This window comes from Cotesia glomerata, linkage group LG2, assembly GCF_020080835.1.
Source record: "Cotesia glomerata isolate CgM1 linkage group LG2, MPM_Cglom_v2.3, whole genome shotgun sequence".
In the NCBI taxonomy this organism is placed as follows: domain Eukaryota; kingdom Metazoa; phylum Arthropoda; class Insecta; order Hymenoptera; family Braconidae; genus Cotesia; species Cotesia glomerata.
Window position 1 is genome coordinate 3,158,370 of NC_058159.1, and position 263,545 is coordinate 3,421,914.

Consider the following 263,545-nt stretch of genomic DNA (forward strand, 5'->3'; position numbering starts at 1 on the left):
CTCATCGCGTTTGTTTTGCCGCGGCGTAATATACCGAGTACACCATACACCAGCTAAATCCGAGAAACCGCTTTTTCAAATCCACTCATCGCTACTTTTTTATCCCAAAGTTATTTCGAATTACTGCTGACAAATAGCCTCCACTCGGGTACAATTATTCGACAAGTGTTTTGCTTTATGTTTTATTATTTCTTTCCTTTTTTTTCCATACTACTTTTAGTCTGGTGATTAAATAATAAAAAAGTTGGGGAAAAGAAGCGCCACGGGCAAGGAATTTTTAGCGAAGCTAATCCTCGACGTACCCTCGAATTTATGAGGATCGATGGCCTGTAAGTGGCTGCTTGTTTGCGTGAAAAAAAGTACCGCAGATTGCTCCTCTTAATCCTCAGGACTTAAACGGGGCTTCCGCGATTTAAATGCACGCCAATACTTTGTTGTAAGACTTTACTCTCGTATGACTACAAATGCCTGCTCTTGTTTTCGTCCTTGACATTATTTCTTCTTTCGACTCGGCAGCTTTATTAATTAAAAGCTCCTTAGATCGCATTTGTTCACGACACTCCCCAATTTTACAATTAAATATAACCTCGTAATAAATGTAGACGCTTAGCTTTACCCAACGAATTAAAATCCCACTGCCCGCATTTATCCCCGTCAAATTCATTTCTCGTTACCATTATCGTGCAGTAGCAGTCGGGAGTTGAGGTTAAGTGGTTATTTTTACGTAAGAAAAACAACAAAATCTAGTACATAGAGGGTGTGTATTGTTACACTATATTGTTAGGTGGATTCTTTAGCGACGAAAGTCAATTGAAAGACTTGATTTATAAAATTTATTTGATTAATTCAAATGAACAATAAGCATTAAGTCAAAATGTAACAGATAATTTTTTTTATTTATATCGAATAGAAAATTTTGATGAACTTCATTGTTAAATCAAAGCAAATTAAATTAAATTAATTATTGTAATAAAAATTCAATAAAATTTAAATTAGTCCTTTTTAAAAAAATTTTTATCGCAATTTAAAAATAAGGATTTTAATTATTAATAAGCAAGAATTTTAGGCCGTAAATTTTTAAGTGCATAAATAGTAATGAGCAATTACGTAAGGATGACAAAGTAAAGAGACAAGTGGGATTTTCGTCATGTAACAGGGCTTATTAAAATTACAACCTCGGCAGGAAGGGATGGATAGGGTTGACCGCATCTTCCCTAAAGCTTCACGGAATGAACCGCGAGACGGCAGAAGACACAGAGCTGGCTGGAGATGCGGAGATGTTGGTTGCAGCATCAACAAGGGTGAACGAGTAACACTGTCAAGTTTAAGCGTATGAGTGGTTTATGTGAATGCCCGGGGACCTTGACCACCGGAGATTACTCCGAAGGTCCTCTCTATGGACAAGACGAGTCCTGCAGAAGCCAACAGCCAGAAGGTGAACTACCCGAGGCTGAAACCGCGAGATGCGAGATGTAAGCCGGGGAGGTTATCCTACACTGCGTACTGGATTAATGTTATTGCTTCGGCAATTCCCTTAGTCTCACGTGGACAAAGCAGGATTAACAGCGCTGGTTCACTAACATTCTTCGTGGTAGGGCAGTAACATTTCACTTGAGATTCAAACTATCAACCCTCTCTAACAAATTGGACTGTTATTTTTCATTAAAACATTATTAACTAAAAATTTAAATGATTCGTGTCCATCTTTGTTAAATTCTATATTATCCAACGTTCTTCTATTTTGTTGCAACATTTCGTTCTTTTAAGAACGTTATCAAATCTGTAACAGGAATGGAATAATTGCACGACTCATGATGCAAGCATCAGAAAGTGCTTTATGATCGAAAAATTTTTTTCGCCTCATTTCGGCAACTATTTTCATTATTACAGTCTTGTTAGTTCGCGGAATCAAGATATTTTGCATACTATTGTCAAGATAATTTAATGGAGATTAATTTGGCACTTTTCAAAAATTGATTTAGCGCGCTAAAAACGGAAAAAAATATCAAAATAGGTTAAAAAATTTTTCTGTCCGTCATGTATGAAACTCTGAAAACACTATAACTTGCGAAAAAATGCATCAATTAAGTTAATTTTTTTTTTTTTTAATTCTTTAGGAGAATTGTAGGTCACCGAATGCGAATGATTATGTATTTCAGTGTCATTCATGTACAATTAACAAAATAAAAAAGCCAGAAGACTGTATATTTTGTAATGTAAAATTTACATGGATGGTGATATATCTATGGATATTATGTACATTTATTCCACCAGGGGCGCCTGTGCATTATCTTCCTAGTACAGCTGTTTTTTCGGCAACTAATTTTGAACGACATATTTTTTTTTTTTTTAATATTTCATAATTAAATGAGCATTATAAGTCGTGCACTTTTGGATTTTACAAACTTTTTAAAATTCAAAAAACAAAAATTTTTCGGGTCTAAAAAGAAAAATGTAGAAATGTAAAATTTTAGAAATGAAATTCCTTAAAAATGTTCCATACAATTAAATTTCTATCACTCTAGCTCATTAAAATTATATCTAAAATTTTTCATAACACTAGCACGACGTTAAAAATTATAAAAAGCTCGCAAGAACCTCATTTGTGGTCTTTTGCCGCTCAAGTGCTAGCACAGGGGCTTTCGTGCAGAAATACACAAGAACTTGAAGACGACGCGCTATCACAATGTTTCATCACGCGAGGGGCCCCTCGCGTGCGATTTTACAAAAAAGTAATAAAAAAAAGCCAAAACAGTACTAAGAGGAATTACAAAAGTACTTTAATCGAAACAGAATGAAAAAATAAATAGCGAGGTTTTTATTTTCGTGACAATTAATCTCTGATCATCACGTTAGGGAAGAAATTAACTATCCGAGTGTATTGTCTATGTACTGGGCAATAAAGTCACCGAGTGGGTTTTGTCCTAGACCGATAATGGCTCACTTCATCAACCCGGTTCTATTCTCTCGTCTGTACTTATACTCGTCTGCACATCTCCGTCTTCCTGTGGGACAAACTCTGCACTCCTTCTATTCTCATCGCGGAATGTAAGAGAAAACAGAAACCAGAAAATAAGAAAGAGACATCGTCCCGCAGGAGGCCATCTGTTTCGTCATTACCGGCTGGTAGTAAACCACCTTCAATTTCTTTGCAGCCTCCTCTCCCCTCCTCGGGGCAGGACCCCTCGTCCGTAAATTGTAACTGCCCTGTCGTCTCCCTCGAGTGATACATCGTGTTTCCTTATTTGTTGGACGTGCCGCGGGAAAATAGTTCGAGGAAATCGAGTGATTTGTCCGGGTAGGTGTTAACGACCTTCCACAGATCATTCTTTTTCTTCTTGTTTCTCATTTTTTAAATTTAGAATAAGCATATTATGCATTCCATTGAATTCCGTGGATAATATTTGCTGGTTAATGGCCACTGCGAGTATGTGCTATGTTATGAAAAGCGAAATAATAATTCAAGTTCCTGTAATCTCTGAGCAGAGCTTTATAATGAGTGGTTCATTAGTCGACTTCATTAGCTCACTCCACAACAAGAGCCAGAGCTAGTAGATCGCTGTCAAAGAGTTCGGTGAGTTCATAAGCATCCACGATATCAGTTCAAATTCATATCGTGGTGTGTTTATTAGTATCAGGGTGTTGTTTTGTTTTATGTGTACATTTTTTAGCAAAAGAATTTTTCAAATTTATATCAGCTTCTATCCGAAATTATAATCTTGAGGACTTTTAGTGAAAACAAATCATTTTTAGTTTTAGATGTTGAGATCTTGATTATCGTATCAAGATTTTATTGAACTAATTATATTTTTATGATAAAGAAATACATATAGCATTATATAAAAATGGATATAAACTTTAACCAACGAGATTAATATACAGCTTTAAAAATGAAGAGATTAATATGTAGCTTTAAAAATATTAATACATTAAAAATTTATTTTATCAATTGATTATTAAAACAAATTGGAAATAACATTATTTCTTTTAATATTTATTTTTTCTAAAGACTGGTTTATAATATTTTTATACATATTTTTCTGACGTAAGTCATTGAAAATTTTCAGTTTATTGGCTATCCAGTCTAATACAACAATTTTTTTCTCTAATTATTTATAATAGTGTTAGCCTGTATTCCCTCCAGGCATAAACAATTTATTTTCAATTCGTATCTAAATAAACTGAAAATTTTCGATGACTTACGTCAGAAAAATATATATAAAATTATTATTTCTATTTTAATGACGTTTTTAATGCCTTCTTCCATAACTTTTTACTAATTAATTCCAAAAAATCCTTTCGAAATGGTGGGACTAAAACTTTGTATAAATTTAGAGTTTATATGTATCGCTCTGCTATCGAAAAAATATTGTGATGGAGCTAAAACGTCGTATTAGTGCATTTTTTAACTAAGAAAATCATTTTAAAGAGTTTTATTGTCTTTAGATCAAGACCAAAATTTCTTAAATAAAACCTAATTTTTTTAAATTAAAAAAAATTTCTCTTCAAGAATTTTTTTACTTAAATCAAAACGATGAAGCTCTTAAAAATGATTTTCTCGGATTAAGAATTTTTCTCATGAATCGTTAATTTTTTTTTTTTCAAGGTAACATTAAGAGATTGATTTGATTGAATTTATTTATGATTGATCTATTAATAATAAAAATAAACAAAATATAAAATTGATAACAGTAAATAAATAAATAAGCAAAATAAAATGATTCTCAAAAATCAAAAGTAACGTTTCCTGCAGAAGCTGCACCTCGATGATAAGACAGTTTAATTTTTGCGACAAAACCGGGTTCCCGTCACGCCTCCAAAGCGCATCGACGGATTATTATTGATTATGTCGAGTCATCTCTTGAGTGTATACCGTAGACTAGAGTCGGGGATTGACTAGTCCTCGCAGAGCTTTCCGATTATCTATCAATAAAAATAAAACTCAACGGAATAATAATAGCACGTTGATATTATATGACGAGAAGTATGAGGACATAACGTCGTATTTTATTCGCGGGCATTGATCCGTGATCCATGTATTATATCTTGTAGTGTAGTGTAGTGAGTCAAGACGGACCGATGCAATTTTCTAGAGTCATCCACGGATCGTTATACGCCAGAAGTATATAAATAAAATAGTATTGCATGCAGAGGCTCTGCAGTAAAGAGTAAAGAGTAGCGAGTTGCAAGTACCAGCGTACTGAGTGAGTAAGTAAGAAGTTAAGAGCCAGCAGTGCAAAGTATCCAGAATATATGTATATATCTATATATCTATATACAAAGTATGCGTGAGGAATCGAATACAAATCCAACGCAAGACTTTTAAGATCCAGGCCGTAACGAAGTATTCATGCATCTTGATTCCGATCTGACCCGTGAGGCGATACCTCGCGGGACACTTTGACGCGGAATCCGCTGCTCGGGTCTCCGCTCGATGACATAACCGGTTGGACGGGATCGAGAATTTACTGCACTAGGAATAGTCAAGATTATAAATATTAACATTTTTATTCGCCATTTATTTATTTTTTAGAAAAGAATTGAGGCACATATTAAGTCGTTTAAATAGTTATAAATATATCTTTAATTAAAGAGAAGATAGCAAAGAAAAATAAAGAAATTTATCAGTAAAATTACGATCTAGAAAACTTTATCAGTGGAAGTATTTTTTTTTTGTCAATGTTCTAAATTGATAGAAGAGTTTATTTATATAGTGTTAATAAATTAATTTATTTAGGCAAAATTTATCAATTAAAAAATTCTTTTAGCAGTTTAGATGTAAAAGGGGGTTCAAAATTAAACATTATTACAAAGTTTTCTATTAATATTTTAAAAACAAACTTAAATAAGAAAAATTAATAATCTAACGTTCAGATAGAGATTGATGGGGTTTAGTTTGGCGCCGGAAAAAAATTTATGAGGAGTTTACGGGCGTTGTAATCCTCTCGAGTAACACAATACAGAGTACAGAGGCTAATTATAGAGCGTTAAGCATACAACAGGGTCCCCGATTCTATGTGCACATTATAAACACGTATATATTGGTATTATAAACTAAACTAAAGCCCATCCTATTCTATCTAATATAAAGAGCAATAAACTTAAGTTTCATTTCATTCGATTTATTTTGTTTTGATTTTAATTTGGACTTTTTATTTTGCTTTTACCACCGCTTAAGTACACATCGCCGTTCTATTCACGTCCATGTCGTCGACTCATGAATCAAAATGGCTAAGACCACTCATACGCTGTTTATTATTATTATTGTCGTTGAGATACGTGATGGTTTTTTTAATTTAGTAATTATCAAGCCTAGATAGTTTATTATTTATGTTTTATTATTGTTGGTGCTGGTGTTGCTGTTAATGTAATGAAAGAAAAGATAAGAAAATATCCGGAGTATGGTGACAGGGCTGTTTCAACGAGCCGTGTAAAATAGGCACGAGGGAATACCACGTTAAGAAGCTGGTGATTAATGACATACAGGATCTAAAAAGATTGCTTTACCCTTCGTTGTCGCTGTCTTGTTTTCACAACACATCGTGCTTCACATTTATAATTATAATAATGATGATATTAAAAATATTAATAAAATTTTTTGATTTTTTATTTAAATCAATATTTTGCCTAAAAAATTAATAATACAAAGAAAAATTGACCGGAACATTTTTTATAGAGAATTTAATTTTCTATAAAAAGAAAATAATCTCTTATTATTTTTTTGTATTTTCAATATTTCGCCTAAAATAATAATATTAATAATTTTTAACAATCATTGGTGAAATAAATCCATATCGACATTCTAATTAGCAAATTGTCTAACTCCATTTTAGAGAATCTTCTATTTGTAGGAAAAAACAATTAGTTCAAAATTTATTATTACTTAAAAGAAAACATTTAATATCATTAATATCTAATAGAGATATAATATTTAAGTTTAAATCATTCAAATAATTTATAATTGGATTATTGCTACATAAAAATGTTAAAAAAACACCCTCTAAAAAATAAGGAAGATAAATTTCCAATTAGACCGTCGATATAATTAAATTAATTTTAATCCAGTTTTAAAAAAAATCGTGAAATTTTTAATTATCTTCTGGTAGCTGTTTAGTTGCCAAATAACTCGAGCTAATTCGCAGTCGTCACGTTTATCTCGACTCCTCTTGTTATGTTAGTTTTAGTACAAATTGGTATGTCGAAATGTAGAACCCGTAGTCCCGGCGCGATTACTTACTACGAGGTATATATAATATTTCAAAGTATTTTACAGTCATTGGAAATAATGTTGTTCTGGAATTTCTAGAGTCATTTTAAGTGCGAGAGCGACAATTATTATCTGTCAACGTCTCAGTGCTGTAATTAGTGACACTGCTTTTCTTTTTAATTTATTTTTTTTCTAAGTAAAACAAATATAACAAAACAAATTTTAATTTTGACTTTCAACATAAAATAAATTATTTCCGAATTTTTTTTTAATAATATTTACTTACAGAAAGTAAATAAAATAATATTTCAGATACTTACGCTTTATTATTTCATCTATAAATTCGCTCCGAAAAAAAAATAGAAATAAAATCCGTTTGATATAAAGTTATAATGTTGGTAATATAAATATCAAATTGAAGATAATTTTTCATCGCGGGAATTATCGGTGAAAGGGGTTGCAGAAAGTCCAGTGGGATTGAGTGTAGGATGTTTGCTCCTCGCAAACGCCGCTAATTAAAATCCCGCAGTGAAAGAGACTCAGAGAGGTAGGTAATCAACGGATGCCCAGCGGGTTCCGGAGCCGCGATCCTGGTCAATAGTCAATACCCACACATATTTATCCATCTCTCCACCAGGAACCCAGTCTAAGGGTAAGAAGAAAGAGGGGAAGAGGGTGTGCGTGAGTCTTTACCCCGTTAGCTCAAAATCAAGACGATACTGCCCGCGGCATCTCGCTTACGCTCTGTATGGCTCATCCTACCAGTTATTTATCCACGTTCAGTTTACTCAAATGTTTTCGCTAATTTATTTTATTCTATTAGGAGTTGGAATTAATTCGTAGCGTTAACTTTACAAAAAATTATTTATTTAAATTCAAATACAAAAAATCTTTTATTCAATGACGTAGCCAATTCCTGAAGCGTTTGACATGAGTCTTCATTGAGCAATTCCTCCAATTCTTCATCTTCAAACTTTTTCGGCTGTCCAGGTCGTTCTTTATCTTTCAGATCGAAATCACCACTTTTGAAATGTGCAAACCACTTTCTACATGTTTGCTCAGCTAGAGCATGCTCACCATAAACATCCACTAAAATTCGATGACTTTCGGCAGCAGTTTTATTCATATTAAAATAATGAAGCAAAACTCCCCGCAGAAACACTTTATCCGGAACTAATTTTGACATATTAAATGAATTACGGAGTGTTGTTGTTTACGTTAAAAAAATAATAATGGTACTATTATCCTCTACTATTTGCGCTATCTTTTTTAAAACGCTACGAATTAATTCAAACACCTAGTACTTTACTCCTCTGAAAATAATAAATTTTACTAACAATAATATTAAAAAATAAAAAATCTTGCATTATAAAATTTTTACAGTGCATAAAATCTACAGAGAAAAAAATTTCAACCCTCACGTCGAAAGTTTTTGTCACAATTATGTTTTTCTAATGTTGTGACGAGTATAGAGAAATATTAGACAGACTAGACCATTAAAGTTAAAAAGTTCTGAAATAAAAGCATTACTTGACATACTCAGCCGAGAACGATAACCAGAATTTGTTAGAGCGACATAGGACGTAAAGCTGACGGGTGGCCCGTTTTCATTTGTTTGGCATATACGACTCCATCCAGTTGACAAACACCCGAGTTAACATACGGTTTAAACATACACACGATGACTGAATATATTTAAGATAAAACAAATGAGAACTTTAGCCGATGGAACACACATTCTACATTACATTATACATTTTAGCATTACATAGAAAAGTATATACATATATACAGATAGAAGTGAGTAAAACTGGTGTGTTTATTGTGAAATAAAACTAACAAGACGTCTTAAACTTCTCTACTCTGTACTCCGTACAACGAGAACAAGACAAATATATATATGTGCTCTGGTATTATTATTATACGCATACATACTCTCACATGGGGACAGGCGACAGAAATCGGTGCGGTTTGTTTATACAAGATGTTATTCATCGACGACAACTACGGCGAGCCGAAAAGTCTTCTCGAAATAGAACTACCACGGTCTACATGACTGTGACAAGTAATAGGAACATAACAGGGGATCGAGCCCGGTATTAAATGTGGAAGCTTCAATGTAGGATACAAGAAGAAAGAGGAAAAAGGAAAGCCTGAAGATTGAGGAGGAGGAGGAACAAGAAATGTGTGGGACTGCCTGAGATTTATCATCGTTTAATGGAAGCATGATCGTAAAAAACGGTAAGATTAAATTTTGTCAACGAGTATGTCAAAAGTTGTGTCAACACAAGTCACTTGCCAACAGCTGGTTCTAGCTGGCTCTTTTATTTATTTCAGAGCGTAAATTTAACGACATTAAACAAGACGGGTTAAAAGACGGGGATATATGTCTATCAAGATTCGAGCTTATTTGAGTTCGCTAACCGTTCAGGCTGATGAATAACAGTAATAAGATTTGAATTTATTGGTTAATTATTTTAGACACACGTCTGAGTGTCTCTAGATCAATTTTATCCTCTGTTGCTTTTGATATAATCTTATAAAAAAATTATGATGGAATTTGATATGTCATTATCAGGCCTGGAATGGTCATATATAGCCATGTATAATTTTTTGATCAAAAGTTAGTATTAAAAATCTTCAATAGGTGTCGTATGATAGCTAAATCGTCTCGATAGTAGAGAGAAAAATTTAGCCTTATAGTAAAAAAATATTTAAAGTAAAAATCAATTTTTCATTACTTTAAAAAGCTTATCTGTAATTAATTGTAATGTAATCAAATATTAAATTGATTTTCGTTTAAAAAAAAATGTTAAGTTATGTACAAATTTTCTAGAAAATATATGAAAATTAAAATATTACTAGAAATTCAAACTTCACTTATATTATAGGGTTTTTTTTTATTAATATGTAGTCTGATATGGTCATATATGACGAGATCAACTCATATCAGGTCTGATAAAAAATTGACCATGTCAGAAAATTTTTTCATGTGATAGCTTGACTAATCGAAAGAAAATTAACCATACTAATAGAACTACATTATTAAAAACAAATTTTTGTTGTTTTCGACTCACCCTGATGGTATATTGTGTAACTGTGTAGCTGATAGAATCGTGATGTATAAGGATGAAAATGATTCGTCTGTGGAGCACTTGGATGTACCCGAGTAACAACTTACACAAATTGGCTACCACGACTCTCGTGTCGCACGTCCCGGTAATTTTGTTTCGCCGCTTTGATCCTGAAGCTCCTCCAGTATCTACCATCCAGCTCGTCCTTAGACGGACGCAGAGCATCTCGGGAAAATTGCCTCATCGAAGTTGATACCATGTCGGTCGTTATGTAAATCCATATAGAATAACTATTACATCTTCTATACGGCTGCATGGATGTTAAACAACTAAATATTTATGGAAGTTATTCCTAAACCAACAGCCCCTTGGCCTTATAAGTTCTGTAAGCTCCAAGTCCAAGGACTCCTCTGTGTGTGTACTGTTGTGAGTGTTGTTGTGTGTGTATATGACGTGACGCCAGTTGGGAAAAATAATCGTACAGTGTAATGAAAAAAATAAAAGGAAAATCACCGGGCTGATGACGCGGCGGTATTTTCACTTCAACATGGCTTTTATTTTTTTCTCGTTAGCTCTGTCGTTAGGAAGTATAATGTGATACTAATATATGAGAGAAGAGAAGAGATATTAGTCGTACTTGCTATTGTATAAAGTAACCGCACCCACACATCAGACGCGTTATTAATTGTGCCGTGACGAACGTTTGATTCGGGTCACGCAATAATCTACTATACGTCCATCTGTGATATAATTGTGATAAGACTCTCTCGTATTATTAAAAAAAAATTTTCATTTAAACAAAAACATAATTTAATACACAGAAAAAAAATTTACTTAAATCAAGTAAATAATTTTGAAGAAATTCATCTTCTTTATTTGAGTCAAAAAATTCTTAAATTAAGAAATTTTTCTTGGTTTGAGTAAATTTTACTTGATTTAAGAATTTTTCGTCTTAATTCAAGACGATAAAATTCTTCAAAATTATTTTCTTGGTTTAAGAATTTTTCTCTTGATTCAAGTTAATTTTTTTTTTTCAGTGTAGATTTTTTAAAAATAAATTTCTGCATAAAAAACTTTTTATCCAAACAAAAAATAAATGATTTATCTTTTATGATAAACAAAATAACTCGTTTAGTGTTTTCTCAGCGCGAGGTCTATTATTAATAAAAGCCGGGAGTTGATCAGATGAGATTGATGCAGTTGGTCAAAAAAACAAATGGAGAATATTCCATCAGCAATAACAATTGGCTAGAATTGAAGTCAAAGTGAATGTGCGTTTTATATAATATTATTGTAACTCTATATACGTGGTATCAAAGCTGTCAATTGAATTGTGCACTTGTATAAATTAATATAAAAAGTAATATAAATGGAGAGTGCAAGTCACTTGGGAATCGTTTAACGCAGGATAGGAGAGGAGGTACTGCAGTGACATTACAAAAAAGTCACGGAGCTTTTCAGCCGGATATCATTCAATTACCCGTTTATGTGATATAAGCTAAGCATTATGGTGGATGGGCAATTCCTGGTATGCGGAGTCAGCGTCGCGTCGTTCGCCGCAGCACATGCCAAGTGATTAATCCACGTCAACCACAGACCTCGAGATTATCGACATCTCTCAACTCAACTCAACTCGACTCGTCTTTCATTGTTACTTATACTTAACTGTTTTGTTCTTACGTCTACTCGGACTTTACTCTTATTCGCCTCTAATCCTCCGCTCGTGTCCTATCCTGCTCCTGGTCTATCTATCTCCAATTGTAGTCGTTTGCTAGCAGCCCGGGCGAGAGGAAAAAATTCAGACAAAAGTAATTACCGAGCCCTGATCCGTTGCGATCGCTACAAACGAGTAGGGTCCAGCTAGCCGCCTTCGACTTAAGGGCAAAGACGGTAATTATCGCCTGGGAAATTTAACAACTGGAGTACTATATGTCTTCTGTCTTTTTTCCATTCTATGATGCTTTGCTAGACGATATATTTTTGTGGTAAATTATCGCCAACGGACTAGAAATTTTATGTAAGTTTTAAGAGAAACGAGATAGTAATTATTAGGAGTTGGAATTAATTCATAGCGTTTTTAACTTTACAAAAAATTATGTATTTAAATTCAAATACAAAAAATCCCTTATTCATTGACGTAGCCAATTCCTGAAGCGTTTGACATGAGTCTTCATTGAGCAATTCCTCCAATTCTTCATCTTCAAACTTTTTCGGCTACCCAGGTCGTTCTTTATCTTTCAGATCGAAATCACCACTTTTGAAACGTGCAAACCACTTTCTACATGTTTGCTCAGCTAGATCATGCTTACTATTATAAACATCCACTAAAATTCGATGACTTTCGGCAGCAGTTTTATTCATATTAAAATAATGAAGCAAAACTCCCCGCAAAAATACTTCATCTGGAACTAATTTTGACATCTTTAATGAATTACGGGGTGTTGTTGTTTACGTTGAAAAAATAATAATGATAGCTTATGACACCCCTAATGATAGCTGTTTCACATAAAGTAGATAACTTTAGTTACCAATGGACTCCTGTACTATTTGCGCTATCTTTTTTAAAACGCTACGAATTAATTCAAACACCTAATAAATAATTTTTTATTTCTTCCTAAGATTTTAAATTCATAAAAAAAGTTTTTAAAAACATTATTAAGGGTAGATGCTAATATGATGAATTTACAAAATTTTTTTACGAAAATAATACACAGAAAAAAAATGTATGTGAAGATTGGAAAAATTTTTATTTAAAAAATTGAATATCTAAAAGTGAATAATACTTAACAAAAAAAAAAATGATAAAATGGGACAACAGCGATAAATATCATCAGCATTAGCCTTATATTACAAAAATAGTGTATGAAGCTCCAGCATATCTCATTTCCGTGAGCACACTTAGCGTAGAGGTATCCTATCCGTTGTTGGAAGTAGCAATATATCGGTCCTGCTATCGCGAGTCCAAGTCTTAAGTCTAGATGCTTTCAGTAGGCTAAAAAAAAAAAAAACAATAAATAAAATAGACAAGACGATGCAGAATAAGATGGGAGATGAGTGGTCGGTCTCTCTCGGCGGGTACGACAAGGAGTTATGATATCAGCGGTGATCGGCGTGCCAAGTGAAAACACGGTGGCGTGAGTAATATACTCAGGATGGGAGGATAGGAGTGAACAGTGAGGTTTCATCTTAGCTCTTAGGAGAAGGACCGTCAGGAGAGGAGACCGGAGCGTCAGTGGGCACACATCATGATAATAGACAATACTTGGAGGGGATCGGGTATAAAATGATCCGAGCGAGATGGTATCAGCCCCGTCCTCCCAACCCTGAGGAAAGGAGCGAGAGGGTCAAGGTGATGCGATCCCGGAGCAGTCATCGTCCCCCGTAAATAAAGAGAACCTTGTCTTATAACTTGTAAGTATGAGTAGCGAGCTACCAGCCACCGGATTCCCATTCTCATTCTCCATCTTGATATTTTTCCCGACGTGCCTCCAATCGAAAGATTCGACTTGCTCAGAATAGTTACTTATCTTTTATTTCTTATCATTATTTCTTTTATTAACTCTCTCTCGACTCTGGACAAGCAAGCGTAGGCCGGAGCCGAGCCAGATCGAGAAATAAGAGCCAATCCCGTCCATACCAGCACCAGTACCAGTAGCTTCAATTTTCAGTCGATACCACGAATCCACCTCTGATTATTCTCAAGAAAGTAACCCTACAAATTGAGCATCAGCTAGAGCTATCATCATTCTCGGGTTTGATTTAGACTGTGGTTTCGCTACCGTTCACGTTCAATCATCTTCCTCTTCTTGCCCCCGCCTCTTATCTCCGACTTGATGCTTCAACTCTACATTTCATTTTTTATCCACCTTAAATAATAATGAATTTCACGCTTGCCGTACACCTGTTCCAGCACCTCGATCTAGAGATTGCTGGAACCTGAAAACCACCTGGGTGTTTATAAGTAAACGCTTTTTGAAGAAAATAACATGAGATTTATCGGCTATTTTGCTTTTTATTTTGGGTAAATATGTGCTAGGGTATCAATTTGGTTCAACTATAATCCAACTATCGTGGATTTGATACACGGAATGAAGAAAATTGTCAGATTTGCTATGTAGAATGGTAATTTTTAATCTGTTTGATGGTAACGAGGATTTTTTTCCATAATTTTAATTATCAACTTTAATTATGCTAACATAGCAATCATTCCACATTCATGAAAATACTATAAAAAAATAATGTAAAAATCGTAATTACCTTTTAGCAATTTATAAAATATATATCACCAATTTTATTACAAATGAGGGGATTTACTAAATATTACTAATTTTTTCTCTCCGTGTATTTAAAAAAAAATCAATAAAAAAAACTACCTATGATCTATTGTCACTAATGAGTCCAACCTCCGGCCTCATTAATCCCCAGTGATTACCGGGCCCTTTGGAAGCCGGGCAAAGAGGATCAGAATTATTATCGCCGCATTATCCGCGCCCTCCACGGAATTCGATAACTACGATTTGAATGATTGGACGTTGCTCCTATTCGGAGCCCGGCTAGCGCTATCGAATAACAGCCAACAGCCGTCTCGATGATCTCTCGTGTGCAGTCCTGTTATTTATGTGCATGAATTACCTGCTGAACATATAGATATAGCAGCAGACAATCTATAATATGTAGTAGGGACGTATTTAATAGGCAGAGAGCCAGACACGGCATCTGGATCACGGTTTTGGATTTAATAGGAAACCCGTGGAACCAGACCACCGAAATCCGAAATTCGCCTCTGCTCCTGATTAGTCCAAACATGAAATACATACGCTCTTCTTATAATTTCCGACGACTCATCGAGATTTCGTGTGTCCCCTATCATTTAATACCAGCACTGTTTTCATCAGAACACACTTAATTTTTTTTCGTTTATTCACTCGTCTACGTCTACACGAATGTTATTTAACGAAATACTTACCGATTTGAAGGATAATGCTGCTGGTGTGGTTTAATTCTGGACAAGTTGTCACGCAAACTCGTCGTGTCCCACTGAAATGATAATACGTCCTATACCTATTTCGCTCACGCAAACGCTGCAGCGCCAGCGAAATGTATATCATTTGCTCATGGCGAATTTTTTTATTTATTTAATTTGGCTTACTTGAAAGTCTATTAGGCCATTCTTTATACATACAATTTAGAATTTAATTTGCCGAAGTCGAATTACAGTTTTTGTTTCGTAGGGGCTTTTATTTTGTTTTATTTTTAGTTTTTTTTCCACTCTGTTCAGGCTGGTGTGATAAAAGATGATGGAAGAGATAAATAATAAAGTTCTTAAGGTTAATGGCGCCAGCGACACTGCGCTCGGTTGATTCGACATCCGGGTGGATAGTTCGATCCCAGTTCCGCGTCGACGATTATCACCCTCTTAGTGCCTCTGTTTTGCGACTTCCCTTTTCCGCAAACTATTTTCTCGAACAGATCATAAACTTCCATTTCCTTCGGTGATCTTCCGAGCTTTTTTTTCCGATTTGCTTTAATTAAAAAATTCAATTTTTTATCAAAATTAAAAAAAAAAATCTATTTATTGATATTTAAAAAATCTATTCAGCTATATTCAATCAGTGTAGGAATGAAAAAAATTAAACAACTTACAAATGTTCAGAGTTTCGGCTTTTAATTGGTCCCCTGAAAAATTCATGAACAAGAATTCGAGGCTGGGGAGAGTGTTGGTGGATGAAATTCTCAGAAACTAAAATATTTTTCAAAGCTGTCAATCTCTTGAAATCATCAGCGGACCTGACAATCGCGATGTCAGCTCTTGGACCGGGTGGTTCAGGCAAAATTGAGAATTTTACTTTTGGTTCGTTCTTATCGTTACTCAGCTTCGAAACAAATTCACCCACGTCCTTTATATGTTGGACGGTCCTTGTGAACACTTCGTGCCAAGCTGATACGTCATCTTGCTCTTCAATTTTACTCTTTTCTTCTTTTGGAGGAGTCTCAATATCGATGTCCAAATTTTCGGGTGTTGGAATCATTTTTAGCGAGGAGTCAATTTCATTTTTTGAAGCTTTAGGTTTTCGGTCGATTTTAAATGACTCCAGTAAATTAATTCCCCATTTCTGCTTCAAAACATACGTTGGTACGTCTAGTTCTTCAAGTTCTGATTTTACAGAAAAGTTGTATCCTCTTTGGCGACACAAAGTTTCTAATTCCACGTCGGAAATCAAAAATTCTCGGTTTTCAAATTGGTAATTTTTGTTCCAGTCAAAATTGTCCAGCCATTCTAATGTTCCTCGAGGATTTTCTGAAAGGTAGAATTCTTAAATAAGTATTTGAAAATAATTTATAATAATATATAAAAGTTATTCAAAAGTAAAGGCTCAAAATTAATTTTTTTTTAATCTTCTAACCCACAAAAAAATCAATTGAAAAAATTATTAGTAAAGAACAAATATTATTATTAGCTTTAATTAAAGACTATTAAATAATTAAGTAATTTTTATTTTTAAACACGCACTAAAAATAAATCATGACAAATAACAAACAGATTATTTACTTAATAACTAAAAAAATTTTAAGTTTCTTACCCAAGCATAAAAATTTTTTAAACTTCTCCAAAACATTTTCACTTTGTTCAAATAATTTCCCGAAATTAAATTTACTAAAAAAACCTTTAACCAAAAAAATTTTTGGCTTCAAAAAACCAAATTGGACTGGATTCATACTGAAATTTATCAATTTACGATTACACAAATGAAACTAAAGATAAATCACATCACAACTTTCTATTGTTTCCAAGAAAAATAAACAAAAGAAAAAAACGTTCCCTCAGCGGAAAAAATTTATGACGCATTGACATTAAATAATCGAATGCCGAGATCTCAGTAGTAACTCTGGTTAATCACGAAAACTTTGGGTCCTCAGAGACCAGACTCGCCCCAGTTAATGTCCTTATCTCGTAAAATCTATCAAAAATTGTTGGTAGGAAAAAGGAGAGAAAAGCTGAGCCAATATTTTATTTTATCTCGGTGGAACAATTCAGAGTAGGTCACTATATATGTCGTCAGACTCACCAAAGTCGATAATAAAAAACGCGAGACATATTACAAGAACAAGAACGAGAAAATTCAAGTCGTGGTCATTCGTGCCACGTACTCAGATAACCGTGGATAAAAGTTTAAGGGCGCGTTATCGAGAGAATACGGAGGACATTAAAAAAACGCACGTGTCCTTAACGGTGGTAAGTCGATGCAATTTTAAACGGGCTATTTCCGTCCCTCCCAATCGTTTTTCAGAGGCTGGGAGCTAGAGTGACACATGTCCCCAATGCTGGTACATGAATCCACCGATGCCTCGGGAATACTAAGCAGATAAAAAAATTTGATAGGAATTAAAATTTATCAGTCCAAATATTCAAACGAATGAATTTGTAAGCAGTGAGACTGATGAGCTACTCTCATTGAATCGATCTAATTTTTTATTCATTCTATTAACAATTAAGGATTTGTTAATATTTGATGAGCTTTATTAACTTTTAATTAATGATTTTTTATAAATTAAATAATTTATTAATTTTTAATGAATCGATTTATTAAATGTTACGAATTAACAGATGATCAATATTTTTTAATAGCTAAAAAATATGTATGAAAGTTAAAAAATCGTTTATTAAATAAATATATTTTTAATAAATTTAATTTTACCACAAAAAATATTTATCAAAAGTTGAATAATAATAACTTATTAAATTTTTTCCAAATAAATAATTTTATTAAAAATTAAAAAAATTATTCTATCAATATTATAAATGATACATGATTAAAAAAATTTTTTTTAGAATTTTCAAGTAAAAAATATAAGATATAAGAACATTTGTGTCAAGTTATTCCTCAGCGGTCGAAATCCAGGACATTAGCAATAAATTCGTAGGTCCCTAGTGCCAAATAGCGTCATAGTAGTCATAGGGTCGTGCCCGACCGTTCCAATTCTATAAATTGGCTATGACAAAGTTATTGTGTACGACGCACATCCATTTCTCCTTAGTCTTCATGTCTACCCACACATTCTATCTCCTTATTTATTTCTTCTCATTAATTTCCCCCGCACTGCAGCTCTTATTATTACTCCATCACTTTACTGCCCGGCGTATCGCGAGGTCACATATTTTGTCAAGCCTTGAGGGAGAAACAACAGCCGATAGTTCACCGTGTGAAGGAAAAACCTATAAGACACACGTTCCAGGTGCGTGTTCGCTGCCTACTTCTATTTCTGGTTCTCGTTCGTTTAGGCCTCTCCCTCGTGATCGTTTGAGACATCGTTCCCGTGAGGCCGACGCCAGATACGTGACGCAGAATACTCACCTCGCATCTTAACCTATACTTTTATATGTACATCTCTACTTCCATTCACATGTGGCACATACACGGAAAGAATTGAATAGTAAAAATTATCATCTAGTTATTTTTAATTTAACTTGAATGAAATTTTCCCTGAGTATATGGTCGATAAAATAAAATAAAATAATTTTATTATTTAAATGAAATTGAAGCGATACGAGAAACCGCGAGTGGGTGAAAGAAATAATTGTCTGAATTTAAAAGCGAGAATAAATAAAAACCGATTGGATATTGTAAGAGTGTGAATTAGTTAGGAAATACCCGGGGGCTCTATGAAGAGAGTTTACATTCACGAGCTTTTTTCTACCCTTGTGAATAGTCGTAGTACAGCGGCGGTGGGTTCCCAATGAAACCGCTCGTTTATCAGCGACCGACTCGAGTGAAAGCGACACCGAGGGCTCGTACGCGCGACGAATAACAATCTCTACCCCATTCCTGCGCTCGTGTCAGAGAGTGAAGCTCTTTTCTGTAAAACGCTATATATCTGTACTATATAATATGTCTGGAACGTCCTGTATATCCACTCTACCGCTTAGTTCGCAAGCTCTAAGTGAAAGAATCCCCATCGATTTATTTTCGCGAGATCAAATCTAGTATCTGACTTGGGACCTAAATCCTAAGCAGCTTTTAGTTTTATTTTCGTTTTAATCCACTCAAGCGACCCCAATTGACCAACACTTTACTTTAATGTCCCATTGGTTTCAGTTACTTTTAAATTTATTTTGTTTTTAGAAAAATTCGAAAAAAAAGATCCTTCTATTTGGTCAACCACTTACTGAAATCTTGAAAAGGTTCAATTCAAACAAGAAAATTTTTTCTTATAAAAGATTTCTTCGCTTAAAAATATACACAGAAAAAAAAATATAATTGAATCAAGAAAAAAATTCTTGAACCAAGAAAATAATTTTGAAAAGTTTCATTGTTTTTAATCAAGACGAAAAATTCTTGAATCTAATAAAATTTCCTTAAGATCATATAGTACATTTTGTTGTCGGTAATTCAGTCTGGACTAGTGATAACAAATTCCAATTGAATATATCGGATTGTTTTTTTGAAACACATAAAATGCACTGAAGATTATCAGGCTGACTGTCAATATTCCCAACCCTATTCAAAAAAATTAAACTATAGTTTATTTACTATAGTAAATAAAATTTTTTTTTGATAATCAGTTTTCTATCCAAACCTAGCTGCATTTCAATAATTCTGTCTAATAAGTAATCTAAACTAAAGTAAAGATTAACCAAAAAATTAAATCAATCTCAAAGATTATATTGGTTGTAAGTTTATTAGTAATTTCTTTATATAAAGGCGCGCAATAGCCCTATCGGATCCGGCGCTTGCTTACCAAAGCATTGGACCGGGTTCGAGTCCGGCGTACACCAATGAATATTTTCAATATTTAAGTGTATTGTTCTGCTCAGCCCAAAAAATAAAACGAGTTCCAATCTCAAAAGTTTACCCCCTACCGTAGTCGCTCATGACCCTAGTAGTTTATGCGACTTAAAATAAATTAAAAAAAAAAAATTTCTTTCTAGTAAAGTTTATTTACTTGAATATGTGATGGGCTCGGAGATAAAGCGGTTTTACGCGCGAACTCTACCTATTTATTTATCATTTTGTTAGTTTTTTTCAATGATTAAACTTAAAAATAGTAGAATCAATTTACGAAAGACTATTATTAACATACTCCTGCCAAGTTTAATGATTTTTTGTTCAAAAATTACTTGGTCAAAAAGCGTCTCAATATTTTGTCCAAAATTTGAATATTCTCTGTCCTACATGTTCTTAAGCCAAGAAAAATTTCTTGGATTAAAAATTTTTCTACTCAAATCAAGAGAATGAAGTTCTTCAAAATTATTTACTTGATTCAAGTAAATTTTTTTTTCTATGTATTGAAATAAACGATAAAAATTTATTAATTCTACTTATCAGCAATATTTTAATACTAAAAAATTATTAAAAATTTTAGTCTATATTTCTCATTAAATTTTTTAATAATTTTTTTTTTTTCTTAAAAAAAAGACAATAATAAGATACCAGTCGATAATAATAATAACAATGATAATAATTCAGTGGGACTAAATTGTAAATGCAAATGGGAATATATTAAAGGGATTGGGATGTCGGGGTGTCTGATCTGGAATCACTCGCCTGAGCAGTATATCCAATTTGCGATGGGTCAAGTTGTAAAATTTTTCAAGGGTACGATTTTCCTCGGGCGTATTATGTGTCTCGTTCGATAAAATTCTCGTGAGCCAAGAGCCGGCTCCTTGTCGCCCCATTTGGCAAGTGTCGTCGTTGCGCTGGGCTAATTTGTCAGTTGTCGAGTTAGCGTACTCCTGGGGATTCTGGGGGCGGCACATCCTCGGCACGAGCGTTGTATAATCAACCGGTGAATATCTGAACTGCTTCGGAAGCTGCTTTTGTGTATACATAGCGGGTAAAGTATCTTGTCTCAAGCTTCACCCCCGTTCTCCTGCATCTTCATCATCCTCTACTAGCCCATTCCCGTTCCGATAGCTTCTATCTAGCCTTCACGCTCATTTATAAAGAAGAGCCTCTATTCCGTTGGCACGCGATTGATCGTGCCCAGTTTCATCACCGCGGGCCCATCGAATCGCTATTTTACAGTCTCAGGCTTATTTACTTTCGAACCTTGTCATAAAATTCATATTTTCACCTTGTGAAATTCATATCCGTCTTCGTAAATTGATTGATTTTCATATTTTTATAAAAAATGTTGGCAAAATTTTTTTTAAGAATAATTTATATGCAAATTGGTAATAAAATTTTTCGATTGTTTGTTTAAACTATTATTCTGTCTAAAAAAATGGTAAAAACATTTTTTATAAAAAATTCTATTTTCTACAAAAAAAGTTTCTTTATAACAATATTTTTTCCAAAATAATAATAATAAAATGTTTGAAGAAATAAAATGACAAGTAAATTAGCTCGAGAGTAGAAAAAAAAATATTATTCTAGAAAATTATGAGATTTAAAGAAGAGCAACACAAAATTGGAATTGTAATCTAAGAACTGAAAAATAGCGTAGTAAACATAGACGGATATGAAGTAAAGTGTGTCGAGGGGCGAATAGACAAAGCTAATGTAAGCCAGTTGGGTCATATCTCGGTTGTCACACGGGGCAGGGAAGAATAAGAGCCGTGTTCCGGATTTTCGGGGCTTTGTAGTCATCCATTTCCCGGTGAAACCCCTCGTGTAAATTATTTAAATAAACAAGGATGAGGACGAGGACGAGGACGAGAAAAGGAGTAGTGGAGCAGAGAAGCGCCAGTAGCTGTTCTGAAGATTGGCTGCCGCTATTTGCACATCTCACTCTGATCTGCCGTTCCGTCTCAGTTCCTCATCACGTCAGCTCCAAGCTCTACTGAATTGTGAATTGTGTTGGTGTATCTCAGTGACGAACAATTACCCCCACTGCTATGACAGACAGGGGGCCAAGAATATCAGAGAAGGCGTTCGCCTACTCGTCTAATGAATTTTAAATTGGCTCGCATTTATAATGCGCACTCGTTGACAGTCTTTCACGGTAACCTTTTTCAAATGACGTTGTAAAATTACTCTGTGAATGTATTACGCTTCTTGGATCTACAATATTTCTTTTGAGCGCCTCAGAGCTTTTACTTTTCTTGCAAATCATTTGTTAAAGTCATCTCACAGTGCACTGATATGTTAGAAAAAATACTGTCGTAAATAAACTATCAATTTTTTAGTTAGTGTATTAGAAAGTTAGAAGAAAGTTGAATGGATTTCTAAATAAAAATTTAATATTTAAAATTAGGAAATATCCGTGAAAAAATATTCTATAGTACAAAAATCACTTTTATAAGTCCGTCTATAATTTTTGAACAAATATAATTTTCAAAAACTCCAACAGAGGGCGTATGATCGCTGAATCTTCTCAGTACAAGAGAGTTAAATTTTAGGAGTTAAGTTTTATAATAAAAATAATTTTTTGACTATTCTAAGGAACTATTTTATAATTAATTTTTACTTTAATCAACATTTCCAAATAGAAATCCAAAAGTCAAAATTATAAAACAAATTTAGTTAGCCAGACATTTAATTCAAAATAGCAATTAATTAAATTCTGACGAAGGAACTCTACAAGTTTCTATTTCTCAAGACGCCGAAGGGTAAGCGAAGACAATGACGGATTCAAAGGAAGAGAAAGACAAGCGTTTAGACGTCACCTGCCGGACATTCTGGTGGCGTGCTTTGCGCTCTTCAAATGCCATCATGTAGCAACTCTCATCCGACGCCTGTTTCCCGTCGGACACATTCCGGATTCCAAGACGTTCAATTGTATTCTGACAGATTTCCCGGCGCAATCCACCGATCGATCCTCAATCAAATCTCAGATAAAACTTAAAAGATTAAATTTTTATCTCGGCACTATATTATTCACCTCGGAACTCACCGAGACTATAAATAAAATCTAATAATTCAGTTTATTCAATATCATATCATATATATTATGTTTCGTGATAGGAGTGTTGATCGATGGCCATCCGTCAGTTGGCAGGACTTTTAATTAAACCACCCTCAAGATTAACTCTCCCCTCCGGCCACAACCAAAGACTCTTGTAATTGTTTTAAATCTCACCCTCTTGGCTTCACTTTAGACATACCTTGTTCTTATTTTCGTACCGAGAAAAAAAAACCGCAAACTGTGTCCTGAGGGTGTGACAGATTCCGCGGCTCGTTGACATTTATAAGATCCGCTCAAGCTTCAACCCTACTAAGGGAAAGAATGTAGAACTTAACCCTGACGAATGTCGGCATATTTTTACTTTTTTGTTTTAAGTTTTGAGATTTTTACGAATTATTTAATTAAAAAATAAATAATCACCGTTATTAATTTAAAAGCTTTTAAAATTAATAAGATTCACTTTTATAAATCAGAGATATTTATTCCTTTTACTGAAAAAAAATTTTTAATGTGGTCAATTTTTATATTAAGCCATATATGTTCATACTATTTAGTACAAGATCATATTTAAGAAGTCAAAAAATTATTTTTTCAGTTTTATGTCAATTAACTAATTTTTTTATGATTAATTTTTTTAAAAATTTTCAATAAATCTATTTTGAAAATTTTCCGGGGGAAAAATTTAACTTAAAAAAATTTTGCGGTTTTTTTACTTTTTTGATGAATCTATCATACTCATTGCAAAATTTTGCTATGAATTGTCTTTTTAGAAGTGTTTTTGTAACTTCAAAAGTATCTTCGTAACATTTTTAAGACTATATAGACATAGAAGACCATACAAAAAATTTTCCAAAGGCCTAGATGAATAATTAAGCCAAAACTGAGCCCATAACCTTTTAGAAATAAAAAAAAAAAAAAACAAAAAGTAACTTGCAAGTGGATGTGTTTGGTAAGTTGCAGACCGACTTGCCGGAGGGATACGGATATCTCGAGCTGTAGTTGTTAGTATGTAACCTATTATACATGCAGTCTATGTATGGTCGGCATATTGGAATCTCCTATCCGGTGTATCACTGGCGTAACATCCACTGGAGCTGGGCAAACTTGTTACCGCAACCCTGGCAGCAGTCTACGGTCTTTGTCTAAGACCACCGTTACAGTATTACAGTATTGTCTACGATACTATGCGCTCTCTACTCTGGACTCTGCAGGAAGACATGATAAATATACGATAGTCAGCATAGAGTATAATATTAATTAAACGGGTTGTCTTATAAAACAGAGAACATGCAACCGCTGAGACGGAATAAGAGTAAGAGTAAGAGTTTAAGTTTGAGTTATTATTAAATGTCATAGAGACACAACGTCAATTCATCCTATCCAGTGTGTACAAGATCAAACGGCATTAACCACCAGATAAGACACGAGTGTACCAGCGTACCAGTAGAGAGAAGAGAGTAATATTTATCAGTTTGTCCGAGATGGACCACATGGCTAAGGCTGACGGTTATTTTTAAATAAAACCAACTCTGTTTCCTATCTTTTTTTAAATATATGAATATAAATAAATTCATACCAGCCAATATCTCTGTGCTACTCTCTAGTCGTGCTTTTATTTTTAAGAAAAATTTCGATGATGCCATTTTTTTTTTTTAATAAATCAACAGAATCATCAGTACTGGTATTGATAAAAAAATTTATCAATTGTTCATAAATTAATTTATTTAAAAACTATTTATTAGTTTCTAAAGTATGAATAATTCTTTTTTGAAGAAAAAATATTTATTAGTTTATTTATCAATATTTATATATTAATTGGTAAATATCTAAAACTAATTTACTTTATTAAAAAAATTTTTATGTTATTCAAAATTATAAAAAATTCAATTAATTTATCAATGACAAACAATTGTTTTTAAAAATTTTTAAAAATATTTTTCGGGGATAAAATTACATTTACAATAAAATCTTATGAGATGAAGACGAAAAATACTTTATTTATTATTTATTTATTTATTTATTTTTTTTTTTTAAAAAATTCGTTAAATCTTTTATCAAATTAAATGTATTTTTTTCTGAAGCGAGAGAGAGAGAAAAATTTTCACGATAAATTTTGTATTCAATGGCTTTGAAAAAAGATTGGGTAGTCAAGGGTCGAGCTTTCACCCAAATTGAAAAGTCTCTTTTGATCGTCCTGCTGTTGATCCGAGTTGAATTTACGTAAGCTTTGACGAAATTTGTTTTTCTCTGGTTCGGAATGTGTTGGCCAAAAGAAAAGGCATCTACAGTAATATTCGCGAGAAATTCATTCGCCGAGTTTCAAGAGCCTTAATGCAGTCGCTGGCTCCACTACTTGCCATAGAAATAAAAAGAGTGAAGTGAAGAGAAACAGAACGAAAATAAAAAATAATGGTGGGACTTGAATGTTGGCGTGCACCGGGGTCATCCCTCGTCTCGAGAATTTATGCTCCTCGTCCCTAACTAGTCCACCCACTTACTTACAACCCCTAACCTCTACTCTACTCTGCCACTGAAAGACTCTGCTGTACTCAGTGCAGTACCTTCTGTTCTGTTCACTTCCATTCTTTCTTTGTTTTATTTTTATTTTTATTTTAGTTTATTGTAACCACAGGCAATGGCCGATAGGTAATGGTTAGTATAAACTATATAATATATAATACAACAATAAGGGTGATTGTGAGCTTGACTTGCCGAGGTCTTTAAAAATATCATCTCGTCCTTTATAACTCTCAAAACTTTTTCCTTTTATATCCCAGAAAGCTCACGTCCGATGTGCGGGCTAGGGCAGGATATGCAGCCCGAGCAATCGATTTTAAAATCTCCGGAATATGTAAAGCGGGCATTTACATACCAAGAGTTTTATCGGTGGCTCTAAACGTCTCACCAACTCTACCCACTGACAACACACCCTTAGCTCCTCGGTATCTTTCTTGGATCTCGTAACCACCACAATATATATCAGGGATATTTCATCCGAGGACATTGCCCAGGAAGTGTCGACGGATTTATGGCAGATTTAACCGCCAGATCAACATTTATTTCTTCTTTTTTCTAATTTGTTTTAGACTCACATTTATTCACTTTATTTTTAGTCTTAAAGGCTTGTAAAAAATTTTTTATCAATGTTGAGATATTTTTGTAGATGTTTTAGTTATAAAAATGGAAAAATTTAGATGTTAGTTATTGTTATTATCAATTATTTATAGTATTTGATAACAAGCTTTTATTTTTTTAATAAATTTAATTCGTGTTTTTAGTAGATTTTATAAAAATCTAACTATTGTAGCCGTCCTCATGGTGCAACTTTTTAAAAATATAGCCATTTTCTGACTCAGTTTGTCGAGCTGAGTCAGAAAATGTAGTTCGTTCAAAAGTTCATATATGTATGTATATATATATTTATACGATATAACGCGGCTTGTCAGCACGATAGCGTTTTCAATTTATAACCGATTCTTCTCAAACTCAACACGCTTTATCTATCGATCAAGACCAAGGAAAATCGTAAAAATTGCTGTTTTTACTACTTCAACTTGGTATAATTACTGAACTATACAAGATATCAAAATTGGGTAAATTACATCGTAAAGCACTTTTAATAAGCTTTAATTTTCACTACTCACAAGTGGTAATAGCCTCAATATTACTCCTTTTAGAGTTCGTTTAATGAAACAGTTTTACTGTTGCAGCCGTTTTAGAATTATTGTCTGCATCATAGCTTAATCATGATGTAAATTCAATAATTACGATATTGATCAGACTTTCGTGTAATGTTTTCGGGTAGTTCGTCAGTAACTATGTCACAAATTAGTTCTAAATATTGTTTTCTTTAATTAAAATTTTATCCGGTTTCAAAATTTTGATTAACTTGGAAACTGTTGTTCCTCAGCAGTTACTAAAAATTTGGACATTTATAATTAAAATCTTATAATCTTTGCAATTGTTTGATAAATATTTGAAAAACTTTTTCTTCATAAGATAATTTTTTCCAAAATTTGTTCTAAATAGTTTTAAATTTATTATTGAATTTTGTTTTGAATTCATGAATTAAGTTATACATTATTAGTATTTATATTATTTTATTAAAAATCAATTTTCTTTATTTGAAAAATCTACTTCCATTTCGGCTGCCGAATGGTCTTTTTATTATTATTATAAATGCTAATACATTAAATAATATATTAATTTTCAAAAAGAAATTATATAGAAAAAAGAAATATTAAACATACTCTTTTACTTGAGGATAAAATTATTCTAAGAACTAGTTAATAGTTAATTCTTCAACGATAAGTAATACTTATATTAAATCCAGTTCTTGGAGGCAAAGTAGCAACATTGTCCAGCAGACCAAAGGCCATAAGAGCCTATCTTAGTCAATAAAGAGGTACTTCGACGAAATAGACACCTTAACAGAGAACAGAGGGTCATAACGCGCCCTACTGCTTTAACGAACCGCAAATTCGTTGCTTTAATGACTTTATTAATATTCAACCAAATATCCGTATAGCTGACAGTCGACTTCTTCTTCTTCTTAATATAATATAAAAAAAGTTGGTCGCATTTTGAAGAAGACAAGTTAAGAATCAGGACTCTTTATTCTCTTTCTTAAGTAGTTTCCGTGAGTCTCTACACTCCGGGAAATCCTCAGTCTTAATTGCCTCTATTTATGCCCCTTTGGCTTCCGATCACCCGCACCAAGAAAGAGAGAGTTACGTGACATGTTTATGAAGCCAACAGTGGCAAGCACTAATGCCCCATTCCCTCAATCAAGCTATCCTACTTGTACTTGTTCCCGGAGCATTCCGAAAATAAAAGCAAACCCACTGGACTCTTTAAGTCTGTTACTCTCATTCCAAGCGGTATTGATCTTCGGGGGTGCTTTGATCTACCAAAGGGTCTGCTAGCTTGGCTCTTCCACACATACGCGTCAATCCGGTAACTATTTTCCCACTGAGCTTCAATGTGTGTCCTTCTTCACCGAGCACACACTTTTTCAGGAAAATGTTCACCTACTCGAGTAGACCGCGCACGTAAGGCTAAGTTTATCATCAGACTCCCTTTCGGGTTTAGGGATACGGAATACGGTTCTTTTTTCTTCTAAGACTAGGTCCCTAAACCAGCGACAGAAGTGTCGGCGTAATTACTCGAAATAAGTTTTGCGGAAAGAGAGAAAACTTGTTACTGAACTTGTCCGGCGTTTGGGAGTTTTAGTCTGTAACCAAAGTACATTACATCTTGTATTATTGTTCGGAGATAGAACACTGGAGATGGTAATGTAATATAGAATAGAATATAATTCTCTGGTTTCTTATCCTTAAGGAGCAGGAAAATTTAGTGATGGGAAAATTCTTGGGATCCAACAGCACGCTCTGACAAAAGAATCTCGCGATTGTATTTATGGTGAAAAATCGACGACATCGAGTAATTTAAGCGACCCTTTATACCTCTCGTAGATTAGCTGCTCCGTGAGAATATTTACTGTGTTAATTGCTAAGATATATTTTATTGCAAGACTATAAGGATTCATTTGGCCTTGTCTCATTAATTGTCACTGGTTTTTTATCGGGTGATATATCTTACAGGTGCTTAAGAGTGATTTTTAAATGAGAATTCTTTCACCTTTTTTTTTTTTTTTTTTTAAAAGTAATACTAAAAATAAATGGTAGTCTTTTACTCTTTTTGGAAAAGGGAAATTTTTGATTATAAAAAATGGACTTATTAGAACATATTAGGTGTTTGAATTAATTCGTAGCGATTTAAAAAAGATAGCACAAATAGTACAGGATTCCGGTGGTACCTAAAATTATCTACTTTATGTGAAACAGCTATCAATAGGGGTGTCATAAGCTATCATTATTATTTTTTTAACGTAAACAACAACACTCCGTAATTTATTAAAGATATCACAATTAGTTCCGGATAAAGTGTTTTTGCGGGGAGTTTTGCTTCATTATTTTAATATGAATAAAACTGCTGCCGAAAGTCATCGAATTTTAGTGGATGTTTATGGTGAGCATGCTCTAGCTGAGCAAACATGTAGAAAGTGGTTTGCACATTTCAAAAGTGGTGATTTCGATCTGGAAGATAAAGAACGACCTGGGCAGCCGAAAAAGTTTGAAGATGAAGAATTGGAGGAATCGCTCAATGAAGACTCATGTCAAACGCATCAGGAATTGGCTACGTCATTGAATAAGGGATTTTTTGTATTTGAATTTAAATAAATAATTTTTTGTAAAGTTAAAAACGCTCCGAATTAATTCCAACTCCTAATATAAGGCTCGACAAAATCTGGGTCCATAACCTGTAGAGTGATTTGCAGAATAAATTCGAAATGAATCTTTCATTTCATTAAAAGCTTCCACTCGTATCAAAAGCAATTGAACCGACCTAAAATCTAAGAAGCTTTTAAGTCTTAAACTCGTCGTTTTTCTGTTTCAGATCGGTGACTACGTTGATAAGGACACGGGCAATTAAACAGAAGACGTCGCTGACATGGCCTGAAGGGTAAGTACCAAGTTTTCGTTTGTACAATCTAAATGCATTTGACAACACAAGTACTATTACCACAAGTAATTTCCACCCTTACATCCTCCGGGCTTGTCCCACTGAAACAGTAAAGTAGGGAGCGCAGGAAAGGGCTACGGCAATGAGAATTATTCCGTCGTGTATCAACATTCGAACCGTAAATTCAAGTTAGCTGATAGCTCATAGTCATGTACTTAGTAGCTTATATATGATGTATAGATATACATCATCAGTAACTGGGTATAAGACGGTATGTATGCTTGTCACGTCTTGAGGCAAAGCCAGGCTAATGCAGCTAAACAAAACAAACGTCAAATAAAAATAAAAGTGGCTTTGACCAGAAGGGTTGGAATCCTCCTGGGAATCGGTTAACGCAAATAAAGAAAAACTGGACATAGTGACCCCGTATCTCTATCTCTCTCTTTCTTTACCTTCGTCACACTCGTATTTTTCTCTCTGGGAGCATATTTTCCCTGGATATTAATTTAATAACAGCACAGGAAGAATCGACAGGCAATAATGCTGGCAATCAGGCACACGTCGCCCTTTTTTTTGTTTCTTGTCTACGAAAAACAGAATTAAACTCGATACGAGTCGAGGGTACGAATCTTACGGTATCAACCCTTTCGCCTTCGCAAGTGATGTCACTTTGGGCAAGTGGTGGGTAGTTTTTCTCTTGATTTCACTCTTCTCGTTTTATTCCCCACGTTTAAGACCCCGGGGAGTTCCGTGAACGACATAAGGATCGAGGGTTCAACGCCTATGCTATTTTCGTCTTTGACAACTCGCCTACAGATAGACAATCTCGCTTTTATTCTTCAGGAGGTTACAAGTTACAATTCAAGAAAAAAAAACACTTTGGAATTAAAACTTTAGTTTTGTATAGGAAAAAAGTTAATGATAAAAACGATTGAATTACTAAGGTAACCGAAAGGAATATAAAGATATACATATATTTATATGTAAGTACTGCACTCACTTGTATAGGTGGTAGCTTTCTAACTGGGTTATCCCGCAGGAGTTGGGAGAGATGTGAATTCGCACGGTGCTTTCTGGAAATTCAGGAATCGCCCCTGCAATTCAACTTGACTGTTACTACTACTTGGAGGTGCATGCTACTGTATACGAATAGGAAACTGACCGTACTTCATTACCCGAGAGCCCCCCAGTCTCACGGGTCATCCGTTATCATTTTTACAACTGCCGCCATTCAACAATGTCAAATAAAGTCCGTTAGGTATTGCCTGTGCGAGAGAGTGCTCAGGAGAATTCTACAATCATTATAGATACCACACGTCTTTTTTCTTAAATTTTATTTTTTATTTCTTAAATTTTATTTTATTTTATTTCTTTAATGAAAGAACTTATAAATTTACTTTTTCATCACTAAAAATGTTTGAATTTTTCATAAGAAATTTTATTTAGATGTAAGAAATTAAAATTTCTATGAAAAAATTTTTTGATACAGCCATATAGAATTTTTGACATGTCCTGATATACAAATTGGCCATATTAGATCAAATATAGTATCGAAATCTCTACATATATTTTTTAAATCAAAATTAGTATTGAAAATCTCCAACAGAGGGCGCATGATCGCTAAATTGTCCCCCTACTAGAGAGTTAAGTTTTAAAATAAAAATAGTTTTTTTTTTTTATTTTTAATTTGATTTTCTACCAAATTTTCTCCTAAAATTATTAGAAATTTGTTATTTTTTTTTACAAAAGCATTGAATCAAAAAAATTACCAAATTAACATAGAATTTAATTTCAGTTTGATGTATAAAATAAATTAACAAAAAAAAATATGAAAATGCATGACCAGATAAAATCTTACCAGAAAATTTTTCAGAGGCTTGGAATGTTTTTATGTACCAACTAAAAACTTAATTACGTATCAGGAATTTTCTTAATGAGTGCATACAAGTGTCAGAAAAGTCTGCGGTAACTACAGCAAGCATTAAAAGTAAAATAAAAAAGCTGAAAGACAAAGTAATGGAAAGTTTAATTTTAGGAGTAAAGTTGGTGGTCGTTTAACAAGAACGAACTCATTACCATTCGTCAATTTGAGGTACGCTCGTAGGAAGTGACCAATGGCTCTCTATTCTGGTGTAATGGGCGAGCGCCCTACATCAGTCACTGTGTCCCTCACGACTTAGTACAGGCTCTTTCTCAATGTGCCAAAGAGCATTATAACCATCTGAGCGGGAAGAGAGTCTCCTCTTGAGCTCTTCTGCTATTACATTTCGACCCTTGCTCGGAGCGCAAAAATTTTAGCGATTCGTTTTTTAATGTAACGAGAAAATAGATAAAGGAGAATTTTAGCGGGTGAATTACGGAAAGAGTAATGAGTGGATGTTGATTTATGGGGAGAATTATTTTTATGGGAGGTTGAGATAAATAGAGACGCAGATCCACCGGAGGCTTTGGAGACTGGCGTAGCGTGGCTACAAGCACTTTGATGCTGTTTCCTTGCCTCCACTCGGCTCAAGCTCTCGGGGTCAAACGAGTTCTACTAACGAGTTGACAAATCGAGTCTCGCGGGGGTCGTGCCAGTAGACCTATAAACCCAAGTATAAGGTCGAGGGTCAAGTATATAACATGCTTCTGTTTATTGCTCTTGTTCGCAGCTTCGTAACGTATTACTTTCGACCACCAGACTTCCCTATTGTCATTAATATTCTTGTCTAATAAAAGAAATAACCTCACACTTTGTAATCGCAAATGTCTCGATCGACGCCAAATTCCTTTTTACTAAAATCAACTTACAGTAAAAGTTAATATTGTAAAAGTAATTTTTTAGTTTGGTGCGATAAAAAAATTTTTAACAAAGTTTTGATAAATTTTTATTAGGAGTTGGAATAATTCGTAGCTTTTTTAACTTTCCAAAAAATTATTTATTTAAATTCAAATACAAAAAATCCCTTATTCAATGACGTAGTCAATTCCTGAAGCGTTTGACATGAGTCTTCATTGAGCAATTCTTCCAATTCTTCATCTTCAAACTTTTACGGCTGCCCAGGTCGTTCTTTATCTTCCAGATCGAAATCACCACTTTTGAAACGCGCAGACCACTTCCTACATGTTTTAATTGCAAAACAAATGTCTGTCAATTTCAAAACAAATGTCTCATCATTTTTTAGTAAAAATTCTTGAGCTGCTAAATTTTTCTTAGTTTACGTAAATTTGTCATGATTCAGGAATTTTTCTCTTGAAACGAGTTAATTTTTTTCAGTGTATAGAAATGTATAGAGAAACGAGATAGTAATTATTAGGAGTTGGAATTAATTCGTAGCTTTTTTAACTTTACAAAAAATTATTTATTTAAATTCAAATACAAAAAATCCCTTATTCAATAACGTAGCCAATTCCTGAAGCGTTTGACATGAGTCTTTATTGAGGAATTCCTCCAATTCTTCATCTTCAAACTTTTTCGGCTGCCCAGGTCGTTCTTTATCGTCCAGGTCGAAATCACCACTTTTGAAACGTGCAAACCACTTTCTACATGTTTGCTCAGCTAGAGCATACTTACTATTATAAACATCCACTAAAATTCGATGACTTTCGGCAGCAGTTTTATTCATATTAAAATAATGAAGCAAAACTCCCCGCAAAAACACTTTATCCGGAACTAATTTTGACATCTTTAATGAATTACGGAGTGTTGTTGTTTACGTTAAAAAAATAATAATGATAGCTTATGACACCCCTAATGATAGCTGTTTCACATAAAGTAAATAACTTTAGGTACCAACGGAATCCTGTACTATTTGCGCTATTTTTTTTAAAACGCTACGAAATAATTCAAACACCTAATATTATCAAAACAAAAGTTGAAAAAATTTTTCCCCGCGAACTAATCTCAATTCTCAATCAAAACTCAGCTATCCACACTTTAGAAAGCCATGAAACAAAGTCCCAGCAATTCAATTAAAATAACAATTTATAAAATCGTTCCTCAATCCAAGCCAGAAAAAAACCTCGAAAAGTAAAAAACAAAACAACGTGACATCCTCAATGTATCACGTACAAAATGAGCGCAGTGGCCTTCATACATACGACCGCATATAAGTCTCACATACATCTCATATCTCGAGATCCACAAAGATACTTCGATACACCCATTCTTTCTCTCATAACACCCTTCTCTTTCTCTTTTTCTCTCGCTCCTGCAGATTCATCCAGTTTAATATTGACTCAATGTGTATCCTCCACACGTCTCGCTTACTACTGATGAAACCAGGAGAAATACATAATACACCTCCATCTGCACATACAAACATCCATCCATCGGAGCAAGACGCGGCTATATGTTACCCACCCTGTTATTTTCTGGAGGGCAAATTATCTCGACCGCGTACTTTTGCTCAGCCTCTGGATGCACTTGCCTGTGCTCGTGATCCTTGCTCCGAGACGGCTGCTCAGTATAGTATCACTATACCGACGCCGATTGAAGCTTCGTGTACGTGGTAGTTCCACGGAAGAAGTAGCATCTTCGCGCACGTATCTCAAGCCACCACGCCGCATCAAGGCACGTCCTACTGGATACTGGACTCCTTCCATCTTTCCTTCTTCTGTACTTCCATCTTCGGGCTTATATCTCCAATTGCCTGCTCGACTCTTTCCAGTCGTATCATCCCATCGTAAAAGACACTGGGCTGCATGCAGGATTGTGCAATGTGCATCACATCAGCTTATTTATAAAATTTATATATATACTAAGGACTACATACAGAAGCTCGAACGTTTCAGGGCCAACTTCGATACTTTATACTTTATGCTTTATGCTTGGTACAACTCTGGCTTACGACCGTGGGACAAGACTTCGCTCTTTACTCTCAATCCTGAGATTATGGAGCTCGTAATTCATCTGGGTATAAATGGAAACAACTGAAAATTCATCAGTCCCATCCCAACTCGATCTACTCTATTTAATAACAACAAACTTAATTATTATCAATTCAATGTCTTTAAATTAATTTTGATAAAACTTTTAGAATTTTCTTTCCAATAAATTGATGCTTGATTTCAAAATTTAACTTCACTTTAGTATCTTTTGAAGAAAACAAATCTGTAATTATTATCTTTGAAATGAAGCTATGAAAGCAAGTTGGATATTCGATGAATTGAAGTTATAAAGGTTAATTACAAGTTTTACACTTGGATAATTTTCAAGATAAATTATTTACTAAAAGTTTATTGAAAAAAATATTGGGAATTTTTTTATTTTAATTACCTAATTTTTTTATCAACAATTTCAAAACAAATGTCTTTTTATCTTGAAACGAGTTAATTTTTTTCAGTGTATAGAAATAGAAATAAAATGAGAGTGGTAATAAAATGAATTAAAATAAATAACATCTAATCTATCGAAGGTTGAGCCTCAAAACTGGGATTTTAATTCGCTTCCAAGTAAGCAGTCTCCAAAGTAGAAAGCAAACAAAAAGAACGAAAACGCGAAAGATTACGAAATATGAGTAGAAACACAAGTCCCTCGATATTTTTGGGTTAAAGGTCGGAAATATTTCTAGAGAACTAAAAGCGTCGCGTGCACGTGGTAGTCATTGGATCCGTCGATACACGGGTTTGAGTGAGCTGATAATTTAGCAAAAATACCAGAAGCCGACTACTAGTAAGTGCCCATAAACTCTACACTCTACACTCCACTCTCTACTCTACATTCAACATTAAACATTAAACATTAAGCGTACAGTGTACCTACCTACAACACCCAGACACTCAAACTCGGCTATTAGTCTGTGTTCCCAGGAAATAAAACAACCAAACCAAACTATCCTATCCCGAGTAGAGTACTAAATGAGCGAGCGATCACTCGTGCGTGGATATCGTCCATGTGTCCTCGGGTATTTCGGTCGCAAGCACGTGCGAGAGTCTCGGAGGCTCTGGGGGTGCACTCTCCCGTTATCGAGACCAAGACTTACGACCTACTACTAACTTATAGAGATAATAGTCGAGGTGACGTCACTTTTCATTTTTCTTTTTTCAATATTATACGGAGAGAATTAAATTGTATCACATACAATATGAAATTTTTTACTATGATCTTCTAAGATAGTAAAAAAAATGTAAATTAATTAATCTTATAATTTTGTAATCAGGCTTAATAATAATTTAATATAAGTTTTTGTAATAAAGTATCGTAATATTTTTCATTTGAATTGTAGCAACTATTATTAAGGATAGTAACGATTACTATCGAGGATCATGATTTTTTTATATAAAATTTTAATTAGCTAAGATGATAATTATTATTCTTTGTGATAATAACTGGTAGCATCTTTCAATTATTCGTATTATAAATATCTTTTTGGAGATTGTAAAGTTGATAGTAAAATTTCGACGGTCTGTTTAGCAATTGGTCTAACTCCTTATTTTTTAGAGATTGATTTTTTAACATTTTGATGTAGCAATATTCCAATTATAAATTATTTGAATGATCCAAACCAAAATACTATACCTCTATTAGATTTTTAATTGTTTTTTAAAGTGATAATAAATTTTGAACTAATTGTTTTTTCATACAAATGGAAGATTCTCTAAAATAGAGTTAGACAATTTGCTAATTAGAACATCGATTTATAATTGTTAATTTTTTATTTAATGAATTAATTCTAATAAGCAATATTAATATTAAATAATAACATTTATTACATCGATGATGTTTATAAATATTTTTGAAAATAAAATTTATCAACTCATATTAATATCAAGAATTGTAAATTCTCTTATGGTTGGTAAGTACTTCAATTGCGATTTTTTTATTGAATAACCTAATTAGTATCAATTTCTATCGAGTTAAATTAAAAAAACTCTAGAATTAATCGATGAAAATTTTTACTATTTAATTCTTTCCGAGTAATACTAGACCATCAATCACGACTCTAAATATAATATAATGTATATTTAATATAATATATTTTTTGTTCTACCATCAAGATTCGCTAATTTGAAAAAACAGGGATTATTTATCGCGGATAATTAATAAAAGAATGATGAGATGTGACCTTTACAAAATAACAAAACTCATGTAAATTTATGGGTTAATTAATTGCCAGCTATTAATCAACCCCGCGAATATTTAACCGGAATATATCGATGTCCCTCTCTATCTCTCTCGGGTGGTCTTTGCTCTGTACTGAGGTACTACAGTATATACGCAGTGTTGCCGAGTATTAAACGGTAATCTCAAGAGGATTGACAGCTCTCGAGAATTCACGATATAATATATAATATATAACTTGTAAGCCTAGCCCAATCAAAAGAAGATCCAGATAGATAACAATAATAATGATAATAAATAATAATGTGATATGAGCCAGAGCTTTCGAGTTACTTGGAAGCGTCTTTATCTGATGAGTAGTCAATTTAATTCGGGAGGGTTGGTGTTTATTTAAACATTTATAGTGACTTGTATTACTTGTGCATTGATATAGAAGAATTTATTAACTATTAATAAATAAATTTTTTAATAAAGAATATCAAAAAATCCTTCTGTTAGTATATTATTAAACTCACACATGAATATGAATACATATATGTAAAAGTAGAGGTGACCTCACGACAGCGTATTATCTGTTATATTTGTCTCACTTAAATTAAAGCTAAAGAGTTTACTCAGAATCAGCAGGGTGTAGGTGCAGAGAATGAGAAATCACACTACTCGAGCTATTTTTTCCACGGCATCGGCATTATACATAAAATGTATAATATCACGTTCAACGACTTGCCCTACTTCCTCCTGTTATTATGTTGTGTAGATACTACAGATATTCTCATACTGTGCTTTGCTGTCTTCTCGTTTTATTCTATTCGCTCGAGTGTGATTTATACGCGACCGAACTCCGGGATATCCAAATTAATCTGCCCACTCTCTTTACTTGTTCCTCAGCATCAGCGTCTGGCCTGGTATTGCTTTTGCTTTACTTTACTCTACTGTGTGTGTAGTATTAAATTATGTTTCATCCAACGTCAAGAAAAATATACCGTGTTTTTAGATTTTATTTATCATTTTTACTTTTCGGAAAGCTCGTTTTCGTCAGCGTTTGCGAATTTTTTGTTTATTCTGTCGTTTTAAACATTTTTATATAAACAATCGATGAGAATGCTTGCATTCTGCAGTTAGTGTAAGATATAAGAATGTTCAACTTTTGCTTTCAAAAAATTTAAAGATTTATTTTGATATTGATAAAATTTTTTATCAAAAATATATTTTTTTAGATGATTTTCAATAGGATTTGAATTTTTGGATGAAAAATTTTTAAACTACGAAATTGTTCTTGATGTCAATAAATTTATTTTCTTTTTAAGAATTTTTTTCTTGATTCATAATGATTAAAACTCTTTAAAATTACTTTCTTGGTTCAAAATTTCTCTCTGAGTCGAAATATAGCAAATTATTCAAAAATTCCATCATAAGGGCCAATGCAATAGTTAGATTTCTTTGAAATCAACTAAGAAAAAATTCCTGGGGTCACGACCCAAGAACCTGCGATCTGATTGACGTACAGAGCTCATAAATATTTTTTCCAATGGCATCAACATCAATAAGATGGGCATTTATTCCGCTCATCCCTCATCGTTACGGGAAAATAAAACAAAAGTTATTTCTCACCCGCGATGCCGATGCACGTTTCTCCGGACGCCTCCAAACGATCATCCGCGATCGCCGCGAGATTCCGCAGTAATATCCAGGCAATACACCGCGATTCAAGGTCTCGAAGAGTTGTCGGGACGGGAAAGTTTATCGATAATTTTCTTAGGATTGCAGGTGCTACATGCTACACTGATGCATCTACTGCATATACGTGTGTGAGGTGAGACTCTGCTGGTGTGAGACTGAGACAGTCCTCAAGTATTCCCAGAGGCTCGCGGACGACCTCTCGGCCTCTGAGCCACGCCCAGTTAAAAAGAACCCACCATCAACAGTATTAGTACCAGCACCAGTACCAGTACCAGTATTAGTACTTCTACTTCTACTTGTATTTTGCCAGAAGAACCAGACTCTTGCACCCGGAGCGTTGATCGGCTTTTGACGTATCGCATCAGACACCAAAAAATTCATCAAATTTTCTTATTCACAAATTAATTAAACCAGTAAAAAAATAACTAACTTGTCATATCCATATTCTTAGAAGTTCAAAGATTGGTTCACACTACACCCATTATATGGACAGAAATATATCTCGGTACTCGGTATGGGATCAGAAGCAAAAACACGTAACCATAGAGGTGTACGTGACGCTTCCTTACACTCCTGAGACTCCTGAGTGCGAGTACGAGTGTGGCTGGTTGCCATAGGCTCGCCATTCGCCATCAAATCATTTTAAATTCTCCTCGACTTGAAGAAGCCAATTTCATCCTCCAAGGATCTCAAATGTACTGCTTTTAAATTCCTTATTCTGGTTTTTTATTTTATTTTACTGCGACCGCGAATCGATCTTGCTAAAGTAACACAAAGTCACCAGAAATAATCTGTCTTTTTAAATTGAAGTCATTTGGTCGTAAAATTATACATGGACATATTTGACCGTATCAAGCTTGAAGTTATATTAGCTCATATCCAGGGTTTTCTAACGCAACCACGTATCTCAATTTTTGAAGATGAAAAGGTTCAACTGAAAAATTAATAATTAATTATAAACGCGTTACCGAGAAAAAATATTAACCAGATTAATAATAAATACGATAGTATTTTTAAAAAATACAATTGATAAATATTGTTTTTAGATGAATATTAATTTTTTATAAGCTATTTTTCACCTCGTCTCCCAAATCGTCATTTTTGAGATACGAGGTTGCGTCAGAAAACCATCGATATTAAACTATACCAAGTTAAATATTACCTAATAATTCTTACACTGAAAAAAAAATTAACTTGATTCAAGAGAAAAATTCTTGAACCAAGAATGTAATTTTGAAGAGGGTAATTGTCTTGAATCAAGGTGAAAAATTCTTGAATCAAGTAAAATTTCCTTAAATCAAGAATTTTTCTACTCAAATCAAGAATATTAAGTTCTTCAAAATTATATATTTGATTCAAGAACATTTTTTTTCTGTGTATAATAATTATTTATATTAAAAATATGTTTACTTATAAATAATATTTTTAAGATATGATTTAAATACATTTCAATTATATTTTCATAGATTTTTCATATGGGATGGCCAATTTTAATATCATACCATGTCAAAATTAACAAAAAATGATATATGAACATATCAGAAAATTTTTCCACAAGTATAACAGTACACTCATAATCCTACGCTAGAAATTTAATATCCAACTAGTATGCAATAAGTGAGTAAAATATGGCGCGAAAATATCGGCAAGTTGTTGCCTGAGACAGATATTGCGGTGACCCGAGGTTGGACGCATCCACTTACTCCTTCTCCTTATGCTTATGCACATGTTAAATCTTGTGTCGTATTTCTTGGACCCCAGGGCTTTCTTATCGTTAGTTATTCCTGGCTGGGTACTCAGCGGTCGCTAATTTTGTGCTATTTACAATCATTCAACTAAATCATTCGCTGAGCTACGGTCAATATTGATTTTAGTTTTATTATCTCATCTCTCGCATAAACGCTCCAGGTATCTCTTCTTTTCCTCATTATTTTTACAATTATCAACATAAATATTATCTTAAATTAAATCAAAAATACCAAACATTTAACTTACACAATTTTTTATTTTTATTCAAATAATCACAATAAATTTTTCACCAACACTTTTCCTTTTCGGATAATTCACGACTAGAATAAAAAAAAAACGTATAATTTTTAGTGTAAAAAATAGAGTACGAATAAAAGTAAAGTAGTGACTAGTGACTCGAAGTGAAGGCTGAAAATCGTGAGACGTCTATTTAGAGTAATCGTAAAGTCTGAACGTCCTATCCCTCGTATCCTCTAATTTAGCCGAGCTCTCTCCCGATGCTGATGGCAAGTGGTATAAATTTTGTCGATATTCCGAAGACGGTGTATTACTCAACTAAAAATAAGAAGTAAGGCGTACACGATCTACTCGGGTTCCATGATCTACCGACAAACCTCATCTTTGGTCATTATCCTTTTACTGTCAGGGAGTTATTTAGAGAGGTGATCTTAAGAACATTAGTCGTACGATCGCTCGACTGGAAAACTACGTCTACAAGTACTTCTCGGTCCTCTCATTCACATTATTATCATTATCATTATCATTATTTTTATCATTATCATTACCCCTCTCTTTGAGCATAAACTTTACTCGCGATCGTGCTCCACACCGAGCCGTCAATTTATGATAAATGTTGATTACAAACTTCTGTTTTTCTCCCTTTCTTCAATCTCCACGATACTCTCTATAGTAGACATATCAAGTTTGCTGACCACCTTGATGCTCTTTTTCTGGGTCCTTTATTTTCGGTCTCTAATTCATCAGCAATAAGAGGAAAAATTAATTTTCCTTCTGACAAATATAGTGGAGAGCGTGATTCCCGAGCGCAAACACGCACAAAGTGTCAAATTGCCATTATCGGGAGGACTGCGTGTACCGAGATTACGTGTCGTGAGTACAGACGAGAGCTCACGAGAATGCTGTTAGATGTTCTATAGTAGGGTATGGGCTGTAGGGTAGTCTTTTACTCTGGATGACCCGGACATCCCCCGGTATTCCTCCACTGGCGATCTCTGCCCGATAAATCTCACCCTCTATTATCTCTGGCACCCGGCAAATAGTAAATGCTTGTTCGCAACGCCCTCCGTATATATAACGCTTCCAAGACGTCACTGTATTTTTACAACTTTGCATTATTTTACATGGACATCTACTTTTATTAAAATATAATTATAAGTTGTAATTAGTGCAAATGTCACAATTTTTTTTTTTTTTAAGGATTTAAATTAAAAAAAAAATATTTAAAAAAAGCTACACGGAAAAAACAAGATGACACTGGATATAATCCCAGATTATACTCAGTGATATTTATGGTGAAAAAAAATTTCAGATAGTTGCTACACAGTAAAAAATTTTGTGTCAATGCGTCAAAAAATTTTTATGTTAAATATTTAACACTTTTTTGTGTTAATTTAACAATTTTTTGTGTTAATTTAAAACAATAAATGTTAAATTTACACATAAAAGTGTTAAATAATTAACACAAAATTTTTTGACGCAATGACGCAAAATTTTTTACTGTGTAGAAAAATCCAGATTATACTGCGTGATATCTGGATTATACTCATTTTAATCTGGATTATACTAGCTACGATCTGAAATTTTTTTTCACTGAGTATAATCTGGGATGATATCCAGAGTCATCTTGTTCTTTCCATGTAGTTGATTAAAAAAAAAAAATATTTTTGACCGAAAAAAATTATTTTTAAGAAAACTAGTTGTCTAGATTCAATAATTTTTTATCTTTAATTAATAAAGTCAAATTGTTAATCTAAAAACAGTAATACTTTTCAAAGCAAACAAATTATTTTTAAAAAAATTTGATATTCTTGGTTCAGAAATAATATTTTTTTTTAAATTAAAAATAGAAAAAAAAAAGAAATAAAATTTTTTATGTAAACAAGAATTTTATTTTCTTGAATAATGAGCTCAAATATTATCCTTTTGTTTTTATCTTATTCCCAATTTAAAATAACTGTTGATATTGTTCAGACAAGCTTAAGATATCAAATTAATATCGAGCTAACCATACGAAGCAAATGTATCATACATATTTAACAACATAATAGGGGATCCAGTGTATCTGATATCTAATATCGTGGATATATTCGGTTGGAAACATTTAATGAGACTTGTGATGGCCAGCGACTTCCGAGTCTCATCTTTGCGACGTAACCTATTGGAGATTTGAATAATAAATGTACGGACGCGAGACGGTCACGCTATCTCCGAACATGCCGGCTTGTCACTCGAAATGTCAGTCGAGCTATTCCTGAGCGGTGCCGGGTATTAATTGATTAATTTTACAAACGACCCAAACAAATATCACAAAATATAAATGACACACACATAATAATTAATATTGAATATTAAATAGAGATTAAACCGACGTCATGGTTCGACAAAACTTCCGTGAGAAATTTCCTTGAGACACTAACAATAAGTGCAGAGTAGTTCCCTTTTCTGTCTCATACTTCGTCTTCAAAGACTAAGACTAGACGTTGCAAGCACTACCTCACATATTCCACAAGTGCTATTCACTGCACAGTAGTAATGTATGCAGATTGCAATACAACGCTGCCATTACGTATCACATATTACATTTTCTCCCTCATATCCATATTATACTCAAAGAACAGGAGTACAAAATAAAAGTAAGAACTAAAACTAGAGAGAGACTCGCTGCCATATCAATGCAAGAGACACTTGAGTTCACCAAAGTTCATTCGGCGAAATTTCCCGCAAAGAACAGTGTACTACTTGTAGTACTTCATTGAAACTCTGTAGTTGCACTGTCTCCTTACCACCCCAAATTGTATCGTAATTTACCAAGATCACCTGCGCCTCACTCACCTGCCAGGAATTATACCCGAGCCCGGGAACTACAGATTAGATGCTCCGCGAGGAAAACGTTCCCCGGGATAATTATTGTTGATTGCGCAATAATCACCGGTGCCTGGTATCTGTACTACCTCGTACTCGTACTCGTACTCGTACCCTAACTCTGTGATTGCAACTTAAACTGAGGCATGGTAATTATTTTCAGGGAAAAAAGTTTTAATTAATAATACCGAATTATAAGTAATTCATGTCATTATCGTTAGGAATTACTTATGCTGGTTTTCATTTACATTCTTGTTTTAATTGTATACTAGATACTTTATAAATCGCGTGGGATAATTCGCGAAAAAAATTTGCGAAGTGGCAAAATATTTTATTAAACAAAAATTGGCTTAGCATACACAGAAAGAAAAATTTCTTGACTGGAGAACAAAATTCTTGGCTCAAAAAAATTTTCGGGTGCCTGAAGGAAGACCGAAGTTGTGTTGGTCGAAGTAAAAATTTTTCTTGAAATTCTATTCTTGGTGGAAGTAATTTTTTCTTAATTCAAATTATCATAAATACTTGATGATACTTTAGGGAAGCAGCACCACCTACTTCAGCTGAGAAAAAAATTTTCTCACCTTGAGAAAATTTTTCTCTTGAATATTTGATACCCATTTTATATTATTTTAGCGTGCAATTATTCATATTGAATGAAAAAAAATGATTCAATATTATTTGATCTTCCCATTTGACATGTTAATCAATAAAAATATTAATAAAAATTTACTTCTATCTTTATATTTAATTTTTTGGAGCAAGAGAGAAATTTTCTCTAGACAAGAAAATTTACTTCTATCAAGAACCAAATTTTTTGGAGCAAGAGGCTGAATTTTCTCAAAACAAGAAGATTTTCTTGGCTTAAATAAATTTTCTTGGATCAAGATACGTATTTCTTAAAGCAAGAGAATTAATTTTTCTCACCTCCCGGCGGAAAGCGTCAATTTTCCTCCCGCTGCGCTAAACGAAAATGCCGCTTTCCGCCTCCGTCGAGGAGAAAAATAGTATACACACCACGGGCAGTAAATAAGAAAGCCTCAGATCACATGTTTATTGACCTCGGCTTCGCCTCGGACAACAATTACATGTGATCTGAGACATTTCTTATTTTACTGCCCTAGATGTGTAATATACTATTGTTGTAATAAGTGAAATTTCTCTTGTCAAAAAAAAATTTTTTCGTCTCTCAAGAAAATAATTAGGAAGAATATTTTCTTGGCTCAAGTGAACCTTTTTTCTGTGTAGTTCATAACACTAATAACAATCTTAGATAAGCTTCTTAAAAGATTAAAAAAAAATTATTTTTATTTTAAAACTTAAGATCTAAGAATTAACACTCTTTTAAGGAGAGAATTCAGCGAGCATGCGCCCTCTGTTGAAATTTTTAAATACTATTTTATTTACTATGTTTCAAAAAAATATTTTTGTCACAAAAGCTTCTTAGATGTTTAAAAATATTTTTTAACATTATTTAGGCAATTAAGAAATGTTCATTATTTAGAGGAATAAAAAACGAGTTGATAATTATTAATTAGTAAATTATAAATGTGTGTAATGATTGATAATTAAAGAGACAGTATGATATTTGTATGGATATTTGGATTAGTAATGTTTGATGTTTGATGTTTAATATTTAACCGGGGAATTAGATGGAAACAAGATTGTGGTAAGCGGAAAAACACCGGAGTAAGAAGAGCATTAAAGATCGGGAAGCTGCACGGAGAATGTTGAGTATAGGAGCCGATAAAGGGTCTGGACCCTCCTTCCGAGCGCTTTAAACAATTTTAAGGCTCATTTCCCCTCGGTTAGGAGCGAGGGTGGAAGACGACACGCGGCCTAAGGCGTCCTGAGCATTCACCGTTTGCTCTCTTTCTCTTTTGTCTTTAAGACGGATGCTGGATGCTGTCTCGGGTGTTTCTCACTCTGTAAGGTAACCCTCGTATTTACCAATTACCTAAGTAATCTGCGGCTGCCAGACTCCTTCTCGAACTGTCCTTATTCCTTGTACTTTCTACACTGCGTAGTGGTATACTGTATACTGTATACGGTGTAGGTGCCTCGCGGGCCAGCAGCTTTTCAGTTCCTGCCTCCTACACGAATGCTACTCACCAGTCTTCAGTCTTGTCTCTCTACTCGGCCTTAGGGACCTTCTTGGGTACAGTTGTCATATGTGTAATTTCAAGGTTCATTAATCCCTTAATTGCTTTTATGATCATCACAATAGTTGTACGCTGTAAATTATAAATTATACAAAATAATAATTATTATTTTTAGAATTTTTCTGAGAAAGAAAATTTTATAGTAAAAAATGAAAAAAAAAATTAAATAGTAGAAATTTTAAAAAATTATTGATGCAATTTTTTAAAATCATTTTTTTAAAATTAAGTAAATTTCAAGATTTTTTTTGGTAGAAAAATTTTATACAGAAAATTAAAAAAAAATTAACTGGTACAAATTTGTAAAATTTATTGATGCAATTTCCTCTAATTACTTGTTTAAAAAAAAAAGACTAGAAAAAAAATTTTTTTTAAATTAACAAAATCATTTCTTTAAAATTAAATTAATTTTAAGATTTTTTTTGGTAGAAAAATTTTATACAGAAAATTAAAAAAAAATTAACTGGTAAAAATTTGTAAAATTTATTGATGCAATTTCCTCTAATTACTTCTTTTAAAAAAAAATAGACTAAAAAAATTTTTTTTAAATTAACAAAATTGGTTACAAGATCTCGAAAGCAATTATCAATTGTCTTGTCATCGGAACAATTTACCGATCAACGACCTCCCCTTCCATTCCCATATTTAACACTTATCCTTGCACAAAACTCGCATACTAGAGGAGCCGAGCAAAATAATTATAATTTTTTTTTCTCGACGTGAGACAATGCCAAAGACGAGCACGATTCTCAAGAACAAGCAAACGACCTCCGCATCCCTAGAATACCAATCTCAGCAATCGTTTAGCTGAGAATCCACGAGGTTTCGGTTCCGCAATAATTACCGTTCTCCTTTTTCTTTCTCCCAAGCATACTGATTCTAATGGTCTGTTCTAATGCCCGATGTTGCGATGGTAAAACTATTACCGCGCCCCAACCCCAGCCAGCCCCATTTAATCAGACCGAGTGTTTTATTAAAAATGTGGTCCCACGCGTTTATATGTTGTACATATTGTATTACATTACCTGCTCAGAGCACATCCAAGTCCGCTGTTAATCGCTTAAAGACTAAATGCGCAGGTGAAAGTACTACACACGCTCGTTGCTTACTCGCAATTAGCCACGGGCCTATTATTAACCACGGACAACATCATGAATACGTTTATTGTTGTAGGTTGAGCATTACACTATGGCTATTCTAGATTTTCCAAAGCTTACGTTAGAAACTCTACTTATACTTGCACTCGGTACCATTCCTCTGTAGACTAGTTCCATCGTAATTTTTATTATAGACGGATTATAATACTCTCTATTATATGTGAGTATTAATGATTCGCGAGTGATTCCCGCATCGTTGGGAGTTGGGACGCGGAAGTGTCGGTCAAGACAAAGGACTTCTCATAAATACCCATGGTGTTATTATGCTATTTTTAGTGGGTTATTATTTAAATAATAAAACAAATTATTACTTAACATATAAATCTATATATTTTTAGGAAACGAGAATTTGGAATTTTTTAATTAATTTCGTAAGAATTATATGGTAAAAAATTTTTCGCACAGAAAAAATCAATTTTTGACTATAATAAATTTTCTTAATTCAAGAAAATACTTGGGAAAAAAATTTAGCTTGAATAAAATAAAATGTTTTTAAGCCAAAATAAATTTTAAAATTTCTGACTTAAAAACAGCGACCGTCTTTATTATAATTTTCTTGGTTCAATTAAACTTTATTTCTGTGTAGTGAAAATTTTTTAAATAAAATAAAATTTCAGTAAAAAAAATCCTCAAAACTGAAATAAATAACAAAAAAAAAAGAGAGACATAAATATAAAATGAAAAAATATTGAGCACTCAAACAGTTTGGTAAAGCGATTTGAAAAAGTCACCCCATGAAAAAATGTAACACATAAGCAATAACACACAAGCATAAACCCCAAATAAAAGTAAGACCGTATTTATCTAAACTCTATTTACAGAGCGTGTATGGTCCCATAACAAACAGCATAACCGTAGATTCCCCGTTACATATTTAATGACATGTCTCTCATGATCGTCCGAATTCGCCCCTGGAGAAGAAGCGGCCCTCACTTAGCCCCTGTGATTGAGGGTTAGGGCAGCCTTATTAATTTTTCATCTTTATACATATAATTCCACCGCCGATAACACTTCCGGTCGCGAGCCATGTACCAACACACACACACACACTGCTCGGTTGGGTCTTGCGCCTGTACATTATATTAATGCATCTTGCCTTTTGCCTTGGGCAGAAGATATTCCCAACTTTTATTACACCGGAGCTCCCAGCTCCCACAAGCTCTATTTCAATTTATCCATCGATCCCATTTTAAGCTTGTTTTATTATATATTTATTTTCTATATTCCTACTTTAAAAACAGTAATTATAATTATTGGAATTGCCCTAGCAGTAGATGTGCCCGTATAAAATCTTTAGACAAAAGTCTTAATGGATATATCCACTTTTTCCCTTTTCATTTTGTTATTTTTATTTCATTTTGTGTGTGAATGTGGTGAGAGCAATTACGTGAGCGAGAGGAAAAGACGTGCCTCAGAAAAGCACTCGGAGAAAATCTATTGCTACTACAACTACCTTACACGTTACCTACATATAACACAATACTAGTTAAAAGAGCAAAAGTAAATTTATATGAAAGTGTGTGTGTGTATGTGTGTGTATTTGTAAAATAAAACTAAACTAAAGTTAAGTAAAGGAGTCTTGGATGTGTAGATGTAGAAGAATGAGGATAAGGATAAGGGTAACTATTGAAGTGTAGGGCGAACTCACTAGTGGGTAGTGTGTAGTGTGAGCTCAAATGACACGGAATAAAAGTAATGCCAAACGAAAACGATAGAGTACCACGACGCCCTCTATTTCTTACATTAGCCAACATCACGTCGTCCCTTTGCCAGAATCGCAAGCTCTATACTTCTGCACTCCTTTTTTCTTACAAGTCTTTCCGGGTTTTCTTATTTATATGACATATTATTTTCCTATAAAACTACAATAGTATTTCGTTGGACATTTATTTTAATTTCGGTAAAAAAATTTCCTGAAATAGCCAAATATTGCCTCACGGAGAAAAATTAACTGTAATAAATAACAGTCGATTTATAATAAGTAATGATCGACTGCTAAAAATTACCATTTCAAACAGTAAAATCGTGATATTACTATTCACTTTATAATATTTACAATTTAAACGTTACAATTTACTCTTTACATGGAAAAAAATACTATTTCAAACAGTAATATTCGCTATGTAAATGTCTAAAATGTTAAAGTATAATAATTAAGAACTCAGACTTTGATATTTATCATTTCGTACCTAAAAAATGATCTTATGATAAGTAAAAAGTATAAAATAAAGTTAGTAAATTTCTAATACAAGCAACGTCAATATTTACAAAGTAAAATGGTAAATTTTAAACGCAACGCTAAAAATCAAACTGTAATTATTGACTTGCTTGAACTGGTAAAATGTATATTTTAAAAGTATAATTTTTACTGTTTGAAATGTTAAATTCTCTCAGATTAAGATCCCCTTCTGTTTCATCTGAGTTCCCCTTCTCTTCATAATATGGACTATATATTGAAATGGCAATTTTTACTGTTTGAAACTGTAATTTTTTAAGATGGAAGAGTTGTTATTTACTATAGTGCCAGCTACTAATCACTTATTTTGGATATTAAATTACAAATTGTGGCTTTTATACTTTCTACATTGTTCTGTAATATTTATATTTTTGCCACCCCGATGTCCGCTTTACTGTTTGAAACTATAAAAATTAATCGGAATCCAAGTGAATATTACAGTTTACTTTTTTCCGTGCTGAAATAAAAATTGGCCATATCAAAACATATATTGACATATCATCTGAGTTAAAATATTCATATAAAATTTTTCGACCAAAAGTAGTATTGAAAATTTCCAACAGATGGCGAACTATCATTGAATTGTCTCCTTATAAGAGAGTTAAATCTAAGGCATTAAATTTTAAAATAAAAATTGTTTTTTTTATATTTCTTAAAAACTTACTCGTAATTTTTATTAATTTAATCAATTATTAAACCAATTATTGTCGTGTATAATACGATAATTGAAGTGCAAACAGTTGAAAAATAAATAAAAAACTATTTTTATTCCATAAAAATTTTCTAGTGAGCTTCCATAGATATTTGCGACTGGAAACAAGTAACGAGAAATCGATATCTGGGATGAGAAATTTTCTGTGCATCGTAGTTCCAACCCCAAGAAATCGATTTGCAATTATCGAGGCCATCGGATGTGCATAGTTGGACTTGCGTGTATCCATACAAAGCCTGTCAATTTTTATTGTATTTCCAAGACAAGGACTGAGGACTGAAGACTCTGTCTAGTCACTAAGTTGAAGGACGCAATTAGTTTCCTCGCTAAATGTTTCACAGAAAAGTAAATTTGTATTCGTTCTGAATTCATCGTTATGTTTCACCACTCTACAAACACGCGTTACATTAAAACAATTGAATTATTTGGAAAAAGAGAAAAAAGAAGAAGCACTGGTGTCGTGTCTTGTCGCAATTTGTCTTCTACGTCCTTCATGTATTCATTTAAATAACAATAATAATAAAATTAGTTTGTTTTTATTGTTTCAAACTTTTAAAAGTATCCGTCTCATTTTTTTGCTTTTTACTATTTAACACTTACTTTCTTAAATGAGTTTAAATGATACGTTAAAACAAAACATTTAAATCCGGTTTTCGGGGAATTGTTTTAATCGGCTTTTATTACTTTTTTTTTTATTTTTCATTCCAACAGTGACCCATTTTTTTGATACTTCATGCACTTATTAGCCGTCACGCATCGAATCTTCAAATAAAAAATAAAGCCTTTATTTTATGTTTTATATTTACTTGTATCTCTTCGGTTGGTCCCAAAGTTTCGGTGTCGTTCCAAGTAATGCAGAGTCGTTTTGAGTAGAGAGAGTTGACAGGTTACCGGATTTTATTTACCGGATTAATCGAGATCTTGACAATGTAATCGAATCCTCCTGCGGATTTCACAGAAATAATGCTGATCAACTGCCGGATTATTTATTAAAAAATGTATTTTTTATTTCAATATTAATAATAATAATAATAATAATAATAATAATTTGTGTTTAAATATTTAAAAATTATTGTATTAAAGTTTGGAAAATCCAAAAGTACACGACTCATAATGCTCATTTAATTATGAAATATCAATAAAATAAAGAATAAAGTAAAAATTAAAAAACAAACAGATGTACTAGGAAGGTAATGCACAGGCGCCTCTGGTGGAATAAATGTACATACACTGAGAGACAATTTTATTTAATAGTAATAAAATTTTATTACTATTTAATAAAACGTTTATTTGGCTAATAAAGGGGAAGGAGAAGTAAACAAGTAAGTTAGATTAGGATGTCTCGTTGAAAAATTTTTATACTATTTATTTATTGAGATATTTATTAAAAGATTTTATTGCACTGATAGAAGGATTTATTTGTATTAAATAATATTTGTGAATAGTTAACAAATCATTTATTGGAGACTACTTTTTAGTATTAAACAAACATTTCTTAGTATTTCATTTATTAAATATTAATAAATCTGTTTAAATACTAAGAAATATTTGTTAAGGACTAACAAATGGCTTCTAATAAATGATTTGTTAAATATTAACAAATCTTTTTAACTATAAACAAATCCTTCTATCAGTGTGTGAAAATATATTTGAATATATTATAATTAATTGATAAATATTAATTTTTTTTTTGAGATTAGATTTGTTTTAATGACTTAATATTCGTATAAATGACAGCAAATGAAAGCTACGCTCGTGGCTATTTTAATAAACATACACTGATAGAAGGATTTCTTAGTATTTAAAAAGATTTCTTTGTATTTAAGAAATCATTTCTTAAACATCATTTCTTAGTATTTAAAAAATATTTCTTAAATACAAAGAAATATTTTTTATATATTAAGAAATATAACTACTAAGAAACATTTCTTAAATACAAAGAAATATTTCTTAAATACTAAGAAATATTTTTTAAATGCTAAGAAATGATTTCTTAAATACAAAGAAATCTTCTTAAATGCTAAGAAATCCTTCTATCAGTGTATATTAGTATTTAGGAAAATTTTATTAAATACTAATAAAATTTTATTCATATGAAATTTAATTTTATTAATATTAACTAAGTTTTCTTTTCAAGTCCAAATAAACTTTTTTATTACTATTAAATAAAATTGTCTCTCAGTGTAATATCTATAGATATAGATATATCACCATCCATGTTAATTTGACATGGATACATGTAGATATACAGTCTTGTAGTTTTCGTTTTTATTAATTGTAATTAAACGACACTGAATTAACAAGCCATTCGCATTCGGTGACCTACAATTGTCACTAAGAATTAAAAAAAAAAAAAAAATTTTACTCAAGTAATGAATTTTTTCACGAGTTACAGTGTTTCCGGAGTTTCATACATGACAGACAGGAAATTTTTTTGACCTATTTTGATGTTTTTTTCCGTTTATATTGCACTAAATTAATTTTTAAAAAGTATGAAATTAATCTCCATTAAATTTTCTCGACAATAGTATGCAAAATATCTTGATTCCGTGAACTAACAAGGCTATAATAATAAAAATAGTTGCCAAAACGAGGCGAAAAAAATTTTTCGATCGTAAAGCACTCTCTGATGCTTCGCATCATGAGTCGTGCAGTAAAAAAAATTAAAAATTTAATATAAATAATAATTATAATAATAATAACAATAATAATAAATATTACGTACGCGAGAGGACATAAAAATGACAGGGAACAAGTGTTTTTATCGTTGATTTATCAAGAATGCGAGACGGAATGACGAGGACATTTAGTGTATACTGTATAATAGTTATGATGAGGATGAGGAAAAGGGGTGAATCGAATCGGACCACCCTAAGCGACACGATCGTAGATTGCCAAAGTCATCTGATTTCTTGTGTCATACTCACGTTTATATATGTTTTGTATTATATACCTGAGATACGTGTCGCCAAGACGAGACGCGGCGTTTTAAACGGATTTGTCACAGCGAGATGAGCGTCCCCGTCCCCGATCCACGGTCTCCGATCTCCGGGATCCGAATCGGAGGCGTGGAAGGTTATTCTTTTCGATAAAAGCCGCCGTATACTCTTTATACTTAATACTCAACTTATTAAACCAGAGCCACGTCGTCTTTATATTTTACCTTGAAACGATATGACAGTAACTGAATAACCTCGGAAATATTCTACTGGAAATTTAATTAATCAAATGCCATCTGACTTGACTCTCGTATTGCCTAATAATTTTAATAGAAAACAACCTGCTGTCCTCACAAAAAATTTTAAATGTCATTTATTTTTTGTTAAATTATTTTTTTAATTAGCAGAAAAAATTATTTTGACGAAGATTAAATTTTATAAATAATTTTTTTCTTTTTTGTTTATTTTGTAATAAAAAACAAATAATGAAACGAAAAATAAAATTTATTAAGACCCTAAAGACACAGTGACCTAGTAAAGATGCTGATATCTGACGCACATATTTCTTCCTCGTACATTAGGGACGTAGAAGAGAATGCTGTAGGGTACCCGAAAATCAATACCCTATCCCTGAGGGTACGGTTACTTACGAATAACCCCAATTTATCATTACTCGAACAGAATGTCGATCTGAAAAAAAAAAATAATCTTCTTTATTTTTAGTTATTTAATTTATTTACAAATTTTTTGTCGAATTTGGAAAAACAACTTCGTGTCTAGAGAAACTTAATCAACCGAATTGGCCAGTGGTTTGTCATCGTGTAAAAAAATCTGGCAGACATCCGGGCGATTAAAACTTTCGTAAGTCCAAAGACGAGATCACTCTCCGGCAAACAAAAGTGACAGTACGTTTTTTCGAGTGAACAATTTACTTTCGTTATTTTTTGCCGGGATTAATTGTCTCTTTTGTGTCTGGCCAAACAACAAGTAAATAATAACAATAACAACAATCAGAGGATTATTTATATTATTAATGTATTTAGTATTTAGTATTAAATAGGTTCCAAGGCTCTAAAGAAACGGTGACCGTATCGATTGCCCTCGAGAGAAGAAACCGCGTGGCGTCGATAATCGTTTCGACCTTCCCTGCCGGGTAATTGATTGTTCGTCACTATATAACTCGTTGGCTGATGTACCAGCACATTCAACAGCAGCCTGGCATGCAGCGACCACTACCCAATCTCCGGGATTTATTTTGGTCTGACTAAATCATCATTTTTTACACTTAACTTTACTCTTTGGATTTTTAAACTACAACACCTAATTGTTTTTCTTTATCTTAGTAATCTACACTCTTTTTCATAACAATAAAAATAATAATAATTATTATTATCTATATTATTAAGAGAATAAGACAAATTTTGTGTCCAGAACAGTCACATGTTAAAATCGGTTTTTTTAGTGAAATTTAGTGTCATTGCAAAGATCTTGATTTGAATTTGTGCCTTTTCAAGATTTCATATCATTCTCACCGGTAATCAATTTATGATAATAAGTATTTAGACTGAATTCGAAAATTCTCTATCTCTAGATACATTATTAAGAAATGACCTCGTATTTTGTGAACTATTGAAATTTTTAAAGATATAAGTTCACCCTGACATTACACTCATCAAGACCTTTCATTTGAGTACCCACATCAATTTTTCATATATATATATATATATATATATATATACTAGCTGATACCCGCTCGCTTCGCTGGGCATACAATAAAAAATTTTTATGTTGTAACCTAGATGAAAAATATAAACAAAATGATTAATTTCAAAAGATAATTAATATAAATTTTGAATTAGAGAAAAGTGATTGTTTATGATAACCGGTGTTAGAGAGTATTAAATATATGAGAAAAGTATTTTATTATTAATAATCAATCAATCAATGGGTCGTTAGTCAGTAAATCTGTCATTAGACAGATTTCCGCATCACCCATGACGTACTGTGTAATGAGATGCGTTCCCATTATAATAATGTTATCCTAAACATTTAGTCTAGACCGGATAGGTCAAATGGTAGAGTAGCCGACATGTCACCGGAAGGTTCTGGGTTCGAATCCCTGTCCGAGCTATCTGAATTTTTCTCGCATATTCTGTAAACTCTTATTAAGAAGGTCCTTCCTATTTCTTTCTCAATCTCTTCCTCCTCCAATTATTCTGTTACGTGAATGTTGGAACGATTCACGTAATAATTATCCGTAACTCCTATTCTTTCCGCTTCATAGTATTATTTAATTTTAAAAATGTCAATAATTTTTTAATTTTAAAAATGTTAATAATAAAATACTTTTCTCATATATTTAATACTCGCTAACACCGGTCATCACAAACAATCACTTTTCTCTAATTCAAAATTTATATTCATTATCTTTTTGAAATTAACCATTTTGTTTATATTTTTCATCTAGGTTACACCATAAAATTGATTGTATTCCTATCGAAGCGGGCGGGTATCAGCTAGTTATTAATAAATTCATAACAAATTAAGTGGTATTAAAAATATATTTATTATTACTCATTTTATTAGAAATTATCTTAAATCGACCGTTTTTATAATAATTTAACGATATCGTTGTAAAATTTTAGAGAAGACGCATCAGACACAATTACCATTTTAATTTTAATCATTAAAATCAGTATAATCATTTAACAATATCAACTTGATAATATTTATGTTTAATTTATCTGTGTTATGATATAATCGAGTTCATCCTTCATGATTATTCCAATACATATAAGTTATTTCAGTTATTAATGATTTAGCTATTCTTTCTTAAAAAACGTATGATTATGAATTCCTACTGTCCCAACAGTCAATCGATAAAATTTAAAATCAATCATTTTGACAGTTATTATAGCAACGGTAACCATGATAACGGTAACCATGGTAACGGCAACCATGGTAACGGTAACCATGGCAACGGTAACCACGGCAACGGTAACCATAGCAACGGTAACCATGGCAACGATAACCATGACAATGGTAACCATGGCAACGGTTGATTAGCGTGGTGGTTGTAGGGGTTGAGTTCGATAATTTACGGGTGCCACTGATGGTTCTTAGATTAGAGGTCAAAATGATATTTCGCTCCCAAAAAGAGAGAGATATAGGAAGGGGAAAGATTATAGGGCACGGGAGGGGAGGAGAGGAATGAGACGGAGGGGAGGGTAGAGCATATGTGATGGTAGACGAAAAATTCATTTTGGCTAGGAATTGCGTAAAATCCGTTCTTAGTGAGCGTCTACATCACGAATGGAGTAACTATGCTAAATTTCAAGTCAATCGGGCGAATAGTTTCAGAGATCTCGTGATGAGTGAGTGGTATTTCGCTTATATATATATAGATTTATGAAAAATATATCAAAATGCATGTGGGTACTCAAATGAAAGCTCTTGATGAGTGTAACATCAGGATGAGCTTATATCTTTAAAAAAGTCAATAATTAGGAAAGTACAGTGCAATTTAACATAATTAAGAAACGACTTTGTATCTTGTTAATTATTGTCATTTTTAAATATATAAGCTCATCCCGATGTTACACTCGTCAAGACCATTCATTTGAGTACCCACATTAATTTTTCATATATTTTATATATTTATATATATGTATATATGAAAAATATATCAAAATGGATGTGGATACTCAATTGAAAGCTCTTGATGAGTGTAACATCAGGATGAGCTTATATCTTTAAAAATGTCAATATTTAAGAAAGCACAGTGCAATTTAACATATTTAAGAAATGACCTTGTATCTTATGAATTATTGACATTTTGATAGATATAAGCTTATCCCGATGTTACACTCATCAAGACCTTTCATTTGAGTACCCACATTAATTTTTCATATATTTATATATATTATATATATATGTATATATGAAAAATATATCAAAATGCATGTGGGTACTCAAATGAAAGCTCTTGATGAGTGTAATATCGGGATGAGCTTATATCTTTAAAAACGTCAATAATTAAGAAAGTACAGTGCAATTCAACAAAAGTAATGATTTAGTACTCTCTAAAAATGAAATAGTGAAAATTCACTGGAATTAGTGAATATTCACTAATTCTAAGTGCCAATCGAACCACTTTGAAACCAAAGTGGTTCGATTGGAACTTAGAAAAAGTGAATATTCACTTATTCCAGTGAATTTTCACTAATTCATGTTTAGAGAGTAAAGCAAAATTTTATTTATTTATAATTTACAAGTCACGGCAGTCACATAGTGACTGCAAGGTTGCTAGTTATTGTTATTATTAAAAAAAAAAAATAAATAAATATCCTTATGCTTGAGTAGTTGGCCTGAGTGCTCTTGCTGTTGGTCTTTCACCAGGAGGCATCTTTTGTATAAAAGAGAGAAAAATAAACACAAAGCGACAAGGAAGCCACTGCAAAGGGTCAACGCGGTCAAAGAATCGCTGTCTGTATTCTCTCCGCTGTATACTGGGGAAAAGAGTAAAGAAAAGAGCAGGCAATGCCAAAGTGTATGAAGAGCACGAGCAGAGAGTGAATCGCATACTATCATCCCGTTTTGTGTTTTTCACCGCTCTTGCCAGACATCCCAGGTTGTTCTGCTCCGCTCTATAGAGTTGATCTGATGGCTGGGCAAGCCCCATGCCCCATTCCCCATAAAAACGCCTCTATTCACCCGACTATACAAAACAACTGTCGGGTAGTTTTAGGCACAGAAAACTAAAAAGCTAATTTACTTTAAAAGTATCCGGCGTTTCATCAGAGCCACGGCCAAACTTTATGTCCGAAAGCTCACCGCGGCTATCATACGTCTCTATATATATGTATATGAATGCTAACAGCACATCGTTGGCTTTTCAAAAGCATTCGGCTAATGCAGACAGCGACAGATTGGTGGTATGGCCCCTGACTCTCGTTTCGCATTTACTCTTCACTCTTCTCTTCTCTTCTCTTGTGTTGTGCTGATGTGATGATGCAAATATACTAAATACTCCATACTACATGGTCATCTCTTTATCTCCCTTGTGTGATACCGGGCACACGTTTCACGTTAAATCCAGAAATGTACGAATGGTCATTTGGTTGATAGCTCAAACCGGCATGCGAAAATGTCTAAACGAATTCCGTGCGATCCAAATGAATGTATATGAGTAAAATCATCCGAACCATACCAATCCAACCGAAAGAACATAAAGAGACTCCAAACACAAGCATGCCAGGGGGAATAGTTTTGAATTTCTTTTTTTCTTCTCTGGTCATTAGATAATAATTATTTTATTTTTTATAGTAATCATAGAAAAAATCTTTTCGTAAAGAATTTTTCTGAAAAACTTTTAGTGTAATTTTTAATTTTTATTATTTTTTATCAATTGTGTTCGTTGGTTATCAGTTTCATTGTTTTAATAATTGATTAAAATAAAAATAAATGGACTGATAGAAGGATTTATTTGTATTTAAAAATATTTGTTAATAGTTAACAAATCATTTATTAGAGACCACTTTTTAGTATTAAATAAATATTTCTTAGTATTTAAAATGACTTGTTTGTATTTAATAAATCTGATATTCATTTATTAAATATTAATAAATCTTTTTAAATACTAAGAAATATTTATTAAGTACTAAAAAGTGGCCTCTAATAAATGATTTGTTCAATATTAACAAATATTTTTAATTATTAACAAATCCTTCTATCAGTGTGATAGATAAGTTTCTTACAGGAAAGAAGATTGTTTTTTTATTTTTTAAATAATTTATTCATTTATATTATACAGTTTTTTGATATTTTTATAAAAAATAACATGATTCCTATTAATTTTAGGAGAAAAAATTTTATGAAAAACGTAATTAGATTTTTTTTTTAGTTTTTAAAATATATTTATCGATATTTTTAATATTTTTACATGAAATATTATATTTTTTACATAAAAATATGATTTTTATGTTAAAACAATTTTTTAAACTCAATTTTTATATCAGACCATATTTGAACTCATCATTTTTTCTTATCTATACTAAAATAAATGGAGAGCCGGTTTTTTTGTCCGGTTATACTGCGAAAACTATTGAACCGATCAGAATAATACTTATATCATAAAATGCAGCGTGTTTCGGAGCAGGTTTTAGTATATGATATGGTGGTGATTACTTATCCGGAAGCTATATTTTTTTGACAGAAATAATGAATTTTTATTGTAACTAAATTTATTCTATTCGATTGTCATTTGTTTAAAATAAATTTTTTAATTCTAGTGGTTATGTTTATATACTAGGCAGATTTCTTCACTTATGAGACCTGCAATTTCTTTAACTGAAACTTTCAATGCTCATTAAAAATTTTTCTTTTCATATCAATTATTATTCATTTTCGTAAGAAAGATACGGGACTGTTATATTGATTGCACATTGAAAGTTACAATGAATATTAGCTAAAATAATTAAATGGATAAAAGGTGCATGCCAATTCGATATAATTTGGAATTTGTGCAAGTCAAAACAATACTCTAATTAAATTTCAAGTCTAGATCTAAAAATGCAATTCTATAAAGCGCCCAGCGGAGTGGGCAAGTAACAGCTACTTTTTTTTATTAAAAAATAACGTTTTTTACGTTAAAACAATTTTTCAAGCTCAATGTTTATATCAGACCATATTTGTACTCATTATTTTTTCTTATAAAACCATATATAGACACATAAGGACAAATCAGAAAATTTTGTCACGGTATGAAAAATAAAATTTTGAATTATAATCCTTATAATTCCCCAGTGTCTGATTTGGAGCACTCCTCATCCATATATAATATAAATTATGAATGAATGTATGTATGTATATATAAATATATATATTGTATTAAATAAAAAGTTGGTGAGATGCCTCATATAAAAGGGTCGATGTCAAAGCAAAGCGGCATGACGCGCTTGTAACGTCCGGTTTACGTTTTATCGCCCTCTTAGATCTATCATTTATACACACGCGGATTAATAATAGCAGAAGCTAATACAGTCCATACATATATTTATTAAAAAAAAGAGAATACGATGTAGCATTATTACCAACTCGCATAATGTGTACGAAAGACTACGACGCGGAATCTTATTTAAAAATAATTGCGCAAGGCTCCTCATGGTTTCCTGTGTGTGCAGCCTGATTACGACTAATTGTTGCGGATTTAAAAGTATAATATTGCCAACAAGTGCGACGACTTAAATGCCGTCGACTACGTAACGTTCACTGCCGTCGTTCATCCACTAGACTATTCGCTATTCTGCAATACATTAAATTATAAACACACATCTATATATCTATATCTTTATCTTTATCCATATCTGCGCGTTCGTAGGCATGACGCGATCGTTACTTTGTCCACGTCAGTTTATTACACTCGTTACTCTTTAAAAATAATTACTTGGGTTTGAGGAATCCTCAGTACGCTAAATAATTGCCGATTATTACAATTACAATCACAATTATCATTTTCATTTTGTACATATATACAATTATGTTGTGAAAATTTCAATCCAAACTCATTTATATCACGAACTTTTAATATTTATGATTTGAAACAATATTTTCTCTTTATAAGCATTAAAATTTTTTACTAGATGCATCGATAAAAAAAAATTAATTTTATTTAAGAGCAAAAATCTTAGATCAAGATAATAATGTTAAAGAGTTTGATCATTTTTAATCAAGTAGTAAATTTTTTAACCAAATTATTTTTTTTTAATTTTGTCTTTTAAATCAAGTTCATTTTTTTATTGATACTTTTTAATAAAACAATTAAATTAATTCAAGAGCAAACATTTTGATTTACAATAATAATTTTGACAAATTAGCTTATTTTCTATCAATTAAAAAATTTCTTGGAACAAAAATTTATTCATGGGAAAAAAATTTTGAACTAAGATAAAAACTTGAAAAATTAATTCATTTTGAATCAAATTAATTTGTTTATCAATGTATGATTGACTTTAAGCTAGATGGGACTTGAGAATAATTTCTCAGCAGAATTATCAGTCAGTCCATCAGAAATTAGCCTTGAATTTGTGATCGATACTACCCGGGACTAGATAAAACAAGCACAATAAAAATGAGTAGACGGTGCAAACGAGCCATGAAACCTATAATATAGAATCGAGCCGATATTCGTGTTGAGAAAAATCCAGAAGGTGCAACGCACCAGCCGGGTACTCACTGACGATAAATAATTCACGTGCTCAAGAATATAAGAATAAATCGAGCCAGCAAGCAGCACCCAAACCATAGACGCTGGAATGAAATCATAATCATAATAATAATAATAAATAAAAATACGAGACGAGTGAAGGCAAGGCAAATACCCTGAGGACTCCCCGCGAGGAGACCCCGGGTCAACTTCTAGCGGTGATTGCGGGGGGCCTGGACTAACGAGCCACGCAATTAACATTTTTATTAGATGGACGCTGGCCACTAACCACTTTTGCTCCAGATATATCTGCCCATCATCGACAGATCTCTTATATTTGCAATTTAAAACTGATTTGTCGCCAGGAAATAATTTGCAAGAGATTAGCGCGAGGTTGGTACTTATTGATGAAAACAAGAATGAGAAATACACAATCGAGAGTACAATAATAAATAATTTTTTAACATTGGCTGGATGAAGAAATTTTTAATTATAATTAATAAAAATTTGTTAATAGTTAACAAATCTTTTATTACATAAAAAAAAGTCTGATTAAAATTTCAGAAAAATCTACACTAAAAAAAAATTAACTTGATTCAAAAGAAAAATTCTTGAATCAAGACGAAAAATTCTTGAATTGAGTAAAATTTACGTAAGCCAAGAAAAATTTCTTAGTTTAAGAATTTTTCTACTTAAATCAAGAAGATAAAATTCTTCAAAATTATTTACTTGATTCAAGTTAATTTTTTTTCCTGTGTATTAAATTTACGTTTTAAAAACTGTCAACCAGAAAATGTTTAAAAAAAATATAAATTTTACATTGGAAAAAATTCAATTTGAAAAATTGTTTGAAATTATCTATGATTATATTATTTATTTTATTTATTTATTTATTCAAATTTAAATGCCAAAGCAAAAAGCCAAATGGAAAAACTAAAAAAAAAAATATAATTAAAGTACATGTAAAACCATAAACATAGTCATTTTCAAATGAAAGATTTGACACAATATGACAGCATAAGAAAAATATAAACAATCATAGATCAGAGCAGTGTAATTTTGTATTGTACATATCAATATATAATATAAATTATTTTAGAAAATTTTAGAAAATTTGCAGACTTTGATCCCTAGACCTTCCTGAGTTCAAGCTCATAGAAGAATTCAAAGGCTTTTGATTTAAATGCCTCTATGCTGAGTGAATTTATGACATCTAGTAGCATTTCGCGCCAAAGGCGTATTGATGAGATTAAAAAGGAGTGCTTGTATACTGATGTCGAGAAATTTGGAAAGCAGAAAGAGACATTGTTGTACTTTGAAGCCAGTCTTTCCGAGCGTCTGATGTCTTGTGGCTCCTCAACAAAAAGACATCTCAAAAAATTTGATTCACCGGAACTGAATAATTTGTATAAAAAACAGGCTAAAAGATGAAGTCTTTTTGATTTGATTGAAAGCCATTTTAGGGAGCGACGATGAGGAGTGATATGGTCATCACGTTTCAAATTGTAGATGAACCTGATGCCGTTGTTCACCAAGCGCTCACTGATAGAAGGATTTCTTAGTATTTAAGAAATATTTCTTAGTATTTAAAAAATATATATATTTCTTAATATTTAAGAAATATTTCTTAAATACAAAGAAATATCTTTTAAATACTAAGAAATGATGTTTAAGAAATGATTTCTTAAATACAAAGAAATATTCTTAAATGTTAAGAAATCCTTCTATCAGTGCTGTATTTTTATTATTTAGCAATGCAATTTCTACATAATCATCCTGTAAATTTTTTTACATCTAACACAAAATAGCCGTATAATTTTTCTGCATAAACACAATTTATTAACTGTTAATAAATATACATTCCTTTTAAAAAATATTTTCTAATAATTAAATCATAACTAATTATATTTAATAAAGAAAAATTAATTCCCAATAAACGAATCAAGTAATTATTAATAACAGTTAATAAATTCTTGTATCAGTGCATTGAGCGGATGGACATCGGATATGTTATTAACCGGGAACGAGCGCAAGCATCATCGGTATGATAGTTGCTCAAAGCAACACGCAGATAGGGCACGTCAAGTGTGCTCTTGGAGCCAGGATAGGATAGGATGCGATTGAGTGTCTGGTGGCTAGCAGGGCCACAGATCCACACGTTAGTTGCTCGTGCTCTTGTGTACACACTCTGACATACCTGGACGCATACTTGCACACAATACGTATAATGGTGATGATTGCATGTGATAGTGATTGTTGATAGTATTCTCTATTCTGGACTCTGGACTGGCATTTGGCGAGCTCACAGCAAAGCTTGCCCTTGCCCTCACCCTCTTACTGGTCAGATAGGTCGGTCTTTGTTTCCTCGCAGTTGAACAGTTGAACACAACGAGCGTGTACGGTGATTTGGCTAACCACACGTTGTCGGGCCATCGGCGGCATATCCACCAGCATTGTTTGCTCGCTTTGATGAGGCCAATTCGACGTTTCGTACCACAACAACCCACGGATGTATTTATATCTGTATGAGAGCGAGTACGCAGTGGTTATGTTCTCTTACGCCGCAGATCGTGTGTCATTAGTGACCCCGTCGGGTCGCTGGTTATTCCATCATATCGTATCATTCGGGCGTTAATTCAATGTTTCAATCCTCGTTTTTCAGTACCTTCGTTCTGTGTCTACAATATCGAGTTTTTTTTCTTTTATTTTCCTTTGTAACATCCTCAACAAATTTTCTCAGTTGTTAGTTCAACACTGAGAGAAGAGAATAGTTAGATTTTTAATGTAGAATAGGAATGATTGATATGCTTGATGATAACGAGGATTTTTTAGTGTACTGATAAAAGGATTTATTTGTATTAAAAAATATTTCTTAGTATTTAAAATAATTTGTTTGTATTTAATAATTCTGATATTCATTTATTAAATAATAATAAATCTTTTTAAATACTAAGAAATATTTTTTAAGGACTAAAAAGTGGTCTCTAATAAATGATTTGTTAAATATTAACAAATATTTTTAACTATAAACAAACCCTTTTATCAGTGTGACGAGAAATTTACCAAATTCTAAATAGTGAATTTATCTGGATTAAAAAAAAATTAACTTGATTCATTTCAAAAAAATTTTTAATCAAGAAAATCATTTTGAGTTTTACTGTTTTGATTAAAAATGAAAAATTCTTAAATCAAGTAAAATTTATTTAAATCAAAAAAAATTTCTCAGTTCAAGAATTTTTATACTTAAATCAAGTCAATAAAATTCTTTAAAATAATTTTCTTCAATCGTTAATTTTTTTTTAATCTACAATTGAAAAAAAAATGAGACTGATTACTGTGTAATATAGTAATTATTAATTTTTTTTTCTATGCAAATAAATTATTGAAATTTTATTTTTAATTAAAAAATAATCCCTTGCATTTTATTGAATTTCGACTGTTCAATGTTTTCATTAGAAATTTATCCTTAATTTTTTTACTATTAAACTTTCTTTACAACAAAAAAAAATAGAGTATTGATTTAAAAAGAAAAGACTCGAGTCGGTACAAAGAAGACTTTTCTACTTAATAGATGAAACCGATAAAAACAGACTTTTCTACTTGGAGTGTGTCCTTATCTTCTGTCACCTAGTATAATATAAGTAGTAAGGACCCGCAGTAGTATAGAAACACAAGCAAAGACTCTCTCAAAGTCTAAGTTCACGGATTAGTCGCTCTATCACTGCCGACCCACGTCCTACTTAATCTTCCTCTGCTCCTTGGTCTGCGATAACAAGCCCCTCGTTTTTTTCCAAAACTAACAGACTAAAAGGCTAAGACGAATCCATATCTGCAATTTAAAATCAGTGTCAACTCGTCAGTTACTCTACTAGTAAAAAAAATAAATAGAACTTGGAATAAATATCCAGTTAATTCTTGGAATATTATTCGGCCTTATTTTCGACACTTGACGATTAAAAGTCACGGAATTTAAAAGCATCAACAACGTCTCCGTCATGTCAAGTTGACGGATCAGCGTGCGCACTCAGGAAATTACCCAATTTCCGCACTGTACCTGCTCGTGTCTGCATTTAATAGTGCAAGCTCTTGCGATTGTTTTACCCAACACACACACATTGTATTCCTCTAAAGATGTGTGTATGTGTAAAGGCTTTACCTTGGCCACCTAGACTCAACTCAAAGTCTTTGATAACTCGAGTACTATCGTCTTGTCCTACAGGCAGCCTTACTTGCAAGGGTTGCCGAGGGAAAGAGCACCGATCGATCGAGGTGAGACCCCCAAGTGTCTGTCCTGCAATATATATCATTCTTTACCTCTCTTGTCTTTATTTTTTACTTGTTTAACAATAAAAGTATTTTATCTAAAAATAAGTATAGTTGTTAAATATTAAAGAAAATCATTTTTAAAGAATTTATTATAGTGGAAAATTCTTAAAAATTTTACTCAAAGTATGAAAAATTCTTCAGTTTAAGAATTTTTCCATAAAAAAAATTTCTGATATGTCTGTAGATATAATTTTTTTGATGCACAGTAATACATTTTGTGTCATTGCGTAAAAAAACTTAGTGTTAAAGATTTAACATTTTTATGCATAAACTCAACATTTATTCTGTTAAATCAACACAAAAAAGTATTGTATTGTGTTTATTGAATATACCAAGATAATTAGCCGAATGGCAAGAAATTTTACATGATTTTTAACAAAACAACTTACAGAAACTAATTTAATAAATTTTAACATAAAAAGTGTTAAATACTTAATATAAAACTTTTTAACACACAATTTTTCAAAGTAATGACGCAAAATTTTTTACTGTGTGTGGCCAAATGTGTCCTAGTATTAAAATTAGCCATATCTGTTAGAATCAGGATATTCGGAAGGAGAAATTCAACAATATAAAGATGATTTAGTTTAATTTATGAGAGTATATTTAAAGTCAAAGAATGGCACGAATGCTTTATTTAAAATATTGAGACAAGAAGATACAAATTACAAGTATGTAAGTTAGCAATGATCCGCACAAGTGGTCAGCACGAATGTCAGAAAGACACTAACTGTGGTTCCTTTCTTTTGGTAAGACCCATGTACTGAGGGTACAAAAAGGTCATAAAACTGACCGAATTATCAGATTCCAGGTAACTCTGTACGCATCTCCGATGTTGTTTGTATCGTTGTTAAATTCCAACAATATCAGACATGCCATATATGACCCAACATCTTCTAATAGGGTCTGATATGTCCTTTGATACGAAATTTTAAGATCAATATATATCAAGTCACATGGCCACCTAATTAAATGATCGAAGTGTTCAAAATAATTTTCTTGATCCAAGAAATCTTCTCTCCAATCAAATTAATTTTTTTTATCAGTCTTAAAAAACCAAAAAATAATTTGGAACCTTATCTATTCTCAAAAAAATCTCCAAATAAAATTCTTGACAAAAACCTGTCGACCAAGAAAGAGAATGAGTAAAGGCTCGAGTATCATCTCGAAGCTCATAAAATGTATAGAGTATAGTGTCTCAGCAGCAGCAGCAGATGCCGGACCCGTTTCCCTTTCCTGGTGTCTTTTCTCACCAACACACGTGCACCCCACCCTCACACCGTTGGGCGGGACGGCTCCCCTCTTTCTGTCCACCTTCCCCTGAAACCCCTGAGCTGGTTTCCCCACTCCGAGGTTGCGCGTTGACGCGAGGCTTTGACAGTGGGGTTTCGCCGACAGCTTTGGTTTGACGCCAAAGGGGAATCACCTACTGCCGGTCGCCGAGTGTCCCACCGATCCACGCCTTCGATTGCGTCCCATTGGCTCTTTGGGATGTCTCCAGAAGCACCCAAGAGGACACACGCCCATTTTCTCTCGACTACCTTGCTCGACGTCACGTTAATTAATGCTCTTTGACCCGACACTCATTCACGATAGCTCTACGTCTCTATTGACACAATACACATAAAACTTCAAGCCAGCTTACTGCCCATCCATCATTCTGCCAATTGTCCATTATTTCTATTATTTATTACTCATTTTCATTATTATGCAATTCTGCTAGCGCAATTACAATCACAATTACTGCTCGAATAACGCAAACACTATCCATCTATCTGTCCTTGTATCTTTAGCTTTAGCTTTACTCCTGCATCAGCAAAAGTCAATTGAACTTGTGTAACAAAGTATGGCAGTAATCCAGAACCTAGCAATCTAATGTGTGAGGAGCATACATCCAGTCAGTACAAGGTAATGTAAGAGCTAGTCCGAACTTCAAAGACGAGCAGAACAATATTTACGAGGCTATAAAAATAATCTAGAGCTCAGTCTCCAGCACTTAAATGTATATAACGCATATGTTTGCAAACAGCTGGGTAGCGAGACTTCAGGCTAATTTAAATGTCCATGTTACACCATCCACATCCACCAATACCAATCTCGGCCTCTAACTTTGAATTCGATATGAATTATTTCATTAGTCATTAATCTATTTATCCTTGATTGAGACTGCTTTTATTTTATGGAGCACATCTCGTTAAAAAAAATTTCTGTTATGCTTTGATATAAAAAATAGTACACTGAAAAAAAAATTAACTTGATTCAAGAGGAAAATTCTTGAACCAAGAAAATAATTTTGAAGAGGGTAATTCTCTAGAATCAAGACGAAAAATTTTGGAATTAAGTAAAATTTAGTTAAACCAAGTAAAAATTTCTTAGTTTAAGAATTTTTTTACTTAAATCAAGAAGATGAAGTTCTTCAAATTTATGTACTTGATTCAAGAACATTTTTTTTTCTGTGTAAGATTTTAGATTTTTTATTAAGCCTGGAAAAATTTTTCTAAGACAAGAAAAAATTTCTAGGCTCAATAAAATTGCACTTCAGCCAAAAAAATTTTCGTTTTAGAAAATCAATTCTCCAAACCAATAATTTGTCTTTTTTTGTGCAAAAAAACCTTTATTGGTCAAAATTTCTTATCAATGAAAATTTTATTTAACAAATTATTGCGCAGAAAAAAAGCTTCAAGATTGCATTATTTATCGTAAATTTATCTAGGTCGAAAAGTAATTGTGAGGTCACACATCTGGTGCTCGAAAAAAATAAAACAGTGATCTTTGTGTCTTTGCGCTACAATCAGATACTGATAGACATTCTCGAGACGGAAATGTTAATAAATACAAGTGTTCGATTAACAATATTATTAAAACAAAATAAAATAAAATAAAACAAGCTGCCTATAAAATGTAATTTACTGTTGTTTTATCTTTTGTCTTTGTATATGTTATATCTTTTATTTAGCAATAACATCCTCAGGCAGTAAATTCTTCACGCATTATTTAAATGTCATGACATCTAATAAATAATCTCCGGTCTTTGATATTTTTATTTCACAGAAACAAAAATTTTATCTGTATAAATTCACAATATTTCCGACTAAACTTTTTTACTTTAATCTCGATTTCCATATAATTGACGTCCTTACATCCTCAATTGAGTTATTCGGGCAACAAAAGGTGAATCTAAAGAAAAGGTCTTGCATACTATACTACATTCTACACATTAGATATTACATATGAGCCTACAGTCTTTGTATAGTACATATCTATATGTAAACCGGGATTTGAGTGAACACACTGAGCGCACAAACACAATAAAGCCTGCTCTCGGTAATCGTCGGCTCAAATCGGCTGCTTTCGGCCGTGGTCGCGCGCAACCACTTGGTTCGCGATCGCGCACTAGAACCCGGCTTCATTTTTCCATTCACTGAATTATTTTATCCGTATAAAATCAGTTAAAGACAATAAATAAAATCCTCATTGAAAAAAAGTTCACATATTCATTAATTAATTTCTCAATCAATTTTTTATCATAATTACAATTATCATTACTAACAGAAGACTCGACCAGCATCCACCGATTGAATTCAAACAAAAAAACCCTGAGTGAGCTGAGCGCGCGGTTATCCACGATTAATTACGAAAACGCACGAATCTTCTCGCGGCTGCCAAACGCGGGGCGAGAGAGTCGCTCGTGGTTCGCTCGAGGGAACGGACGAAGTCGCGAAACCTCCGTTTTAAATAAAATAATAGTAATAAAAATAGAATTAATAATTAAAATTCGATATTTTTATCAAAACTGGTAAGTAGTGATAAAAGTGTGGTTTACAGTGAAAAGTGCTATAAAAACTAGTGACTAAGTGACCACCGGGTGCCACTGTTAAGTACAGTGTTAGATTTATGTGAAAGGTTTATAATAATAATCATGATAAGTGTTTAATAATCAAACGTGCTTGGAATGAATCCCGCGTAGAGTTAAAATCATCGCGCGTGACAATATTTGGAGGGAAAATTTTTTGCAGCCTGGTGAGTTGTAGGCGGGGCTAAAATCGGAGACACGTGACACGGAAACTGTCACGCCGCCTTTGCCTTCTTCCCCTACTACGGCGACAACGACGTTTACTACTACTACTACTACTACTACTACTACTACTTCTCTATATTATATACTATCATCACTCTTTATATCGTAGTATTGTATATAGTGTACTATATAGTTTACTCACTCACTCAGTTCCCTCCAGGACGACCCCACTCCAGGAGCGAAGACTACCGAGTGAAGTCGCGTCTCTTCGTGACTAATGCACCCCATATCGCTGCGTAATTTCTGCTACTATGTAGAAGACTGTCAACCAATTGCTACCTTTTGGTAACTTTTTTGAAGATCTTTGGAGGATGCAGCAGACCGAAATTGGCCGTGAACGCAGACCGGACTCGGAGACCAGAGACCGGGTGAGGATCAAGCAGGAAATCATTGACGCGGAGGTTAAAGTCAAAGTCAAGCAAGAGGTTCAGGTTAAGCAAGAAGAGGAAAATAACACTAACTACGAAAATGGGTTCGCGGTAGATCAGGATTTAGAGAGGAAAACTGGAGGAAATTTTGGACGAAACTGTCCTGCGATGCATCCCGCGTATCGCGCCGTCGGGGGACCCGGACCGCCTAATAGTTTTGGATTTCCTCATTTCTTTCCTCCGAATGCTTTTGGAATTCCCAATTTTATGGATCCGCAGTCTCAACATTCTGAACAGGAGAAAATTCATTTTTCTAAGAATTTCTTGCACCCCAGACAGGAGAAAATGAAGGATTTGGAGTACAGGAACTATGAGCAGAAATTTGACATGTATCATTTTCGCACACCTCCGGAGTTTTCGCAATTGATACAGCAGCAACATAGTATGAGGAGTTTGTACTCGGGAAAACATTCGAGAAAATGGAGCAATAATTTACCGGCGAAGTTCGTCCAACCAAATGTGAGTTTTAGGGTTAAGATTGCAGTGGTGGAAAAATTAAGATGATTTCAGAGGAGATATCTTAGATCAAAAATAATATTTTTGAGTCAATAAAAATTTATTTACCCAAAAACAATCCCTTCAATAATTTTTTTGTTTGATTCAAGATGATCAAACTCTCTAAAATAACTTTCTTGATTTAAGATTTTTTATCTTTGAATAGAAAAAAAATTTTTTCTCGCTTATTGTATAAAATTTTACACAAGTAGAAAAATTCTTGAATTGAAAAATTTTTCTCAGTTTAAGTAAATTTTACTTGATTGAAGAATCAAATAAATTTTCTTTTCAGTCTATAAAATCTCCATCATACGTTTGCAATCATAAATTCACAAAAAATTAAATTTCTCTAATTTAGAAGTAATAAACCATTGAATCTACTTAAAAAAAAAAAAAAAAACAAAAAAATACAAAATTGCCCAGCAATTTCCTTAACTGAAAGTCTGTTTGGTAAAAATTCTCCCCTCACCCTATTGTTCCGACGACTTTAATTTAAACAAGCAGTAAAATGCTTCAGTGAAGTCGTAACAAAAATTTCTTGAAATGCGTGAGCTATTTACGACTACTGTTTGCGTAAGTGCTCGCTGACACTAAATATTATTCTGGAATCCTCAAGCTCAAAGTAAAGCCTGAATACAAAGTGTTATATTTGTATTTATATTTATAAATTTCCAGGCTTTGGCAAAGAGCTGAAGCTGAAGCCAGAGGGCAAAAGTATGCAGTCATTTAGTGTTATTCTCCATCTCCATCTCAGTCCCAGTAGATCTTGCATGGGAACTAAAACGCTGTCCGTCGAACTGAACCGTTACGTCGTAATACGCGGCCGAACGATCTCGCGTTACTGCGTTATTTATTCCGAGAAATGGTTTCACTGTGAAATCATGTCCTCTGCGTATATAGAAGAGGTATCTATATAGGTATAAATATACAACACAGAAAAGATGCAGTAATCACAACACACTTAGACTCCAGACTGAAGAAAGAGGAAAAAACAGATGACGTTATACGGTCCGCGGTCCATATAAAATTTATTTTATCGTTGTTATAATAACAGACTAGCCAGTCCAGTCAGTAGTCAATAATCGCCACACTTGGTCTTGCTCTTACTCTCTTCTCTTGTTCTCATGCTCTAACTCATACTGCTGAGCGAAATACTGGGTATAAATTTACAAAAACGAGTGTCGCTGGATTTAGCTTAAGAAATAACACACCTGTACGTCAAGATAACGTCAAGGGACTTTTAGACCGTGGCGAGTCGAATAAGGCGATTGAATCGACGCCGATCCATTCAGATGTTATTCACCACCTCTGGCTGTGGATCTTCTCTCAGGCTTATACTCGATACAGCCAACAGCAAATAAAGGGATTCCCAATATGTAAGGATTTTTACTCCCGACTTATTTTTTTATCGCGCGTCCTTCCCTAAGAGGCAACATAAATTTTCGTTGCATCCGTGATCCAGGATAAGTCTACGGCATACCGTCCAATTTGGAAGCCCGCTGTTATGTTCAGGTGATTCATTTGCTTCGATTAAATCACTTATATGGATTATATATCCTTCAGCCTTTTTTGTGTCATTTTATTGATCTAAAAATCCTCAATTTTATTTTGAATCTTAATTTGGAAATTAATTTTGATTTTTGGATCAAAGGAAAAATTTTTGAATCAAGTAAAATTTATTCAAATTAAGGTAGTACTACCGTTACCAAACGAGTCAAATCCCAAAACCTAACCTTATTTGATTAACGTAATAGATTTTCCTATACTAAATCACGTTGGAGAAAGAGAGGCAGAGATAAGTTTTGAATGTTTTTTATTAATAAATATTCTCATATGCTTAGAAACTATACTGATTGTTATTAAATATGTTCTAGATGTTATTTTCTCTCGTTGTCTTAATTTTTATAAGAATCTGAACGTCCAGTTTTGTGAAATAAAATAATGTCTTTGATTTTCCATAAGGATCAATGATAAAGGTAAAAATATGTAAATATTAATATCTTTTTTTCAGGACTTGCCAAGCTTCCAAAAATTTTACTGCTTAATTATGGTATAAAGTACCAATATGCCAAATTTCATTAAATTCTGAACGTCAATTCTAAAACCGGTAGTACTACCTTAAGAACTGCACTTAAAATTTACTGATAAAAAATCCTTCAGTTTTTGGTTCAAATTTCTTCTTGAAGTACAATCTTAAGAGTAAAGAACAAATCTCTAGTCTTCAGAGATATAATATAATAATTAAAATATTAACATGTGTAACACATGAATTTAATAGGAGAAATAAATCATTACAAGCCATTGAGTCAGTTAATGAACCATTATAATGTTATTTTAGTACATGATCAACTTTAAATACCTTGTTATTGCTAAATGAGAAGATAATAAAATATAATAATAATCTATGAGGAAGATTAAAATATTTGAATCATAAATAACTAATGAGAGTTGTTGTAAATATTTCTCATTTGCATAACGCACTGAATTTATTTATTTATTTATATGTACAATGATCGTACATAATAATTGTGAAGGGTTAAGCTTCAAACTCAAGCATTTCTATTTACCGATTTATCATTTATCATTCATCATTCACTATCATCTGTCATCGTTATACTCATCTGTAATTTTCCAGTCTGCAATAATCTGTTACACTTAACGGATTATGACAGGTTTGAAAATTTTACACCAACGAAAACTCACCAATGTACTGTAATAACTAAACGCGGAAATGTTACTGCACTAAGTAACAACATAATGGCACCGATGACATCACTCTTGTACATATTTGTGTTTATTTATTATTTTCTGTGTTTTTAACTTCCATTGTAATATTTTAAATATCTGTTCTCATAATATTGCTGCATAACAACAAAAAATTAAATATTAAAAATAAAAATGATGTCGCGTCTATTATAAAACTCCAACTCGCGGACGTGGAAATCGATCTACTTGTTTTTTCTCGATTGTTGCGCCGCTTGCTGGACAATAAGTAGCGGATTGTTACAAGACTTTACGGCGTGGAAAAGATTATGCCTTCCGTTTAAATATAATACGATGAGTTTTTAAATCACAACCATTAGAAAGTCTGAAATAAATTAGAAAACTGTGATTTCATTTTTTCCAAGTAAACAAATAATTTACGCTGTAAATACTGAGCATTTATTTTAAATTCACTTTGTCATCGTAATCGATAACTTATGAGTTGTAAGCAGGACCAGGACGATTATTTAATGGAAATAATTGATTTTTCATTTTTTTGAATAAATTTAAACTATTGTATTTGAAGAAGGAAAAAAAAATAAAATCCCTGATACTCAAAATTTAGCTGATTTCATCTTTCATTTATAGATTAATAATAATTTAAAACAAACCATAAACCTAACTATGCAATTAATTACATTAAATATGAAGGAGGTGAAAATATGAAATCAAATTATAAAACACAATTTGAAATAGAAATTGTAAGACTAAATTAAGAGTAAACAAGACAAATGTTGAAACTTCGAATAAAAAAACAATTTTCCTGTTCTTAATTTTATCTTTTTTTTTTTTTTTTAGTCTTAATTAATGTTTGTCAAACATAATTTTGATTTTTATTAAGATAAAAATAAGTTTTTAGTCTAAAATTTTGTCTTTTTTTGAGTCCTAATATCTGTTTTATGTTACGTCCTATTTTTATCTTACATTAATTTTTAATTTTTGTCTAAAAGTCCTGCCCGTGTTTATAACAATTATATTTTTCAATAGTTGATACAAATTTTATTCGATTTTCTGTTTGTTATTCCGACAAAATTTGTGTGATCAGTACAATTACATTACAAGCTGATTAGTCGGGTGGGTCAGAGATGCACGTCGGCACAAAATGGTTTTTTTAGTGGCATGTGTGCTCTATTGGGCGCCCCTCAGGTAGAAAAACGGTCTGCTCAACAAAGGCTTGATATGTCGATGCTACGCATCTGGCGAGCGGTGAACGGATCTACTCTACTAACTCTAAACTCATACCAGGGGGCGTGGGTTAACATATACATGTATAAAATATATAAAATATATGTACACCGAAATATATTAAGTACATTTCATGTGGCGTGTGATCACGTCCCATTGTCATGTCGGGACAGAAAAATACATTTTATTAATCATCGTCATTCCCATCAAACCTCTCAATAATTCAACAAACATGAATAAATTTACGCTTCTTCTTCTTCTTAGTCCTTTAATTTATTTAACCACTAAATCAGAGAGGACAAATGGGTAAAATAATCAACGGTGAATAGCAGGTCGTTGAACATATAAAATTATCATAATAATAATAATAATAATAATACTATGCATCTATTTATAAATACACGTGAAGATGGACCATCAATATTATAAATTTGGATTGTGGATGGAATAAAGAGACAGGTTCATTCATTATAAGGTCAAATTTACGGTTCTTGGAAATTTTTTCATTACTTAATTTTTGAAGAAAATTTTGGTCTCTAAAATCTTGATACAATTGATTAATTTATTTTTGTCAATACATACATAAAAGAGAAAAATTCTTTGCTGAAGAAATAATTTTATTGACTTAAAAAAATATTCAGGAAAATGAAATTTTCCTAATTCAAATAAAATTTTTTTTTTGTATAAAAAAAATCAATTTTTGAATAAAAAACTGAAGAAAATTTTATTGTTTCAAAATTATCTATCAACAAAACTCAAATCTTGAATATTCTAATAATAAGTAATAAATAAAAGAGAGTATGTACTGTAAACTGTAACACTTTTAACAAAACAATTGATGTCCTTATTTCTTGACAAAAGCTCGAGGTGTTCAAATTCATCAAAAAACCATTTCCGGACGTGCTGTGGTTTCCAAAACTCAAAATATTGACGCGTGGCCAACTTGCGTACCGACATAAATAAAAAACACAATGCACAAAAATACAATAAAAAATAATTCAGAGAAATTTTCACGCAGCTTCCGCAGCAGTATTCAGAGTGAGAAAATTTCAAATGTGCTGACTTCAACTTCTTACAAAACCGATCCTTAAACAGAATATTAATACCCTTTATATTTTATATAATATTATATATAGATATATTGTCCGTCCGATAAGGAACGCGTGCTCACTTCAACCACGAGCCCCGAAACCACACGGTAATTATTCATTCTTCATCCAGTAAAGTGTATTATTCTTTTTGTTCACTATTTCCATACTTATAAACACATAACTTTTTTATTTTTCTATAAATATTTTTCCCAGTGTAGCGTGACGCGCGTTGCTTTGTCATTGGTCTTTTCCTCGAGGATAACCAGCCATTTTTCCCTTATTTTTTTTACTATTACACACTCTCTCTGCGGTTTCTCGATTCACTTTTTGCTGGTATCAATTTTTTCGCTATTACGTATCGACGTTTTTCTTTTTTTCCCTCAATAACACTCGATAGTTTTCGAAATTTACTTATAAACGATTGTTATCCAACGAGAAAGCTAATTTGACATGTAACATACAATTTATTCACAGAAAAAAGGTTAAATTTAACTAAAATTCAACATTTTGATCATCGAAAATTTATTTTTGGCCTAAAAAAGCTCTTTTTCTTGAATTCAATGATTTTTTTTATAAATTTGAGAATATTAGAAAATCAAAATCAACAAAAAAACTTTTTTTTAATTGAAAAAGAGTTCATTTTTGGAAAAACAAAGAATTGGAAAATTACATTATATAATACTAGCTGTTACTCGTCCGCTCCGCTGGGCGCTTTATAGAATTGTATTTTTAGATCTAGACTTGAAATTTAATCAGAGTATTGTTTTGACTTGCACAGATTTCAAATTCTGTTGAATTGGCATGCACCTTTTATCCATGTAATTATTCTAGCTAATATTCATTGTAATAACTTTCAATGTGCAATCATTATAATATTCCCGTATCTTTCTTAAAAAAATGAATAATAATTGATATGAAAAAAAAAAAAAAAATTGTAATGAGCATTGAAAGTTTCAGTTAAAGAAATTGCAGGTCTCATAAGTGAAGAAATCTGCCTAGTATATAAACATAACCAATAGAACTAAAAAATTTATTTTAAACAAATGACAATCGAATAGCTTGAATTTAGTTGCAATAAAGTTGCAATTCATTATTTATAAGTCAAAAAAATATAGGTTCCGGATAAGTAATCACCAACACATCATATACTAATACCTTCTCCGAAATACGCTGCATCTTATGGTATTAGTATTATTCCGATCGGTTCAGTAGCTTTCGCAGTATAACCGAACAAAAAAACCGGCTCTCCATTTATTAGTATAGATATGAGGCCTTTTATGTAATTGGCCAGATATGAAACTTGACGATACCAGAAAATTGTTAAGTATACTGTGAAAATTCCAGCTCAGACTTTAAAAACTATCTTCACCCTGTTCTTCCCTATAACTCTTAGACCTCGTCGATTACAACGTCATATACAAAAGAACAAGACCATACTGGGAGTGTTTTACGAGCGCTGACACCTTGCCGACCTGGACTGTAGTTCTCAACCCGGTGCTTTGGGATTGCACCCCTGCACTGCACACTGCACATATAAAATACTCTCCTCGGTTCACTGTTATTCGCTTTCTTTATCACTTTCATTCTCTCGAGTCTTAAGACCCTCTATTTCATCTTTCATCCTCCATCCTCCATTCTCTGTCCACCAGATCCAAGCCCTCGCGTCTCTACACTGTTAAACCAAAGTATATACAATATTCTCCCGGTGATATTACGACCGTGAATATTAAAGTAATTGATGCCTCCATAAAACAGTGAACAGCACCTTCGATGTCTCACCGTACAGCACACACACACTTAGCGATCCCTTTACTAGCTTGTATTGTGTCTGGAGCAGCGCGGTAAATACACATCTATATACTACATAGTCATTTATACATATTATTAAAAAAAGACATTCTTGTTGCAATATTCCTCAGATATAAACCTTTATCTTATTTTCCATTCCCTTACATTATTATTTCCTTCTCCTTCTCTTCCTGTTCCTCATCCTCATCCTCATCCTCTAATGTCATTCCTCTCAGCTCACTTTCACGTTGCAAAAACTCTCGCTACTGTGTAACAATAATTTAAATTTAATTTGCAACTACACGAGCTCACAAAATCAAAAACAAACAATACTTTGATTATTGCCGTGTTGTGTTAATATTTATCAGTAGTCGCTGATAATTTAAAGGGCTGAAGATTGATGGCTGAGGCGCAGAACAAAGACAAGAGCCAAAAAACAACAGACAAGGGATGTCCAGCGACTCGAGTTTGGTGTTTGGAGTTGGAATAGCCTTACATTACACGTATGATATGTATGATACGATATGTGTAAGTCGGAACGCCGTGTAACTATGTATCAAGCTGTTGCGCCCCCGGCGTGTCCGGGCAGCTTCAAATACTGAAATGTTCAGTGTAGTGCATATGTATGTGTGTATACGATGCCAAAGATAGCTGGTGAGTGTTGTACCTGGCTTTGAGAGGAGACCGACATCAGACAGAGCCTCTGCATCGTAGCTTACACGCTTCCAATGAGCAAGCTCCAACTGGTAATGCTTGCCCAGGAGAAGAATCCTGTCCTGTTGAGAATCCAGCCTCGACCCCTGGACACTATTAATTTTATCCACGGTGTATAATGTGCATGTGTAATAAATATGTTTGTATATTTATTATATTTTATTTATAAGTGTGTGGATATGGATATGAATAATACTCTCCACTCTACAACCTCCATGAGATCAGGATGAGTGTCTCAATAATATTATAGCCTCGGTAGGATGTTGGGCTCAAAAGTAAGTTCGAATGGGGAGTCAGTATGTATTTGAAATTGAATCGTTTGGTAGTTTGTGGGCTTCGATCATCAGACAATGAATTGTTGGTGAAAGCAGGAAATTTTTATGGTATGAATGTGAGAAGTATTCTTTGATTGTTCTAAAATATTTTTTTTTAATTTCAACATGTTATGGGCCCAGTATAATCTGTGGAGAAATTTTATGGTTTCGCTTGATCTGACCATGTCAAGTGATATATGAGCGTGAAAAATAAATCTTTGACATAATTTTTAAGTATTATATTTTTTTTTGGAAAATTTGTACTTCAACTAACATGTTACATTAGATAAAAATCAATTTATTAATTAATTGAACCAGAATTTAATAGAGGTTGAGCTCTAAAAATTTTTTATTATCAAACTTAACTCTCTTGGAAGGAGAGAATTCAGTGATCATGCGCCCTCTGTTGGAGATTTTTAACATTGCCTTTAGCCAAAAAATTATATTTATTTATATTATTGCTCTAATCAGGTCTAAATTCTTCTATAATTAATTTAAATCAGGATGTTGTAGTTTAAAATGATATTATGTTTTTTATTTCATTTATTTTAACATGGGACGTTTCGTCAGTTTTATTCTGACATCATATGATATCAGGTACCTATGTGTTTACAAAAAAATAAATAATTAACAATTTTTATGTCAAATTAAAAACTCAATACAAATATAAAAAAATAATCAATAAACACCTTAGAATTTTACAATATAAAAACACATAGTCCTTAATTTACAAAAAATTACTGCGTATAACATTTTTAATATACAAAAAATTTTTTATTTTTTATTTATTTATTTATTTAACAACTTAGACCCTGAAGCCAAAGCTCCCTAAGGGCCTTACACTAGTTATACAAATAATCTTAACATTTATATGTGACCATATTATAAATTATATGAGAAAATACAGAGTTATATCTGGTCTGATACAGCTAATTTCTATATGAGGTCATGTAAAGATATCAAAAATTAAATATGAACATTTCAGGTGATGTAAAAAAGTTTCTTGACGAATATTAAACAAAAATAATTCTCAATAAAGCACTAAGCATTTTATTATTTTGATTTTTAATTGAATATTTCCGGATAAAAAAGGTTCGCGTGTTTACAATGAGCCAATTAAAACGGCAAACGCGTCCTAATTAACTCGTCGATTATATAGCCGGCTTCCCTGACAACTCGAGACTCGGCAAACAAACAAAGCCAAAGAGTATTAGGGTGATGACGATGCCGAGAGGAAAAGTACTGGTTGGTGATGAACCCAAGGGCTGATATAGCTGATGCTGATGCCAGTCCCGGCGCGGGTTTCCCGTCTACGGTACACATTATAATTGCGCATATTAAAATGGCGTCGCTGTTATAGATAAAGAGAAAGACAAGGCCAAGGACAAAGACAAAGAGTGTGCTGGTGTGTACAGCAAAGTCTCCAGCATCCGGTAAGAGCGAGGCAAGTAGACGAGATGAGAGTTTGAGAGCTGCTCAGCCATCTTTAATCAATAATGGAGCATCACAGGGACCATGACAACAGATACTACCCGACCACCCTTTCTCAGCGGTTCCGTGTCTCACAGGACCCCCGGGCAAGGGTTGTGCCGCCTTGCTTAGTCCAGATACTTTCCAGCCCCCTTCTTCCTTCTCTCCTCTCTCTGCTCGTCTCTCTTTTAGCAGGCTTCACCCTTGCCCTAAGACCCGCTCAGGTTACATCCGCAACCATTTCTCAACTACGCTCCTCTTCTCTTTACTTCAGAACAAAAAATCACCTCTTGTATTCAAGAAAAATTTTCCCTGGAATTTTTTAGATTTAAATTGAATTTTTTTTAAGGTAAATTTAAGTCAAAAAAGTTTAATTTAAGACAATTGAGTACACAGAAAGAAAAATTTCTTGACTGGAGAACAAAATTCTTGGCTCAAGAAAATTTTCGGGTGCCTGAAGGAAGACCGAAGTTGTGTTGGCCGAAGTAAAAATTTTTCTTGAAATTCTATTCTTGGTGGAAGTAAATTTTTCTTAAATCAAATTATCATAAATACTTGATACAATACATTTTTATATTTGATCAAGATTTTTAGATACTTTAGGGAAGCAGTGCCACTTACTTCAGCTGAAAAAAAAATTTTCTCACCTTGAGAAAATGTTTCTCTTGAATATTTGATATCCATTTTATATTATTTTACCGTACAATTATACAATTTGAATGAAAAAATATGATTCAACATTATTTGATCTTCCCATTTGACATGCTAATCGATAAAAATATTAATGAAAATTTACTTCTATCTTTATATTTAATTTTTTGGAACAAGAGAGAAATTTTCTCAAGACAAGAAAATTTACTTCTATCAAGAACAAAATTTTTTGGAGCAAGAGGCTGAATTTTCTCAAAACAAGAAGATTTTCTTGACTTAAATAAATTTTCTTGGATCAAGATACGTATTTCTTAAAGCAAGAGAATTAATTTTGTTCAATTTTCTCAAAAAAAAAAAAATTTTTTTCACTCAAGAAAATAATTAGGAAGAAAAATATTATCTTGACTCAAGTGAACCTTTTTTTTTGTGTAGTTTAAATTAAAAAAAATTAAGATCTGAACTAAAATCGTCAGCAAATCGTTGACTTCAAAGGAAATGAAGAAAAATTAAGTTTTATTTTTAATCTAGGAAAATAAAAAATAAAAAATAATTATTCTAAAGCCAATCTCGGTACAGAAATTTTTTTCATATGAATTTATAGAAGATAAAACTCACTAAACTTTTCAACTCCAAACTTGAACAATTGACAAATTCCTCTAATTGGACCCCAGGCATGAAATAAAGCCAGATGATCGTTACAGGGTATAGTATCTGATTTTCGCGGACCACACGCAGCTAGATACGACTCTCAACTCGGAACTCGCGGTGTAGTTTCGAAGCGATGAATACGCTTTACTATAATATAATATGATATGATATAATATAATATAATAACGAAGCGAGGGACGCCCACTATGCCACGGTTACGAGCACGGGTTATCGGGTATCGGCGTCGCGACGCCATTGTAATACCTCGGTGCTAACGAGCTGTCGTCAGCGATATCTCCCACTACGAGTTGTACGAGTTTTATACCTATAGTGTTTGCGTTATAATGTTCCGCCGGTGTAGCAGCCTTTGGTTGGGTTATACATATTATGCCCTCATGCCTTTATATCTATACCTATATCGGCGTCCCTTCTCGTTTGGCTGGCTCGTGCCTCTGCCCACTACACCACCGAGCCTAAATAAATACATGGACGTCAGAGTCTATTGCTTGCATATATTTACCCAGGTTACAGATATTATCTTGCCTGGGTAACTATAACATTTTAATTAAATCCTCACGGTTGTTTAATTTATTTCGTTCATTATTTCGTCAGGATTAATCATCCTAGTAATTGTTATTAGTCTTAAGTACAATACATTTGACGTTTCTTATATTTTCGACCACTATGTTCATATATTTGTAAAATAAATAATATTTTAAAAAACTAAAAAACAAATTTTAATAAAAAAAAAAAACTAAACTAAAAAATACACAGAAAAAAAGGTTCACTTGAGTCAAGAAAATATTTTTCTTCCTAATTTTTTTCTTGAGAGAAAAAAAAATTTTTTTTTGACACAAGAAATTTCACTTATTCCAACTAAATTAATTCTCTTGCTTTAAATAATACATATCTTGATCCAAGAAAATTCATTTAAGTCAAGAAAATCTTGTTGTTTTGAGAAAATTCAGCCTCTTGCTCCAAAAAATTTAGTTCTTGATAGAAGTAAATTTTCTTGTCTTGAGAAAATTTCTCTCTTGCTCCAAAAAATTAAATATAAAGATAGAAGTAAATTTTCATTAATATTTTTATTGATTAACATGTCAAACGGGAAGATCAAATAATATTGAATCATTTTTTTCATTCAATATGTATAATTGCACGCTAAAATAATATAAAATGGGTATTCAATTTTCAAGAGAAAAATTTTCTCAAGGTGAGAAAATTTTTTTCTCTGCTGAAGTAGATGACGCTGCTTCCCTAAAGTATCTAAAAATCTTGATCAAATATAAAAATTTATTGTATCAAGTATTTATAATAATTTGAATCAAGAAAAAATCACTTCCACCAAAAATAGAATTTCAAGAAAAATTTTTACTTTGGCCAACACAACTTCGGTCTTCCTTTAGGCACCCGAAAATTTTCTTGAGCCAAGAATTTTGTTCTCCAGTCAAGAAATTTTTATTTCTCTATAGAAAATAATTTTCAATGAGTTTAAAATAATATTTATCCTAAAGACTCTAGTCAGGATAATGGGACAAACTTATTAAATTATTTTATTGTCATTAGTCCATGAAAAGTGTTCAAAGTTTTAATTTAATTTGACGTTCTGAAGTGCCCGAAAATCGAGTTTAAAGATTCCTTTATATACATAGGTAGCTATGAAGCTTGTTAAAAATGAAGAAGTGACGTCGCAAAAGAAAACCAGAGAATAAGTGTATAGTAATGTATCGTGTATAGTGGCGAAGCTAATGCGTGTAAGCAGCCTGAATTGTCGTAGACGTTGTCGGGCATGAATGTAAAGAGTGAGCTGTTTATTCGCCGTTAAATAAATGACTAGTGTGCGGTAGGTGAGGGGATTTTTGTCACGGCACTTTGTCTCCATTTGCTATTATATTATATTGTACACAAGACATGATCGCTGTCGCATGTAATTACCCGGACGACAGTGGAACAACATGGAGAACGCTGCTAGACACACGATGGCGTGTCGCACGCGTCAAACTTTCCTCTATATGTATATAACAGCATATATATTCACTATATAATATGTAATACGTTAATAAAGAGACATTACACGTTATGTTTAGATGTCATGCTTTGCTTCATTTTTTATTTTTATCTCCAGGCATGACATTTTTATACCGTGTTATTATTTTTAATTTGCTCGCTTAGCAATCGTTTATTTAAATACTTTTACTATGATAATACGCGATTAAACCCTTTCCTATCGTCCCACCTCCTTTACCCCCACCCATTCCCAAAAATATGTCAGATGTATTTTTTTACACCATAGTTTTTTTACATCTTATAAAAAACCACATATGTTAACATTTAATGTTCTTATCTAACACTATGTAATAATAAAATTATATTATTTAATATTTATAACTAACGAGATCTACAGCTCGTAGCCAGTTAGTAAAAATTACACGAAGTATTAATATGTTAAAGTATTTTTAAGTAATTTTTATACTTATTAAATTTTTGTTATGTATTTTGAGTGAAACAATAAAATTTACTTTTCAAAAAAAAAAAAAAAAAAATACGTGATTAATTATTTCATTTTTTTTCAATATTTTTTTAAGAATTTTAAAACTTTTTTCTTCGTTCTAAATATTCGGAATTATTGGTCGTGATTAGAAGAGCCTTTAACTAAGCCTATCTTTAAGCCAATTTTCACATAGAAAGTAATCGACCTTTGATCTCTCCAGCTACTTTGATTGTAGCTTCTTCTGATGTGACGTCACTCTTAATTACTCTTCTCAATGATCAACAGTAACAATAACAAATAAGACACCAGTGTCATTTGACAAAAGACCTTATAATTTACGAACCATGCAATAACCTCTGACGCAATCCGCCTCTGACTTCATTTTAATTAATTACCAGACTTATCACCTTGACAATTAACCTTCTGAAAAGAATAAGACTAAAAATATTTAGATAATTTCATTTTTCGTGGATTTTTTTTAAATATGCTGTTGGAAATTTCTATGCACTGAAAAAAAAAAATTAACACTTGAGCCAAGAAAATATTTTTTTTCTTAATTATTATCTTGAGCGAAGAAAAAATTGTTTGTTTGACCCAAGAAATTTCACTTATCCCAACAAAATTAATTCTCTTGCTTTAAGAAATACGTATCTTGATCCAAGAAAATTTATTTAAGTTAAGAAAATCTTGTTGTTTTGAAAAAATTCAGCCTCTTGCTCCAAAAAATTTAGTTCTTGATAGAAGTTAATTCTCTTGTCTTGAGAAAATTTCTCTCTTGCTCCAAAAAATTAAATATAAAGATAGAAGTAAATTTTCATTAATATTTTTATTGATTAACATGTCAAATGGGAAGCTCAAATAATATTGAATCATTTTTTTGTATTCAATATGTATAATTGCACGCTAAAATAATATAAAATGGGTATCAAATATTCAAGAGAAAAATTTTCTCAAAGTGAGAAAATTTTTTTTTCAGCTGAAGTAGGTGGCGCTGCTTCCCTAAAGTATCTAAAAATCTTGATCAAGTACAAAAATTTATTGTATCAAGTATTTATGATAATTTAAGTTAAGAAAAAATGACTTCCATCAAGAATACAATTTTAAGAAAAATTTTTACTTCGGCCAATACAACTTCGATCTTTCTTCAGACACCCGAAAATTTTCTTGATCCAAGAATTTTGTTCTGTGTAAAAAGTTATTATCTCCTCTCTTTACAAAATAAAAAAAAATTATCGCCTTTGAACTTTTAAGTAGTTCAAATTTTCTTTCCCAGTTTTAATTTAAATTGAAACTTAAAGCCCAGCGGCTTGTTTGCTTTAAAAAAAACTGAAGGGTGACCTCTGAAAATCCCAAAGAAAAACAATGACCCGATTCATAACACTGTATTTTTTTTTTTAACATAACAAGTTTCTTTCTGAAATTTTTTCCCATGAACAAGAGCAAGAAATTGAATAGATGCAGTGTCACCGGTGATTAAAAAATGAAAAATACATAAAACATGATAGCCAATCAAAAGGTCTTTTATGAGGGAGTCTATTCTTTTTCACTTGACTCCTCCGGTGCCCAGCTCCTCAAGATAAAGAGTCACAGTCACATTTAACATATAACATAACAACATGACATCACATGTGATGTGGATGGATCTGTTATATATATGCAGCACGTTAACGTGTAAGGGCTCCTATCCGGGAGACCACACGCCTTGAGCGAGCCATCCATCTTGAGGAGTCTCATATTCACAGAGTGACACTAATGCTCTTCTGTATACTGCAAAATAAGCATAAGAATAATCATAAGTAACATACGGATCTGCATCACATTCACATTCTTATTTTTATGCTTCGAAGATCGGCGAGTTGCCGAGTCCTTTAAATGTCCCTTTACTTCTTATAAGCCCTGGCAAGTGGCCTGTTGACATGCCGACTATTTTCTCATCAACTAATTTATTATCTCCTCCATTCCATCTCTCACCAGTTGTATACATTATTATCTCCTTATCCTCACGATCAACATTATTATCCTTGTACACAACTCGGATATCTAAGCGATCTTGTAATTGATTTTTTTATCAACTTTTATTTTTTATTTTTATTTTTCCAGCTGCCTTCATGGTTTGCGAGACCAGAAACTCCAATAAACTCATCCTCGAGTCATCCTCCGTCCTCAACTAGAAATCACCTCGATCTGACGAGAGCCGCCGAGCCGCCGATTAATGGATTAAGTATTCATGGCCAGATACCGACTATTTGTACGGTGAGTTTTTTTTTTATTAAATTCTCATAAAAAAATTTTTAATTTAGCAAAATTTAAAATTTTGTATAAACAAAAAAATTAGAACTAATTTTCTAGACTCAAAAAAATATTTAAAAAGCGAAATTTTTTTTAACTGGGGTAAAATTTTATTTTTTTATTTTTTTTTTTATAAAAATAAAATTTTATTTTTTTACAAAAACTTTTTATTAGACTAAAAATTTTTTTACTTTAAATAAAAATTGACCCAAAATTTTTTTTATAAAAATTGAATTTTACTGAAAAAGAAATTTTTATTTTTTATTTTAAGTATAAATTCTAAAATAAAAATAAAAAATAAATAATGTAAAGTCGTGTCAGTTCTGTGACTCCAAAAGTTTAAATCTAAAAAATTAAATTACGCATATATAAATAATTATCAGAGAGTAACATCGATACCGTATTATTATATTTAAATCTGAATAACAGACAAGTTTGCCTTTAAATTAAATAATGAGTGTTTTATTTCACGAGGATGACGATGCCGTGTAGTCTCCAGGTGACACCGTAAATTTGTGTCACGAAAACCCCTCGAACTGCCGGCACATATAAAGTAGATATATGTATGTATGTATGGAGTCGAAAAAATAAAAAAAAGGAGTACGAAGTACGTACAAGATCCGAGTGGGAATCGTGAACATGCCGCGGGCCTGTAATTTTATTTCTTTATCGAGGGGACGTGGTCGGGGCTTCACACTTTACTACCTTTGAATTCAAGAGTCACGCCATTGGCATTGCCATTCGATGTTAAAACGTCGCTGGACAACCGAACCCAAGGTATTAAATAAAGAAAAAGGACGAGTGAACTGTACCTTTATCGGAGAGAGAAGAGGACTATAATGATAATAATTTCGAGCTTTATGTCGGTGATATGAGCTATTGAGAAAGTTTTATTGTGCATTCGTACGGAGGAAATTCGAGGCGTGAAAGTTCGGTCTAACTGTTGACACGATATACTTCATACTTTATATTTATATACATGTATATATAGTGCATGCGGTCGATATTCAATTTACAACTCGTCGCAATGACGTTTGTTCCTTTTATTTAAAAACTTACGTTAGGAATTAAATAGACATATTGCTTTCAAGGTTTTTGTTATTTTAATCTGTTTCTATTTTACTTTGAAAATTATTTAAGCATTAAAAAAAACTTTTTGAGTCAAGAAAAATATTTTGTTCAAATTTCGATTCTTACTTCGAAATATTTAGTTCAAATTAATTCAAAATTTAACGAATCAAATTAAGAAAATGAAAATTAAGGCGAGAAAATTGTCCTTCATTTCAGAATTTTGTTGTTTTCAAATAATATAAGTTATATTTCTCTCAAAAATTGATAAAAAAAATTAACTTGATTAAAAAAAAAATTTTGAACCAAAAATATAATTTTATAAAATTTTATCATTTTCAATAAAGCTGAAAAATTTTTTAATCAAATAAAGCTTTTTCATACCAAAAAAAAATTTCTTAGTTTAAAAATTTTTTTGCTTGATGATCATCAAATTTTTCAAAATTCTGTTTTTGGTTCAAAAATTGTTAACCTGAATCAATTTTTTTACTAATGAACAATTTTTTTTAAATTTTAATGTTACTTTTTATACATCAAAAACTTTCCAATCTATGAAATATAAAATACTTTTGATCAAATATTTATAATTTCTCGAGGTAAAAAAATGAATTTTAAAAGACGAAAAAAAAGAAAAAGAATTTAAAATTTAAAAATTGAACATTAATATTATTATTATAATAATTCTGTATATTTAACAAAACAATTTAATTAAAAGTACATTAACCTCCGGTGAAAAAACTTAAGATTTAATTGAGCATGGAGCTAAAGACTAGAATCGGACAGTAGGAATTGACCGTCTCGGTGCTGATTTCACGGATTCTTTATTTTCTCTTCCTCATACTTATACTTATACCCTCAATTCAGCAGCCAGTATTCAGTACAATGCCGAGGCAGCTCCACTGCAAATAAAACTCGACTCTTATTCAGTCTCTTCATAAATGAATTAACCCACGTGGCTGTAGTAGGTTAATAACTTTGTTCAAGAACCCCGGACTTTACTACTATCCAGCATTTTCTTCGGGCACTACAGAGTCGCTCTCCAGACGTAAATCTCGCGGTGGATGGATAAAGACCCGTGACTGCCAGGATCGCGAGTGATCAACGGCTAATGATGATGAACGCGGTATTCACGAGACGAATCTCCAGCAAAGTGCCAGAGCAAACTCTTCAGCACATATAACGGTCTCTTAATATTCCTCTCTTCGTACCTATACCCCTTATTCGATACTTATTCGAGACAAGAAAAAGACCAGGAAACAGTAAAGAATTTATTGCAAAAAATTAAATTTTCTTTTCTGATATTTTAAAGTTAAAAACTACTTTTTTAAAAAAATTTAATAATTAGACAGAATAATTTATATTGAAATTAATTTTATTTTTACTGAAGCTTTATTAAAATACTTGAAAGAATTGAAAAAAAATCATTGTTTGATTATTAAAAATTAGATTACTAATTGAGTCAGTCGTAAATTTACTAATCGATCTTAAAAAGAAATTGTCACCCTTTAAATTAGATAAAATTTCACTGACTCAATTAGAAAAAATTAAAACCCAAAATTAATCCAATATTTAAATTTTTCAAGAAAAAAATTTTTTGATATTTTTCATTGTTTACGTTCTGAACTTAAGATCTCAAAATTAACTTGATTTTCTCTGCAAAATTTCCTTTAACTCGCCAAATAACTCTTACAACTCTGAGCAGCACATTAAAACCTCGAGCCATAGCGCATCACAGCGTCAAAGAATCACCCACTGTACGTCGGCGATGAAATGATATTTTTTATTCGCCGATCGAATTAATAATCCGGCTATTCAGCGAGACGTATTCGAGTCAAAGCAAAGCTAAATGCCAGCCGGGCTTAAGCAACGCCATCATCATCATCATCATGCGCTCTCATTGATCAGATCTCCCATTTAGTCCCCGGAGAATTTGCACGTACTTGGCGTTATTATGAATTATATATTATATTATGTATTACCTTGTTTATTTGTATACATCTCTTTCTTCTTTCTTTCCATCCCGATCTATATAGATGAATGTTTTTCAACGTGAATGGTTGTCGAGTAAGACAAGCAAGCTCGTTATTAGCCATCCAGTTGAAGTTGTGTTGATGCCGAGTAGGCTGGCAAGCTGATAAAAAATGTAAGACATTCATCGGAGCGAGCGTTAACGACTGCTCATACCGTTCTGCTGGACAAAAAGGACGATCTATCAAATTGTCACTAGCCTGGCTCAGTGTATTGTACACTCTACATTCACGTTAAACATTCACACATGTGCTTTCTATTTGATAGTATATAGAACTGTAGTGAGCCGCGCCTTGCCCAATAGCCACCAGCAGTCCTCAATCCTCAATCCTCAATCTACAATCTCTGTCCAAGTTGATACGATGTACCAACGTCTAGATGGATTTTTTTATTTTTATTTATGTTACTTTTTGTTGGACGTTGTCGAGTATGTAGCGTATTACTTGGACCGCCAACGTCGCGGATAAAAGAGAGACAGAGCTATTAACTTCTCGGCTACCAGATGGTACACTAGTCTGACAAAATACAAACGCGGGTAGAGACAATCTTTATAAATTAACAACTCACCAGCATTTGTTTATGCTCTTTGCTTTCTCTACGTTATTATATTATTAAGCCGAGTTAATAATGCCACGTGCCTCAATCCCTCACAAGATTGTATGTTAAGGAATTACTGTGTTTGACGAAGAAGAAAATAACCGAGAATTCTTAGCCACTAAACAACCAATTGGTAATTTTGATAATTCGAGGGGTCTAAGATAAATACTAATAAAAATGTTCCTTATTGCTTCGTATGTGAGGACAAGGGGCGTAGATGTCTGCGAGGCGCTTCCTTTTCCTCAGTACGATTACTACGCGTCGTCATTACACCCAGAAAATAATGTACCAGAGGTGAGTCCAAGGCACCGGTTACCAGCTGTCGGCTGATGGCTGTTGGCTCGGGACAATTGAGTGGTCAAATCTTCGTCAACTTGATGGGGTTATTATAGATATTAAGTATATGCTTTTTACCTTTACCTTTGCCAACGAGTGATATAATGACGACCTGACAGAGGATTATTCAAACCGTCTTTCTACGGGACTTGGATAAATATTCTCTAATGTTTATTTACTGAAAGTTTATTTAATTTATTTAATATTAAGATCATAAAGCATAACTACTATTAACATAATGATGGAAGAATTTAATTGAAATTTGAAATCTTAATTGGATTGTAATAATTTTTATAATAATCAATTGAGCTAAAAATCACTTAATATTTTCTATGTATCATAATACAAAATTTAATTTTAAAAATATGCAGAAATTTAAGAAATCGCTCGTGTTAAATAAATTTTTTATAAAAAAATTTAATGTCACCTGTAGATAATATATTTAACTACACAGAAAAAAAAGTTCACTTCAGCAAAGAAAATATTTTTCTTCCTAATTATTTTCTTGAGCGAAAAAAAAATTTTTTTTTGACACAAGAAATTTCACTTATTCCGATAAAATTAATTCTCTTGCTTTGAGAAATACTTATCTTGATCCAAGAAAATTTATTTAAGTCAAGAAAATATTCTTGTTTTGAGAAAATTCAGCCTCTTGCTCCAAAAAATTCAGTTCTTGATAGAAGTAAATTTTCTTGTCTTGAGAAAATTTCTCTTGCTCCAAAAAATTAAATATAAAGATAGAAGTAAATTTTTATTGATTAACATGTCAAATGGAAAGATCAAATAATATTGAATCATTTTTTTTTTCATTAACTATGTATAATTGCACGCTAAAATAATATAAAATGGGTATCAAATATTCAAGAGAAAAATTTTCTCAAGGTGAGAAAATTTTTTTCTCAGCTGAAGTAAGTGGTGCTGATTCTCTAAAGTATCTAAAAATCTTGATCAAGTATAAAAATTTATTGTATCAAGTATTTATGATAATTTGAATTAAGAAAAAATTACTTCCACCAAGAATAGAATTTCAAGAAAAATTTTTACTTCGGCCAACACAACTTCGGTCTTCCTTCAGATACCTGAAAATTTTCTTGAGCCAAGAATTTTGTTCTCCAGTCAAGAAATTTTTCTTTCTGTGTACGAATGTGTTGGCGCAATGAGCAAAGAGTGTGTTCTAACTCACGAGTGCCAAAAATCTTATCCATAATTGTACTAAATAATAAATATTGGATAGTTTAATATAATTATCTATAATTACTCTGAAAATGTTAATAAATTTTTCATATCCAGCAAACTCGCGACTCCGCGGATGATCTTAAGCATCCTTCCTGATCGGCTCGTAAACGAGGTGCCCATTAATTTGGCACGAAGCCCAATATGGGCATGTAGTGTCGATCTTTTTAGTGTAAGAATAAGAATAAGAGGTGAAGAAGGGTGAAGAGTTGAATAAAAGGAAGAGCTTGGGCTCGGACGCGATGGAAACCGATAGGCTGTGGGGATAAAATAAGTTTAGAGGCGTGAAATTGCCAGTAATTTTACAAGCCATAACGATCTACTAAATCCGTAAAATAATTAAGGGCGCAGATGTTTTCGCTCGGTACTCACTGGTAATACGTAGCATTACTTTTTCTGGCTCTTTTGTGTCAAGGGATTGTATAATAAGAGTAATAAATAAAACAAAAGTTAACGAGTATCAACTCAGGGTTTTGACATACGGAAAATACCGATTGCAACAGATTCAATTCCCATCGCGTGACTCGTAAATATATTTTTTATATTTTTATTTTTGTTTTTGTTTTGCTCCCAGCAGCTTTTTATTTAAGACTTTATTGGCAGGTATCCGTATCTCAGTTTCTCTACTATGTGATAAATGATAATCCACAGCGATGCTATGGATCGGTTATAAAATTCACCTCACGGACGTCAATCAGCTTGTAATTAATAGCTGGATAATTGTTAACGATAATTGTCAGTGATCTCTTGAGATCCAGGTTCATCCGGCACTCGTCGACCAAGCTGTACACTGCCTCTGCATTCTCACGCCGTACTACGATATAATACGGGTACAGGTACATGTAATCGATCTACTTTCACGCAACGATATTCTTCTTATTATTATATATTTATAATAGAGGCTGTACCAACTAATTATTGTTTTTCATTTTCTTATTAATCATTTGTGGTGTATTTATTTTCTTACTTTCATTCCTCGATAGTACTGAAGACTTTCAATTTAACAAATTCACCACTATTAACAGAGTTTTTTTCCTTAGGACAATCAAAAAAATGATTTTCTTCTTTAAAACTTAACTCTTCTCTAGCGAGAAGATTCAGCGACAATGCGCCACCTGTTGGAATTTCTAAACACTACTTTTTTTTTTAATTATATTTACGCATGTATTACCATATCAGATCATATATGCCTAATTTTATATCAGATACTCTCATTGAGTTCATTTATTAATTCTATAGCGGTCTCGCGACCGTTATCCGTAAGTATTCTTCGGGATTCTTCGCGATTATTAGTTCCACCTTTTCTCTGCTTGTTTCTTTTTTGTCCATGTATTTATATATGCTGGAATAAAGTATTAAGTGTATTATATATCTATATATATATATAACATTGTATACCGAAGACAAGAGTCCGTCTCACTACCGTAAGCGATATAACGAGGGCCCTCTCGACCCAGGTAGCCGATGACTGCTCGTTCGTTTCACGCCCGATTTCATTTTTCATCTTACATCCGCGCTATTTATCTCACGGACCCTACACTACTTAATATTATGCACGGTATTACTTTTTTAATTACTTTCACGATCTATATCATTATTATTTATTAGAAAAATTACACCCGATTTTTCAAATTTTATATTTAGACTCCGAGAATTTTTTTTTTCGTTCAAAACACAAGTATGTTATTAAAAAATAAATTATTTTTTTTTGTTTTTCATAACTCCAATCACTAAATCCACATGAATATATCCATGTATTTATTTTCGATCTCCCTTTAATAGACGTACCCATTACAGCCGGCATAATCGGAATAATTAGCCACGCGGTGCGGATCCAGCCTACTCTGCATATTTCTGACGGTCTTGTTTCAAAACAGACATAATCGTAACTGGTAACTAGTAAATCGTAAATCGTAACTCTCCTGTGGTAGTTTATCCTCGCGGATGAGATGGGAGTCGAGTTTGAGAGTGAAGAGAGCAAAGGTTTCATAACCATCGAGATCGGAATTAGAATTATTGGTTAAACTATCATAAACTTCGATCAATGTAATCGTTTATTGGCAATTTTAATTACTGATTAATAAAAGGTAAATTATTGTTGACCCTTTGATTTCTCTGGAAGCGGGTAGAGCCATAATCGATCATGGGATTGAGCATTGATCGATCCTATTATTTATTATGGCGATTCAAATTATTAAAAAATAATCCGCATGCGATGAGACACATCTAAACTACTGCGGACTCACTTCGCTGATGATGATCATCATCATTATGATTATGATTATGATTGTGATGAGATGGGATGATGATGAAAAGAGCTGGTATTGCTTGTAAGGGTACTCAGGCCATCGATGTGTCGGTAAGCATCACGATCGCGCGGAGCACTCGACGCGAGTCACGACCTACTAATGAATGATTATGCTACAATTTGCCCCGGGAGCTAGCGCAATTTATTAAATTACAGTGATTCTTATACACAACTTGCGCACGTTTAATGATTCCAGTAGTCTCATTGTCTTTCCCATTTTTAACTTTATTTTTAATCACTGCTTATTATACTTGCTTGTACACTAAAAAATAGGTTAATTTAAGCCGAGAATATTTTGATCTTCAAAAATTTTTTCTTTTACTAAACAGATATTTTTCTTAATTCAAGAATTTTTTTTTTTAATTAATAGTGTTAAAAAAATCAAGTTGAGAAAATAACTTTGTTTGTTAGAAAAGAATTTATTTTTAAATTAAGCGAAAAGACATTTTTTTTTTTCAAACGTACAAGACTTGAAAATTTTTTAAATATTCTCTAATCTTAATAAATAAATACTTAATTTAATAAAATGAAGGTCCGATACTTGAAAATATTAATTTTTTTACAAACTAAAGATAATGAAAAATTTACTCAAGACCAGACTCGAACCCTGTTCAGTTCGCGCTCTTAAGATAGGGTGGTACCACTTCGCTAACCCAAAATTCACGTACACGCACGAATCGATTGGAAAAAAATGCTACTCTATTCAATTATTTGAAACTTTTGAATCAAAATATTCAATATTAAAAAAATAATTATTTTCATTGAGATATTCGTCATTTTCCTTAAAATGTTCTGTAGGCAAGAATATTTTTCTAACATGAGCCAAGATATCTTTTCTTTCTCGGTATAATTATGACCATCATCATTTTAGCACTGAAAATTCTTACACTAGTTTTTTTTTTGTAATATGACTCAATATTTAACTTCACTTTACTAACAAAAGTTCAACAAAAGTTCAATCAACACGCTCAATTTCACGGCAAAAAATCTCGAGTTTCACCTTCAGCAAATAATTAAAAAGTAAATTGGATAAAAATCTTTTAATTGGCCTCAGTAAATCTCCCAGACAATAGAGGAAATAAATCACGTAGTAATTTTTCACGAGTCGAATAAAATAATTAATAAAACTCGATCACATTGTTGTCGACTTCACCCACAATAAATGCTGCAGCTATCTCTCTCTCGACAGCACACAGATCTCGAAAGTGCCTACACCAGTGAAGTAAACGTGTGTGCCTGAGGTCACTTCTAATCAAAATCCTAACGAGTGATCGCCCACATGGGCGTGGTGCTGACTTGCTCCTCGACGCACCTTTGATAACAATCCCGGTACAGGGAGAAATGTAACGCTCTGCTCGCGAGTACAAGACACTATACTCGACTCTGAAAATCTCTGTTATATTCGTAATATATATATATATATATATAACTTAACACTAACTCAACTCTCTTACTCTTCGATACAAAAATATATAGCCGGGAGTCATTCATTCCCTCTACACTTCACAAACACGCATAAATATCTTCCATATGTACAATACTTATACGTACAAACATTACATCCAATATATTAAGACTCGATATGTGATTTATCATTCTCGCGCGATCGCCATCCTCCATGAACAAAGAATCATAATAAAATTGAAAAAAAAAATCAATAATAATAATAATAAAACAATAAAATATTTAAGTATTTAAAAAATTTGTGATGATATTTAAATGAAAAATGAACTTGTATTTTAAAAATAGTTTTATTGTTGCTATTTTGGACGAAATATTGAAGATGCAAAAAAGTAAGAAGCCATTTTTGTAGGAAATTAAATTTTCTATGGTCCTTATCAATTTTTTTGTATCTATGATTTTTTAGACAGAATATATCAAAAATAATACAGAAAGAAAAATTTCTTGACTGGAGAATAAAATTCTTGGCTCAAGAAAATATTCGGGTGCCTGAAGGAAGACCGAAGTTGTGTTGGCCGAAGTAAAAATTTTTCTTGAAATTCTATTCTTGGTGGAAATCATTTTTTCTCAATTCAAACTATCATAAATACTTGGTACAATAAATTTTTATATTTGATCAAGATTTTTAGATACTTTAGGGAAGCAGCGCCACTTACTTCAGCTGAAAAAAAAATTTTCTCACCTTGAGAAAATTTTTCTCTTGAATATTTGATATCTATTTTATATTATTTTACCGTACAATTATACAATTTGAATGAAAAAAAATGATTCAACATTATTTGATCTTCCCATTTGACATGCTAATCGATAAAAATATTAATGAAAATTTACTTCTATCTTTATATTTAATTTTTTGGAACAAGAGAGAAATTTTCTCAAGACAAGAAAATTTACTTCTATGAAGAACAAAATTTTTTGGAGCAAGAGGCTGAATTTTCTCAAAACAACAAGATTTTCTTGAATTGAATAAATTTTCTTGGATCAAGATACGTATTTCTTAAAGCAAGAGAATTAATTTTGTTGGAATAAGTGAAATTTCTTGTGTTAAAAAAAATTTTTTTTCGCTCAAAATAATAATTAAGAAGAAAAATATTTTCTTGGCTCAAGTGAACCTTTTTTTCTGTGTAAAAAATTGTAGCATTGAGAAAATGTGTACACTGAAAAAAAAGTTTAAGTCCTATCGCAATACGTTTAAGCGTATGACTTATACAGATGGCGCATTTAACATGGGTATAAGCCATACACTTAAATGTATTGCGATAGGACTTATACTTTTTTTTCAGTGTATTTGAATAAAAAATAAACTTGTTGGTGGTGTTATTATTATTATTTTGGGCAAAATATTGAAGATACAAAAAAATAATAAGAGACTATTTTGTAAGTGAATTAAATTATCTAAGGAAAAGATCTTTATCATTTTTTTCATATCTTTGATTTTTCAGACAGAATATATAATAATAATAATTGTTAAAAAAAAAATTATAAAATTATCAAAGACTTAAAAAAAAATCTCGATAACAAAATAACAATAATGAATGAAAAAATGATCAAAAAATATTTATCTTAATGCATGGATCCCTAGATATCAAGTTGAAACGGTATTAAAACCTACGCGATTCCGCGTGAGCCGTCACGAGATAAAAAAAAGGCATGATCTTTGGTATTCGCGGTTCGCGGTTCAGTATCGTCTACATTACATTAGTTGTATTTAATTCTGGGTTGATTTGCTCGTGCTGGGAGTTTGTTGCAGCCCCGAAGCCTGGGGGCTTTACATCAGCAGGTGAACTTGTGTATAAATAATACAAATACAAATATAAATATATATTACAAAGTAAACCCCGAACCGCGGATGGGAGGCGTGGCTCAAAGTAGAGAAACGGACAGCTACGAACCGTGAAACCATACTGAGACCTTTTGTCTATTACAGCGACTTTCCGCGGCAAGCTAACGATAAACTTTATCGCTGTCATATTCGCAGAGTTACAAATGTGCGTTCATTTCATTTTAAAATATATAATATAATTAGAGGCATAGATAATGTTATTATTTATATTACTGGATACTGGCATAGAGCCTTAGACGTTATGCAACGGCCACATCATTGTCGAACCACACAGAGAGTTCCTGATTATATCTTTACGATTTGTGATAACCGATCGCGTGGGAATCGCTTCGTTACCTTTCGATTCTCCGGTTTTTTTTTCAATTTTAAGACTCTGATGCATGGATTATTATTTTATATTCGATACTCGATAATATATATAATAGGTAATGACCAATGAGGAAGTACTTGCTTCCTATTTACGCTGAAAATTGAAATTATGCACGAAGAGAAGATAATAGTTATAATCCCAATGTAAAATTTAATTGTCTTAAATTGAGCTAAAAAGTTCTTGGAAGAAAGTTATCTTTAATGGATAATTTTAATCAATAATAAAATGATAAAAAATTCAATCAAAATCTTAAAACATAAAATCTTTACATCAGCAAAATTAACTGCGCTAATTTACCCGCAATTAGTCGGGAGTAATGAAGTTATCGCTTTGGGATTCGTGTCCCCGATTACACGGCATTTACATGAAATCGCGTGTGTCCCGGCGAGAGGTAATGCATGTGTACTTGCTACAGAATTATATACGATGTACGAAGTACAAAGTACGGTCTTACAGGTTAAGGGGTAGCTAGGTTGTATGTACGACGATGACAAAGCGTATACTTAAAAAATAAAAAAATTTATATTGTAATGCCCGGGATAGGAATAGCACGGTGTCGTTAGCCGGGTGATTAACGGCTCACGCTTCTTACCTAACGGCTTATCTCAATTGTTAACATGAAAAGTTGTTACTAGTGTCACGCCTCTGTGTTTGTTCGATAAAATACTATATGCCGGGTGCTGGCTCGTTGTTTATTTCATTTTCGTTAAAAGAAAAAAGCTTTAAATACTTTTGTTTACCTCGCTGTTAAAATTCATTTTATTTGTTTTTTTTTTGTTTAATTATAAAATTTAGTCGAGTTCTCGGTACAAATTAGCTTTTAAATTATTTTCTTGCTTGTGTGTGGTACCGGATGGATGTTACTGATAAAAATACCCTTTGCAATTTGTGTTAAGGGAAATTTTAATTGAGTATATTGATTTGTTTATTTATGTACACACAAAAAAAAATATTTCTTGACTCAAAATTAAAAAATATTCTTGCTTATAGAACATTAAAAAAAAAATGACGAATATTATCTCAATTAAAGATAATGATTTTCTAAATATTAAACATTTTGATTCAAAAGTTTCAAATAATTGAACAAGGTAGCATTTTTTTCCAATCGATTCATGTGTGCACGCGAATTTTGTGTTAGCAAAGTGGTATCACCCTATTTTAGGAGCGCGGACTGAACAGGGTTTAAGTCCGGTCTTGGGTAAATTTTCCATTATTTGTAATTTGTAAAAAAAAAGTTTAGAAAATAATTCTTAAATTTTTAAGCCCTGTACATTTGAATAAAAATGTCTTTTAGTTAAATTTAAAAATAAATTCTTTTCCAACAAACAAAGTAATTTTCTCAATTAAATTTTTTTAACATCACTAATTTAAAAATAAATTCTTGGATTAAGAAAAATATCTTTTTACTCCAATAAAAAATTTTTGAAACCCAAAATGTTCTTAGTATTTAATTTCATGCACGAAAAAATTAAAAATCAACTAATTATTGCCACAAAACGAGAGCTCGAGCCGTAAATTGCAGTCTCAGTCTACAATTCATAATTGGGGTGCAAATCAGGGTTATCTGAAGATGAGAACTCGCGAGTAAATAAAAAATATTTTGCACCACACTCGCCTTTCTGTCCTCTTCTCTTCTCTTGTCAGTGAGCCAGATAATTACCACATTGGGATCGGTCATACATTTTGCTCATCAGAGATAGACTACCAAGCATGCGTGTCCACTTAGCTCCTTTTCTTTTTACGCACAAACTAAACGTTTGTTACTTTTACTTTATTTTTTTATCTTTTATCACCTCAGCTCACTAAGCCGCTTCTTTGTCCAGGTCATTTTCGACCTGAGATTTACGAGCTTATATAATTGTGTACATTATTATTGTGGATAGCGCTAGCGACACATTTTTAGGGAATTTTTTCCTCAAATTTTAAATTTCAATAGCTCGGATAGAAACCGTAGACTTAAATTTATTTGCCCGGTACTTTTACTTGTATTACCAGTATTTTGTTGAATGTAGTTTAGTGTTTGCTCAACTACTTAGATCGTAAACCGAATCGGTACACTGTGTAGTAAACGGAAGGGAGTTTTTTGTCTCCGGCAATTAACACCTCGGCGGTACTGTATTTAAACTACTCCTCTGAGCTTCGGTCTTTTTTCTTGATTTTTCCAGAAATTTCCAGTAAAAATAAAAAATAAACCATTTTTTTATTTTTATCTTTTTTTTTCGAAAAAAAATTTTAAATAGTCACTAATAAGTTTAAATAATAATTATTATTATTTTTGAAACCGAAATTTAGTGTCTTTAATTAAATAATTTTTTACAAATTCAAAAAAAAAAAATTAACTTGATTAAAAAAAATTGTTTTACTCCAAAATCAATATTAATAATTTTCAACAAAAATAAAATTAAAAACTTTTCGATGGTTTAAACTGCAAGTAAAAATTTTAAAAAAGTTTCATAAAAGTTAAAATTTGATTGTGAATATTTAAATTTATCAAACTTTAACCTTTTAATGTAACTCATGTGTGATCACGCGACGTAGTATCGTTAAGTTTTGTTTATGAAACCGGGTGTCCTCCACGTTATGGCAATATACGTACTGTGGGATCCACCAGCTGTGATTCACGATTACCTGTACAATAATGGATCATCACATGCACTCTACGTACTCTTATCAACGCGATGCCACATGAAATAAATGTTTGAATTTTAAATACCTATTAATTTAAGTTTCATATTTTCTGTTATTATTATCACAATCAACTTTTGAGAATAAAAATTAATTATCCGTTGTGGATTGTAGAACGCATATGAATGACTGAATGGTGAGTACCGAGCATAAAACACGATTGATCAGTCAACAATTAGCGTCGACATTGGCTTCATCGTAAAGTAATGTCTCAATTAACTGAGAGAAAATAATCTGAGAATCTAGAGGCGTAAACTCCGGAGGATTGTGGAGGAATACATTAATGTATGCTCAGAGTTCTCTCAAGAATAATATAATGCAATATAATATAATATAATATTAAAGGTTCGTGCGTTTTATATTTAATGTATCGCGTAGGCAAACCCCTAGAAGGGCGATCCGAAGATCCAATAAGACAAGACCGATGAGACAGCTGTGGGTGGACGTAGATTGCGACCTGACATCACCCTGTAGTCTTAAAACTTTTTTTAGTCTGCAAGAATTATTTTTTTTTTTAAATTAATTATTCAATTTAATTTTAAAATTGAATTTTTAAATAAATAAATTTCATCTAAATAATAATTTTTTTCGAAATATTGTTCTAAATACAAAAAAACAAATTTTTTTTATTTATAAAAATTAAAGACAAAATATCAAAACCCATTTGCTCTGCAAGCGCAAAAAAATAATTGAACAAAATTTAGAGTAAGTGACCGTGACAGTCAGCAGGTTGAGCATTTAACCTCTCTAGTTACATTCAAGATATACTTGGATAATAATAATTACTCATCTATCCATCCATCAGCGAATTATTATTAATAACAGCCGATAAAAGTCTGTACTTGAAACAATACAATTAACTCTGTACTTTTCGCAAATATATATTCATCTCCCTGATCAGCCGGAATGATTCATACTAGATAAGCATAAGCAGTAACCACACGGCGTATTCCACTCACGAACACAAATATTAATAAGAATACTCATACGTAAATTAATAACCTGTCGACGCTTGCATGCGCAAATAAATACATCTATAAATATGAATATGAATATGAATATAAATTAGCGTTGCACTTGCTCGCCGCGACGCTCTGTATAATTACACAGAATTAACGAGTCACTTGCTCCGTCAAAAAAAAAAAAATAATTATAAAAAAAAATTATGTAAATATATCTTGTGAAAAAATTTTCTGATATGGCTTGAAATATACAATTTTTAATGTGGCCATATATATCCATATATGTTACGATGTGCCATATATAATTTTTTTAAATTGCCATATATGATCATATAAAAAATGATATATATTATACGCAAATATCAGCCATATCAAAAAAATTTTTTACAGTAATATTTATTATAATTGTCAGTCTAGAGTTTAAATTGAAACGTATTTATAATATATATATTTATTATGTTTGGTAAATTGAATTTAGTCGATTGAAAAAGTGAGTGGTTGGCCAAGTGTGCGATTCGTCGAAATCAAACTGCGGAGAGCTATTACTTATCTACGATCTTCTATTAACCTTTAGTAACAAAACGCCGTGAATGTGACGCAATGTTAGGCGTTCGATGCCTTGAGAATTACCAGTACAGTATTATCATGTGTGTATGTACGATGTATGGATATAGAGATGTGTGTGTTGGTACAGATGGTAGTACTGTTTACTACGTCTACTATTACTATAACATATATTTAAATGTATTATATAGGAGCTTTAAGATTTAAAATGAGAATGAGATCTAAAGTCTGTGGGATCGATCAGCTGTTTCACGTAATTACACATACCTATCTCAACGGATTGTGATTTATTGTTTACTCGATTGCTGGCAATGGCTCGCGCTCAAGAAAACAATGCTATCATGTTTGGTGAGCCGATGAGTAATTATATGATTGAGAGCGAAAGCATTTTAATATATACCTTTTATTTTATTTCGTTTTTACTATCTATTTTATTTTATTTTATTTTATACTCAATAGCATGTAATGTATTTATTTGTTTTTATCTCACTGATCTTGTAAATGTGTCAACAGGAAAATTATGAAATTTTTATTCTAAAAATTTTTACTATGAAACAAAATTTTCATTTTTATTGAAAAAATTTTCCTAAATCATTTTTGTGAAAAATTAATTGTTAAAATGAATATTAAAGCGAGAAAAAATTATTTTCGGTTTATCACGCTAGTTTGTATCTTGAGTAAAAAATTGTGAAAATTGTTTTAGCCCGGAATAAAAAAAAACTGACGTCATACTCAGTAAATTATCGGGGCAGGTGAAGTCATAAGCAAGTAATGGTTTGTTTAAATTGAATTTTGGAAGTCTATTATAGTCGGAGTGTTGGTATACTTTGAAAAAAAAAAAAAAAAAAATTGATGCGACGACATATGCTGAACGGTATCTTTTGGTTGGTTATTGCCGTTTTACAACGACACCGTCCAACAGTAATGTAATGACGATCGTAAAACTTGTATTTTATATAGGTATTACCTAAGAGCAACAACTACAACATTTAATACCAATTACCGTGACATCCGGATCCCGACTCGTCATGCCGATGGATCGCAAGCGAACCCGATTTACGAGCAGCCGAACACGCCTGGAAATACGCTCCAAGATGGGACCTTACCAGATGAGAGACCCAATTCGAGTGCTGAATGCTCACGAATTTATGATCCGACATTATTATTTTTCCCAGGTCGCTTTACTGTGGGAACTCTACACATTGTAGGCACCTAGTACCTGGTGTCATTAATTTATCTCTACTGACTATGACGTTCAATGCATGATAGTTGAGTACAAATTATTGGAGTTTTTAACGATTCAAACTACCAATTAGTGTGGGTGTCTTCAATTAATAACAATTCTGTCATTTTTGTGTCAATTTTGTGATGTGACCCGATTGCCATATTACAAAATTTTATGTGTCCATCTGACCTAATATAGATTTATGTACAATTTTTCATAAGTTCTGATGCGGCGAGATATAAAAGTTGGCCATATCAGGTCATATTCCAATATATTTAACTTTATGTCGCCTAGTACGACTTAATACGTCCATATGTAATTGTTAATGTTTCCAGATATGACATATAGCGTGATATGGCCAATTTCAGATCATATGTGACCATATCCAAAGTTCGTATTTAATTTTTATGTTCTAAAATACCCACAATCTAAAAATTGATCTTATTAAGCCATATGAAGCCATATGAAGCCATAGGAGCCTATAAAGCTATATTAAGACATATATGGCTTAATGTGCCTAAATAACTTGATAATTGACGTAGAAATTTTATAGTAAATACATCTAATTAAAACTTATAATGAACAATTTTTTATTATAATTCTTACATTAGAAAATTTTTTTACGGTATCAAAAATCATAAACTAAACTTTAATATCATTTCTTTATTCTATGAAAATTTTCAATTTAAATTTCCATTATCTAGAAAATGAATCGTTCACGGTTTTAATTACTTAAAAAAATATGATGACAGTAATTTGACCAAAAGCAGAACCTTGAAAGCATATAAATAATTAGATCCTTCGAAAATACCGTGGTGGATGCGTGACGATAGGGCGTATCGGTCTCGTTTGGTTTCCTCACCATTTTGGCACCTGCAGGTGAGTTATAAAACGTCATCGGAATATTATGAGTGTAAAGAAGCGTTGAGAAGGGAATACACATTTACCAGCATCATCACAATAATACCACAACGCACCTGTCATCCTTAAAGGCCCTTAAAATAACAATTGTGGTTCCTCAGGATAATTCTTATTCTTCTGCAGTGTAAAGTCTTACTACCCATCTTGGCGCAATGCTCCTTCTGGACAGGACACTTTGGATAATTAAATAAAAAGTGTTGATCATACTCACGAGCATTGGCCGTGACTGAGGACTTACGACTGATGACTCATGACTCATGAAAAAATAGATCGGTATTTATTTTTATTTATTTATTTATTCACACCACAAATGTCTCTGGTCTCTGATCTCCGGTCAATAGAAGAATAATAGGAAGAGGAGCTCCTTGACGAAGAAAGAATTTCGCGGTCGTTCACTTTAGCCTCATGAGCATGAGGAAGACAAGTATAAAGTGTAGAGAAGAATATTTAGTATTTATTTATTTATTTATTATCATTATTATTATTATTATTATTATCTTTCTCTTGTATTTACATTGCCAACCCTAAATAAAGATGTGTCTTGTACACCACTGGTTGGTGGTTGGTGTCTTGGATGAGTAAGCGGTGGCGAATTAACCTGAGACTGAGTATAGTAGAGGCCAAGGTGAGAAAATCAACTTCTGTCCTCTTACATCTTGTCAAGATTCTTTCGTACAATTCTGTTTGTTCCACAAACAGAAAAAGGTCAAGAATTTGGCTGGCCTGGCCTGGAGCTAGATGATGTTTCAATATTTTAATATTTGGCCAGTGGGATTTTAGAATACCACCTAAATTGTGTTAACTGGCAACTGTTTACATCAATCTGTTTGACTTGGATTCAAATTCAAACCCAAGAATTCCTTCCTTTGTATGTCTGTTATATTTATGAATATTCAAAGTCAAATGATGTGATGTGATGACAAATCCGAGTTAGCATCTGTCTGTCAAATTATTTACAGACTTAGAAGGGCTTACAAAGGAGTCCAAAAAAGAGGTGATTTTTCCGTAAAAGAATTTTCTGATATGGCCAATTTTCACCTGTGATCACATAAGGTTTGATCTAATCATTTTTAGCTAAGAATGAAATTGAAAAAATTATTAAATATGATTTTTAATTTTTTTGTTAAATGTGTATGGCCATATTATTAGGAGTTGGAATTAATTTATAGCGTTTTTAACTTTACAAAAAATTATTCATTTAAATTCAAATATAAAAAATCCCTTATTCAATGACGTAGCCAATTTCTGAAGCGTTTGACATGAGTCTTCATTGAGCAATTCTTCCAATTCTTCATCTTCAAACTTTTTCAGCTGCCCAGGTCGTTCTTTATCTTCCAGATCGAAATCACGACTTTTGAAACGTGCAAACCACTTTCTACGTGTTTGCTCAGCTAGAGCATGCTCACCATAAACATCCACTAAAATTCGATGACTTTCGGCAGCAGTTTTATTCATATTAAAATAATGAAGCAAAACTCCCCGCAAAAACACTTTATCCGGAACTTATTTTGACATCTTTAATGAATTACGGAGTGTTGTTGTTTACGTTAAAAAATAATAATGATAGCTTATGACACCCCTAATGATAGCTGTTTCACATAAAGTAGATAACTTTAGTTACCAATGGAATCCTCTACTATTTGCGCTATATTTTTTAAAACGCTACGAATTAATTCAAACACGTAATAATTCATATTAAGTCAGATATATCCTGATGTGGCATATATTTGACCTGGTGTGGCCTAATAAGCATATTGAATCTATTAAATTTTCCAATATGGTCTTATATGTCATATATGGCCATATACATAAGATGTGGACATATATGGCCATATCAAAACAATTTTTAACGAGTACTGATGACAATTCTAGCCTCCAAAATTTTACTGATAAGTTATTTTATAACTTATATTTATTTATACAGTATGCAATGCGATATGAAGTGTAGACACATATAAGGGAGGTCCTGGAGGGATTAACGATCCAGCAGTGTCACTGTAGAGGAGAGAGCCTGCTACCAAGTACCGAGTGCTGTCGAGTACCACTCGAAAGAGCTGGGTGGGCTAATTAGCCAGGTTGCCTAGCAACCGGATATATGCTCAGTACGCCGATTTATGCGAGCGCCATTTCTGTATATCACTCGACCTCTAAACTCGATAGCCCATTCAACATTATAATTACACTATAATTCTATTTTATTTTTATTCATTTTATTCATATTGTCTTCGGAGGGCTTTTTGTTCTTCTATTTCGCCGGTCATTCTCCGACAGACTTTTGAAATTGCTACCTTATCATTCTGACTAACGAGCTCTTAACCTTCTTCACGCACTGTCTCGGACTTTTCTAATCACTTTTTTTTATTTATTTACTCTGAAAGGCTTGCTTATTTTGGAACATAATAAGAACCATTGTTGATGAAAAATTTCAATTAATTTGGGACAAGAAGAAGTGTCCTTGAACCTGCCTTCAATGTCACCAAAAATAGGGCGAAAAACCATAAATATTTGTATTTTTATAAATGGTTTTTGGAAATAATAAAACCACAATTGTATATATTGTGTGAAATGATCATTGATATTTCTTGTCGCCTTTTATAAAAAGAAGGAGCAATATCACCTGTAATTTTATATTCATAAATAAAACTCGACTCGGACACTGGACCCGAAATCATTGACGGGACATTATATTATGTGTCCATTGTTGGTCGATCGTACCACTTTTATTCACTTTTTGATGTGGTCCTTGATCTTTAAATTCTTATAAATTTTTTTCCATTTATTATTGCTATCAAATGACGCTGCAGCCGCGAAGAATAGGGAACTTGACTCGGACTGTTGACTGTTGACTGTTGATGGACGTGTCACGGACATAAAATAAAATAAAATCCCTTTTTATAACGTCATCTTCAGTGGCACTTGAAAAGATACCTTTGAGAATGAGAATCAAGATACTTTATTTCTATGAAAAAAAATACCTGAATAGTCAGTGTCACTCTGAGCAGCTCTTGATGTAATGGTATGATGGTCGGTTGACTAACTCTTGACTCCGAATTCTCCTCTCTCTTATTCACCGAGTCCTATTCAGCCTACGATTTATTATTTGAACTTACAATATTTTTATTACATTATGTATTAATGATGTTTGTCATTACGTATGTTTGTCTTTTGTCATCGAAACGCAAGTATGTCAGATTTTATTTAAGTGATATTCAAAAGCGCCTCACTAGACCATCTAGTTCCCGTCTATACAGTCTACAGTCATCACATATATTTCGTTAAGGTCATTTCAGATTTATTGTACTGATTAAATGTCATTGAGTTGCATTGCATTCACACATTATCCACACTGGCCATTCATTCGAGTGATCTGACAATTCAACGATTTGACAGTCGCCTTCGTAATAAGGTCAAGTATTTTTTTCATAAATACATTTTGAAATTTTTATTTTAGTCACTTACTTTATGTTGATTGTTTTACCTTGACATTTTTTTGTTCAATTGTTACTAATATTTTTTTGAAACTTCACTTCATTATTTTTATTACTTATTTTCATTTCAAAATAAATATTTGTCGGGTAATAAAAAATTTTATGGTACTTTCTAATTATATTTTTAATTTATTCTATAATGATGATGCGACAGAAATTTCAAAATCATTCTTAAAACTTTTTTGGAAGTTTTTTTTCCTTTTCTTAAAGACTTGATACAATTTTTGAAGCACATAAATTTGATAGATTCAAAAAAAATATTTTCTTTACGTTTTAATATTTTTATATTAAATTTTAATATTTTTATACTATATTTTTATTTTTATATTATATTTAAACTATTATTAAATTTTAATTTAAATTTCCAAAATCACAAACCTCAAAAAAATAAAATTAAATCGATTTATATTTAGCTAAAAAATAATTTATTACAAAAAAGCAGCTCAATTTTAACGATCTGCTACGTAGTTATTACATTAACAGCATATGTGCCGTGCGTTAATAAAAAAGCAAGGTATAGCAAAATAAAAATAAAAATAAAAATGATCAGAGGAATGTAAATGTAAGATGACTGGCCAGATGATTCTACATGTCGAGAGACACGATTAGAATAATCATAAAGAGGTATATATAGTGATTCAAAGCGTTTAGAATAACAACTCGTTCTGTTTACCATAATGGGCACATAGTGGCGAAAAGATCCACGGTATATATACTGTGCCTCAAAAATATCTGAAGGCAAAGGACTCGAGACACTAAACGATAGGGAGGAGACCAGGAGATTAAGGAACTCTGGCATTGCTCTTATATTATATTATATTCCATTATATTATCCTGGGATCTCGCGTCCTTTCGCTAATGTCAACAGATTAGCCCGGTAATAGTGAAATTACACGTTCGCGACGGCAGCATACACCAAGTCCTTTCCTCTCAACTATATTTCGTCTTCCCTCTCTTTTAATACACCAGAATTATCTACACTGATCGTTGTCGTCCGAAAGAGTCGCTTGTATCCTTCGTAATACTCGTAATCGCGAGACAGAGCCTCCAAAACGGATTTTCGGTAATTCTAGGGTTAGAATAAAGTATTTTGTATATATATATATATATATATATTCTTCTCGTCCAGACGAGACGAGAGGTCAAATGGGATTTACCCCATCGCAGCAAGATTACACGAATTATTTGCGCGTCTGAAAATAAAAGTTTCCAAATTCCAAATATTCATCCTTCAAGCAAAAATTTTTTATCATTTAAAACTCTGCACACTGATAGTAGGATTTAGTTCTATTTAATAAGATTTAGTAACAGATACTAAATGATTTAATAACAAACCTTTTATTACCAAATATTTAGTAATAGGTACTAAATCATTTATTAAAGCCCATTTAGTTCCATCAAATAAATATTTAGTAGTATTTAACAAATTATTTATTGCTACTCAATAAATCGTTTATTGGTATCAAAGAAATTAATTTTTTAACTAATTTTAGCGTACAGCCTAACTTTTTAACTTAAAATAAATAAAAATAATAAAAATAAATAATTTTAAGTAAAAATATAAGGTATTATAAAGAAAAGAATCTCATTAAATTATATTTTTTTGTTTGAGACATTTATAAAATTTAAAATTAAACAAGTTTTTAACATATCAATAATAGACAAATTAAAAAATGTAAACTAAACTCCACTGAGAAAAGACATAAATAGAAGATATTTATTGAGAGTATGTGTGTTTTTAAAGGTTTAATAAATCTCCCAAAATCGAGCTGAATAAAATAATCTGAGTTAGTGAATAGGTTATGTATCACATAAACATTGGAATTAAAGCATAGCCATCTACCGACAATACTTGCCAAATAAATATTTAGTACCTGTTACTAAATATTATTTGGTGGAACTAAATATTTATTTCCATGTAATAAGGCTTTGTTCATATAAAGAAATTATTTATTAAACTGTAATAAATAATATTGATGGGTACAAAATATTTGTTTCTCCCAAATAAATGAATAAAAATTTTGTTACTAAATCAATTTAGTACTCTGTACTAAATCCTTCTATCAGTGCATTCCCGTGAAAAATTTCTCTTTCATGTCACGAGTTGTTTTAAAATTAAAAAATAAAAAATTTAGTTAACTGGAAACTACAGAATGTAAAGTTGGAAATAACAATAATAACTCGTTGATAACAGATTTATCTTAATTTATTCTCCTACGAAGAACAAAGTTATGAATACACCGAAACATTGATTAGAGTATGACTATGAATAACGTTTTTACAAGTTTGCCACGATTCAAAACTAAAACCAAACAAAACAAAAGTTACCACATTAGATTATTTAACCTGGAAACTCATTATTCATTATTCAGTATTCGGTATTCATTATTCGCTTTCTGTAATCACTTTATTTTATTTTAATTGATATTAACTTGTTTTATTGCTCCATCAGATTCATACCTGCTAGTTCTCTCCATTAATTTTCGATCCCCAAGCTCCAGTTATAAGTGGGGAGCCAATCACAACAAAACTATCCGTGAAAGAGGGTTGTTACCCTTTACTACTTCATACCTTCTACCTTCTACCTCCTGCTTCGCCATAAGCCAGGTAATTTGTGTCCTCGGCATTGAATTCATTGGAAATAAATTTTAACGATCTTCGAGAATTAAAATTAAGGGTAAAATATGATTGTAATATTGAAGAGCTAAATCTTATTTTATGTGACTATAAAAATAATTATTGAAAAGTTAGGACAATTTTTAAGTTGAAAAATTTTTTTCTACTTTATAATTTTCTATAAAAAGAAAAAAAAATATATAAATAATCCTAGACAAAATACAATTGAATAGAAGCTCGTTAAGGAATACGCCATTGTTCTTTGCTAGCAATCCCGTCAGCTTTCGAACAACTGGTTCGCTGGGGGCTGACCGAGAGGAGCTCACCCCTCGGCTTATCCCCACTTGCGGGTTCTGATAAAAGGGTTGAATGTACTGGCACGATCGACCGGACGTGCTGTGTACAAACACAAGAGTAAGTGACTCAGCTCACCACCGACCACCGAGCGGAGAAAGAGACGGTGAAGGGAGAAAAGAAAACGCTAAAATGCAGCAATAAAAAACGGCGCAATAAAAAAGTGAACGAATATCTGCAACAATTATAAAACTGCTAATGTCCGACATCAAATCTTACTATCGGTCGTTTTCGCTAACGGCCTAGAGATTGAGATTGAATGGAAATTCGGAAGTAAAAATCGTTCAAGGAATTTACAGATAAATAAATTAGAGGTTGAAAAACTAAAAAATTTATTTTTATAAGTACAAAATATTTTCGAATTATTTCCAATAATAAGAATAGAGTAATTTTTTTTTTAATTTTATTTTGTTGTAAAATTATTTTATTGATAGATTTTTGTAAAAGTAAAAATATCTTTGAATTTATTAAATATTATCAAAAATTATTTAATACTTTTTAGTTTCATTTTTCGTTAAAAAATTTTCTAATATGGTCATCTTTGCTTTATTGTCACTAATCTGTCTTTTTTTTCATTTTTTCAAATTATATAATTAATTATTTACTAAAAAAAAAAATTTTAAAGAAAAAATCTTGAACCAAGAAAATCATTTTGAAGAATTTTATAGTTCATATATTTATAGGCCAATCTAATAGAATTTTATTTGGTCAAACTATTGTTTTTTTTGGAACAGTTTTTTCGGAAGTGAGACTTGAAGACGGAACGGACGGTTTATTTTATTTTGCAAATCGATTAACCGAGCACGTATATGTATATATGAATTCGAGGGAGAAAGCTCTTTCGCGCAATTACCCGTTCCGGTTGTATTAGTTGCATTATATTATATTAAACATAGTCTGTTTATACCCACATATATATCATCGAATATCAGGAAGTGCAATACCCTTGGAGTCCCGCCAATAGATTAATAGCTCCACGGTGATGCTCCAACTTTTGTGATGTCTCCCCATCGATCTAACGTAAGTGTAACTGAATAACAAAAGTCGGGAGGAAAGACCGCATTAGTGAAAGTGACTCGGATTTTTCTGGATCTGATGACGGCAAGTCGCGTTCTGGCTAAGAGATTTTATTTTGTTCGATAAAAAAATAAAATATAAGAAGTCTTAATTACTCGATGCTTGTCGAGAAAAGAGTGCGCAGACGTGAAAACATCTGTGAAATATGAGGGTAGATGGCAATTCCCAGAGAGCCCTTTCTCTGATATGATGTAGATGTTCAGTCGCTGTGGTTGGCATTGTTAAAAGCCTCTAATAGATTATGCATTAAACGAAGGAGACTAGGTTCAGGGGTAACTGGATTTATATATACATCTATGTGTATGGATGTTTGGATGCCTCCACATTAGATAGACTTTCTTGACGTTCCCTCGGTCTTCAGGATTCTGTCTTTTGTCATTCATATTTTACGATTTTTTTTTCATTGATTTTGGAATTTTTTTCTGGAATGATTGATCGAAATTTCGGAATTAGAATTCATGATATAATTTTGGGGCTTAATTATTTAGACAAAAATATGTTGGATCAATAAATATTTTTTGATTCAAAATTTTTCTCTTTAATCAGTTGATTTTTTCAGTGTATTTTAATAATGAAGAATGAACAGAGGAAGTTTGGTAACAAACAGAACATTTTTTCTAGTCACTATTGATTTGGTCCCGAAGACCCGGTAAACCAGTCACGTTCGATTAACTCACTGGTAGATTTAGTGGCCTAAGGGATAAAGTATAAGTACACTGTCTTGCGAAAGTAAGTCCCCCGGGGAGTCAATCAAGACGTCTACCTTGCTTTTGTGCTAGTGTCTGCCGAGACCCAGCCTGATGGCCGTCATTTACGCTCGGAAAGTTAACGCGATAAAATATTATCAATCAATTACGCGTTTTTCCACTTGATGTATAATATTTTATATAATAATTTTAATAAAATTCATCCGTACAAATATTTTATAATTTAATTATTATTTGATAAACTTTTTTAAGAAAAAAATATATTGTTAATGAATATTTTTTTAATAAATTAAATAGATTAATTTTTTTTTAAACATAAAAAATAAAATATAAATAATTAACAATACAAATACATATTTATTAAATATTAATAAATTTATTTTTCTCCTCCAAAATTTTTATAAAAAGTTAAAAATTAATTACTTATATTTAATAAATAATTGATTTTTAAACAAAATTAATAAATTAATAATAAAATTCTAATTAATTAAAAATTGTCTGTAAATTTTCAATATTTAAAAAGACGGCCACGCGTGTAAAATTTTACCATGTAGGATAACTACACAATTTATAAAGTAATCTTAATAAAATTCACCCTTACAAATATTTCATTATTTAATTATTAATCGATAAACTTTTTTATGAAAAACAATATATTGGCGGTTAATGAATATTTTTTTAATAAATTAAATAGATTAATATTTTTTTTAAATATAAAAAATAAAATATAAATAATTAACAATACAAATACATATTTATCAAATATTAATAAATGTATTATTCTCATCAAAAATTTTTATAAAAAGATAAAAATTAATGACTTATATTTAATAATTAATTGATTTTTAAACAAAATTAATAATAAAATTCTAATTAATTAAAAATTGTTTGTAAATTCTTCAATATTTAAAAAGACGGCCACGCGTGTAGAATTTCACCATGTAGGATAACAACACAATATAAATACACAACATGACCTGCATTCTCTCGAGTATTAACAGAATGCTCGAGCAAAAATTTACCGAATTAACTTTGGTGCATTATTCAGGGGTAAAAAATTTGTGCAATGTTCTCGAATGGATGCCTGTTAACAATACCAACCAACAATAATAATGACAACGATGATAATAATGATAAACACATGATGAAGCGTCGCGGCATATCGGGCGATATATAAAATACCGACGGAGTGAAACACATAGTTATAGTTGTAGTTATATTGTTGTAGTTAATAGTGAGTGGAGGCACGAGCGGTGAAATAAAAGTGGAGTGAGTACCGCGTGGCTGGTATCGCGACGACGACCAAGTGGATACGATGGGAGGTTACCACTGTGCTCTGCTCTGGAAGAGCCTGATAGGAGCCGGGGAGAGCACTCGAGCCCGGTACAGTAAGGGGATGAAGCCACGAGACCAAGAGCAAGAGGCAGAGGTGGAGGTGGAGGCGGTGGAGGTAGAAACAGGCTCGACGATTGGCATTTAATTAGCGGCCGGATGACCGCCGCCTCCGGATCAATACGCCGCCCCTGGGGCTGAGTGTGCAGGAGGCAGCAGCAGCTTCTCTCAACCCTCGCCCACCTTGCCTCCTCGACTTTTGCCTCCGCTCTGCTCCTCTTATTCGCTCTCTTCTATCATTAAATTTGCTTTTTCAACAGTGTCAATTATTCTAGCCCTTTGACTCTTTTGATATTTATTTCCGGGGTTTATTTAGTGCACTTTTTTTTATTTTAATTAATATTTGTTTTTTCAATTGCTTATTTATTTTTTTCAGTGTCAATTTTTATACTCGTTTTTTATTGTATCTTTAACTTTCCTCTTTTTTATTGCAAATATTGGAGATTTTATTCAGTGAACTGATAAAAACCTATTAAGGAGCCTTTTTCGATTTGAGAATTTTTTTGTCTGATTAAAAATAATTAAAATCTGAAAAATTAGTTTCTTAATGTAAGATTTTCTTGTCTTATTATTAAGCGCAATTTTCAAATTTTTCCTTCGTAACAAACTGATAGAAAGATTTGTTTATAATTAAAAAATATTTGTTAATATTTAAGAAATCATTCACTTAGAAAAAAAAATTTTTTTGTCCAGAAAAAAATTTCTTGGCTCAAGAATTGTTTAAAATCAATTTTGGTTTTTTGACAAATATGACAATAAAATGTTATTAATTTCGATAGATTAACAAATGAATAGGTTCACTTGAATTAAACAAAAAATACTTTGATTAATTCGATCAATTCTTAAGACAAGAAAATATACTCTTGAAAATTATCAAAACAAGAAAATTTTCTCAAAAGTAGTACTTTTTTTCTCAGTATTTATTAGAGACTACTTTTTAGTCCTTAAAGATTTATTAAATACAAACAAATCATTTTAAATACTAATAAAATTTGTTTAATACTAAAAAGTAGTCTCTAATAAATGATTTGTTAACTATTAACAAATATTTTTGAATACAAATAAATTAGTTACCAGCTGATATAGTAGGTGCGACCACTTTGGAAATATTTAAAAATAAAATGTATAATTACCTAATCTCTACTGACTTCTAAGAAATTGTAAAAATTTTCAAATTAATAGTTATGTTTAAAATTGTATTACTTAAATCTTAAATTAATCTTAAACTAATTTTAAATCTTAAATCTATACCATTCTATGATGTTATAACTTGTAAAAATTTACATTGAATCTCTGTATTACTGTTACTATATTATACTATTTATATTCTATACTATTTATATTTTATAATACAGTCATCACAAATAATATTGTATTAAATACCTTGCCATTTGGCCTGTGCCTTGGCATATATTACTAATAAATAAAAAAAAAAAATTAAATAAATCCTTCTATCAGTGCATAAAAACTCAGAGATTTAAAACTATCATTACTCTCTGAAACCCATAGAATAATAAATATTCCACCATAGTATACCCAGCGACACGATCCCCACCGGTAAATATTCTATTACAAATTAGAGCGCTGATACAGAGACAGAAATAAAAATAGCGAGCCAAGCGAAAATAGCGGCCCATGGATTTTTGCTTGGGTGCTCCTACTAACCCTTTCTGCCCCCTCCCGGGTAGTTCCGCTACCACTTTTCTGTGCTCCACACCCTCGTCGAGTGTTTTCTCTTCCTCACTGCGTCCATTGCCGTGGACGTGAATGTAGCCGTAGAATGTGGACGTGGACATGGACATGGACGTTGAGTAGCTCACGAGATAAAGGACGGCTGATGGAGGATGGAGCTTGGCAACCCTTGCAAGCCTTCATGAAGTGAACCTTCTGACCGGAGCCTCCCCCCACGTGCCTGAAATATCCGGAAGCACTCGTGTAAAATAAATGGAGAGAGGCATGTTATAAAGCGACTTTTTCCTCCAGGATTTTTCATCTACTTTTTGTTCATTTTTCGGGCAGACGCCACTTTTGCTACTCAAACTTTTTATTTTGGGCTGCATCGCAACATCCTTTGAGAATGCCAGCAGAATGCTACCGCCATTATATATAAATACACTGTACGCTGTATTCCGCCGACTGGAAGTTGCTCCAAGGAGAAAATACAACATCGAGTTTAGTTCCTTTGAAATTAAACTACATTTTTTGCAATCAATTTTTCAGTCTTTGTTTATTCCGGATAACATTTAAGAAAAAAAAAAATCCCTTTGGGAGTTTATAACAATAACTCCGTGGTATGCATAAAATACGCGACTCGTTAACAATGTTCGCACTTGTTCCAGCCCTGTATTATTCTTTAATATTATGTGCACTGTTCCTCACATCGTCTTGTTCAGAGTCCGGAGTTTTCTCCACCCATCGTGCACCATGAGTACCAATATGGACCCGCACTCCTCCAGCGCCGGAGATGAAGAGAGGGCCTTTCGGCGACCGCAACCTTTAACCCGAGATCCTGCAGAGATATTTTATTCCTTAGGATTTTTTACGAGCCGATATATCACACATCGACCGATTTTAGCCTTCTTCTCTCTCGCCTGGACTCTCACTCTCACCCGTGCTTTTATTATCTTTATCTTATGTTTCTTTTTATATAGATTCACGCCCTTTTGTCTGCAAGTATCGAACAATTATTTTTAAATTTATAATTTTGTAGTTTTATTTTTTATTTTTGATAGTTTTTTTGAATGTTTGTGAATAAAGAGAATTAGTTTTCTTATAAGTCAAGTAAATTTTTAACTTCCCGCTAAGAAAATCGAAGATTTTCAAAAATCGGGAAGTTATTGTTTTCACCCCGTTTTACGAAAATCGAGTTTTCATCGAATCTCGACGTTTCGAGGTCCTAGGAAGCTTCCCTGACTAATCCCGCGATAGTGTCTGCATGTCTGTATGTATGTATGTATGTGTGTGTGTGTGTGTGTGTGTGTGTGTGTGTGTGTGTGTGTGTGTGTGTGTATGTAAACCTCTCATAACTTTTGAACAGCTTGACCGATTTGATCGCGGTTGGTGCCATTCGAAAGGGCTTGACCAGACTTAGATTTTGAATATACTTTGGAACGATTCGGACCGGTAGATTTTGAGAAATCGCAAAAAAACTACAAAAAAAAATTTTTTTGGAATAACTTTTAAACGGCTTCACCGATCAATTCCAAAAATTAATCAGCTCTTAACATCAAAAAACCACGTCGATCGCCACTAGTCCGGTCAAAATCGGTTGATTCGTTCGTGAGTTATCGTTGACGAAAGAAAACCGAAAAAATTGTTTTTTCGGAATTACTCCGAAATTTTTTGCTCTATCAATTTCAACTTGAAGATTCTTTATGAAACTTGAAAATCTGCGTTGAATTCCACCAACCGCGTGACAATCGGTTCATTCATTCAAAAGTTATTGCGATTTGAAAATTCAAAAAATAGTGTTTTATCAAATTTCTATCAAACTTTTGAGCTCAAAGAGCTCAAAAGCATACAAAAGCTATTTTTCGAGCTCGGAGAGCTCAAAATATTACACAAATTGTATTTATGAGCTCGAAGAGCTCAAAAACGTCTTAAGTGCAATTTCAAGCGTTTAGGTATAGAATTGGCGGGAAGTTGCAGGGATGGCCTTCAGGGTCAACCGTTTTCCTAATTTTTTTTCCGAGCATCTGTTTTAAAAACTTTGAGAATACACAGAAAGATAAATTTTTGACTGGAGAACAAAATTCTTGGCTCAAAAAAATTTCCGGCTGCCTGAAGGAAGGAAGGCCGGAGTAAAAATTTTTCTTGAAATTCTACTTTTGGTGGAAGTAATTTTTTCTTTATTCAAATAATCATAAATACTTGATACAATAAATTTTTATATTTGATCAAGATTTTTAGATACTTTAGGGAAGCAGCGCCACTTACTTTAGCTGAAAAAAAATTTTCTCCCCTTGAGAAAATTTTTCTCTTGAATATTTGATACCCATTTTATATTATTTTAGCGTGCAATTATACATGTTGAATGAAAAAAAATGATTCAATATTATTTGATCTTCCCATTTGACATGTTAATCAATAAAAATATTAATGAAAATTTACTTCTACTTTTATATTTAATTTTTTGGAGCAAGAGAGAAATTTTCTCAAGACAAGAAAATTTACTTCTATCAAGAACTAAATTTTTTGGAGCAAGAGGCTGAATTTTCTCAAAACAACACGATTTTCTTGACTTAAATAAATTTTCTTGGATCAAGATACGTATTTCTTTAAGCAAGAGTATTAATTTTGTTGGAATAAGTGAAATTTCCTGTTTCAAACAAAAATTCTTTTTTTCGCTCAAGAAAATAATTAAGGAGAAAAATATTTTCTTAGCTCGTGAACTTTTTTTCTGTGTATTAACAAGCAAATTTAGTAAAAAAATAAAAATATTTCCAACAACTACAAACAATAAACAGCTACTCCACATTTGAAAATACTAACAATCACCATAAACTCTCAAACAATATAACTATTTACCGAGAAAAAATGTCCCGTGTCAAGGAACCATCAGTAAATTACAAAAACTTTTCTTTGAAGAAAGCTAAAACCATCACATTTACACATTACTATGTCCCAGTTTAACACAGCAGGTCTCGTAGCTCATAAATACCACCCCTAGCCATCCCATTACTCTATTACGGATCACGTAATATATTTTTTTACTTTTAACAGCCGTGGATCGAGCTAAGGTGTGTCTTCTACCCGCTAGACGATAGAAAAACTATCGATTGCTTTTACATGTAAACATAATGAATTATGATTATATTCGTGTCCAGAGGTTCATCTTTTATGTCGTCGACGACGACCCAATCGGAAATTGACGTCGCGCCCTTCCTTTTTAACCATTAATAGTAATATTAGTATATATAAATCTAATTCAACTCTAATATTCTTGATAGTCACGAGACAATAAACCTACAGAGAGATAGAGACGCCTCCGTCACTAAATTTAATAAAATTTTTCATCGACTGATATAAAAAACACGTTTAATCTCTTGCATGCTGTGAAGCGACATAAAAAATTCTATTCTTTCTCTACTAATGTAATTTAATGTTTTGTCGCTGCGTTCGCGATGAAGGAAGAAGGATGAACCTGGATTGTGTTTATTCTGATGGAAGTCTCAACCCTTAGCTGCCCCGGAAGCCTAAAAAGATTTAAACCTGATACTTTTTCTGTGGAGCCTTTTTTAGAGAAGAGAAAAAACCCATCAGTGGAAAAGAAGACACTAAAAATTAACCTCATACACATATTCTGGTATACAGAAACAGAAGGGCACAAAAAAAAGCAATTTTCCTTCCGCCAAAGCGGTCATTTCCCACCGGACACGCTCAACTTAAATTTACCTTTATTATCTACTATTACGGGATTAACATTCATTATTTACCTTTTACAAAGTTTAGTTTTTAATTTATGCTTCATTTAGTTTATAATTAAGTTATTATGAATTTTTTTTACGGACAATTAGGTCATGTTATATTTATTTTTAGTCACTTTGTTTTTTTACCGAGAAAAATCTTTCAAATTGAATGGTAAATTTTTTTTAATGACTTGAGCATTGAACCTTTGCGTCAGATAATTTTTACAAATATTTTCAAGGGTTAGAAAATCAAAAATAACCTTTCTAAGTTTTTTTTTTTTAAATAATTAAAAAATTAAACTTTTTAGTAAAATAATTTTTCAAGCATCAAAAAGTTGAATGTGGGCCACTGATAGAAGGATTTAGTTCTATTTAATAAGATTTAGTAACAGATACTAAATGATTTAGTAACAAATCTTTCATTACCAAATATTTAGTAATAGGTACACTAAATCATTTATTAAAGCCTATTTAGTTCCATCAAATAAATATTTAGTAGTATTTAACAAATTATTTATTGCTACTCAATAAATCGTTTATTGGTATCAAAGAAATTAATTTTTTAACTAATTTTAGCGTACAGCCTAACTTTTTAACTTAAAATAAATAAAAATAATTAAAATAAATAATTTTAAGTAAAAATATAAGGTATTATAAAGAAAAGAATCTCATTAAATTATATTTTTTTGTTTGAGACATTTATAAAATTTAAAATTAAACAAGTTTTTAACATATCAATAATAGACAAATTAAAAAATGTAAACTAAACTCCACTGAGAAAAGACATAAATAGAAGACATTTATTGGGAGTATGTGTGTTTTTAAAGGTTTAATAAATCTCCCAAAATCGAGCTGAATAAAATAATCTGAGTTAGTGAATAGGTTATGTATCACATAAACATTGGAATTAAAGCATAGCCATCTACCGACAATACTTGCCAAAGAAATATTTAGTACCTGTTACTAAATATTATTTGGTGGAACTAAATATTTATTTCCATGTAATAAGGCTTTGTTCATATAAAGAAATTATTTATTAAACTGTAATAAATAATATTGATGGGTACAAAATATTTGTTTCTCCCAAATAAATGAATAAAAATTTTGTTACTAAATCAATTTAGTACTCTGTACTAAATCCTTCTATCAGTGTTTAAAATTTCGTTCTTTCCAAGCAAAAAATCCAATTAGTGACAAAAAATGTCCTCTCAAGGGGTTACTAGACGGTCCACCCTTTCGCGATAAATATTTTCCTAGAAATCAATGGTAGTCTGGTTCATTTAACGATGTATATATTTTGCACTGGCTTATTTTACATGCTGAAGAATTTTACGGTACACGGGTCAGACAATCGCGGGGGCGCCAGAACGATATTATTTCACGGGTCTCTCGGTCTTTGAGGCAAGATCGCCGCGAGAAAAAATGAGCTGCCGTCATAACACATCGAGCTCTTACGGGCCATAAAAAAGCAAAAGAAAGAATAAAAAATAAAAGCAAGAGGCTCGGGTTAACTTCGCTCATGACTTAGTGGTCCTAAGGGTGTCGTCCGTCAACAGCCCTCACCGGAACCTTTCTTACATTACATTACATATATACCACGATATTTTGTCGCCTCGAGATATATTTATCGGTACTTTTATATTTATATTTTATATTTATATTGCCCCTTTCATACATCACACACCAACACTCACACTCTCACGCATGTAATAATAATAATAATAATAAAATAACAGAAAGCTAAAAGTCTCCGAGTCGCCGCGTGGCTTCGTTATTATCGACCTCGTTTTTCACCCAAGAAAACTGCGGCACAGCCGCGTGCCGTACAAGCCGTTAAAATAATACCAGCGTATTTTTGTATTTATACCAGCATTAGCAAAAAATAATCCTGTATAGACGTATGGGGAGTAGAGCCATTGGGTTGAAATAGCGACAAGTTAATTCCACAACATTTGAACTCGTCGCCAGAACCGACCCGGTAATGGCCAAATACATCACCCAAATTGCCATTGTGGTTGCGACAATGTGCTAAACGTTTTCAGCATTTCATTCTTTAAAATTTATTTTTTTTTCCCCTTTTAAACCCACTCGACACTCCAAGCCGTTAACGTTTAAGTAGTACTTTATTTTGTATGTTGACTTATTCCGTGGATTCGAGAATAAATTTAGAATTTTACATTTTACGGCAAATATATATAAGAATAAATATACATATATGCAGTTAATTTAGTACTTGGTTTTGCCAGTCCATCTTATCTTGTATAAAAATACCTTTTAAAAATTCTTGAAGCAAAACAATCAATTGTCTTAAAAATAATTTTTTTTTTATTAAAAAAAATTTAATAAACAATCAATAATTTTTTTTTCTGTGTTGAATTTATCAGTCAAGAAAATAAGTTTAAAATTAAAAAAATCATTTATTCAATTTTCTTAAAAATAATTTTGTTCTAAGATTAAAAATATTTTTTTTTAATTAATTTTTTCGATATATAAAAAAATTAGTTTAAAAAATATCTTTAATAATTCTTAATACCTAATACGAAACCTAATTCATATTTATCAGTTATATGAAAAAATTAGTTTAATAAATATCTTTAATAATTCTTAATGCCTAATACGAAACCTAATTCATATTTATCAGTTATATTACTTATAAGCACCGAGCATAAAACCCGATTGAGTGTTGAAGTTTATGATATGTAGAGCTCGGGATATTATTTTGTATCTGGTTTATAATGCGGTGGACCTGGTACACTACAAACGATTATTAGTTCGATCGTGGGTGTGGCAATGGCGCACCTAAATCCCGTAGCTCATTAATAGCCTGCTCGTACGTCCATACACTCGTGGATATCGTCCACCCGCGTTATATATATAGAGTGCATGCACACACGATCGGAGCTTTATACTTGAGGTTTAATTTCGCCCGTATTAATTTGCCGGCGAGCACGTGAGCTTTCCCCCTTCTCTTCCCTTCCCCACCCTCACACACACATACACAATGAAAATATCTATGGATGGAAAATGTGAGGGTGTGTGAGTGTGATCTGACTCCGAGAAGCATCATCAACGCAGATTAATGGCGTTTATTAAACACGAACGTGCACACGTAGGACTAATCCGTGGAACCACGCGGCGAATAACTAGTATAGTAACGTATTCTGAGATTTTCTATTGATGATGCTGCTGGTTGTTGGCTGCTGTTACTGCTACGCCCGTGTTTGTTGATCCACACTGTTGTTGCACCTGTATCAATTCAATATGCGGACCCACCCGATAGCTCTAATTTTACTCTGATAGTTTGTGCGTACAAAGCTTACCAGCATTAGGCAATGGTGAGAAAACTAATTTAAATATTTATGCTAATGGTCTTTCATTTAATTCTCAATCATATCAATTTAATGTTTTTGATTCTTTTGGCTGCGTATATTCCCAGTCATTAATTATGGCATGTTTTATTAGTTGATAACTCGAGTTTTGGGGTTTTAGAATTTATAATTAATCATTATTCACTATTAATTAACTTTATCGATTAATATATTCCTATTTAAAAAATTAATATGATAATTTAATAATTTATATATTGAGAAAAATTTTTTAAGAAAATATTTTGAAAAATAATTCTAATTTGGTTGAATTAAGCAGAGAAATTCTTAATTTAAGAAATTTTTCTTGATTAAAAAATTAGGCCATCTATTTTAAAATATAAAGCAATAATCATAAAATTTTTAAACCTATTTTTTTGATACTATTATTTTTTTTGAATGCATTTTTGAAATCTGAATCAAATTTTTAATTGATTGAGATGTAAATTTTTGTAGGTTAGTAAACTATTATTGAGCCAAAAAATTTATTTTCAATATAATTTCTTCTTGCTCCAAAAAAACTTTTTCAAAAAATTTCCTCGATTTAATTAAATTTTATTTTTTTTGTATAACTTACAACAAAAATTTAAAAACCCAAAAATTTATCCCCACAACCAAAGACAATCACAATTTCCACCCTCGGATGCATTTGATCCTATAAAAACCAAATATGTAAAGCGATAATAAACGGAATATCTTCAGAATTCCCTCGGGATTAATTTCAATTTTACGAGGGCGATATTCGGTTCCTTAAAATCCGTTTTCCTTTGGGTCTTATAACCCCGGTCACTAATTTTCAGGATGACCACACCCCATCTCTCACTCGCCAAATAAGTTTATTTTATCCAATCGCTCACACTCATACCAATCTACAATCTACAATTTGTAATTGCTTCTTTTGCAGTCAATCCGATGCACTTTGACTGGCTGTACCTGCGACTCGTTCACTCCTGGGAAGCGCCACCTCCGGTACTGCGACAAGTGTCACCACGGATGGGTCCTCCACGGTAAGTCCAAATTAAAATTATAAATTACAATCGAATTTAGAATTCTCGGAAGCGTTTTCCGCCCTCGGTCAGCCATAAATTGCTGAAATAAAGGGCATATTTGTTTCTAAATGTCGACATAGCTCATCCTAGTCCTTGGGGACGGAATTCAATTTTCTACGGATGACCAGTGCCCCCTTCCTTAGCTCCTTCGTCCTCATTCTGACCATGCTTTATACTATTATATTATATTACATTATATTGTAGCTCATATATATTTATGTTTCCATTTAAACTTCTTGCAACCTGTACTGGACTTTTATATTTTTATGCCCTCGTAAGTTTTACAGCTCCCTACACTACACTAGGTGAACTGTCGATTGTATAACACCATACAATATATCTAAGATCTTACTGCACTGTAGTATAGCACACCGTTGGTACTTGGTGCCTTGAATTCGTGAGGAATAAAATAAAAAAATGAATAATATTGTGATATCGGAAACGGCGTTTAAAATTCCGTCTGCTTGACCCGATAGATTGGAACCGCTTCTTCAACCAAGGTATGGAATACATATAAATTTCACTGACCGAGTCCCTAGAGATTTTTCGTTGCCCATACGAGGTTATTGCACAACTTCTGTCTTTTTTTTTTATTATAAAAAAAGAGTCAAAAATTTACTTCCATTGTAGAAAAAAAAAAAAAAATAATCAATTAATGCAAAAAGCGATTAATTATACTATTTTTTTGTAATTAAGGAAACATTTTTTTAAATTGTTTTAGAAATATGTTGAAATATTTCAAATTTAATTAAAAAAATTTTTTTAATTATAAATTATTAATTATTTTTGTCTGATTTTTTTGCACATTTTAAATTTAATTAAATATGTGAAAAATTTATTTTAAATCAAGTAATTTTTTATGTATTTTTATTAAAATTAAGAAATATAGTACAAAAATAAAATATATATACAAAAGTTGACCAGAAGTTAGATAAAAAAAAATCTATTGATAGAAAAATTAACTTAATTTGAGAGAGAAAACTTTTGCGAAAAAATTTTTTATTTTAAATCAAGACAAAAAATTTCTGGATCACGTAAAATCTATTTAAAGAAAAACTTAGTTCAAGAATTTTTCTATTTGAATAAAGTTAACTTTTTTGGTTCAATTATTAAAATTGTTTAATGTAGTAAAAATCCGCTATTTTGATCTATCCCAAACAGAAAAATTTAAATTACTCCCCTACACTGATAGAAAGATTTATTTGTATTAAAAAATATTTGTTAATAGTTAACAAATCATTTATTAGAGACCACTTTTTAGTATTAAACAAATATTTCTTAGTATTTAAAATTATTTGTTTGTATTTAAAAAATCTGATATTCATTTATTAAATATTAATATATTTTTTTCAATACTAATAAATATTTATTAATTAAGGGCTAAAAAGTGATCTCTAATAAATGATTTGTTAAATATTAACAAATATTTTTAACTATAAATAAATCCTTCTATCAGTGTACTTATAAAAATTGCACATCACCACCTCGTCAATATTACCTATTGTAATAAAAAATGTTTACTAATTTGTACACACATTTTAAGACACTTTTTGTTCTCCAGTGTCTTAACTCAGTCTTGGATGAACACGCACAAGGAATATTTATTAAAAGTTATTTATAGTGACGCTACTTAAAATGTCATGTCAACATTTTATTTATTTTCATCGAGCAGGAATATAACAGCACATAACATGTATATAGATATTATATACATAAGAGAGTAGAGAGCAGAGACGCAATATAATAATAAAGGAGCCGAGATACCGAATCAGATGGTTTTATTTGGGCAACCGAGACCGAATCGAGAGTGAGCTGACAAAAGATTTTTTTAAAATTGTAATGAGCTGCCAAAGGATGAATTATGTGCCGTCCAACTGCCATCGGGTCCTTGACGGGCGAAACCCCATCGTACCCTTATGGGTTAGTGTATTGGATAAGGAGCTTGTATATATGTATGCATGTATACATGAGAAGAGAGTGAGTAAGAGACTACCCGTTACACCCCACATCATGAATATATTTACATTGATCGTCTGGGCATTTTTCATTTGCCATCTCGCGCTCTACACTCTACACTCCTGCATCTCTATATTATATTACACGTGTGTGTGTCGCTGGTTTGAAGAGTGTCTATCCCTCGATATTTTATTTATCGTTCCTTCAGTACCAAGAAAAATCAGCCTCGGGGTCCAGTCGTGCTGCCTCCGCCTCGGGACGATCTTCTGAGTGTCCACATGAGTGATGAAGTCGCTCTTAATGATTTCAGACTTTTTATAAATTTATTAGATACATAACAGCCTTTTTTTAGTCGTTGATTGAATAATTATAATTTCAAATTGTTGTATAATATATATTTATATTGGTTAAAAGTGAGTCCGTTGAATATTTTGATCGACAGAGCATCGAGAAAATTGATAATTTAATATAAAGAAGATTGAAAAAATAAATTAGAAAATTTTATATCTTTTTTCTGTTAATAAATTTCAAACTTTTTATTCAATTTTGAAGAAATACAATTTTTAAATAAAAAAAATTTTATAAATTAGAAAAAAATACAAATTATTGAGAATAAAATTTTATTATAATTTCAAACAAAACGTATAATAAAATTATTTTGTAGAACATTAATCGTTAGCACCTTTCGAAGTTCTAAAGAAAAAAAAGACATAAATATTACAAATTACAATAATTACTGGGCAATCGAATATTGGAGTTTAATGTAAAATTAAGAAATGATGGATTAAAAATCCAACCATCTGGTGGTTACATCTGTAAGGGCAGCTGGAGCAATCTACATGCCAGCACCCCTGGCGGCGGGTTGAGTCGAACAAAGTAGAGACAAAGAGAGTTGTGGGATCGGTATCTTATTATTATACATTATACATTACATGCATTTTAGAGGTTTATAAATCAGGAGAGGCGTTACCGAAGTGACAACCTCGCTAATAAACAGCATGGGGGTGGTGAGCTTCCCGGGTACGGCGAGAACACCTCGGGCGCTTTCGATCGACAGGGGGTGCGCTAAGGGAGTAGAGTAGAGTAGAGGCCTTTTTAAAACTTTTCGCAGGGACTATTTGTTCTAATATTGAAATAATGCTAATGACGATGTATCATATTATATTATATAAATGCTGATTTTCCTTTTTTTTTTTTTTTTTTTTTTTTTTTGATTAGAGAAACAACGTGCGTCCCTTCGTAGCTAATGCATCAATTCATCTTGTTACTTTATTAAGACTTATTATTCTTACTAACTTTTAAGATGTCATACATTTCGTATTGATTTACGTGAAATCTAATTTTGGTAGAAATAAATTTATTGTAGAAAAGTTAGGCACACACTGCACGCGACTAATTTTTTTTTACCAAAATAATTTAAATGTAGTTTTAATAATCGTTTTAGCAGATGATAGTTGGTAGTAAGTAATTCAAAGGACATTAAATGGAACCGCAATTTAAACTGTCGGGAGTAGAGAGCTGTTTAGTTCTTCTGGTGCGGTTTAGCCGAGACAGGCGATAGAATGACGTCAGATTAAAAATAGACTTTACTTGATATAATATAATATGAGCTTACATACGCAGACTAACACCCAGTATAATACTAACATAACACCAACATATCGCTACGAGGTTGGTGGGCCGGGGCTGTAAACACCGAGGCGCCGCGGCGCTTTACGACGCCACGCGTCTGTTCCCCTTCTCAATATAACATAATATCCCGGTGAATCTGTTAAACGCTTTTCTGTCATCGTCTTATCACTTTTTGCACTGTCGCCTTTTATATTTACATCTTGTTGATTATTTCTTTATTATAACCCTAACCCATTAAATTATAGCAATTTAAACTTTACAATATATTTAATATAAGGAGGAATTCCATCCCAAAAAAGAAAATTAATAAAACAATTTTTGAACCTACATTTACGGTATCTCAATATCAGCTATTTCTCAATTACGATTAAACATTGATGGGGCGGCTGATACAGATTAATGTTTGCTCGAAGACCGACACGGACGGATAAGTTATTTGTCTCAGCGTACATGTAGGATAGATTAGATAAAAAAAAAGGAAAAAGGGAAAATGAAAATATTTTTGGCACCTCGCTCTGATTTGACCCCCGTCACTTATCTTCATCTACACTTACACTTGTATCAACTGCCATCGGAAATAAATATCCGAGTCGACGTGTATGACAAACGATGTCGCCATGAGGGTCAATACTTCCGAATATAAGATAAAGTCCCCCGGGACTTTATTTAATTTTTACGTATACTTATGTTACCTTTATCCTAAAAATTACACTAAATATTTTATTTATATTTTCATAGATTTCTACACTGAAAAAAAAATTAACTTGATTCGAGAGGAAAATTCTTGAACCAAGAAAATAATTTTGAAAAGGGTAATTGTCTTGAATCAAGATGAAAAATTCTTGAATCAAGTAAAATTTACTTAAACCAAGTAAAAATTTCTTAGTTTAAGAATTTTTTTACTCAAATCAAGAAGATAAAGTTCTTCAAAATTATATACTGGATTCAAGAACATTTTTTTTTCTGTGTACTCGTAAAAAAAACTTTCCATATGGCCGTATAATAAAATGGAAATAAACATGTCTATATAAATTTTTTCATGCTCATATATGTCTTGATATGGGCATATTAGATCTTATATAGTCAAATGTGCTCAGAAATAATTTTTTAATTAAATATAGTTCCGAAAATATCCGACAGGCGGCGCATGGTCGCTGAATCTTCTCCCTATAAGACAGTTGAATTTTTAGATATTAAGTTTAAAGATAAAAATAATATTTTTTATTTATAATATTTAATTAGGTTTTTTAAAAAAATTTTTTAAATATAAAAAAATTAAAATAAATAATATTAGAGTACATAAACAAAGTTTGAAATAGTTGAGCCAAAACAAAGAATTATAAAATTACTAAGCTTAATTATCTTTAATTAGATTCTCTTCAAGAAAGAGTTAACAGTGATGATAAAAATATTACTAATAATAAATAATAATTGACATAATAACAAAAAAAAATAAAAATGACGAGATAATTTTTTAAAACAAAAAAAAGCGTAATTAATTACAAGCAAAACATCAGCGATTGAAATGAGAACAAGGATGAGGTAGAGAGTACCGACATACCGTGTAATAATCGGCAATTACGCGGATTAATTAAATAATCCTGGAACGCGTATATAAATATAAATCGGAGGTAAGCGATGACCGAACTGTACGGGTGGGCTTGTTTATAATCATCATCCGCGTACACTCATATTTTTCACCGTAATCACTGCTCCAGAATAAATGACGTGAAAATGTTTTCATGAACATATGTTAGCCGTAATGTGCGCCAATATATCTAGGGATATCTCGTCTATGTAATATCTCCGTGTGTAATAATACTGACACACAGCAGAGTCTGTGCAGCACTTGTATCAACTATTACCGCAGTATTTTATCAGTCTCGGAATTTTGCAAGTCCTCTCACATACACACGTCGCTTGTCTTTTTACTCCTCTCTCTCTCTCTCTAATACTATACTATACAGACTTTTTGAATCCATCACCCACGAATAAACGGACGGCCATTTCGGCTGCTGCTTTTTCACTGGACCGGAAAAGGGTAATTTATACTCCGTACGTGATACTAAATAAAAACTCGGATAAATCTTTGATTGCTACCTCTGCTTTTAAATTTTTAACTCGTCACATTTAAATGTACATATAAGTACGATGGTGGCCAATAAAAAACACGGATAGGATCTCAATAAAAGTCAGAGGTCGGATGTTTTTTATTTTATTTTATTTTTTTTTATTATTACATTTTAAACCACAAAGTTTATACATTGTAATGTGGTCATAAAGCGATGAAATAAATTTTAATTAATGTGTCGCCTGGTATTGCAGGTGATTGACAGTTTCGTGACCGCGACAAAGTGCCGACAGTATTTAATTATTTTTACATCTTCTTTAAGTCATTATTACCTTTCATTTATTTTTTATTTTTTAACTTACATTTGATAATAATAATACCTTCGCCTATTTTAAAAAGCATCAATTAATTTTTTCAAAGTCAATTTTTGGATTTATTATAAAAATAATCCTCTGTTAGAAAATTATAGATAATTAGTTAGTAATTTAATAATTGATAATTTTAGTAAGGTAAAAGCCCCAATATATGATCATATACTGGTACATGATCATATACTGGGGCTTCTACCTTACTGATGATAAAAATTAATAACTAAAAATGTTGTCTTATATCGTAGAAAATAAAATGAGTTAACTTGTTAGCGCGATGGGCGATGGGTTAAGCTTTCTTGATAACGGGAAGAAAAAAGAAATAAAAAATAACATAATTGGCTCGCATACAAACGACCGCTAATGGCGCGGATGCTTTTGTTGTTTTTAATTAACCCTTTCTTTTAAGACGACCAGAGGGAATGGTAAACTGCTGCGAAAGGGGTTCTTTAGCCATCAGGTCCTTCCTGGAGCCCTCGCGGCTCTTTTGCTATTGCTCCCTGTGTCCGTAAGAGAAGAAAGGAGAAAGAGGGCCTTTGTCTCTCAGGAGAGATGTAAATACAAGCTTAGAACTGCACCTCGGAGACAGACGAGCTTTTCATGGTTACGAGGCACAATGAGCTGCTTGCAATTAAAGCTTAATCTAATTACTTTTTCTCACTGGACATATAATTGTTTACTCAAGACATTTCTTTGAATAGTTGTTCTTTTTTTTATGATTAAAATTCAAAATTTTTGTTTTTAATGAAACTTAAATTAAAAAATTAAGTTGATTTGAGAGAAAAAATTTTTTAATTGATTTTTTTTTGGTTTAAAAATTTTTTATTTTATTTTAGATAATAAAATATTTCATCTTAATAAATCAAATTAAAATTTTTAATAATAAAGAGTGTATAAACTAAATTAAAATTTGATTTTCTTAAAATTAAATTTTGAATTTATTTTCATCTGGAAAATTTTAAAAGCCCAAATGATGAAAATTTATTCAATGAATATTTTTAAGTTTCAATTCAAATTTTAAACCGTCGAGAAATTCTACACAGCAAAAAATTTTGCGTCATTGCGTCAAAAAACAGAGTTAAAAATTTTTGTGTTAAATATTTAACACTTTTATGTGTAAATTTAACATTTATTCTGTTAAATCAACACAAAAAAGTGTTAAATATTTAACATAAAAATTTTTAACACCAAATTTTTTGATGCAATGACGCAAAATTTTTTACTGTGTAGTTAAATCTCACATTATCGAATGAGAATTTTGAAAAAGTATCTTTTATTTAATTAAATAAAGTAAATTTTACTCGATTCAAAATTTTTCCTCTTACATCAATTCAAAAAAGCTTATTTTTTTCACTCTTAATTAAATCACATAATATTCGAGCATCTATTTTTAATATAAAAGATTATAATGAAACGGAAAAAATTATAATGATTTACATATTTGCATTCACATTTTAATAAAGTCACAATCTAATTGGATCGCGGTGGAGTTATTTGTAAGTCATATAACCCAACTAAGCAGGTAAGGCGTACCCCTATTTCGTGACTCGCGATATCATCGTCTCTCCGCGAAATTTCTAACAGCCTATAAGAGCATTTAATTTGTAGCGAGTCCAAGTCTTGAGTCTTTACTTTTACGAACACCAGTAACACAAATATTAAACTAATAGATATAATAATAATTTCTCTGGGTAATAAAAGTCCTAAATATTTATTTATGTATACAACGTGTACTTTTTAGTCCTCTGTAGTTCCGTTCTTTAAGGTATTATTTATTTAAATTATTTTACATGCTATCAAGTATTACTCTGTCGTATAATTAACGCGAACACGCAAATTTAATACTTGAATGTTACATTTTGTAGATCATATATTTTTTTTTTTAATTTATTAAGTATATACCGAGTTAATTAAATAAATAAAAAAAGAAACAATGACTGGTTGTTGGAAATCAGTCACGGAGTTGGATAAAAGTCAAAGGGCAAAATCTGCGACGACACTGAGCATCTCAACGTGGTATGGAGCTGATACGACGGTTTAATTACCAGCGGGTTGCGGAACGGCTTGCCGGTAAATCTCTTTGATGATCCATAAAACCTCCAAACGCAATCGCATCAACCGGCTCCTTGACGGCTGAATTTTATTGTACATATTCTATCTAACTTATGTTATTATTTGACATTATACTATTACGCTAGTTTTTTCTTGAGTTTCAATTGTCAAATGTACTTATATTGATTATTAATTAATAATTAGCGATATTATTAATTTTGCTTTTTAGATTTTGATGAATTTTGCTGCTTTTCAAAATAAAAGAAAATTTTTTTAATTTTAAATGGACGAAAATTGTACAGCAAGTGATATTTAGTCATTTAAATTTGATAGTCGCTTAAATTATTAATAATGAAATTTAAAGATCGAATTTAAGTACCGAAAAAAAAAATTGTCATTAATATTGCTTTATAGAACCTAAAAAAATTTTTTTTCAATTCATTTATTAATTACTATTTTGTCAATAGACATTATAATTTAAAATTAATCTAAAAATTGATCTATTTGTATGAAGTATTCATTAGGGTGGCGCAAAAAATCCGACTATTTTTTTTTTAGCCTTGAGTGAAAAAATGTCAGTTTTTGATGTTTTAAGAGCTCTCTCCAAAGAACAGCTTAAAAAAAAATTTTAAGAGGTCGCTCCAAATTTTTTTTAATTTCAAAAATCGTCAAAAATCGAAATTTTTTTTTTTTTAATTTTTTTTCTCGTTACGTTGTAATTTTATAGACCAAAAAAAAATAAGTTCCTGAAAGTTTCAATTCAAAATTTAAATTTTGAAAGATCGCTCATAATTTTTTTTAAATTTTAGAGTCAAAAAATGCTAATCCAATTCAATAGTCACTAATAAATTAAAAAAAAATTATGAGCGACCTTTTAAAATTCACATTTTGAACTGAAACTTTCAGGAAAAACAGAGAGAGCTCTTAAAACATCAAAAACAAACATTTTTTTGCTCGAGACTCAAAAAAAAAAATTAGTCAGTTTTTTTGCGCCACTGTAGTATTCATAAATTTTTATGATTATGATTAGGAAAAAAATCATCAAAAATTTTACGATGTTTTACAATTTATCAATATAATAAAACAAAACTAAAAATGTGTGACAAAAAAAAACATAAACTAAATTTAAATAATCTAAAATTATTCCTCTGGTATCTGAGTTAGCTCCTGGATTTTGTCAGTAGTAGTTTACACTATTGACGAGCGGGTGTTTAGACTAAAACCCGTAAAACGAAATATACATAGGCAAAATTTTCCGGGTGGAAATAACCGTTGAGCAACCTGTTTCTAAAGATAATTCATAAATAAAGAAAAAAAAATGAAAAACAAGCTTATGCAGCGTAATTTATTACAACATTTAAAATAAAAATTAATCAATAAATTGTTGTACTTTGTCTTGACAATTTTATTTAAGTATCGTGTAAAAAATACGAGAGCATATATATTATAAATTATAATACAATAATGAGTGATGATATTTTATAAAGGCATTAATGATAATGAATGTGTCAAGAAAGCAATAATAATTAATGTTTAATGTTTAACGATAATACAACAACTTGACATAGACTGATCGATGTCATAGGCCGGTTGTCATGTCGATAACCTCCTTCATTAAATATATCACCACCACTCGAGCACTTCCACTTACATGAGTGGTATCTTCTCCTGCGTTTATCTTTTCCACGAAATTTCTCGTATTTACCGATTTCCAAGCTTATTTACGGTATGATATCAATTTATATATTAATATTAATATAACACAAGGTTCAATGGCTTGAGACTGTAAAGACTCAAGAAAGACTGGGATGAAAAACAAAAAATTGACTATCGAATCTCAAGATTAAGACCGAAGATCAAAGACGAAAGACGACGCATAAGTCTAGCGGTGAAATTAAATCGGTAAATGTTGTGGTATTAGGTTCTGTTCTTCACTTACAAAGGGCAAGTAGTGTCACGGTGTGTAGACGCACACGTCCCGCGAGAATTAGAACCCTTTGGTCCTGCATAATCCACGACTCCGCCGAGACTACGCGAAAATTAGAGCCGCGTTATATTGCTAACCCTCTAACGTTTATCTTATATTATACATATACGTGTTCATGACCTGCAACGAGCTACTAGAAGGGAATAGAAACGGAAGGGGAGTTTAGTCAACTTTGTACCGTGCGATGATTTAGGAGCGAATTATCAGGACGAATCCAATAACGCGCACCGCGAAATTTGTCCCGCGGCAAATTAAGATCAAGGAGCCCAAACGACTAAGTGGAATATATAAGTATTCTCCCTGTTTGATCATGCTAGAATATAAGGGCAAAGGGTGTCTAATTAGAATCTGTTTATTAATTTTAGCTTTTTTAATTAATTAATTTTTTTATTGTTGGAATTATGGACGTAGAAAATTTTAGTACTCTTTGGAATTAAATTAGAGAAATTTTTAATAATTTAGAGTGACAAATTATTTTTTTATTGTAAAATTAATAATTATTACAAATTAAAAAGTAATAATATAGCTTATAAAATTACTGTTAATCTTTAATTATTGTGGAAGTTATTATTGTTTTTTTAAGAAAAAATTTTGAATTTTGGAATAAAAAATTAATTCTAATTTATTTCAGGTTTTAAAATTAGAAGAATTAAAATATTTTTTAGTGATGTTAGGTCACATTTTAATTGTCAATTTATAATAAATAAATGTAATAATTGTAAAAAAAATTGTATAGGAAATTATAATTCATTTTTTGTATAGTTAGAAAGTTTGAGTAGGAGAAAAGAATGTTTTATCCAAATGTTGAGCGGGAATAGAATGAATTATTAGTGATACGAAGCAAAGGTATATTATTAAGAAAAACATTTGTGAGTTGTTATGACAGTCAGCGGCGGACGATCTATCACCGAGATTTAGTCCCAGCGGAGCGCCGTGGACCAACTTATACAATATTTAAGGTTTTGTCCCTCAAGACCGCTAAGAGATATATCACGCCGCATTAATATATATTTGCGGGGGAGATAACGTCCGAGATTCTTATTCCTGATCATCCTGTTCCTTTGTGCCGAGCCGAGGAAAACTACGTGGTCACCGAATAAGACAATCTTATGATTATTTTGAAAATTTTTCGTTACGCTGGGGACATTTCAGATAAAACTTCTTGTCATCAAGGTGAGAAGGAAAATTCTATAAATCAATATTTTTACTAAGTGTTCTGATAAAACAATTTGCTAAAATTTTATAAGATTTTCATCAACTTTTAATAAATGATTTTTTTTTTAATTGTGATTCAAAATATTCAACAGTTAAAAAATATTTATTGATATTTCACACGTCATTAATAGAACACAATTTATTAACTGTTAATAAATGTACTTTTAAAAAAAAATTTCTTAGTTGTTGAAAAATATTTAGTTCAATTTAATTAATGAATAAATTGTTTCCAAATAAATAAATTAATCAACAGTTAAAATATTCTTTTACTGCAAACATCCCCGAGATTTCTAATAATAATAATTTTGCCGTAAATTAATGCTCGGTAAGCAAAAAAAAAGCTTAAAAGTGAATAAATTATAAATACCGAGGAAAAATGTAAATAAATTTTTGGCGATTACAGCCCGAATTGTAATGAAGATTGAACAACTGGTGTCTCATATATTCTCATTGCTTATAACTTACAACTTAGTGGGCAGTTAGTTACATTATACATGTAGAGAAAGAGGAAGAGCACCAGCACCATCAGTATCAGTGTATACATATACGTAATATTATGAATGGAGCCCAGTGATCGCGTTGAATGCGTGCGAAGCGTGCGTGAGGTTAGTTACGCACCGCTTGCCGTGCCCCCAGGGGTGTTTCGTCGGCATGTAACCCACACGTTGATGAGTCGATAGACTTGCTGAGATCCAACCAAATAATGATCGAGTACACTTTGCCCAAAAGTTATTAACTACTCCCATAATAATCACTTTATTCATAAATTTTATCCATTCACATCGCCGAGCCACTATTACTTATAACTCGTTAGTTATTAGTTATTACTTAAACAACACCGCCTTTTTATTCTCACTCGGAAATTTTTTAGTCTTCTCTCTACTCTCACAGAGGATCCAGACTTGACAAAGTCCGCTCGGGTTTCAGATCGCCAGCTCGATTAAATTTCATTTTATTTAATAATAATAAAAGTAAAGGGCTGCTCACCGCTTTTAAACTCACATACAAAGCTCCGCTTGTCCGAGACACCCAAATCGGCTTGTGATGCTTTTTTACTCTGGTTTTTTAAGCTCATCGAGTCTTGAGGACTTACCGCACGTGCTAGCTTGAGATAAGACAAATCGGCTAAAATCACACACTTTAATTTCTAGAATTAAAATCAAATTAAAAAAAACGAGAATGTCTGATGGTTCTTATTCAATTTAGTAAAAAATAAAAATTTTTGTGTCTCCGCTGAAATAAAAGTTTGCTAATGATCGCCGATAAAATTTCTGAATAGCCTCGTTGAGACTCTCAGACTTCTCGAGTTAGTTTCTACTTTTACGGCGAACCCGGCTGAGTGATAAATTATTTCATTTAATTGTTCAATTAGTTATTAGGGATGAAATTCAAACTTTTGAGGACTTTAATGTTTTTACTAATTAATATTCACGAAAATATTTTCTGATAAGAGTTTGTCTAGTTATATATAACCATCTTAAGCTATAAATAATAATAAAAACAAATTTTCAGTATAATTTTTAATTTTATAAATTTTTCAGAAAATTTGTACATCAAATTATCATGTTATATAAAAAAAAATTAATTTAATAATTAATTAAATGAAAAATCAACGGCCAATAATCTCTTTAGAAAGCAAAAACAAATATTTTTACTTTAGAACCTAATCTCTGAAAGTTAACTCTCTTATAAGAAAAAAATTCAGCGACTGTGCGACACCTGTTGAAAAAATTTGAGTACTTATTGAAAAAATAAAATAATGTATGGACATATCGACGGTCTAATTAGCAATTGGTCTAACTCCTTATTTTTTAAAGAGTGATTTTTTAACATTTTGATACAGCAATAGTCCAATTATAAATTATTTGAATGATCCAAAGAAAAATATTATACCTCTATTAGATATTAATGATATTAAATGGTTTTTTAAAGTGATATTAAATTTTGAATCAATTGTTTTTTTGTACAAATGGACGATTCTCTAAAATGTCGTTAGATAATTTGCTAATTAGAACGTCGATATATGACCATATAAAATCATATGTTGACATATTAACTCATATTAGTATATATAAAGCTATATCAAGGCAAATATGACCTAACATGATCAATTAAATATCGTATTTAGCCTTTTATAAGTATATCAGAACCTAATAAAATTTATTTATGAACATATCAAGCCGAATTAAAAATTTTTTTTTCACGTGTGATAGCTAATAGCTTTTATTTTCGGCATGATTCGCATTTTGATTACAATTTATCACACTTTTTGGTTTACACAAACAAACGCTTATATTCTTGGTACACATTTTTGCGATTGCTCTATTAATAGTTCTCATAAAATACAAGACGGTTTTTATATTTTATGAGCAGTTATTTTTTTTACGTCGTCTTTCGTCTTGTAAACATCATTTATCAAAAGATGTATTGTGGAGTTTTCTTAGGTGATATTGATGGCGATGCATCAGTCATATACTTTTTACTTTTTTTAAATAACTTCTAAATATAATCAATAATTTTTATTAAAAAATGTAAACTTAAAATGAATTATTAAAAGAGAAAAATACGGATGTAAGCTCTAAATTAAGTGATCCTTGAAAGAGTAAAAAAAGGAAAATAAAATAAAAATTGAGCAGAGATATTTAAAATTCAAATATTGTTCCTGTTAATTGGGGGCAACTCTCGTTTTTGTTGAGCAGAACCCAACGGAGAATTAGCATCAAGTAATTAGCGGGTGGGAAGACAAAGTATAAGTCTGCTCTGAATTTTTATCCTTGCACTTGTGCTCTTATCATATCTATATGCTGTATATTTAGCATTCTTGTTCGCGTCTTCGCGTCTCTTCACAGCACGTGCTAACAGCAGGACGCGCTCACTCGAGGTACTCATACTTATAATAATCTCAACTCCCAAGAAAGCTAAACATAAAACGGATAAAAAATAACAAAATTAACGCCGGCTCGATGATATTTACGAGTTGAGGTTAACAAAAACACGACAGCGAAATAGGCGCGACGATATCCGGTCAATTTCACTTTCACGCACGACATCATCCGACTCTCATGTAGGGCCGACATTTTTTAGAAAAAATAAAAAAAATATCTGTATATATATGAACATAACACAGGCTGACTAGTCCTCAGACTTGTCGCCAAATTCTACGGACTTGTCCCAAATCCCAGGGGGTCCGTTTTATTGCAGTTTTTGAAATACTGCCGCGTTTAAATTATGCCAGGCTCCATACTAACATATGTATAATGCTAACACTCGTTTTTTTTTCTTTTTTTTTTTTGAGAAATAATCACGGGTGAAATCCATCCGTGAGATGAGGAATAATAATTGTAATTATGAAATATGTAATACTGATTAGTGTAAGAGGACACGCGACACAATTATTCTCGAATGTATAATATAATATCGAATACAAAATATCGTTTTACACGCGGCACGGGACGTATGATTACAGCCTTTTATCGTTAATATGCAAATACCCACCGCAATTTAGTGGTATCTTAATTGAACCGGTCATTATAGACTCACCTATTCAAACTTTACCCTTTTTTAATGGTGTTTTTATTTAATAAATACTTTTTTGGACAATTTTTGAGGAAAAAAATTGCGATTAAAATTTTTTGTTAATTAGAAATACTGTATCATTTATTTTTATTCAATTTACAGAAGCCTTTTTTTGATTGGTGAGATCTACACAGAAAAAAAGGTTCATTTGAGCCAAGAAAATATTTTTCTTCCTAATTATTTTCTTGAGCGAAAGAAAAAATTTTTTTTGAAAGAAATTTCACTTATTCCAACAAAATTAATTCTCTTGCTTTAAGAAATACGTATTTTGATCCAAGAAAATTTATTTAAGTCAAGAAAATCTTGTTGTTTTGAGAAAATTTCTCTCTTGCTCCAAAAAATTAAATATAAAGACAGAAGTAAATTTTCATTAATATTTTTATTGATTAACATGTCAAACGGGAAGATCAAATAATATTGAATCATTTATTTTCATTCAATAAGTATAATTGCACGCTAAAATAATATAAAAAGGATATCAAATATTCAAGAGAAAAATTTTGTCAAGGTGAGACAATTTTTTTCTCAGCTGAAGTAGGTGGCACTGCTTCCCTAAAGTATCTAAAAATCTTGATCAGTTATAAAAATTTATTGTATTCAGTATTTATGATAATTTGAATTAAGAAAAAATTGCTTTCACCAAGAATAGAATTTCAAAAAAAAATTTGTACTTCGGCCAACATAACTTCGGTCTTCCTTCAAGCACCCGAAAATTTTCTTTAGCTAAGAATTTTGTTCTCCAGTCAAGAAATTTTTCTTTCTGTGTAATATCAACAAGAAATTAGTGACAATATCACTAATTATTAAACAAACAACATTGTTGAATATTCTGATTAATTTTATGAGACATTCAAGAAAATTTTGGATTAAAATAAAATAAAGTTTAAAGAAAATTCAAACGGAAAGTTAAAAAATCATTGAACTTTTTACCGGATAAATTCTTTACTTATCTTCTTTATTATCAAATATCAATCAAAAATTTCTAAATATTTTGATTATCTTAATTATAGAACCCAAAATAATAAATTGACATTAATTTTTGTCTTTAAATTCCAAGATCCTCCTTAAAAAAAAAAAAAAAAAAAAAAGTATAAATAAATAATAACCCTCGACAATAATTAAAGACTAAAAATAATTCCAAAAAATACATTATTACCGAGTAATTTATGAATACAATTCGTCATCTGTCTAAATAAGTGCGTACAAAAAAATAATTTATCAAAAACTTACAAAACACCTAACCAGTAAACTTTTCAAAATTTCTTTTCTTCATGATAAATTTTTCTAACTTGTTGACTTTTAAAAAAATACATTCAATCTCCAATCGATTAACATCTTAATTACCCGGCTTAGAACTCGCTCTATCAACCCGACCAGTTGTGTTACAAATAAAAAAAAAAACTAAAACCGATCAGGTGGGATTGAAAAGTGAACTTGGTCGCGTTCTTATATTACCGAGTTCTGGTCCGACTTCCCGCGGGGGCGGCAGCTTTGACTCGGTAATGGCGCGCCGAGAAGAATGGGAAATGTCACCAGGGGGCGAAATTCCCTCTGTTCTCCAACTCAGTCCTATACTATAACATTAAATACCATATTCTCGCTTGTATTAGCTCCTTCTTCTCTGACCTCTTCCAATATATGTATATAATATAAGTATAAGTATAACAGTGCCTTGATGTGTACAGACTTTTGAGACATGTACAGACTTGCCGCGAGTCAAAAATTTTTTTTTTATTTTTTATACATCGGTAACAGACAGACGCCACGGGGTTGTGTTATATAGTGTGTAGTAGAGAGTCAGCTTAGAGATGAACAGATACAGCGATATTATATTATCGCCCATAAAAAAATTTGTAAAAAAATATATGTTAAAATGTAAAAAATATGTATTAAAAATTTATAAAAAAATTTTTTTTTTATAACCAAATTTTTGGACAATTTTTTTATGTATCAATTTATTTTAAATGTAATAAAAATATAAAAAAAAAAATATATATTTTTTATATGAAGAATATACATTTAAAATATTTTTTTATATTTTCATCCATTAAATATTGTTTATATGTTCTAAGTTTTATTTTAATTTTTTAAATTCCATTAAAAATATATTTTTTATATTTCAACCTTATTTTTGATTTTTTTTTTATAGAGGTGCAATTTTGCTCTTTATTATACAAAAAAAAAAATTAATTTGAATTAAGAGAAAAATTCTTGAACCAAGAAAATAATTTTGAAAAGTTTTTTAGTTTAAGAATTTTTCCACTCTAATCAAGAAGATAAATTTCTTCAAAATTATTTACTTGATTAAAGTAAATTTTTTTTTCTGTGTGGAGATTTCTATAACCACAATAATACCAGCTATATAATTATAATTATAACAACATAAATGCGATGTTCAGAGAATAGAAGAAGGGGAAATAAAAAGAAGAGACGGATATGTGTATTTTGGAATGATCAAATAAAGTCGACCGCAATTTCAATTTAAAAGGGTGATGTTGGTAAATTGGTACAGTGTTAAGATAAATAATTTATTCTGTTGTGTTAGATCTGTAGATACCGATCAAATGATGCTTTAAATCAATGATTTAATATTAATATTAAAATTATAATCACGGACAAATCGACAAGGCCATGTAGATCTTTATCGTGACTGTGAACACGCGTCTAAAAAAGACATTAGATTGAAGATTGTATTTTATTATATTATATACATATGTGTTGTATTACGTTGAGAGTTTCTCTCTGTCTTGTGTGGAACGGGTTACGTATATGTTGGGATTTAGATTTAGATTTAGATTTATGAAAGAGGTTTTTATAATTTTGTTATTGTTTATTGTTTAGCTAGTGAAGGGATAAGTGGAATTTTTTTAATAGATAAATTTTTATGAAAAATTTTATGTGAAAGTGATTTAAAAATAAAACAATAATAATAATTTTTTAAAAATAAGTAATTTATAATACGAAAAAACCTATAATTATATTTTTCCACAATTTACTTAATTCCCCGTCATTAAAATCCGACTTTAAATTACTATTTTTCCGAGTAGGCCCTAAAATTTTTAATATTTTGAAATAGAGAGATCATCACAAGACACCCCGACAGAACTTGAAACTAAATTTTTTCATTGACGTCCTCTATTATTAATTTACTCTAATGTTTTGAGTGAAGTTCCGTTCTGGGATAATTAAGGCAAGAAAACTAGTGTTTTCTCGAGAGATGGTACGGATGAACGTTGACGAGAGACGACAGAGCTGATGAGACATGAGTATGAGAATCTACCTGAGAAGGACCGTGAGAGATGAGAAGCGGCCTTAGATAGAGTCCCGTGCTTGTGAAAATAATAAAAATAAAGAACAATAAGACCAGCTGAGGTAAAGTGAGTCCCATTCTCCTACCCCGTGCCGGTACGGCATCGATGAGGATGAGACGCGATGGACAAATGGTCCGTCGACTTTGAATAATCGATCTGCCACAATGGAAATGGACCGACTCGGAGCTAAAAAATAAGAAATGAAGCTCTTATTGTTTATCCTCCGATCAGTCTTTCGTATTTTGTATTTAAGTAAAAGTAAAATTTATTTTCTTTCGATTTTTGGACCGCAAATAATTGCCAGGTAGTCGAGTGCCGAATTGTCGAGGTGCAGAGCCATTTCATGGGAAAATAGTTTAATTGCAGGGTAATTTATATTTATCTGTCTCATTTTTTGTTTCTCTCTTTTTTTTTTTATTCATTTCTTTCTTATTTTACAGCATTTGTGTTACTGGTCATTAAAAAAAAAAAAATTATCCAATTAAGATAGCGTGTAAAGGAATATAATTGCGCTAGGACCAATTATATCATTGGATAATAATTTAAAAACACAGGCAGGCCTGCGTGGTAAATAGTATTACTTTTTTTCCCATGAGTTATGGCCGTAAATGACCACAGGATTTTTTTGTTGTCCAAAAACAAAACGCTAAAAGTAAAAAGTAGTTTCCCATAGAAACCTTGCCTAGGCGCAAATTAAAAAACACTAGCGAGTTAAAAACTAAACGGAATAACAACAAGCTGAGAGAAGATAGAAAATAAAACAAAGGGAGATAAAAAATATATGCAGGCGTGCTCTAAAAGCCAATCAAAGAATGACAGTCTTGGGACCGGGATCCGCCTTGTAACCTTCAAAGGACTCTTGCCAGAGGGCTGACTAGGTCGTCTGTAGTCTTCTGTATAATATATATGGTAAACCACCTCCATACATATGGATATATTATACATATATTCTCGTACTGTACGCTCGTATCTCGCACAGTATCGTGTTGTACCTCTATAGGCTATACTACTCCATATTGATGAGTGACCTACCAACCGGATCCCGGCCAAACGCAATTCTTTTACTCTCTTACGAAAATCAATCTAACTATTGTTGTATATCTTGGGCTTCTTTAACTAACTGTTTTATTGTTGTTACGAAAATTTATTTCTTAATCGTCTAACTTTGTTTTTAAATCGATATGTTAGATTCAATAGTGATAAAGATTAACAAATTAACTATTACTAAATATATTAAATTGGATTTTTTTCTATTTTCTATCTTGAAAAATGTAAAATTTTTGGATTATAAATTATTATTATTATTTATTGCAGGTATTTTATTTTTATTTATATTAGACAATAAAAATAAATTTTCAACTTTTAATTGTTAGAAAAAATTATCTTTCTTCTAAAAAAAAAAAATTTTACTTTTGTGTAATTTAAAAAAAATTTTTTGTACACAGAAAGAACAAGATGACACTGGATATCATCCTAGATTATACTCAGTGATTTCTGTGGTGAAAAAAAATTTCAGATAGTAGCTAGTATAATCCAGATTGTACTGAGTGATATCTAGATTATACTCATTGTAATCTCCCATTTCACCCAGTAATATCTCTGATTATACCGCGAGAGATTACACTGGATATAATCCGAGATAGTGTCCTGTATAATTTGGATTATACTAAGTAGAATCTTGGATTATACCCAATGATATATCCGGCATTTTTTTTCTAACGCCTGCGTACTTAGCATTATCATATCTATTATGTATTTTAGATATTAGGATGGTCAAACATTGTTTCAAATACTTTCTGAAACTTTTTTTTACCACAGACATCACTGAGTATAATCTGGGATGATATTCAGTGTCGTCTTGTTCTTGCCGTGTAACTTGTTATAAATTATTTGTGGTCTTTTAATTTACCCTTAAGTTTAAAAATTCCTTAAAAATCATGATCAGTAATTAAAGAATAATTTTTTTATTTCTTATTATTATAAAAAAAGAATTTAAAATTTTTAATTTTAATTAAATTACCATTGCTTTATTTTTTACTTTTAAATTACATTTATGTTTTTTTTTTTAATTCTAAAATTATTATTATTAAAATAATCCCTATTATTATTACTAATTAATTTTTTAATTTTATTAATATTATTTATAATGGCAATAATAATAATAATAAATAAAAAGAAACTTCATTACCATCTGTCAACATTGATAGAACCCCAATACTAATACAAACACATATAAGCTGCGTCATCGGTCCGGATTTCTCGACAATCCGCGATGTCATCGCTCGACGATAGTAGCGATCCGTAACGTCTACGTCATCATCATCATCCTAGTACATACCCAGCATACATATACTCTCTCCTCGATATACATTTCCTTTGTCTAGGCGTATCGTGTCATCGTTCGCGGGCGTGACGGAAGTTCGAAGTAAAATATTGGTAAACTAATACTTAATACTTGAACGATCTCTAACGTAATCCACTGCACTATCCGCTGGGTACTGGATGGGAGCTTCATCATTTCATCAATGACAAAGAAAAGAGCTCCATCCCATATGTATCTATCCGGAGTACATTGTATGTATAAATATCTACTACTCACTCACATGTGGCTCCGCGAAGTAATAACAGCATATATGGAGGAAAATGAGAAAAAAAAATTTAAAAAAAAAAATACTGAAGAGAGAACGTAAAGAATGAGGGTCGTGTCGCTGAAATCAAAGTCTGCAATAAATCGCGTGATAGAGACACAAAGGATACTCTGTCTGCACTTATTCGCAATCCCCGAGAAAGAAAATTCAGATTCAAATTATATTTAAATTACAATTATCCATCCACCATATACATATTTCATCTTTCATCTCCTGACTGAAAAATCTCAGGAAAATTTAATGACATCAATTCGCTTTTTAATTGTCCTTGAGCTCAATAATTTTTTATTTTTCGTCAAACAATAACACATTTATGGAGTCGATGATTTTTAAGTGATTTTATTCATATGAAGAAAAATTCACTTTGAGATAGATTTTACTTATATTAAATAAAAAATGATGAATTCTTTATTTTTTTTTAATTAAAAAAAAAAGTTATTTGTTTTAAAATTGCAAAATTAGTGATTAAAAATTAAGAAAATTGCTAATATAAATTTTTTGCCTAGATTGATAATAAAAATAAGTTTTAATATTTAAATAAAATTACAACAATATTTTTTTTCTACAATTAGAATTTTTTGGTAAATTCTCTGGATAAAGTAATTACTTTTATTTAATTAAATGTAAAAATTTATCAACAAGATTAGAAAAAAATTAATTTTTATGAAAATTTGTACTTTAGATAAATTGACAATTTTTTATTATTTTCTACTTTGAAAAATTCATGATTAAGTTCAAATTTTTATGTAATTTAAAACCATAAATAATTAAAATCCGTTAATTAATAAATGCAAATATTAATAGTATTTATCAATAAAAATATTGTCGTTAATAAATTTTCATTATTAAATATAATTGATAATAATCAATGAACATACGTGGGTACCCTCAACTCATAAAATAAACAAACTGCAGCAGTTCATACAGATGAGTAGCATTAAAATTTTTTTACACATGGGACTTTGGCACGCAAATGCTCACTCGCATTAAAATTGAAGCTGGAATCTCTTCGGCTTTAGAGTTTATCAGCCGGCGGGGTTATCAACTAAAGACAAAACTAACGGCATGTTCCCGTACGATCGTCAACCGGCTGTCGTGTCATCGTTTATCGTTTTATGACCAGCTAATTAGCGTCCCCGGGGTTTATTAGCCCGTTAGTGCACTCACCGCCTCACGGAATGTAATGTCTCATCTCTTCTACATCTCAACCGTTTGTCCATATATATACTACCTACATCACACAAATGTAAATATAAATATAAATCTGTAATTAACAAAAGTAAGACTCGGCATTCTACATTATAAACCGTACGCATTTCATAAAATTCATTTAATGGCCAGTCTGAATAAAATAATGAAGCCTTAATTTAAATTACGTCGTTAAACATTACCTTGTTTTTCTTTCTCTTCATTATCCATGAAAAAATCTTATGATATGGCCGATTTTCATGTCAAGTCATATCAAACCTCATGTGGTTGTATGAAACAACATTAGTCTCCACATAAAATTAAAATGTAAATTTTTTAGAAAAAACGAAGTTGATTTAGTAATTAATCAAACTAAAAATCAATGAAAGATATGCAAAAAAAAATTACATTTTATTTTAGAATTTATGACCTCAAAATTGATTATTGTCAGATTTTTAGCAAAACTTTTGATAAAAAGGATTCAGGAGATATTAAATTATTTCAAGCGATATTAAACCAACAATATCCTGATGTGGGATTCTCACATCATGTATAGGCATGAAAAAATATATCAAGAGTTATAAACCAATATTTCGAGTCCCATTAGGCCAATAATGTCTTGAAAGGTTCATATTTGACCTAATATAGCCTGATATTTCGAAATGTGGCTTGATATAGTCAATTTTCATATCATATATGGTCATATACACTGAAAAAATAATTAACTTGATTCAAGAGAAAAATTCTTGAACCAAGAATATAATTTTGAAGAGGGTAATTATTTTGAATCAAGACGAAAAATTCTTGAACACTGATAGAAGGATTTGTTTATAGTTAAAAAATATTTGTTAATATTTCACAAATCATTTATTAGATACCATTTTTTAGTCCTTAACAAATATTTAGTAGCATTTAAAAAAATTTTTTAATATTTTATAAATGAATATCAGATTTATTAAATACAAACAAATCATTTTAAATACAAAGAAATATTTGTTTAATACTAAAAAGTGGTCTCTAATTAATGATTTGTTAACTATTAACAAATATTTTTTAATACAAATAAATCATTCTATCAGTGAATCAAGTAAAATTTCTTTAAATCAAGAATTTTTTTACTAAAATCAAAAATATTAAGCTCTTCAAAATTATATACTTGATTCAAGAACATTTTTTTTTCTGTGTATGGATATATCAAAAACTACACATGTATATCTTCATATCAAGCCAACAATATTCTAATATTACTTGATGCCGCCAATTTTCATAGAATATCAAACCATAAAGGCAACAAATGGACATATTAGAAGGCTATCTTGTACTTAAAAACTAAATTTTTCTACTTATAAGTACTCTGTACATGTATTATTAACCCTGTAAGTGGCTCTGGCTGTTAGGTTTGATTTTCAATAAATAAATAAATAAATAAATATCAAATTATCTTAATGATCATAAATAGATACATCGGACCATGTCAAAAAATTTTTTAACGAATCTTTATCAAACTCTTCACCACCAAAATTACTTCCAAAAGTGAAAACTCAAAATAATAAATAATGATAATAATAACACCTGATGACATTTTGAAGCTTTAAATTTTAAATATTTAAGATTCCTGATCTCATATGTGAACCAACTCATTCTCTGCTCCGACGATTGATCTCCGTCCACTAATCATTCCATCATTTTTCTCGAGACAAAGGACGCGTCGGATAAATAAAAAATTCCTCTCTACAGCAGATATATTTATATAAAATAAAATAAATCTAAATGCCGAGAAGAAGACGGAGGAATCATCTGACATAATATTCCGTCACAATTGTACGCTCGGTTTAAAAAAGGTAATTTCTTATAAGTTATAATCCACAGGGACAATGGCCCGGTGATTGTAGTGAGGAATAAACACCTATGTAGATAGATTGTAGCAGTGTAGGAGAGAAGCTGCCCGGATGACGAATCTCTGGCCTCACCTCGTGAAAGTCACAACAGTGTTTGTTACCACTCGGTTATACATTATACATGTTATATTAGATATGACGACTATGCTTATGATTATCATTATAATTATTTTTATTTTTTTTTATTGTTGTTACTGTGATTATTATTACAGTGATTTCTCATCATAATTCAACGCGTCTCTTGACGCCAGCAGCCACCAGCCTTCCATCAAGTTTCATAAACTAATGTTGGCTCATCAAACGCCGGGACTTCTTAACTTATATTCCATATAATACAATATACTACACACTACATATGTGGACGTACATATATATTTATAAGAGTATGGATAGTGACCCTCAAAACACCGCATTTGTTATGCTGTCGAGATTTTTTACCTTTTTCTAGTCCGTTCCCACTCTTACATTTATTATTAAAAATATATGTATATATATATAGTAGTGGTAGGATGCACTGAAGAACTCTAAAACGGACCGAGAGGCCAAAAGAACAGACTAAAAAAAGTTCAGATAAATCAAAACTAACCAGCCTCCTTATCCTTGTATTCCTCAAGTGAAGACCCCTCGTATCAATTCACATCACGGCTATATATAAATATATAAATATATATACTATGTATGACAAGTGGGACTTGGGTCTAACCCCAAATTACTGAAATTATTTCTAAAAAATTATATACGTACAAAGTATATGAAAGTTTTTTTTTTTTACTGATAATTATGTAAGTTAAAATATGTTAACTGTTTTTTCATTGATCATAAAATTAAGTAAAATAATTGACCTGTTTTTCGAGTAATTATGATAAAAAACTTTTAAAAAAGAATTACTGTAATCAAATAATAAAGGAGAGGACAGTTTCAAATATCGTTTCAAAGATGGTATGGGAGGACCAGCGTCCGGTGCGTAATTACAAAGAAGTGCAGAAGGCTCAGAAGACGTTACGCGCGAGCGGCGTCACATCTACAATTAATTATTGAAATTTTATTGGCCGAGCGAGAGAATAAAGACTCTTAGGCAGGCTCCACGGCCTATCCAGTAGCAATTTATTCAGCTTTAACACTAAGTGCCAAGTGCATTGAAAAACCGACACACCGTAATCTGCATTAATTTGAATAAATAACCGATCAATAACGGATAATAAGCCAACCCTGCTATCTTTCAATGATAAAATCCTTTAGAAAATGGATTGACTATTAAATGGTAACTATGTACTCACTTAGAGTGAGAGATGTGGGTCATACACTCCTGATAGAAAGATTATCATTTTTACGAACTCTAGAGAGGTAGATAAAATTTCTGATTCGGAAACAAAAGTTTCTATTGCGAGGTAGATGTAATTCGCACCTGTGCGATTATAAGAGTCATTAAATTTGACTTTTATATAGAATTTTTTATTTTTCTGACGTTATTCTTCTAAGATTGATATTTTTAGAGACACAGACCGTTGAATGTTTCGTAATATAAAATTTTTTTATATTATTAATATATTATTAAAATTATTAATTGTAATTTTGATATTAATTTATTTATAATTACTAATTATAATTTTTATATTAATTTATTTACAATTAATTTTATTTTTGTTTTAAATGATTTTTTGAAATGATTGTATTATTTTTCTGTCAAACTAGATACCTGAGGATGTCGGAATAAAACCGACGAAACGTCGTATAACGAATAATTGTGTTAAAATTTATTGATGGTCTTTTCACCTGACCCTTATTACATATTATATCTCAAGACCTGGAGCGTCTTATTATAAAATTTTTTATTCGATAATTCTTAAAAATTTTTAAGTAGTCTTCAAAACTTCCAACAGATGGCGCATGATAGGTAAATTTTCTCCTTACCAGAAAGAATAAGTTTAACTTATTTAATTCTAAAAAAAAAAAGCAATTTTTATGATTTTTTTACAAAAGCTTGTCATTATTTTATGAATTAATCAACTATTCAATTAATTTTAAATTGGTAAAACAATTTAATTGAGGTTTAAATTTTTCATAAAATAAAAAATATGAAAATTTTCATTATCAAAAAATTTTTTCACGGCTCCATTTGTCAAAAATAAGTCAAATAATTTCCAAAATAATTATTGAACCTAAATGTTTTTTTTCCTTTATTAGTATTACTGTCGATCCATCCATAACAGCTCGGAATTTCTCGTTAGTCAGCGTCATTTTTTTCTCATGAAGCCGGGCTCATCCCAAGCCCGGTGTCTTTGGGCGAAAACCAATTTGCCCATCAGAAGACCGGCAATAATCTTGCGCTCGGGTTGCTCGTTTTTCAGCGTAAACGGTCATTGGATAACCCTCTTGTCCTCGATGATCGCTTTGGGAATCCGACTCCCGGGTACTTACAGCCTAAATTGAAAAAACACAGATCCCCGGCTGACGAGCGATCAGCTTCTTGATTCTTCATTTGCCTGCGACTCGCGCGAAAAAAGAACAAAATGAAAGAGGGCAAACCAATTGGAATGAGATAAGTCGGCGATAAGTTTCATCAGTCCGTGGTACGGGGCGCTGGATGATGATGAATAACAATAATAATGATAATAAGGATAAGAACTGAGGGGAGTAGAACGGGGACGGCTTCTATATTATAACCAGCCACCCGAACGTGAACGAGAACGCGAACGCGAACGTGTTGTAATCTTCTCGAGACAATAGCGGGCCCTCTGGAGACGATTGGCCGGCGAGTTGAGAGTTGGATCTCAAGGTTCTGGCTCCTGCAAAAAGACCAGGGGCCGATAATAGGTTGACGTTCGTTGTCGTTCGCCATATTGATGCTTGCTCATCATTTTTTTCTTTTTTTGTTTCTTTTTATTCTTTACAATTTTTTTTTCTTCATATGTCTAGTTTTATTATTTGTTGCTCAATAATTCACCATTAAAAAAATTTATTTTTAAAATATATGTTTTAATATAGAATGTATATTTTTAATCGCCAATTTTTATAAAAATATATTTTTTATATTTTCATTTTTAATAAATAATTTTTGGCCAATTTTTATATCTATTTAAAAAGTTGATTAATAAGAATATATTTTTTATAAATAATTTATAAATTTTTTATATTTTTTAAATAAATTTTATTTAACTGATACTCCAAAAAAATTCCAAGAACAATTTCATTGAAATTAAATCTGTTACCACGAAAAGTGACATTAAATTCATCCCAAGGTTCATCAGGACATATGATAGGAGGATCTCTCTTCAGTTATAGTTTTAGAGCCCAAATAACGCACGGTGATAATAAAAAGGAGCGTGGTGTGATTCACGAGTGTCTTCCAAGAAGCTAGAGGGCTAATTGGCCGAGGATATGAACCCTCTTGGGATGAGGTATCCTCGCGAGGATCGAGATACCGAGGAAGACCATAAACTGTCGCCCGATCGAATGTTTGCGACGACCAGCTTGGCATCATCTACATCAGCTTGCCCCGAGCTACTTTTGCCTCTTGTACATCCACATGTTTAACTGTATAAATGTATAAATATATAAATATATAAATGTATGGATGTGGTACAGGGGTCTAATACCGCGGCGGTTTTACAAGTCCCCGACACAACGCGCATGAGTCGCCCGGGGCCTTTGGTCCCAACCGCTCAAGAGAGAGACAGAGTACACTGTACGAATTTACATTTAGAAAATATAATGAAGCAGCGTGAAGCGACCATTAGTCGTTGGGAGATGACAGACGGTTTCGGACCCCTGCAGGTCCTTTTCACCCTCCTTCCCTTCCTCAAACCCTTCTCCTTCTACCAGTCCTCATTTATACTCTTTCTCTGTTCTAAAGTCGCTTAAATAATCTAGTATTGACAATGATCGTCAGTGTGGATATCAGACATTAATAATTAGTTTTAAAATTCTCTGATATGACCTGATATGGGTCTATGTGGCCATATCAGTCTGATATGGGTATGTGAAGTCATATCAGAGCATATAAAGTCCTGATAAGCATACATTTGGCTTAATATGATCATATATGACCAAATTAATCTATATATTAGCCCATATGAGGCCGTATTAAGCCAAACGTGTCCTAATTTGGCCTGATAAACTTATATATAATTTTATGTGGCCATATATGACTACACAGATCCGTATGAGCCTATATGAAGTCATATGAAGACATATCAAGCCACATATGTCCTAATATAGCTCATTTTTAATTCAACCCATGTCAGAAAATATGAAAAAAAATAAGTTTGGAAAATCCAAAAGTGCACGACTCATAATGGTCTTTTAATTATGAAATATTAATAAAATAAAAAATTTGAAAAAAAATATATAAAACAGCTAAAATAGCCCGATAACACGTAAGCGACTCTAGTAGGATAAATGTACACCATATATATAGATATAGTCTTCTGGTTTTTGTTTTATTTTATCAATTGTAGATCAACGACATTGAATTATCTAGCCTTTCGCATTCAGTGACCTACCATTCTTTCAAAGAATTAAAAAAAAAAAATCTTTACCCAATTAATGCATTTTTTTGCAAGTTACAGTGTTTTCAGAGTTTCATACATGACGGACAGGAAACTTTTTTGACCTATTTTTATGTTTTTTTCCGTTTCTATTGCACTAAATCAATTTTTGAAAAGTGTCAAATGAATCTCCGTTATATTATCTTCATAATAGTATACAAAATATCTTGATTTCGTGAATTAACAAGACTATAATAGTAAAAATAGTTGCCAAAATGATGCGAAAAAAATTTTTCGACCGTAAAGCACTCTCTGATTCTTCGCATCATGAGTCGTGTAATTACATATGGACATATCAGATCAGATGTGAATTAAAATTTGTGAAAAAAATCTTTATTTTAGTTAAATGTTTATAAAAATGAATGTAAAGTAGTTTATGAAGTATTTTTTAAGTAAAAGGTTTCACATTAACCTTTACAATTTTTTCCATCAAAATTTCAATACTGTTTTTTTCAACTTAAATTTTTTTACTGAGACTAAAAATTCCTAGACCCGGTTTAGTTGGTTAATTTGAAAAATAGAGCCATCAACCAGCAATAAAAATAATTGTCACATTTATACCCGTCGAGTTTGAAATCCCGTCACTGCACGGATTTAGATTATTACCCTCTCATCCTCGATTCTCGACAAACTAAAACTGTTAGTGGCCATAATACTGGAATCCTTCCATCTTCCATCCGTCCATCCGTCTAACCGTCTCTTGTCTCTGGTATCTCGAGCTCTAGTAGGCGTGTCCCGAAATTATTGTAATTATTTAAAAGCTAGTGACGAGCAAGACAAGAGAATCTCAACTACAACTAAACCGAAACCAGTACCGGGCAGAGTTGAAGCTAAGGCACCGTAATTAACGCAACTAGCAGGACATCTTGACAGATCTGAATTCCCAGTAATGATTCGAAATTGCTGACTCGCTCGAGACGATCAATTACCTGTTTTTTAGTCACCAGGCTTAAAAATCATCGTGGGAAATTTTTTTTTAATTTTCTCTAAATTATTATTTCTCAAATTTTGATCGAATTAATGGAGGTTAATTTTCCGTCATTACTGTCACAATAATTGTCCGATGGGTGGTACATTTAAAAAGGATCGATAACAGCCAGGTTGGTTGCTCGCGAGGAGATAATAGCCGTCGATCGGTAATTAAATCAGAGAGTTATTCCCGTCACGCGCCGCGCAATTATAATTAAGGATTTATTAGCGGGTCCGTGGCCGGCCTGCGGGCAAACCGACCACAGAAACGCCCCCACCTGGTTCCCTTATATCTAAAGCAAGGATGTAGGATGTGCTCCTAACACACGTAACAGGGCCACAACTGCTTTAACTTACCCGAGATCCTCATTGTCTTATTCTTATTTTTATTCATTATTGCTCGCTCTCAACCCCCGAACCCTTTTAACTCTTAACTCAGAAGAGACCGGACCCTCCAGTTGGACCAAAACAAATTAAAAACTGTCCCACTGACTGTTAATAAAATACGGCTAAATAAAAATATTAGAGGAGCCACGTCTTCTCTTGTTTATCCTCGTTCCCACACTAACATCAACCCGAGCAAATGCTCCAAAAAATTTATTCCTCATCGTAAATCAACCGGACAGAATTGAACAATTTTAATACTAAATAAATTAATGAATTAATATATATATTTAGTTGGACGGGCAAATTAAAATTTAATTAAGAACAATCAATTTTTGTATGTGCATATTTTTGATAGAAGAATTTTTTTTGTAGGATAAAAAATTTGACATCTCAAAAATTCTCAAAAATTTCATATCGACGGTCTAATTAGCAATTTGTCTAACTCGTTATTTTTTAGAGGGTGATTTTTTAACATTTTAATGCAGTAATAATCCAATTATAAATTATTTGAACAATTCAAACCTAAATATTAAATCTCTAGTAGATAATAATGATATTAAATGGGTTTTTAAAGTGATAATAAATTTTGAACTAATTGTTTTTTTTTTGTACAAATAGAAGATTCTCTAAAATGGAGTTAGACAATTTGCTAATTAAAACGTCGATATGGAATATTTATTTATTTTATTTATTTATTTCCTTTTTTACAACCCAACAGCCAAAAGGCCAATAACAGGGTCACTAAATAAGTTTATATAGAGATTACTTAGTATAACTTAAAACTAAGTGCGCTGTACTCTGGTAGCATTTACAAAAGAAAAGTAATAAAACAAAAAAAGAAAAAGAAAATACTGGAATTTTTACAAAAATTCCAGCAAATATAATATAATATTAATTTAATAATAAATATAAAGTATAAAAATTAACTGAAGAGATTTAACTAAAGATGTGATTAAAAGTTATTGCTATATATTTTGAGAAATATCAATCTTAGCGACTTAAGTTATACTTTTTTGGAAAAAATGGAATATTTTATAAGTTTTCACTATACTTTTTTTTAATTCACTCATTTTTTGAAATATTTATGAAATAACGTCAAAAATAATCATTTCCAATTTAATCAATTGAAAAGGTCTCTTCGGAAAAAATTATTTATTAGCCTTCTAAAATTATTAATAATTTTTTATGTCCAAAAAATTGACAAAAGTAATAAAATAAATAAATGTTCTAGTTAATTGACAGAACACCCGGTAGATCGCGGCGTTTTTAGTGTTCCTCGATTCACTGGGCCCTGGCGCCGCCGCGCGGCCCAAAATATAATGACACCACACGGGGCCTGAGGACGGACTCCCCCTCGAACCTCTCTCTGGCTCGTCGTGGGGAACTTTTAATTACAAGCTGATGACCGAGCCAAACCCGAAAATATTGTCTTCAGGTCGTGTTCAGTGTTCCTGGGATCGGATGCATAATGGACCCGCTCTGCTACGAAATCGTTCATTATATGTGTTCATTTTTATTTTTATTTTTATTAGACAATCTGTATAAATATTTTTTGTTATCAATGTTTTTCCTTTTGCAGGACTCTACACGCGCCGAGCTGATCGCATATAAATGTGCCTTAATTAACATGATTTCATATTTTATAAATAATTAATCGGTAACACAGACGGCCCGCCATCCCCACATAAATTATTTAAATATATTTTAAACACGGTTATAATTATTTCAAACATCATTGATTCAATTTTTGATTACTAAAATTTTATTTAATTTTTCTTCAGATAAATAAAAAAAATTCTAAATAATTTTTAAAAATTTTAATTTATAAAAATTGATCATAAATTATTTCGGAACACAATTTTTATTATTATGATTGATAGTAATGATACACTTTTTAATACGGTTTTACCGACTCAGCCGAATAATCAAAAGAAAACGGGATGCCTAATCGCCGGCTTCTGTAATAGCGACGTCCAATTGTGCTCCCGTCACTGCTTTTAAGTGCCCACCCGGAAAAGATAATCACAATAATAAATAATATAATAATTCTCAAACCGTAACAGCTCCTCATTACTATCACTGAAGCTAACTTTACTCTTTCTTCATCTTCTTTCTATAACTAATACCGGCTCCACTGATTTTACGACCATTTTACCGTCATTGTACATTCCTGTGTTCAATGATCCGTCTTTAAAGTCACCACCGGACACTTATTTCTTAAAATTCTCCACGGGAAAAATATATGTGAAAAAATATAGGCAAACATAAAAAAAAAAAAAAAAAAAATATAAAACAATTTTTTAAAATATTTTATTTTTCAAAAAAAAAATAAATTAAAAAAAAATTTTTTTTTTGTCAAAATCAATTTCTGATATTTATATTTTGGTTTTTAATAAAAATATAAAAAATTAAAAAACCAAATATATTTTTCATAATATTTCCCTCTCCACAATGAAAATAATAATAAAAAAAAAAAAAAAAAAAAAAAACTTGCCATTCCAATCTGGAGTAACGTCGTGACGATAGATTGGGAGCCATCCTTTACAGGCGTAATAAAATAAAACCCTCTGACGGATTTAGTGTCTTCTCGTGATCGGCATTAAACCGATTCCCATTATATTAGGACCGATCTGTTGTAGCTGCCGCGTTTCGGTTAAATAATTATTGTGAAAATCACGACCGGTATTATTATAACTATTGAGCAGTGATCATCTCGCCTCGGGCAAACCCTCCGGCGATCGGCAATAATACAATCTCAAGTTTGCTTACGTAAGCCTTTTAATCCTCACTCGCGTTCATACAAACAACAACAATGATTTACAAACAACTGAACACATTCTGTAAGGCCTAAAGAGAATTGGATCGCTTATATATTGAAGAGGAATCGGCAGTCCCCCGGTAATTGCCGGAATAATTGCCGCTATCTATCCAAGAAGCATAAAATGATCTAGCCCTAGTCGGTTCGAAATTCTAATATGTACTATTTACACGCAGTTGCGATAATTTTCTCCAGAATGGGTTTGATTTAGGCCGATATTCGGATTTTCAACGCCATTCCGGTAATCATCGGCATCATCACCAGCTCGAAGTTGGTGTTATGTAGAACATAACAAAGTACAATACACGATTGCAACCGCAAGACGCCCACTTGTTCAACAGGAATATTGTGAGGATTGAACCTATCTGTTGACGATAGTTAAGCGTGCGATTATCCTTAAATAGAACGATTTAATCTGGTGGGCTGGTTTATGTTACTCGGGCTAACTGGGTGTATTCGCTGATTAAGAGAGGGCTCTATACACATTTAGCATTTAGCATTGAACGTTAAACATCAAACATCAAACATCAAACATCATGAATCGCGAATCACGATTGATCGTTGCCTAACTGCTTGAGATAGTAATGAGAGAAGTCGCGTACCAGGTGCGTGATCCAACAGCTTGCTGAATGGTAATTGCCGAATAGGAATAGGAATCGACGCGTCAAATCGGGTGATGTTAGTTCCCATTCGAATTGAGAGAGATAGATAATGATCATGGTGATATAGTCTTAATGTTTTCATTGATTGCTTTATGAGACTTACAAATTTTTCTGAAATTTTGTCGAAAATTATGTATATGTTTTGATGATTTTTACAAAAAAGATGTAAATTTTTTTACAAGAAAAAAAAAATTTTAAGTTTACGGAATCTATAAAAAATATATAATGTTATCTTAAAGTTTTGGCCTATATAATTTTATATAATGCATTTTTTCAATGTAAAATTTACAAATTTTCTAATTATATATATTTTTTCAAACTTTTTTTTCGTATAAATCAAGAATATAAAAAAATATTTTCCGCAGATATTTACAAAACATGTATTACATCATAAAATCAAAGAAAAAAAGCTTACATATTTAAAACAAAATTTTTTCAACAACTTCATCAATAGTCATTTCATCAATGACTGATAATTTATTCCGGAACATTAATACATACTTGCTGTCTCACTGATTTTCTCTGTAGTTAAAGCCGACTTGAAAAGACATTTAATACACCCAAGACGAAAACACCAGCCTTAGATCTTGAACGGGTACCCGCTTTTGATGCAACTAGAAAACCCGCGGGTGGGTTCAACATGTAATCTCATTCGTCGACAACTACATACTACATGCTACATACTCATGCTCACGATCTTGAGCATTGAAGTCTCGTCATCCCCAAAGCGATTTAGAAAAAACAAAGACAAGAAAGCATCAGCCATCTCCGGACTTGGAAGTAAACCAGTGTGTATGTGTGATGGGCATGAAGAACCTCAAAGGTGAAAAGAGAGCCAGTGAATGTACTCGGGTTATTAAGGATGTGCTCATGATCGAGAGTGAGGAGGGATGCGATACGTTGATGCATGTGAATATGTGAATATGTGTGTGCATCGTGAGACACAAAACACAGCACAGGACGACGAATATGATCCAAGAAGACGCTGGAGAATAAGAATAAGCTTAATATAAGCCTAAGAGGCCGGGAGCTATGCGTGGTTCGCCCCGCCTACGCTTTCAAAGTCCCAGGACAAAACTTGTCCACCTTCTTTAAGAGGTACTGCCCAGGGCAAGAGTACCACCGACCACCCTGCTTTCGTATACTCTAACAATTCTCCTCGGGATAATATGTATATCAGTACAGAATACAGAATACAGAACAAGCTGCCCAGAGATTACCAATTCGGCGTCATCACCAAGACGGGAGACATGCATGAGAACAAGGATGAGCCTCCAAAATCAAAAGTTATCATATCGTTTGAATCTTGGATCCTCCATTAAGAATTTACACTATATCTGATTGCCGAGATTCGATTCCCGGTCCAGGTTATGTAGTGTTAGGCATCATCTTCAAGATTATGATGATGATGATGATGATGATGATAATGATAATGATGATACAGAACCCGGAGGCGCATCTTCTGGATCTTATTCAGCTCTGCTGATATGATACCAACTTCGTAACTAACTACAATCTTAACTCTGATTCTGAGTTGGGCCCGGATGTGATGATACTGGTTGTATTTACAGAGCCCCGGGAGACTGACAGGGTGTATACCCGAAGACAGCTCATGAAGAATAATATTAACAGTGGATGTTGGATCAAGAAGAAGAATTTTGAACCCTCTTACGGGAGTGTATTTTCACAATTCTCCTTCGGGACGAAAGAGCGAATTGTATGATGTTGGAAGAAGAGAAGAAAAGGCAGTCTGAATGGATTTGCTACGCAAACATTTACGCACCAGAGAAAGTCCAGTGAATTATTTTGGTCAGATGTCAAGCAATTGGTGTTTTAATAGCTAGTTGAAAACATGGAAGTATTGTTTAAGTGATATGAATTAAAAACAAAACCCGGGGTTCATTTTTTGATAACGTAAAGCGTCAGGAATGAGGGTGAGACCGGCAACAATGGTTGCTGGCACAAAACCACCGGCTGGAGCTGGAAGCTGGAGAAAGAGAGGGTGGAAAGTGGAGAGAACCAGGCTGCCCTGGGCATCCTTTTCGCTGCTCATGTTGGTTATATCATGGACTGGTGCTAACCAGAAAGTGCGAGGGTAAAAGAAAGGGCTTTTGTCTTCGAATGGAGCCAGCAAATGAGCCGCGACTCAGGTGAAAACTCCAGCTCGTGTTGTGAATTAGTCTTTTGTCCTAGCCATTATTATATCTACACACCGCAAGTATAGATATATGAATGATGTGAAATTTAATATAATATACTCTACAATTCACTCTCACAACATATATAATATCACGATTGGCTTTTTCAGGCAGTCTGGCCTCCCTCCCTTTGACTGTAGACTTCTCACTGAAAAGAATGCTCGACACGTATCAATCACAGCCGAATCCCGTCGTTTGTAAATGGAGAGTATACGAAAATAAATGATAAATTTAATCGTGCTTTTTTACTTTTTTATGAATGATTGATGACCTCAGTTCAGCGACGAACATCACAGACCTATGTGATAGTACTACGCTGATCGTCCTTATAGGTCGCTTGTGGGACGGGACGGACGCCAATAAAATTATTTCAGCGGCGTCTCTCCAGGTGGCGCGCGGTCTTAATTCTCACAGGCGTGTCATTTTGTAGTGTTATTAATAGCGTCATACAAAACGACTGGGCAATTTATTATACCTGTTACAATTGTATACAGGTGAAAATTATTTTAATACAGCCGATTTTTATATCAGACTTGTTTTTAAGTCAGTAAATATTCTAGATTTTTAAAGATTTCTTAACTAACTGTGTTTTAATTAAAAAAAAAGATACTCTAGTTTTTTAGAATTTTCAAATGTTAATTTTTTTTTTTTTTTTTTAGTCAGAAATAATATTAACATTATTTTATTAGCAAACAAGTTTGGTTAATCATTAAAATATGCTCACAACTGGCTGACCGTTGTACACGAGACGTGTTCAAAAGCAAGTGGGTGTATATTAATGTAAATGTGTTAGCAGACGCACTTGTGCCTTGTGCTCATCAGACGTTGGACGATAATCCCCGTACCAGCAATTGAGGAGTCTCGAGGACTCCCGTATTCATCTGGTTGATTCGTATCTCCATCTATAATTACACATGTATATTCAATCTCACATATATAAGTATAAGTATGTTTACGTTTGTCTTCTCCAGCTCAGAATGCTCCGAGAGTCTGATGTACGCTGCTAACGCTAGTTTACCAGCATACAAAGGCCGTTTTATAGTCTGCCGGACGTAGCTTAATTATTTTTCCCTCGTCACGGCTGTCGTTAATGGCGACAAAACAGCACAAAGAATCTTCTTGTTTTCGCGATTCAGACCGGGAGCTTGCTTTCGCGGATTAGATTTTTAAAAATCGTCACATTCTGATCCAATCCTAACTCTGAAGCCTAAAGTTTCAAATCTATAGTGGACAGTTTAAATCTGCTAAGAAATGTTTGATGTAGCCAGATATGATTATATGTCATTTTTAATATAATTTTTTTCATATATCTATATTCCGACAAGGTCATGTATAGCTACATAAGGCCATATATGGCAATATATGGACATATACGGCTATATCAAGCCATATATAGCCGTTGATGACTTGATATATGCATATATAATCTTTTTATAAGGCTATATATGGCTAGATTAGGATATTTATGCAGATCAAGACAGATTAGATCATATGTGGCTTCACTAAAAAACTTTATATGTACAGGATTCCATTGCGGTACCTAAAGTTATCTACTTTATGTGAAACAGCTATCATTAGAGGTGTCATAAGCTATCATTATTATTTTTTTAACGTAAACAACAACACTCCGTAATTCATTAAATATGTCAAAATTAGTTCCGGATAAAGTGTTTTTGCGGGAAGTTTTGCTTCATTATTTTAATGTGAATAAAACTGCTGCCGAAAGTCATCGAATTTTATTGGATGTTTATGGTGAGCATGCTCTAGCTGAGCAAACATGTAGAAAGTGGTTTGCACGTTTCAAAAGTGGTGATTTCGATCTGGAAGATAAAGAACGACCTGGGCAGCCGAAAAAGTTTGAAGATGAAGAATTGGAGGAATTGCTCAATGAAGACTCATGTCAAACGCTTCAAGAATTGGCTACGGTTTGAATAAGGGATTTTTTGTATTTGAATTTAAATAAATAATTATTTGTAAAGTTAAAAACGCTATGAATTAATTCCAACTCCTAATATCAAGCCATATATGTCTTGATATAATCAATTTTCATATCAGGATACATTTAATCATATCAAAAATTTCGTTTAGAAGTTTTCTACAAATTGTAAACTTAGCATTTTTTGTTATTATATATTATTGATGTTTAAAAGTTATATTTATGATTAAAAAATTATGTTATAAGTTAAGTAACGTAACTATGACTTCAACTAGTCCTGTGTTGTGTGAATAGAAGCAATATAAATGTAAGTATAGACCAGCAAATACAAGAGCTGGGTGAGCTTAGTTATTTATACTCCGGATAGGATGCCGATCACTCGAGTTTGTTTATACCACGGGACAGAAATACAAAAGTGTCGTACGTAGTAAAACCCACAACAGAACTTACAACTTGGACCATCTGGCAGGCCAGGAAAAAGGTTGGTAAATTTAACGAGTAGAGACTAAGCTTGGTTATAGTCACTCCACGCTCAGCTATTTTAGACTATTATATGCTGCTGCTTTCTAGAATTCACTGGCTACGACATATGATCGGTTTGTAGATCTTGACAAATATGATGAGCTTGGTGACAAACTCCCGGTAAAGCCCTTCTTAGAACGGCTTCTAGATGACGATACTCTATAGTATCTGAGGCGACATTGATGGCGAGCAGAGACACCCGGACTTCCTTTATATTTAACATTTAATGTTCTACGTTCAACTGAGCCACGTTTTAGATAAAGGTCTCTTTGAAAGCTCTACTCGCTCCCCGGATGGTGATACTAAAAAAATAAAGAGTATAGTTAAGGAGTAATGTATAACAGTCTTTGATGGCTAAAAATATTTGTTTTGTTTTTTCTATTTTTAAGGAAGTTTCGTGCATGGCTCTTTTCATTTTCTTTATTTATTTATTGAAAATACGGCATTTAATTATTGAAAAGAGAAAATTTTAGTAGATACTGTTCTATACAAATTTTCAAAAATCAAAAATAAATTTTTTTAAACAATTTTTCTGAAGCTTAACTTTGTAAATATTAATTAAATATTTCAAAAAAAATTTCATAATGATTTTTGAACGAATGAAATATATTTTATTATTTTTATTTAATAAAAAAGAATTTTTAATTTACTCCTTGGAATTTTTTTTTATTAATATTAATAAAATTCTTCTCAGAAGGAATTTAAATTTGAAGAGACTAAACTGATTTAGTAAGAAAATTTTTATTCATTTATTTGGGAGAAACAAATATTTGTACCCATCATTATTATTTGTTACAGTTTAATAAATGATTTCTTTATATGAACAAAGCCTTATTACATGGAAATAAATATTTATTTCCACCAAATAATATTTAGTAACAGGTAAATATTATTTGGTAAGTATTGTCGGTAGATGGCTATGCTTTAATTCCAATGTTTATATGATACATAACCTATTCACTAACTTAGATTATTTTATTCAGCTCGATTTTGGGAGATTTATTAAACCTTTAAAAACACACATACTCCCAATAAATGTCTTCTATTTATGTCTTTTCTCAGTGGAGTTTAGTTTACATTTTTTAAATTATCTATTATTGATATGTTAAAAACTCGTTTAGTTTCAAATTTTATAAATGTCTCAAACAAAAAAATATAATTTAATGAGATTCTTTTCTTTATAATATCTTATATTTTTACTTAAAATTATTTATTTTAATTAATTAAATTTATTTTAAGTTAAAAAGTTAGGTTAGACGCTAAAATTAGTTAAAAAATTAATTTCTTTGATACCAATAAACGATTTATTGAGTAGCAATAAATCATTTGTTAAATACTACTAAATATTTATTTGGTGGAACTAAATGGGCTTTAATAAATGATTTAGTGCCTATTGCTAAATATTTGGTAATAAAAGGTTTGTTACTAAATCATTTAGTATCTGTTACTAAATCTTATTAAATAGAACTAAATCTTTCTATCAGTGTACATTAGGAATTATTACTAATTTTAATTTGTTCACTTCTATGAAAAAATAATTATTAATCTCTTCACATGCATCAGAGATCGGTCCGCCAAAGTAAGTCTGAAGCCTAAATAAAATGTACCGAGGTTAACATTATACTGAATTATATATTTTGGACGGGGGATCGGTGATCGTGGGACAGAACCGATCGTTATCCAAAGTGTCGCCTGGCGGGCTTGCGTGCAAGAATGCACCAACAGAATGTATTCTTCCCATTACATTGCATCCCCGATCAATGGAGGGATCATTACGTGGAACATGGACCAGGGGACTTATTTTCATGAAGCATTACGACGTACGATGTCACCGATCAAGCAGCAGGCAAACAGTAAAGAGTAATTTCTCAAAAGTGTATTCTTGCCGTAAGTGTTTTTCGTAAGAAGCAAAAGGCGCCGGGTAATAAGATCGAGACCAAAACCCAGACCAAGATGGACAATGTGATATTTATATTTATTCTAAAAAAAATTACGCATGTGGGGCTTTGAATTTGGAACACACGTACCTTTTGTCAGCTTAAATTGTGGCTAGAGGCGAGAAAATGACGGCACGTCCATTGACACTGGGTGTCGGAGATAAAATAGAGATGAAATTGATATCTGACCGCATATGCATTGATCCTTTTAAAATTTAACACACTTCTTCCTGCTGACGCTTTACTGTTGTCTGGTCTCTGTTGTGTCGAAACGTTCCAGTCACACGTCGACTTCCACCGAATAAAGGAAAGGATATTTATATTTTGTATATATTTTATTGTAACTGGTGTGCATTTTTTTTAACTTTCTGTACCCCAACAACGCCTGTAATGGCCTGTAATGTCTTCGAGGCGTGCTCCTGGATCAGAAATTGCGTAAACTAGTGAATTGAGGGTGAGAAAAATTGAAAAACTGGAGCTTGAAATGAAAGGAAGGCAACGCTTAGTTCTTCTGCTGTTTTGGAGAGAGCAGGGCCACGTGCGTTTCGGGCCAACTGGACCGCATCGGAACTGCTGACGAAAAAGTCATCTGGCACGTCCATCAATTTTCACCTTAAATTTCATAATCCCATGAATTTTGTGTGTAACATATCCAGCCCCGGGAATTCACATCCAATTCCATATCCTTGATGTCGGAAATTCCACGCAGTATACTTCTTTCACTAACGCCGGAAATTATCCGTTAAATGTCTTTCAATTTTTTTCGATTGAAATCAACGGAGATTTTAGGCTTGTACTTTTTTATTAATACAATAACTCAGTAGTAGATTAAATAGTTTAAACAAATAATTAATCTTATCAAAATTTAAAAGGATAAGAAATGTTTTTAATTAAATATTTACTTTTTGAAGAATTTCATTCTAATTTTTGGTTGAAAATTTGAATTTGAAGAATTTATTTAACACTCAAATTAGTAATAAGAAAATATTTTTCAAAATTGCAACCATAGATTTTTAAAATTTCTCCATAATAATATTTTTTTTTTAATATTTTTATAATAATATAACTAATTAAAAAAAATTTAGACAATATTAAAATGTCTTTATTTTTATTAAGGGTTATAGATTTTATTATTCAAAATTTAAATAATTTAATTTATAATTCGAGTGTAAAGATTTAAGTTTGATAAGTGATTTTTATTGCAGAGATAGGAGTTCAGAAAATTTTTATTTTCATCTATAAATTAACAGCATTAGAAATTTCTAAATATATTTTATTAAATTTTTTCAAATTCATAATAAAAACAAAATTCAATTATAATTTAAAAAACATTTTTTTTATATGTGAATTTTAACTCTAAGCAAATTTTTAACTCGAAATTCACATATCTAGCTTAGATCAATCATTACAAAGGCAAATATTGCTTTAATAATCCATAAAGCTCAAAAATTTGGCCACAAACATTAACTTTCTCCACAGAAAGCATCTATTGCGCCTTCTATAATTTAAACTTTAAAAAACTCAAAAAAAATTATTTTCAAAACAGCAAAAAACAATACCCAGCTAATAAACATGACGAGTTTAGTGAGGCTTATTTTCAGCACTAAAGAAAACTTACGATTTATCATACATCATACAACCAAGCAGAAAGTCCCTTGGCGTCTCGATTATTATTGTTCGAAAAGACAGACTGCAAAGCCGGCGTCGAGTGTCCAGAGTAGGTATATACACATATACACAGGCGCCTGCGGTCACTCGAAAACAATCGACAGCATTCTATTATATTCTTCCTGGGCATCAGCATCAGCATCAGGATCGGTATCCCTCGCTTTGGTGCGGCGTACATTATATTATATTGCCTCTGCTCGTCGTTTAGCCACGTAATTTTTCGTCAGCGTAATATCTTTTAAGTCTGAAGTGGTATCTCCGAAGGCGGAGCAGTCAGTCACACCTTTAGACAGATGAGGCGCGATTTTCACGGGACCTTTTAGGCCTTTCTCTTGCTCCGCGGGTGCGGTTTTGTTTTTGCGGGAAAGGGAAAATGTACCGTCATCCAATCAAGCCACCAAAAAATCTTCGGGCCCAAATTCATAGCAAGGAAAGGACACCAGTCTGCTGACCACCAAACAATGAGCCGGTCCTCACCTGGGAATTCGGGCCCGAAAGTTGAAAACCAAAAACTAATGAAGAATTTAACTTGTAACTTATAATTTACAGGTAAGCCTACAACTAATATGTGGTTATAATTTATAACATAAATTTTTTCTAACGCCAAAGCTCGTTAACGGGCTCAATCAGTTGCGATGACGCATCAACTATTTTGGACGGCGACTCACAAAAGAAGCCTTCGTCACATTTTTATTTTTTGTAACCGATGTATTGTATTTAGAAGTAGTCTGTGGTAATTGACAAAAAATGTATTTATATTTATTGTTATTATTATAATACATTGTACGCACAAACATAAATATAGTGGGCTGTTGCAAAAATATTTCGATGAAAAATCTAATGGCCCAGATTCAACCATTCGATACGCTTTTTTTTATTTCAATAGAATTTTTTTATAATGGCTATTTTACTTAAGAAGAATTAACTTAGTTATATTTTTAATGTAGAATCGTAATTATTCTTATGTTCAATGTTAGAATTTTTCTACAATTAGAGTCAATTCATAAATAAATCTACCAAATTCTCAATGCAAAATTTGCTAATAAAAGCAAGAATACTGAAAAAAACTGAACTTGTTTTAAGAAAATAATTCTTAATTTGGGAAATTATTCTAATTTCAGATAAATTTTACTCGATTTAAGAATTTTCAACTCAATTTAAAGTAATATAATTTAATAAGGCTATATTAGGCCCTATATAGTGATATTTATCAATATATAATTTTTTAACCAAAGTTAGAGTTTAAAAATTCCTACAGGTGGCGCACGGTCGTTAAATTATCTCGCTACAAGAGAGTTAATTTATAAAATACAAATTAATTTTTTACGAGTATTCAAAATTCAATTATTGTCATACAATAATTAATAAATAACTGATTTTTTTCATAAAAAGTCAAATTATAAATTTTTATAAGAGTAATTACAGCTTTAAAAAAAAAATTATAATTGAATCAAAGCAATCTAAATAAACATTACTATTTGTGTAACTTTCTGAGGCAATTCTACACTTTAGAAATTTTTGTTTTCTTTAAATTGTTTTTACTATTTATTTCATCAATTTCAAACAATACTTTCCATATTTCACGGATATCCAACATATGTTTGTTCTGCGACGGTTCACAAAAGGCAAAAGGCCCATAGCGAGTGCTCTCATGAACGACAAAAGACATCGTGCAAGAACATAATACTCGAGAGGAAAGAAGACGGGGATGTAGATGGGAATGGAAGCCAGTGAAGATGATACAAAATATTAATATCTCAACATCCCTCATAACTCACGGGCGGTTGGGCACATTGCTTACGCTTGACATCCCATCCTGAGGGAAAAGTCCTAGAATATCTACGCAAGGAGCCAAACAGAGCCTGTACTGTGAACTGTGAACCACGAGGACGGTACTTGGGATCGAGAGATGAATCTAACCTGCGAATAAAAAGATAAAGAGAAACATAAGGAGTCGGGTGTCTTTGTGCCCTCAATAGTATGTCTGCCGGGGTGTATTGTCCTGCGAATTACTTAAGTACAACGGGGATGTGTTTAGACGCAGCTGAATGCACATTACTCTATACTCTATATCGAGGACTGCTCCCGCTCATATTATATATTAGATATTATATATTATGTCTTGGTCCTATCCGGATCGGGCCCATTATGCTGACATAACTCGTCAAAAATATTGTGATTGGTCGGCATTGAATATGACGTACCTGGTCTAATATGACGGAGGACTGAGGCTAGATCCTAGAGTTTTATTTAATATTTTATTTGGAGAAGAAGGGGGACAAACAACCGGCCTCTTACTAGTCTTCTGGATGTTAAGATCTATTGAAATAAAGAGAAACGGCCGCTTCGGATTCTAAATAATGGACATATTACGTACCGGTGCCTCGCTAATGCTAAATCTCAATTATGTGCTACGAACTATTCGATATTCTTTTATGGATTAACGGATACGGAAAAGCTTTCTATAAATTCTCCAAAAATATAGATATTATATTATGTTTTATTATGCTCGAGAAATATGATATAATTTTAGTGACAGGATGACATGTCCATGCTATTGGTTTTTGTAAATATTTTAGTACTTCATGGTCACGGTTTTAAATAAATTTGATTGACTGGAAAATTTTTAGTGTGAGGTCTAATAATATATATTTATTTTTGAAATTTAGTGATATTGAAAAATTTTATTTTTATCAAATAATAATAATAACTAGCAAACTTGCAGTCACTATGTGACTGCCGTGACTTGTAAACTACACAGTAAAAAATTTTTCATTTTGTAGAGTGTTAAAGTTTGTGTGTTGAATATTACACTCTAGTATGTAGAATTTAACATTCTAGTGTGTTAAATCATTAAATCAACACATGAGAATGTTAAATTCTACACACTAGAGTGTAATATTCAACACACAAATTTTAACACTCTACACAATGACGAAAAATTTTTTACTGTGTATATATAAATAAAATTTTGCTTTATTAAATAATGACATTGTTAGCTATTGACGTTTTTAAAGATATAAGCTCATCCTGATGTTACACTCATCGAGACCTTTCATTTGAGTACCCACATAAATTTTTCATATATTTATATATATATATATTATATATAAATATATGAAAAATATATCAAAATACATGTGGGTACTCAAATGAAAGGTCTTAATGAGTGTAACGTAGGGATGAGCTTATATCTTTAAGAATGTCAATCGTTCACATGATATTTGTTAAAATGCCTTGTACTTTCTCAACTATTGACGTTTATAAAGATATAAGCTCATCCAGATGTTACACTCATCAAGAGCTTTCATTTGAGTACCCACATGCATTTTTATATATTTTTCATATATGCATATATATAATATCTATAAATATATAAAAAATTCATGTGGGTACTCAATTGAAAGGTCTTGATGAGTATAACATTAGAATGAACTTATATCGTTAAAAATTTCAATAGTTCACGAGATACAGGGTCATTTCTTAATTATGTATCTTGAGATAGAGCATTTTCAAATGGAGACGAAATATTTATCATCATAAATTTACTATTGGTGAGAATGACATGAAGCCTTGAAAAGGCACAAATTCAAGTCAAGACTTTTCCAATGATACCAAATTTAGCCATAAAAACTCATTTTTTCATATAAATACACTGACCACAAAATTTTGATTTTTCTCTCAATAATATAGATAATTGTTAAAGATTTTTATAATTTATTAATAAATAAATAAATTATTATATTGGAAATTATTAGAATAAAAAATTTTCTAATAAAAATTAAATAATAATTGAGTATATCGAATGAAAGATTAATCTGTCGAGTCCCATCTCGTAAGCGTGTCCATTAGAGATCCATAAAAAAATCGTCACGTTGAGAAAATAAGGACTTTTAGCCTTGACTTATGAATTAGTGTTCTGTTGTCTTATTCAGCAGAAAGTTTCAAAGTCTTGTGATCGAGGAAGAAGGGGTCGAAGGTCTTTTGAGCATAATTGGGTTCCATCTCTCGCTCTGGCTCTTACTGAGGGATCCCCCGCGCTCTTTACGCGTAATTGGCCAATCGTCTCGATTGGCCCGAGTTATTTTGTCTGGACCAGGATAATACATAATACATAATTGTTGATTTGCGCACACCTTAAAAACATTATTATTTTTGTTTATTTATCTTGCTCGAATGGCTGATGCTGATGGCTGACGCTGGATGGATCTTTTAATCCTTTGTGTTTAAATCCCGTTGAGAAAATAAATAAGCGAATTCAAAAGACGGATGCTCAATTGAGAAATTAAGAGGATCTGTTATTGTATACGGTATCTAGTCGGGTAGTTAGAAAGCAATGGAGACTAAAGACTGAAGACAGCAAATCAGATCCATCCTTGATCGACGTATTATGTTTAAGCCATCCAATACAACACTTGGACCGGTGTTGTGTGTACTCTATAGTGTGTAGGTCTTTTGCAGACCGCGAGAGTCAAACTCCCGCGGAGTATCTAACGACCCCGGAATTGCTCTGGCCTCTCTTCTCTTCTACCCCATCCTTTTCCTTTACCCTGCGCTTTAGGGTTGCCGCGATGATGTTGCAAATTTAATCATCTGCATACTTGCCGATTACACAGACCACCGATCACAGAGCTCGTAAGCACCGGATACTACCCAGCCCTCGGGCATAAACTCCGCTACCAACTCAAATGTAGCCATACCAATCGAATCTCATCGTCAATTGCCGTCTACAATTTTTTAATTTTTTTAATCAACTGGATAATAATAATATTTTTTTATTTTTTGTTTAAATCAATATTATGTCTAAAAAATCACAGATGCGAAAAAATTAGTTAAGAATTTTGTTATAGAGCATCAATGTTTTGTACAAAATAATGACAATAATACTACAATCTCAAAAATTTTAAATATTATCTATATTATTGAGAATAAGAAAAATTTTGTGACCAGTGTATTTATATAATAAAATGGGTTTTTATGGTTAAATTTGGTATCGTTGGAAAAATCTTGACCTGGAGTTGTCCTTTTGCATGTTTTCATATCATTCTCATCAATAGTCAATTTATAATGATAAGTATTTAGGATGCATTCGAAAATTCTCTATCTCTAGGTATTTAATTGAAAAATGACCTTGTATCTCGTGAACTATTAACATTTTTAAAGATATAAGCTCATCCCGATGTTACACTCATCGAGACCTTTCATTTGAGTACCCACATCAATTTTTCATATATTTATATATATTACATATATGTATATATGGAAAATATATCTAAATGCATGTGGGTACTCAAAGAAAAGCTCTTAACAAGTGTAACATTGGGATGGGTTTATATCTTAAAAAACGTCGATAGTTAAGAAAGTACAGGGCATTTTAACAAATATCTTGTGAACTATTGACATTTTTAAAGATATAAGCTCATCTCGATGTTACACTCATCAAGACCTTTCATTTGAGTACCCACATCAATTTTTCATATATTTTATACATTTATATATTTCATAAATACCATATATATAAAATATATAAAAAAATGCCATGTGGGTACTCAAATGAAAGGTCTTGATGAGTGTAACATGGGGATGAGCTTATATCTTTTAAAACGTCAATAGTTAAAAAAATACAGTACAATTTAACAAAATTCATTATTTAATAAAGCAAAATTTTATTTATATATAGTCACGGCAGTCACATAGTGACTGCAAGTTTGCTAGTTATTATTATATTACTTATAAAATTTTCTAAAATTAATATGTCAAGTGAATTTCAGTAGACTATAATTTAAAAACTCGTTCAAAGTGACACGTGGCCATGGGTCTGTAGTGTTGTCTCGCCCCATTTGACATATCCGATACATAAATAGAATAAAATTTTGATAGAATAACTACACTATCACTTATAACAACAAAAATAACTACAAACACATGCCCCTGGAGTAAAGCTTGATGATACACATGTATTAGTATAATTCCCCGAGGCTGACATAGCAGTTGAGTTATCAAATCATTGGCAAGCGCCACTGCCAGATATATTTGAGCCCGCGATATCTGTGCTTCTGATCACAATCGACAGAGGCATTCCCGGGTAATTGGTTTTTTGCGTAATGCTAAGCAGAATCGTTTAGACGTATTTGCTTTTCCGTGACCCTATCCGTTCCTCTGTACATATCACACGGGTCCAGGGGCTGACTGATGCCGAGCTTCAAAGCCGAGAAATTAATCCGTGCTTTTTGACCCGATAAGAGCACTGCTAGCTGCTACTGTTGCTGATACTCCTACTGCCTACTACTGCGCTGACGTCTCTTCGAGTCAATCGTTTCCTGAAACTCAAAGGAACGGGTTTGATTTTTTCGCTGGAAAATTATTCAACGATACCGGTAATAATAATAAAAATATTACGTAAAAAAAATTTATGTGTGGTCGTATATTGCTATTTTGTAGCTGATATAAGAATTATAAATTTATTTATCTGAAAACAATTGATATCTTTCTTAAACAGAGATAAATATTGAAAAAAAAAAAAATTAAATTTATTTACAGTTAATAAATTGAGTTTAATAAACAATTTTTGACTGAGCGTTACAAAAAAAATGGTGTATGTACTTATGTACACGCGTCAGAAGTTATACTTCTTTGGCATATAATAAAAAAAATTTTAAAGAAAAAAAAAATGCAAAAATGATCGAAGAAAAATGTTAAAAACAATCAAAAAGGTTTTATTATAGTAAAAATTTAGCTATACCGTATAAATATAAAATCATTAATTATCATATGAATTTAATTCAATGTTATTTAAGATTTTTCTGAATCAACTAATTTTGGAGTTGCAAAGTATCAATAGTTTACAATCGATAATTATAAAATATTTAAATTATTTATTTAAAATATATGTTTTTTATAAAATAGTTCATTATTTATTATTTAACCTAGTGATAATATCTTTTTAATTAATATTTATTCAAAAATAATATTAATTACAAGAATTAAAAGACAAATATTGAAGTACGATACTAGATTTTGTTTCCAATAAAATTCCGGAAAATTATTAAAATGGTCTATAATATAAATTTTAAAAAATATGGATAGAATTACTAGATTCGATAAACAAAATGATTAAGAGATATAGGTACTACAATATTTATATTTTAGTTCAAATATTTTAATTCATGAAATTATTATTATTTTTGAAAAAATATTAATTACAAAAAAATTATTACCAAGTTAAATAAAAACTTAAATATTTAATTGACCATTTTTTTAGAATTGATTATTAATATAAATATCATCATTTTTTCATAACGCGCCTAAAGAAGTATAATTTCAAAAATTTTTTTAACGGAGTTAATATATATATTATAAATAAAAAAAAAATTTACATTCTATCAAAGACGGAAGAATGAAGTTAAAGTGCCGATAAAATTCCATTGTGTCGTCGAAAAGCGTTTAAGCTCTCCTCCCCTTCTCCAATTTTTTATCTTAAACTTTTGCCCCAGGGCGACGCTTCGCCCTCTGATACTGAGCTGAGGAAATCGGCTCAAAGTCACCCCTCAGTATTCTTTTTGTGCTTGTCGCGGTCCTTTATTGCCCCCCTCCCTCACTTCACAAAACAATGTGAAGTGTAAGAGGCGGATGTTTTTTGACATCGATAAGACTTTTCCACTTGTTGCGTGTCGCCCTTGTTGTTTTTGGCCTGAAAATGAATTTTTCGTCACGCTGACATTTGCTATATACAGCACTATTACGCTACTGATAATTTTGTCCGTGATTGAGATTTGATTGCTAATAAATGATAATTTCCGTTCAGTTTGATAATCCAACTCCCGAATAATTGGAGTCGCTGGGAATAAGCAATGCCGAGGCTTGGAATGATAATCTTGATGCGATCTATTACCGAAAACGAGGGAGCAAAAATTCCATTTATATAGGAGCTCTCTCTTGGGTCTGGGTCAAGATGATATTTCGGCGATTGTCTCGCTCGGTTATGAGTATTATGTGAGGAAGGGTTCTTCTGTTCTTCTTGTGTCTTGAATGTTGTATCTTCGAGCGAATACCTTTTGGGCTGTAGACCGGGCGGAGCTCCAGCTCGGACAGCGTATATCAAAACCACAAACCGCAGTCCGATATAATGAGATTTAAATTACTGTGAGACTGTGACAAAGGTGTCCGTGTATATTTCTGTTTGTAACGTGCCCTTTATTACTTTTTCGGGCAATCATATACTGTTATTTCCTTATATTGGGGTCTCCAATCTAAGGTGAGACAGAGATCTCTGATCAACCGAAGAATTTTACCAATTTATTATGTTCAGAAACTATATTCATTTTTTTTCTTTTTAAATTAAGTGAGTACACTGAAAAAAAATTAAATTGGTTCAAAAAAACAATTCTCAAATCAAGAAAATCATTTTTAAAAATTTTATTATCTAGATTTAAGTAGAAATATTCTTTAATTAAGAAATGTTTTTTGATCCAAGTAAATTTTATTTGACTCAAGAATTTTTATCCTGAATTTGTAATTTATTTTTCAAAGGAGTTACACTAGCAGAAATTTTATAAAAATTAAATTAGCCGACAATCAAAAATTTTTGATTTATTTTTTTTAAATTAAAAATTAGAACTAAAAAACTATTTTTAAAAAATTCCACGGATAATTTTTATAATTTTCTACATGTGAAAATTTTTGTTTTAATTTTTTATAAATTAATTTTCAATGAAATAAATTATCAAAATTTTCAAATGTCGGCTAATTTAATTTTCATAAAATTTTTTATAAATCACAATTGTTTTACAAATATAAGTTTTTCAATTTTTTCTTTTGAAAAGTTAATTGTTTTTTTTCAAAATATGATCAATATTTTTTACATAGATTAAAAAAAAAAAAATTAATTAAAAAAAAAATGATACGTTTAATACAATTTATATTAAAAACTACATAAAAAAAAAAAAAAAAAAAAAAAAAAATTTTTTGCGTTAAAAAAATTTTGAGAAAAACCAAAATTATTTTGGAGCAAAAAAAAATTTTCTCAACTCAAAAATATTTTTTTTCTGTGAAATTATAAATAAATAAATGGCTAATATTAAGGATAAAAATTGAAATTTCATGATCTTGTTCAGAATATAAAAAAAAAGTACAAATTGCGCGTGTTGACAAAATAATAAACCCAGAAGCGATGAGAATCACGCGACAATATCAATAGCAGTTCATACAATCGGAATAAAAGCAGTACACCGTAAACACAAGATGTAATAATAATCACTTGACATGTTTGTCGCCTTGTCACTGACACCTCAAAGGACATAAAGAGACACAAGTCCCGGAGAATATTACCAAAGTCACCAAAGAAAAACATAATGAATAGTGTCACTTGCTTAGTCTTCAAACGGGGATTAATCAACGACCGGCTGGCATTGAGTCCGTTTGTTTCGTCACGTCAACTTTGATCGATCGTCGCTACTTAAACGCGTTACTCTCGAGTAAAAAAATCTAAATTTCGTGACTGCTTTGGTATTAATATTGTGTGTGTGTATCCGGATCCCGAGTGGAGGCATCACATGATTCTTTGTTCGGTAGCTTCAGAAGCAGTCCTCTTTTTTGTACTCGAGTATAGTGTCATGGAATAAGAATAAAATGGATAAAAAATAATATTAAACTGGACAAAGTACACTTGTCACGGCACTCTCTCGGTTCGTGGCTAGTGGATTAATCACCGGGTCTCGTGACCGTCAAATCTCTTTGTCCGTCTTCCGTGGCTCCTGTTACTTTTTTATCGTCGCTTCGCATCAAATCTCAACGATTAAACATTTTATTTCATTTAAACGCTTATATATGTGTCTGATGTCTGCTGGATCTTTTTATTTTAAATTTTGTATTGTACAGATTAAAATTAAAATTAATTTTTTAATTTTAGAATTATTTATGCCACCTTTTTGAAATTTAATCAGAGAAATTTTTACTAATTTTTTGAGTTAAAATTTTTTTTATTGTAAAATTAGTAATTTTATTAAATTAATAAATTTATTTTATTATTGTAATTAATTTATTTTAAATTGTATTCTATAAAAATTTTAATTTAAAATTATTAGTCAATTCTCGAAAATTAAATTAGTGAAATTTTTATTTATTTAGTGATTAAAAATTTTTTTAGTGCAAAATCATTATTATTTATTAAAAATTAATAATAATAATTGTATAGATCAAAATTAAAATTAAAATTTTTTGAATTATTTATGTCAGCTCTTTGAAATTTAATCAGAGAAATTTTTACTAATTTTTTGAGTTAAAATGTTTTTTTATTGTAAAATTAGTAATTTTATTAAATTAATAAATTTATTTTATTATTGTAATTAATTTATTTTAAATTGTATTCTATAAAAATTTTAATTTAAATTTATTTGTCAATTCTCGAAAATTAAATTAGTGAAATTTTTATTTATTTAATAATTAAAAATTTTTTTACTGTAAAAACATTATTAATAGTTAAAAATTAATAATAAATTTTTCTATCAACGCAAAAAAAAAATAATTTTATCCAATATTTTCTATCAAAACAATTTTTATTTATTTAGTGATTAAAAATTTTTTTACTGTAAAAATATTATTATTTATTAAAAATTAATAATAAATTTTTCTATCAATGCAAAAAAAAATAATTTTATCCAATACTTTCTGTCAAAAAAATTTCCAAAAATATTATTTCTACAAAAAGTCGTGATCTTAAAATCACTCAACGTAAAAATTTAACATAACACAATAATTGGCCCTTAATATTGGAGATGATGTAAAAAGATATTGTCATCCAGCTTTTTATTCTCTTTCTCCTTTCTCCTCGATTCTTTATCCTCCTGATCTGTGCTCCAAATCTGTATTTACCTCAATGTCACTCGGCAACAATAAGTTAAACACAACAGAAAGTAGTGGGTTGTCGTCGAGAAGCCAAAAGTCGAGATCCGAAATCGGTGATGGAAGGTGCAACACAATAGACCTGTATTTCGACTCGGCTCCCAAGGACCCGTGTAGTGGTTTTGCGGTCAATGTGGAACGAAACGTCACCACAATATTCTGTCCTCTAAAGGTACAGGTACTTTACCTAAATCCCCATGATACTTCACTTCTTCTAGTCCCTCTAGCTCTTGCTTTTACCTGTTACATGTCCTCAGACAGGTGACACGCTGACATTTTTTCGAGGTCATCCCTCTACTATTCTATTATATTATTACTATTATTATTATTATTATTATACACAAAATGCGAACCGAGGACTATTTTTCCGCGTCAACGGACGACAAATCTCTGGCGCCCAGCAGCTTAAAAAATAGTTCTATAATAAATATTTTCAGAAGAATCAAGTTATTAATTACTTACTTGACTCTTGACATTAATTATATTTTATTTTTATTACAATTTTAATTTTTACTCTAACAAATTTTATTTAATAAAATTAGTTACAAGAAAATTGACTAATCATATTTATTTTAAGAATTGTAATTTTAATTTTAATGCAATAAAATGTAAGCTTTATTTTTAAAATCAAATTTTATCTAAAAAATTAGACACAAAATTTTCGTTTTGAATTTAATGAAATTTATAAAAAAAAATTTTTACTCAAAAAATAATAATTAAAAATATTTTAATTTTTTTTCTAACTAATTTTATTTATTAAATTTAATGACAAAAAAATTGACTAATTATAATTATTTTAAAAATTGTAATTTTAATTTTAATGCAATAGAATGTAAACTTTATTTTTAAAATCAAATTTTATCCAAAAAATTAGTAACAAAACTTTTTTTTTGAATTTAATGAAATTTATAAAAAAAATTTTTACTCAAAAAATAATAATTAAAAATATTTTAATTTTTTTTCTAATAAATTTTATTTAATAAAATTAGTGACAAGAAAATTGACTAACTATAATTATTTTTAAAATTGTAATTTCAATTTTAATACAATAAAATGTAAGCTTTATTTTGAAAATCAAATTTTATTCCGAAAATTAGTGACAAAATTTTCTTTTTAAATTTAGTGAAATTTATAAAAAAATTTTTTTACTCAAAAAATAATAATTAAAAATATTTTTTTGTTACAGGTAAGTTCCATCCATCAAATTAATTTACCCAGGCCAGTTAAATTATAAATAACCAGGCTTTTTCGTAAAGCATCCAGTTTTCCATTACTAGTCGGTTATCTGACTATAAACTATAAGTAAAAAGCAAGGAGCCGACACTTCTCTACTCCACACACACCGATCGGGTGAAAAATCATCTGCGGTATGTCCAAGTCACGCCTCAACATTAATAATAATAATATTACATTATACTAGATGTATAGGGAGCGACTAATTATCCCGCTTCGGCTAATGCATTTGCCTTATCTCGGACAACTATGCGTTATCTGATTTTCACTTATAACTTCTATCTTCTGCCTTCTTTGCTCCAAAGTCGGGGCTTTGCCAGCCTGTAGCCTTTATTATATATATATATATATATATATATATATATATATATCTAGTCATATCAGACGCTTCTCACTTCTTACTTCTCACTTCTGACTCCACATTATATATAATATATCCATATATAAAGGTATAACGATTGAGAATCTTGAGAGTTGAGATCTTTGGGGCACTCGCCGCGCGCCACTGAACACCCGACCAGATAACTAGATAAAACATACGATACCTGACATCATACCTAACTACTAAAAAAAACAAAATTTTTTTTTTAATTAATAATGTTAATTTTTATTTTTAAATAACTAGAAATTATAAATTAAATTTTTAAGATTTTAGTACTATTGTCATTATTTTGAGCGAAATCTATATTAAGAGAATAAGCAAAATTTTGTGGCCAGTGTATTTATATGATAAATTGGGTTTTTATGGTTAAATTTAGTATCATTAGAAAGATCAATTATTGTCACCAATAGTCAATTTATGATGATATCTTTAGGCTGCATTCAAAAATGCTCTGTCTTTAGATACATAATTAAGAAAAGACCTTGTATCTTGAGAACTATTGACATTTTTAAAGATATAAGCTCATCCTGACATTATACTCATTGAGACCTTTCATTTGAGTACCCACATCAATTTTTGATATATTTATATATATTATATACATGTATATATAAAAAATATACCTAAAATGCATGTGGGTACTCAAATGAAAGCTCTTGATGAGTGTAACATCAAGATGAGTTTATATCTTTAAAAACGTCAGTAGTTACAAAAGTACAGTGCAATTTAACAAAAGTCATTATTTAATAAATCAAAATTTTATTTATTTATAGTTCACAAGTCACGGTAGTCACATATTAGTGACTGCAAGGTTGCTAGTATTTATGATATGAAAAAATAACAAGAGATCTTTTTTTTTAGAAAATTAAATGCTTTATAAATTTTTTCATATCTTTGATTTTTTAGACGCAAATATTGATTTAAAAAAAAATGAAAAATTATTTAATTAACAGATAAAGTTTGAACTTGTCAATAAAGGACAAAGATAAAAATATTAATATAAAATAAAAGTAACGTATGACAAGTTTTCTTCTTACATGCTGTGTGTCATGTGTGTAAAGTCCAGTATGTGAGTAAAGCATTATTAGAAATTGTTTCACTAAATAATTCAGCGACATGTGTCATAGACAAGTGTCCGAGTTAATACTGAACAGACTACAAGTAGGTATCTCCGAGTATAGCAATATAATGCAAGTAAAGGCGCCGTGACACCCTACTACACTCGAACTTGTAATGTGTAATGTTCTAGCGGCGTATAAGTACTAGCTGATGCGAATAACCCCAACACAGTAACACACTCTGAGCTCCTCTGAATACTGAATATAGAATACTGAATACAGAATAATACTGAATATTAACAGCATCACGCTCGCGCGAGCTCGCACAAGGACGCCAACGCTCGCTCGCGTCAAATGTATAACGTCAACTGTCAACCGGACACGTTCGTGTAGGCGGAAAACACCACCAACCACCAACCACCGTCAACTTATATATGCATGGATAATTGTTTCAAGCTTTTTATTCAATTTTCATTTCATTTCTCCCTATCATCTTCCTATCATAAATTCATATATCATATATCATATATGCACATCTGTCCGTGTTTAAATGGTTTTTATACTAATACCCAGCAGCCTCTGTGCTTTAAATTATATATCAACAGCGTAAGAATAAATACTCGGATCTTTTTAAATTGACTCTACATCCTATTTAGCGGTCATTGAAATTCCAGAACAATCGTTAAATTTTTAATGTCTATTTGCAAATGCGCTTTACAATTCCGCGTTACTTGTAGATGGTCCTCAGTATATGTTAATAAGCAAGAAGTTTCAGGACTTCTCAGAATTTTTTTTTTCGTAGGACAAAACAGTTAGAACATTGTAGTTTATGTTGACGATATATGATTACTGATTTTACAGGTGTTATTAGTTTTATTTAGTTATTCAAATGGATCCACATTGGTAATAACAATTAAATATACAGCACAAAGTTAAATTTTTTTATTTATTGAACTTTCTAAACTCAAATTTTTACGTCAATATATCTGAATTTTTAATTACAATTTAAAAAATCACATAAAATTTAACCTTATAAAATTTTTTGCATCAATAAATGTTTTTTATTTTTTATTGATAAGAATCAATAAAATTCAAGGCTCTTACACAGAAAGAAAAATTTCTTGACTGGAGAACGAAATTCTTTGCTCAAGAAAATTTTCGGGTGCCTGAAGAAAGAGTGAAATTGTGTTGGCCGAAGTAAAAATTTTTCAAGAAATTTTATTCTTGGTGGAAGTCATTTTTTCTTAATTCAAATTATCATAAACACTTGATACAATATATTTTTATATTTGATCAAGATTTTTAGATACTTTAGGGAAGCAGTGTCACCTACTTTAGCTGAGAAAAAGATTTTCTCACCTTCTCTCTTGAATTTCTCTCTTAATTTTCTCACCTTCTCTCGAAAATTTCTCTCTTAAATATTTGATACCCATTATATATTATTTTAGCGTGCAATTATACATATTGAATGAAAAAAAATGATTCAATATTATTTGACCTTCCCATTTGACATGTTAATCAATAAAAATATTAATAAAAATTTACTTCTATCTTTATATTTAATTTTTTGGAGGAAGAAAGAAATTTTCTCAAGACAAGAAAATTTACTTTTATCAAGAACTTAATTTTTTGGAGCAAGAGGCTGAATTTTCTCAAAACAACAAGATTTTCTTGACTAAAATAAATTTTCTTGGATCAAGATATGTATTTCTTAAAGCAAGAGAATTAATTTAGTTAGAATAAGTGAAATTTCTTGTCAAAAAAAATTTTTTTTTCTCAAGAAAATAATTAAGAAGAAAAATATATTCTTGGCTCAAATGGACTTTTTTCTGTGTAATAAATATACAACACAGTTAAATTTTCTTACTTATTGAATTTTCTTAACTCAAATTTTTACGTCAATATATCTGAATTTTTAATTACAATTTTAAAAAATTACATAAAATTTTTTGCATCAATAAATGTTTTTTATTTTTTATTGATAACAATAAAGACTCTTACAATTGTTTACATCACCAACTGATCTCTTTATTCCAAATTTTCTCAAAAAAAAATGATAAGTCTGAGTCTTCTAAATCAAAAATTTTTTTTAAAGTTAACAACCAAATTTTTAATAAAACTTTTATCGAAATAAATATTTAAATTTTATAATAAACTTTAAAAAAGAAATTCTGAAAGATAATTTATTGTAAATCGTAAATGAATAAAGACATCGTGTAAATGTAATGAAATAATGTCTGAGGCAAGTACATAACCATGAAGACGTCAACATGCAGCAGAGAGCGTACATCATATGCTATTAGTTGGTATTGGTGAGGGCCTTTATAATACACATTACACATTACAGTTTACAACACAGTAAAAGCAGCTCTCATCTGTATCAGAGTACACACACAGTGCAGTACCTCCTCACTGAGAGCGTTTGATAATACATTAACGCCGGTGAATCGGAATATTAGCATAGCATACGCCCATCGCATTTGAATTGAGAGGCGGCAGTTACAGCGGGAGCCGAAGCCGAAGCTGGAGCTGGATCCTCTTGACTCAACTCCCTCATTTCACCCGACAAGCCAGTGGGTACTGGTGGCACCTCATACTCATACTCATACTCACCACGTCCCCTCGTCATATCTCTACTCGTCGACTTGTGAGACTTCAGTGTATACCATCTACCATCTACCATCTGAAGCGAACGAACCGCGTCCCATCCCGCGTCGCTTTGTCATGCTAATTCGGGATCCATTCGACGCCGACAGTCTATACTATATAGTATATATATATATCCTCTTATCCTCTCATCCTCGTCCTCATCCGCCACCAAAGGGATGACTCTGCTACTCTTAACGCCCCGTCGGAGTGTACCCCCCAAAAATGATCTCTGTCTGTCCCAAAGCGGATCTTCATCCCCGACTATCGTCTCACGATCGATCCACTGGCTGAAAATTTAAAAGTCTAAAAAGTCCTTGAATATATTTTTTGTTTGAATTTTAGATTTTTAATTTAAAAAAAAATATTTTTAATTTTTTAAACAATGAAAAAACAATACACGGAGAAAATTTTATAGTAGAGTTTATTATTTAGTTATGTTAAAATCTATTAACTGAATTCGATAGTAGTAAATATTATTTAAATAATTAAGTAAACCATCTGAATTGTAGTATATACCATCCTGATGGTAACTACTACTATTATGATGGTAATCAGTAATGATAACTGTTATTATTTTAATTAGTTACTACTATTATCAAAATCGTAATTCCTAATACAACCTGATGGTTGTAGTTATCATCAGTAATAATAATAATAACTACTATCGAAGCTAGTAAAAAATATTTAAAAAATTAAGAATCTGCGTTACCGTGGATGCATTTCTTTTTGAAAAAAAATTTTTAATTTCCAGAAAAATCAAAATTTTCAATAAAATTCAAATTAAAAAAAAAAAATAAAAATTTCAAAAAAAAAAATTTTAAATCTTCAAAAATATCAAATTTTCAAAAAAAAATTTTGAAGGGAATTTAAAATATTTTAATACTTCAAAGAAAAAAATGTGCATTAGCTAAAATATGGATCTAAATAAAGGATTTAATTAAGTAAATTTATATTATTTTTTCTTTCAGAATTTTTACAATCTGAGATGGTTACAGTTACCATCTTCGATTGTAACAGTTATAATTTATAATAATTACAATTATTATTTTTGATAGTAATCGTTACCATTATTAATAGTAACTGTTACAATTGTCAATGATACCACCTATTATTTTGTTACTAATTAATTTTATTACCATTTTAGATAGTAGGAGTTACTATTTTTGTATAGTAGGTAGTATAATTAATTTTTCTCCGTGTACTGACATTTTTTAATTTAATTTAAAAATTAGTCAAAAAAAAAAATTTATAAAATAAAGTTGGTAAAATAAGTATATAATAATAAAAATATTTAATTTAAAATTAATTATATTATTATATGAATATAAGGAATTTTCTAAGAATAAGCAACGTGTATTTATTTTAATGCGCACATCGTTTAAATAAAACTGAATAATATTATATTACCGCGGAAGAATTTATTGCCGCAGATAAAATGAAACGGCAATGTAGTATTTTAATGTTACTTTTTATGCGACAGCAATTTACATAAAACAGGAGACATTAACAAGCATCAATAGCGACGATAATTTGTCCTGTTGTAGGTACATTGTATATATCGTTGATTGTACGTTACGAGGAACAATAATAATTATTGCCGCTCAATGGACACAATGACGCTTCAGAGTGACCTTCATTTGCATCCGCAATCACTTTATTCGCGATAGGTTATTTATTAGTCAATATTTTTTTTTGCAATTGACAATCATGTAATTATACTTTAAAAATTTCATTTTATATATTTTATTGCAATCATCTTATTAAATTAATTACTTTTGTTATTAATTATTAAAAAGTATTAATTGAAAGATAAAAATCTTCAATTAGTTAATTGAAATCTTTAGCACTTTCTCTACATACTCTATAAGTGGAAACAAACTCGTGTGCACATATCGAGGTATATATAGAGAGATATATGTGTTCACTTGATACATGTTATATATGTATATGTAATGGTATATAGCTATTTCTACAATTAAAATAGGCAGCTGTATTGATTACATATGTATTATTTACAATGTATGCATTGGTAAAAACCAAGAAATTATTCTTATTGCTATTTAAGTGCGATCACGTTAATTCAATTACTTTATGACCTTCCATTTAGTATATATTACATGTATGTATAAGTCTATAGAGAAATCATTACCTTTCGGAACATCATTATCATTACTGTTTTATTATCTATACATTGATCTTTTATTTTTTTAAATTTAATAATAATAATAATAATAATAATAATAATAATAATTATTATTATTATTATTATTATTATTATTATTATTATTATTATTATTATTTATTTTTTTTGTTTTTTTGTTCTTTTTTTTTCTTTTTTCTAATTATGATTAATATTTTAATAAAAATAAAAGAATAAGAAAAAGAAGATGATATTAAATTAACTATCAAAGACGAGTAAATATATTTATCCATAAAAGCTGAAACAATATCTCACGGTCTGACGTGAGTGGGATATCAGGCTCAGAAACTACACCAGATACTAGATATTATAGTGTAGAATGGCGCAATAACCATAGAAGAGAGCATAATACCTACATCGAGTGGTACGATCGGTCTTAGGTCGACGCAATTACCGAGCGACATTTATCGTATCATTTCCAATAGCTCGACACCTCTGTTAAATAACGGCACATACACTTTACTCTCCATACTCTCCAACATCCAATCAATTTATTAACCTACCTTAAGGTATATAGTATAAAAGTAACCACGGATAAATTAATTGGAGAATCGTGAAGCATTTTCCCGATATTTTTAATGAGCCTGCTCTCATGCTTGCCATCAGATCAGATAAACAAGATCTAATAAATATATCTATTATCTGTCTCAAGTCTCAACTCTTTACTTTTACAGATATATATGTATTATACGTATATAATCATAAGGTTGCTATTTTCATCACCAGGACATATTCGGGTCAGCTTTGCCTACATTTTACACGTCATGAGAAAATATTTCTTTTTTTTATTTATTATTTACTTGCTTATTACATAAATAATTATAATATATAAGGACATATGTGGCCTTATCTGGCCTGATGTGTGGATATATAATTTTTTTACATGTCAATGTATGACCTGATAAGTATCGATCTAAATAATTTCCATATCAAGCCAAATAAAATTTATTAACTTAATAATTAGCTTAATAAATATTTACTTATATTTAATAAATGACCAAATTATTTTCAAATAAATAAATGTATTAATCACGGAAAAAAGTAAACTGTAATAAATAACAGTCGATTTATAATAAGTAATGATCAGCTGCTAAAAATTACCATTTCAAACAGTAAAATCGTCATTTTACTATTCACTTTATAATATTTACCATTTAATCGTTACAATTTACTCTTTATATGGAAAAAAAATACTATTTCAAACAGTAATATTCACTATGTGAATGTCTAAAATGTTAAAGTATAATAATTAAGAATTCAGATTTTGATATTTATCATTTCGTACCTAAAAAATGATCTTATGATATGTAAAAAGTATAAAATAAAGTTAGTAAATTTCTAATACAAGCAACGTCAATATTTACAAAGTAAAATGGTAAATTTTAAACGCAACGCTAAAAATCAAACTGTAATTATTGACTTGCTTGAACTTGTAAAATGTATATTTTAAAAGTATAATTTTTACTGTTCCAAATATTAAATTCTCCCAGAGTGAGACCCCCTTCTCTTTCATCTGAGTTCCCCTTCTCCTCATAATATGGACTATATATTGAAATGGCAATTTTTACTGTTTGAAACTGTAATTTTTTAAGATGAAAAAGTCGTTATTTACTATAGTGACAGCTACTAATCACTTATTTTGGATATTAAATTATAAATTGTGGTTTTTATACTTTCTACATTAAGTTCTGTAATATTTATATTTTTGCCACCCCGATGTCCGCTTTACTGTTTGAAACAATAAAAATTAACCGTAATCCGAGTGAATATTACAGTTTACTTTTTTCCGTGTACTTAATAAATTCTTTTAACAGTGTATAGTCTATAATATAAAAATAAAAATCTTTTATGCCTATTCTTGATAGTCTAAATAAATTATATCTCTCGACAATGAGCTGACGTTTAACGAGCCGATAAAATCGAGCGACAAGTGTCACGACCAAATTTTATCCGGTTGAAGTATCTAAAAAAGAGAGAGTTAGCGTAGCACAATAGAGGGACAAATTTTAGCTGCCCGAGGGCGCGTCTCACGGTCGTATATTAAACCCATCAAAAATACCCAATTTTAAATTTATATTATATATTATATTACTATTCTATGATATTTTGATGTGTTGGTTATTATAATACGCGTCCTAGTACATAATATTGCCGCTTTGGTTTCGCTACTAGCTAATAAAATTAAGTATGACAAAAAAACAAGTGTTTAAATCAATTTTATGGCGACAAAAATTAAATATCAAAAAAATTTCATAATTTCAAATTATTAATTCTTCTGTATTTTTTTTTTTTTTTAAGTTGTAAATTCCGAGCCGAGGATCGAGTGTCAGACGCGGACTCAGACAGTAGTCAGTAGCCAGTAGTCTCAAGTGAAAAATGAAATTATACTCCCTTTATTTCACTTTACATTCACCCCAGTTAGACTCGTTCCGCAGCGTATTATCCTTATCCACTTTACCACCCCACGGGTCGACATATTCAAAAGGACATATTCGATCAGCCCCGAGATCCGGAGATTACTCACTCATTCATTTCCTCTTACCACACGTAGCGATTTAAATTTTGTCGCTGTCGAAAGTGACCGGTGAATTAAATCGGATCATCGCTGCTTCCGATCCACTTTCCGCCTTCGAAGTCTATTTGATTCTCTTTGCTCTCATCATCGTTATTCTCGTTAGTGCATAGCTAAAAAATTAACTAGATTAAAATTTTTTTGTCTTAAATTAACAAAAAAACTTCTTGTATTAAATAAAATTCACTCAAATCTAAAATAATTTTTTTAATTGAAAATTTTTTACTCACATTAAAAATTGAGTCAATTAAAGAGAAAAACTCATGAAGCAACAATTGAGATAAAAAATTTATTTATTAGTCAAATTGATTCAAATAAAAAATCAATTTTTTAAATAAGGAATTTTTAAAATTGCTAAAGAAAAAATTAGCTATTTAATTACTTTAAAAAACATTTTAAAAATTTTTATTTCTTGTATGAAGAAAAAAATTCTTGTATATATTTTTTCCACGAAAAAAGTTTATTTCATAAATAATTTTTATTAAAATTTAAAATAGATATTCTATCTCTTGTTATAAATAAATGTACAGAGCTTTGGTAAGTGTTGATGAAATAAAATTACTGCTGCAAGAGACTTCAAAAGGCTTTCAAACTAGGACGCAACCGGAATTGACAATTGACAGAATTGATACTGTACTCACTGGTGTGAGCACATAGTACACCGTACATGCTACATATTATAGATCACTAGCCGCGAGCGATAACCGACAACAGCAGGCTCCCTCAAAAGGGACCCTGAAATTCAACTCTCGACCGCAAAGGGCTCGTTAAACCTTTTTTCAGTATTAGAATTAGTATTACCGAATCTCCAATTATTTTTCAATTTTTTCTATCGAAATTTCTTCGCCACAAAGAAAATTATAAATTCGCCAGCGCAAATTTCAGACATTGCGTCAGAGAGTCAAAGACCCCAAATTTTTTTTAATAATATTGTAGTCGTGTAGCTGATGACAATCATGTCACTAAAATTTTTATATATGATTGTAATTAGTCCGTGGAATTCTGTCCTGGACTTCCGCTGAAAATATTCCACTGAAAATATTTATTTATATTTTAATGACATCATTAAAAATAAATGGACTTATTTTTTTAAATTGAGCGTGTTGATTTTTTTATTTGCATTAATATAATACCCAATTTATATTTTGTTAAACAGCTTGTTATCGTTGAATTGCACGCTGTGAAATAAAATTGAATGCAAAAAATAGAAATGCTGATATAAAAATTAATTTAACTCAAGAAAAAAATTATTGAACCCTTGAAATAAAAAATATTTACTAAAAAGTTAATTTTTTTTTTTTAGTATGTTTTTATAAATATATTTTCCATAAGATTGAACGAAATTATTTCTAAAAAATTGTATTGATTAAAGTAATTAATTTTTCTTCATATAGATAAAAATTTCAACAGGTTATGGGCCCAGTGGTCTGAAGAAAAATTTTTAATACAAATTCTGCAGAATATTTATAGTTGGAATGAATATAAAAAAAATCTATTCCAGAGGAATTCTTAACACTCGAATAACTATGAAAAATATAATATAAAATATGAAGGGTGAAAAAAGAGCGAGGGGACGAGAAAATAATGAGTCACTGCAGTCCGGATCAAAATAACTATCGCTTATATATTTTGGACTCTAGAGTAGTATAGTATTCCTGGCTGAGAATCTGCACTGGGTATGATGGATTACTGTTAAGTTTGATCCGCAAATGTGGGTATTGAAAACGAGAATCAATCGAGAGCCGTTCGGTCAACCACTCACCACTCGAGCTCGAGAGTAATATCCAAGCGATTGTCGATGCATTGTGCTCGCGATTTATCTTTTCATTATTCGACAAATCAACAACCAAGTCCGGATATTTTATATTTTCTTCAGCTTCTTCTTCTTCGTTCATTAAATTCTTTTTTTTATTCCTTGAGATTAACAATTATTTCCTAAAATTAGCCAGGGGAGGAACCGAAAAGGCGGGCATTCGCATACACGAATGAACAACTACCGAATATAAATATAAAAGGGTTACCGTGTAAGTACAAAAGCGTTCCCCCTCGTTTTTAGGCATTCAAATCTAATGGTTGTGATATTCAATGAAATTCAAGGAGCCGTTCTCAACCGATCTTCAGTCTTGCGTTCGCTAGTGTCTAGGGCACTTCTACTTTAAATTAACTTTGTAATAATTATTAATAAGTTGTAAATTTGTAAGTTAATTTTAAAACTTTTTGACTTGTACTTTGTAAATTTTTTTTTTTTTTTTTTTTTTTTTTATTAATTAGGACGGTCGCGTTTGTCACGAATCTGAGCAAGTTTTTTTTTTTTTTGATGCCCCGTGTGCATTTCCTGTGACTATTTAATTGTGACTTTTGCGTGTTCTTAAATTTTGTGGTAAATTATGTCAGTTTTAATTATTTCAAACAAAAATTTATTATTCTTCTGGGAAAAAAAATTAGCAACAAAATATGTATTTTACATTTTTTCTTCAGACTAATTTTTATTTAATTCAAAATTATACACAGAAAAAAAGATTCACTTGAGCCAAGAAAATATTTTTCTTCCTAATTATTTTCTTGAGAAAAAAAATTTTTTTTTGACAAGAAATTTCACTTGTTCCAACAAAATTAATTCTCTTGCTTTAAGAAATACGTATCTTGATCCAAGAAAATTTATTTTAGTCAAGAAAATCTTGTTTTGAGAAAATTCAGCCTCTTGCTCCAAAAAATTGAGTTCTTAATAGAAATAAATTTTCTTGTCTTGAGAAAATTTCTCTCTTACTCCAAAAAATTAAATATAAACATAGAAGTAAATTTTCATTAATATTTTTATTGATTAATATGTCAAATGGGAAGATGAAATAATATTTCATCATTTTTTTTCATTCAATGTGTATAATTGCACGCTAAAATAATATAAAATGGATATCAAATATTCAAGAGAAAAATTTTCTCAAGAAGAGAAAATTTTTTTCTCAGCTGAAGTAGGTGGCGCTGCTTCCCTAAAGTATCTAAAAATCTTGATCAAATACAAAAATTTATTGTATCAAGTATTTATGATAATTTGAATTAAGAAAAAATTACTTCCACCTAGAATAGAATTTCAAGAAAAATTTTTACTTCGGCCAACACAACTTCGGTCTTCCTTCAGACACCGGTAAATTTTCTTGAGCCAAGAATTTTGCTCTCCAGTCAAGAAATTTTTCTTTTTGTGTAATAATAATATAAAATATTTAAATTTCTTACGCTAAAAATTAGAATATTGATTATAGAAAAAAAAACAGACAATAAATACGACTAGAGCTAGCTATCAGTCAAAGATGATTAAAAACTGGATTTAGCACGTAATATCTTGTTCACGGGGATAGGGATCCAGATGAGTCGATTTCTCACGGTTCTCCGAAAAGTTGTTGGCGAAATTAAAAAAAAAACTAAATAAAGAAAGAAACTGAGGGAGCTAAGAAAGAAATTCCATGCTCGAAACTTTTATTCCGAAAAAGTTAGTAAACAAAAAGCAAAACCACGGAGTAGAATAAGACACGCGTTGATGCAATTAAATTACGACCAATCACTCTCTCACGAAAAAAGTACCCACTCGGTCCTTATTACTCCTTTATTCATCGGCATCGGGATTCTCTATTTCAAACGTAACCGACTGATGTGCTGTGGATGATTCGCCCCCAAATTATATCCTCGACTACGTTAATTGTCCCGATCACGAACTGCAAGTCTCAACCTTACCTCTATACTACTCGTTCGTCTTATTATGTTACTCCTCGCTCCTCCATACAGCCACCGTTCATTATTTCGTAGACGCAAATTAGCAAACACTGGATCTCGATAAATGAAACGGATTTCTCCTATATCATAATAACAATAATATAACACCGTTATCTTTTTTTGCTGCCGATAAATGTCTACTCTTATTCAATAAAATAACAAATCCGCAAACAATAACGCTTAATTACCTTTGTCTCGCTAATGACTATTTGAAAACAGTCTCCGATACGTTCCGTAAAAAATTAATAAATTGAAATCTCCAAAAAAAAAAAAAAAAAATAAAAGGATTATTTAAAAATTTTTTTTAGTTAATTAGACCGCGATTTTTCGACTCGAAGAGGAAATAATTTCACTGCACAGTACGTGAGAAACACGCGGACGTAAAGTGTAAAGATATGACTCGGATACCGGCAGTCCGCGAGTAAAAGGAAAGGGAGAGGGAGAAGAAAAAGGAAGAAGAAAGAACAGAGTATAAGGAATAAGGAGCCGACAGGATGAAAATCGATGGCAACTTCTCTCATCCGACGTGATACGGCCCGGACTTAACTCTTAACTCTTATATTCGAATGGAGATGATGCGTTGATATCGCGGACTTGCCGAGTTCTTCTCGCGTGATTCGATCGTTAAGACGCGATTCACTCCAGACTATTTTCTATATTCAGTATCAGTATTACTTTTATTATTATTATTATTATTATTATTATTATTATTATTATTATTATTATTATTATTATTGTTAAAAATAAATAAAAAAATAGTATTATTAAAATACTATTTCAATTATATTTATATTGTACTATTAAAATAATAATACTGCTTTTATTATTATTATTATTATTATTATTATTATTACAGATTTTTAAATTAAAAAAAATTTTTTATTTATTTTAAAATATATTAATAATAATTTTTAAAAACAAAAATTATTATTATTATTAAAAATAAATAAAAAAACATGTATTGTATTTTATTTTTTGTTTAATCGCTAAATAATTGAAATTTTTCTCTAATTTTAACAATAATTTTATTCAATTCAATATTTAAAGGACATTAAAAAAAAAGGATTTAGTCATCGAAAGCTTAAACTTGAAAAAAAAAAAAAAAAAAAAACTTGAGGATATCAAAAGTACATGAAACAAGGCGCGCGTCCGCGAGTTTACGAGCGTTCTTGTAATTATCTCCAATAAATATCTCCGCGGCACGAGAGCGTACATATCGAAATAAACCGAGACCGAGGTCGAGGGTCACTTTCCTCTTTTTTTATTAAACTTTATTTTTCCCTTTATTATTATTTCTGTAACTTCTCTCCCCTCTTTCCACCCTGTTCATGGAGCACTCGATCTCCCTGCACTCTTTCGGTCGCCATGACCACGCTGATAAATTTATAACACCAAGCCCGAGCAGGGGTACAGGAATGTACCTGCTTAATAACTTTTCCAGTTGACCATAGCACGCGAGAATATCTATGGAGTATTGAGTAGAGGATGTGTGTAATGTGTAATGTGTTGTATGTTGTATGTAATGTGGAATATGGAATATGGAGATGCGAGATTCGCCCCTTCCCTTGCTTCTTAACTCTCGGGAGACCTCGCCGCAAACGACGAGCTAATTTTGCGATTCGAATCTCCATTAGCTCAGCTTTTAACCTCAACCTTATCTTAATTTCTCATTATTACATTTTAAAGCCCTTGTCCTCTTCTCCTCCCTCTACCTCTCTATATTTTTATAATTATTTTAATAATAATAACAATAAAATAATAATAATAATAATAATAACTAGCCATCTTGCAGTCACTATGTGACTACCGTGACTTGTGAACTATAAATAAACAAAATTTTGCTTTATTAAATAATGAGTTTTTGTTCAATTGCACTGTACTATATAAAATATTGATAATTTTAAAGATATAAGCTCATCCCGATGTTACACTCATTAAGAGCTTTCATTTGAGTACCCACATGCATTTTAATATATTTTTCATACATACATATATATAAATATATAAAATATATGAAAAATTGATGTGGGTACTCAAATGAAAGGTCTCAATAAGTGTAATGTCGGGGTGAGCTTATATCTTTAAAAATGTCAATAGTTCACAAGATATTTGTTAAAATATCCAGTAGTTTCTTAACTATTGACGTTTTTAAAGATATAAACTCATCCCGATGAGCTTATTAAATAATGAGTTTTTGTTAAATTGCACTGTACTTTTTTAAATATTGACAATTTTAAAGATATAAGCTCATCCCAATGTTACACTCGGCAAGAGCTTTCATTTGAGTATCCACATGCATTTTGATATATTTTTCATATATACATATATATAATATATATAAATATATGAAAAATTTATGTGGGTACTCAAATAAAAGGTCTCAGTGAGTGTAATGTCGGGGTGAGTATATCTTTGAAAATATCATTAGTAGACAAGACACAATGTCATTTCTTAATTATTGACGTTTTTAAAGATATAAGCTCATCTCGATGTTACACTCATAGAGACCTTTCATTTGAGTACCCACATGGTATTTTTTATATATTTTATATTTATGGTATTTGTGAAATATATAAATATATAAAATATATAAAAAATTGATGTGAGTACTCAAATGAAAGGTCTCTATTAATGTAACATCGGGATAAGCTTATATCTTTAAAAATGTTAATATTTCACAAGATAAAAGGTCATTTCTTAATTATGTATATAGAGATAGAGCATTTTCGAATGTAGTCTAAATACTTATTATAATAAATTAACTATTGGTGAGAATAATATGAAACTATGAAAAGGTACAACAACAGGTCAATACTTTTCCAACGATACCAAATTTAACCATAAAAACCAATTTTATCATATAAATACAGTGGCCACCAAATTTTGGTTATTCTGTTAATAATATAGATAATAATTTTATCACAAAAATTATTATTATTATTACAATCATCATTATGGTAATATTAATAAAAAATTAATTATTAAACAACAAACATTCAGAAAAATAATTTAAATGTAAATGTTAATTATTTATTTAATCAGTGGACTGCTTCTTAAGCGAAGCGTACGTGAGATGAATCGTGTGACCTGGCATCCGACAGCGGAACACTCGAGTCTCGGTTGTCGCGCGTGAAATACGCGTGTCTATCGCGGAAGTCTACAGGAACGGTCTGACATCTCGTAGACACACATCGCACTCGAGAGCCAGCCTTAGCATAAATACACAAACGCGTACGTGCGTGTAAAGCAAGATTAAGTTTAAAAAAGAATAAGTTTAAACCAAGATCCTTGAAACAGGAGCGCGCGATTAATCGCAACACGACGGCGAGCAATATGTAAAGCGTCTCCGCGACGACAGTAGTGATACAACACCGAACACCGGTAAGTCCTACGCACTCCGGATTCGCACGAGTGTGCATCTGTGCTGCGACGTTCTTAAGAGAATCGTAGAAACAGAAATCCAGCTCGCAGAAAAACAGTTAGTTAACTTTTACGCTAAAGAGAGAGAATTCAGCAAGCTTCATGACTCATGAGCGAAACAACGAGGTGATTAAAGGGGCTTGTTTAAAGATAACACCGTCCCGCAATGTCATTAACTATTATTTTATCATCGCCTTGTATTAGCTTCTCTTTATTCTAGACTAGACTATTATATATAATGTGCTTTTTTCTCATTCAATTTAACTTAATTTGTACAGTATTTATTACCTCCGGTTAATTCATTATTGTTTTATGGTACACAAACTTCCGATAAGTTTATTAACTTTTAATTAATTTATTTATTCATTTACTGTTCTTTGACAGCTTAAAATAATTGAGTCAACTGTCAATTTATTAAATATATTTTTCAATTAAAAAATTAAATTATTTTTTAATTTTTACTCCAATATTTTAATCAAGAATTATTTTTTCAATTTTGAATTTTAATAATTAAATTAAAAATTATTTTCTTAAATTTTTTATTAAATTTTAAGTTTAATATTCTCATAATTTATGTAAATAATTGAGTCAAACTATTGTCAATTTATCGAATATATTTTTGAATTAAAAAATTAATTTATTTTTTAATTTTTACTCCAATATTTTAATCAAGAATTATTTTTTTTAATTTTGAATTTTAATAATTAAATTCAAAATTATTTTCTTAAATTTTTTATTTATTTCTAAGTCTAATATTCTCAAAATTTATATAAAAATAACCAAGTATAAAAAATTTTTTTCAAATCTGTGGACAAAATTTTTTTCGCGCTTTTACTTCGAATTTTTTTTTATACACTGATAGAAAGATTCGTTTATAGTTAAAAATATTTGTTAATATTTAACAAAACATTCATTAGAGACCACTTTTTAGTCCTTAACAAATATTTCTTAGTATTTAAAAAGATTTATTAATATTTAATAAATGAATATCAGATTTATTATATACAATCAAATCATTTTAAATAGTAAGAAATATTTGTTTAATGCTAAAAAGTGGTCTCTAATAAATGATTTGTTAACTATTAACAAATATTTTTTAATACAAATAAATCCTTCTGTCAGTGTATTACATAATTTATTTTCTCAAAAATTTTTACAAAAATTGGATAAAAAAATCGCGTTGTATTCTCGATCAGAATCGCTTTCGCGAAATATCATGCGTCGTAGGATTGCGAGTGTGCATATTACAAGTTGCAAGTTGCAAGTAGCTAGAACGTCTGCGTGTAACGTGTAAATGGAATAAGTAGCTCTATATGTAGATGTATAGGTACATAGTAGTTGTCCAGGTTGAGACATCGGGCTCGGACACGCTCGACGAATTCGCCGGACACGTATAGTGGGATATACATGTATAATAGTAGTAAAGAGCAAGTTAAAGACCCCTCAACTATATATATATTTATATATAACTTGAGCCACGGCGGATAGATACAATGGACGATATGCCAGCCGACTAACCTATGCTAATTCGCTTCCTATTTCCCGAATAAGGAGACACCCAGCGATTGCGATAGCCTTCTTCGCTACCAGAAACTTAAATTACTCCCGGTGATAGACGTCCAATTAAATTTACCCGGCGTAATTACTGAATTTTTTCATTTTTCTCTCTACATTTTATTTATTATTATTATTTCGACTTTGTTTCAAGCGAAACATTTTTTTTCGATGTACATTTTCTGTCTCTGATTTAATATTTAGCTCCCCTCGGGTCACGTAACAAATGAAGAGACAAGAGATGGAAACGATGAGGTACCAGATTGTCGCGGCAACAAATTTGGTCCGCTGGTAGCGGTGACTTTTATTCCCGATAATAACAGAGAAGAACGAGAAGCCAACGCCGGACTGTAACCAACTACAGCCAGCGCTACGTGATCAATTTCGGAGGTCCTCGAGAATACGAATAAGAATAAAAGTAAAAATACCAATATCAACACATACAAGCTTACAAACTGTGTTCCCTCTCACCTTCTCAGTCCTAACCAGAGTTATATTAACAGAGTCCATCACTGAAGTCTGGACAAGACAACAACACTTATACTTAGTGAGCGGGTTACCTACAATAGGTGTAGTGTAGTGTAGTGTGTAGTATACGCTACGATTTTCGGACGTAATTACATACATTCGAATCATCTTGTCCCTTTGGATCTTGTATTTTGTATCTTGTATCGTACACGGGCAATCATGGCTCACTCGGTCCCAGATCTTTGTCATTAAATAAGGTTCTTTTATTTTAGAAACAAAATATTTTTTTAGCAACAAAGGATGACTTTGGAATTCGATTTAAAGATATCAAAATAATTTTTTTAGTGTTTTTCTGGATAAAAATACTGATACAAAATTTAAATCAACATCCTGTGAAAATTTTTCTTTCATATACGGACATATATACTAAAATACATTTTTATGTGTACTGATATGTCTATATATGAGCTTACTTGGCTTAATATGATCATACATGCTCGTATATAATTTTTCGACCGAAAATAGTTTTAAAATTTTCCGACAGATAGCGCATAATCGTTAAATCGTCTCCTTTTAACAGAGTTAAATTTAAGATATAAAGTTATAAAGTAAAATTATTTATTTTTAAATTATTAAAAAATTTACACAGGAAAAAAAATGTTCTTGAATCAAGTATATAATTTTGAAGAACTTATTGTTCTTAATTTGGGTAAAAAAATTCTTGATTTAAGGAAATTGTACTTGATTTAAGAATTTTTCGTCTTGATTCAAGACAATTACCATCTTCAAAATTATATTCTTAGTTCAAGAAATTTTCTCTTAAATCGTTAACTTTTTTTTTCAGTGTAGCGATAATTGATTTTTAGTTTAATCAAGTACTTAACCAATTTTTATCATTTACCATTTAAAAATCGACGTACATATTTATGAGAAAAATAATAATAAATTAGTTTTTTTATTGTGATTCATAGCCCGATGTGACCACATCAATTAATTAAAATAAACTGGTGAATTTAATTATAATTTTCGAACAACAAAAAGAATAATTGAAAATTAAAATTTTCTACTGTACGAAAAAACATAATAATTATTTTAAATCACTAAGTAATTGAGTACATTTAACTTCAATGAAGTATTAAAAATTATCAATAAATATTAATTTAAAAATTAATAATTGAGTAATTAGTAAAATATCAACAACAAAATTTATAAATTATTGAAGATCGTGTGATTTTTTCAGCATAATTAATATTCAATAAAAAACACGTTTTGCGTTTAATCACTTACGTGATTTAAAATGAATGAATTAAAAATTAATCGGTCGTAAATATAAATTATTATTATTGTATATAGGTATAATAAAAATGATTATAATTAGATAATAAATAATAAATCGTGATAAAAGTAAAATGTAATAAAATTTATCTGACGTTTTATGAAGTCAAGTAGATTGGTGTCAGTTTGAATCGAAGGAGACGAGACACCTTCAGCTCATACAGTAATTTTTAGTTAAGCTGAACATATTTATGCATCATGTGAGTGTATAGATATGTGAATATGTGAATATGTGTGTTGGAGATGTGGAGGCTGATGCCGAGAAATAATGTAAGATGTAAGAGCGAGTATGAGGTCAAACCTCGTGAGAGAGACCTCCTGCGGACACGGTGGATGACGAGAGTAGATATGAGTATGAGGACGAGCTTCTCTTCTCGTAAAAGTCATTTTACACGGTCTCACGAGAAAAAGACAGGTGACCGGATTCGAGTCAGTATTACCCCTTAAGTCTCGACCTTCGTTACTTTACATGGTCCAGAGACAGAGCCTAAAATAAAAATAATAATAATAATAATAATAATAATAATAATAATTATTATTATTATAGTACCAATTAAAAACCAAAAAATTGTATATTTTATACTTAAAGTCCAAAATATTAGAGTAAGTCATGGCCGTTTTTAATTTTGAAGCATTGGGCAGTCGGTCATGAGGCCGAAGAAGATCCAATAAGCTCCGGGGCAGGATGAACCTTCTGGTTCTCCATGATAGGATGTTTATAGCGCGGATAAGGACCGGAGAAGCAGATGGCTCCGAGACGAGCGTAATTGGCTGGGTATCGATGTACGAGTAGGCCAGATTATTTAAAGTTGTATTGCCTTTGGCCCTTCGAGGACAGACCCGGAATTTAGAATTTGGAATGTGATGATCTATTGCTAATAATACTTCCCTCCAAAGCTTTGGATTTCTTTTTTATTTATTGGTTAGTTCAATGTCGTGTCGTGATTCCGGTCAATCATATCTCGACTATTCCCGAAACTATTTTATACAACAAAAGACAAATTTGCACAATATTTAAATTTGATTTAGATTGTCTATGTCTAGGCTAGCGAAATTGGACCGAGTCACGAATATTTTTTTCCCATCGCGATGTTTTTTTTTTCGATTTTTAATTTTTTACACTGAGAAAAAAACTTTTAGTCAATTAACAATTTCTTGGTTCAAGAAATATTCGATAAAGATCAAATATTCTATTATTATTAATTATTAATTTTTGAAGAAAAGAGCATCAATATTTATCTTTGAATAATTAGATAAAAAAAAAAAATAGCTTTATTTAAATTAAGTAAAAATTATTTCAATCAATTTAATAAGCTCTTAAGCTGAAAATTCTTGCATCAAGAAAATTTTCTTAATTAGAAAAAATTAAATAGTTAAAATAAATTAAATTTAAAATAGTTAAAATTTAATTAGAAAAAAATTCAATAATTATTAAAAATTCAATTTTCTTATTAGAAAAAATTAAATAGTTTAAATTATCATTTAGTTATTGTAGAGATTTTTAATTTGATTTAATATATAATTATTGCTAAAAAATTCATATTGTAAAAGAAATTTTTTTGTTAGATAAGCGTTAGTAAATATTTTATAGTATAAAACTTTTATGCTAAACAAGTACCAAAGAAAAGTAAGTACAGAAGGCCTCGTAAAAGTATAAGTTGGACGTTGGAAGTTGCAGCTTGTGACAGACTGCATGACGCACTGCTGGCTGCTGATGTTTAGTTACTAGTTATCCTGTAAAGTACCGAGTCATATTGCCCAGACAAAGTCGTACATCTTATTGACGGGACGCTCAATTGTCTTCTATCCGTTTATGTTACCTGTAGACATTTAAAATAAAATAAAATAACGATGTAGAGACTTTTTGTGGATAGATCTTTAAAAAAAAAAAAGACTTATTCGGACGGGGATGTGTGTACGCTGACTTGTTTATGATCCTGATATAAATAATGATAACGAGTATGCGCAGTTACGCGCGACGTTCGCGTTAATCACAGCCGTGTCGATGTGCGTGTAACCACTGAGTAAAGTATCTTTTTTTCTATATATTATTATATATCGGTAAGTTCTTACTTAACAATAACGCACGCCGAGAAAATGGCAATTATTTTCACGCGCGGCTCTGCGAACTTTACAGTTTTATTTTTATTGTTTTTATTATAAATTTATATTAACTGGTACTTATCTGAGAGCAAGAGCACTGCACTAATCAGCGTATTTATATTTAATGCATACATTGCTACAAAAAATATTTGCATTATATTAGCAATAAAGTAGTAAAAACCAATAAGTAAATAAAAACATAGAATTTCAAATTGAGTAATTAGTTAATTGATTGTAATTATAATAGTTATTAATTATTAATGAGTTGTGATATTGATTCTTTTTTTGTTGCTTTAATTAATAGTTGATGAAAAAAATTTTTTTCTAACAATTAATTATGTCATTTTTTTTAATTTTGAATTATTAACATGACATTTGTTAATTAGTTAATTAATTTTTTATCAATTTAAACTGTAATAATTTATGTTTTAAAATTTTGTGTGATTAAATTAATTAAAATAAATTAATAATAAAAAATAAAAACTTAATTATATAATTCAAGTCTTGAAAAGAAAAATATTATGGATGTAGTATAATATAATATAAAATAAAATAGTGAACAAAGAGGAAGAAACGCGTGACATGTTGCAAAATATCCGTCGTGTGAACGTACTGAATAGAGTGGCTTATGGTAATGGCGCCCGACGTACTGGCTATTGTATGGAGATCCAAAAGAGAAAAGAGTCGATATAGTAATATAAGGGAAAAGGTAGCAGTTACCCGAGTACGTCTTGCGCGTATTCATACATACACACATGCATTAATAAACACTACTCCTGGTAATATCCATATCCATATATGTTTATACAATATCCATTTATTTTTACAGTAGCTAGCTCCTTTACAGTGGTGTGTCGTGCCAAGTGTGTCTACATACTCTACACTCTACTTAAATTCAAACTTTTCGATGCCGATATTCCGCACCAGCAATTTAATGTTGCTGTCTAGAATACTTTGCAACTATAAAAATAACTATTACTGCTAAATTTATCGTAAAAGTCGTCCAGTTTTTTAAGAATAAAAAATTATAATATTGTTAATAATTACCCGTGTAAAAAAAAATCGTCTCAAAAGTGTCTTAAAATTGTCGTTTGTTTAAGATCTTAAACTTGACACAAAGTAAGACTGTTTTAAGACGCCAAAGAAAAAAAAAATTCCAAGAACAGATTTTTGAAATTTGGTTTTTGAATTTGTTATGAAAATTAATTTTTAGACGATTTTGCAAATTTCTTTAAAAAAATCTTAAAAAAAATTTAGAGACTATTTTAAGATGAGTTCACAGCGACAAAACCCCAGATCATAAAATTGGGGCGTCTTAAAAAAGTCTTAAAATTGTCAGATAATAATTTTCCAACCATTTCAAATTTAATTTGAAAAGAGCGTATTTAAAGATGTTGCAGTTAGAAACTCGCAAAATCGTCTAAAAAATGTCTAAAAATAAATTTTCATAACAAATTCGAGAGACAAATTACAAAAATCTGCTCTTGGAATTTTTTTTTTTTTTTTTTGACGTCTTAAGAAAGTCTTAAAAAAGTCTTGCTTTACGTCACGTTTGAGATCTTAAACAAACGACAATTTTAAGACACTTTTAAAACGATTTTTTTTATACGGGTACACAGAAAGAAAAATTTCTTGACTGGAGAACAAAATTCTTGGCCCAAGAAAATTTTCGGGTGCTTGAAGGAAGACCAAAGTTGTGTTGGCCGGAGTAAAAATTTTTCTTGAAATTCTATTCTTGATGAAAGTCATTTTTTTCTTAATTCAAATTGTCATAAATACTTGATACAATAAATTTTTATATTTGATCAAGATTTTTAGATACTTTAGGGAAGCAGCGCCACCTTCTTTAGCTGAGAAAATTTTTCTCTTGAATATTTGATAACCATTTTATATTATTTTAACGTGCAATTATACATATTGAATGAAAAAAAATGATTAAATATTATTTGATCTTCCCATTTGACATGTTAATCAATAAAAATATTAATGAAAATTTACTTCTATCTTTATATTTAATTTTTTGGAGCAAGAGAGAAATTTTCTCATGACAAGAAAATTTACTTTTATCAAGAACTAAATTTTTTGGAGCTCGAGGCTGAATTTTCTCAAAACAACAAGATTTTCTTGACTTAAATAAATTTTCTTGGATCAAGATACGTATTTCTTAAAGCAAGAGAATTAATTTAGTCGGAATAAGTGCAATTTCTTGTGTCAAAAAAAAAATTTTTTTTTTGCTCAAGAAAATAATTAGGAAGAAAAATATTTTCTTGGCTCAAGTGAACCTTTTTTTCTGTCTATTTTTTTTATTTTAATTAAAATTTTCCAAACATTTAATTTTATTGAAACAAAAAATAAAAATCAATTTACTTAAAACTCTCGAATTTAAGCAAAAATTCAAATAAAGTTAATCTTAATATTCATTAATTATAGACATTTTAAAAATGTAAACTCGAATAATAATTACAAAAATAATTAATTAACTCGGTATCACTAGAATTAAGCGGTTTTTCGACGGAGACTAAAGCAATAACGAGCCTGGAGTGTTGCGTTGCGTACAGGTGCACGAAAAATATTAAGACGGAGATATTATTATTTTTATCATTATTGTTATTATATATTTAATTTTATGGCCCGGGCGTTTTATCGCTTTTGACCTAAATCGCGTTTTTTGTTGCCTTATACAAGCGGACGACGACGAATTAAGGAAAAGGTTGTTCTTTCTGTCCACCGATGTATTTCTCTGAGTTGGTATTGGTACCGAGTTAAAACTGCTGAGATTTCCGCGAAGGAGCCAGGTATGGACCCTACCTGCCGGATCGCCGGTCGTCGGATTGCGTGACGTCGTTTCCAGTTGCCAGTTGTATTATTTTTTAATCTTTGTTTCTTGTCTTGTATCGTATAATATTGCTGTTTGTTGTTGTAAGTTGTGAGATAGTTTTACGTAAAGATGATAGAGAAGGGATAAACGCGTTTTTAATTTTTATGCACAAACATCTCATTCAGGTTGTTTTGTTAACTCTCCTCTCTACTCTTAAGTTGGCATGCTGCTGCTTGTTTTTTGCTCGTTAAATGTTTTCCCACGGATTTTATTTTTTATTTTATTTATTTATTTAGTCCTTCTTTTATTTTCCTCTTGTTGTTTTTAAAATGTATATAGTTGATCCGAAAAGTAGACTGATAGGAGGATTTTTTATTATTTAACAAGCTTTATTAATTGTTGATAAATTATTTTTTAACATTAGGTCATTTAATTAATTTTTACTAACAATAATTAGTAAATAGTTATTATGATATTAAAGTTAGCTGTCGCTTGATCATTTTTTCATTTTTTTTAGTGAAAAAATTTGCTCCAAAAAATTATTTCTAAAAAATTGCATTTTTTATTTTTTTAATTTTTGAAATTTCAATTTTTTTTTTTTATTTTTTTTGCCATAATTTATTTGTTAAAAAAATTTTTTAAATTATAAAATATCTACTGAATTAATTTTCATATAGTTATTAATTATTTACTAAACAAAATTTATTAACAATTATTAAATAATAATAAATATTAATATTTATTATTTATTAATAATAAATTTACAGTTAATATTTTTTAATAAAATCAAAAATTAAAATTAATAAAAATTTGTTTAGTTATCAATTATTATTCAAAGTGAAAATAAAATGAAAGTAATCAATAGCAATCAAGTAAGCTCGACAAATTTTCGGTTCAAAGTAATTATTAAACGATGTACATTGCAAAGTATAAAGAGTAATGCATTTTACGTCACGTTTGGGTTTATTTCATGCACTATCGAAACTCCGGGACTATTACGACGGACAGACGTTAGATGTTTAATGAGTTTTGTTCCGACACCGAGGCAGGTCCGCGTAACAACATTCAAAGAGTATCAGTACTGAGTATGATGACGCGAAGGGGTAGAATGACTATTCGTGATCGCTAATAGTCTCCGTGATAAGCCGCGACGTTTGGACGCTGCCGTTTTCCATAAACTTTTCGCAATCATAAACTTCACACGTGTTTATCATTTTGACTACTAATTTATTGCCAATTTTAAGTTCTTTTATTCTGATGAAAAAATTTTAAAAAGACATTTTTGAGCTCCTAACACTTATACAGAAAAAAAAATGTTCTTGAATCAAGTATATAATTTTGAAGAATTTAATTCTTGATTTAAGTAGAAAAATTATTGATTTAAGGAAATTTTTCTTAATTTAAGAAAATTTTACTTCACAGTAAAAAATTGTATGTCAATGCGTCAAAAAATTTTGTGTTAAAAATTTTTATGTCAAATATTTAACACTTTTTTGTGTCAATTTAACACAATAAATTTTAAATTTATATATAAAAGTGTTAAATATTTAACACAAAATTTTTTGACGTAAAATTTTTTACTGTGTTGATTCAAGAATTTTTCATCTTAATTCAAGACAATTACCCTCTTCGAAATTATATTCTTGGTTCAAGAATTTTTCTCTTGAATCAAGTTAATTTTTTTTTCAGTGCAAAATTTATTAATTAGTTCATTTTTGAACTTTTGAGCACAAAAAATTGTTTCAGAATTTTTTTGAATATTTTTAGAAAGATTTATTCAATTTAAATTTTTTGGTGAAATTTTACACATTTTTTTAAGCACAAAAAATATTTAAAAAATTTAGGAATTATTTAAAAAAAAAAAGTATTACTCATTCAAAATTTAATGATTTGATAAAAATTTAAATAATAACAATTAATAACTTCCTTATTTTAAAAACAATTATTATAAATATTAAAAACAGGAATACAAAAAAGTCGTAAAATAAAAAAAAAAATTAACGGATAGAGAATCAGATAGAAAGACAGGTGTAACAAAAATCCTCATCCCAAAATGAAACCCCTTTACTTAAAACCAATATTCAGAAGCCCTTAAAGCGGTGGGCGGAAATCGGTGGGCTAGCCCCCGCAAAATAAAATCCTCCTGGCAAATCGATAGCCCTTATTATTAATTTAACGATCTACTGTCATGCTGCACATTGTCTCGAGCATTTAAGCACCAGATATATGAACACACATACACGTAAAGAAGAATATATAGCTAATAATAATACGTGGGACGTGGGACGAGCTCGTAAATATCGAGGACACGCAATAGTATAACGGGGGTTGGACTTGACAAGGGTGATGATGCCGAGCCCCTGCTTCTATGTCGTATATACTACATAAGTGCATATAAATCCACCCCAAGCTCTTTCTGTTCATTTTATAAAACTATTTTTTCCGACAGCATTAAATCGTCGCAGAACCGTGCGATTGGTCGTCGACCCAAGCTCTCATATTTTATATATATACATATATTTATCCTGGGTTATATGTGTGTAAGATACACAATATAAGTGAAGTGAAGTGAAATAAAGGGACAAGGGAGCCCGTCGATGTCGAAAAGCAAATGGGGGATGAAAGCGAACCACCAAAAACTCGAGGACTTTAGAGGCTGTCGCTTGAATTAAGTAAATAGGGCACGCGAAGAGACACACGCCCTCTGCATTATGAATCCCGCGTCACAATACTTGGGGCGCCTCGAGCCCTCTACTGCGACCCGGACACAAAGGGTTACTCAATTTACTGCTATTCCTAAAATTATATTGGTAGTTTGTTCACTTATGTCCTGTCAGCAGTGCTCTTTATTTTAGAGGCTGGAGGAAAAACGACATTCATCTCGAGATCGGCTGAATAAGTCCCCTGACGTGCCATGAATGTGTGGCACAACTTTGTCAATCATATTGGTCGGCACACAATGTTCTGCTCCTTTAGTCTCTATTGTAAGCAATACAAAGAGGAGACCATTTTTTGTCGTCAAAATGGCTGTCTATGATGATGGCCTTTAATCCTGGATGCAAATTTAAATTAAAGAATATTTTTAAATTGGAGTGTTTTATTCTGTGGCTGATGGAAAATTTATTTGATTTTCGAGAATTATTTTTGAACCAAAAAAAAATTTTTTAAGGGGTTGATTATATTAAATTGAGACAAAAAATATTGAATCTAGTGATAAGTAGAGTAGAAGTACCGGTTTTGGCCATCTTAAGACCATTTTTGGCCACTTGATATTTTAGTTAATTTATAAAAAATTTAACTATTCAAGTAGAATTTTTATAGAATTTATGAATTAGTACATTTATACAAATTAAATTCATAAAGTATTGCGTTTATAGCAATATTTATACAATAATTTGAAAATAAAGTGGCCAAAAAAGGTACACTGGCCACAAACGGTACTTCTACCCTATTTACTAGAAAAAAAAAAAAAAATAAAATAAAAACAAATTTATAGGTTGAAAATATTTTTAATCATTAATAAAAATCTAATTGATAGTACACGGAGAAAATAAAAAAGCAATGATTACTGTTTCGTACAAATATTAAAAAAATGTTCATAGACAGTAGAGAGTGCTGTACGAGACACGACTGGTTAGTGCCAGAACACGACTCAGTAATGTGCATACAATAGTCAGTAGTTTTTATGTAGCGCTCTCTACTGTCCCAAATATTTTAACCTCATTTTCTTCCAAAACAGTACTGAGTACTGTACAAAATAGTAATCAGTGCTGTTTTTTTTTTCTCCGTGTAAAGAAAAATATTGCAGAAGATTTTTAAGAATATCACCATTTTAAATTAAAAAAAAATTCTTTATTTAATTAAAATTTATTCAAATCAAGAACAATTCTTAATTCAATAAATTTCTTACTCACTTGAAAAAAAAATTGACTTTTGATTATAAAGACTAAATCTTGGATCATGAATATTTTAAACAACTTTTTGCTTTTTAGAATTAAAGAGAAAAAATTTTTAAATCAATTAAAATTTCTTGAAACCAAGAAAAAGTTCTTAATCCATCAATTATTTTATTTAATTAAAAATAATCAAACTCTCAAAAGTTCTTTTTTACTCCAAGACTTTTTCTTTCAAATGAATTAAATTTTTTACCATCCCAAAAATTCTAAATCTTTTTCTTTTCCTCCCTCCCAATTTTAATTCTTTCTATCCACCCCTTCCAACCATTTTACCCCGCTCCAAAATCCAAAACACACTCAAACAACTTAGATAAAAATTCTCCAAATATTTATATCAATTTATCAGTTAAGTTCAAAATCACCAGCATGATTTTACTTACAGGATTTTTTCCGAGCCCTTAGAGCCCCTAGCAGTCTTCCCCTCAAGCTCGCCTGGTTCTTTACTCGGAAAACACTCGACGTAGTCCATAGTCCATAGTAAGACATACAACACTGATAAACCCGATTCACCCATATGTAGCCTGTAGACGCAGCACGTGAATTAATAAAATCGTGTGGTTGAAATAAGCATGCACGCGTCCAGCAAGTAAAGTAGAGGGTGACTGATACCAGCTTGGCTATAAAATATGTCTGCATACAAGTCTATATAGATAGTCTATAGCGAGGGATGGATCTGGCGTAAGTTATAGTGATTAGCGATATTTTATTTCACATGGGAAGCCGGACAGATGAGAAGTTGTTGAGTGGGAGCTCAGAGCTCTTTCATTAGGGCGGACTATTTTCACCCCTGTCCTCGATATATTTGTATATATATCTATATATTTATACGTGTATATATATAACACGTGTAAGGTCTACTTTCAATATTATGTTTATCCCCGTCCTCCTGAGCCTGTCACGATTACATATTACATCCAATATTGAGTGACTTGACGAGAGTAGTCTTGGACCCGTAGGAGCCAAAACAAAGAGCTAGAGTCTAAATCCCGCTCAAATATTATGTATTATATATTGTATACTACTACTTATATACAACAGTTATCTCTTTAAAAGCAAATAAATATGGAGGACAAGGATGGGTAGGAAGACATGCAACGAGAAGGTAGGTTAAATGTGGAGCACGGATGGACGGATGTCGACAAACCCGTCCTCGTTAGCAGCTGCCTCGGCTTTACTTGGCATCCCCCGCTTGCCGTTCAATGTATACAATATGTCGATGTGTGTGAGTACGGTGGAGGGTTTATTCGAGGGATACGAGCAAAAAATACGGGACTCGATGGGTGGATTAGTGACGTCACGATCCGGCAAAACACCTGGCATTGATGTCAGTTGGACCGCCAATGATCGTACGTTCTCTTTTATGTCAACTTCTACTGGTTGGCCCCTCTTTGGTGACATTGCGACGACGTGTCGACAAAATGGACACTTGCGAATAGAAATGTCGAGCACAATTTTTTTGGCTATGGTTTATTCATGTGATGAGAATTTAAGATTGTTAGAGAGAAGAAATTTTGGAGAATTTGGTTTTTTGGTACGAGCAGAAAAGTTTTTTTATTCACTGATAGAAGGATTTATTAACTATTAATAATTTAATTTATTTGAAGAGAATTATTTAATTTATTAAATTTTAATAAATATTTTTTAACATTCAATAAATATTTATTTGGGAAGAAAGAACATTTATTACTAGTTAATAAGTATTTATTAATAGTTAACAAATATTTTGTTGAGTGAATTTGTTTTGCTTGCAATGTCATATGATATGAAGATTGCTTATAAACAAAAATCATCTTTATAAATTATTTGCATTAATTATATTACATTATAATAACGTTTATTGTAAAATACCAAATTCTATCACAGCTCATAATTATCTTTTATATTTTTAAATATTAAAAACGTTAATTTATTTAGTGAATTGAATTATTATCATGTATTCCAGCTATAGGGTTATAAAGTGTCAAAAGAAAATTGCTATTTTTGCTTTTTATTTTAAATAAATATTTGTTAACAGTTACCAAATATTCATTAACCATTAATAAATATTTATTAACAGTTAATAAATTGTGATTAATAAATTACTTATTAACTGTTAATAAATATTTGTTAACTGTCGACAAATATTAATTAACATGTAAAAAATCGTATTTAATAAATAATTTATTAACTGTTAATAAATATTTATTGAATCCTATGATGTTAAAAAATCATTTATTAACAATTAATAAAGTTTATTAAATATAAACAAATCCTTCTATCAGTGTTGAGAAATTTTATTTAGTTTGAAAATTTTTGTTTGATTTTAGACAAAGGATTTTTTAAATTGAATTTAATTTAATCAAAAAATTTTTGAGAGAAGAAATTTTACTTAATTGAAAAAGAAATTTTCAAATTGATTTTTTGACAGATAAATGAATTAAGTTGATTAAAAAAGATAAATCTTGAAGCTAAAAAATTATTTTAAAAAATTCCTTTGTTTTGAATCAAACAAAAAAATTGTTGAACTTAAAAAATTTTTTTAAAAATTCTATCTAAAATAATTTTTTGATTTTATTTTTAAACCAAATTAATTTTAACAAAAATGAAAACATCAAAAATTAATATTTGTTCACTGATAATAATTCCATTGTTCATAGAATTAAAACCCGGAGGATTTTTCAGTGGCCTTAATAAAGAAATTCTTTTTATTGAGTTTAAAGTCGAGGCTGAGAGCAAAACGGAATGAGGAAAACGCGAAGAAGGGTCTTATCATCAGCAAAGCGATTTGTTTCATTGCAAGTAACGTCACTTTGCCACGCGATTCCTGATGCAACGCCTTTGCCTTTGCCTTCGCCTTTGCCTGAGAACGAGAGAGATTGCACTTATTTCTGGCGCGTACTACCCTCGAGGATAATTCACCACCTGGCTTCGCTTCTACTCACTATAGACTATTAGAAGCATGAACGAGAAAAAAAACTCCGTGAAATAACGCCCGATACAGTGAATTATTTAACGAGAGATAAAAATAAGAAGCACATTTTTTAAGTTTGTTTTTTGTCCTTGAGCTGCTGGAGTTTCTAAACAGTGAGTAGATTTATGTGTTGTCGTCGGGAATCCGGTTTCGGCTCGGTTGACATCGAGGACACTTTTTGAAGGATTGGGAGCACGGTAGTTTCTGCTGAAAGGAGTTTTTACGGAGGAACTTCACAGTAATTAAGACGCGAAGGGAAATCTTTTGAAAAGTTTTACTTTTTAAAAGTATGGAGGGAAAAAAAGAGAAAGAGAATGGGTGCGAGGGTCTGAAAGTATTGGAAAGATGAGATGAGGGAAAAGGGTTTGTTAACGTTGGCTTATGCATAAATTAGTAACGCTAATGGGGCGCCTGGAAAACTCAACTATTGTCTTTGTAAACTTTTGAATTTACTTTGGCTCGTTATACTTCAGTTGATCCGATCATTTTCTGATGTTTTATTATTAATTAAATTTTTACTTTTATTGTTATTAATTTTAATTAGTCTTGAGAATTTTAAACTTGTTAATTAGAGATTGTTTTTTGGTTTTTAAGGTTTTGATTTAATAGGAATAAATTTTATTTTTAATTAAAAAAATTTTTTTATTTTTTGAAACTTAAAAATCAATTATCAAAAAAATCAAATAATTAATTTATAAAATTAAATTAGAAAAAAAAATTATTACTAATAGAAGCTTAAAAATTGGCTAAATAGTATATTACATACCTAGGCTAGTAAAATAAGAAAAGTCTCAGATCACATGTAATTGTTGGCCGAGACGAAGCCGAGGTTGACAAACATGTGATCTGAGGCTTTCTTATTTACTGGCCAAGGTGTGTATACTATTTTTCTGCTCGAAGTAGCCGGAATGTGGCAACTTTGTTTAGCGCAGCGGCCAGAAAGTTGCCACTTTCCGGCCGGAGGGCAGAAAAAATTTTTTTTTATTGGATTAATTACATTATATTAATATTTAATTAATATTGAAAAGCAAAAATATGATTTTAAATTGAATTTTTTTGTAATTAATATTAATTAGTCTTTGAAAAAATTACTAACGCTAATGGGACACCCGGAAAACTCAACTATTGTCTTTGTAAACTTTTGAATTTACTTTGGCTCGTTATACTTGAGTTGATCCAATCATTTTCTGATGTTTTATTATTAATTAAATTTTAACTTTTATTGTTATTAATTTTAATTAGTCTTGAGAATTTTAAACTTGCTAATTAGAGATTGTTTTTTGGTTTTTAAGGTTTTGATTTAATAGGAATAAATTTTATTTTTAATTAAAAAAATTTTTTAATTTTTTGCAACTTAAAGATCAATTAGTAAAAAAATTAAATTAAAAAAAAAAATTATTACTAATAGAAGCTTAAAAATTGGCTAAAAAAATTTTTTTTATTGGATTAATTAATTTATATTAATATTTAATTCATATTGAAAAGCAAAAATATGATTTGAAATTGAATTTTATTGTAATTAATATTAATTAGTCTTTGAAAAATTTTTAACTTGTTAATTTGATAGCGTAAAAATTTGTAATTTAAAAAAATAAATTTTTGATTTTGAAACAATAAAAATTTGATTAATTTATCGGAACGTAAAAATTAAACTATAAATTATTAAAATTAGAATTTAAATAAAAAAAAATTTATTCCTGATGCAGTCTTAAAAACATTAAATATATTATTAATTATAGACTATAAAAAAAAATTTTATTTCATACTTAACATTACCCCAAAAAAAATAAAAGTAATATTTAACATTAACCAGCAAAAAATTCCATACATTGATATATGACTCCAATAATTTAAAAACAAAAAAACACATTACAACTTTCGTCTCTTACAAATCACAAAAAAGTATCCCGCGTTATAATTATTCCGCAATTATCTGTAGAAATTTCGAGACATTTACTGATGACCGGCTCACGGTAAAAACTAAAAATACAAAACACGAGCCACAGCAGACGTAGACCACGCACAGTCAAAAAATAAAAATGATCCGAGAAAACAGTTATCAAAAAACTGTACCGATAAATTTCGCTGGAATAGTGCAGATAATATAAAATATGAAAGGATATATATATATATATACAATGTATGTTGCCAAAAAAAAAAAAGTTTTAAAATCAACGTCTTTATAGTTACGAGAGATAAAAAATTGTAGCACAAGGATCAAAGGGGTCAGCGAACGCGCGAGTTATTCTGCTGACGTTTAAGTTCAGCCGTATGTTATACTAAAATGTATATTAATATATAAATATATAATGTATGTAACTAAAATTTCTCTTGATCCAATTGAGTCAACGCTCATGCTCAATCACATCCGGAGAAAGATGATGTATACACATTATTATAAATACATACTGTACACAGTTATAGAATAGTTACAAGTTAAAGTTATAAGTAATAAAATATGGAATACGGAATACAGATCCAGGATCTAATCCGGAGGAGCACCAAGCGTGTCGTGTGTTAAATTTTACCGCAAGACTCTAACTTGGTATTAGTACAGTATCAGGAGGCGAGAAATAAACGCAACCACATCCACACATAATAGACATAGGTGGAATAATATAAGAATCGGTTTTAGCTGCTGTGCCGAGTCATATCAGAGAGTCCTACTCTACTCGCACGTGATCATTATGTGGACAGAGATAGACCGATAATGTCCATTTGAGAAAGAAAGATGATAGTATAATAATAATGAGCAGTAGGAACACAACTCACAACTCGCTACTCTTGATATAATATCAAACAAGAAACGGGCTGAGTGTTACTCCATCTGCTATACTACATGTCGAGTGTCGAGGCGAATGTATATGTGTTACCTCTCTTTCGAACTATGTCTTTCCTTCCCCATAATTACCGAGGCTCAACCTTCGCCTCGGCAATTTGTCAAGGCTGTAATATTATGCTCTTTGTGTGCCATTGTAAGGATCGATCAACTTGATTCAAGAAATACTATACTTTATGTCTATATTTTGGATTTTAATCCAAAGTATTTGATTGCTCATTTGTGAGGAGTTTTTCTTTTTTGTAGTTAAAGATTACTTTTGGTGAAACTGAAGGCACGCAACCATCAACGCTGCTAGGTTTCAAAACACAGTACCTGATATTTATTAAAAGAATTTTTTTTTAATTTTGTTTGTAAGGAAAAATTTACGATTTACACAGTAAAAAATTTTGCGTCAAAAAATTTTGTGTTAAAAATTTTTATGTTAAATATTTAACGTTTTTTTGTGTTAATTTAATATAAGAAATGTTAAATCAACATAAAAAAGTGTTAAATATTTAACACAAAAATTTTTAACACTAAGTTTTTTGACTCAATGACGCAAAATTTTTTACTGTGTAGATTGATGAAAAATATTTAAGGAAAAAATTTTTATTTGGCTATTTAAAAAAATAAACAATGCAACAACACGGAAAGAACAAGATGACACTAGATATCATCCCAGATTATACTCAGTGATATCTGTGGTGAAAAAAATTTCAGATAGTAGTTAAAAAAATCCAGATTATTCGGCGTGATATCTTGATTATACTCATTATAATCCGGATTATACTAGCTACTATCTGAAATTTTTTTTCACTCAGTATAATCTAAGATGATATCCAGTGTTATCTTGTTCTTTCCGTGAATACTGAAAAAAAAATATTTTTTTTTAGTTCTCAGAAAGTTTACAAAATTTTATAATTTTATTTTTTTTTTAAGTTTGAAAATCAAAAAAATATTTTTTACTGAAATTTTTCAAACATCAATTTATAGTTTCAATTTTTGTTTCTTTAAAGAACATAAAAATTAAACAAATTAAAGAAAAAAAATTAATAATATTACAATTAAACATTTTTAATGAGTTAATGAAAAATTTAAAGAAAATTATAAAATTAAAACATCAAAACTAAAATAATAAATAAAAAAAAACTGTCAATATCTAGTTTTCTCAAATTAAAAAAATTTATTAAAATTAACAAAACTGAAACAAATTCTCCCAAAAATTAAATGAATTTTTAGCATTAATTTTAAATTGATTTTGTCAATATTGAATTAACAAATAAAATAAGTTGTTAGACTTGACATTTTTTTCAGCTGATTCAATACAAACAGGAAATTTGGGACTATCTAAAATTAATTTTTCTCAAAAAAAAATATATATGTTTTTAGTAAAACTCTGAAATTTTCCGGAAAAAGGACAATAGATTGTTTTGTTTGTACATGTATACCATAGGTATATTATGTGCAGACTTACAGAGGCAGGTAGTCACGTGGCGGCGCGTAAAAGGTTTTTATTTGAGCTAAGATAATAAGAATAAGAAACTAGATAGCGGTAACACATTTATGATAGGGCTTAAGCTTATGGTTATTTCTTAATATTTATATTGTGCAACACCGTCGACTGTTGACCATTGACCATTGCGTCGAGATTCCGATGTCCTACGCCGGAAAAAGTGGAGTGACTAGACCAGTGACACTGGGCGAGATAAAAGGGACCGTCCGAGGAATCTATTATTTTTGGTAGACCGAAGGCTTTTCTATTTTATTTCAGGCATTCAGAGCTCAGTTATTCTGTTATTCCAATTAGCCCCTTGTAAAATTGTCCTTTCAGATTATCTTCTTTGGACTTTTAGTTTCCCGACTCCGAAACTCGGCTGGAGGACAATCTTGCTTTTAGAAGCAAAGAACGATGCAAGCAAATAAAATTTTAAAAGGTTAAATTTGGGAGTGTAAAAAATATGCTGCATTTTTTCATTGAATTTATTTATTTCTTAAATTATTTTTAATCTACAAAAAAAGTTATACAATTTTTTTGAAGGTATATTCAAGTAAATATTGGAAAATTTTTAAATAAATTTTCTAAAAAATTACGGACGTATATTTTTCGACATTCTAGAGGCCACAATTAATTTAATAAAATTAAAAATTTACTTTTTTATACAAATTTATCTTCTTTATAAAGTTAAATTTAAAAAGAAAAAATTGAAAATTCTATTTTTTTTTAAGTTTTTAAAAAAATACAAAATTTCTTACAAATTTTTTCATATTTTTTTTTTAAGCAGAAAAATTATTTAAACAATAATATTTCGATTTAACAATTTAGAATCTATTTAAAAAATTTTTAAAATGATTAATTAAAAAATTTTCCAGCTAAAGCGCACACAAATTTAAAAAAATAGTCTAAACATTAGAACAAATTTAAATTAGTGGATATATTTTTACAAACAATATAAAATTTTTGAATCCTCATTCTTTAATTTAATAAATTTAACAAAACTAAAAGTTAAAAATTTTTAAAAAATGATTTTTAACTGAATTTTTAATTCAACATATAAAATATAAATTCGATAATGAAATTAATGTTTGATCGCCGTGTAACAAAAATTTTTCCGCGACTAACCAGAAAAGTATTCATAGCGAATCGCGCTGCACCAGGGGGGGCTAAGTATACCAAACTCACGTCTTTCTTTATATTAAATTATCATTCTTTCTTTCTTTAAATTATTTTTAATAAAATATCATCATTGTATCAACAAAAATAAATTGTTAAAAAAATGATTATAAAAAATGACAATTAGTAATTGTTTAGATTAGCATTGGAGTGTATGAGGGCTCAGTGGAGTAGAGTGGAGACCTTAGATGATTGATTCTAGCGAAAACGTGAATCAAGGAGCAATTTGTCAAGCTGTCAACTCCACCGCGGAAACGCGTTTATACGAGAGAGATCGAACGTCAAGCTGCACTCGCGCTCGACGCGGGAGATACGAATCACTTTGCACACACAACACACTCTTGGTGTATTATAAATGTGTGTGAATGTATATGTAGTTAAGTTACTCACCCCATACCCGAGCCCCATACTTCATAGCATATCACACTACAACGGGGCTGAGGTCTCGCAAAGTGAGGATATCTTTCCTGGTACGCAATCGTAATTTTCTGCACGCAAACTCGCACGCGTCTGCACAAATTCAAAGGCTAAATAACTATCTATGTTGTTGTTCTTAATATTGTTTGTGTTTATGTTTGATGCGAGAGAAAAAAGTTGCGACAGTTTTTTATTTTAAACAATCTTTCAGCAATTCTCTTTACTTATAAATTAAATTGTTATTTATTTAAATATAATAATTTTTTTTAAAAAGTATTTTTTTAAAATTAAAAAACTAAAGTTAAAAATTTTAGAAAAGTAATTTTAAATAATTTAATAATTTAATTTTTTTATTTTAATTTTTTTAAATTATTAAATTATTTAAAATTACTGTTCTAAAATTTTTAACTTTAGTTTTTTAATTAAAAAAAAAAATTTTCTTTAAAAAAATTATTATATTTAAATAAATAACAATTTAATTTTTTTAATTTTCTTAATTTTTTTAAAGTACTAAAAATTCTTTTTTTTTTATACATAAATTTTTTTAACGGGATTTTAATTTTTGTGTGTTAATATTATTTTTTTTTCCTCAAAAATTTTAACTTTATTTTTAAAAAGATTATTTTTCATAGAAATTAATTAAAAAAAAATTATTAAATTAAATTATTAAATAAATCACATATAATTGTCTCTTTAATAGACAGTGTAAATGTTTGTTGAAGCTTCCACCCTCTGATATTAATTTTGTCAAACAATATATAAAATAAATAAAGAATTAAAATAATATAATAGATAATAATTCACAATCGGTAGATTAAATTGGTTCTCGTCTTACAGTCACACGTCCTTATTTTAATAATAACACAAGCACAAACAGTTTTTTTGCCGGTACAAAGTGACAAAGAGTTATACACTCGCGTGGGTTTCGAGACATCGAATGTCATAAATCGCGTTAATTAAATCCGTTGACGATAGGAGTAGGCGAGCATTATATACAGTTATATATGTTATATATAAATATAAATAAATAAATATATATTTTATGGAGTGAGTACGCGTGTACAGTGAATGTAACAAACGCGCGTGTAGCACGCATGCACTTTGATCTTTATCCTCAACATCCATGCCATGAGTATTGTCTGCTGATAATAGTTGTAACTTAAATGTTGTAACACGTATACTTGAGATATCTGATACTGTATGAATGCTGAAAGGTCTTACAAGTCGCGAAAAGTTGTAGGCTTCAAATGGGTTCGTATTTTTGCCGAAAATTTATTTTTAAAATATAAAATGACAAAAATTTAATATGTTTATTGATTATTAAAATTATTAATAATTAATTTTAAAATTATTTTTTTACAAAAATTTAAATTTCGGAAGTCTCAAAATTCTGATTTAAAAAATTTTTATATTTATTTTTTTTAATTAAAAAAATTGAATTATTAAATTTAATATTATTATTAAAATTTTGAGAGCAATTAATTAAAATTAATAGATATTATAAAATAAATAATGAAAATTATTTTTAAATAAATTCTTCAATCAATAAAAGACATTTTTTCTATAAACAAAAATTTATAATTTTTTTATATTGTAAAAATTAAATTAATAGATTAAAAAATTTTTTTCTTCAATAAAAAACCATCAATATTAATTAATAAATATTCATAATTATTAATTAATATTAATAAATAATCATTTTAATCCTTTTTAATTTTTAAAATTTGTTAAATAATTAATTAAAATAAATATAGATTGAAAAATAAATAAAAATAAAATAATGTTTTACGAATAATTTTTTTAAAACAATAAAATAAAAATTTCTATTAATATCAGTTACTTATAATTGTCGGAAGAGGGTGATTATATGTATACTTTTATCCAAGAATGATATGACGTCATTTCTGAATAAAACTTACAAGTGTTTCGCATTAAAACGTCACATGAGTTAATGTATATCAGCATCAGATCTTCTAACTATTAAAAGTTCTAATTTTACCAAATAATTTTATCTCCCAACTAATTGATTGAATTAAAACTAATTGACGGATTAATATCCAAATAATAATGATTATTACATCAGTAATAGCAATAATACTTAAAACTTGAACTAGAATTTAAACTTCTAGTATCTTCACTCTTACCATAAGTTCCTTTGTTTAGATAAACTCGTTGCGTCAATTGGCGATCGCGTGATCCCGAGCAATCGTGGCTGAAAAAAGCCGTGGGAATAATCTCAAACCGATAATTAAAATTGATAACTCCAAAAATTATATTGTTTAATATTTGTTTTTTGAATAAGCGGAAAAGTTATCTTCCTTTTTTAGTCGATCATTGTCGAATCATTTGGACGAGTATATATGTTGTGTATACATAATAGAATACATCTTATTGGTTTTTTTCTTGTTTTGGCGTGTCGGTGGGTCTTTGAGGGCCGGCTGCTGCTTCAACCCCCCGCTGCATGCAGAGGAAGAGCCTGCTGGTATATGAAATTTGGAAAACAGTAAAGGCCCACGGCGGTCTATTGTTTGCCTGTCGTCGGACATGCTCGATGGATAATGTATAATAACGATCCTCATCGGATTTTTTTTATCGAAAGATAGAAATTTTGTCACAATATCTGGTCATAAAATTTAGTTTTATTTTTAGAATGAAAATAAAAATAATATTGGATGATTTTAAGATTGTATTATTATTATCAATACTATTAAAGATACACAGTAAAAAATTTTGCATCATTGCGTCGAAAAATTTTGTGTTAAATATTTAACACTTTTATGTGTAAATTAAACATTTATTCTGTTAAATCAGCACAAAAAAGTGTTAAATTTTAAATATTTAACATAAAAATTTTTTACTGTGTACAGAAAAATTATATGAGATATTTTTTATACACAGAGAGAAAAATTTCTTTACTGGAGAACAAAATTCTTGGCTCAAGAAAATTTTCGGATGCCTGAAGAAAGACCGAAGTTGTGTTAGCCGAAGTAAAAATTTTTCTTGAAATTCTATTCTTGGTGGAAGTAATTTTTTCTTAATTCAAATTATCATAAATACTTGATACAATAAATTTTTATATTTGATCAAGATTTTTAGATATTTTAGAGAAGCAGCACCACCTACTTCAGCTAAGAAAAAAATTTTCTCACCTTGAGAAAATTTTTCTGTTGAATATTTGATACCCATTTTATTTTAACGTGCAATTATACATATTGAATGAAAAAAAATGATTCAATATTATTTAATCTTCCCATTTGACATGTTAATCAATAAAAATGTTAATGAAAATTTATTTCTATCTTTATATTTAATTTTTTTGAGTAAGAGAGAAATTTTCTCAAGACAAGAAAATTAACTTTTATCAAGAACTAAATTTTTTGGAGCAAGAGGCTGAATTTTCTCAAAACAACAAGATTTTCTTGACTTAAATAAATTTTCTTGGATAAAGATATGTTTTTCTTGAAATTCTATTCTTGGTGGAAGTAATTTTTTCTTAATTTAAATTATCATAAAGGCTTGATACAATAAATTTTTATATTTGATCAAGATTTTTAGATACTTTAGGGAAGCAGCGCCACCTACTTCAGCTAAAAAAAAAATTTTCTCACCTTGAGAAAATTTTTCTGTTGAATATTTGATATCCATTTTATTTTATTTTAGCGTGCAATTATACATATTGAATGAAAAAAAAATGATTCAACATTATTTAATCTTCCCATTTGATATTTTAATCAATAAAAATATTAATGAAAATTTACTTCTATCTTTATATTTAATTTTTTGGAGCAAGAGAGAAATTTTCTCAAGACAAGAAAATTAACTTCTATCAAGAACTAAATTTTTTGGAGCAAGAGGCTGAATTTTCTCAAAACAACAAGATTTTCTTGACTTAAATAAATTTTCTTGGATCAAGATACGTGTTTTTTAAAGCAAGAGAATTAATTTTGTTGGAATAAGTGTAATTTCTTGTGTCAAAAAAAAATTTTTTTTTCGCTCAAAAAAATAATCAGGAAGAAAATTATTTTCTTGACTCAAGTGAACCTTTTTTTCTGTGTAGGGAGTTACATTTTTTTTAAAAAAAGTCTTTATCAATTTTTTCATAACTTTAATTTTTCAAACAAAAAATATTATTATTATTATTATTATTTGAATTTAATAAAAATAAAAATTTAACTTTTTCTCGTTACCGTCAAACCCGATTTATTTTTATTCTATGATCGTGTCCCCTCAAATTGTCCGTAAATATTATTTCTTTGGATCGTCTGTGTCTTTTAGTCTTTAGACTAGAATTAAAGAACAATGAGACCTTAGTAAAGAAGCGGCTCTGATCAGATGATGAATCGGTAACTTTTCCGGGCACTTAAATATTCTCTGAGAAAAGTTTTAACCTGCGTACGGCTGTGGCGACACAGTGAAGAAACAGTACAGGGGAAATTGAGCGTTAATGGATGACTGGTTGTTTTCGAGTCCACCAGACTAGACCATACGGTTCAGTAAGAGATTTCGCAAATCTTTAAAGAAGAGAGCCGCTTTCGGCTTTCGGAAATCTCGACTCGGGCTTAGTGTCCAGTCTGCTGGTTCCTGGTTAGTTCATGATGATAATATATATTTATTTTTTTTTCTTGAAAATAAATACATTAACGAATAAATAGGATTGAGCTTGAGAGTATAAAGAAATTATTATTGTGGATGGTGGATTTTGGATGTTAAGACCACCAGCTCTATTTTATTTACATGAAGTCAGTGCTTTCGGCAGGTGGATAAACAACTATTGTTCGGATTAACTCGAGCTAGTTTTTATAATGTAAATACATAATTATATTATTATTTAAGTAGAATAAACTACGCTAAGGGTTTACTTTTATTTATTTTTTTTTTATGTTAATTTATTAAATAATTATTAATTTATTAAAAATTTTAAAGCCGGAATTTTTAATAATTATTTTTAAATCTAAAATATGGTTCAAAAATTTTTTTTTACACAAAATAAAATTTTTTTAAATAATTTTTTTATTTTTAAATTAATATTTTGTCTGAAAAATCAAGTACAAAAAAATTAATAAGGACTTTTTTTTATAAAAAATTTAATTTCCTACAAAAAGTTTCTTATCATTTTTTCGTAGTTTTAATTTGTCCAAAATAATAATAATAATAGAATCTTAAAAAGATAATGTTAATATTATTAATTTTTTTCTTAATTGTGTCCCATCATGAAAATGTCATACTCCATCTGGTTCTCGGTAGTTTTGAGCATATAGTCAAATTTTATTTAACATACACAGATTTTTTAATCGTGTCGAGAACGGAGAATGTCCCACGTAACGAAACCGCGGCGAGGATCAAAGATCAAAGAACCAGACCCAAAACGTCACGCGACATGATACAGTCGTGTCATCTCGGACTCTTTCTCACCCTTCTCCATCTCTCTCACACACGTAATATTTTGTTTTTCACACACGTGTATCTATCTTCATTTATACCTGGCTTTAAATATTTAAGATTCCTACGTAATCGCTGTCGCTTTTTTATACGTGACTAATTTTACGACGGAAAAAAGATTAATGTTTATCTTAAATATTTTACCGGGGATCTGACGAAACTTTACTGTCGCCTAATCGCTGGATTTTCTAATCGTTTAAATAAATAAATAAATATTAAATATTATACATTTCACATTCGGTTACAATTTACAATGGACTCTACTTCACCGATAAAACTTTCAAGTCTAGTCGAAGAGGACCTTCAATTTTTAATAAATATATTATCATACACTGATAGAAGGATTTCTTAGTATTTAAAAAGATTTCTTTGTATTTAAGAAATCATTTCTTAGTATTTAAAAAATATTTCTTAAATACAAAGAAATATTTTTTAAATATTAAGAAATATAACTACTAAGAAATATTTCTTAAATACAAAGAAATATTTCTTAAATACTGAGAAATATTTTTTAAATGCTAAGAAATCCTTCTATCAGTGTAGAAAAATAAATAAATAGTTTTTAGACTTTTAAATTCAAACTTTAATTTTAATCATAAATATTTACGGAAAAAAATTTTTTATTACATATTTTAATCACTTTAATTGCTAAAAAAAAAAAAAAAAAGGTAATTTTTTGACATTTAAAAAAAAACTAACCCATCAATTGTTTTTAATTTTTTTTTTTGACCATATTTAATTATTTAATTATCTAATTATTATTTAATTATATACGAAAAAAATTTTTTTAGCCATATTTTTATTATTTTCATTGTTAAAAAAAAGGTAATTTTTTAATATTTAAAAAAAAACTAACCCAGTAATTATTTTTAATTTTTTTTTGACCATATTTGTATAAATTAAAAGTCAACAAAAAAAATTTTCAAACAAAATTAATACAATTAAAATAAAAACCTTATTTCTAATATCACCAATTAAAATTTATCTTAATAACCCACTCCACAATATTTAATATACTAACCATCAAAATCAATACGCACAAGCGAACCATCACGGTGGAATTAGGCCCAAAGTACAAGAATCTACTTATACAATTCCGCGTGTTATTATAATGGCTGTTATCATAGTTTAGTTTGGCGGAACCGGGCTCCCGAATCTGATTTTCCGAGGGCATTGGGACGTGCCTAATGTTTTAATGGAGTTTGCCGAGCAGTCGGAGCACAGAGTACCGAGGGTCACAGGGGTACATACCAAGTACACCGACACAGTTTACATACCATTTACTCTCGCCCTTCCTCCCTTCTCCCTTCTCCCTTTCTTCTCTACCTCTTCCCGTCCGCCCTCAGCACCCTGTTTGCCGTGCTATGCAAACTCTCGGTGTTACTTACCAGGCTCGATAGCAGTTACATCCCGTAATGTCTTTGTTCCTCAATATTCGCTTTATCCATTTAGTTATTATTTACCATTTAGTCAAGTTAGTAAAGTTAGTCTCTAAATCACTCCCAATAATTACAATCACAAAATTACACCCTCATTTTAAGATACATTTAACCGAAGAATCACAAGAATTATCACACAAAAACAAGTCTTTAAAATATCCAAGTGTATTTTTTTCTCGGAAGAATTATTTCTTGTCTGAAATGATTAAAAATTTATTTTCTTAATTCACGAAAATCATTTTCTTCAAAATGATATTCTTGGTTTAAGATTTTGGCTCTTGAGTAAAATTAATTTTTTTATCAGTGTACCTTACGGTGATAAATTGCCCAAAATGACATGACACGCACCATCGAAAGTAGCTGAAAAAAAAAAACAAATCTATTCTTTTATTCTTGCGTGATTTCGAAAAATGGGATAATAATAAAATATAAATTCAAGGGTGGGACTCTTCTTGACTGTTCATCTTCGGGTGAGAAGGGTCCCTACCCCGTGACGAAAAACTCTCGAGTCTGTTTTTTTACAAATGATACTTTTATAATTAGCGGTGTCTTCAAATTGTGATCGTGAAAAAAAACAAGAAAATTTTAGGATAAGTATCGAAAAGATATCCCGATTGTATTTATCTAAACTTTCATCATTGTTTTGTTTCACACTGGTATTGTTCCGAAATAGAAAAATACGGGTGGTAGGTGCAGAACATTGTTCACTGGTGGAATTGCGCGCAAAATCGCGGGAGGACCGTGACTGGGTTGACAAGGGTCGTAGGTCTGTTGCTTTTTTTCTATTTCAATAGTCTTTACTCTATGCTCCTCTCTCACACAATGGGACATTAAGGACAAAAGATAAATGGCGCCTGCGTTGAAATCGGATAGTCCCAGAGGTAATATTTTACATTATATATTTTTCATTATGCGCTGACATTAACAATAACCGGACAAAAAGGACAAATGCGCTTTTCTTCTCGCTGTATAAGCTATGGTGACAGATAGCTGGCGTTTGCTAGCGATATATATCCCTCTTCAGTTTTTGGATATTCAAAACTTTCATTAGCTTGTAGTTTATCTTTTGTGAGCTGTTACAATGCCATCGGAGCGTCACAAACTTAAAGGCTTGTTTATACTCGGTCTTTTATTTTTTATTTTTCAATAAGAAAAAGAAATTTTAATATTTATACAGAAGAAAAATATATTTTTAGACTAAGAAAATTTTTGGCAAAAGCTAAGTTGGTTTTTTGGCAAGAAAAAATTTTGTTGAGTCAATTTTACTTCATTTTAGTGAAAAGATTTTTTTTTGTGAATATTTTTAAAATTAAAACGAAAAAAAAATTTTTTTAACTAAAGCCTGTTGAGTATTTATTGCAATAATTTATTAAAAAAATTTTTTTTTCGATTAATAATGACTTAAGTTCAACAAAAATTAGAAAACAATAATTAGAATTTTTTTTACAGTCTAAATCAGTGCTAAAAGTTGTTGAAATTATTGTCAAGTATTTCTCATCGCTAAAAAATTCTCATTATCATGTAACATAATAATAATTGCCATTCTACACTGAAAAAATTCCCTATTCTCCCCACGCAATTTTTAGTCCAGTCTGTCAATTAGCGAGAATATTTTTCAACAAAAATGCTATGAATTTTTCGATAGAAAAAAGAAGCATTTATCAATAACGGGTTAATTAATTGGCTGACATGTAACGCGAACCACAAGCTCGTGAAAATATGTATGTAAAACGGGATGAAAATATTGTTTATCGTTGAGCAAACTTCCATTGAAAATAACAGGATTTATCGAAATATTGACGCGACAAGGGCTGCAAATCCGATACATAGCTTCCCTAGAGCGTCATCTGCGCGACCGTATTTTTTAAATTTAAAGCACACACGAAAAACAACCAAAAAAAAGTGGGTTTGTTTTTCTCCGGAAAATGGCAGCAGTGCATGACGGCTAACTCGATGTATCTGGTAAACATGAATTCATTGAAACCATACACGCTCAGTACGGAACGAGGGAAAATAAATAAAAAATATTTCCCGAATAAAATAACCGAGGTAAAACTACACCCGAGCTGCCAGCAGAGGGCAATCCGCTAAATGACAGAGGGTGAACAACCACCGGTTATAATCCTGTTTGTTTATTACGCTGCGGAGAAACACAATTTTTTAATCCGGAGCTGTTAATCTGTACAAAACACGCTTTTGTCTCCGAGGTATGCTCTAATTTTTTTGTACCGGCATTGTTGTGGTGATAGGAAAATAATTAAAAGGAAAAATATTAAAATTTTTTCATAATATAAAAATAACATTTAAAAATTTTTTTTATCTTCATCAAAAATTGAATATTTAAAAAAAAATAGTTTTACCAAAAATATTAATTTTAAAATTAAAAAAATGAAATTTTTTTCTTTTTAAATTATTTGAAGAAATTTTTTTGAAATATCAAAAAAAAATTTTTTTTTTATTTAAAAAAAAGTGACCTGAAAAATTAAATTAGTCTAAAAAAAAATTGTATAATTGTATTAAAAAATTTTTTTTTCTACTTCATAAAAAATTGAATAATTAAAAAAAAAATAGTTTTATCAAAAATATTAATTTTACAATTTAAAAAATTGAATTTTTTTTCTTTTTAAATTATTTGGAGAAATTTTTTTGAAATAAAACTTTTTTTTTTTTTATTTAAAAAAAAGTGACCTGAAAAATTAAATTGGTCTAAAAAAAAAATTGTATTCATAATTTTATTAAATTTAATCAGTTTGTTTGTAACTTTTCAGCATAATTAATTCGAAAAAAAATAATTCAATTTATAAAACTTACACAAATATAAAACAATAACAAAAACAATAACAATAGAACAAAACAAAAAATAATAAAAAAAAGATTATTTTTTCTCAGCGAGACTGAGAAGGAAGGATGGTCATCGGTCTTTAATTAAATCGAAAAATGTTCAAGTCATTAATGACAAGTGGCGCCCAATCGGGATGACTGTATGATTTCTATTCACTCGGTACGATTATTCGAGTTATTGCGTCTCCGGCAGACACTCGGTAATGAAAACGAAGAATACAATATAAAAGATAATACAAAATACGAAATACAAAGGATACTCGTATACCGAATATTGCTGGACTGAAGGAGGAGTGAAAGGGAGACAAAGCGTCGGGAGAGGTGAGAGGCCGAGCTGGACAGTCCTAAATACAACAGAGATAAATATACATTAACATCGCTGTACAGGTATAAATATATACATATATATAATGATATTTGGGAAGATCTCCCGTCGAGGATCGTATACATTATGACAATAAGAGCGGCCACTAGAGACGATCTCGCTCGTGTTAGACACGCCGGCTCTTGAATTAGTATTGGAACTTTATTGTTTTGTATTAGTGTCTATAAATACTATATATATTATATGTATATATATGAATATATGTAACACAAGTAAGGTTGTGTAGTATCGATCGAACAACACATTGCCATTAATGACGATACGAGCAAAAGGAAGACTTAGAGAAAAAAAAAAAAAAAAAAAAAGATAAGAGAAGTAAACTCGTTTTCTGCGTTGCTACTCCGAATATCGCGGATCGCGACTCACGATGCTGACGGATATATCTCTGAAACTTTCTCGAACATTAACATTAACGCAAGACACAAGACACGGATAAATAAAACATAAAAGGAAGATTATCTGTAGCATGTGATGTGCGAGCCGCAACTAGTCCGCTACTGTGGATATGGATATAGAGTATTGTGGAATTAAATGTTGGTATGTATGTATGGATGGACGAGATTATTAGTGAAATAATAAATAAATACTAATAAGGAACGAGCGAGTTTCGCGGAGTGGAATGGAACGGAATTAATATAATATGGGCATGGTAGGACGATACGATCTTGTTCCGAGCGAAAAGCGTGACCATCATCACGGGAAAGCGCTTTCTTTATTATCATTTTGGTTTATCGGCGATCGTTAGTCAAGGTCGTTTAAATTCCGTTTATTAAATCAAGAAAAAAGTATTAGGTGAGGAAAAAATATTTTTATGGCCATATGTGAGCATAAAAAAGGGTATCACATATATAGGAATAGTAATGAGCAATAATTTGTTGTGGACCAATATTTGAGAAAAAAAATATTTGAAGGTTTTTTTGGCAAACAAGATTTTCTTTGGTTGTATTAAAATATATCTTTTGGATTAAAAGTGATTTTAAAAATTTATATAAAATAATATGACATGAATTTTACAAATAATAATGATAAGGCAAATATGTCGGTTTTAAAATTTAACAAAAATTTCCATCAAATTTATTGATTAAAAAATTGAAAAACATTATCTATATTATTAAGAAAATAAGCAAAATTTTGTGGCCAGTGTATTTATATGATAAAATGAGTTTTTATGGTTTAATATTTAGGCTGCATTCGAAAATGTCCTATCTCTAGATACATAATTAAGAAATGACCTTGTATCACGTAAACTATTGACATTTTTAAAGGTATAATCTCATCCCAATGTTACATTCATCAAGACCTTTCATTTGAGTACCCACATCAATTTTTCATATATTTATATATATTATATATATGTATATATGAAAAATATATCAAAATGCATGTGGGTACTCAAATGAAAGCTCTTGATGAGTATAACATCGGGATGAGCTTATATTTTTTAAAATATCAATAATTAAAAAATGACCTTGTATCTTGAGAAATATATATTGACATTTTTTAAGATATAAGTTCATCCCGATATTACACTTATCAAGACCTTTCATTTGAGTACCCACATCAATTTTTCATATATTTATATATATTATATAAATATATATATGAAAAATATATCAAAATGCAAGTGGGTACTTAAATGAAAGCTCTTGATGAGTGTAAGATCAAGATGAGCTTACATCTTCGAAAATATCAATAATTAAGAAATTACCTTGTATCTTGTTAATTACTGACATTTTTAAAGATATAAGCTCATCTCGATGTTACACTCATCGAGACCTTTAATTTGAGTACCCACATCAATTTTTCATATATTTTGTATATTAATATATATGTATATATAAAAAATATATAAAAATGCATGTGGGTACTCAAATGAAAGCTCTTGATGAGTGTAACATCGAGATGAGTTTATATCTTTAAAAACGTCAATAGTTAACAAAATTCAGTGCAATTTAATAAAAGTCATTATTTAATAAAGCAAAATTTTATTTATTTATATTTCACAAGTCATGGCAGTCACATAGTGACTGCAATGGTTGCTAGTATATTATAAATAGAAAATTTTTTATGTATGTATCTAAAGGGTCTATATCAGAGATAGTTGTAAAAAAATCCGCTAGAGGCAGTAGGTTACGTGCAAACACTTTATATTAGAAGTAAATCAAACACAATTTTATAAAGTTTCACCACAAGGATTATAATCTACACTATAATAATTTTCCCAATTAAATCTTAATTTTTAATTTTCAATAAAAATAAATTTTATTATCGTTTTTCCTGAAACAATTCCCGCTAGTTGCCTTAATAATATCCTAGTACAGTTATAAAAATAATTACCGACTATTTAAAGCAAGATATGAAAGTCATTGTACTCCGAAAGTTGATACTAGACAAATAAAGCCTCCCTTGATATGATATACAATTTGAAGTATGAAATAAGTAATATTTATAATATGATTTATCCGGTTAGGTGTATGAACGTTAGATGGGTGCAAAGTGTAGCAGGTGACTCAGTAGTGGGGCGATCCCCACGCGGGGGCGGCTGGGTGGGGATCCGCGAGTCCAGTAGTAGTAGTAAGTAGTAATACCTAGTAGAAGCGCTCGTAGTAGTCAGACTTGCACCATTCTACACTATTCACTACACACTTCACTGCATGACGAAGATGCAAGAGAGAGACAACACCTGTCTTTATGTTTTTATTTATATGCGAACTCGATTGCGATTTCTTCGCTGTAAATGATAAATTTATTCATTTATAAATTTAAAGTATAATTTTCTAACAAATTTTGTTAACAGGACAGTTTTTTTAAAATATGTAATTATTGAAAAAACAATTGTTTAAATGAAAACTTGTCCTAGAAGGTGTGTAATTATTTACTGATATAAGAATTTATTTGAATAAGAGAATTCCTAAAATTAAAAATTTTTCTTCTTGATTTAATAAAATAAAATTCTTCAAAATAATTTTTTTTTTTTTTAAAGTTTTCTCTTTAAAATTAAATTAATTATTTTATTAATTAAAAAAAATCCTTTTCTTGTATTAAAAAATAAAATTTAAAAATCTAGAAAAATTTCTAAAATTAAAAATTTTCCTTCTTTTCAATAAAATAAAATTAGTAAAAATTTTTTTTGTCCAAAATCTTCTCTCTAAAATTAAATTAATTTTTTTTCCTACAAAAAAAAATCATTTTAATAAATTTAATTGTCTTTAATCAAACAAAAAAATTCTATAAAAATTCTCAAAAAAATTTTCTTCTTGTACAGTATAAAATTGTTCTTAAGCCTATCAATAATAATTTCTGTCATGAATTATCGACTGTTTTCCACTACCCAAGTCCTAGTAATTAATCAATCAATAATTACTTGATGTCTCAATAATACAATAAATAACTGACCATCCAACTGTAAATATAAATAAATAAAATAAAAATATTTGAACATGTTGCAGCGCTCGCGCGACTGTCAAGCCTCCAGCGGCCGCCGACAAGTCCTCGAGACGTAGCCTCAGCCCGCGCCGCGGAAAGTGGAGGGGATGTCGCCACCAGCCCACGATGTCCTGGAAGGGAGGACAAAAGCGCCAGAGGGAGGGTAGAGGTTGACTCCGGTGGAGGTGGAAACGGTGACGGTGACTGCCCGGGTGGTGGTGGCCACGATGGTGGGGACACTCTTGAGGTCGCGGAGAAGGAGGAGAGTCCACCGGCTTCAGAGACTGTCGAGCCGACGGCCGTGTTTGACGTCGCATCCCTCGTCCTTTACGGCTCACGCGCGCTACCCATTCGACTTAAGATTTTGCTCGATCTGTTGTTTAACCAGTTGCCCAACGCGAAAGTGACACGACTGCTAGCCGCTTTCGGCTGGACACACGAGGATTACTCCCGAGGATACATACTGCAGGTTAGTCGGTGGACCTTTTATATATTTTTATATTTATCTCTTTAGATAGCAGGAATCTTCATCGTCGCATTCACACTCATTCCATTCACAAAATACTATACAGTGAAAGTAATCATTATTTTTTCGTAAAAAATCAAAATTGTTTTTGTAAAATTCTAATTTGTGCATTTTTAAAATATATTGACATTTTTTTTGAGCGAGTGACATTTTTAAGTGTGAATTTTTAGTTTTTAGAATCTTTAACGTTTAAACTTATGTACAAGAAATTTAATGATTAATATTTTTAATTTTTTAAAATATTCATTTTAAATAAAATTTTAAATTTTGTGCATTTTTTAAAATATATTGACATTTATTTTGAGCAAGTGACATTTTTAAGTGTAAATTTTAAAGTCAATTTTTAGTTTTTAAAATCTTTAAAGTTTAAACTTAAGTACAAGAAATTTCATGATTAATATTTTTAATTTTTAAAAAAATTTATTTTAAAACAGTGATTTTAAGTGTAAATTTTAAAGTCAATAATTTTAAAATAAAAATTTTCTTAAAATTTCAAAACTGACCTTTAAATTATTCAAAAATATATTTATTATAAAACAGTGACATTTATAAATGTGAATTTTGGAGTCAATTTTTAGTTTTTTGAATCTTTAAAGTTTAAATTTATGTACAAGAAATTTCATGATTAATATTTTTTAAAATTAAAAATATTCATTTTAAAACAGTGATTTTAAGTGTAAATTTTGAAGTCAATAATTTTGAAATAAAAATGGCCTGAAAATTTCAAAACTGACCTTTAAATTATTCAAAAATATATTTATTATAAAAGTGACAATTTAAAGTGTAAATTATTAATCAAAAAATTTCTTGTACATTTTTACTTTAAAACAGTGACAAATAAGTGTAAATTTATAAGTAGTTTACAACTAATTTTTGAATAATTTAAAAGTGACAATTGATGTGTCAATATTTAAAATTTATTTAAATATATAACTAAAATTTCTCAGTCAATATTTAATTAATAATTGACAAAATTCATACTTCTAAATTGTTAAATATAACTTTTTTACAATTTTCTTGAGTAAAAATGTGTACTAAAATAAATGAAAAGATTTTCGAACACGTGCGCGTATTTTTATTAAAAATTCTATAATAATCGGACGTGTTTTTATCAACAGAGATTAGAGTGACCTCATGCGACACTGATGTAGTAAACATTAAACTCGACATTTTACTCAGGCGTAGATTCAAACATAGAGACACTTGTAACTTCTATTGATCATTATAATAATGATAACGAAAATTGTGATAAAGAAAGAAATAGTAGTATAGTATTAATTGTTTATTTTATACTCTAACAATTGTATTTTGTTATAATTAAAGTACTGTAAATGTAAATTGATATTTAAAAAGTGATTGTATGTGTCGTGGATAAGAATAAGGATGACAGGTGCGACGATATCCACAATCGTGTGACAAAAGACGTAAAACACAAAACGAGTCGAGTACTGTCAGTCGCGATTGTGACTTTAACAATTATTTTGTTTATGAGATATCAAATGTCAGTTGGTTGTCAGTTTAAAACTCAAGTATTATTAATATTATTATAAATAATAATGATGGTAAATATGTAAATTGTTATGAGAACAAAATGAGTACAATAGAAATATGAATATATCCAGCATCCGGTGATCGTTACTCTTTACTCGTTATTCAAGAGTACCCGAAATAAAATAACGTATGTAGATATTTATACGTTATGGGTGAACGCTAAAAATAAAGTACGTGTATATGTTGCCTCAGATTTATTTATCTAGTACGTCATTGACATCACAAATGTCGCTGATTTATTACCATTTTTTATTATAAGGCTTTGTGATCAAATTCGAGTACTGATTGTGCTTTTATTTTTATTTATAATTAATTTAAAATAATTATTTAAGGAAATAAAAGTGCTGAGTGTTACCGACGGATTAGTGATCGGATTTATTCATGGTGATTAGAAATTTTGTGGAATAATAATTAGTGTTTTATTTTTTAAATATTCAAATGTGAATTTAATATTTTAATTAAATTTGTGAAAATTTTACACAGTAAAAAATTTTGCGTCATTTCGTCAAAAAATTTTGTGTTAAATATTTAACACTTTTTTATGTAAATTTAACACTTATTGTATTAAATTAACACAAAAAAGTGTTAAATATTTAACATATAAATTTTTAGCATAAAATTTTTTGACGTATTGACGCAAAATTTTTTACTGTGCAATTTTTTGTACGGAAAAAAAGTTTACTTAATTAAAATTATTTTTTTTCAGCGAGAAGAAATTTTTTGTGACAAAAATTATTCGAATAATAATTTTATAAATTTACTGAAAATTTGTGAAAAAAAATGAAGATTAATTGATAAAAATTTATCCTGAATTTTTTTTAAAGTGAAAAAAAATTCTAACTTTAAAATTTTTAACATTCTTTTCGGATAAAAAATCGTCAAATTTTTTTCACACTTTTAAAATTATCTCACAATTTTTTTTTCTTGATAAAATTTTGAAAAAAAATTTGAAGCCTAAATTATAAGTAAATTTAAAGAAAATAAAAATTAGGTGTCAATTATCTAAACGTCCAAAGCAATCAGACTTGATTTGATGATAGATGATAGACAAACTGCATTAAAGTAAACATTTAGATGTTAAATTCATAAATATCCTGGTATAGAGCTTGATATGTTAGAGAAAGTATATAAATAATAATCTACTGGTAAATATAAATATAAATATAAGCAAGTTGATTGCGTGCGTGAAAATTTCTTGCGGGGATACTCGGAAGAGCGAGTCGAAGGTGACCGGCGATTATAAATGTCTCTTATTATTATTTATTATTTATCATTTTTATTGTTATTTTTATTCTGGTACTGGAGCGCTATATCTGAGTCCTTAGGTCCTCAGTCTTATCCCTTATCTGCAATCTACATCGGGGACTTAAGCTCGAAACGCGGAGAATATAAGTGGAGGATACTCGCGTAGAAAATGGGGAGTATTCATGTAAACTGAATTGCTGGCGACGTTACCGTGAAATTAAAAGTATGTAAAACCGGTTCTCACGTGTATGACTCCTCTGCTCGTATCGGTATTAATACAGTACAGCATTAACTCACGGAATACACGCTGGAAAATAGCTGGATAGTCTCTCAATAATCGTGTGATCCAAGATTTTAAGTCAAGGAAATTTACTTTTTATTGTGTGGTAGCCATTTACTTATTATAAATAATTGTGACTTATATAAATATTTGTATCTACACTGATAGAAGGATTTATTTGTATTAAATAATATTTGTTAATAGTTAACAAATTATTTATTAGAGACCACTTTTTAGTATTAAATAAATATTTCTTAGTATTTAAAATGATTTGTTTGTATTTAATAAATCTGATATTCATTTATTAAATATTAATAAATCTTTTTAAATACTAAGAAATATTTGTTAAGGACTAACAAATGGCTTCTAATAAATGATTTGTTAAATATTAGCAAATCTTTTTAACTATAAACAAATCCTTCTATCAGTGTACACAGTAAAAAATTTTGCGTCAAAAAATTTTGTGTTAAAAATTTTTATGTTAAATATTTAACACTTTTTTTGTGTTAATTTAACACTTTTATGTGTTAATTTAACACAATAAATGTTAAATTTACACATAAAAAAGTTAAATATTTGACACAAAATTTTTTGACGCAATGACGCAAAATTTTTTACTGTGTAAAATAGTCGATGATATTTACAGTAATTTAGAAAAATTTAATCTTGGGATGAGATAAGTCTACGACGGAAAAAAGTCCTCCGATAATTTATTATCGCTGAGGTTTATGTTTCAATTTTTATCAATTACTTGTCATAAATTAATGTCATTTTTTATGTAAACAAAAACGGTGAGCCATGATCAAAAAATTGTAAGTTGACCAGAATCAGGATCTGAATCTTTTCTGCGGGCTATTTAAACTTGTTTGGTAAACGTCACTGTCAAGTAAATTTTTTTAATCGACCAAAAAAATAATCATTATCATTTGACATTTCCACTGAAAAATATTATATAAAAAAAAAAATTCTTTTTTAATTTTAATGAAAAAAAAATAATTTTTAGTTAAAAATACTTGAAGAATTTTTTTTTTCAATCAAATAAATTTTTTTCCAAGTACTAAATTATTCTAAATCGACATAAAAGTCGCTAATGACAAGTAAATTGCTAACCTTTAAATTCATTCGCGACACGAAGGAACAGAAATAGTAATCGATGTCTGATTACTTATTACGGTAAATATCAAAATAATATATATAATGATTGACAATTTTCCGTTCCGACAAAAGACAATTTTTTTTCATCCAGAAATTATAATAATCATCAAACAGGTAACAGACCAGGTTGATTATAATAAATTATAATTATAATTATAAAAAACTTATTAATTCAGATAACTAAATGTTAATTGCTTCGAAATTGAGTCGAGTATGTGTCGTGCAAAAAATATGCCCGCGGGCTCGTCGATGAAAAAATGACATTTGGTATCCATAAATATATATATATATATTTATATATATAGCATATGTAAATTGAGAACGGGGAATGTTAACATGGGAAAGTATATACTGTCGATACTCAAAAATATGCATGCCTTTTATTTCTACACATGTATACAATATTTCACTTATTTTTATTTAAGATCGCAACCTTCTTATTTAAGATCGCCTTAGGACTGTCAAATTATAGTTAATATTACTTATAACTTGTGGTAAATACTCAAACTCTAGTGCCGCCATCATGTTACACATATTTATTTATTTTTATTGATTTTTGTTAAATGAATAACGAGGTTACTGTGAAAAAAATTTTCTGATATGGCCAAATATGGCCATATATGTCTTTATATGACGCTATATGGCAAAATATATCCATATATAATTTTTATATGCTAATATATGGCCTTTTATGCTATTATCTTAATAATTTAGGCCATATAATGCCATATATGTCTTTATATGGCCAAATATATGCATATATAATTTGTTATATTATAATATATGGCCTTTTATATTATTATCTCAATAATTCAGACCATATATGGCGATATGATGCCATATATATTTTTATATGGCCAGATATATGCAAATATAATTTTTTATATAGTAATGTATGGCCTTTTATGCTATTATCTTAATAATTTAGACCATATATGGGCATATGATGCCATATATGTCTTTATATGGCCAGATATATGCATATATAATTTTTTATATTGAAATGTATGGCCTGATATGCCATTATCTTAATAATTTAGGCTATATATGACCAGATAAAAAATTATATGTGCATACAAAGCCATACAGCGTTATATGAGGACATATATGGCCATGTCAAGTCTGATATGGCCAATTTCCATATTGATATATTAAAAAATGATATATGGGAATATTAAGCCATATATAGCCATATCAAACAAATTTTTCATGAATTATCATTATAAAAAAATTATTTTATTTAAAAATATCATGAACATAATTCGCGTGATTTTAAAAAATAAATGCAATTTTCGGAGAACAATTCTTGCCTTACGTAAATTCCCATATTTAAAATTTTCACAAAGACAAAATATTCATAGCGGAAGTCCTGGAATTGCGTCAATTTGCCTAAAAATATTAAATAAAGTGTAATATTTCTCAATCTTGCGGTAGTTAGCTGGTAAGTTTTTTATATTCGGCCATTAGCATGCATATTTACGATTCGCGGAGACAAAATTAATTGCAGACAAAGAAGACAGTGCGGGTAAGGGAAAAATAGAAAATAGGAGGTCGTGCAGTAGCTGCAATCCAATTTAAAAGCGGATACAATCCTCCTTGAGATCTTCACGATTTCTACACACGAATAAGACAGGTCCGCGGAGCGTGAAATCATATGCGCTGTCCAGTCACGGATGGCACCTCCGTTCGATACCCGCTGCCCGTTCTGTGCACCTATACCGCCGCGTAAGTCTCTTAACTCCTCCGCCTCTACATTCGAAATCATACATGTAATGTACTCATATGTGTAATATAATGTCTCTTTATACTCTTTGATTGTGTGAGTCTCATCGTCTATCGTCTACTCAACTGACATGTCACTGATCCTTATCACTTCTCACTACTCCTACTCATTACACAGTTTTTATTTATTCATTTTTATAAGTATGAGCCTCATGTTTCATTGGTACTAAATTTATTTACGTTTTTTTATTAATAATTGTATATTGTCTTTGTGAGTTATCACAAAGACAATTAATTAGTATTTTCAAATGAAAGAATAACAAATTAATGAAAAATATTAAATTATAATTAATTATAGAGCTTTCGATATTCTTTTTTTATTTTAAAGCATTCAAAATTTAAATACGAAACTTTTTTGTAAAAATTTAATTTAGTAGACTATGATTAAAATTAATTATTAATAAAATTGAAATTAAAATAACATGTTTAGAATCAATACAAAAAATCAAAGTTTAAATTTAAATGTGAATAATAGTAATCAAGCTTTTAATTTTGAAGATTTTAGTCTAAATAATAAATAAATGCATAAAATTTCAATTACAAAAAACTGACTACATTTAAATTAACAATTTTCTAGAAATTTTTTTCTACAAGCAAATTAATTTTAAGAAAATCATTAAAAAAACATTTTTTTTTTTATTTTTATAAGGAAAATTTATGACATTAAAGTTAGAAGTCGCTTGACCATTTTTTAATTTTTTTTAATAAATAAATTTGCTCTGAAAAATAATTTCTAAAAAATTGCATTTTTTATTTTTTTAATTTTCTAAATGTCAATTTTTTTTTCTCATTTTCTTTGACATAATTTATTTGTTGAAAAAGTACTTAAAATTATAAAATATCTGCTAATCTAATTTTCATAATAAATTTTCTTGATATTAATTTATTAAAATTACAATAATAATATAATAATTTAAAAATTTCTCAAAAAATCTATAAATTTTCTAAAAATTTATTTAATATAAATTTACAATTACAATTTTTTTATAAAATAAATTGTAAAGAATTTTCAATGACAATAATTTAAAAGAAGAAATGAATAAATGGATTTTTAAAAAATTTATTAAATATAAATTCACAATTCCAATTTTTTTATGAAATAAATTGTAAAAAATTTCCAACGAAAATAATTTGAAAGAAGAAAATAATATTGTAGAGGAAAAACATAAGTTCAAGCATCGACCGTTGAGTGACGCCACGTACCGAGTGGCAACGCAGGTGTAGGAGGTCCATATAAAACTATTATATTGCGGAGAGGGAATATATGCTCGTAGGCCGCGACTCAATCTTACATTTAAAATAAAAAATGCAATAAAACAACAAGATGGACTCGACTGACAATGAGAAAATAGTCGACTAATATATTAACGAACAAAATACATAGTCGGGGTACAATTACACACGCGATATTTATAATTAATCCACATCCGGAGATAAATAAAAATGGAGTTTAATAGTAGCCGTGATTTTAATTATAGTAATGATTGTAATAACGAATTAATGTGCATAGGTATTACTATTAAAAATGTAAAATAAAATTTTTGGCGTGTAGATTTCACGGTAACCTGTCGACACGCGACCCGAATTCCACGTCGCGCGTGACGAGAGTGCGAGTAATATGGAGTGGAAATAACTAGACCTAATGTAATTGTAACATACCTGTACTACGGAATTGTTCCGTACAATTCTGGTGTGTGTGGACTTTTTCCAGCCAAGATGGTACACGTTAAATATTTAATCCACCGTGTACAAGGCTTTGTGGAGTAGAGTGTTAGTATATGAAGCATAGAGCACCAGAAGTAGAGGGAAAGAAGAGCAGATTAAAATAAAAATATGGGAGTGAGAGAAAAGGTGTGCTCTGGTTCGCGTGCGAGGATTAAAATTCGGTCTCACGGTCTTAGTCTCTGTTGAGGCACGCGGTAGCCTTTTATTTAGCATTCTCATCACCGGAGTAGGCTAGATCCTTCTTACTTTACGTAACACGTTTAGTCATTAGTCTCACCTCTCTGAGGCTCATCATCTACCGCTCTATGTCTATACAGCTACCTTCTAGTCATATCAAACTAAATTTTTATTTTTTTTTTAAACGACATACGACGCATTGACTTTATTTAATCACTTTCTATTTTAATAGTCTGTTTTTTTTTTTTTCAATTTGGTTTGGAAATTTTTCTAATGTCAAATTCAAAATTTTGTATTTTTAGTAACAAAAATATTTTTTAATAAATATTTTCATTATTACTAGCAATCTTGCAGTAATTATGTGACTTTCGTGACTTTTGAACTATAAATAAATAAAATTTTGCATTATTAAATAATGACTTCTGTTAAATTGCACTATACTTTCTTAAATATTGATGTTTTTAAAGATATCAGCTCATCCCAATGTTACACTCATCAAAAGCTTTCATTTGAGTACCCACATGCATTTTGACATATTTTTCATATATACATATATATAATATATATAAATATATGAAAAATTGATGTGGGTACTCAAATGAAAGGTCTTGATGAGTGTAATATCGAGATGAGCTTATATATATCTTCAAATTATATCTTCAAAAATATCATTAGTTGACAAGATAGCAAAGTCAGTTCTTAATTATTGATGTTTTTGAAGATATAAGCTCATCTCGATGTTACACTCATCGAGACCTTTCATTTGAGTACCCACATGGCATTTTTTATATATTTTATATACATGGTATTTGTGAAATATATAAATATATAAAATATATGAAAAATTGATGTGGGTACTCAAACGGAAGGTCTTGATGAGTATAATGTCGAGGTGAGCTTATATCTTTAAACTTGTCAATAGTTCACAAGATACAAGGTCATTTCTTAATTATGAATCTAAGGATAGAGCATTTTCAAATGCACTAAATTTCACTAAAAAAACCGATTTTATCTTATGACTATCTTGGACACAAAATTTTTTTTATTCTCTTAATAATATAGATTATCATCAATTGTAAATACTGAATAAAATATAAAAAAGAAAAAAAATCAAAAAATTATTTTCAAAACCACTAAAAGTTCAAGTTTGAAAAATGTCCTATCTATATTTATAAACCCATAATTTATTAAACTAAAAAAACTCAGATTTCTCTTCTAGATCCCAAGTATCACTTCTTTACAAAATACTTCAAATCAAAGCATACCACTCACTATCTTAAATAAAAAATCCGATTAGATTGACCATTCATTTCCTGAAACCTCGTCTTTACAATCACAAATATGATCCTTGGACTAACTTAACCCCAAATCCTTGAAATCAATTACTCGCAACAATCTAAAGCTCGCTGATTAAACGTTTAGGATTAAAATTTCCCGAGTTTAGAAAACAGGCAGATACCTGGAGTTAAATATCCCATCTGGAGGAAATGAATTTAAACCATAATAATAACAGATCGAGTATATAGAAGTAAAACTACCGTGTGTGTCCGTGAGTGATAGAACATGCTCAGATGACCCCTGCCATCTCGATCTAGCTTTTTATCATTAACATGATTTTTATTTTTATCTCTTAAACTATTTATTATTTTTATTATCATTATTATAATCGGCGGAGAAGAGAAGAGAAGTTGAACACATGCTTCCGTGACTTTAATTCCCGATGATCATGATGGACGCTAACGGACCGTGACGAATTTCCACGTAGCCCTGGTTCATAGGTTACACACGGAAGAGAGAGTCTAATGCTCCATCTCGATCTCCAGCGCTGCTGGTATCATAATCATACGTGGAACCTAGAGTGGACGTGCTACGTGCAGTACACGTTTATCCGCTAAATATACATTTAGTGTTTAGTATTTAGTAGTTAATACTTGCTATTTTATTTTAATTTTAATTTTAATATTTAATATTACTTTAGCGTGTCATGTGTGTTCTGCATGGTATGTAGGTAGGTCGATGTAATGTGTGGAGAGTGAAAAAGAGTAAGAGGAAGACGAGTGGCCACACCGGGCGGTCTTCTCTTACCCTCGAGAAAATATACAAGACGTGTAAGCGTCGCGGCGTCCTGCGTTACCTCCGTCTTGTCGGCATGAGTAAATAAACAATCTTTACTGTTACTGTTATTCTATAAGTGTGTGAGTATTTGTAGTGTGCTACATGTGGAGCTCGTTTTGATAGATATAGATATAGATATACCGAGCTAGAGGACCAGATATTCAAGACAAACTCACGGAAATTTGTATACACCGTCACCCTAAATTTATATCACAGATATAAGATATAATGGTTCGCCGATTCAGCGCTAAGCTACTATACCTCGGAGATACTCAGCCGAACTGTTAATTTCGAAATAGGATTATTTTAATCCAATGACGAGTTCAGTTTACTCAAAGTGTCCTATTTTATTTCTAAATAAATAAATTTACTGGATGTACCAATGAAAATATTTTGTGAGTTTGGAATTTTTTGATATCAAGTGGAGCACTGATAGAAGGATTTCTTAGTGTTTAAAAATATTTCTTTCTATTTAAGAAATCATTTCTTAAACATCATTTCTTAGGATTTAAAAAATCTTTCTTAAATACTAAGAAATATAAATACTAAGAAATATTTCTTAAATACTAAGAAATATTTTTTAAATGCTAAGAAATGATGTTTAAGAAATGATTTCTTAAATACAAAGAAATCTTCTTAAATGCTAAAAAGTTCTTCTATCAGTGAGGTTTCGGGTCATCAATTTGGAATCGTATGATAAAAATTTTTTTTTTTTATTTTTGGTACACGGAAAAAAGAGAACTTGAAAAATTACAGTATAAAATTTAAAATCGGTACCGTCGTAATCAATACTAGAAAAATTACAGTCTGAAATAACATTTTTCTAAATTCAATTTTTTAATTTAATATTCAGAGCTTTCAATGTATCAATGTAAATATTACATTCTACAATTTAATTCTTATAAAATCTGTAATAATTACATTTGAAACTGTAATTTTTCCAGTTTTCACCACGAAGCGCCACGTTGCATTATATACTGTAATTTTTCGAGTTTTTTTTTTCCGAGTAGTATTTTTGTGGGGGGAAAAATATTTTATTTTATTTTTGATGAAGTTTTTTGTTTTCTGTTTTAAAATTTAAAATAAAATTTTCTAATGATTAATACACTAAAAAAAAATTAACTTAAATTAAGAGTAAAATTCTTGAACCAAGAAAATAATTTTGAAGAAGCTCATTGTCTTGAATCAAGACGAAAAATTCTTGAATCGAGGTAAATTTTTTTAAACAATTTAAAGAATTTTTAAACTCAAACCAGGATGATGAAATTCTTCAAAATTATTTACTTGATTCAAGTAAATTTTTTTTTCTGTGTAGATGACTTCAAAAGCTTGAACATTAAGTAAAGTATTGGAATGAAAAATTTTAAATTGATAAAAGAGCTTTTGAATTTTTATTCAGGAGCTTTAAGAGAAAAAATAAGTGACTAATTCATCAAATTTCTATTCTTAAAAACTGAATAAAAATTATATTAGTTTTTCTTTTATTTTTACAAGTGAAATTTTTATTGAATTTTTTAATGACAATTTATTTGTTGAGAAATGTTTAATTAAGTCACATATTTGATATTTTAATACTTTCACTTCACTAAAATTTCATAATACTGAAAAATTTAAGACATCTAATAATTGTTCTAACAAATAAATCAAAATTGAAAAAAATTTTATTCATTCCATAATTATAAAACTTTCTTGTCATATATAAATAAATAATAAATAATTCATACGTCATTTTCAAACTTAACATTCAAATAAATTACATAAATAGATTTAATCAATCAATAACTACAATTTCATTTCAAATTTATGTTTACATTAACATTTATTATCAAATTTTCACAATTAACATCAATCCAAAAAAAATTTTCCATAATTTTATTTTATTTCCACACAGTAAAAAAATTTTCGTCAAGTTTAACACAATTATTTTACACAAACTAATGTTAATTCAACATTCTAGTGTGTTAAATCAACACATGAGAATGTAAATTCTACACACTAGAGTGTAATATTCTACACAAAAATTTTTACACTTTACACAATGACGAAAAATTTTTTACTGTACATAATTACTCAAAAAAAAAAACATAAATCAAATCACGACTAATAAAAACCATCTTTCTGCTTCCAGGACTCGCAGAACGGCCCACTGCTGGACCGATGGAGCATATGTTCAGCTGAGGAGGAGCCGCTGGTGTTGCAGCAGTTCTTTCGTTTCCCAGAAACGCGTCCACTGGTGCAGCAGCTCCTAGCGGCTGCCGGTTCGGGTTCCACGGATGCTATGTCACCGAGTCGCCGTCCATCTCCGCCGACTATGCCATTAGCCCACTTGCCGCCGTCGATGCACTTGCTCCACTGCCGACTGCCGCACCCAGGATCTCGACTCGGGCCCTCGCTTCAGGTTCCCCCCACCACGTCATCCCACCTCTCCATGTCGCCGTCCGCCCAAACCAAGCACTTCACAGCATCAGCCACATCCGCCTCATCATCCTCAGCAGCAGTATCATCAACCAACAGTTGCATCACCACCTCGCCACGCATCGAGTCTTCGCACTTGACCTCGCCACTCAACAGACTCCAGAACATGCAGCCGTTTGACCTCCGGGAGTTCGGAGGCCTGGGCCTGGCGGGTTTCCCGCACCTGGGGCCGCCACCGCTGGACCAACTAATCCAGGCTCGAAAGTCCTTGCGGCCGCACAGCCCTCCCCACCACTCAACGGCCCAACTGAGGCCCCCAATGCCAGTGGCGCCCATTTCCACGACCGCTCTAGCCTTCGGCCATCCGTTGGCAGTCGCCGGATCCTCCGGGGCCTTGCCTCCAAACTTCCCCGTAAACTTCTCCCACCATGGCATCGGGAAGCTCAACTCCGGACTGACTTCTCCAGGAGACCTGTCCTTCAGCGGAGGTGAGAAGAGCATCAGCGAAGTCGGCTCTGAAACGGAGGACGATGACGAAAACTCCGGCAGCGCCCTCAATTTAAGCCGCAAAGACTCCGCAAGGCAGGACAAAAGGGCCTCCAGAAACCCTTCTATTGCCCTCCACGCGACCCCTACGCTCTCCAGGCCCCACGGAGTCCCCGGAAGAAAGTCCCAGTCGCCCGGAAAACGCAGCCAATGGGGAACAACCTCCAACTTGCCTCCCAATTTGGGAACGCCCTTTATAAATCCTGCTACAGGAAAGAAACGCGTCCAATGCAACGTCTGCCTGAAGACTTTCTGTGACAAGGGAGCCCTGAAGATCCACTTCAGCGCGGTCCATCTTAGAGAAATGCATCAGTGCACTGTAAAAGGCTGCAACACCAAATTCAGCTCCAGAAGATCCCGAAATCGGCACAGCGCCAACCCGAACCCTAAACTCCACTCACCACATCTACGTCGGAAGATTTCGCCGCACGACGGAAGATCTTCAATGGCCCACGCGTTGGTACTGCCCCAGCAAATTGGACTGCCTGTCCCTGCCAGTGGGCTGAACCATCTGCCCTTCGGGTCTTTTCCGCTACTGACTCCGCCGCCAGAGCTTAGATCTCCTGCTTCTCTTTGCGCTCTGGACTTCAAGCACCTGGAATTATCGTCGACGCAGAGCCAGGCTATGTATGACGAGGCTATGCATCAGAGGATGATAACTACCACTGCAGCGACTACTATTCCCTCCACTGGGCCTTTCTCCGCGTTTTCTAATACTATCACAACCAGCGCTCACATGAGAGGTCCTCCTAGCACCGCAAGCACCACTGGTGGAGCTTCTCCGTCCTCTCAAACGCCCTCGATTATCCTTGAAGGGGAGGAAGATGAAGACGATGAAGAAGGAATTGTTATTGTGGGAGATGAGATGGACTCTATGGATGCAACCATGGTCAGGAGCGAAGATGACAGGGAATCCCAGCCGTTCAATTTGGCGAAGAGACCCAAGTTGTCTGTTGAAGGCGAGGAAGATTTGGTCAGCAATGCTGATAGTGTTGATGATACTGATTCTACAGGGGCTGTTGATCATTCAGTCTCCTTTAACAACAATAACAACACTAATAATAACAATAATAGCAGTAGTAATAATAACAATTATAATAATAACACCAACAACAATAACAATAACAACAACAACGCTCACTACCAGCCGAATACTCAACCAAACTCAATCGCCTTCAACCGCGGCGTAAGAAAACGAAAGTCCCAACACCCGACTCGCTGCGCCATGCCAACAGAGATCCACTCGTCGTCGACAGACGGCGACTCTTCCAACGATGCCGTGTTCCAAGACCAGCCCGAGGACATGTCGATGTCCCGATTGGAGGCCGAACAGCGAAAAGCTTCGCTCTCCCCCGCTGAAAACGACAACCTGAAAGCGGTCAAGCAGGAGAGAATCGAGACTGAAGAGAACGAGGACGAGCCCAGAGACCTGAGCTCTCACGCCAACAGCGTCAGGTCGCCCAAGCGGTCTCACTCTCCAGAGGAGCCGCAGCCCTCGAAGGAGCCGGCCGTCCAGGTGAAGGAGGAGCCAGAACGTGATCCGGATCTAGAGGAGGAGGAGGAGGAGCTGGAGCGAGAAGACTCCAAGGAGGAGCTCAAAAGAGAAGGTGAGCGTCCCGAAGTGATCTCCCGAGCCCCGAGCTCGGTGGAGAGCTTTCCTCCCGCCACCGACGACCTCTCCCTCGACTCCTCGAATGCATTGCGTCAACTCGAGTCCTTGTCGCAGGGTCGCATGATGGGGCCGTACGGACCGGGGAGCAGAGAGCCCAGAGGATCAACTTCGAGTCTGCCTGGCCGGATCTCCACCAGCCCAGTCCGGCTCTCCAGCTCGAGTCCAACCCTCCATCAGGACACCAGCAGCAACATGGACAACTACTCTCGTGGCTCGCGCTCGTCCAGCGCCTCGCCCTCAACGGCGGCCACAGATGCGGACAATAGTCTCATCACCTACGCCAGGTACGAGAACGGCGGATTCGTCAGCACTCAGGAGGTTCCGCTGGACAGAGACAACCCCCGGAGGTGCACCGCTTGTGGGAAGGTCTTCCAGAACCACTTCGGGGTCAAGACCCATTACCAGAACGTCCACCTCAAGCTGATGCACCGCTGCAGCGTCGACGGCTGCAACGCCGCGTTCCCCTCCAAGCGCTCCAGGGACAGGCACTCCGCGAATCTGAACCTCCACCGGAAGCTCCTCTCCACCAGCTCCAGTCCGCCCAGCGCTTCCAGCCTCCCGCCGAGCTTGTCGCCCAGGATGGACGCAGAGATGAGTCCGCTCTTGCACAACGACTTCCTGGCCAGGCTCTACGCTGATGGTCTCGGCTACGGACTCCCCTCCGCAGTTGACCTAGCCGCCAGGATCCCGCCCCCGCATCTCCTGATGCCGCCCCATTTAAGTCCTTTTCCGGGGCTCTCTTCCTTTGCGAGTCACCTAGCGGGACTCAATGGACTCACTCAGCAGCACCTTTCGCAGCTCAACCAGCTTTCAAGGCTCAATGAAGAGCGCAGTCCTTCTAAGTCCCTGTCTTCGCCCGCGACTTCGCCCATTGGCTCTCTTGAGGAAAGATTGCCCATGGAAGAGGTCAGGTGCAAGATTTCCGGCTGCGATCGCGTTTTTGGCTCACGCGCAGTTCGCGACGCTCACGCCAGGGACCCTCAGGCGCACAGGGACCTCCCTGTTTTATCGACCACCGGTAATTCGTGACCTACGGCCGTGTATCCGCTCGCGATCTCCCGCCGCGGGTACGAACAGCCTTACCCGTAATTCTGAAATCTAAACGGCGAATTTTATTTTTATTATTGTATTATTATGATAATATCTTATTATTTCTTTTTGTTATTACTATTTTTATTATTATTACTATTACTATTATTATTATTATAAATATTGAGATAAATGAATGCTCTTAAACACTGTGGGATGGACTGGATTTTCTTGTTCTCACTAAAGAGATCTTGGTGAGATTAAAGGCATCAAAAGAACTTTGAATTGATAAAAAAAAATTATTTTATTGCTGGTGTAATATTTTTGTTGGGTTGATTTAACTTTTGATATGAAAATATGCTTTTAATAATCTTGATAGAGACAAATTTTATTTATGGGAAAATAATTTTTTTTTTATATTTACAGTAAAAAATTTTGCGTCATTGCGTCAAAAAATTTTTGTGTTAAATATTTAACACCTTTACATATAAATTTAACATTTATTGTTTCAAATTAACACAAAAAAGTGTTAGATATATAACATAAAAATTTTTAACACAAAATTTTTTGACGCATTGACGCAAAATTTTTAACTGTATAGATATAAAGTTATAGTTGTGATAAACACGGATTTACCATCATTAATTGTCTAATATTTATTAATTAATGATTAATAATAAATTTGATTTGTCTCTCGGTAATTAAAAAAAAAAAAAAAAAAATGTATATTAGTGTTTTGAATACTAATTTTGAGGACAAAAAATCTAATATTATATTCTAAGAATAAGTAGCGAGAGATATTTATTGTACTAAAAATCCGTAAAGGAAATTATTGAGATAATAATTTTATTGTTGTGATTACGTGCACTAGTGTACGCTAATATATTTAATCTGCTTAGTATATCTGTATGTACATAATCAGTGAATTTAATTATCAATAATTAATTAAAATTAATACTATTGTTATTATTAAATATTGCAATCGCGTTCTCATTTTTCCGCGATTTTGTAAAGTAATAATACTCGATAAATGGCAGCTACATGGCAATTCTATAGATTTAAGAGAGTGGAGTTTATTGCAATTAATGAGATTGATGTTTAGACTGGTGCCACTTCTCTGGTGTAGATTTATTATTATTATTATCGGTAAAATTAAGAACGAGGGAAATATATAAATAATTATTTATTGTTTTAGGATAAAACTGGCGGCCAGTAGCGGGCACTGCCGCGATAATTATTAATATTAATAACATTATTATTATTATTAAAAATAATAAAAAATTGATTGAATAAATACTTCCTAATGATATATTTATCATTATAAATAAATAATAAAAATAAAAATTATAGTAAAGGCGTGTATTTAAATAGTTATCTGCAAATCAACGCACTGCCTGTCAATATTATCACGAGATTTATAAAATATATAATAAATAATAAATTAAAATTAATAAGCCGCCGTTAATAAGCTTTTGTCGTACGCAACTTTCCTCGACTGTATATATGATATGTTGGTTAATTTTATTATATTAAGTGGAGAAATTATTATTTTTGTTTTAAGTTAAAAATTAGGCTAATGGTTTTTTATTTTCAAATTTAATTTTATATATTATTTAATAATATTCTCATTATTATTTTTACTATTATGATTATCATTATTAAATATTGATGTATTATGTATTATGATATGTGTACTCAAGATAAATAAATTATGGCGAGACGATAATTTAACCATTGTAATTATGTATAAACCAAACGCTATGATGTATATTATAGATCAATTATAATTATAATTATAATTATGAAGAAAAAATCACTCATCATTATTAAAATAAAAATATCTATACTGAAAATTATACATGTGTTATTTATTTTATTTTTTTTATTTTATAATTATTGTTATGTAATTTTAAGTTCATTATTTATTCAATCAACTAGAGATTTATTTGTAAGTTAATTAGTTTTTGGTGTAAGTTTTAATCGAAGGATCTAATAAGGTAATTATTTTTATTAATTAAAAAAAATTTTTTTTATTTAATATTTTGCAATTGAAATGATTGAAAATGCCAACTAGTTTCTAAATAAATTTTTTTAAATTGAGGTTGCTTAAAAATAAAATAATAAAGTTAAAACAAAAGGAGTCTTCTCTGGAGCAGAACTTGTCTCAGAACTTGGCGCAGACTCAGGTGCCCCGCCCACGCTCTTGTTTCACGGTACCGACTTAAATTCTCAACTCGGTATACGAAATGAGAAACGGCCGGTCGTTTATCAGAAAAATCTCTCGCGTCTGCTTGTCCACGGCGAACCGCCTACCGATCCGTCCTCATACGTGATTCCAAATTCGCCAGAGTTAGTTGCCTTCGAGAGAATAAAGTTTTACCGTCTAATCTTTAATTTCAATAGACATCACCATGAAATAATTATAACAATAACAAAGTAGCAGACGTTAGCTTTAAAAATGAGAAATCATGGACATAATTCGAAAATTTAATTATTTTATTGTTAATTTTTTTATTCATTAAATTTTTTAAAATATTTTTTTTTTAATAAAGCTTGATATTTTCATTTTTCAATTAAAATTTGCAATAAAATTTTTGATTCAATATCTTTTAAATAACTTATGGACTGTAACTTTTTTAAATTAAAATTTGTATCAAAATTTTTGACCCAACATTTTTTTTGGACATGAATTATGGAACATAATTTTTATTTTAATCAAAAACTTTATCAAAATTTTTTATCTAATATTTTTTAAATGAAATATGTCATTTTTTTTTTATTTAAATTGGTCTTAAAATATTCGAGCAATATTCTAAAGATAAACGAGTTAAATTTTTTTCAAATTAAATTTCTTTTTAAAATTTTTGATTCAATATTTTTCAAATAAACTAGCAACCTTGCAGTAACTAGGTGGCTGCCGTGACTTATGAACTATAAATAAATACAATTTTGCTTTATTAAATAATAACTTGTTAAATTGCACTGTATTTCTTTAAATATTGACGTTTTTAAAGATATAAGCTCATTCTGATGTTACACTCATCAAGAGCTTTCATTTGAGTACCCACATGCATTTTGGTATATTCTTCATATATACATATATATAAATATATAAAATATATGAAAAATTGATGTGGGTACTCAAATGAAAGGTCTATATGAGTGTAATGTCCGGGTGAGCTTATATCTTAAAAAATGTCAATAGTTCATAAGATATTTGTTAAAATGCCCTGTATTTTCTTAACTATTGACATTTTTAAAGATATTAGCTCATCTTGATGTTACACTCATCAAGAGCTTTCATTTAAGTACCCACATGTATTTTGATATATTTTTCATATATACATATATATAAATATATAAAATATATGAAAAATTGATGTGGGTACTCAAATGAAAGGTCTCGATGAGTGTAATGTCCAGGTGAGCTTATATCTTTAAAAATGTCAATAGTTCACAAGATATTTGTTAAAATGCCCTGTATTTTCTTAACTATTGACGTTTTGAAAGATATAAGCTCACCTGGACATTACACTCATCGAGACCTTTCATTTGAGTACCCACATCAATTTTTCATATATTTTATATATTTATATATATATGTATATATAAAAAATATATCAAAATGCATGTGGGTACTCAAATGAAAGCTCTTGATGAGTGTAACCTCGGAATGAGTTTATATCTTTAAAAACGTCAATAGTTGAGAAAGTACAGTGCAATTTAACTAGTCTTTATTTAATAAAGCAAAATTCTATTCATTTATAGCACACAAGTCACAGCAGTCACATAATGACTACAAGGTTGCCAGTAATTATTAAAGTATTTAAAAAAAATTTTTTTTATTTTTCAATTTTAATATTAAAACTAACAGAAAATTTTTTTTTCGCTTCTGATTTTTGTAACTAGCCAATCAGATTGTAATTTTGACTTTTCAGAGAAAAAATTGTTAAAAATTTTTTGCAAAACAAATTAAAAAAATTTTTTATTGATATTTTTATTTATAGTTATTTAAAAATTGTCATCATTACAGTGGTAAGAAACTAGGATAATTATTTTTCGCTCCCACGCTCAAGAAAAATATGTAATAGACTACCGCTCGCGCGTTATGTATTAGAGACTTGTAATAAACAACACTTTAGGTAAAAAAAATAAATAATTGCAACTATCGATTACAGGGCACTTTATATATACATCTAATACTGGAGCAGGCTATTTGTATCTATTAATCCGGTGTTTTCGTTTGGATTATAAAAGTGTAAAACTAGCCTTTTTTATTAGGATGTAATGTGTAGCTAGTTGTACGGTACACCTGTTATTATCACGCGTCCGGGTCGTTCGTTACTCGTTACTTGTTACTTATACTCGTTATATTAGAAGCTAGAAGCTGGCTTAGTGTTGTAGTGTACGGCGTATGTACTTGTAGCGATCGTGTAAAATCAAACGCTAGGTGCTAATCTCATCCTTGTTCTATAGCGATCAAAGGCCGCCAGTGAAATATTTTTCCCTGATACTTAATAATCTTCATTGCACTCCTATCACATGCCTATGCAGTCTAGCACAGCGGAGTTGTGAGAATCAGATGAGGTATGTATCGAGGGACGTGTAATTATCGAGAACAAATTATGTCCATATCTGATACTTGGAAAAATTTCAATTCTTTTCTGGAGAGTATAAATTATTTGTTTTTATTATTTGCAAACTTCGAATAAGTTTTAATTACTAAAAAGTTAGAGTGGAATATTGAGTCAAAAATTTTAGGTTTAAAAAAATTTTTATTATAGAAATTTTGCACTTTACATTTTATTTTAGAAATATTGAGTCGAAAATTTGGATAAAAATTAAAGTAATAAAAAAAATTTTATTTTATGTTTCAATTAGGAAATATTGGATAAAAAATTAAGACGATTCAAAAATGCTCTAACTCTAGATATATAATCAAGAAATGACCTTGTATCTCGTGAATTATTAACATTTTTAAAGATATAAGCTCATCCCGATGTTACGCTCATCGAGACTTTTCATTTGAGTACCCACATCAATTTTTCATATATTTCATATATTTATATATATGTATATACGAAAAATATATAAAAAATGCATGTGGGTACTTAAATGAAAGCTCTTGATGAGTGTATCATCGAGATGAGCTTATATCTTTAAAAATATCAATAGTTCACGCACGGAAAAAAGTAAACTGTAATAAATAACAGTCGGTTTATAATAAGTAATGATCAACTGCTAAAAATTACCATTTCAAACAGTAAAATCGTGATTTTACTATTCACTTTATAATATTTACCATTTAAACGTTACAATTTACTCTTTACATGGAAGAAAATACTATTTCAAACAGTAATATTCGCTATGTGAATGTCGAAAATGTTAAAGTATAATAATTAAGAATTCAGACTTTGATATTTATTATTTCGTACCTAAAAAATGATCTTATGATATGTAAAAAGTATAAAATAACGTTAGTAAATTTCTAATACAAGCAACGTCAATATTTACAAAGTAAAATGGTAAATTTTAAACGCAACGCTAAAAATCAAACTGTAATTATTGACTTGCTTGGACTGGTAAAATGTATATTTTAAAAGTATAATTTTTACTATTTCAAATGTTAAATTCTCTCACACAGTAAAAATTTTCGTCAAATTTAACACAAAAATTTGTGTTGATGACTTTTTACACAATCTGTGTTGAATCAACACTCTATTGTGTTGAATCAACATACTAAAATGTTAAATTCTACACATTAAAATGTTGAATTCTACACAAACATTTTTACACTTTACACAATAACGAAAAATTTTTACTGTGCAGAGTGAGACCCCCTTCTCTTTCGTATGAGTTCCCCTTCTTCTTATAATATGGACTATATATTGAAATGGTAATTTTTACTGTTTGAAACTGTAATTTTTTAAGATGGAAGAGTTGTTATTTACTATAGTGCCAGCTACTAATCACTTATTTTGGATATTAAATTATAAATTGTGGCTTTTATACTTTCTACATTAAGTTCTGTAATATTTATATTTTTGCCACCCCGATGTCTGCTTTGCTGTTTGAAACTATAAAAATTAACCGGAATCCGAGTGAATATTACAGTTTACTTTTTTCCGTGCGAGATACAGGGTCATTTCTTAATTATGTATCTGGAGATAGATCATTTTTGAATGCAGCATAAACAATTATCATCGTAAATTAACTACACTGATAGAAGAATTTATTTGTATTTAATAATATTTGTTAATAGCTAACAAATCATTTATTAGAGACCATTTTTTAATATTAAATATATATTTCTTAGTATTTAAAATGATTTGTTTGTATTTAATAAATCTGATATCCATTTATTAAATATTAATAAATCTTTTTAAATACTAATAAATATTTGTTAAGGCCTAACAAATGGCTTCTAATAAATGATTTGTTAAATATTAACAAATCTTTTTAACTATAAACAAATCCTTCTATCAGTGTATTGGTGAGAATGATTTGAAACCATGAAAAGGCACAACTCCAGGTCAAGATTTTTTCAACGATACCAAATTTAACCATAGAAACCCATTTCATCATTTAAATACACTAGCCTCAAAATTTTACTTATTCTATTAATAATATGGATTACAGTATTGATGATTATTTTTTTAATTAAAGTAAAATGTAATTAATTTTTTATAAATCAATATTTTAGTTGAAATTTTAATGTGAAAAAAAAAATAGAGATTTAAAATTAAAAAACTAATGACAATAATAAAATATGTCTAGATTTTTTTTGTCACCGTCCCTCTGGACTGTGGAGCCCGGTCGCGGAATGAGAATTGAGAATGTGGAAGGTGCGTCTGTTGTCTGAAAATTAGACGGGTCTAATGACGGGGGAGGCGTGTCGGAGCTATAAAGAATACCTCGACTATAAAAGTACATCACGCATCGAGACACGAGCCTGCAATAAGTTTGGATTATTTTGTGCAAGTCAATTTTTTATCTAACTAACAAAATAACTAAATATTTATACAAATCAAGTCAAAAATTAATTAATATAAAATTGAAATTTTATTAAATGAATTAAGCTGATATATATGTAGCATATACATATTTACAAGTGAGTGTAGGGTTTTATTTAGAATGCACTTGTGCCCAGTACACTCCATAAAATCTGACTGTCACGCGATAAGGGTTAATGGAGCATCTTAAAATTTCTCTCTCTCTATCTCTTTCTTCGGTAATATTTTATTGACTTTGATTTTAAATGGGTAAATATAATTAAAAGCAACCTGTTTGCGTCATAAATTTAATTTTGAAGGAAATGAATTTATTTTTAATTACTAATAAAACATTTTTTAAACAGTAAAATGCAATTTGTAATTTAGTTTGCTAACTATTTATTATTTATTATTATTTACATTCATTTTATTTTTTATTGGCTCGTCAATTTATAAGTTGACGCTAAATAGCTCAAGATTTAATAATTAACTTAATAATTTTTAGTAAAATCTTCTCAAAAAAAATATTTATTTTTTACAATTATGAAAAAATTAAAAAATTTATATTACATATCAATATTTTATAATATATATTAAATTTTACAGACTTTTACTCATAAATAAAAATGATAAATTAATGACTTATTAATAAAAATATTATTCTAATTTTTCTTTCAATTTTTAATTTCAAAATATATTTAAAACAGGGCTCATATTTTTTCCTCTATATAATGAAAAAAATATTTTTATTATAAATTAATACAAGCTAACAAAAATTTTTAGCTGAAAATAAATAAGTAAAATTTTTTAGACACTTTTAAACAATTTTTGTAAAATAGACTACCAAATATTAATTTTTATTTCTTACAAATTTTATTTGTTATTATTTATTAAAAATTGAAAGAAAAATTCGAACAATATTTTTATTGATAAGACATTAATTTATAATTTTTATTTGTGAGTAAAAGTCTGTGAAATTTTATAAATATTTTAAAATACTTCAAATAAATGCAAGTTTACGGAAAATTTGTAGCTAAAAATAAATAAGAAAAATTTTTTAGAAACCTTTTAAATAATTTTTATAAAATGAAATACCAAATATTAATTTTTATTTCTTACAAATTTTATAAAAATTGTTATCTTTTCCGTAAATTATATATTTTTATTATTAATGATAAGATATTGCTATCGATATGTTTGTGATTATTATTTATAAGTAAAGATCTATGAAATGTCATATATTATATATTATTGTATGTAATTAGTGAAACCGTGAATATCGGTAAAGAGTATCTAGATCTCCAACTGGTCGAAACGTGAAATGTAAGTATACTTATGAAATAAACTATAAAGTCTGGGTGATAAACATCTCAGGGTGTTTTGACATCGCACACATGTCGCACATCCGCCCGAAAATTAACGAAACAAAAACAAAATACCTTTTGGGCGCCTCTGGAACTAAACAGTGATCGGTATCTACCAAAACATCTTTGTTTTATCTTAATCTAGAGTTTTGTTTTGGGACCACTTCGATTTGTGCTTCTGTATATTCTAATAATAACAACAAAAACAACAATAACAATAATAATGATAGTATTGTTATTATTATCGTTACTTTTGTCGGTAGTGGTGTATCTACTCTAATTACCTGCACGACCGTCACGCTGATATGACTATCTGATTACACTACCGTGTCCGTACACGCCCTCCTACTACAGCCCAATCACTGTTTTGTACAAAACGCGAAATATGGCCATTTTATATCACGCTATCATTTTATGCTTTGAGTACATACGATTTTACTTTATATTTAGAGGTGACGATAAATTACATTTATTTATTTGTGGTTATTTTGTAGCAGAAAAAATATTTTTTTGAATAACTATAATTTTACTCTCCAAAATTTGAAAAATATAGAAAGAAAATTTTTTTTTAATTTCAACTTTTTTTTTAATAAGCCTACTTAATTTTTAAATTTTTATTTATTTAAAAGATTATAATACTAAAGTTAGCCGACGTTTTTAATTTTTTAATTTTTCTTCATTAATTAAATTAGAACAAAAAAATATTTTTTAAAAATTGCACTTACAGTTTTTCAAGTTTTTTACAAGTGAAATTTAAAAAAAATTTTTTTTGTAATAATTTTTTCAATAAAAAAAAATTTTTTTAATTTTCAATGAAAATAAAGTTAGCCGACTTCTAAAAATTTTTATAATCTTTTTTATCAAAAAAATGATCACAAAAAAATTTTTTTTTAATTTTGCATTTGTAAAAAAGTTTAAAAACTATAAGTGCAATTTTTTAAAAATATATTTTAGTTCTAATTTAATAAATTAAGCAAAATCAAAAAATCAAAAATGTCGGCTAACTTTATTGTAATTAATTTTCATTAAAAAATTTATTTTTTCCATGAACACCCAGAAAAAAAATCAATTTAAATCACGTAAATAATTTTTAAGAGCTTTATTTTCTTAATTTGTCAATCAAAAAAAAGAAAAATAAGATTAAATAATTTTTATAAATAATTTGAGTTATATTGTAAAGAAAATTATTTCGTACTCTTCAAAGTTCAAATAAAATTAAAAAAAAGAAATTTAATTATTTTATTATCAATTGAATCGATATTTTACCTTTAGAGGATAATTTTTAAGTTAAAAATTTGACTTTATCGATAAGAGATAAAAAAAAATTCAATTCGAGAGTATCTAATCCAAGAATTAAAAAAAAACAATTTTTTTTGAGTTAATACTGAAGATAAAAATAAACTTCCACCATCTTATTTTAAAGAGAAATATATCTTTTATAAATTCTGAGCGTCAAAGGTCGCAGATTAAGTACTTGATTTAATTTCACTCGTTGCTATCAACAGCAGCCTTAAATTGAACCTTTAATCTCGAGGAAAGATCGGCAAGGAATTTATCCACGGCAATCGTTCACGGCTTATCCTCCATCTTTAATCCATTTGAATATCCCTCCCAAATAATCCCAATTCGAATCTTTTAATAAAAAACTCACAGTCAGTATATTTAGCCTTAGTAAAGAACTTGGAACAACAGCAACCTGTAAAACGTTTTACTGCTGAAACGCGAACAAGAGATGAAAGATGGAAGAATTTTATGTCCCAGTAATTTTTGGAGCAGTCACACAGAGCCTAGCACAAAAGAACCAAGCCACAGACTTCAGGCTATCTCGGCAATTTAGAAGCACACACGAAAAAAATCAAGGCGAAAGCTGAGCTTGGCAAAATAATAGATCCTCGCCTTAGTCTTATATTTCCTCGGTCATAAAATGATCATCATCCTCTTTGGTCCTTCTCTTATGTGGCAAAATTGGAAAAGTACTCGTATTTATACATATATATTTATATATATACATGGATGAAATAAAGCAAGAAACTGAAAGGCATCCGATACAATATACAATGATGAAGAACATAACATCACAACAGATAAACCGGCAGAAAGCGAAAGGAAGACAAGAGGAAATAAACCTCATGGCCTCCCGTAAATGCTCGAGTTTTATTCTCAGGATATCTTCACTCTTCTCACTACCAAACAAGTCCACCAGGCAAAAACAACTACCTGCCGTTAAGCAATAAATAAATAAATAAATAAATTTGCGATGTTGAGAATTTGCGACTAGTGGCTAAATTTTTAACAATTTGTTTTTTATTGAGCAAAAAAATAATTTAATAAAAAATTCTAAGCTCAAATTTACTTAATTTTAAATGAAAAAATTTTTAAAAATAATTATTCTCGTTCCAACATTTTTTCCTATAAAATTTTTTATAATTTGTTTTATTGAAAAATTATTTTATTTATTTTTTAATTTTTAAATTTTACTTATTTTTTAATTATTTTACTTAATTTTAAATGACAAAATTTTTAAAAATAATTATTCTCGTTCCAATAATTTTTCCTATAAAATTTTTATAATTTTTACAAATTTTTATAATTTGTTTTATTGAGAAATTATTTAAAAAAAAATCAAAAGAAAAATTTTCACATACAGAAAGTTTAAAAAATTACACGTGGAATTTTTTAAAAATATTGTTTTAGTCTTAATTTAATTAATAAAGAAAAATCAAAAATTGTTGAATGTCGGCTAACTTTAATATCATCAGAATTATATGAAAATAAAGTTAGCCGACATCTAAAAATTTATATGATTTTTTTTATTAAAAAATTATTATAAAAAAATGAAAAAAAATTTTTTCATTTGTTAAAATCTTCAAAAACTATAAGTACAATTTTTAAAAAATATTTTTTAGTTATAAACTAATTAATTAAGCAAAATAAAAAAAATTAAAAATGTCGGCTAACTTTATTATTATCAAAATTATTTAAATATAATTGAAGATACCTGTTATTTTTTTTTTTTTTTTTTTTTTAATGAAAGATCTATTATTATTATTGTGTTATTTATTATCTCTGACATTTATCTATTGATTATTAAAATTTTATTAAAAAAAATAAGGTATATTTTATTTTTGTCTAAGATTATAATTAAAATAATTTTATTAGGCAGAAAATTACTCAAAAAAATTTTAATCATCTTAAATTAAGCAAAAAAAAATTTTCTCTAAACTCAAATTAAATTTTTTGTTAATACGCTAAATATTCTATTAAACATACCAAAAAAAAATGTTTATTTTTATTCCAACATTTTTTAAAAAATATTAATGACTTTAAAAAAAAAATAAAGATAAAACTATAATTATCATATTATTAAAATTGTAAAAAATAAATACTTTTGTTTTAAAGGATTTCCGTCGACGTTAGTCTCGGAATTTATATAAATATTAATAACAGTGACAAGGATAAATTCTGAGGACTAGATAGACCAAAATTAGAAGGCTTGGTGGAAACAGGTGGTGGAATATTGTCTAGAGAAGCAATTGTCGAAAGTCAAAATGCCTGTTATGTCTCGTCTTTTCGCTTTGTCTTGATGATTACCGAAGGCAGGTGTCGTCGCGTTCTTTGGTATTGGCTCTTGGTCTGTGAAGCTAACCGATAGGATGTAGAACGTAGAATAGAACGTGAGTAAAAAAGTAAAATCGAATCCCAATAGTAATCGGCGCGAATCCTTGCGTGTCTGGTTGACGAGAGACGATAGCGGGGAAGGGGTGTAGCTGTCCTGCCCAAAATTTGCCCTTGAAAAGTTGTCACGTCCGTTCATTTCTCATTTCGCGATGAGTCACTATTGATTATTAGCCATTGACATGGACAACAACAAATCATAAGCAACAATGAGGCGACCGATATAATAAATATATTGTAATGTTATAATGACCAGTTGCTTTGTAAAATTATCTCTATTGTGTCCTCTGTCGCTACACCTGACGCTGCCGGAAAACCTCAAAAATCTGAATTTATTTTTGTTAATCCTTTTTGTGATATTATGACAAAAGATCGAACCAGGGAATCTTAATTACTTTTTTTTTTATTTATTAAAAACTTTCATAACAAGATTATTATAAATTAACAAAAAATTGTTAAATTCATTTTATAAATTAATTTTAGCCAAAAAAAAATTTTTTTGAGAATTTTAATCATAATTTTATAACATAAGTTTGACTACTTTTTAGTAGATTTTATAAAAATTTAATGATTGCAGCCGTCTCCATGGCGCAATTTTTAAAAAATTTAGTCATTTTCTGACTCAGTTTGTCGAGCTGAGTCAGAAAATGTAGTTCATTCAAAAGTTTATATATGTATGTATTTATCGATGTTCTAATTAGCAAATTGTCTAGCTCCATTTTAGAGAATCTTCTATTTGTACGAAAAAAACAATTAGTTCAAAATTTATTATCACTTTAAAAAACCATTTAATGTCATCAATATCTAATAGAAATATAATATTTAGGTTTGAATCATTCAAATAATTTATAATTGGATTACTGCTACATCAAAATGTTAAAAAATAAGGAGTTAGACAAATTGCTAATTAGACCGTCGATATATAAAGACCAAAGTTAAGTTCGAAGATAAAAATGACAGAATTTTAAAATTTGGAAAATCGTAAAAATTGATGTTTTTACCACTTCAACTTGGTATAATTACTGAACTAGACAAGATATCAAAATTCAGTAAGTTGCATCGTAAAGCTCTTATTAAGCTTCAATTTTTACTCCTTAGAAGAGGTAATAGCCTCAATATTACTCCTTTTAGAGTTCGTTTAATGAAACAGTTTTACTGTTGCAGCCGTTTTAGAATTATTGCCTGCATTATAACATAATCATGATGTAGATTCAATAATCACGATATTGATCAGTCTTTCATGTCATGTGTTCGGGTAGGTCGTCAGTAAATATGTCACAAATTAGTTCTAAATATTGTTTTCTTTAATTAGAGTTTTTACAGTTTCAAAATTCTGATTAACTTAGAAACTGTTTCTTCTAAGCACACTAATAGAAGGATTTATTTGTATCAAAAAATATTTGTTAATAGTTAACAAATCATTTATTAGAGACCACTTTTTAGTATTAAACAAATATTTCTTAGTATTTAAAATGATTTGTTTGTATTTAATAAATCTGACATTCATTTATTAAATATTAATAATAGTATATTACAACCCAAGGCCAGAAAGTTGGATTTCCTGGTGTATGGGATATGATGGCCGAGGCGTAGCCTCGGCCATCATATTACATACGTCAGGGTATCCAACATTCTGGTCATGGGTTGTATACTATTTTTCTTGCTCTCCAGCCGAAAGTACGCAACCCCGTGGAAGGGGTTTTGCAAAACCGAGGCGAAGCCGAAGTTTTGCCGGGCGTGAGGGGGTCGCCGCCCGACTTTTGCAAAGCCGAGGCTTTGCTGGTCGGGGCGGGTATAAAAAAAAAATAAAAGTTAATAAATTGAAAAAAAATGTTATTTTAAACTTTACTAACAAATGCTCTGATTAAGAGTGATATCATGCACAGAATTTGTCACAAATATTTAAATTCATTCTAATTACAGAATTTATTTTTTTAAGTTGATTAAAAATTAGTTTTTAATTAGTAATCGGCGGCTAAGAAAGATTGAAATTAAATTACTACAAGTTTATAGAGTACTTGGATCGTTTTACAAACATTGCTTTACTAACTATCAAAATATAATAAAAAGCAAATAAAATTCACAAAACTATTATGTTTTATTTTTTCAACTTTTTATATAAATTATTTGTGCAGTATTATTATTAAATAGTTCATTAACAATGATCTAGTTAAAAATTATTTTTATTTTTTTGACATTTTTTGGTTAGTTTATGCGCTGACATGTTACATACAGATGATGTTGTGACTGTTATATATACAGTTGAAACTCGCTGTATAGGCCGGTCGCGCCACGAAAATGCGAAAGAAAGCGAGGTTCTGTGCTGCCGAGCCAGAAAATATGCGTAGCGCGCATGCGTTAGAGCAGGCCATAAAAGTTGCTCTTCCTGGAGTAAATTGCTGCCAGGAAGAGCGTACTTTCGGCTAGAAGAGCAAGAAAATCTTTTTAAATACTGAAATAGTATATTAGATACCTAGGCCAGTAAAATAAGAAAAGTCTTAGATCACATGTAATTGTTGGCCGAGGCGAAGCCGAGGTTGACAAACATGTGATCTGAGACTTTACTTTTTACTGGCCAAGGTGTGTATACTATTTTTCTGCTCGACGTAGCCGGAATGTGGCAACTTTGTTTAGCGCAGCGGCCAGAAAGTTTCCACTTTCTGGCCGGAGGGCAGAAAAATATTTGTTAAGAACTAAAAAGTGGTCTCTAATAAATGATTTGTTAAATATTAATAGTATATTACATACCTAGGCCAGTAAAATAAGAAAAGTCTCAGATCACATGTAATTGTTGGCCGAGGCGAAGCCGAGGTTGACAAACATGTAATCTGAGGCTTTCTTATTTACTGGCCAAGGTGTGTATACTATTTTTTTGCCCTCCGGGTGGAGAGTGACAACTTTCGTCCCGCTGCGCTAAACTAAGTTGCCGCTTTCCGCCTTCGTCGGACAAAAAAATAGTATACACTCCACGGGAAGTAAATAAGAAAGCCTCAGATCACATGTTTGTTGACCTCGGCTTCGCCTCGGCCAACAATTACATGTGATCTGAGACATTTCTTACTTTACTTCCCTAGGTGTGTAATATACTATTTCTGCTCGACGTAGCCGGAATGTGGCAACTTTGTTTAGCGCAGCGGCCAGTAAGTTGCCACTTTCCGGCCGGAGGGCAGAAATAAATATTTTTAACTATAAACAAATTCTTCTATCAATGCAGTTAGTTAAAATTTGGACATTGATAATTCAAATCTTATAATCTTTGAAATTATTTGATAAATATTTAAGAAACTTTCTATTTACAAGATAATTTTTTTTAACAAAATTAGTTCTAAATAGTTTTGAATTTATTATTGAATTTTGTTTTTAATCAATGAATTAAATTATACATAATTAGTATTAATATTATTTTATAAAAATAAATTTATTTAAAAAATCTACTTCCATTTCAGCTGCCGAATGGCCTTTTTAAATTTTCAGTAGTACAGGTCAACGTAAGATTTTTTATAAAATTAAATTCAATTGACCATATAATTATTATAAATGAATAAACAAAAAATTCATTGATAAACAATAATACTTACAAATAAAAAAAATAAAAGCATATAGTTCAGACAATAAAAGAATTAAAAATTTTTAATCAAGATTATCGGCCGTCATGTCGTTAATACATGATTTAGCATGTATGATACAGCAATATATAAATTAAAAATTAATTTTTTATAATGATTACTTATTTTCATAGTATTAAAATTAATTAACGTCCGTAAAATTACAGGAATAAAAAAAGGGTGTGAAATAAAAAAGGCAGATGTTTATCGGTCGTTTGATTTTAAGACGTATCAAAAACGGGTCCATAGCACTGGCACATATAGACGGATTCACCTGCGACTCCGACCTTCAGTAGTACGCCGTACACCAGACTCGTTCTTCATTTTCCCCTTCCTCCTCTCCCTCTCTCTCTCTTTCTCTCTTATTGTCTTTCTCAGTTACGTTAGTTTCCTTCTTTATTTTATTGGTCACTTGTTTTCCTCAGCGCTTACTTCGTTACTGCTTATTCTGGTCCCAAGTCGTGGATTTCCTGAGGGCAGGGGGAGGGGGGGCAAGGCACACCAGCCATTATGTAGTAGTAAATATCGTAACGACCGCGTCGCGGCTCACTCCCTACTTTTTATATTACATTGCATTAACTTAGCCTCCACTGTACTACAGCACAACAACCAAACCAAACCCATTATATTACTACCATTGGCATCTCACAAACCGCACGAGTAATTATGTAATTGCCGAAGAATTACTTACCGGGGGCTGATCCCAGGGTCCATCATTCAGTGACATTCCGCGAGCAAACTTTTACGGCTTTTTCAATCTATAGGATTTCCAGTACAAGTTACAGTACTAAATACACCTCTAAAACATCTTCATATTTTTATTTTATAACAAAATATGTACGAGGGTTAATTTTAGTCTATTTATTCTCTTACAATTTACATTTAAAGTATTGTTTATTTATAAAATTTTCAAGAGAATAAAAAAATTTTTTCTTGGGTTAAATTCAGTATAATTAATAAAATTTACGTATTTTTAAAGTTTCTTTTTTTTATCTATAGTTTTTTTTATAAAATTAATCCTAAAATAGCAATATTATTTTTAAAATTTATTTTAAAAACATCCAAACCATAATTCTTAATAAATTCAGATTGATAGTTAATTTTTTTAATAAATAAAAATTTTAAATTAAAAAAATTTTTGTTAATAAATTTTTTACTCCAAATTTTTCTTTAAAATTAATTAATTTAAAAACTTTCTATAAAAAAATTTTTTTTATGGCCAATTATGAAAATTATTCGTACACAAAAATTTTTTCACTAGTTTTAATAATGTAATTAAAACTAGCAACCTTGCAGTCACTATGTGACTGTTGTGACTCATAAACTATAAAAAAATCAAATTTTGCTTTATTAAAAAATGACTTTTGTTAAATAGCACTGTAATTTCTTAAATATTGACGTTTTTAAACATATAAGCTCATCCCGATGTTACACTCATCAAGAGCTTTCATTTGAGTACCCACATGCATTTTCATATATTTGTCATATATAAATACATATAAATATATGAAAAATTGATGTGGGTATTCAAATGAAAGGTCTTGATAATTGTAATGCCGGGATGAGCTTATATCTTTAAAAATGTCATTAGTTGACAAGATACAATGTAATTTCTTAATTATTGACATTCTTAAAAATATAAGCTCATCCCGATGTTACACTCATAGAGACCTTTCATTTGAGTACCCAAATGGCATTTTTTATATATTTTATATATACGGTATTTGTGAAATATACAAATATATAAAATATATGAAAAATTGATGTGGGTACTCAAATGAAAGGTCTCGATAAGTGTAATGCCGGGATGAGCTTATATCTTTAAAAATGTCATTAGTTGACAAGATACAATTTAATTTCTTAATTATTGACATTTTTAAAGATATAAGCTCATCCCGATGTTACACTCATCGAGACCTTGCATTTGAGTACCCACATGGCATTTTTTATATATTTTATATATATATAGTATTTGTGAAATATATAAATATATAGATATATGAAAAATTGATATGGGTACTCAAATGAAAGGTCTTGATTAGTGTAACATTGGGATAAGCTTATATCTTTAAAAATATCAATAGTTCTCAAAATACAAGGTCATTTCTTAATTATGTATCTAGAGCGTTTTCGAATGCAGCCTACTTATCATAATAAATTGACGGTGAGAATGATATGAACCTTGAAAAGGCACAAATTCAAATCAAGACCTTTGCAATGACACTAAATTTCACTAGAAAAACCGATTTTATCATGGGCACAAAATTTTTCTTATTCTCTTAATAATATAGATAATTAAAATAAAAATAACAATTTTCTCCAAAAAAAAAAAAAAAAAAAAAAAAAATCACAATAAACTCTGAAGAATGTGAACATAATAAAGATCTTGAGATGTGTTAGCACATATATTATCTCGAGCAATTTGTAAGTTCAAATATACCCGTGAGGGAATAGATGACGATAGTAAATGTATGTATAAATATAAATATAAATATACAAGATTATTACGAAAGAAGGAGGATCTCGAGAACATATTCATACCCAGCGATAGGAAAGAAAGAGCTTGCTCGTAGGCGCATATCGTTACGGCGCATTAACGCCGATAGGCAATTAGTGACTCTCTCATTGTTGCGGATGTCAGTCGCACATGATTACGGTGTGGTATGTGGATGCTTAGAAGCATATATAAATACAGTATAGAGGCAGACGAGATGGAGCTAAGCTGAAACGAGCCAGCCTCGGAGATATACATCCCAGGTTCCATAATAAAAGACGCGAAACGCGAATAAGTCAAAGCGAAATATAAATATAAATAAAAAAGTGAAACGACGGTAGGAGGAGTCGAAAGAAAGGTCTGGAAATAAAAATAAACAAGCGAAATAAGACAAGTGAGTAAGGTACACACTGGATGTCTGTGTATGTCTCTTACTCTTCCACGGCGGAGTCTTCTAACGATAACTCTCGCACGAGGTACAAGGTATAAGGTACCATACTCGATATATATAAAAAATATATAAAACGTACGTGTAAGCGACTGCAAATATCGTGCAAAGTGCACCTCAAACGCATCACAGCCTGCGTGACCTGTGTTTAAGGTAGTTACTGCATATAGGCCCCCACAAACCATCCAGCATCCTTAGATAGGAGACTCCATCATCACTACTCTCCTTCTCGAGCTGATCTTCCTCCGAAGACCCTCATCTTTTAATTCTTTTTTATTATTCACCGGCATTGCCTCCCGCGTGGTAGAAAACCACCACACGCGAACGTGAGAACCCAAGGATTTTTCGGTTATACTAAAGATCCCTGCAAAAGAACCGAAATGATAAAAATATGAGAATTTTGATAAATATTATCGATGATATATGATAAATATAGAATGTTTGATTATTTCAATTGATTAAGAATTTTTTTATAGGTACACGGAGAAAAATAGGTTGGAGTTTTTCCCATTTTTTGCATAGGGGAAATTTCTATGCTGATATAGGAATTTTTAGTACTCTAACATAAGTGGTTTTTCCTACAAAAAAAATTGTAACAATACTTATAATTTATAGGAATTTTTCCTTAGTTTAGACAAAAAATTTTCCTATGTCAACATAGGAAAAACTATACTGAAAAAAAAAAATTTTTTCCACCTTGAACACTAAATTTTTTACTCGAGTTTTCTTGATTAAAAAAAAAACTGGTTTTTTTAACCTTAAAATACCACGTTTTATTATAAGGTTAGTTTTTTGACGGTCAGAAAACTTTATTCTTATAGTTAAAAAACTTTCGTATTCTAATCATAAGGATACCATTTTTTTTATCCATAAGGAAAAATTTCCTAGGTAGAAAAAAACTTTTTTTTCAGTGTACTATTACTACTAATATTACTAAACTTTTGAACACAGAAAAAAAAATATTCTGAATCAAGTATATAATTTTGAAGAAAATCTTCTTGATTTAAGTATAAAATTTCTTGAACTAATAATTTTTTCTTGATTTAAGAAAATTTTACTTGATTCAAGAATTTTTTGTCTTGATTCTATTTTTACCCTCTTCAAAATTATTTTCTTGATTCAATAATTTTTCTTTCGAATCAAGGTAATTTTTTTTGCAGCGAATGTATGAATTTTTTAATTACTAATTTTTTAATATTTTTACACTGATTTTTTTTTTTTTAATTTAAATAATTGTCAAAATTTGATTTTTTTTGTACTGACAAAAAAAAATCTCTTCAAAATTTGAATTTAATATTCAATTGTAGAATATTCAATTGATTGAATTTAATTTCTTGACGTGAAATCCATATTTACACGTTTTAAAGTGTGAAAATTTGGATTTTATTTCAGTATTTTTTCATTAGTCCTTTGCAGCTCAAAAATATTAAAAATCTATCTTCCTTAAGTGTGTAATTTTTAACTTATTTAATTTATTTCAATTAGAAATTTGAAATATAAAAAAATTGAATAAAATTATTACCGTTTAATTAACACTAAAAAATCGAGCGCGCTTTTATCAAAATGTTTATTATCGACAATTTAATTAATTAATATTTTGACAAATTTTAATCTTTAATATTTAACAGTTGCCATAGCAACGAAAAGCGACAACAATAAAAACGTCACATCAACTTTTTAATAAAGGATTGATCCTACACATTCGCCAAAAAAAATTTCTTTGCGTATCACATCAGTGAAACAGGAATAAGCTGCGTAACGATAGTCTTAAAATCAATAAACAATCCTATCTTCACTTGAACAGAACAAATAGCAGGATCCTAGTGCAAAGTAAAAAAGTGAAGGTTAAAAAAGGTTGGTTATTGTTTACGAAATTTATGCCTTTGGTATTAAAGTCAATTTGATAAGAATAAAAATAAAAATAATAAGAGAATATGATAATAAATAAGAATAAGAGTGCATATACATATCATGAAACGATATATT

General features: G+C 30.8%; 2 protein-coding genes and 1 long non-coding RNA gene across 4 annotated transcripts; 1 reads left to right on the forward strand and 2 right to left on the reverse strand.

The window, feature by feature from the left end:
* Positions 1 to 15,549: 15,549 nt before the first annotated feature.
* On the reverse strand, positions 15,550 to 17,071 carry LOC123260066. Its single transcript, XM_044720990.1, has 3 exons — positions 16,863 to 17,071; positions 15,925 to 16,579; positions 15,550 to 15,803 (listed from the first exon to the last, which is right to left on the reverse strand). The coding sequence occupies exons 1-3, from the start codon at positions 16,996 to 16,998 to the stop codon at positions 15,752 to 15,754; spliced, it is 843 nt and encodes a 280-aa protein (XP_044576925.1). The 5' UTR covers positions 16,999 to 17,071; the 3' UTR covers positions 15,550 to 15,751.
* Positions 17,072 to 68,636: 51,565 nt separating this feature from the next.
* On the forward strand, positions 68,637 to 243,268 carry LOC123260063. Of its 2 annotated transcripts, XM_044720986.1 has the most exons (6): positions 68,637 to 69,919; positions 85,171 to 85,323; positions 122,272 to 122,374; positions 226,787 to 227,232; positions 239,448 to 241,887; positions 242,007 to 242,352. In XM_044720986.1, the coding sequence occupies exons 1-6, from the start codon at positions 69,344 to 69,346 to the stop codon at positions 242,216 to 242,218; spliced, it is 3,930 nt and encodes a 1,309-aa protein (XP_044576921.1). In that variant the 5' UTR covers positions 68,637 to 69,343; the 3' UTR covers positions 242,219 to 242,352. The 2 variants fall into 2 exon arrangements, with proteins under 2 accessions (XP_044576921.1, XP_044576920.1); XM_044720985.1 differs by having other exon boundaries at positions 68,639 to 69,919; positions 239,448 to 243,268.
* Positions 196,091 to 210,265, reverse strand: LOC123260069. The gene is made up of 3 exons (XR_006508395.1): positions 209,515 to 210,265; positions 197,116 to 197,317; positions 196,091 to 196,475 (listed from the first exon to the last, which is right to left on the reverse strand). It is a non-coding gene; the product is annotated as an uncharacterized LOC123260069 (long non-coding RNA).
* Positions 243,269 to 263,545: the final 20,277 nt, after the last annotated feature.

Excerpts from the sequence above, each read along its gene's own strand:
- LOC123260063 (XM_044720985.1), top strand. The coding sequence starts at position 69,344 with ATGCAGCAGACCGAAATTGGCCGTGAACGCAGACCGGACTCGGAGACC. Across the intron at positions 122,375-226,786 it reads CCACGGATGGGTCCTCCACG|CGCTCGCGCGACTGTCAAGC; the intron begins GTAAGTCCAAAT and ends AACATGTTGCAG. Across the intron at positions 227,233-239,447 it reads CCCGAGGATACATACTGCAG|GACTCGCAGAACGGCCCACT; the intron begins GTTAGTCGGTGG and ends TTCTGCTTCCAG.
- LOC123260066 (XM_044720990.1), bottom strand. The coding sequence starts at position 16,998 with ATGAATCCAGTCCAATTTGGTTTTTTGAAGCCAAAAATTTTTTTGGTT. Across the intron at positions 16,580-16,862 it reads TAAAAAATTTTTATGCTTGG|AAAATCCTCGAGGAACATTA; the intron begins GTAAGAAACTTA and ends TCTACCTTTCAG. Across the intron at positions 15,804-15,924 it reads AGCCGAAACTCTGAACATTT|CAAATCGGAAAAAAAAGCTC; the intron begins GTAAGTTGTTTA and ends TTTTAATTAAAG.